The following is a 288358-nucleotide window of genomic DNA, read 5'->3' as shown; positions in this document are numbered from 1 at the left end:
TCCCAGTATTAATATGTTATTTTTTTACTTTTCGTATATTTAAAACAGCATAAAAATACAAACGAATAACCTCAATACCAATCTCCTACAGTTCTGAAGCAAAGTATTTTCCCCCTAAAAGGTAATTCCCGCTCTGGTATTGCCAATAAAAGTTTCATATTGGTTTCTACGTCATTTGACGTGTATCGATGCCATGTAGAGGAATTTCTCTTCTACAAGTGCTTGAATTCTACTTACCTATATTGTCATTAAATTTTATTGTTATTAATCATTAAATTTTAAGCGTCATCAGGTTTCATTTTGATGTCGAAAAAGCCATCCTATGAAATTTGTTTTTAGCACAAGAAAACTATTTAAAATCCACAGATGTTGTTGAAATCCTAATAAAAGCGTGTTAACCTATACGTTTATTTTAAAAAGCTTATTAACCAGACGGATCGGACTCTGCGATTGTTTTTTTGGGGGAGTTAAGAATGGTATTTGCTGTCAATTCCTATTTTGTTAAAAAGCCAAATGCCTTTTAATTGTAATCTTACATTGTAAAACTTAAAAAAATGCAACCAAAAATGTAAGCTTACTTTTTATAACAACTTAGCTTTCCTTATAAACACACTATGTATTTGCTTTGTTGTAAAATGTAAAATTTCTTTTAGGAAAACACATTTTATTAAAGGTTTTTATAACAAATTATCCGTGGAGAGGCTTAGTAATATCCTTTAACCTTAAGTAGACATACTTTTAACCAATCTTACAGTTTAAACTTCATAAATAAAATTATGTAGTTTTAGCATTTAAACTTTGAGCTTCAAACAATTCTAAACATGTGCAAACGTTCGGCAAACAGTATAACCCAATTCTAATTTAAATTAATGCTGACTCTTTGCAAAGAAAGAATATTTTAATTCCAGTCGTTTTGTTATCATACCAACAACAATACAAAGTTTTTGGACTAAAAAATATACTTTTAAGTTAAAATTTAAAAAAATATGTGGTTCGAAGATTTTATGTTAGCGATATTTAGACAATTAATTTTGTTTCTATAAAACGCCACCGTTCATAACGAATGGAAATAAATATGTTTTATATTAGCTGTGTTTACAAAAAAAAAAAAAAAAAATATATAAAAATAATAAAAATAAGTAGTCAATGTTTTATTCGTAAATTAATCTAAAAGCAATTTCACGATTGAAGAGTTACACGGCAGCTGCCTCGGTCTGCTGCTAAACTCCATTACTGTCTCTAATTGATTTATGATTCCGTAAAATTGGTACAACTCTTGTTATCATCAGCTAATGAGTTATATGGCATTGAAATGCAACAGTTATCACCCTCTCTTGATAAAATTAACTTTTAGATTTTTTTTTGTTTACATTTTCAGATATGTTTCACTTAGTCTTTTAAGAAAGAATTTTTCATAATTTACATAAAAATAAAAAATAAAAATAACAATATTTCCTTTACTTAAGAAATTTGAGTATAAGCAACGTTTTACATGAAAAAGTTTATCAGTGATATTATGTAAAAACTACGAGTGTTTATTTACATTATCAAAACTTGCACTAACCAACAGTTAATCTCTTTGAGCAAAATTCTAGCTTTATTTTTATGTTCTATTATTATGTAAAATGATGGTTATTTTAAATTTCAATCCTGTTGTTTGCAAGCTACAACGCTAAACGCTATTACGTTTAAAATTGTGTTTAAGTAGTTACTGGAGAACTAAAAACTATGTAAGCAATTGTTCATTTAATATAAACATGCAGCATGAGGATATACACTTTACTTAGATGCACATAAAACAGTATTATTAAAAAATAACTCTATTAGCTTTCAACCCGTAGGTCAACTTTTTGGTTTAGGATTTGGTAACATATCCACAGCTAACTCAAAAACAATCAATTTTTGTTATAAGGACTTGTCGAAAGAAACCCTACTTTAACAATAAACTAAAGTTTACCGAGAAGCATGTCTTATTTTAGGGCCCTGATCGATAAACATTTTCGTATTAAAGTTAACCTGCAATATATGTAATAGGAGGCTACCTTAACATAAAATTTTTTTAAGGGAAATTTAAGTAAATGACGGAACAAATGCGCTACCCTATCGATCAAGGGGAAATATTATTGATTAGCTATACATAATTAATACACACCTCCATGGTGTAATATTCACAGAAATTGAAAACAAGTATTCAAAACCGCCACAATATAATACAATATCCCTGCTAATATTAAAGCTTAGCTAGTGTTGTTTAGTCTAACTGAACAATTTAAGGGCACTTAAATGTTGCTGTTGTGTTAATTTACAAACAGCCCACCCTCAACGGTAGTGCAATTAGTTTACCGAATTACCTAGAAGTGCTCTACCTTGTCAAATTAATTTCACATTACTGGTTAGTATTTACGATGAAATTATGTTATAATAACAGCTTTAAACAGTATATGTAGCAACAGGAATTTAAGTTAATTATTATTTTATAGTATTACATGTATGGCATAACCCAAAACATTGTTCTTATTGTTATATTGTAAATTTCATATCAGAAAATGAAAAAAAATCAACTTTTAATCATAAACGTGATCGCAACAATTTATCCCTACATATTTTGTAGCCTTAAGCTTAGGCTCGTATTATATGGGTTTTATAGTTATTTATTGATTTTAATTACCATTAAGGAACTTCTGATTAAATATCGTTTTAAGCATACCATTCGACACTTATTTTATTTTTAACCTTTAGTGTATCTAATACCACGAGCTAATACACGATTGTTAATACAACATCTGCTCTGTACAAAGATAGCTCGATTCCAGATTAGATTTTTGGGTACGAACTGTTATAATGAACCTTATTATATATGTTTATAATTTAAATGCACATTAATTATATACAAATTTAATAATTTTCCCGTCTTTAGTAGCTTTGAATAAGAAATAGTTATAAAAAAATTGTATTCAGGATTTTGATTATTTTTCAGACTACTGTAGTAAAATTCGCTATTATTAACTTTTTTAATGTCATATGCATTATTTAATTTGCATGGCAATCTTTTATCGCCATTCGGTATATAGACATTTAAATATATGTTAATCAAGCTTCCAAAATATTTCAATGCCTACAGATATAAGAAAACAATTAAATCAGGATGTCATTGTTTTATGTATTTTTTTAGCTTAAATAAGTATTTTAAAAACCTAATTTATAATCGGCCGACAACTTAAGTATAAAATGTATTAGTTTACAACTTGCGAATTATAAAATTGATGTAATAGTTTTATTTAATAAAACTGCACGTTTAAACTGCATCTATAAATATTTAATATGACGAATATTTTAAACTTTTTTGTAACTGACCGAACTAATTCGTTCTCAAATTTTGGCTGTGGTAACATTTTTAATTTATTTTTATTACACAGTATAATTGATGAATTGTTTAATTAATAAGGCCACAAAACTCGAGTAAATCCATTTAATAGTATACAAGGTAACAGTTAGTTGCGCAAGTTACACCCTTGCAATAATACAATAATACACGTACATTTGGAAGTCGCCCAACTCATGTACTCATTGCCTCAATTGTTTGGATGTTGGCTCTTTTGTTAACGATTGCTGAACTTCATACATAAAGAGCATGATGTTATAAATGTTATACATAATATTAGGCTTAAACTAAATGTGTGGCTTTTACAGTTAAGATCCAACATTAATTATTTCTTAAACAAAATCAAATTAATTAAAACAAGAGTTAGTGAAAACCTATATTATTTTGTATTTTTCTATTAACACGTGTTTTATTAGTTAAAACTGTGACTTATTCTGAAATTGACCTGTACGAGAATATGATTACAGATACATATTGTAATACACGTTGATCACTAACCACCATAAACTACATTAGGTGAATATTTTAGTGTTTGGGAAAACTGATATTTTTTCAAAACAGGCTTTTGTATAGTTGTTCTGTGTTCTATAAGTTCGAAGCATTTAAAGGTTTGGGTTTATGAAGCTAGCCTATTTTTTGCACTATGCAGTGTACGACTGTTAAAGTCAATTCATACTTAAGCTAAACACTTACCAAAAACAAACACCCATGCACCAAAATAATTAAAGAGGAAAATTATATATTTGATCGAAAATATATTCATTAGGATTTATCTTTGTATTGAGATTAGCTAAACTACAGTATAAGAATGTAAACTTATTTTCATCAATATTAATGTCGAATTTTTTTATTGAAATTATTTGTTTATTAAATTAAGTATTGCCTGGTTTAAAATATTTTGTTTATGTATGTTCTTTTATGCTAGAACGTAAAAGCCCGTAACTTATTGGGTTTGAAGAGGTCTTTGTCATGGAAAGGTTTTATAGTTGACTATGCAGGAAACTCTTTGGTAAAAGCGTGTTTTCAACGATTGTGGCTTCTATCGACACTAAAAAGTAATTTCATACATGTAAAAAGTATTTTTTTTTTATTAAATATATGTTGATTTTTATTTGTTTAATACCAATGTTATACAATCGCAGAAAAAAATATTACGGTAAAATCTGAATAGATTTCAAGAATTAAGATTACAAAAAAATCACAGAAAAAAAGAGAGAAAAAATTTGCCAAAAAGGGATGAAGCACTGTAAAAATTTTTATCATAAGTTTTGCTTTTCTGCCATCAGTAACCAAGAGTCACACAAGGGCTCGTACAATAGTTCTTCATAAAAGTAACTGAACATTCATCCATTTACGGAGGGTTCCAATGTGGTCCTTTATTTTATCTGGAACCATAAAATAACCAAACTTATTTTTAAACTGAAATTATTGGTATCAAATTTTAAATAAAATGGTTGATTATTTTACACAACACAAATTTATTGGTTACTAGTCTTACTCTCTGATTATTAAAGAATCAATCTAAGTTTAATCGAAAGTGTCGATTGATTACGACACCAAAGGTATTTAATGGCTTAAGGGTTTATAATATATTGTTTATATAAGCGTGTGTTTTGCCTAATATGACTATACTTTTAAAATTTCTGTAATATATTCTGAATACCTTATTTCGTTGTATCTACAATACCTATGCAACACATATCTTGGTTCTGTCTATGATAATAAGTCTTTTTATCGTAAGCCTTTGGATTAAGAAAGACTTCAATTAAGTACCAGCAATAGATGTGACTTTATATACATTCACAGTTTTGTGTTTGTTTATAAATATTTATCAAAGTACTAAAAAAGTATATCTTAATTTTATAACCTAGTTCAGGATTTCACAATAACATTACACTGTTGGAAGAGTGTAACTTAATATTATATGTATCAGTTTTCCAGTATATCTTAAATTACTTGTAGTTGTGTTAATCCATTAATTTTGTTTCTTACACATATTTTATTGTACACAGAAACTTACATAGTATAAAACTACATATATTGACAATCCAAAAATATTAAAAAATTTCTGAAATAAATGAAATTGCTTTCAGAAGGCAGGATTCATTGGAATAATTTCAACAGCTAACCCGCTCATTGATGATGGCCATCCCTCAGCGATTTAATCTTCGTTTTAATATTGTTACGTAAAATATTGTTACATCCGGTAGATTGTTATCAAACTCTCTACTCGTGTTTCTTGATAGTAAAATAAAACACTTTTATCGTGTTTCAAAAGTAACTTATCTGGTCATCATTATTTTTGGTTAGAGCAATGAAAAAAAAAAATGGTTAGAGCTAAATTTTCTTATCATAAATTGTTTATTTGTATTGTTTGTTTGTAGTTATGCAACAATGATTGAACGGGTTTTCATAAAAAATCGAATTACTATGCTTTAAAAATTGTGTTATGTGGTTTTTAATACTGTGGTTTTATTTATTATTTAGAAAAAATACTTTTCCTACAGTCACCCGACAAAGTTGGCTTCCTTGTACTGTTTATAGTACAGAAAGCTGCTAATTGCTGAATATTTATACTTTGCCGTACGGTTTATACTTTGCCGTTTGGTTTATACTTTGCCGCACATCAGGATTCCAACGAAACAACACAAAACAGCGTGGTTTTATTATGCACGTAATCCGTGTACGCTTGGAAATAGGTTGGCAACACTTAAAGATAAAAATACTATGAGCAGCTGATTGACTATTATAACTACGATTTAACCTGTCATTTCGTGTTTATAGTTTCGGTATTTCTGAACTTTCTGGACTTTTCTTTTAAACGTTTTTAAAACATTCCTACGATCTTAATAAACAAGAAAATACATTTAAAGCATTTTTTTAGGCGCGGAAACCACTTCAAATTAGAAAAACATACGGAACTATATTCTCAAAACGCGGAGCACATTTCTTGCCGAGGAAAAATAGCGGAGTGATACGGACCGCGGGTACTACTTTCTCTAGGGCACCATTTGTGTCGCCAGCTGAACCGAAAAACGTGTTGTATAGTGTTTGAAAGACTAATTATTTATATGCTTTATAGTGAATGTAGGAAAAATATAATGTGTAACACGAGTGAAAAAGGCCTTTGCTGCACTCGAGATCATTCCGCACTCACCTGCGGCTCGTGCGTAAACATTGCTCTCGTGTGCAGCAAAGTGCCACTTTCACCACTAGTTACACAAATAACTATTTCTTATAGATTGTTTAGACCACATGCTATTGTCGGTTGACATGACGCTGTTCCTAGTCGGAAGACGATGGGAGACTGGATAAAACTATTTAGGAAACCAGCTCTTGTCCCAAAATAATTAATTGATGGACGCAGTAAAACGCTTCCTACACTAGAAAATGTCAAAAAAGAGTGTGAGTCGGAGTATCTCGAGGTCCCAAAAATGTTTGCCGGGAAGCTTTCGTTTTTGTAAGCTTTAAGTTGGTTCTCATATCCCATTGGCCGTTCTCTCTATGCGAACTACTTAAATTTCAAGCATTTTTAATGTTGACTTATAGATGTTGACTTGAACTGAAGTTAAAACTTTTCCTAGACATTTAAGCGATTACTGAAGAAACGCTGGAGCGATTATTTAATGCAATTATTAATGCATGAAATAATTTCGTAAATTATAAGGTATATTTAAAAGGGCATTTAGTGTACTTAAACTATAATTTTCCTTGCTTTCAAATACAAAAAAAAATCCTACCTACTGAATATTTTTCTTGTCTTACTTATTTAGCCAATTTAAGCAATATTAACATTAGCAATTTACTGTAACTGGTCTCATCGAATTCAAGCAATAATTGTGCTAACCGTTTAAGACTGCAAATTAGCATTTATTCCTCAATACATCTGTTATAGGAAGCCTTCTTTCATCGTCTGTATGTATAATATACAACATTAACAATTCAACAGTTAATACGTTGCATTGTAAATGGCGTTATTTAGTAACATATATTGTGACGGTCGAAAGACATCAAAACCCACTGTTCACTTGTTTGAATACGAGTACATCATACAATTATGTCTGATTACACACGACGTGTGATGGGATAATTAATTGAAGTGATTGTTTTGACACAAGTATCAAATTGTCAGACACATCTATTATTTGTGTTTAGCAGTATGTATGATTATACCATATCAAAGTGTGACATAGCCTAATTGTATAATCATCGGTGTCATGCCGTCCGTTTATGGGTCTTTGAAACGCACAAGTCACACCGTCAACTTTGCTATTTTAGTACTCACTTATATTTGATATTGTACTTAGATAGTAATTTAATCGACAAATTATTGAAACTATTACATTAAATTTCATTTACATTAAAGATTATGTTTGTTTATAAAGGTTATTAGGTTAAAACGTAATTTACAATTCTTAATGAGGTAAAAAAAAAAAACAAAGACTATTAAAAATGTATATGTCTTAAATGTTTTGTTTATTGTTCACATTTTGGTTCTGCATTACATTTAGTTGAAGAATAAGCTGTCAACATATCACATTCGTATTGTTATTAAGAATGTTCGTCAGTATCAATTAAGTTTTGAAAGATACAAAACTGTCAGTAGCGAAGCTCTGGAAGAAATAATTATCTTTTTGGTTACTATTATGTTGTCACTCCGCCAAGTCATAAGCTTAAAAATGGAACCTTAATCGTAAACATTGGTTTAGTATTCCGGCGGAAAAAGGTATGCAAAGGAGAAAACGTTTATTGTATTATTTATATTGACATTTAATATTCGGACGTTATTAAACTAATGTAATAAGTATATTGCACATTATAAAAACATTACTGTTTAAGACACTATTAATATAAAAATCTAATAAGATTATTATTATAATTATATTATTAGTAGTTTTTTGTATTTAATAAGATCATAATATGCCTATTAAGATAAAAATCTTAAATTATGACAGATTAACTTATAAAATCATTGCAGTATTTCTAAGTTAACTATTTTCATTCCGACGGTATCAGGACGGTACTTTTGTTAGAAGTATCCGAATTGATTAGTTTGGAAAGTACTGTCTGATATGACTAAGTTACAATCAAGTCAATCAAGTTGTATAGTTAAAATAAGTATTATAGGAAGAACGGTTTTTTGGTTATTGAAGTACGGCCTACCGACGTATATGTAACTAATGTACTAATAACTTTTTAACTCTATGCTGAGAATTCCTATTGCATCCGCCCAATAACATTTTTAATTACAAATTACAAATAAGGTAAGGTAACGTATTATGAAAAAGCTCTAATTAAAATATACAAAATGGCTCTTTTTAAAATATAGCCGAAGAAAGAAAATTAAATCTCAGTTCTGTCGTGAGAAGAAGCTACACAATATGCTGTACTTACTAATAAGAAATCTCAATAGAAAATTTGTTGTTATTTCTTAAACTAGTTTTTTTTTCAAACTAAACATTCTGTTAGAATTCATTTGATTTGTTTGTGTTTTATGGTTTGGAGAGCAAAACATAGGCTACCTTTTATCTTTTTTGATTGGACAAGAAATATTTCAAAGACGATCTTTTATCCAACAATTATAATTACGTTAACCTATCTATACGTTACTTAAAAATAGTGCATTATAAATATTTTATATATTAAGGTTATTTAATAGTCGTTAATATGAAATCACCCCTAAGCTCATGACTTATTAATTTGGAATCATCAGAATCTATAGCAATGCAACAATAGAACACCCTGATCTAGTATTTAAAACATTATTAATTTTAAAATTGTTGACCTTGTGTGTATTAACACCCTTTGGAAAAATACAAAAAACGCAGTAAGATATTAGAAAACCTCGAAAAAAGTAATACAAAAAATAATAATAAATAAAAGAACGATACAGACTAATAATAAAGAGTAAGTAGTGCAATGAACCTACCTAGCAAAGGATAAAAGATTTAAAATCAATGAACTTAACTCCAAAGGTTCCAATCCGATTCCATCATTCACTTGGTTAAGCTTTAATTGAGGGAATTCACCGCATACAAATGTCATCAGTTGAGTTGATTGAGTCTGAATCGTGATTCGTGTTAAATTAGCTTTGGATGTATCAAAATCTGTTTCTATTATTAGAGTTGTGTTATTTAGAATGAATAATATGGGTAAAACGAAGTTGTTTGACATAATTCGCTTTTTAATAATCTTTAAATGCATTTTCCTTACATTTAAACAGACAATATTCACACACTTTACCCAACTATAATTATTATATTATAGATTTGGAACTTTTCCTGAGTAATTACAAGGATAGTTTTTCAGTAATACAATTAATTAAAATAAACAGCATAAATCACCCAACAGAAAGTGGACAATATTGAAAACATACAGCGCATGCATGGGCATGTTTTGTTTACCATTGTGTTAAAAAATATTGTAAATCGAGATGTTTAGGAACCAAGTTTTAATAATAATATTAATTGAAGGTTAATAGTTGTTAGCTCTTAATGTGTATTGCACGAAATAGAGTTCCATGATTTGTTTTCCTTTTATATATTAAATTATAAACAAAAGTCATTATATGCAATGCGAAAAGATTGTTTATCTTTTTAAACATTGAACAAATATTTTGTGGATTTAGGTTACCAGAGTTATTTATTTCTTCTTAGGCCTGGTACACAAACCTAATATAAAATCTGGCTTTAATTAATGTTTCTATATCATCAGTGTACAACCTAGAAAATCTGTATATACTATAATAACATGAAATCGTTCTTCTTTATTTACATTCATTTTGTTGTATAGCCAAAAATCAATAATATTAAATGACAACAATTTATATAACTGTGGAACAATAGTTTAAGTTAATGGGCGTTTCTGACTCATGTTTCTCGTTTAAATATGATAAATATTGAATTTGAACATACCTTACGCGTTATTCAATATCCAACGCTATTCTTTAATATCGATATGTAGCGTTCGTTAATAATAAATACAATGTAGTGATAACTATCTATATACAATAGTCTAGAGATTTTTTCTGTGACCTTTGATATTAATCTCCCCATTCTGTATTATTACATATATAGATTGTATTCCGTTTTCCCAGGAATAATATTATCAATCAAGTTTAAACTAAAATATTACTACAAAACGCAATATGCCTATAAGGCTCCTGGACAATTGTGCTTAACATTATAGTGATACACAACCCAATGGATAAGGCATCGGGTGGATTACCAACCAGAATTATATAGGTAACTACGTATTTAACCGATTGCTATTCTTAATTTAAAAATATGTTGACTATCAACATGATTTAGCAGGCTCTTCTTCTTGGAATGTATCTGCCTCTACCTACAACCGCTGCCGTGCCGTGTCTTGATAGCGGTATCGTGTTATTTCGTGTTTAAATGTTCCATGTCCATTGTTGTATTTTATGTTTAAATTATTTGATGTTTTGACGTAAAGCTCCGACGATGTTGCAGTGCAACGAAACGTGACAGCTTTGATCAACATTAGTTGTAATAAGACACAATTTTGGACTACTGACCGTAAGCCTATCAAGTCATTATTCGTAGTCCAGGGGCTATCAAAATGAATAATAAAAATACTTAAATTAATAAAAAGAAAATGTTTATGGTTTATGTCAATTAGTGATTAGTGCAATTTACTATGTCCAATAAATTCAACATTCAACAAAGCAAAAATCATTAGAACATAGCTCAGAATAATCCATATGATTACCATATATTTGCCGCACATTGACTATACACTTTTTTTTCAACATTTGGAATATTAATTTAATATTAATTTAATATTATTTTAACGTACATTATTTTCACAAGTATAAAACTCAAATGGTTAGTGAACATCTTTTAGTTAGATCCGTGATCCTCCAATATCACCCTCTTTATAGGAGTATTAATTTTTTAAATATATAATTCGTGTTGCATTCCAAAACACAACACACATTTCTAAAACGGGCGTTTACAATTTACACGTGTTTTATGGCAAATAACTTCATAGTTGCAGTATAATTCCATTAACAAAGTCGCACCACGCTCAGTATCCTACCAGTTAATGTGCAACCGTTCCACTTCAGACGATATACGACACGCTAGCGGCAGTTTAACACCACAGTTGAGTGATATTACAACCATCGTTCCTGACTAGGCAATTTCTGTAGACTGTTACTAAATGTGATGTTTTGTTAATGTCGTAAATCCACAAGCATAGTAATTAAGGTAACAGTTTGATGGTTTTGTGCATTTGATGATGTTTTATTTACGATTAAACGGAAAAAGGTGTAAATGCAACATTATCAAACGTGCATACACAAGTTTATTAGTAATATACTTTTAATATAATCCAGCAATCTTATTATTTTATATTGGTTACCGTACAGTTTGGAGCCAAAGATTAGTTCCAAGTTTGATTTAAAAATGTTAATTCAAGAAAATTACTCATGTTTGTTTGAAAATAAAAATTTTTGTTTAAAAACTGATTGCCTGTCAGGTTTAAGTAAATTTTTAAAATGTGTGTTTTTTGTAAGTTATTAAAATATTAAAGTAAAAATACTACGTATATCTAGAGTATGATTACATGTATTATTCCATGATTACCAATGCATTCAATTACCCTTTACAGACATAATATCGTGTTTTTTCACAAGGCATTTCTACTGTTTACTGTTTGTGTATATAAGTATAATTTTATTTCAACCATTCAAAATATAAGGAAAAAAATTAAACCATCCATAAGTATACGCAATTTAATATTGGTCTAGTTTATTTGTACTTGGTCCTTTTCTATTATATGTTTCAATATGAACCCACCGAGGAAAACACCTGCAACCATAGATCTTGTTATAAAGGAAACCACTATAGGTTACACAATGGTACATAAGTAACAGTTAATTTCCTAAGATACGCCCTTACAATAATACACGTACTTTTGGAACCCACCCATATCGTGTCCTCGTCACATAAATTGCTTAAAGGGTTGTTTGCTCTTTTGTGCACCTTTGAGCTCTATAAATACGGATTTAATAAAAAAAAAGGTAGGTACGAAAAAAGCTTAAAAGCTTTTATGTTAAAAACCTGGAATTCAACTTTCCTAAATTTAAAATTCTAGTGTTTGTTTTTAATTTATTGAACAGTGTAAAATTGCTGAATTAAAAATCTAAAATTCATCACAATCAACAATTAAGCTTATGTTTATATGAATCTATGAACATTGATTCACATTTTAAATCATATTTACTGGTGAAAAGAACAAAATACAAAGGACCATACAATTTAATGGCTCCCGCCAAGAACGGTTATTAATTGGTAATTGAAAATATTAGTATATATCTAAAAAGATTTCAATAACTAACTGGAAAGTTTTACGGCTGTATCGGATGACTTTGGAAGTTCACCTTAATTGACACTTCTATAATATAATAACCAAGCATCAATATATTGATTTGGAATTATCAAAGAATCATATCCTACAAATTATCCTTCATTCAAGTTACTTATTTTTACCTCGAATATGAGTTTACGAATGCACTTTGCACTGTATAATGGTTAAAATTCCCCGTGAACTCAGGTAACTCTTGAAGTAAAAAACGTCAAACCCAGTCAAAGAGAGCGTAATTGTAAAATAACAATCAATTATACTCGAACAATTTCCCAATTGGAGAGTAACAAAGACATCGCTTTGGAAAAATATATTCTGTTTGTATTTTCCTCATTGAGTTCTACAATTATTGAGCTGTGAATGTTTGAGGTAAATTCAATGGTGGATGAAGGAAAAGATTATCATAAATGTAAAACGATTGTTACATTCTCCAAAAGTTTTTATAATCTTCTGTTTTGAATGGCATATATGAAGATAGGGTAATTTTTTTTATTAATATAGTAGGACAGTAGGACAACGTATTTTCACAAGTTTCACCTTTCATAACATGTTGGTAATTTTAATATGTGTAATCATGTGTATGTGTATAAAAAACCCTTATGTAGTTTTTGTCATATCACTAAGGCCAGTATATGTAATTCAATGTTATAAAGCTAAAAGTAAATTAAATTTGACACGTGATAGTATTAGTTTAAAATAATTAATAAGAATATAAATATATATATTAGGAATATGAAAAACAAAACAAAAAAAATCTGTCTTTTATATAATTAAAAGTTATCTTGTATCTGTTCATGTGCATTTTTTTGTTTTATTTCTGTTAAAAAATATATCCAGAATAGTATTATAAAGTATATCAACAAACTAAGTATAAACCTGTACACTTCATAGTCATAATTTGTTTCTGCCATATTGACCAACTATATTCAAAAATATATTTACTTATCTTTGCGCATGAGAACGCTGATGCCTGTGGCATGTTGGATTAGAGAAGCCTTTGTCATGGAAATGTTTCATATTTGACTAGGTAGCGAACTCTTTTACAAAAGAGTCTGTCTTTTTTTTCTCTCTTATACATTATATGTAAAAGACTAAAATGTATAGTGGCATTTCAGTAAAGAGGTATTTTCCCTTTTAAACTATTTGGTAAACAAAAATAACAACTCTAGCCTAGACATTAGATAATCACAGAGCTACAAACAAGTTAATCGTGGAAAATGTAACAAGGATTGTATTTAAAGTCACTGTAACAATGAATGCATTTACGTTTTGTAGAATGTCTCCTCATGTCGAATTGAAACTGATATCTTAAGTCAATCTTTTCCATTCAGGTAAAAAAACCTTTATTTTTACACTTCCTATATTTAAAACTAAGATCGATTTAAAAATCAGCTATCTACAGTCTACACTATAGGTAAAGCGTTTTTTTTTTTTCGTAAAAAGCTACTTAAGCTACAAAGAAATATACTTAAGTAGGTCCATAAAACGATCTGCAAACCTAGTATTCACTTGTAATATTAATTATTTATTATATGAAGAGCGAGAAAAGTTCTTTGTTTCTTTCGACTTCAATACAAACCTTTACATGATACACCATAATCGTGTTTGCTGAACAATGCTAATACAATATAAACTAACTTAAAATACAGTTTTTAACACTTAACTTATAAGTATCCAAGGAGCCATGACAGTCCATAACATAAGGCCATAACTAACCATCTAGTATACGAGCAAACTGCAAATTAGCATACATAAGAGGACATTTAGATACCTTTTAACATAATATATTTAGAGTGTATTAATGAGCAATGGGATGGTTATAAAATTCGAATATGTAGTCTTTTACATCAAAACATAAATACTTTTATGGTGTTTTTATGTTTTATAAGGTAAATGTACACAGCAGAATCATTACACGTGATAATAACCAGAAATCTACAGTGTTAAATAAAATTACAGCATGCAGTACAAAATTAAATTACATTTGGATTCCTCCCATTGAGCATAAACTAAATTCAGTGGACTCAATTGTAGAAAAGAATGATCAGCAGCACCACGGCCCTTCTAGGAATCTATCAAAAGCTAAAAGAGCCACAGACTTAAAAAAAATCATATTTTTATTACCATTCATCTTTGATTAGTATACATAAAGCTTTTGAATGACACCTGAATTGGTTTAGTAGGAAGTATAACAAAAAGAGTAGTACAGAGAAAATTCTATTACTATCAAGTATACAAATTTAATTTTATCTAAACTTATACCCTTGATAAGTAACTATTCAACATCTAAGAATTTATTTAATTTTCGTATCCAAAATGTATCTCTAGACTCATATAGTCAAAATATTATAATTACCTGTAGTAAAGTTGGTTTTTTAACACAATATCTAACAATACAATGTTAAGTGGGAGCAACGATGGGCAAATGTGTTTTTTTTCTATACAGATCATTAACCTAGAGATTTTTTTTTCTTGTATGGAATTCAGGTTAAACTAAAAGAAAAGGACCGAAGAAACAGAGTACCAGAATCTGCAAGTATAAGTCGTTACGATTCATGGAAAACGATACATTTGATTCTTTATCAGATCATTCTCTGTATTTCTTTACTTGACCTTTTATATCGGCCAAAGAAATATATAGGCCGTTAAATAAATTATGTTTTAATTGTGAAATTAAATCATACTGAAATTATATTTGGGTGTATTTAAACAAATAAAACCTATTTTGTATTTTAATTTAAACCATGTATGATAAATAATACTATTCAACACACATATTATTAACATGTGGGTTCAAGCTAATTTTAGTAATGTGCGTTCAAAGCTATCTATTATATGTTCAATCAACAGAGCTAAAAATGTTTATATTATTTTACTCGTAAAAAAATCTCATCCGCTACAGCATTTTACATACAAATTGATTCATACATAATTTTGAAATATTTACAAATTGCAAAATCAATTATTTGTAAAACCACAAACAATTCTGTTACTTCAGTATATAACGTGATCAGTTTTGCCAGGTATGACCAAATATTTATCTAATCATTATCATGGCTAAGACTAATTTATACAAAAAAGATGTACGACATTTCTAATGAACTGACTTATGCTATAAGACGGTTTTTATGGGAAATGTGTTTGTCTACGATAAACAGTTTATATCTTCAAGACAAGCAAATAAATTATACTAGTTTTTTTATGATAAAAATACATAAAAATACTAAATGGCACTATGTAAAATATTTTTTTTCAATTAGACACATTGGGAAATTATTTTAAAAATAGCTCCATTGAAATTATTAGGCAGTAATAAGCAAGCCCAGATGATTAAGCTGTTAATAAAAATAATATTGCAAACACGAACAATGATTATGGAGTGAACGTATGCTTACGTATCTATGTTACATAGTAAATTATTTATCAATGGATTATTAGATTAATTATTTTGGTATCACAAATCTGTTCGTATATACTACTGCTGCAGCCTATGATGTTGATAACTAATTAGTGTTGAGCTCATACATATCCTTCTTTTACGTCGCTTTGGCTTATGCAATCAAACAATGCAAAAATCAATTTCAAATATTGTGGAATAAGGAAAATATAAATAAATTACTTTGCTATCTACCAGAAGGTTACTGTTCTAATAGACGAATAAAAATTATATATCAAACACTTGTTGGTTAAATAATTTAGTAGGAATAAATACCAAATTTTACCCCTAAATGATAGTCGCATTGATATGAAATTTTTTTATAATATAGTTTTATTGACTCGAAACAGCTGAATAATTTTTTTACAGACCGTTAAAAAATCTGTAACTCTCTCTATTTCTAGGGCATTGAACAAGGATATTAAATGTAAAGAATCGTTTTAGTAAAGTACAGTTTATACAAACTATTTCACATTTTAATTAATGTAAATATTAATGTGAATTCATATTAGCGTCATGTTTTTAAGTAAGGTAATTTAGTAAAATTTTTAATCATCGACGAATTACATTTCAAACATCCCAATGGGTTGCAGAACTAGAGGAACTCTAAGTTTAATAAGGATAAATGAGACGAGAGGACGATAAAAGGGACCGTAAATATTCTTCAGGGGGACTTTTTGTTTGAGAGGTTTTAGTAGAAAGCAGTAGTACCGATAAACTGTACGATGTAGTGTATATATAGAGGATTTTTTATTCAAATAAAAGTATTTTTATGGATTACTGATGACCTTTTTGAAACGAAATTGTAACATAAAAGGGACATTTTAAAATAGGTCGTATTATTAATAGTTATACTGGTTGATTCAAAGTTATAAATAACTATAATCATACATTTTTGAAAAATTGTGTCTCTATTATAAGTATGATATTCATGCAATATAAATTCGTATACGGGGTTCAAATAAAAACTCGACAGAAGCTTTTCTGTATTGTAAATATTTTAACGTTAAACCAATGGGCGTTTGTGTATCATGTTTGAATAAGGATCTGGTTTATTTTTGTTTAACTTTCAGCTGCAGGTTATACAAAGTCCATTAATACCGTAATTACAGTAAATATGTCATAACACAAAAGTTCAACAACTAGTTTGAAAATTTGTAAGCAGAACGGAGAGTTTTGCTATTAGTTGTCTGCAATACACTTATATCCCAACGCATAACTTCTAAAATATTATCTTTTAATGTTTATTTTTTGGCGTATCAACACAGTTTCGGTTAAAAGACTGACAAGACGAATGCCCTAATATTCATAATAATATTATATTGATAATGATATTACATTTTAAAAATATTAATAGTATTTAATTAATAATAAAAGTTTTCCTTTAGGAAATAAACATTTATTAGCCCAAGCCAATTATGAAGTTTAATATTTTTTATATTTTTTTACCACTTATGTAAGCACGACGTTTTAATGATGTTTTTAAATCAGTGAAGAAATTATAATTTTTACACTGTTGAGTCTGACTTAAGGATTACAAACTATGTTGATATTATTTTAAGAACCTAAACTGTGTTAATATTTCAGAAGTTATGTGTTGGACTTTAAGTGTATTTCATATAATTATTACAATAGCACTCTGTGCTGTATTCAAATTCAAAAACTATTTGTCAATCTGTAATGTTGACAATGTTTCCAATAATTACGGTATTATGATGGGTGTCTTTAAAATATCTCTTTATATAGCAAGCTATTTTAACTATTATTCCAAATTATCGACTTTAAGTAAAATAAACATACTTGATGAATATTTATAACAATTACAAGATCCTAAATAGGTCAGTTTTGCAAGAAGCAGAAAGTGGTTTACTATTCTGTAGGTACAAAGTAAACATTTTGACTACCGAAACAAGATAAGGACGAGAACACGTACACTACATTAGTATTACGGGGGACTTAGTATGGGTCGTGTACTCCAAGAGCTTTCAAATACACATTACAGTTGTGTATAGTTATTTTAACTTGTTGTATAACTATAGGTATTATTAATTTAGCATAGAATTACAAATAATTGATAACTTTTATTTACATTGATTTCCAAGTATTTTAGCTAAAGTATATTGTAGCCTAAGATAATGGTATATTTGTTAGGTGCACGCAGTACCATCTATCGCAACCGGTTTGTTTTTATTAATTTTAGTACTCTATTTTTTTGACCAACCAATTTTTCGCTTTTACTAAAACTTTAGCTCTTCAACGGTAAAGCTGATTGTAAAATCTAGTGCAGCGTAAGGTAAAGTGAAAATCAAAGTATATGGTAAAGTAGTTGATTTTTTAAAATTACCTTGGTTAATTTATCATGTAAATTGACTAAGCTATTTTTTTCTTGGGTGCTTAGAATTTTTAGAGGCTTATAAAAACTAATAATATAGCCCTTGAAAAAAAATTTAAATAAAAAAATCATTATTTTTAGAATGGCTTTTGTCAATTTCAACGAATCTGTTTTGAATGGGTATAAAACTACGTAAAATAAAATTTTTAGTTCCACAACATTCCTTAACCCATACAGGTTAACCGAAAATTAATTTTAAATTAAGCCCAAACACTTTTAATTTATTTAAGGAATCATTAAACACGACATTATACTTCAAACATAGCAGTTCTCCATACAGAGTTATGTAATTATAGAACATAGAAGTGTGTCACTCACTAAAATAATACACCTTTACTAAACTTTTACGATTTATATTCCAATTAAAGTTAATGTATAGTATAGCGGATACTTCCTTCTTTATACCAATACTAATATTTATTACAATTTAAAGAATTCACCCACACTTCAACTTATAAAATATTTGTCATAAGTTGCTTTCAAGATTACGGTTGAAACAAGAGTTTATTAAACCCTAGCTTTGATACTTCAATGGGAGGGAGCACAGCCATATATTATTTCAGAAATCATACATTGACAATTATATAAATAAAACGTTCATTACATATAGTATTCAAATTATAAACTCATGAGAGTTAGTCTCGCGAAGTATCGCGAATGTTTCTCTTAATTTATATTTATTGATCAGCCCTATTATTTCGATCTTATAAGAATTAGAATACATTACAGTAATGAATTCCAGCGTAAAACCAAATAAAAGTGTTATAGCTTATTTGTTATTGTCTCAAATATGCCAACATGTCAGTTCCACAAAGCAGAAAGGTAGGCTGGATATTGCCATTGTGTTGTATATTGGTTTTAGATTAATTAAATTAATTATTTAAGTCTTTAAAAGTAGACGGTAAGTATATCAAGGGTAGTGAGAGCTATGCCATTTCCTATCCTCTTATAGTTGAAATGCATTGAATTGAACTATACTGACAGATTATTAAAGATACACAAATACTGGATAAAAAAACAGTGTATATATAGTTAGCTAAGTTTATACAATTATTGTCCTTTTATTTTGCTGATAATTGTTTTAAGTATAACAGTATACTATTTAGTATCAAAATGCGTATATAAAGACAATATTTTTTAGTCGTATGTAAAGTATTTTTCAAAGCCCACACATTCAGTGAGACTGAAAATTATGCAAACGAGCAATAAGGAAATATCTGCATTACAAAGCCTCTATTCGTGACGGATCAAGTGAGAAACACATTTCATACTTTAATATCTACATATTGGGGATATCACTTTCAAAACTGTATGCTAAAAGTTCAGCTTTTTTCAAAGTTATATATTTGAACCAGCTCTGTTATAGCCCATTCTTAAACCCGTAATGAACTAGGTTTATTGGATAGAATACAGCTATGTTATGTGACCCTATTATATTCCGAATAAATTGAAGTGATACATAAAATTTTTTCAACTGGTTGATCTTAAAAACCAAAAACAAAACACTTTACAAACACAAACCGTATGTTATAACAGTATTTTTTATTACAAGATAAACTATTGATTTTAAAGTAGAATACTACTTTGAAATTAGTTTATTTTAATAGGTAAGTCTCGAGTTACTTTTCAACTAATATTTGAAGTTTGTTATGCAGGTCAATTAAAACTATGAAAGGTACAACTATCAGGCTAACTTACTGCGGAACATAGTTGTTCAGAAGTTAGTTTAAAACGGACAATGGAATATAGGACACAACTCCCAAAAATCATATGCCCACTAATGTTATGAATTTAATTTTAGGTGTTTATACAAAGAGTCATTTTTGTTGTTTCATTATTTATGTAAATGTCATGCTACTTGTGTTAAGCCAACTAGAAAAAACTAATATCAAACGCAATAAAAATTAGACCTCAAAGTATTATAATTTTGTCAAAAAGACATAAATAATTCACTACAAGACACAACAACAAACTAATACCCATGTGTAAACTATAATCTTGTCTGAACAATGCAACTAGAGGAGATCTAAGCTGATGAATATATAATTTTAGAAGTGCAGCAAACCTGCACACTAATTCTATTTACCACGTTGGATATTTACTTCAGTATTTCCCCAGCCATGATGAATTAATATTGTTACGTATAATATAAAGTTGGACGGGAAATCGGCTTGTTGTCGCAGGGAAGAGGATACATTATTACTAGTGACATTTTAATATCTTAGCTTATTATAAAAATAAATAATAGAAATAATGCATCCTAAATATTTCCATACCCACGCAGCAGTTTTAACAAAGCCATCATAAGAGAAAAATTAGTTAAACTAAAAACTTATACAAATGTAAGGATATAACAAAATACAAAAGACTAATTAGCAATACAATTTCTTTAAGTCAACGTATAGGAAAATATTTAGAAAATCCTCCCCTTGCTTTTATTTTATTTTCTATGTAATATTTTGAAATTAATTAAATTCTTTCAAAATTAACCCGCATACTTTAAATACAATAGTGAATGGATGAAACATTCACACTTTTCAGTGCTAAAAAATACATTAAAGTCATTCCGCAAATAGTGTTGGTGTGAATTAAATTGGCATTGGTGTGAAAAAAAACAACTTATAAAAGAAATCTTTTAATCCATACTTTTAGTTATTTCAATTCCATCACATTACCAACTAGTAGATGTTGTACATAAAACTTCATGTCTAGTCAACACAAAAACTTCAAAAATACATTATTTGTTATCAGTAATCAACAACGTACGGCAAAACTGATGGAATCACGTTTCGTCATAAACCAAATTCCCAAACCCCATTTGATTGTCCCTACCAGTAGTTCAATACACGTGTGAGAGCAAATAACCTTTAAACTAGTATCATTAAGTTATACTCGGAATAATTTAACTGATACCTAGGTAGTACAGAGCTAATATCTGCTTAATTATCAAAGTGATACAGTCAAATTTGTGGTCATCGTTTTAAGTAATTATCCAAATAAAATTATAGGCACATAGACATAAAAACGAAGCTTAGAATGTGCAGATTTTTTGGAAATTATTGATGTAAACGTTTTTTCTGAGGAATCTACCCACAGTCCAATGTGCTAAGAAATCTGCCTCATATGCTTTAAAAGTTTATATGATGTAATTATTAGTATATTTCTCTTTATCAGAAACATTGAAAAAATGACGTTTATTTACATCGTGTTATGCCTTTTATGCTCAGAAATTCGGCTCTAATAGAGTTTATTTAATAGGAAACATTAAATTGAGTATTATTATTAAAGTTTAATGAAATGAATACCAAATGAATTCCATGTTACCAAATTGGTTTTGATCGAACTTAATATAGTTTTTGGAAGTAGGTTAATTGGAAGTTTGACTAATTAAGTGAACCAGGACAAATATATTTTACCCGTTCTAACTAATTATATGTACCTAAAGCAAGTTGTTCCAGTTCAATTGAAATGCATTTTAAATTAAATATTGATAGTAATGTGATGTGTTTTTAATTAACTTATGACTATTACTAATGCATTGAGCAATGTAACCATGCTTCAAGAAGGTATTATTTAAATAATTGAGATTTAAGTTCTTGTTTGAGTGGTGTAAACATTATTATTATCTATACACATTACCGGGAATAAAACTAAGACTAAATACTGTGTCTCAGAGCTTGGGGTACACGGTTAACCACTATCCAGGTTAAAGCAGCTTGACTTTAGGAATTTATTTAATGAGTTGACGTGATTATATCAGTCCTGACGTATGTCGTTGATCAAATATAACAATAACGGACATTTTTTTTAATCAATACTTTATTGCCTGCATGGATTTAGAAGTTTATTTCCAAGCTGTCAACATGTACATAGACTGTATTTGGAACTGGGATAGTACAGTAAGTATGAAGGTGGCCAGACAAGCCACCCCATGCCTTGTTAAAAAATATAAGTAAACTTACTAATAATAAAAGAAATTGAAGTTCTTGTGATAAAGAAGCTATAAAGGTAGAAGACCCCCTCTGAAGATGACACTTACACTGGTAAATGCACATAAGGGCACAACAGTAATCAAAACCTTTACCTCTTTTTGTAGAAGTACTAGACATATACAAGAAATTCTCAAGGTACATTACAGTCTTTTGATGAATCACCAAAGTATACAAGAAAAATAGACGATATAAATGTTTGTAACTGTTTTGCGAAGTAAGATCAGGTTAAACGTTAAAGTTTATAAACTAACTAAACGCAATAGTTGCCGAGGTGAGAAGCAGTTAGTTTAGAATTCCCAGAGGCACCTGGCCTTTGTACCTACACACCTAATATGTCTAACAAGTTGGTCAATTTGCACCTCAATGGAAGTCTGTTTTATGTTTCGTGGTAAACACAATGCAGAACTAATGGATTATTACAGTGAAAAGTAATAGTTACATAACTAAATACTAAACAGTTGTAACAGTGAGTAGTGAGTAACAGTTGTAATGAAGAACAACCATACTATTCTGGGAAACTTTTCAATGACACAATATTATAACCAGGTAAGCCTTTAACATGCACACCTTAAAACATGTTGTGATGGGTTAGTTCGAAATAATATTCTTTGTATAAAGTATTTATGGCAGATTATAGTTGAGTAATAGATTTTTGCATGTTGAATATCGCACTGATGTAAATATAAACTACTTCTTTTTCTTCAATTCACGGCTTCAAACGTTTTATGTTTTTAAATACCGGCACAATTTTATAGGAGTTTATGTCCCATTGTACATTTTATTTTATAGTATTTACTTAAACATAAGGGTTCATGACTAAAAGGTACCTGATTCTTTTGTTTTGTGAAAGAGAAATAGTAAATCCTATATCTGCAACAATCTAAAAGACAAGGCTTAAGTGGTTTTGTATGTGTGTACTAGTATTATAATAGTACACACATACAAAAACAGGTAAGTATAAAACTTTGTAGTTGTATAAGTATAAAGTTTTAGTACAATAATTTACATGTTTTAGTAAATGTGACCACATTTTTGTCACTCTGAGTACCAATCACCCCGTATGTATATATATATATATATATATATTTAAGGTGATCCGGATTATTCAATGCCGTTATTCAATACCAAAGAAGAAAAATCAAATTCACTGATGTTATATTTTTAAAGTCTCAAGAATAAGAAACAAGTAAAAAAGTATTGGTTTTGATTAAAAATCACGTTTATTAGAAATAATTGTTCGGTTTATTAAAAGTTTAGCGATTCGATAGAAGTATTAGATAGATAGTATTAATTGTGTTAGCTATCTTGCTAAAGTTCTAATATACACAATAAGATGATAGAATTCCGCTTATTATTAATTTAAGTTTAGATTAAAAATACAATATGTTTTAAAGTTTAAATAATTATAAGACTAAAATCAAGCCTATACCCATATTTATTCTTTGGCTTAAACGTTAGCGGATAAACTGAAAAGCCAGAGCGATGAGAAACCAAACTTATCTCTTTCAATAAGTATTGTCAGCTTATACTTTCCTTTGTTTTAACCTGATGAAAATACAGATTTTCTTTATAAAATAAAACGCCTAAATAGACGAACAATGCCTTTTACCAATTTATGTGTATATATTTGTCAATGAATTATATTGCAGTCTTATTTGTTGTTTATTGTACTAATCGGTCATCATTTATGCAATGAATGATAGCTAAATAGTTCATATTTTGAAGCGTAGTTGTATAGTAAGTAACTTAAATACTTATGATGAAATGAAGTAAAATACATCAAGACATTGATTACTTATTCTTATATAAGTTTTACATCTACATTGCAAATTGTCAATAGATAAGAATATACTTAAACGTGTTTTAACACAGCAAACTCACATTTTAGCACTTGGTTCAATAAGACCAACAGCCGCATTGCCAAAGTTTTGATAAATACTAGATAAAACATGTTGTCATCTTTTTACTCTGTTAACAACTGGAATTTCTGTTTAAACAACTTTACGTTTTGGTATAACCTAGACACAGAAGACAAATTCTAATCATTAATCTCATGTATAATTCCCCATTTGTACCACGGAACCTGCTGTAGTAATTGGGCAAGCCGCACCCAATCAGCCCCGTCCAACAAGGATATGAAATTTTCTCAGGATAAAATTCTAAAACCAAATCAAAAACATTTATAATAACCCAGTATTGAACAGTTGGAAACTAAATGATAAACATATTCTACTCGTCTCAAATTGCATAACGAACAGTTATAATTGTAATTCTCTACCCAAAGTGTAAATTACTTAAAATAATTATTCTCCTCTGCATTTAAAAATAATTTTCCTATGATTCAACTAAATTCTTATATTACATAAAACATGTAATAGTTTTAACAAAAAGCTGTTAAACTAATAGTTATTAAATAAAATTAAACTAATATTAATAAACATTTAAATAATTTATCTTAAAGATTTTTTATTTTCACTTTTATTTACGTACTGAACAATTCGTTAACAAATTGATAATATGATGATAATGATTTATGTGGAAAACTACGATGTAATACTAAACAAATCCTCTATCGAATAAATTCTTAACTTTTTATTTCTATAACATAACATCCTAATATTTAAAAAAATACAAGAAAGCATTATAAAAGCAATATCTATGAGTCCTTCTTAATATATTTATAAGCCATATATTTAATTGTATAATGGAAATCACCCCTGTTAAACGCAAAGAATGTGTGATCCACCCATGCGACGTTCATCAGTGAACCGACTAATTAAATTCCATAAACAAAGGCTATTAAATTCCTTTCTTAACAAACGATTCGTGTAAATGATTTTTTTTTTACAAAATACGAATAACAGTTTATAGTTGTCAATTAAAATGCATTATATAATTGTTTCACATGTATTTAAGATTATATATTTGAATACGATGTGGGAAAGCTGAATACTTTATAGTTATCAAAATTTAAGACCTAACTAATATGCAATGTCTTGCACTTTAACCCATCAGTGTATAGTTAAAGCTAATTCATACCATGTTAAAACAGGCTTTGGGGAAATAAAAGTATATATTTATCTAAAAGTTAAAATCTGTATCAAACTATACCTTTTATATGTAAATGTTTCACAGCTATAATAATTTGTTTGGTAAAAAAAAATAATAGAATAGCCTACCATGGTAAGTTTTATAGAATCTTTTTTATAAAACCTTTTAAGTACATTCAATTAATTTCCATTTTTTTATAAGATTGGCCTACGTAGTTTGCGACCGAGCTGATCTAATGGACTTTAGCCCCTGAGGTCCCGAGTTACCTGACAAAGTGGGCTTGAGGCTTCCTTACACTGATTATAGCATGCAAAGTATCAAATTTTTGCATTTACCAACTTTTGCCGCTTTCATTTTTTTCGCCACAATACCAACCAAACAACACAAACTGCGTGCTTTTATTTGGCTCGTAATGTATCTGTAGCTTGAATATAAGTTGGCTTTTAAAAGGCAAGATAGAAGTATTGGTCTATTGAAACTGTTTTAAAACGTGTCTTATAGAGGAGTTCACGAGAGCTGGTTTGTCGTTGAAGTACCATTTAATTAGATCATCTATAATTAAGTTTAAGTTGATTTATATTTAAAATACAGCTAAGTTGAGTTGTACTTTTCAATTTAAACTTTCTTTAAACGTATATACATTCAGCTTGGTGACAAGGATTATTTTGTAATTAAAGGCAAAAAATAATCCTTGAAGTAATTTATCATGTTTTATATTACTTTAAAACCTATCATAACTTGGCGATAATTTTGAAATAAATTATATAGCTTAGTTTATAAAATAACTTATAACTTTAATAAATAAATCGCAGCTCATTTGTAAAAACAGGTTTAATCAAAATCGATAATTAACGTTTTAATACTCTGTGTTGATTTCTATTGTCAATTGTTTTACCCTAACACGTGTACAAATCATTTGCGCTGATGTTGTTCTGCTTTATTCGCCTTTACTAAAACTATGAAATTTATTATAGCTTTTAAATAGTTAAATTTTTAATATTTGTAATAAAAAAGGGGCCAGTTTGTAAAAAAAAATATATTTACGTACTATCGGTTCAGCTTAGCTTTTTGTTTATAAAGAGTGCTAAAGGATCACTTAAAAGTGGTCCTGGGGGAGGGGTTGTTGTTGTTTTTGGGTTGTGTGTGGTTGTAAGACGTTTCTTTTATTTACTGTTTGTAAATTTAATAACACGTACGATGCGGATCAAGAAGTTATTTAAAAGTTGTGGCACCCTTTTTATATATATTTCTAAATGTATTATATAAGTAAAATATAAGTGAGAGATGTTATAGAGATTTGGCTGTAACAAACTATACGTACTCTTATAGAATATCTAATGCAGATCAAAAAGTCCTTTGAAAATTCCCTTATGTTGGCTACGAGTTGAGAATATGAGATTTCACCAAGCAATGTAATGAAATTTAGAAAATCCCGAAAACGGTGGTTGCCAGATGGAGGAGTGAAATATCACTATCTAAACTACACATTTTTATTGTAATCTGCGTGCATAAAAAACTCCTTAAAATCTTTGACACTGAATACCAAACACTCTGTATATAAATTCCTTTACCAAAAACTTGTATCGATCTTGCTTAAAAAGTTATAAGGATTAGTTATGCTAGATTGTGTACCCGTCCTGAAAATTTGACTTAAATAAAGGTCTATAGCCTACTTTTGTAATAAAATGTAATATGTAACGTTGCACATTGTTTTTTTTTTAAATCTCTAAATATTAATTTTTTATATGTACTCAAAAAATTATCATTGTAATTTTCGCTCTGTAAATTGCAGTATCATACGATGAATTCGTATTTGAGTTATAGCAAAAGATTTAGTAATTCAATTTAAAAAAGAAAGTATTGACAAGTGTTGAAACATTATTATCGTTTTTAGTATATTATAAATTGGATATAAAGAGTTATACTTTTAGGAATTTTTTAATAAAGCTGAGAAAGAGAGAGTTTCAACAGATACAGATCAGACAGTCCATATCAGATCACTTCTCCCCTGAGATTCGTATATTCTGAGGTGGAACTCCCTCGTGGATGTTAGCATTAGCTGCCGAATCGTTAACTAAGCTAATGTAGCAGCGTAGCTTGCGTGTCTATAAATAAAGATTTTAAATGCTAGGTGAAATAATATGTACGCTAAATGTTCAAAAATTTGCCTGTTATACATGTTAAAAAAGTGAAAGGTTTCAAATATCATAAGATTTATTTTTTGAAGTTATAAATAAAAGTTCGGATTTTCAAGAACACAGGATGTTTTAGACCTCTCCAAAAACTACTGGTTTGTATTTGTCAAAATATAAAAGTTTTCAATTGAAAAAAATTATAAAATGTATAACTAATATACTCGTGATACAGGGTTTCTACAGCTATTACAGTTTTCTAGTATTACCCATATTTAAAATGGAGCTATTCGTCATATTTTGACGTCAAACGTTTATCATGGTTAACACTTCATCTTCCTATATGCAGCTTAGCACAGAGAAGTTTGTATTATAACAGTATATGTTCGTTTTTGGTACTATACGGACATATCTAAAACATAGTCCATCCTTAGGTTATGTTAGGTTATTTGTTAGGTGTGGTCAATATAATACTAAAGTACCTCATTTTCAAATTATACATTTTTTACGTTTCAATTGTGCCATTTTAATTCAAATGATAGTTTTGTCGGATGCCATGAACGGTTAATTTTTGTATTCGTCAAAAGCTATGCGAGACCTGTGTAAGAATTTTTTTCAAGCTATAAAAATTGATTGCATGCTGTATATTGTATCTATTAAACGCTCAGAAACGTTCGTGCTCGTGTTATATATCAGGCTTTCGTTCAAAATTTAAATACAGTAGATTACACAAACACTTTATATGGCTTTAAGTAAAAATAATTTGTAATGAGTTTAAAAACCAATGTCATAATATAGAGGCCTACCAAATATTCAGCCTAAATGCACTTCTCTCCTGGGACTCGTAGATACGCTGATGAAAGTCCCCTGTGATCGTCAGCTACCACTTCGCTTAGCCATAAAACAGCCATTTTACCCAAGGCGTTAATCCGTTTATACTATAGAGAGCGTGTGCATGTGTGTGTAGTAGATCGGTTCCATTATTCCAGGATTTGACAAAGAAGCATGAAATGTATTTGAATGTATTTCAATGTGTTATTTTGATACAACAACTGACGTATTCCATATGAACGAAAATTTACCTTGAGAGTGATGGTTATACCCTTTTGGAGTCAAAGCCGGTGGTTAAAGCAGTACAACTAGAGTTACTTAGAAAATACAAAAGGTTATCGTGTTATCTAGTTAGAGTTTATTCGTTGAAGACACTATTACGTTTTCCTGCAAAGAGTGTTTATGATATATAATTTATAATTTCCATAATATGGTTGGGTTAAATTTAATATACAACACAATCCGATACGAATAAGCCGAATATTATTTGGTAAATTTTAAGATAAACTACCTGTATTCTGTTCAGCCCTTTATTAGTTTAATATTTTTAATAGCTTGTCTCTCCTTAGTGTTTAATATCAATATATTAAGTGTTGACGGTTTTTTTATAAACTCGTTTTTTTATAAACTCGTTTTTTTATATTTAGAACACAATATGAGTGTTTGTCAACTTAACAAGGCTGTCTTAATTTAAGGGTGGCTTAACTTAAGGCTGTCTTCAAGATACCCAATCTTGAAGGGAAAGAAAAGGGATTTTAAACGTATCTTTTATTATACCAGGTACAAATGTGTCAAAAGGTGATTGACCTAAAGATTTATACAATATTCCCGTGAGATTAGTAAGCTATTTTTGCAGCTAAGTTTTTTTTGCGTAATAATAACAAATACATAACCACGACCATATTAACACCTTTATTTAGGTTCAATGTGTGTAAATATATGAATATTTCAATCACAATTATATCCCGCTCGGAAGCCTTTTGGAGCAGTAACTGCGTTTCCCATTTGATCAGATATAATCAAGGTCTTTGAAATGCAGATATTTCCTTCCTTCTCATTAGCATATTTCTCGATTCACTGCTTATGTGATTAGAAGTTGGAGTTTTAAGCTATTTAACCATGCATGAGCTCGTGTCAGTGACACGGTTAAACGATTTGGCGATCAAGTCAGGCATTTATGTAATTAGACTTATGGAATAGAATAATAATTAATACTAAATGCACTACTGTAATCCAAAATGTTTAACTTTCCTTATATAGTCAGAGTTATACTACTATAGTTTCTCACATTAATCATATTATTATTGAAAAAAATCATATAAAAGTTGATCCAGTTACATAAATTATTCATTTTCTTATAGGAGTAACCACAAAACGCTAATTCGTGAATTTTAATTAATACAAATTTACAATAATATTTAATTTAGCTAATCCTCATTAAAAACCATTTAGGAGTCTAAAATTAATCATAATAGTTTAAAATGTGTATGGTTTAAATGATCAGAAATTGAAAATTTTATATGGTGATACAAATGTATTTACCAGCATAATTTACTAAGAAAATATTTCCAAAATCAATATAATAAATTTTTTTACATTAGATAGATGCAATAAAAATTAACCGTCAGGCCTGAAGAATGTTCATGCGAGAGTTGAACCACCATCGGGACACTGTCAAATGAACTTTGGGAATTTCGGTTTATGATGGAACGTGATTCCATCAGCTATGTCATATGTCTTTGGTCAGAGATAGCCAATAATGTAACGTTAGAGCTTTCAGATGCTGTGATAAAAGTACACCTAAATATATTTTTTTCATATTAACTGTTAATTTGAAAGATTTTATGGTTTAAATGTTATAAATCATACAACCATGATATGTTCTGTAGTACATTAATAAATATATAGTGGTATTAATGTAGTTAATTAGTTTATTTAATAACACCTTTCGTTAATAAAATGAATTAAAATTGGATTTTCAATCTAGTAAATGGATTGAAATGAAAAAATTTCAAAAGATCAAAATTTTGACGGATATAGGTATTATTATATCCTTTGAGTAAAATGATTTTTTTTTCTTAGATGCAAAGCAAGTAGCAAGCAATTGAACATTAAAGTAGACCAAGAATATAAACATAATGTAAGAACTATTGAAGTAATGCCAGGGAACTGATTCTACTCTCTAATGGACCCAACAGTTTGTCTTTAACGTTGTAAACTTATATATTCAAACTTTAACATTCTTGCAGCTTATATAAAATAGATGTAGGCCTATTATACTTTTCGTTCAAAAGTAGTTTTTTATGTTTCGATAATCTTGAATGTAGAAAATAAACGAAGAAAAACTATTTAAAATATTCGTTTATACAACAATTCCTGGAGCAAGAAAAAAAAACGAACCCATACACAAACATAGGGATTTATAAAGAATAACTATTAATTTGTGTAAACGTTTATCATATATAATAAATGTTAAATAGCTGTTAGGTAATTAAATATCGTATACAACCCGTAAACTAAAAATTATTTTTTTATAAAAATGTATTATTTTGTACATGAATGACTATAAAAATTAATTTTTAATCACTTGAAAGTTATAAGTTAAACCATTTAAAAGATTATTTTTGAAGCTTATTAGTGTATATAAGTGATAAAGCCGAATTCAACTGGAAAAATTAATAAATATAATGATGACCAGAGCTATTAATTTCAACAGCGTTACGACACTACGACAGCGTTAAAATACGACTCGTTAAATTAGTATTTAACGAGCGCTAACATGAATGAGCTTTTTACTGTGTGCATAAAAAAATACACACAGTCGCTTAGTAAACCGGGTTCAATATTTAACACAGCGCTTGCTAGTTAATTTGTTAATCGACTTGCTTCTAACAAGTTATATTATTGGTTGTTTACTTCGTGACCTCCAAGTAGCTGGATTACAAGATGGCGACACGGTCCCAGTCTAGGAACAAAAGGGAAACTGACATCCCTTGTTTTATATAAAAAACAACTACATGTAATAATAAAGTTTCTAAACTCAAATGCCTGAGTAAACTCCCCAAACAAGTGGTCTTATTAACCAACTATGCCTACAAAATCAAATACGTAAGTAGCTTATTATTTAATATAGCTAAGTATTTATTATTGGTGAGTCGGTGGCTCAGTCGGTAGCGTCGCGGACTTTGGGCCCAAGGCAGAAGTGTCGTGGGTTCGGATCCTGGTCACTGCCACTAACTTTTATCAGTACAGTTCACCTTTGTACTGTACCGGCTCACCCCTTGCTTTGCTGGATACGTTCCACGCACAGATCTGTAGTCTATGTGGACGGGCAAATGCAAGGTTAAAAGAGGCCGCCAACCTCTTAAAAAAAAAAAAAAAATCTGACTTGTTCTGTACACCCTTTTATGGGCTGGGAGAACTTTTGAATGTCCAAACCAAAAAAATATTAATATAGTCATTGCCTAGTGTTTAGCTTGTTGTTGTTCAATAGTTTTTTTTTTAATTGTATTCCTTATAATGTATTATGTGTCTTTGCTGTTCACCATAGTCCTAGCTGTGCCATATAAATTACCTTAACATCTGTTTTTTCTAATGCTTGACTTTTTTATACAGTTTTTATCTCTAACATATGTTTTTGCAGTATATAATCCACGTTTGACATGTCCATATGCATTTTTGTGTCATACTGGAATAAAATATTGATTCTAATTCCCCACTTTCAAAACCCATTTTTATCTTAATTGAACATAATTGATAAAAGAAAAATATACTTTTTGGCTTAAAATATTACAGAAAAGGTTATTCATTGCACCAATGCTAAAGTTTTTTTTGTCTGTTGTTTTAGTTTAGACTAAATTTACAACAGTAAATTACCGTGAAGGTAAAATCAAGCCGCTAGGTTCAAGTCTGAGTTATAAATCCAGAAGTGGTATTTACAACGTAAATTGCGAATTATCCTGAATTAGATTTACTTCAGCCTCTGCAGTCGTCTCGTAATAGAAAACAGCGTTGTATTTCACCCAGGACTAGCCCTGAAGCCCATTTGTTTAGGCTTCTTTAATGTATAAAACTTAACAATAAAAAATATATAATTTGCAGTAATGTACAGATCTAATTTTATTTATATAGCCAGTTTTTTAAAAAAGTGAGTCTTTCTTCTTTCTAATTAGCTTTCTGTATTTTGAATACAAGATTTTTACATATCGGGTACGATTTTGCGTGGTATATAGGCAGAGATAAAGACCTTTTTAACTACTGTTTTTATGGAAAGGTAAATTCAGTAATCAAACCGTCCATTTGTTCTCTAAATATTGCATAAAAAAAATTATAAATGATTGGTAGTATAATTTTTTCAATATTGAGAATCGGTTGTTTTTAAATAGCTGGCCTAAACTACGCATGGCAAGCGGGTTTTACCATTTTATCGGATGAGGGTAGCATTTAGCCTCAAGCCACAAGATAAGACGAGTATACGTGTACTCTAATAGTAATGCGTGCTACCTATAGCGGTTTATGTATTGTATGTTATTTCGGATACCAATATAATAGTTATACACAACCTTCATCATAACATTAAATAACATGTTTTAAAATATTCTTTTATAATAAATCAGCATTTTTAATTTTAATTTTAAACTCTTTTCATTTTATTCAGCTTAAACCCTCAGGACTGAAGATTTATGCATACTAGCAATTGAAGTTTATCTACATTTCAAAGCCTCTATCAATGACTAACCAAGCAAGAAACACAATTCGTGCTGCAATCCACTATAAATGGGAAATACCTGTATGAGAATAAATGTATATTGGGTTTGTTATATCCTGTATGCAATAGCTATTTGTGTATTAAGAGCGCAAAGTATATCATTCTCGCTCGCGAACTGTAGATGGCCCCAAAGAGCTCTAGCTGAGTTCAGCTAATCAATTCGTGGGCAGGAATGACAATTTGTGCTTGTAATTCACACATGATTTTTCCTACCACCATAATTAACTTATAATAACACATAGAATACCTTTTTAGATGTGTTTTATAATGTGAATTAGGGTATGTTTACTTTTCAAGGCTTTGTTACTTGTTTTCTGGTTGTTAACTAACGTATTGAATCCGCAGATATATTTGATGTAGAAATTACAATAGTGAATTCAGCTGATTAGCGAGCGGGAATGATTAATCCCTGTTCTAGAGAGGCAACGGGCTATTTTACGTACTATTACGCAAGTACTTTACAGTTAAGTATGAAAATTTGATGATGCAGCGGTAGGAAAAATCCTACAAAAAAGCTTTGAAACGATGCTGTTTTGTTTAAAGGTCTTAGTAAACCAAATCTAAGAGCTTGACTTTTATTAAGAGACTTGATTTACAGTTATGCATTACAAAGTAACGCTGTATCTATTATGTTGGTATAATCGACCCATGTTTCAAGTGCAATAGAATAGTATGATATTCCTCAATATTCATAGTTTGTTGGTATATCATTGGCGTGGTCTTAAGATGATACTGTGGGCACCGTTAGCATGTTCACGTGGTGTAAACCGAAACGTTCCTTTTAACCAGCGAGTCTCAGTGTGTGGTAACGGACTGTTAAAGCAAATAATAAGAAAACCCATTACGGATCTTCGAATTTGAATTTCTGTGTTAGTAATCTTACCAGGAAAAACAAGAACGATCGCAGTATGTTTTTCCCATTAAAACTGAGCGTTATAATGGATTTTTTTTAGAAGTTAGGCCTACTTTATCATGAAATGTAATCACTCCTCTAAACAGACGTATAGTATAATTAATTACATTATAATTACAATAAAATATTAGTAAGCACAAGCATAGAAAAATAGAATAAATAATGAATGTACTCTATTTGTCTATGGTACAAGCCTGGAAACCAAATGACAGCTATGTACTTTTTAGCAGGTGGAAACCAAATAATGTATAGTAAAATTTTCTTTTATAGTTTCAATATTTATTTAAATCCCCATATCTAGAAGATTATAATTAGAATGTGTATTCATTAATTATATTAAATAATAACGTTGAATAAAGTTTTGTTATAAGCGTAAACAAATGAATTTGTGCATATTAAATAGTAATTTTAAAAGGTAAGGTGTAATATGGCTCAGAGTTTAGGAGCTCATTAATATATTGATGAGGCTCTTGTGTTTTACAATGGTAGACAAAAACAAAAACAAATTAGTTTGTTGGTTACCATATTTTATTATATGCGTCAAAATTTCTTTGTTATTTACAAAATTTGTCAACTTGTATTATTTAGAGAGTTATTATACGATCCATTGGGCCTTGTTATACTTCGTAACAGTTTAGATCAATATAAATGATGAAAGGCACACCGGTTACAATCTACTAACAACGTAACATAGTTGTTACAATGTTCAGCGGTTAGTTTCAGATGGCCAACGGCACCTTGCGCTTTGTACAACTTTCAAATACTGCAACCCGTAGAACAATGCAGATCATGCAGTAGGTTTTATTGCTGATTTGTTTTATTTAGTTTTGCTTTACATATATTAATTTACTTTATCAATCTAATATTGTTGGACACGTAATCACTGATAAAAGTTTCAAGTCCTGTGAGTGTGTAATTGTTATATTTTTTTTGTTGATACAATAACATAAATACTAGAGGAGATATTTGGACAATCTTTGGATCATTTTATCAGTAGAACCTAACTATTCATTCTCATTTTGTATTGGTTATAACAATGTCTTGTATTTTATGTAATGTATATTATTTGTCCATTGTTATTTTGTTGTATTGTTGAATGAATAAAGATATTTTGAATTGAAATTGAATTGAATTGAATTTTAATAACTTTTAAACCACAAGTTGTACAATATTGAAGCCTATACTGTTTACTTTGTTAAAATAGGCCACTATAAAATACTGAATTTTATAAAGCTATTGTAATAAATTATAATGTATATTTTATCATAGGTTATAAGGAAAATCACTATCAAAAACAAAATAATATGAAAAATAACACCTAAAGTTGCCTTGTATTATCACCTACGTATTGTCGTCAAATAAGACAACACCTGTAGTTTGTTAGTTGTTATCTAATTAACACTCACTTTAACACCAACGCCCACACAAACACAGACACACATACATCACTTTATACAAATTTTATTGGGTCCAGAGGGACCCAAAACGGATATTTCCACTAAAATCTTAGACACTGAAATGTAATTATTTACTGTGTTTAAGGGAGAGGGGAATTAAAAGAAATTAAGCAAAACTGTCAAAATTATCTGGCTACGTCAAGTAATTCTTGTTTTTAGTAGTACACTGTATATAGTTTCGGACTGCTTTAAGAGTCCACAATCAGGGAACAAAAACATCTGAAGATGGACTCTTCAAGTAGTAGAAAAATACTAAATAGTAGTGTACTACTGAAAACGAGGACCACTAGGGAAAGCTATTTTATTAACGCCGTGCTAATTATATTCAGTGATCCAAAATCTACCACACCAATAAAACATATTGTGCCAAAAATAAATATTGAAGGAATTTCTTTTACGTATTCAAAATTTCTTCAACTTTGACACTAGTGAAGTGTTAACCGTTTTTGTGCTTTATTATTTATTTAAATCAAACAGTTTTTCCTGTGATAACATACAACCATATAGCGAATAGTTTAATTTCCTCAAAAATAACAATACGGAAATAATCCTTTTCACATTTTCTAAGATAATATGGACTTTAATAAAAAAAGACTTGTTCACACAACTCTATTATAAAAATTAAATAGACTCTTACATAAGCTTTATGAAATAAACTAAAATATATATATATTAACCAAAGCATCAACAAATAAACAAGTTTTACGTTTGTAAACCCGACCATCAGTATGTCCTTCGGTTCATTTTCCAATATCTTCAGCCCTCGGCAAACTCAAATATAGACACGTATTTCCACTTCGGGCTCTTAAAACTCGAAAATTCGGTATTCGTTTTGGTGTTATACAATATATTATTTCTCAATATCTCCTTTTGCTAAAAAACATACTAATTTGTAAAAGTATTGTACTTGCTCTATGCCTTTGTAAATTATTTTTCATCATAATGTCCAGAAAAAGAGCCGTTTTTAGCTCTCTAAATCGTCCACAAAATCTCAGTTTTCGAGTAACTTCAAATAAGGCACATAAAAAACATTTATTTTTCTGCTCACTAACCTATAAAAAAAAAAAAAAAAACTGAGTTCAGTTCAACATTTTAATTAAATGCATAATAGTTCATCAAATAGTTTGGTTATGATAGAACTTAAATACTATTTAGGAAGTAGGTCGATTGGACGTTTTAAATATTTATTAAAACAGGATAGGGTAATAAATTTACAAATAATATACGAATAAAATGTTAATTATATAACTGGTTCACTCATTTTTGTATATAAATATATTATTTTTTTACATTAAACATCATATTTTTTACGTTTCATTGACCAATTATTGTTAGCTCACAGGTAATACAGTGAATTAACAACTTGTTTTTCAGCTTTATGAAAACAATATTCCACACAAATATAACGTACGGACAGGAATTTAATTGGTTCAGTTTATGAAATTTAATTAGTCACATCCCCTGACAACTATGCATGGATAAATCGCACATTCTTTGCGTTTTAGACGAGTTTTTAGTAAACAATTAAATTTTAATTTAATCACTTTATTAAAATAGAACAAGTAACAATCCCAATTTAATAAGATTTGTACAAGGTTTTCGAATAATTAATAATTGAATCACGGATACACACATATGTGTATTCCAAAGAGTTTGTACAGTATTTAACATTACATTTTTAGTATTGCTATTGCTACACATAACTATTAAATTTACAACTGATATTGATTATTTATTATTTTATAAATTTTAATTAATAAAAAAAAAATCATTTAGTAAAAAAAATTATACATCATTATTTTTATGAGTAATGTATTCTGTGCAAAATTAAATTTTCCTTTTTTTCATGATTGGCTTAAAGTTCTCTTATATTTTTGTTCTATATAATATATTTGAATTATTAGTCACATACTCCACTTATAATATACGTTTTCACTTAAAAAAAAACTGCCACAGACAAAGACCAATAGCCTTTGGACTTTGTTTGACATTTTATCCTAAACTAGTGGTATCAATAAACAACCAAATGCATTAGACTTGCAATAATATACTTATATAACATAATAACTCAGTATTTTATTTGTTGTTGAATAAATTGTAGGTATTAATTACATTATTGAAAACACAAGTTTAAAGGACTTACGGAATTGACTTAGGTATAATTTTCTATTTAAATACAGGGTGATTGATATAAGTGTGCCAGCCGTTTTATTCTAAAACTATAAGAGATATCAAAAAAAGTTAAATGGTAAGTGCCTTGGATTTTTTATTTAAAAAAATTTAGTCAAGTAAAAACAAAATATTTTAGCCGCCATTTTTTCAATATGGCCTCCAACTTTGATTTTTCTTACAGAACACCCTGTATTTTATGATGTATTCCGGTAGAAAATGTAATTTTAAGACGATTTTAAATTTGGTTTTTTTTTCATAAACCTAACCGTTTCAAAGATAATAATGTTTAAAGTTTTAAAAATTAGGCATAAGAAAGAGTTTCGATAAAGGCCTAAGCAAGCATACCAGCTGTTTTATTCAAAAACTGTTCAAAATTTCACAACTTTAACCATTATTATCTTTGAAACGGTTAGGTTTATGAAGAAAATTACAAGAACAAAATCGTCTTTAAATTACATTTTCTACCGGAATACATCATGAAATACAGGGTGTTCCATAAGAAAAATCAAAGTTGGCTTCCATATTTAAAAAAAAAAAAAAAAAAAAATAAGCTAAAAATTTTTTTCGACTTGATCACAATTTTTAAAATAAAAAATCCAAGTATAGACATTTATCAGCAATAGGCTATACAATAAAATAAATATCACTATAATATAATTCAAACATAAAATGACACTAAACACAAAAAAGGTCAAAGTTAAACTTAGGCCTAATTAGTTAGTTAAATTAAATTATTAATGTTTGCAAATAGAATCAAGTGGTCTCATCGGGTGAAAACAACCTTTGGAAGTATAAGCTGACAATACTTATTGGAAGAGATAAGTTTGGTTTCTTATCGCTCTTGCTATTCCCCTTGATCCGCTTACTTTTAAACCTTGGGAAACATTTTGATTTCGGTTTTTTTCTTATTCAGCCTGTTTCATAAAAGACTTGATTTTTTAATTATTGACAATGATTGGTATCTCCAGTAATATAGTGCGAAACGTACGTTAAATAATTAAAAAATCGGGACCGATCTACTTTTAATTTTAATGTCTCCAGCCAACTTTACCCGAGTGTTAAAAATAGAAAAAGGGTGATAAAAGAGGGATGAATTTACAAAATAGTACAAATTTATTTAGTTTAAATTGAATTAGAAACGCATAACAGAAGCCTAAAGATAGTGGAAATGATTGGAATGAACATTCCACTCAAGCTCTCAAGGGTTCAATGACCTTTACACTGAAGTAGGTAGATAATTAACTACAATAGATTAAAATTTATCAGCAATGATGTGCAGCTTAGCTGAGTACTAGACCACTGTGTGACTACGAATAGTCGATAATTTTCCTTTGACAACTCTTTCTGAGAGATTTATCAGTATAAAAAATAGTACTGGATGACCTAGAGAATATTAATTAGCGCAATATAATCATTGGCCTGTCGCGGTACCGGACTTATTTCGGCCTTTCTATGATATAATATCGTTCTACAAAAAACTATTTCAGTTTTACTTCAAGTATTGCAAATTTATGTCAATTGTTAAATGTTGAACAGAAACTGGCTTGAATCAAGGTACTACTGGTCAAGATTTAAGCTTTCCGTACTTCTCGTAGCTCACTTTGATGTCGTTTCGGTTCCGAAAACAGGGGAGCCAAAAGCATATATTTCTTGGTTCACGGAAGAAAACAGAAAAGTAAGGGTCAACATTTTTTAAACGTATTTTTAATGAACTTGATCATCTGTAATTTAGCTGTCAATGTAGACCAGTTTGCGGCTTTCCTTCTTTCACAAGCTAGACTGTTTACCTTATAATACAAATTTTAAACTATCTAAATATATCTTAAAATACTTTTTATTTGTGTAGCGACTAACTATTATAATTATTTGTCATGTAAATGTTGTATTAATGTCGATTATGGAGTTTTTATTATTGAAATTTTTTACTATAAAACGTATCTTACTAGGAGGCAACAAAATTCAAAAGCTGGAAAGTGCCATGGAGCTTTTATATTATACGATTTTAAACCTCTTCATTTAATTCTACTACGATTATCGCAAAGGGCGTTTTAAATTAACTTAATTATTCCGTATAATGCAGATTGCCGTTTAAATGAATACATTTAATAAAATACTTTTCTATTGTTCATATTTTTAAATTGACCTTCTCGGCATATGTTCTAACCTGGCCGTTTTTGTCAATGTATACATAGTTATAAATATTATTATTTTTAATGCACTTACGTTAAAATATTAAAACATTTTCATATCTTACAAAATAATAATGTACAACGCAAATATAATCAGTTCATAATACAAAAGTTCATTTTAACAAAAATACTATATAATGGGCAATGTTTTTATTTTATCGGTTGATTTGTTCCCGCAATGATTTGGTTGTCAGTTGTTGATGCTACTTTGAGGATAGTTCGTTTGGTGAAGAGTTCTGATGTTATAAAACAGTGTACACTATTTGTATGACGATCATGTAATTAAATTGGGTTTGACTAGCTTTATAGCAGTTCCAGAAAATAGGTCAATTAGTTAAGTTAATTAGTTATCAAAACATTATTCAAACACTGTTTACTCAAATATGAAATTGAGATTTGCACTGTTATTTTCCGCTATTTTCTCAAACAATCATATAATTATAGATTGCCTTGATATGGTTTGACTTAGATTTAACTAGTACTTTAACTAATAAAACCACAACTATCGTCATACAATAAACAAAATTAGTTTTTTAAAGATTTTTCTAAATGGCGAATTATAAGTTGACATTTTGATCTATTTCGCAGTGTTTTTTTATTAAATGATAATTGTCAAAACAAACAAATAAACATGCTAACCTAATATGTTTACTGTCATTCTGGTTAAGTAATTTTTCAAATAGGTAGTGTAACTGTTAAGATAGATGTGATACAGCACGAAATCTACTAACAGATCTCAACTGCCTAGTTTCATTCTTGGAAATAATATTCCGTATGGTTGTTATTTAATTCATGCCTATGATATTTTTGTTTACCATGATTGACAAATATATTTAAATATAATTAACAACATGATGTATGTATAATTGATAAAAATTACGTTAGAGAATAGTTGAACAGTCCAAATGCGGTCAACATTAGTGCCATTTGAAATTGAATATTTTGATAAACAGTATTTAAATGCATAAGAATTCACGATATTAATAAATTATTTGTATACATCGAATTCCATTGACAAGACAGCAATTTGTATTACAGGTTATAGTAACTTTTATATATATATTTGTTTTTTTGGGGTCTGGTGGTAGGATTAATCTACTAATGATAAATTAAATTTAAATAAAAAAATAATAATCAAAGGTTTAACTTAATTTTTTCCTGGTTCTGGTAGCCGTATTATAAATATCGAGGGTCGGGCAGATGAACTTTGGGAATTCGGTTTATGATGGAACGTGATTCCATCAGGCCTGTCGTATGTCGTCGGTCAGAGATAACCAATAATGTAACGTTGTAACTTTTATCCGCTGGGAATAAAGTTAACTCTATTTTGAAATTGTGATGCCTGCATGGATTAGGTCTTTTATCTGAAGTATAAATTGGTATTTCGTAGGAGTAATATAGGGTTTTTTTTATAAAAGAAGTTAAAAAATCACGTGTAGTAGCTATGTTAACATTTAAATGTTGTTACTTATCATCCTCATTGAAATATTTGGAGACTTTATTCAATAACAAAATTTCTATGCAATGGTATTGTTTCATTAAACTCAATTTAATCTTAAATCATATTACACTAAGCATAGACGATTATTTTTTCCATTAAATTAAAATTCCCCACTGATATAAAACCCCTGACTTATTTAAAAACATATAATACAAAGGTAATCTTTACTTACCTACAAATTAATTATAAAGTACAATTTTATAAAGTTTCTAATTACAAACTTCTTGGATAATGAATTTGCTCTAGTTAACTCCCTGAGAAGATAGTGTTTGTTCAGCATAACTACAATATAACAATACAACTTCTAACTTGATTTCATAACAAGAGCTGTTTTTTATTCTTTCTCGGGATTCCTTTAAGGTTACATGATTTACAATTGACCCTATAAAAATACTTCAACCAATATGTAATGCCTATGCAGTGGTCAAAATGTAACCATGATCAAAAATTGTATACCTTAGAAAACCCGTTAAAAATATGTTCTACTTAATAATTTTTGGATATTCGTGTTTAAAATTGTACAAACACATTAGGTCAAAAATCTATGAAGAAGGGTAATACAAAAACATATAAAGTGAAAAGTTTTCATAAAAAATATGGTCTAGGTGTAATCCTTTGAAAAGTATTTTACTCTTATTGGCTGAAAGCACGTTTGGATTAATTGGAGATTGGCTCAAAAACTTAAAGTAGGTAGCTATTCACTGAACAATTAATTATAATTAAAAACATAAGATATTAGTTAGGTTTTAGAAGTGTTGCTTAGTATAAATATATATAGTTAGACTCTTCAACAGCTAATTAGGAAATTATATTAAAAAAAATACACTTTGAATAGCCAAAAAAACCAGCTACATAGAGCTTTTCTTCATATACCTGAAATAAATATCCAACACAAATCGTATGTAGCAAACAGGAATTTAATAGCGTTGGTTTACGGAATTTAATCAGTCACATCACTAGAGATCATTGCATAGATCAACTGCCTTTTATACACATTCTTTTCATTAAAGGACCGTTTTTTTCAATACACAATTAAACGGGTATTTCAAGAATTTATGAACTGAGATGTTTTTGTATACCAAATAAACTATGCGTGTTAAAAGCGGTCCAATATTTTAAACTAATATTTTAGCTGTACAAACATTGTAATGGTTTAACAAAAGTTTCTGATATATTAAATTTTAATTTTTGATACAGCTTCAAAATATATCGAATTTTAATTGTATTTATTAGGTATGTAGAATATGTTGTACAGCATTATATTTTGTAAATTAAAACGTCTTGTCTCTATTATTTTAATAAATACCACTTGGCAAGAATAAATAAAAATATTTTGACCCTAATTTTGTTTAAGGCAGTCACTGAAACATGGAGAATCCTGTTTTAGTGGATATCAATAATCAATAATAATTTAAGATTTAATTAATTTATGTTAAAGAAAATCGTAATTATAGTGTAAACTAAAGCAAAATAATTAAGCTTAAACATCTTTGTATTCTGAATTACATAAATTTCAACCTTTAGACCCAATATTAACATAACTATTTATCCAGCGTACAAAGATCGCCAATTTAAGTGTTTGATGAGTGGAAAGAGAATCGGAATTTTCATCGGGTAAAAACAAACCTTTGAAAGTATAAGCTGACAATACTTATGGGAAGGGATAAGTTTGGTTCCTTATCTATCTTGCTATTCACTTGATCTGCTTACTTTAAAACCTTAGAATAAATAAAGGTTTAGCCTTTCTTCCCTTAAATATTATAATAGGTTTTAAAACCAACATCGTGTGATTTTGATTTTAAACTGTGATAGATAACTACTTCAATTAAAATATCTTACTTTATTTTTTAAATACGTTAATATAACTAAAATGCATAAAAAATAAATCAATAGGTTTGCTAAATAATATAAGAGAGAAACAACTACCTTGTAAGATAGACCTTCATTATATTTTATGAAAACTTATTTCGTTTAACATTTTATTTAGTTTTTTTCTTAACTGAGAAAGACCTACTTAAATTATATCGTCAGCAAATTTAATTAGCCTTCAATTATATTAAAATCATCTAAATTAAAACAAAATTGTAAAAAAGTCTCCTACTATAACTACTGCTACGTTTGGGAAATAGATGATGATAGTAATGGATGGATTGGATAATCCCGATCGCGGGATTTTATGTGAATACTGTAAACACCTTACTTAAAGAATTACTTAAAGAGCACCTGATTAAATCGGGGATAACTTACTTCTATATTTTCATTATTTGAGGTCAGAAAGTTTTTAAAGCATCGAAAATCTATTATTGTTAAAAGCCTTGAAATTTGTTTCGTGTATTTTCTCAAATTCTGGCCAGGGTCAGATGAATTTTTTTTAAGATCTTAATGAATTATTCTAATTTGTAAGTTTTTTAAGAGGATGCCCGGCACGAGCGCGGGATTGCTTTTCGTACTACTTCAGCCTAGACCCAGTGGTTGCGGAATTATCACTTAAATCAAATCCATAGTTGATTTAGCAGGATTTGAACCCGAGACTTTAGAGACAGAAGTTCTGTGCTTAACCATTTTCGGAGTAGATTGGTGAACTTAAATTTCTATTAAAACAAATTGAAAAAAAGTAATTAACTAACTAATAGTTCAAACTCTTTTACATGTATTGATTGGTACAAGGATTTTAGGTCGAACTCAGATACAATTGATGCAAATGGTCAGCCCAAATTCAAAATATACTTCTTCACTCGTATATACGCAGATGCCTACATCAGCGTATATACGATGCTACTATACAGGAAAATCGTCAGTTATAACTCTTTATTCTACACGTAGCATTGATATGTTTTTTTTACTAAATGCATGTCTTTGTGAGAGTTTTAGGTTTAAGTTATTACAGACAGTTGTGTTTTATCATAAAGAACTGTTTGATTACAAAACATAGTTTGTAAATAACACCTAAAATGGCTGTTCACAATCACATATGTCCTTATTCAATGTTTATGGGTTGTTAATACTAATTCATCTTGCTTAGCAGCTTGTTAAAGCGCTAGCTGTGATTATCACTTGATCTGTCATGATTGCTGGCTTTGAAATGCAGATATTTCCTCATTGGTCGTTAGCATATTTCTCGATTCACTGTTTAGGTGATTAGAAGTGAAGGTCTTGAAGCATTTAACCATGTATGTGCTCATATAAGGGATTTGGGTAAATACTTAGCATTTGTAAAAGGCGGGGCTTTAAAAGCTATATATATCAACAAGATAATAAACCATAAATATACTAAATCTGTTGCTATTATCATTCTGGTACTTTTATAAAAGGATACGTGTTGAAATGCTTATTATGTCGGTAGTCATTTCAGTTCTCTTTGTAAGTGTAGTATATAGTCTATATTATCATGCAGTTTAGAATAGCAGCTTTAAAGTATATTGGGGAATGGTTAGACAAACATGGTAAACGTATGAGTTGGATTGACAAATACAAATGTTTTCGCAATACGTTTCAAAATCCTTGCCTGGTACATTAAAACGTTAAAGAATGCCTTATAGCTTGGACAGAGATAATAGGAATTTAAATTTTTCCTATTATCAAGTTAATGTAAGTTTGAGAACTTACGTAACCTCCTTTAAAGTGATGAAGATGGGTCTTTTTCCTGCATTTTGTTGTCTTTATCATAATAGATTAGCTGTAAAGGAACTGAAAATTCATCCTCTGTGACATTGTGAGGTATACACTTTTTTAAAGTTGTTTTCGACGTCTATCCATTATCTAATTGAATGTGCTTCTACCTAGTGTTTAGCCTCTCAAAATTAGGTGCGGGAGTGACGGGTTCAATCCCAGGCACATCCGACAATGGTTGTTTAACATTTGGCAGTTGTTAAGGTAGTAAGTGAGTAAAAACTACACTTAAATCCAACCTTAAGCAATGTAAAAAGAGGCAAATCTATCTATGCTTACATATAAATAAATTTATATATTCTTTAGGTTAAATGTTAAAACTGGTATTAGAATGCAACGTAAGTAATAAGAGCAAGGCATTGAACATTAATATAGAACAAGGTAATAAAAACAATGTAAGAATTATTGGACTAATGCCAGGAAGTTGATGCTACTAATGACCCAACAGTTAGTCTTTAGCGTTATTACCTTATATATTTACTCGGAAACAAATTCCCCGGTGATTAAAATCTTAGTGTTGATAAAATTACAGTTGGGAAGTTTTAATTTTGGAATATTAAAGTGCAAGTATATTAATAGTTTTATTTGTATAAAAAAGGGCAAGATGCTCGTACAAAACATTTTAATATTTATTTTTGTAAATGAACGTACAAATTCCAACGAACGGTTTCAAATGCAGCTAAATAGTTTTGGTTTAAACACCTACAAGCCACTTTCAATAGAGTTTATTTTTATTTTTAAAGCATTATAGCATCAACCTGTCGTATAAACGTCAAAATGTGTTGCTGTTACTTTGATCATCAAACTGTGAGGTCGTTAAAACAATTTGTATTTGGTGGATGTTAACATGAAAGAGCTTTTTATCTTGCACATCATTCAGATACATAATACTTAGTAAAACAGTTTCAATGTAAAATACAGATGGTAATCTTTATTTTTAAACAATTAACTATGTTAAGAGTAACATTAAATGTCATATAGTATCAGTAAGTAACCTATTTATTCATTACTAAAGTATTTAAGAACTTGTTACAGATTTTTAATTCTTTCGAAACGTAAAAGAATATAGTGATGAATAAAAAAAGGGTAAATCATGCTTTAACTACTTATAACCATAAATACTATTTTATGTAATTATATAATTTTATATAATTTTATTGTGTCATGAAATTTTGATAATTTGTTGTTTCAAAAATGAATTAATTTAGTGACTAAAATAGATATAAGAAAAATAGTTATAGTTTTTGAACAAGTGGACTGTATTTTGTTTAATTTACATTACAAATCACTTACTGTTTTTGTCAATTCTTCTTTAAGTTAAATACAATAATGTTGTAGTGATTTTCTTGAATTTAATTTGCACTTTCTTCATACATGTATTCTCAGTTCATTCTGTCTTCATTTGTTGATCTTCATCACAGCCACATGTTTTGTTTTTAATATTTTATTGATGTAAATTTAATTTTGAGTAGTTGAACTGCTTGCATTTACAGTGTTTCCAATTTTAATAATGAAATATTCTTTTAGATTCATTGTGATGTAATATAATAACATATGATAATTAGTAATATTGAAATGAATTGTAATTTAAACTAATAATAATAAATTGTATACCTTAACATTGGTTAATGAATTTTGATTGACTTATTTGGAATAATTTAAATATGAATGAAATAAAGAAAACTAATAAATACTTAAAAATATTTTTATCACACCTTAAGGTATAAATTTCACAATTTTCTTAAATTAAATTTTAAAAGTTATTTAACCAAACGGTTATTAATGACTTTAATTTAAGCGCTGAAAACAGAGTTTGGGTGTTGTACGTTCACATAGAACTCGTCTAACAGTTTAGCTAATTTGCAACTCCATTGTAATCCTAAAATGTGCTAAACTTTCCATTAAAAACCAATCAAAGATTTTGAAGTGGGTCAGAGTGTATTCCATTACGTAGGGGGATTTTCCTACATGTCATAAGTTTTGGTCAGTACCTTCTATACGTCCAAAGAAAATACAATTTCCGTTACTTTACAAAGCTTTCTTATAAAAAATTTCTATTTTACGAATATGTTTGAAGGATGATGTTTTTAACATTCCTTATCCAAACAATATTTTTGAGCTTCCATTATCGTTAAGGTCGTAAATTAAGAAAAATGTTTGTTCTTCCTATTAACGTACATGGTGTAGGCCTAAATAAAAAGCATTTTAGCACTTTGGTATCCTATATACCAAAAAATAGAAAATATTTCGTGCGAAGGTATGTACTAAAACAAAAATTACGCCAGTTATTTTACAAGTTGATTTAGTAGTATAGTTAAAAAATCTAACTATGCAACAGATTTTTTTTATTTCATAACGGAAATAAAATACATTAGAATACATCGAGGTACATCGAATACACTAGTTTTACCAAAATCGTGACACCTAAAAAGAACTTAGGGTTTTTTTTTATTACAGTTATAAAATTGGATTAGCATATTTTCATCGGGAAGTAATATAGCCTACATGTTGGTAGCCTACATGGGTCAAGTCTTATTGGAGGATGTTGAATTTTTTATTAGCCTCTCCCTTATTCTCCGTATCAGCTTTATTTTAAATCTTAGGAACTTAATTAGATGTTAAACGTTCTACACTAATTTGGAAATGCTTCATAACTTTAATGTGACCACTCTTTTTGTAATAATCCTTTATAAATAATGTTACTATTGCCTATCACCCTGTTTTTAAACTCAAACCAATCGATGATGAACCTCTACTAGTTTCAGATTATTGCATATATATATATATATATATATATATATATATATATATACATGTGTAGCAAGAAACAGTTTATCTATTTTACAATTAAATTTAGAAAATATTAGTTTTGCTAAATTTTATCCAACCGCCTATGTACATTTCTATTTAAGATTTGAGATGCAAAATAACTTTTCTGCGTGCTGCAGATGATTAGGTTGTAGGCCTATTCAACACTAGACTCAAAATGTTGAGGGCAAAGTGAATTTTGTAATAAAACAATAACTTTTCATAAATGTACAATAATTGTACAATTCCATGGGTTGGGTTAACATAACCTTATCACACAAAATAGGTTATCTTGCACTCCAATATTAATGCGTGGAATTTAAACTGTTAAAGTGTTTTGTATATCATTCTTACCCATTACAAAACATAACATGTCTTGTTTAAAAATATCCTATTACTTTGGCATTCGAATTTGTTTAAATAACCTTTTCTGACTTTATATAGCCTATTTAAGAATTGTATTACAAAATACTTTATATTTAGTCTATCTCCACTTATTTGGAATAAAAACATTCTCATAATAATAATAACCTTAATTAGTTAAGAACATTTACCTTTTTAAAGAAAATTGTTTAGCACGATTTGAAATATGAGTATTCAAAACATATACTTACAATGCACAGTTTTAAACTATAATTACCTGCATTAACGGTAAAAGCCTTTATAATAATATATTGCAGAGTAAGGTAGAGTGAAACTCACAGTAAACTAAAGTTATTCATACATTATTCCTAGTAACTTTAGTTAAACTATTGTGTTAATCGACTTATGTATTATCATTTTGAGCGTGCACTGCCTGTATATGGTTCGTACAAGCTACAGTTAGTGTTCAGTACTAATAGTGATATATTATTTCAAAAATGAGTTTTAAAACCGTCCCTAATCTCATATGTGTACAAACGAATAAAGTTTTTTACATAGAATGAATTTGTAGGTTGTTGTTTAGTTAGGCTAATCTATTGAATAAAAATTAAAAATGCATTAAGCAAAAACAAAAATATGTGAATTAAATTTAATTATTATAAATGATCGAATATAAGTTGCTACCGAATCTGTGTACCTCTTATTTTCTTATTCACTCGTTGTTATTTACTCGTAATTCGTTGAAGACACTAATACTTTTTCCTGCAAAGAGTGTTTATGAAAATAATTTATAATTTCCATAATATGGTTGGGTTTAATTTAATATACAACACAATCCGATACAAATAAACCAAATATTATTTGGTAAATTTTAAGATAAACTGCCTGTGCTCTGTCCAGCCTTTTATTAATTTATTATTTTTAATAGCTCGTCTCTCCTGAGTGTTTAATATCAACATATTAGGTGTTCACGGTTTTTTTTATAAACTTGTTTTTTTTATTTAGAACAGAATATAAATGTTTGTCAACTTAACTTTTTAAGACTGTCTTCAAGAAACCCAATCTTGAAGGGAAAGAAAAGGGATTTTAAACGTATCTTTTATTATACCAGGTACAAATGTGTCAAAAGGTGATCGACACAAAGATTTATACAACATTCCGTTCAGATTAGTAAGATATTTTATATTTTTGTTTGAACATAATAATAACAAATGCATAACCACGACCGCATAAAAAATTTTATTTTGGTTCGATGTGTGTAAGTAAATAAATATTTCAATCACATTATATCCCGCTCAGAAGCCTTTTGGAGCAGTAACTGCGTTTCTCATTTGATCAGATATAATCAATGTCTTTGAAATGCAGATATTTCCTTCCTTCTCATTAGCATATTTCTCGATTCACTGCTTATGTGATTAGAAGTTGGAGTTTTAAGCTATTTAACCATGCATGAGCTCGTGTCAGTGACATGGTTGAACGATTGGCATTTATCAAGTCAGGCATTTATCTAATTAGACTTATAAAAAAAAACTAATAATTAATACTAAATACACTACTCTAATCCTGGTTTATTGAATTTCCCTATACAACCTATATATATTTTATACTGATACAAGAACCACTATGAGATCTCAGTTGAATTATATGAAAATAGAAAATAATGTTTCGTTTAGCAGTTAATTCAGTCTTCTTCATAGCAGTAATCAGCATTGTAAGATATGACTTTAAAATTTATATAAAATCGAGTAATCTAACGAAAATATATAAATTATTGTTGAGATCTAATACATAAGGTTAAATCGTACTATATATTTTATTGCGTACAAATTTACAATATCATAGTTTTATTTAAATACCATTTAGGAGACTGAATAGTTATGCTTTTTAAGTTAATAAGAAATTGTTAAGTTTGTAGTGATACAAATGTAATTACCAACATAATTTACTGAGAATATTTCCAAAATCAATATAATTTTAAAACAATATATCGATGCGATAAAAGTTAACCGTCTGGCCTGTAGAATGTTCATGCGAGAGTTGAACCACCATCGGGACACTGTCAAATGAACTTTGGGAATTTCGGTTTATGATGGAACGTGATTCCATCAGCAATGTCATATGTCTTTGGTCAGAGATAGCCAATAATGTAACGTTAGAGCTTTCAGATGCTGTGATAAAAATACACCTACATATTTTTCTTGATATTTAACTTTTACTTGGTACATGTTGAAAGAGTTTTTGGTGTAAATGTAAGATATCATACAACTATGATATATTTTGTAGTTGATTAATAAATATTTAGTAATATTAATGTTGTAAATTGGTTTTCTTCGATAGAAGAAAAAATACATTTTATTATGAAAATAAATTAAAATTGGATTTTCAATCTGGTAAACGGATGGAACTAAAAAAGGAATGCCTAAAGATCGCAATTTTCCCACCGAAAGCAAATCAAGTAATACAAAGACGGATATAGGTATTATTATATCCTTTGGGTAAAATTGTGTTTTTTTCTTAGATGCACAGCAAGTAGCAAGCAATGGAACATTAAAGTAGACCAAGAATATTAACAATAATGTAAGACCTATCAGTGTAATGCCAGGAAGCTGATCCTACTCTCTAATAGACCAAACAGTTAGTCTTTAATGCTGTAAAGTAATATATACTTACTTTAACAATCTTGCTTCACATTAAAACTTTATGTTTTATTCTTATCGTTTAATAATAGTTATTTTTTATGTTAGGATATACAAATTGTCGTTTTTTATCCTTTGATGTACGAAATGAATGAAGCAAAATTACTTAAAATATCCGTTTATACAACAATTCCTGGAGCAAGAAATAAAAACTAACCCATAAACAAACATAGGAATTTATGTACAATACCTATCGATAGGTGAAACGTTTATCATATATAATAATTAGGAAATAGCTGCTAGAAAATTAAATAATTTATAGAACACGTAAACACGTTATTCATAATTAGTTTTTTATTAAAATATTTTATTTCGTGCATGAATTTCTATAAAATTATTTCTTTAATCACTTGAGATTTAAAAGTAAACAATTTTCGAAGATTTTTTAAGAAGAATATTAGTGTATGTAAGTGATAAAGCCAAACTTAACCGTTGTGATAAATAAATAATGATGACTAGCTATAATTTCAACAGCGCAATGACACTACGATGGCGTTAAAACAATAAGTATTTAATGAATGCTAACATGAATGAGCCTTTTACAATTTGCATAAAAAAAACAGTCGCTTAGGAAAATAGTTTCTATATAAAACACAGCGCTTGCTCGTTAATTGTTAAACGACCTTCTTCTAACAAGTAAAATAAATGGTTATGTAATTTATGACCTCCAACCAACTAGATTACAGGAAGACGCCACGGTCCCAATATAGGCATAAAAGGAAAACTGACATGTCTTGTTTTAGAAAAAAAAAAAAAAAACTAACTAAATCTTATTATTAAGTTTCAAGATTCAAATTGCCTAAGCCAATTCTCTAAGAAGTGATCTTATTAACCAACTTTGAATGTTCCGCCAAATAAACGTAAATTATAAACGTAGCCATTGACCATCTAGCCCAAGTGTTTGCCTTGTTGTTGTATAAGTATTATATTTATTGTTTTCCTTATAATATATTATGTGTCTTTTCTGTTCACCATAGCCCTAGCTGTGCCATATAAATTACCTTAGAATCTGTTTTCCTTAATGCTTGACTTTTTGTATACTCTTTTTATCTCTGACTATTTTTTTTCAGCATATAAACCACGAGTGACTTTTTCATATGCATTTTTGTGTCTGGAATAAAATATCGATTCTAATTCCCTTAATTTCAAAACCAATTTTTATCTTACTTGCACATAATTGATAAAGGTGAAATATACTTATTTGCTTAAAAGATTACAGAAATTGTTATGCATAGCACCAATGCTAAAGAATTTTTGTCTGTTGTTTTAGTTTAGACCTAATTTACTACATTAAATTACCGGGAAGTTAAAATCAAGCCGCTAGGTTCAAGTCTGGGTTATAAATCCAGAAGTGGTATTTACATCGTAAACTGCAAATTATCCTGAATTAGATTTACTTCAGCCTCTGCAGTCGTCTCGTAATAGAAAACAGCGTTGTATTTCACCCGGCACTAGCCCTGATGCCCATTTGTTTAGGCTTCTTTAATGTATAAAACTTAACAATAAAAAAATATATAATTTGGAGTAATGTACAGATGAACCTTTAATTTTATTTAGATAGTTTGTAGATAAGTTAAGTAAGCAGTCTTCTTTCTAATTAGCTTTGAATACAAGATTTTTACATAGTGGGGACGATTTTGCGTGGTATATAGGCAGAGATACAAGACCTTTTTGACTACTGTATTTATGGAAAGTTAAATTCAGTAATCAAATCGTCTATTTGTTCTCTAAATATTGTATTTTAAATAAATGAAATAAATGTTATACAGTAAATGTTTGATAATAACACATAAAATACCTTTGTAGATGTAGATTAGCGAGCGGGAATGATCCATCCCTGCTCTAGAGGGGCAATGAGCTATTTTGCGTACCATTACGCAAGTACTTCATACTTAACAAGTATTAGAATTTTATGATGCATATGTAGGGAAAATCCTACAAAAAAGCCTTAAAACGATGGTGTTTTGAAAACCAATTCTAAGAACTAAATTTTTATTATGATACTTGATTTAAAGTTATGCATTACACTGTAATGCTGTAAACTGTTATGTTGCTACTATCGACCCATGTTTCAAGTGCAATTGAATAGTATGATGTTCCTCAATATTCATAGTTTATTCAAATCAAAAAGGGTATATCTTTAGCACGGTCTTAAATGATAAGCCAGATACCTCTTATTCGAGACCAGCTATTAATATTGTCACAGTGGTCACCGTGAACATCTTCATGTGATGTAAACCGGAGCTTTACTTTTAACCAGCCAAACCATTAGTTTGTGATAACGACTCGTTAGAGCAAATATTAAGACAAAAACCATTATGGAAGGAATTTTCGTGTTAGTAATCATACCAGGTAAAACAGAGAACCTTGTACGTAGATTGAATTATAATGTTAAAAAGGTAAGGTGTAATATGGCTCAGGAGCTCATTAATATATTGATGAGGCTCTTGTGTTTTACAATGGTAGACAAAAACAAAAACATTTGTTGGTTACCATATTTTATTATATGTATCAACATTTCTTTGGTATTCACACAATTTGTCAAACTGTATTATTTAGAGAGTTATTATACAATCCATTGAGCCTTGTTAAACTTCGTAACAGTTTAGATCAATATAAATGATGAAAGGCACACCGGTTACAACCTACTAACAACGTAACATAGTTGTTACAATGTTCAGCGGTTAGTTTCAGATGGCCAACGGCACCTTGCGCTTTGTACAACTTTCAAATACTGTAACCCGTAGAACAATGCAGATCGTGTACTAAGTTTTATTGTAGATTAGCTTTATTTAGCAATACTGTATTTTAATTTACTTTATAAATCTAATATTTTCGGACACGTAATCACTGATAAAAGTTCTAAGTGGTGCGACTGAGTGATTGTTATACTTTTTTGTTGATACAATAACATAAATGCCAGAGGAGATATTTGGACAACCTTTGGATAATTTTATCAGTAGGTGTAACTCTGTTGGAGTAGTATCTCCATGGCGCTAAACATGTAGAGTAAGTGAATATTTATTTGTATGATTGGAAAAACGTATTTAACGTGTTTGCGCTTTACTATTTATTTAAATTAAATACTTATTTCTTGTGATTACATACAACCATATAGCGAATAGTTTAATCTCCTCAAAAATAACAACAAAGAAATAATCCTTTTCACTTTTTCTAAGCTAACATGAACTTTACTGAAAAAAGACTTGTTCAAAGAACCCTATTATAAAAATAAAATATACTCTTACATAAGCTTCATGAAATACACTACAAAATATATATATTAATCAAAGCATCAATATATAAACAAGTTTTTCGTTTGTAAACCCGACCATCAGTATGTACTTTGGTTCATTTTCCAATATCTCCAGCCCCCGGCAAACTCAAATATAGACACGTATTCCCACTTCGGGCTCTTACAACTCGAAAATTCTGTATTCGTTTTAATGTTATACATTATATTATTTATTTAGCATCTCCTTTTGCAAAAAAACATACTAATTTGTAAAAGTATTGTACTTGCTCTGCGTTTTCGTAATTGTTTTTCATCATACCGTCCGGAAAGCAGCCGTTTTTAGTTCTCTAAATCGTCCACAATCTTTTTCGGGTAATTTCTAGTAGGAAACAAAAAAAGTAAAAAAAAAACATTTGTTATATGTTCACCTAATCTAAAAAAAATGAGTTCAGCTTAACAGTTTAATTAAATGTATAAAAATGCATCAACAAATTTGGTTTTGCTAGAACTTAAACACTATTTAAAAAGGAAGTCGATTGGACGTTTTAAATACTAATTAAAACAGGATAGGGTAGTAAATTTACGAATTAAATGCTATTTATGCAACTGGTTCACTAATCTTTGAACATTAATATATAATTTTTTACGTTAAACATTATATTTTTTCACGTTTCATTGACCAATTATTGTTACCTTACAGTTTTGTAGTAAATGCTCACAGGTAGTACAGTGAATTAACAACTTGTTTTTCCTCTTTATGAAAAAAATATTCCACACAAATATAGCGTATGGATAGGAATTTAATTGGTTCGGTTTGTGAAATTCAATTAGTCACATCCCCTGACAACTATGAATGGATAAATCGCACATTCTTTGCGTTTCAGACGAGTTTTTAGTAAACAATTAAATTTTAATGTAATCACTTTATTAAATATAACAAGTACCTATCCTAATTTTATAAAATTTGTATAAGGTTTTCGAATAATTAACTATTGAATCACGGATATACACATATATGTGTATTCCAAAGAGTTTGTACAGTGTTTAACATTACATTTTTAGTAATTATTAATACATATAACTATTAAATTTACATTTGATATTGATTATTTTTTATTTAAAAAAGTTTAGTTATGTTTAAAAAAATAATTTAGTAAGAACAAATTATCCATCATTATTTTTATGAGTAATGTATTCTGTGCAAAATTACATTTTTCCTTTATTCATGATTGACATAAAGTTCTCTTTTTTTTCTTTTATATAATATATTTGAAATATTAGTCGCATACTCCACTTAAAATATACGTTTTCACTAAAAAAAACTGCACAGACAAAGACCAATAGCTTTTGGACTTTGTTTGACATTTTGTCCTAAATAGTGGTGTCAATAAACAACCAAATTCATTAGATTTGCAATGATATACTTATATAACATAATAACTCAGTATTTTATTCGTTGTTGAATAAATTGTAGGTAATTATTACATTATTAAAAACACAAGTTTAAAGGACTTACGGAATCGACTTAGATATCTTTTCTATTTAAATATAGACATTTATCTGCAATATACAATACAATAAATATCACTATAATATAATTTAAACATAAAATGACACTAAACACAAAAAAGGTCAAAGGTAAACTCAGGCCTACATAGTTTGTTAAATTAAATTATTAATGTTTGCAAATAGAATCAAGTGGTCTCATCGGGTGAAAACAACCTTTGGAAGTATAAGCTGACAATACTTATTGGAAGAGATAAGTTTGGTTTCTTATCGCTCTTGCTATTCCCGTTGATCCGCTTACTTTTAAACCTTGGGAAACATTTTGATTTCGGTTTTTTTTTTCTTATTCAGCCTGTTTCATAATTGACTTGATTTTTAAATTATTGACAATGATGATTAGTATCTCCAGTAATATAGTGTGAAACGTACGTTAAATAATAAAAAACCGGGACCGATCTACTTTTAATTTTAATGTCTCTAGCCAACTTTACCCGAGGATTAATACAATAAGCAGGATTTTAAAGAAGGGATGGGTTTAAGAAAATGATATAAAGCTATCATTAAACTCCATTATTAGTTCCAGTTATTAGTTAAACTCCATTAAACTCATAACAGAAGCCTAAAAATAGTGGAAATGATTGGAATGAACATTCCACTCAGGCTGTCCCCAGTTCAATGACTTTTACACTGAAGTGGTTAGATAATTAACTACAATAGATTAAAATTGATCAGCAAATGATGTGCAACTAAGCTAAGTACTAGACCACTCTATCACTATAAATCCCTTCTACGAATCCCCCCCCCCTGTCTTTCGGTAGCTCTTTCTAAAAATGTATAAGTATTAATAGTACTGGAGGACCTAGTGAACATTAATTAACGCAAAACAATTATTGCCCTGTCACGGTACTGGACTTAATTGGGTCATTCTATGATATAACATCGTGATACAAAACTATTTAAGTTTTACTTCAAGTATTGCAAATTTATGTCATTTGTTAAATATTTAACAGAAACTGGCTTGAATCAAGGTACTACTGGTCGAAATTTAAGCTTTCCGTACTTCTTGTAGCTCACTTTGATGTCGTTTCGGTTCCAAAAACAGGGGAGCCAAAAGCATCTCTTTCTTGGTTCACGGAAGAAAACAGAAAGGTGGGGGTCAAAACTCTAAACTTATTTTAATGAATTTTATCATCTGTAATTTAGCTGTCAATGTGAACCAGTTTTAGGCTTTCCTTCTTTCGCAAACTAGACTGTTTTAATAAAAAATTTTAAACTGTATAAATATGTTTTAAAATGCTTTTTATTTATGTAGCGACTAACTATTTTAATTATTTATCATGTAAATGTTGTATTAATGTCGATTATGGAGTTGTTATTATTGAAATTTTTTACTATAAAACGCATCTTACTGGGAGGCAACAAATTTCAAAAGCTGGAATGTGCCATGGAGCTTTTATATTATACGATTTTAAACCTCTTCATTTAATTCTATGGCTCTACTACGATTATCGCAAAGGGCGTTTTCCATTCTTGCAAATCAATCTCAACTGTTTTATGCATAACCTTAACAATTAACCTCATTATTCCGTATAATGGCGATTACCATTGAAATGAATACATTTAATAAAATACTTTTTCTGTTGTTCAGATATATAAATTAACCTTCTCGGCAAATGTTCTAACCTGACCGTTTTTGTAAATGTATACATAGTTATAAATCGTATTATTTTTAATGCACTTTACGTTAAAATATTAAAACATTTTCATATCTTACAAAAATAATAATGTACTTAACGCAAATATAATCAGTTTATAATACAAAAGTTCATTTAAAAAAAAATTATATAATGGGCAATGTTTTTATTTTATCGGTTGATTTGTTCCCACAATGATTTTGTTGTCAGTTGTTGATGCTACTTTGAGGATAGTTCGTTTAATGAAGAGTTCTGATGTTATAAAACAGTGTACACTATTTGTATGACGATCATGGAATTAAATTGGGTTTGATTAGCTGTTCCAGGAAATAGGTCAATTAGTTAAGTTAATTAGTTATTAAAACATTATTCAAACAATGTTTACTCAAATATGAAATTGAGATTTGCACTGTTATTTTTCGCTATTTTCTCAAACAATCAAATAATTATAGATTGCCTTGATATGGTTTGACTTAGATTCAACTAGTAAAACCACAACTATCGTCATACAATAAACAAAATTAGCTTTTAACGAATTTTTCCAAATGGCAAATTTGAAGTCGACATTTTGATCTATTTCGCAATTAAATGATAATTGTTAAAACAAACAAATAATTTAAAATAAACATGCTAACCTAATATGTTTATTGTCATTCTGGTTAAGTAATTTTTCAAATAGGTAGTGTAACTGTTACAATAGATGTCATGCAGCACGAAAACGACTAACAAATCTCAACTGCCTAGTTTCATTCTTGGAAATAATATTCCGTATGGTTGTCATTTAATTCATGCCCATGATATTTTTGTTTACCATGAGTGACAAATATAATTAACTACATGATATATGTATAATAGATCAAATTGTGCTGGAAAATAGTCGAACAGACGGAAGTCGGTAAACATTAATGCCATTTGAAATTGAATATTTTGATAAACAGTATTTAAATGCATAAGCATTCACGATATTATAAATTATTTGTATAAATTAAATTCCATTGACGAGACAGCTATTTGCATTATAGGTTATAGTAACTTGTGAAATTTACACAAATTGTTGTATTCACACAACACATTGATGGATTTAAAAATCTTCATTTTTGGGGGGGGGGGGGGTGGTTGGATTAATCCAAATAAATAAAATAAAATAAAAAAAACTAAAAAACAAAGGTTCCAACTAAATGTTTCCTAGTTCTGGTAGCCGTATTTATAAATATCGAGGGTCGGGCAGATGAACTTTGGGAATTCGGTTTATGATGGAACGTGATTCCATCAGGCCTGTCGTATGTCGTCGGTCAGAGATAACCAATAATGTAACGTTGTAACTTTTATCCGCTGGGAATAAAGTTAACTCTATTTTGAAATTGTAGCGCCTGCATAGATTAGGTCTTTTATCTGAAGTATCAATTGGTATTTCGTAGGAGTAATATAGGTTTTTTTTATATAAAAGAAGTTTTGAAAAACACGTATAGTAGATAGGTTAACATTAACATGTTGTTAGTTACCATCCGAATTGAAATATTTGGTAAAAACAGTCTATGTGAAAAGTCCTATTTATGAAAGTGTCATCAATATAAACCCACTACCTTGACAAATTACCTACCAGTTTTAGACACATTATTCAATAAAAAAAAAACAAACTCTGCAATGGTATTGTTTTAACATACTCAAAGTAACCTTATAGCACATTACACTAAGCTTAGACGATTGTTTTTATCCCAATAACTTAAAATTCACCGCTGATATAAAACCCCTGACTTATTTAAAAAATGGCAATACAAAGGTAATCTTTACTTACCTACAAATTAATTATAAAGTACAATTTTATAAAGTTTCTAATTACAAACTTCTTGGATAATGTATTTGTTCTAGTTAACTCCCTGAGAAGATAGTGTTTGTTCAGTATAACTACAATATACCAATATAACTTTTAACTTGTTTCCTTAACAAGAGCTGTTTTTATTCTTTCTCGGGATGCCTATAAGGTTATATGATTTACAATTGACCCTATCAAAATACGTCAACCGATATGAAATGCCTATGCAGTGGTCAAAATGTGGCCATGATTAAAAACTTTATATTTTAGAAAACCCGTTGAAAAAATATCTTCTATTAATAATTTTTGGATATTCGTGTTTAAAATTGTACATACACGTTAGGTCAAAAATCTATTAAGTAGGATGATACAAAAACATATAAAGAGAAAGGTTTTCATGAAAAAATATGGTCTGGGTGTAATATCTTTGAAAATTATTTTACTCTTATTGACTGAAAGCACGTTCGGATTAATTGGACTTTGGTTCAAAAACTTAAAGTTGGTAGTTATTCACTGAACAATTAATTATAATTACAAACATAAGATATTAGTTAGGTTTTAGAAGCGTTGCTTAATATAAATGTATATAGTTAGACTCTTTAACAGCTGATTGGCAAATTATGTTTAAAAAGAATACACTTAGAATAGCCAAAAAAACAGCTACATAAAGCTTTTCTTCATATATCTAAAATAAATATCCAACACAAATCGTATGTAGCAACAGGAATTTAATAGCGTTGGTTTGCGGAATTTAATCAGTGACATCACTAGAGATCGTTGCATAGATCAACTGCCTTTTATACACATTCTTTTCATTAAAGAACTGTTTTTTCAATACACAATTAAACGGGTATTTCAAGAATTTATGAACTGAGATGTTTTTGTATACCAAATAAACTATGCGTGTTAAAAGCGGTCCAATATTTTAAACTAATATTTTAGCTGTACAAACACTGTAATGATTTAACAAAAGTTCCTGAAATATTAAATTGTAATCTTTGATATACAGCTTCAAAATATATCAAGTTTTAATTGTATTGATTAGGTATGTAGAATATTCTTTACAGCATTATATTTTGTAAATTAAAACGTCTTGTCTCTATTATTTTAATAAATACCACTTGGCAAGACTACATCAAAAAATTGTACCCTAATTTAGTTTAAGGCTGTCACTGAAACATAGACGACCCTTATTTAATGGATATTAATAATCATTATGATTTAAGATTTAGTTCATTTATGTTAAATCAAATCGTAATTATGGTGTAAACTGAAGCAAAATAATCAAGCTTAAACATCTTTGTTTTCTGAATTACATAAATTTCAACCCTTAGATCTAATATTAACATAACAATAAACTGAATAAAAACTTTGTATTTTTAACCGTACAATCATCATTCAGCTTATAAAAATCGCCAATTTATGTGTTTGATGAGTAAAAAGAGAATCAGAGTTTTCATCGGGTAAAAACAAACCTTTGAAAGTATAAGCTGACAATACTTATGGGAAGGGATAAGTTTGGTTCCTTATCTCTCTTGATATTCACTTGATCTGCTTACTTTCAAACCCTGGAATAAATAAAGGTTTAGCCTTTCTTCCCTTAAATATTATAATAGGGTTAAAACCAACATTTCTTAATTTTGGTTGACAACTGTGATAGATAAATACTCCAACTTAAATATGTTTCTTTAATTATTAAAAATGTTAATTTAACTAACTTGCGCCAAAAATAAATCAGAAGGTTTTGCTAAATTATATAAATGAAAACAGCTTTGTATGATAGGCCTTCATTATATTTTATAAAAACTGATTTTGTTCAATATTCTATTTAGTTTTTTTCTTAACTGAGAAAGACTTACTTAAATTATATCGTCAGCAAATTTAATCAGCCCTAAATTATACTCAAAACGGCTAAATTAAATCACAATTGCAAAAATTGTTTCCTTCTTTAACTACCACTATAAGTTTAGGAAATAGGTGATGAAAGTAAGTGAAGGATAATCCCGGCAGCAGGATTTTATGCGATACTGTAAACACTTAATGAGTCGGGTCTGATAAGTTTTCTAGCAATACCTAATTAAATCGGGGATGGCTTACTTCTATATTTTCCATTTTTTTAGGTCAGACATTTTTCAGGGCATCAACATTTTATTATTGTTACAATTCTTGAAATATATTTAGTGTATATTCCCAAATTCTTGCCATGGCTAGTATAAGTATTTTCGTCAAAGATCTAAAATTAAGTCAACCGTCTAAGTTTTTGCCAAATGATGCACGAACCCGATATGCCTTTTCACATTTATTCAGGCTAGACCCGGTGGTTGAGGAATTATCACTTAGATCAGATCCATTGGTGATTTAGCAGGATTTGAACCAAGGACCTCAGGAAAAAAAAATGTCCTGTGCTTAACTACTAGATCGGTGAACGTCAATTTCTATTTAAACAAATTGAAACAAAGTAACTAACTAACTAATAGTTTGTAAGCCGCCTTACATACATGTATTGATTTTTACAAGGTTTTTAGGTCGAACTCAGATAGAATTATTGAAAAACACCAGCCCAAATGTACATACTTGTCCTCAAAATGTATCGATTCGTACTAGGTTCTTAGGTCGAACTCGGATACAATTGTTGCAAATAGTCAGCCCAAATGCACATACTTGTCTTCAAAATGTGTTGATTTATACAAGGGTTTTAGGTCGCACTCAGATACCATTTTAACTTCTTCACTCGTATATACGATGCTTTTGTCCAGGATAATCGTAAGTTATGCCTCCTAATTTTACACGTAGCATTAATATGTTTCCGTACTAAATGCATGTATTTGTGTGAGTTTTAGGTTTAAATTATTACAGACAGGGCGAACTACTAAATAGCCTACGACATCGTGAACAGAAATTGTGTTTTATCATAAAGAAGTATTTGATTAAAAACATAGTTTGTAAATAACAACTAAAATGCCTGTTCACAATCATGTATGTCCTTATTCAAGTTTAATAGGTGGTTAATACGAATTCATTTTGCTTAGCAGCTTGTTGAAGCACCAGCTGCGATTATCACTCGATCTGACATGATTGCTGGCTTTGAAATGCAGATATTTCCTCATTGGTCGTTAGCATATTTCTCGATTCACTGCTTATGTGATTAGAAGTGAAGGTCTAGAAGCATTTAACCATGTATGTGCTCATATAAGCGATTTCGGTAAATACTTAGCATGTATAGGCGGGGCTTAAAAACTAAACATCACAAAATAATAAACCATAAATATACTAAATCCGTTGCTATTATTATTCTGGGACTTTTATAAAAGGATACGTGTTGGAATTTTCATTATGTCAGTAATTATTTCAGTTATCTTTGTATGGTGTTTTGTTTCAGGGTCACTAGTGTAGTCTATATTATCACGAAGTTTAGAATAGCAGCTTAATGTATATTGGGGATTTCTTATACAAACATGGTAAACATATGATACAGAGAGACTGTTCGGATATGTTAGTACACTTAAAGTAATAAAATAATCGTTACCCATTTTATGAAATATCTTATTTAAGGGACAAATAGTATACTTGTTTACAGTTTATATTATAAAATAAATTGTAAACATTACACACATTTATAAATAAATGTACTATACTCTAATAAGCTACCAGCAACGATTTTGGGAATAGGTGCTGCCAATAATAGTTTTTTTCCTAAGACGCTAATGCACGAGCACCGTACACGGAGTTTTTCACATTACTTCAGGCTAGACCTAGGGGTTGCGCATTATCACTTAGATAAAATCCTTAGATTTGGTGGGATCGAACCCGGGACCTCAGGGACAGAAGCCCTGGGCTCTAACCACTGCCGTTGCCAATTATAGTAAGATCAATATAAGTAACGAAACAATTGTTAACCAAAGGCAATGCCACTGGCTAGTTGTGGTTAGTGGCGTGCAGCTGCATGTCAGTGTAGCGTTTAATCTCTAAATTTACATATAATAATTTTTGTATACTTTACTCAGGACAGGAGTAGACATCTTAAAACCTAAAGAAGAATAATAAACTATCAAAAGGGTCCTGGTTTAAGGCTAGCAATGGAAAATTAGGAAGGAGTGTTCATACATGATCATGGAAGTTGTGGCGTGGTAGGATTGTCTTCGCAATACGTTTCAAAATACTTGCCTAGTACATTAAAACGTTAAAGAATACCTTATAGCGAGGACAGAGAAAAAAAGGAACTTCAATTTTTCCTATTATCAAGTTAAAGAGTTAGAACTTCCGTTAAAGTGATAGAAGAATATAGATGTTTTCCTGCATCTTGTTGTCTTTATCATATTAGATTAGCTGTGAGTTAACTAAAAATACATTCTCTGTGACATTGGACTAGTGATTGATGTATACACTTTTTTAAAGTTGTTTTTGTCGTTCATCCATTATTTAATGGAATGTGCTGCTACCTAGTGTTTAGCGTCTCACATTTCGGCGCGGGAGTGGCGGGTTCAATTCCCGGCAAATCCGACAATAGTTAGACAGTTGTTAAGATAGTAAGTGAGTAAAAACTACACATAAATCCAACCTTAAGCAATGAAAAATAAGGCAAATCTATCTATGCATACATATAAATAAATTTATATATTCTTTAGGTTAAATGCTACAACTAATATTACAATGTAACGTAAGTAATAAGAGCAAGACATTGAACATTAATATAGAACAAGGTAATAAAAACAATGCAAGAATTATTGGACTAATGCCAGGAAGTTGATGCTACTAATGGACCCAGCATTTAGTCTTTAGCGTTATTACCTTATATATTTACTCGGAAACAATTTCCTCGGTGATTAAAATCTTAGTGTTGATAAAATTACAGTTGGGAAGTTTTAATTTTGGAATATTAAAGTGCAAGTATATTAATAGTTTTATTTGTATAAAAAAGGGCAAGATGCTCGTACAAAACATTTTAATATTTTTGTTTTGTAAATGAACAAACAAATTCCAACGAAACGGTTTCAAATGCAGCTAAATAGTTTTGGTTGAAACACCTACAAGCCACTTTCAATACAGTTTATTTTTATTTTTAAAGCATTATAGCCTCAACCTGTTACATAAATGTCAAAATGTACTGCTATTACTTTGATCATCAAACTGTGAGGTCGTTAAAACAATTTGTATTTGGTGGATGTAAACATGAAAGAGCTTTTTATCTTGCACATCAATCAGATGCAGAACACTTAGTAAAACAGTTTCAATGTAAAATACCGCTTGTACTTTTTATTGTTAAACAATTAACTGTGTCGCGAGTAACATTAAATGTCATATGGTATCCGTAAGTACTTAGGTATTTAGAAATGTTTTAACAGATTTTTATTTCTTTCTAAAGGTGAAAGAGTATAGTGATACATAAAAACAGTAAATTATGCCTTAACTACTTATAATATTTTATCACAACTTAAGTTTCATTTCATTTCACAAGTTCATTTCACAATGATAAAAAATTTCACTTGAAAGTTATTTAACCAAACGGTCGATAATAACTTTCATTTATGCGCTGAAAACAGAGTTTGGGTGTTGTACGTTCACATAGAACTCGTCTAACAGTTTGGCTAATTTGCAACTCCATTGTAATCCTAATATGAGTTAAACCTTCCATTGAAAACCAATCAAAGAGTTTGAAGTGGGTCACAGAGTGTATTCCATTACGTAGGGGGATTTTCCTACGTGTCATAACTTTTGGTCAGTACCTTCTATACGTCCAAAGAAAATACAATTTCCGTTACCTTACAAAGCTTTCTAATATACATTTTGTATTTTACGAATATTTTTGAAGGATGGGAGGTTTTTAATAATCCTTATCCAACAGTATTTTTGTGCTTCCATTATTGTTATTGTTGTCTATTTGTAAATTAAGAACAATTAATTGTTCTAAATAATATTGTTCTTGTATTAATATTTAATTGTTAACAGGTAATTGTTAATTGTTATTACTTTGTGTTGTTGTTGTTTAAATTAACATACATGATGTAAATAAAAAATATTTCAGCACAATTTTGAACCACGTTTTGAAATATGAGTATTCAAAACATATACTTACAATGCACAGGTTTAAACTTAAATTGCCTGCATTAACGGTAAATGCCCTTCTAATAATATATTGCAGAGTAAGGTAGAGTGAAACTCACAGTTAACTAAAGTTGAACATTATTCATAGCAACCAGAGTTAAACTATTGTGTTAATCGACTTATGTACTATCACTTTGAGCGTGCACTACATGTATATGGTTCATACAAGCTACAGTTAGTGTTCAGTACTAATATAGATAAATTATTTCAAAAATGAGTTTTAAAAACGTCCCTAATCACATATATGTACATTCGAATATAGTTTTTACATATCATGATTTTTTTGGTTTTGTTTAGTTAGGCTAATCTATTTTATAAAAACTAAAAATACATTAAGCAAAAACAAAAATATGTGAATTAAATTTAACTATTATAAATGATCGAATATAAGTTGCTACCGAATCTGTGTACCTCTTATTTTCTTATTTACTGTAATTTTGCCTTTATGAAACTTTGTATCTTATTTGAGTCGTTTTAATTATTTTGTAAAATACTGTTTATTATGATTGCAAGATATATATAAGCAAATGAAATATTCCTGTGCCTGCCACTATTTTGTGTTTTAACGTAATACGGATTCTGCTGAAGAATAAACATTATCACACAACCTTATTATTAACAAAAATTATACTGTCTTATACACTTTGTTTTAAAAAATAACAAGTAATGTACACAAAGCACTCTAAAATCAGTAGTAAGTTTGTATATCCAATCCATATGTACTTCTGCTCATTTTCCGATATTTTTAGCCCCCAGCGGACTCTACTGCAAACACGTATTCCCACTTCCAGCTCTTTAAACTCTTCGATTTTATATTTGTTTTCATATTTCACAAAAAATATTCTTTTTTCCATCTCTTTATGAATGCTTAAACAGCATGCACCGTTGTGAATGTACTGACTATGCCCAATTACATTGCAAATTCCTTTTATGAATACAACATTCACATGTGAACTTAATGTACAAATTATTCGTTCTAGAGAAAATATCATAAAATATTAAATATTATACGAATAACTACATATTACATAATAACTTTACACATTCGACATTTTCTTTTTTTAATGGAAATATATTGCTCTACGTAGGATTTTTTTAGATGAATCCAACAATTTCTTTTAGATTGAATAATTCTTTTTTCAGGAGCATCGCGAACCTTTAATTTTGTTCAGAGTTTATTGAAAATTCTGGGTATTCTTTTAAATTCGTCTTGTGAAGTTACATTTCTATCCAAGTTGAGTAGTATCAAATTCAAAGAGAAGATCTTATATATTCGTAAAAATTTACCAATAACTGTATTACGTTTTGATCAATTTATTGAGTGTACCTTTACAAAAAAATAGAATAAATTTTAAAACTTACGATTACAGTATCCGTCTATATTTTTCGTGTTTGAATTTCATAAAGTTATATTGGTAAAAAAAAATTATATCGTCACAGTTTGTATTTTTTACAGCAGTTTCTCGATTTAGTTTAAATTTGTAATCTTCTAAGACTTTTTATTATTTTTATTTTAGTAAATGTGAATGTGTCATAAGAAATATTTTGAATGAACAACTAAGGCGTTTCTTTAACAAATAATTAATCTCATAATCACATATTTTTTAGCAGTTAGTAGAATTAGAATTTAGTACATTAAAATGAAGTTTTAATAACGGATTAAATCACTATTTCACCCTATATCTTTCTTTTCTATGAGATCCGGTGCTGAAAATAAGCTTTGAAAATCAACTACTCTTCGTCTCCTAATTTAATAGAAGGTTGGGGTCAAATTGTGCTTTTTAATGACCAAACAGCGTAAATTTATTTACTTTTCTGATAATTATTTTCGTACTTAATGATTTATCGCCTCGGCAATTTGCCTCTTCATGCCTCGGGTTTTCCCAGTTTTAACCCTCGAAAAATAAAATTTAGATAGTTCTATTAATGCCGTTTTGTAAAAGGGGAAAACATGGAATTAAGTAAGTGTTGTCGTACACTTAATAGTTATGAAGAAATTTTCAAATCTGCTAATCTGAAACTGTGGTATTAGTCATATGGAGAATAATTAACGTTTTCTTGTTAGGTTTGTATGATTATGGATATGATTTGATTAAATTTGTCAATCTCATAAATTTCATACTGAGCAATATTTTAACGAAACACACTTCATTTCGTTCCTTTTGGCAGAAAACCTAACTACTCATTAGGCCTTCTTGAATTTAAATGTCAAATTGATGAGACATTTAAAAATAAATATTGAAGATTCAATTAGAAAAAAGGACATTAGCTTAGTGTGAAGACCGGTAATATATTTCGTGTAAACTTTGTTTTTTATTTAATGTTTAGATTGTTATATAAAAAAAAATTAGAAAAAAATCAAATTAAAAAAAAAATAAATTCGGGAAAATTTCAGATCCGTAGGTAAAAAGGTTAATTTAACGTTATTGATAATATCCATTTAAAGTTTAATATATTTTTTAACATATAATCGAAACAAACCCAATCATTATACCTTAAATATTTTCAAGTAAACGTCCAATATTTTTTGTTGAATTGTTCGGTTTTATATTTTACGGCTTTACTATGTGTTAAAAAGGAAGTTACACTGTTCACTTGGAAGATACGTGCAATAGGGTTGAGAGTGAGAGAGAGATTTTAAACAGATACAGATCATACCGTCCTTATCAGAACACTTATCTCCTGGGACTCGTCTATACTTGGGCAGAACTCCCTCGTGGTCATCAGACGTAGCTGTTAATAATTGTACCTGAAACGTTACTTTGTTCATATACCCTTTACTATACATCAAACAACTATATAACATTTTAATAATGCTGTAAAGAATATGTCGTACTTTACAATGTAAAAACTATTGAAGGCTTTTTAACATTGTTTTTTGTTCATAGAGTATATATGATGAAATTAGTTAACTGTTTTGTATTCAATTCAATGCCAAGCCTAAAAGTTTAAATTTAATTGATATAGGCCTAGTGTGTAGCTTAGGGTATTAACGCTATAAGATAGCAAGGATATACTGTTATGAGTTTAGTTATTGTTATTCTGAAAGATTTTAATTAATGTTATTCTGGACGATTTTAATTGGAAGAGTCACAAAATACACGCGTAAAACCAGGAATATATTTTCAGGCTAGGACATCGAGCAGTCAGCAAATTGCCTTTTGATTTTGCAATTCCCTGAGTTCCACCATAAACTCGAAGTGGCTATTCTAACTTTTCCAATTGAATGCAATATACGAAATGTAGCTCTTCAGATTACTGTTTAATACTAGGTAACAACAACAAATACTACTACTTCTACTAGGTACTAGGTCCTGTTTGTTTATCAGGTAACAAATAAGTACGAATAACGTTCTACTACATGAGGGAAAACTTTGTTTAATAATACAAAACACCATGGCAAAACTATACGGGTTTGTATTCCATGTATAAACAACCTACTTTGTCATGCCTTGGTTTTTGGAAAACATTTACGTCAGTTGAAATACATAATTTGACATAAAATAGTGTGGCAAACTTTACCAAGCATTGTGTAGTAATGTAGAATTAATTACCCGAGTACCTTTTGAGTTGTGCTTAAGAAAAACTCACACAATATGAAAATGATTGTTATAAATAATTTACAAATTTTAAATTATCGTTTTATCGTTGTAATAACATATTTAACTTTCGGCATACACTTGTCAATGCAAAATCTTTTGTTATTTTTTTTTGTTCCAGGAATACTTTGTCTTTTATACTTAATTTAAGAGTTTATTTTATTCAAGTAAATAGGTTTTTGCAAAACATTTTCGATGAACTTGTGTAGCTTATTAAGTTTTTAATCATCTTCCTTAAGATAAGTATTTATAAGTATTAATATTGAGATATATATTTCCTTGAGATTCTTATAGTTATACGTAGTATTTTGTTTGATAGACCTTACATAAAATAAGTGAAAGTTAGACGTCTTGTTAAAGTAATAATATTGTACACAACATAAGCAGATTCTGTATACAACTCAATAATTTAGCAAATTCATAATTGTTTTATGGCTAAAATTGAAAAAAAGAAATGAGTTTGACTTTAACTGAATAATAAATCTGTTCAGTGTAATTTTATTAATGTATTTTCTTATGCAAATATTAATTATTGCAGTCCATTAATAATTTTACAAACACGATATTTTTATTGATAAATTAATCTGGGGTTACAAACCAGTGTGTGTAATTGCATGACAATCAATATGATGCTTATAATCAGATGTAATGCGATTCCTGGAAGTAGGTTATTATGATGTTTTGGTTACGGAGGAACATTGTTTTACTAAAATTAATTTCTAATTCTCATTCCTTAGCAGTTATACTGTCAACCAAAAAATTGTATGCGTACAAATACTCCTATAAAAATGATTAATAGTGTGTTAAATGATTACTAATTGTTGTTCCTGTGAAAAGAAGATGTTTTACCAAGAATTCCACAGAATTTTAAAATTATTGTTTTATTTTTAAGATATGGTATCACGTTTTCTTTATTTAAACCCACTTATAATAAGGCAAGAAATGTTTTTTTTTTGCTTTTGTTGTTGTACTATCCTCGTGTAGTAACAACAGGAAAACATTATATTTATGGTCTAAAATAGTAGATTTCCTTACGTTATACTATTTTATGAACAATTTGAATAATATTTTATGGAAATTTAATGAACGACAGCTTAAAATTAGAAAAAAACACATTATAACGCCTGAAGAGCTATTTAAACCCTTAGGTATTGCGACGATTAGTTTTGAGTCAAATTTGTGACTGGGGGTCTTAGATTGGGATCGTAAGACAAAAACAAATATAGAGAAACTAAATAAAATATTTTATCATTTCCAATAGAATTAATAGATCATGCTCTTTTAAATAAATATGAGAATTCTTAAATAATTTAATATTTAATTTGATACTGTTTTATTGAGTTCATGCACACCGAAATGAAAATGTAAAAGGCTATAGAATATTTGATCTAAGAGTGATAACAAAATAAATTGAGTAATTGAAAGTGCTGAAGTGCTTGAAGTTGAATTAAGCTCAATTAAAGTTATTCAAATAGTTATCAGATTACCTCAGACTATTACTGAAAATACTAAAACTTATACTGGAAAATTATAGTAAAAGAATATAGTCGCCTTACCAGTGAACTTGGTGACAGCTGGAGTGTCCCCACAGATGGACTGTGGAAAAGTGTGTCACCTTTCGGATAAGCTAAACCTCAGTACCTCTGTGTTGCAATCGCTGAGTCAAACGAGTTAAATTATCAGATCGACTAAGTAGGTGGCCATGTCATCAAAAACTTTGTACTCTATGTGCCAATTAACCCACCACTGGCATTTGATTTGTGAAATCCAAACACCAGGTCTTTTACTTTACAATATGAACCTAGGAAAATGATTTTGAAAAGAGTGACTACCGTCACAGTATAAATCCCTTGATAAAAAATAATGCGATGAGTCGTTACTATATGCAGGTACTAGGAAGTTATATCCTGTAGTATAATGTCACGTATATCATTACATGTTTAACCTTAAAATAAAAATTCTGAAAGTAAATAACTTTTTATAAAAACACAACCGTTGATTTTAAATTAATTCTTTATATTAGTGTATTCACAAACATTTAACATCGTTCTGAGATTATTGGCAATTCTGAGTATTCCCAATAACTCGTCCTCCTTAAGTTACGTTTTATCGTTTTAAAATATTAAATTGTATTGTTTTCCGATAAACATATCAATCTTTTATGTTTTTTTTATTTGAGCATAAACAATTTATTAATAAAAGAATCTCTGTATAAGTCTAGTAGCTAGCTAAAAGTGTTTGTAAAAATAAATTAAAGTCGTTATTGTTTCATATTTTTGTTAGGCATGCCATAGGCCAACTTTTTTTCATTTTAGAGCGTAATCCTTATTTAAATATAAATGTATGCTAATATATTTAATACGTTAAATTTATTGATCATTTTAAAGAGTGTCCTTACAGGACTTTGAAGAGTCAATAAAAGAATTTTTATTCAGTTAATATGTTAAATCAAGCTAAGAGAGAGACAATATTTCAACAGAGACTGTTAGGATGATCTATATCAGAACACTATTCCCCAGAGATCACTCCCTCGTGGTTATCGGTTTCAGCTGTTAATTATTGTACCAGTACCCGAAATCTCAAGCAGTTTGATTTTCTTTTACTATATTACTAGCCACTTTGAAACTAAAAACAATTGTAATGCATATGATATTCTTTTAGCCAGAAAAGTATGTTATTATTAAAGTTTTTTTTTTTTTTTTTTTAGTTTGATGTATACAAATTAACTATGTTTTTTACAATTACTTTTTACATACGCTACTATATTTAAAAATTGTATTCTTATTATAATATACATGGTGTCCATTTTTTTCAGCTTATAAAAATTTCTTATTTACATTATAATTTCATTACAGGATTGTTATTCTTTTTTTTATCAGGGGTTTATATATCGTTTAACCTATTATTTTCTTCTCACACACAATAAAGACCAATCTTATTTTCAACCATACATGATTGACAGCTAAACGAGACTTCAATTTTGAGATTTTTTGACTAGGCAAAATTGTATCAAACATATATGGCTTATGTTGATACAAAACATAAATACGGAAATTATATAAGGATATAACAAACCACCTGCAAATAATGAAATCACCGGTGTCTTCAATTTAACCGTAGGCAAACTTCTAGCAAATTTAGATTATAGTATTTATTATAATTCAGGATGATCGGTAAATTGTTTTAATTTTGAGTCCACATTGTGGGCTACTAACTGCTATCCCTTTTAGGGGAATTCTGTGTCATAGATAATTTCTTTATTAGTTCGTTTAATTTACTTTATTTTTGTTTTATTTTGTTTTTGTTTTTAAGGGCTTTGCCTCAACAAGTCACTAGTTTTAACGTTAATACATACTATGTTATAACTTTAAAAGTCCTTTAATTATAATTCACTATATATCTATAGTGAAATAACTATAAATTGTCCAACTTTGGTTTAATCTGGTATATGAATGTATTGTACAACATAAACATAAACAAAGCATTTCATCCTTACTTAAACAACACTAATCGCATTAAACATGTTTGCAAAGTAATATCAGAAAACATGTATTAAATAGTAATTGATATATTTCTATTCAACCCCAATATTCGCTGCAAACATATTGAACCAGCACAGCATCAACATTGAGGTTAAAATGTGTTCGTTTTACAAAACTGAGTTCTTCATTGAAACCATATGTTGTCACAGATAATTGCAAGCAAATATCCAGCAACAAACATATCGTCAACAAAAATAATAAGCTCGGTCCGCATTTCTTGTTTTAACTCAAATAAACAACAATTGTACTTGTTTGTTGTATTACTTTATGGCATGTTACTTAAATAATAGTTTCATTAATTATACAAAACACAAGACAGTAACGAACATACTTTTTTACGAAATATTAACCATACAATATGCAAGTCTGTATCACGAACTGCGTTTCACACTTGATCAGTCACGAATCGAGGCTTTGAAATGCAGATACATCCTTATTGCTCGTTAGCATATTCCTCAGTTACACAGTTCATAGGAGTACATAACAGTTCTGAAACTAAAAAAAAAAAAAAAATACCCCCGCCGCAGCAAACCTGCCGACTAAGCGAATTTCCATTTGTCTGAATTGATTTTCAGTTAAATATATTTTAATAACATTAGGTTTAACGAGTACCTAGGTTTGCTGCTACAAGGAAAATAATCAAGTGTGTTTTTGAGTAAAATATTGATAGCTTAGTAAAAAATAAATAAATTTGCCAAGTTTTATCAAAATATATCCATAAACAAGCAAACTACAACATTTTACACTATTCTCCATAAGAATATCATGGGAATTTTAAATTTACAGTTTTTTAAATTTCCTTCGTTACTAATAATCTAACAAAAATACTTTTACATACTAAATTATTTGTTTTTTTAAGCTCTTTAATAAGGTCTAAAGAGAAATCGGGAAATTTTGTGTTTTGAGGGTCAAAAGTGAGAAAAACCAATTTTTACCCCATAAAACCCCCCGTAAAGCCCCGTTCCCATGGTCCGATCGTGCTGGTTCGCGAACTCATTCAAGTTTATCCCACTTTACACCTTTAAACCAAATTTCATCAAAATAGGACAAAAATTACTCAAGTTATCGCGTTCACGGACGTATATATATATATACAGGGTGAGTTTTTAAAGTGATCCAATAGCTAACTTTTTAATTACAGGACTTAGCACCTCACTTTAAATTTGAAACTTGCTCAGTTTTAAGTTTCACTCAAGAATACGATTTCAGATTTTTTCATTGTGGCCACCATTTTCCAATATGGCTGCAAACTTTAAAATTTCTTATGGAACACCCTGTATTTTATTTTGTTTTTAGATTTTACTCAACAAAAAACATTTTTGTTCTGGACATTTTTTCAATATCTCTAATAGTTAAGGAGCTACGAGGACAAATTGTTAAGTATTAACAGTAACAACACTTAAAACTAACATTGTTTTAAAACATGCTTTAGAATTCATGCAACTTTGTATGAAAACTTTAAGTCCTCGTAGCTCCTTAACCGTTAGAGATATTGAAAAAATCTCAAGAACAAAAATGTTTTTTTTTTAGAGTGAAATCTAAAAACAAAATAATATACATAATAATATTCCATAAGAAATTTTAAAGTTGGCAGCCATATTGGAAAATGGCGGCCACAATGAAAAAATCTGAAATCGTATCGAAACTTAAAATTGAGCAAGTTTCAAATTTAAAGTGTGGTGCTAAGTCGTGTAATTAAAAAGTTAGCTATTGGATCACTTTAAAAAACTCACCCTGTATATATATATATATAGTCTATACATATATCTGGGGACATCAAAATGAAAAAGTAAATCGGTCCCGGGTCAGTAAGTCTTACCGTGCCACCTACGGTAATAGCTACTTCCCTATAGGGAAATTCGCTAAAAAAAAAACTTAGTAATGCGAAAGTCTACAAAGAAGAAAACATTACCTAACAAATACAAATACACATTTTTATAACATTGATTGCAAAAAATCTCTGTTAAACTCGTTATTATTTGTAGATTGTATCAATTTCGTAGCTGATTTTAAAAACTTCTTTCGCCAACGTTGAATTTCAATTTGTGTAGAATAAATAAATATTGAATACATTAATATGCAGTTCATCCACTTTATATTCGTAATATTTATATAGCGAATTCAGTATATAAATCATACACACAATCACCGTGACTTTTAGGATTTTTAAATGAAAAGTTTTCCTATAATGATATATAACTATTTACACGCAGAGATTTAAAATACCAAATGCTTTGAACTGCTAATGACGCACTTGTGAGTCATCAGTATATTAGCAGGTATATAATATATATAATGTATATAATTATATGATATATTTTAATTCACAATTTATAGGATATAATTTATTTAATTAAAGATATATTAGCATTCCACATACATGACCATGTTAATGTTTATGTTTTTAAGTCGTTTATACAAGTATTACATATCATTAGCAGTTAATGTGTTAAAATGTGTAAAGTAAAAAAAAATAAATGAACAGATATCACTATAAAATGTTCATATGTGTTAGAAAGCTTCAAATAACTATTAAAGCAATGATAACATATTTATAACTATTGAATGTTAAAAATAACCGTTATGCTATGAATTTTTTTTTGTTCAAACATTGATAACGTTTTGAATCACTATCAAAAGAGCGGCAGAGGACCTTTAGGAATTCGATATTATGATGGAACGTAATGCTATAATCCATGTCATATGCGATGCTCAGATATAACCAATACCATTTTATGGTGAACTGTAGACGGTAAAATCTAAATAATTTTTCATTGGAAGTTATATCAACTTTGTTTTATAGCTTGTTTGGATTCAATATGATCAGAAATGCAACTTTGTATTAAAAATATTTGTATGTATCAAATGCTGAACCGAGAAATACACGAAAACTATTTCTGAACATTGATTTAAAAAAGAACAAATTCCACTGTGTTAAATACTACTACCACTGTCACAAAAGATTAATTAAAAGGCCTTATTATAAATACAATTGGGTGCATCACTATTATGACAATTCCTTTTAAACCTATTTATAATAAAAAATATGATATATTAAAATACACAAAATTGTGATTATTCCCTATAGACTTTTTAATGCATTTTTATAATGCTTACAATTAACCAGAAAAAACATTCACAATTTACTATTTCGAAACAAACTAAAAATTTACAAACAGTTTCCATTAAAATTTTACTACTTTTAAAAGTTGTTTCAAGTTCAAGAGTTAGGTTTTTTTACTTAACATAAACAGAATTTCCTAATGGAACTTCAGCACAGTTTAATATTTTTTTTTACAATAATATTCAGTCAGGAGTTCAAAAAAGGCTGAGACATAATTTACTTAGACATTCCTTAGGTCAAAAAAGCAAAATAAGTTTATCCACGCATTATTATGACTTATTACCTACAAAATTACTTTCATACATCCTCAATTAATTGCCTTAGCTACAGCATTGAGATTAAGAAAACAATTATCTTACTAGCCTTTAGCTTTGTTCAAATCATAAATATAAAATATTAAACCATTACAAATGGTGGCTTTTTAAATATTTTATACAAAATTTCATGAAAACTGTTAATTTAACAAACAATTTGCAAGAAGCGCAACATTTGCTAACTTTTATGCATATTACAACGATGTCATATTCGCTTAGTACAGACAAAGGGGAATTGAGAAATTAATCTCATCCTTTCTTAACCTACAGTTTTCTCTAGTTAAACAATGTTAAATCGTTTAACCTACCTTTTGCATTGTTTAGAAGGAAATATATTGGTCATACTCATTGGGGCACATTTTCAATTTATTTTTATTTATTTTTTTAATATGAAATCTTCTGCTGAATGTGTTGTATACGTATACTATGAAACCACAATATAACTCAACCCTTTAAACACATAGGTTTTTCTAAATAAAGTCAATGCTACTTTAGGTTTTTTCACTAATTAGTTGGTAAAAAGTTGGATGTGTAAAAGCTTGACAAAACGTTTATAGTGATTGTATGGATCAACGGCTATAACTTTCATCAAGGTAATGAAACTGTGTGAGCGTTAAAACAATTAGTATTTAATGGACGCCAACACAAAAGATCGTTTTACCACAGGCATCAATCAGAAACTCTTTCACTCAGTAAATAGGACGTGAATAAAAAAAACGTATGAGGTAATTATTTTAACATTGTGTTTACTTTTTCATTTTTTATCAATGGTAATTTTCTTAATTAAGGAAAATTTTTTATAAACGTGTGTATTTATTTATTTTGTTATGGACTTTTGTAAATACAGGATGACACTACACTGTTGAGCATATATATTTGTTTTACAAACAAAACCAAGGTAAAAAAAATCGAATAATAAATATCTAAAATATCGCAAATTTTAGTTGTAAAATGAGGCTAACCTGATTAGCATAGCCTTATTCTACCTAATTTTACTGATAAAAACCTTTTTACAAAAAAGAATCGTGATATTCATTTTTAACTTAGTGTCTTTTATAGAGAATCGTAAATGCTAAATAAAAGTATTCTAGAAATGTGTTCATACATTTTTTTATTTAAATTTAAAATTATTATAATCTAAGGCTTACCTTACGATCCAATTGATTTATTGTAGAGAGGAAACCTAGGTCTCCACTCCACAATAAATCAATTGGATCGTAAGGTAAGCCTTAGATTATAATAATGATTAATAACAATCCAGAGGCTATTTCTCCAAATTAATTTAAAAATTTAAATGGCCACCATTTTGAAATGTTTCGTTGGAAAGGGTTAGCTATTTTTTCTAACATTGGTTTCTTCTATTCTAACATGTACATAAAGTTTCTTAAAGATCGTTTGGAACGATACGATAATAAAAATGTTAATGTGAAAAGTACCAAAATGGGAATATATTCTGGTCAACGGAGTAATTTTGGAAATCATGTTACTCAAGATTGTTTTATAAAGTCCCATCGAAAACCAAGCCAAATATATGTTAAGCCAAACACAAATGACCTCTTAGGGTATTGCACCATGGTTTACTGTAGCCTTTCCTAAGATTTTTTTAACGTTATCTCTTATTTATGTGATAGCACTACCTGCGTTATCATATACGAGTACTTACAGGTCTTGAATCAATGTATGAATTATAAAAAAAGGTATAATATACCTTTTTATATATAAGTCCTAATATATTATATATATTATAGTGATTATATCATTGAATATGTAAACAAGTTTTAATAAAGGAACACTCCTACTATCCAAATATAACCGTTTCCCAGGTGTTAAAACAGTTAATTTGATATTCCCAGCAGTAACTAGGCTTTGAACGTAAGCATCAAACTCATCTGTTAGTTTGGAAAATTTACACTTCAATGGGAGATATTTTGCCTTCCTGGTAACGTTTAGCGTTGAAAACCGCGGAAAGTTATTAGATTTGAAATTAATACCTGAGTATAGTTTACTTATTTTTAGACAAATCATGGGAAAACCATATCATTTTTTAAAGTTAAGGTATTGTAAACCAGTAAAAGGGATGTTACGGAATGTTTAGGAATAATCAAAGTATGATGCCTTTATATTTTTTTTTTGTCCTAGGACCCTAGGCACGAGCCTGGGATTGTTTTTCACATTACTTCAGGCTAGACCTTGGGGTTGCGGCATTATCACGTAGATAAAATCCATTGGAGACTTGGCAGGGATTGAAACCGGGACCTCAGGGGCTGAAGTCCCGCGTTCTAACCACTAAGCCAGCTCGCTCCCCATGCCTTTATATTGGTAAATTTGACGTTGAATCTATGAAGTACTCTTGTGTTGCTTAGCTTGTCCAATTATATAGTCGTGTTTTTATCTTCTTTTACATAGCCTACAGATTACATATTATTTAAATATTTTGAAAATTTTTGAAACTTGACCTGCCATAATTATGCCAGTGTTAGGACCTTTCTGCAATAATGCATCAAACTGTCTGAGATATGTTATTTTTTTTATTTCTGTGATATTTGGTTCGATCCTTACACAATATAAGAGGTTTCTTCGTAATAGAAGAATACAATCAAGTTGTTAGCTTACACATAAACCTCTAATAAATGAGGAACCAAACCAATTGTTTTTAGAAATGAGTATAATTGTAGATAATACATGAAAGAGGGGGGGGGTGTGGATAGTGATGCAAAGAAAAGGTTAAGTAGTTCAGCGTTAGGGCAATTCGTTCAAATGTTCCTACCCAAGGCATAAAAGCCAGTTCTTAAACGTTCACCAGTATGCACTTCTGTTACTCTTGGTATCAGATATTTTATATTTAAAGATAAATATTTCATAACAAGAACAATGTAAAAAAGTATAGTTCGAACCACTGAAATTGAAAGTAATGCGAAATAAACAATGCAGTTTGATTTGTATATGGTGCAATACTGATGTTCAGCAGAAAAAAATTAAATTCCCTAAATTTTGTAGTACAATCAAGAAAGCTTTCTAAAAATAATTCACGTTTAATCACTGATATGGTATTAATAAATCAACAAAAAGAAAACCTCAGGTTTAAAAAAAAAATGCCAATTGAACGCTTTACGATCAATAAGGGTTCCATAACTGTAAAAGAAGCAATGCATCTTAAGTACTTTATTGCTACACAATTGTATTTTGAAAATATTCTTTGTTCCCACCTTCCCCAAGACAACACCCACCAATATATGGAAAAAATCAATGATTATGTTTTTAAAATTGAATTATTTTTGAAGAATAAATTAATTGTGTACATTTTGTGTTAAGATTTTTTAGACTACAGATACTAGTTATAAACTTCCCCAATAGGGATCTAGTTACTATGAACTCCTCAACAATACAGGATTCAATACAGTACCCAATAGAGGTACCGTATCTCGTCTTGTTTGGTGGTAATCTACTTAGTTCTCTCCTCGCTGCGGAAATCTACGATTTACTGAGGATTACGATATCAATTTACTTTGACCTCTAAAGCTATAATAAAACAATGGTTGATGATCATTTGTTACACGACCTTATCAAGACCGACCATGATAAGGTATATGCTGTACTATTCAACCAACTCTATTTAAATCAAGCTTAAATATAACGTAAACGTCTGTTAGCGTAAAAATAGATCTTTGGTTACCTAGGTAAAATATTAGATCAGTTGCATGTAAATACTTAAATTATATATATCCTATCCTGCTATCTTAAAAACGTTGTTGTTATTACATTCTGTTTTTATTAATTTTTTTCTTCATATAGTTACTAAATTAGACCTGATCACAGAAAGAAAACTCATTATTGTCTTAACAACCAAACTCACAACATAACTATTTAAAATGTAAACAATAGTAAACTGTTCTATAAGATAATATAGATCTCATTTCTCATAAAAGTAATTTTAATTTTAATTCAAACCTTAGTCCTCAGTTTAACACCTAAAACATGTGTACACAAAACAAGAATAAGTTACCAAGAAATAACCAAATAGTTTTTCATTGTAAGAATCCCTAACTTCAATCCTCATTCAATTTTTATGCTACACCACTTGTAATTGTAGTTTACCACGAGGCTAAGACCTCTTTTCTTCTAACAAAATTCCGTCAAAACAGGTTTAACATTATAAAATGACTGCTTCATAATTTATTCTAAATATTCAAACTGTCCCGGCGGTCGTTTGTACTGACTATTGTAGCTGGTAACAATTTCACACTGTGTGACATTGTTAAGTCAAATTGAGGGGCGTTGAATAGTTACCTCCTCCAGCGTTCTAAAGGGGTTGAGAACAATAGTTTTCCCGGTTTAGGGTGTCTTCATGTAAGGCAAGCTAGCCTTGTTTTATATTAGTAGTAAATAAAGACAATAATCAAAAAGGAATTTTATTCTGAATGGATTTAGAGTGATGCCTTATCATTCACATCGCCTTAAAATGGTAGTTTTGTTGTTTTTGTGATAAATTCTTTTCACGGTTAGAGATTAAAACTAAAAGCTTTTTACAAACTTCGAACCTAAGTATCAGACAAACGAAACAGAAGTAACATCGTTCAGTATATTCTTCTGGTAGACCTTTATAGACTATATTGAGATTTATTTCATCGATATTATAGGAACGCAGTCATCTAGTCTGTTGCCACAGTTGTGTATCCCTACATTAAAATAAATGATAATTTTGTATACGCAAGTTTATAATTTTAAACGAACAATTGCCTTTTATCAAACACATGGTATTATTATGTTTTTTGTATGTTTTTTAATTATGTTTTAGTGGTATCTGTATTATTTTATCATCCATGTATTAAAGAACATCGGATCAATTAAGATAGTATCCCTTTTTTTAACAATATACTGGAATCAACGTTGAACTAACTAATGCTTATTTACTCTGGTACGTGTGTGTATACATGAAACGTTTACGATGGTTCATTTAATTGTATTTTTTATGTCAAATCGAAAGACATTTGAACCAGAAAATGTAAATATGACAAAGGATATCGACAGGGTAGTGTGTCTATTCAGTTTAATTTAGGCTATAAAAAATAAGTAAATTAGGACTGATAAATGATCATAATCTCGTAAATTTTAGTGCCTAGAAATGCATTTTATCAGTTCATGAATTTGAGCTCATTATGTAATTTTATTTTGTATGTACATTAATATGAACTGTATTTATTAATATTTAATTGCAACGAGAAATTTATGTTTTCATAACTATTCAAGCAATATTGAAAAGAAAACACGACAGTATGCTTATGAATAAGTAAATGGCTAATTTTATATAAAATGTCTATTCTGTAAAACATTTGATTGTGACTTCAGACATCTTTATTGATAAGATAGAAACTTAAATTATCTTAACCTGCTGCGTTATCACTATTTATAGCTGCTATAGTCTCATAGAAAGTTATATTAAAGCGTACTCTACGAATACTAATATCTTTACTTAACAGGAACACACTAAATACCAGCAAAAAGGTTTATGTTTACCAAAGAATGTTATCAATCCTAATGTCAAGGTATTAAACATTTCAAATTTTAAAATTATAATTGTATAAATTTGAATGAAGCAAATTTAGCTAATACACTTCAGTAATGTAAGGGGAACAGGAAACTTGTAACGCAAATGCGCGTAAAATGTCCCCAGATAATAAAGCACGACTTCACACTGGGAGACCCTTTCAATGTCAAATATCAAATGATGGAGGGGTTTTCGCCCTTAGTTCCATGGGGAGGGTGACAGAAGCACAATGCACCCCTTAGACGAACAAAACACTGCATCAGAATAGGGAGTTGTATGGCCACCACAGTAATAATAGGAATGTGACTTCCTTCTGCAGTGTTGCAAAAATATTAGCCACTTGTTTTAACACTTGTAGTAAATCATGTTGTTATACTTATTAATGATTTATGTCAAGGTTTCATGAAGTCTGACCTGACCAAAATTATTAAAGAATTATAAGCTATAGATAAATATATATTTTAAAACAATAAAACATATTTTCAGTTTGTTTTTATTTTGTTGATTTGGAATTGAATATAAACCTACTGGGAAAAAATAGTTACACTATTTGTAATGACTTATTCCTTACGTGTTATAACTGTAAACTAGAAATATAGTGTTGTGAGACTTCTTGAAAACAAATTTCGTCGTTGTCATTTAAATGACAAAACTTTGAACAAAGTTTCTACTTAGGCCAATACTATGCAAATCGGTCTAATTTCATCTCGAATATTAAATTGAATCTGTTACATCTAAGTATTTAATATTGTTCGTCTAGTCTTTGGAGCTGAAACGATATCTATCTAACCTCTTATTTATTTTTATACAATGTTTTTTTTTTTTTTTACACGAAGTTTATTTATTGTTTCTTAACAATAAACATTCCTCCTTTAAACTTCTTTGACATTAAAGTATTATAAAAACACGAATTTGACTTGTTAATTATGGTAAAAATGTTATATTGCCGTGAAACAATGAACTTGGTTTTTGTATTTAAATTAAAGTGTATTTTTTCATAAAGGTACTAACAATTTGGAAAAAAACATCGTTATCTTGACAATACTTGCATCAATGGTGAAAATAGCATCATCAGATTTGAAAATTCAGAACGCATATAGTAACTGGAACAAAATAAAAAAAACAACATATCTTTAGGCATTATAAATATAAAAAATATATAAAATTTGTATTTAGTTTTGCCACGTTAGATAATAATAATATGTACAAATCACTCCTTATCTATATTGATAAAATAAACTAAATATTCATGGCAACTAATTAAATGAAATAAATGTTTTCATTGAGCTATGTGTAATTGTTTGAATCTTTTAGTTTAGTCAATCTTTGACGCAGACTATTAGGAAACACTACAAACGTTTTCAACTGAATATCTTTCAGTGACTACAAAGCAATGAAACAGCTAGATACAAGAAAAATATAATACTAACTTTGATGTATTATATTATGTACAGAAAATAAAAGCATAAAAATGTATAAAGTTTCGAAACAACCCACTCTTAAACTCCGAAGAAATGTTCGGATCAGTGCACACCAAACTTAAAAGGACGTGGTAAAAGGAATCGATTCACATTTATTTACCACGATTCGCCCTGCCTCGTCGGCTTTGCTCCTGAATATTTTAGCTGCGATTGAAACTAATATTCCTTATTTTTAGGAACAAAACTGCTTTACTTTTATGTTTTGGATTAATAACTTCAATACTTATATCATATGAACTGAATATTGAATTGAATTTTTCAAAAGACTAGTTTGTATTTTGATTTTAATTTTATCCTGTAATTCCTAAACTGTGTATAAGAAATTATGTTTATGAATACTTTCGAATCAAACATTTCTTCAGCCAGAACAACAAATCAAGTCAAATAAAATTATTCATTGAGCCAGAATTAACAATGTATACAAGTTGTATTGGCTTAGTCAAAATGAAAAAAAAAAATGGATGCATATAGTTAAGAACTATTTTCAGATATACAATCTTATATAATATATAATGGTGCAGATTTATGAATAAATATTTACATCACTATACATGGAATTGAATTTAGGTGAAAAATCTTGGACTCTGTAGCAGGTAAACTTGATCAACAAAGATTTTAATTGTGTTTTAAATTTTAACAGGTTGTTTCAAGTTTGAGAAAAAGTGGAAGTGAATAAATAAGTGTTATGCCATGTACTTCTTGAAAAAAGTTGTTGAATGTTTAGGAATAGGTAATGTGTAAGAACTGCGCAATGTGTATTATTTTTTTACAAAAAGGTCAAATTTAGAAAATCCTGTTTCACAAATGTTAAAGATTCAAGAATGTAAATAGGTAGGAATGTCAAAATCTTTGAACCGGAAAAAATTTGGCCTGATTTGCGCTTTTTTATAGTGATAAACATCTTCAATTGTACGTAATTATATGATTGTGTAACAGAAGGAATTAAATACAGATAGCGCTAGAAGGGAGTTAATAAAGTATGGTCTAAGAGCTGTTTTTATGAGGCCCATAAATATTAACCAACCAATATGCCACCTCCAATAAGCAAATATAGGTTATTGACTGAATCAACATTTCTAAATTTTCCTTAGCATTAATTATTTCAACGATTACCCATGCTTTAATACTAAAAAGATTTTGATGTAAGGTGCCCTTGGGGTACATTCTTGTAAATTGCATTGTGAGTGGACAACAATTTTTAATTCCATAACATGTTTGTATATATCTATATGAAAATAATCATCGCAGGCTGGTAAAATAAGCTGTCAGGGTGCACTTATGGCCTTACAACTAAGAAAGCGGTAATTTTCTGCCATTTAGGTCCATTATTTTATTTTGATAAACTTGATCGGATAATCTAAATTCTTATATGAGATGTTTACGAAAACTTCAATAAAATCATAATTGTTTGAATATTTCATGACAAATTAAAACTGCTGCCATTTTGACACAAGCTAATCTTTTATTATATTTTCTATTGGTTCATCATTATTTTGGACACATACCTCGTTCTATCACATTTTCTTCAAAAAACTTTAAGATATATGTTTTAGGTAATATAATTAATAGAGTTGAGTGTTTCAATAGCAATGATGTGTAAAAAAAAACTTAGGTGATTTTATTACTTTTTTTCAGGATATCTTACAGTATATAGTTTACAGCTGCAAGATACATAGAATCGTAGTACACCGTAAAATTTAAAATGCCCTCTTTACTCACTACGTAACGACAAAACATTATTTCCGAATGCTTTGTTTTATCAAGAAAGGAGGTTATAGAATAAAACTTCACTATTGGACTATACATGCTCATCATTTTAAGATAAATGATTATCATTGAGTACTCAGGTTTTGTCCTAAGAGAGGCAAACAGAAAATAAATGTTCTAATAAATAATATCAATGTTCCTAAGGTATTAAGTATTTATTATACAGTATTTTCATTTGAGTATATTTCAAAAACTTTAACTTATGTTAAAGCTCTTTTATTTTGTTTATCTTCATCACTAGTAAAACATTTGTTCCGTTAAACTAATTAATAACAGTAATACTATTATTATATTAAGAGAAACGTATTAAGTATCAAATGATATAGTTACGCCAAAGTAGAATAAAACAATAATCTCTATTTTTATAGAAAGATAAAATAAACATTACTGTTGGCCATATGTGAAAGATCTAAAGGTAGAAGTGCCGGTGCAAAAGCAATAGCGCCAAATAAATGTGAATCAATTCCTTTTATCACATCTCTTTAAATGGGGTCCACATTGATCCGAACCGTTCACCTTTCGTTCTTGGGACCTCGATTTGTTTTCAGAAAAAATACAGCTTTATCCAACACCTCGTATTTATTTTAGGTTGCGATGACTAGTTTTGTTCAAAAACTTTTTGTTTGCTGAAAGTTTAACAACTTATTTTTAGCCAGGTAAAAATACATTGATTTTCTTTTGCTCAGGATCACTTCTAGGACGTAAAATCTTATACAATTACCTGGATTCCATCTGTGATCAGAAATTAAGCTATTCACAACAAAATGTAGGATTATAGAAGGAGTCAGATAATGTTATACCATAAAAAAAAACAGGTTATAAATTGATTTAATTCATTGTTTTAGATTAATATTATCATAAATTGTTCACTTTATTTTTGTACTGCCGTATAGTTTTATCGTTTTATTTTGTGATTATTTTGTTGAGGTAAGGGGTGGTTTAAGATCAGTAAAAGGTCTTATATATAATTTATACTTATTTTCCAGATGTGTTGACCTAAAGCTAATATGTTGCCTTATAATCTTGTGGAAAAGGGCGCTAAGCCTATCACATAGATAAGATCCATTGCTATAAATGAATATGTGTATTTATAACCATTAGGATAGAAGTACCGCACTCTAAACACTTGATAGTTCGTCCTTCATATTAGTTTGTGTAAAAGAAATGCTGTATTACTTCTCAAAAATGTATCATTTACTATGGAAATACGTGTTAGGTCATACAAAAAAAAACTATATTTAAAATCCCAAACAGGCCTAAAATAAATAAGGTGCTGAAATTACTTAACACAATCATAGAATTTAAACAGCAATTCAACAAAGTAATATTTTCGAACTGTCATAAAAAATCATATTACAATTTACTTGCAAATATTGCCTGGGAAATGTAAGAGCAATCATAAAAATCCTATTCGCCCCTCTGAAAGGCTCTCAAAAAGCTGAAGCCGATTTAGTAAATCTGACATCAGCTCGAAAAATTTACAAGATTGGAGCGCTACGATTGGACGTATTCGCGGGAAGCGTAACGACAGGTGTTGCTCTCAGATTTAATAATGATTCCATTTCACCTTCCAGCGCCCTGATCTTGGAGGGTGGGATTCTATTGCCTTGATTGAGGACTAGGGTGACAACGTAGGAGGGAAGGTGTGATAGCGGGGAGGGAGGTGCCGCGGGGTAAATACCCACCTCGACTTGCTGATGAGGCAGACTTCACTCAATTACTCACGATTTAAAATTGCTCACGTAACTGCCTCTAAATTAAGGGTAAATTGCATACGATGGGGAATTACAGCTGAGAGAAAGTTCTTTAGATATGCTAAACTGTCTGTAGACTTAGAATTGTACATTGTATCATCAATGAGGTGCAGTTTGAAATACAGCGTTTTATAAGGTGTACTTATATAAATCTGGTGGAAAATGTACCCACTATTGCTGTCTTAATAGTAAAGAATGGTTTAAAGAATGGTTAAAGAATGGTTGGTTGTTATGTTTATCTTTAAACATTTTACTAATTCATTCACATTTCTCCATCCCTAATAATTTACTAAATGAATCAAATTGTGTTTTTGATTAACATGTTATTGTATTTTTGTGCAGTCCATTGTTTGGAACCTTTGCTGACAGAATAGTATGCGATTAATTTTATAACATAAATTGCATACAGTTAAATTAAATTAATTTTAGTTGTATTACTTTCGGTAATATCGCAATAGTAGCAATTTGGGTATCATTAACAATCGAAACTTTTCTTACTGTCTACGCCTGTGAAATTTTCAATAATATGGGTAAAGGTATAGGTGATTGTGAAAATGTAACGTAGTATTACACAGTTACTTTTCAAAGCTACACAAAATCATTTAGGGCAAGTGGTTCAAGCCCATATGTTTAGAGGTATAAAATAGTATATTTCATTACTAGGACCGAAAGTGGCATTTTCCGTCGCGCGCTCAAGTTTTTGTGTGAGGCGAAGCCGAACAAAGGGAACCCCAATTTCACGTGCGAGGCGAAGCCGAGTATGTGAGAGCTATTTTCACGTACGAGGCGAAGCCGAGGACGGGAATAGTGGAGCAAGTGCCGGATAATAACTTTTCGGTACGAGTTATGAACGATACTTTTCATCACGACGCAAAAATACACAAACACAGATTAGCAAACCTCAGTAATATTACAACTATTTTATTTCTCAATTAATTTGATTGAACATCAAAATAAAATAAAATATTCTAAAAGGAAACCTAAGTATATTTCTCAATAAACTTAGTTTAAACATGAAAATAAAAGAATAAAACAACTTTTAACAATACATACAGCTGATTCAAATCATTAAATTAAACCGTAACAAAACACTAGCGCGCGTAGAGAATAAATGGAGAACTAATTGAGAGCGAGGGAAAGTAAATTTAGAGCGAGGGAAAATCAGCTGATCGATTTTCCCTCGCCCTAAATTAGAGCTTGGGAAACGACTACTTTCATTGATGTCAGCTGTTATCGAAAATAGTTACTTTCGTTACGGAGTGATGAAAACATGTTTAACTTCGGTCTACCAGAACCATATTTTAGAACTGAAAAAGCTGCAAGTTCGTACAAGTGATTTAATACAAAAAGAAACGTTATAATCAATTCTAGTTTTTGTGCATTACACACTTATGTTTTCTTATTCAAATTTAATTATATTTACTGTAAGTTTCTTTAATAATTTTATACAAAAATAAACACGCAATATTAAAGAAGAACTTACTTCTTCACAGGCTATATTCAAGTAATAAATCTGATTATAAATTAATGTAAGGAGACTGTGGTACTAGATTGGTCAATAATATATAATAATCCTTTATACACAGTTTTAAGCCATCTAGTATATGACAACAACACACAACTATGTATTTAATCTTATTTTTTTTATAACGCACCTCATTCAAAAAAAATTCTACGAGCAAAAACAGTCATATTATTTTAGGAGAAGGAAGGAAAGAAATCTGAATTCACTAAACTGCCGTTGTAACGCTACGAACTTACTTAAACAAACAATTGTTATCTGAAAAGTTTTAACGTTAAAGGTGTTGGAAGCAAAAACAAACTTTATCTGCAATAATGCGAAGTGAGCGGATAAAAGTTGTTCCGTAATCTGTAGTAGGGTCTCGGGGGTAGGGAGGGTTTTCATCGCCAGAACATCGATCGTGACGCCCCATGAGAACAACACTACACCAACTACACGCCAGACAACAGCCTCGGTGTTCCGGATGAAATACCTATATGAAAATGAAAAGCGAGATACTTTTCTCGATCAGGTGGTGAGGTTCAGCTACGGGTGTGGGTGAGGGTGTCTGGGACAATGACGTAAACTGCCGAGCGTTGCCGAGTCCAGCCGAAGTGCATGCGTCAGGGGGTAGGAGCCTGGGCGTTTTCAGTTCAGTGTTGATCGCGAGAGGTGATTTTTCAACGTCATTTTCCACTAGTTTTGACAAGTGACCTTCGTGATTTAATTACTTTTACCGTTTACCAGTGAAATGTGACCGACTGTAGTGAGTTCTTGTGAGTACGAGTTGTTTCAACCTGATGTTAGTAAAGGATGTACCAAAGCTTCAGTTTTCATGAATGTGGTTGTGATGAATGGAAACCTACACTATGGGTGTGTTACGGTGGAAAATATTCATCTTGATAGACTTTAGATGAATAGGTGTAACTGTATCGTGATCATAAGGTGAAAAGCGATTCATATGCTTAGCTGTGCGTGATACAAGTGGTGTTAAATTAATAAACAAGCCACAGATCCAGCTGATAGTGCTAACAACGGTGATTTATTTTATAGTTAACGAAACACGCTCCTCTGGCAAAAATCTCGTGTTTGGTGGCGCTGTTTTTTAACGGGAGAGCAAACAAAAGAGTCCATTTAATGGAACGACGATAAACATCTGCCCGTTTGTTACCGATACAAAGACCGGACCAATAACCGTGATAAAATTGTCGACGATCCTGCGGGTATTGCCAATAAAATTATGACTCCCGCTTATCTACCTGCGCTGGCGCTTGTATTTCCTCCGCTCATCGTTACGGTGGATATCTAAAAACGATTCCCTGCGGTGGAACATTGTGATTTATTGAAGCCTCTACAGTGTATATTGTGTTTTGGATACTCTGACTCTGGACATGGCCATTACATATCTACATGCATCCCTGAGGTTCATCTCTCTCGCTGCTGCTCTGACGGGGACGTCCTTCGTAAAAGGATCTCCTCCACCAACAGGTTAGTTTTTTTAATGTTAATAATTACATTTACCGATTCAAAAAATCAAAAGTTAATTAACAATACGTAAACAAATTGAACCTTTGCTTTCACAAGGTTCAAATGCAAATGGCTTGGTTTTAAAATTGTCACTATTAGAATCGTATAAGGAATTAGCAAAAAAATATTGTCGTGATTGGGTTGAATAAAAAGTGTTTAACGGTGTTAGAAAAAGTACTGGATCAATTTTTTTAAGAATAACATTTAAAACATGGTAAGTGAGTCCGTGGCTCAGTCGGTAGCGTCGCGGACCTCGGGTCCAAGGCAGCGTGTCGTGGGTTCGGATCATGGTCACTGCCATTAAAATTTATCAGTACAGTTCACCTTTGTACTGTACCGGATCACTCCTTGCTTTGCTGTAAACGTTCCACGCACGGGCGGTTAGTCTATGTGGACAGGAAAATGCAAGGTTAAAAAAGGCTGCCAACCTCAAAAAAAAAAAATAAATAAATAAATAAAAAAAAAAAAAAACAAGATTTATAAGCTAGGTACTTGGAATAAATATATTTAGAACTTGCGATGGCTACAATAAGGAATGACACTTTTAATGTACAGTCCAATCAATAAAATTCATATTGCTTATAGAATCATACGGCTTGATTTATCAAAGATAACACTGATTTTCAATCCCACTATTTTTACAACAGATATGCCTACTGCCATTATCAGCAACTTTACTAAATAAACAAGATTTTTAAGCTGTATTGTTTGAGGCAAATAAACAACGTAAGTTATTAATTGTGATGGTTAGTAAAAAGTCATAAAAATATACTTTCCTTTGAGAGTGGTACAGTATGGGAACCCTGGTTGTTGGTGTATAGTGTGTACTCATAACCCAAATATCTGTCAAGATTTTCTCAAATGGAAGTCCAATATAAATATTATTTTTTGTTGGATACTTTAAATTACGGTATTTTTAGTACACAGAAAACATGTATGAACAAATTTAAATAGATAGATGAGAATTGTTATATTTAGAATATACAAAGCTAGAAATGGATTTAAATAAAAACTGTGGTTTGTTTTCGACAAGTTTAAATTATTACATTTTATAGTGTGTTGAGTAAATTCGATCGTTAATATTGTATGCCAACAAATGGCACATTATCTTTATTTTGTTATTTTTACAATTGAAATTCGATGGTCGGTAGGTTTCAGCTGACTCGAGCCTTATCTTACCACTGCATGGAAATGATCACACTGCCACAACTGCAAAGGATTTGCAAAATAAATAATTTCCGCTTTATTTATTCCTGCTCGCTAATCAGCTGATTTCAACGTTGCGGTAATGCATCTATTAACAGTTATCGGGTAACCGGTTCACTGGTAGCGCTACACTGGGTTGTTGTTTGGTTCTCTGGTGGTAGGTGTAACAGTTACTTCCACCAATCCAGTTGCAAACCACACATAAATATTTAGTTAAATATTTACTTATAATTATGTAATTATTTAGACAATAGTTAATTATTTTACTTTCATGGTTTGGTATTAAAGAGATGGTTTCCATATTTTATAACAGTGATGATCTAGGTGATATTTGTAAAAGAATAACGATTAAAAGGACTTAATACATTGAAATATAAAAGTTAATCTATGTATTATGATAAGCTAATTATGGTGGTGAGGAAAAGGGTGTGTGTAATACCTGAGCTCTTGCCGCCCTTTGAAATGTATGGCCATCTACAGTTCTTGAGCTGCAATGGCGTACTTTGCGCTACTGATATACAAATAGTTATTTCTCTTTTCCGCTAAATGTAACCCTCCAAACGCAGTGAAGTGACGTGTTCAAGCCCAGAAATATCTAATGAAAAGACATGCAACCGAGCATTATGTAGGCCTATATAATAATCAGGCTGGAATGGTTGAACTTAAGATTCCTGTACCTGAAATCACAACTTTGCTGGGGATGGAGTTGTTGAATTAAAAAAAAATATTTTTATTTTCGAGCCTTATACATAGTTCGTTGACCTCTGAAAGTTGATCGATCAAGTATATTAACCCGAAAATTAGTGTTTTCAAATTTTTAACTCTGTTTATTAAAATATTTTTTTAGTTTTTTTTCTCTTTTTTAATTTCTACATTATCTAAGTATATAGAAACTAATTCCATAATAAAGTGCATAGTAACTATTGAAGGTAGTACTAATCAGAGCTACAGAAAAATGTAGACCAAGATAAATGAAATGGATTCAGGATTAGTAATACAATTTAAATGATAAGGAGATCAAATCGTTTGACATTATTTAAGCCAACTAATGCAATTATAAGTTATCCAATTAAAAAGTTTCAAATTAAAGATGCGGGCTTTATTCATTGTCTTTGGACAACGAAAGAACATCGGAATTTATAGATGACGTTATATTAGCCTAGAATACAGTAACTTTAAAATAATATTTCAAAAACATATGAGACATATATCTTTTTAAACATATTTTAAAAAAAATTTAGTATTTGTTTTTTTAACATTCATGATCATAAATCACAACTTATATAAATTCTAGCATTTTCTCGCTTGGTTTAGTTGGTAAAATACAGATATGAAGCACTAACATTTAATATAATATTAGCTATGATAGTAACATTGTTAATTCGCCTTTTTCATTTGTTTAATATTATATTATAAACGCTGTTTTTTCTTCTTCATTTTATATTTATATGTGTTATCCTATATCAGTTGTCATAAGTTGTTCATACTGAAAAAAATTAAACATCTCTCAAAAGTTTTATTTACCACATAATGCCAGGTATTAAAATTTAAAATGCATTTTGAATGTTTGAATCCGTAAAATGTGTTCAATTTTAAGTCAACTTCCCGTTCCCAGGATTAGAGTGTTACATTGATAACAATACACCCTGGGTAATAAGGGTCATTTTTAAATCCCTTTCAATCTCATTTAATTTATGTTACCCCTTATCTCATGTTATTGGGGAGCGAGCTGGCGTAGTGTTTAGAGCGTGGGAATTCAGTCCCTGAGATCCCAGGTTCGATCCCCGCCAAGTCACCAATGGATTTTATCTAAGTGATAATGCCGCAACCCCTAGGTCTAGCCTGAAGTAATGTGAAAAACAAACCCAGGCTCGTGCCTAGCATCTTAGGGGAAAAAATCTCATGTTATTGCAAACCTCGGTAAGAAGTCAACGTTTACAACAAGTCTTATTTCATCAAGTCCTGCTATCGAGGTTCTACTGTATATGGATGGTTGTCTAATAGCCAGTCGATGGGGAAAACCATTTTAATACTAATTAAATTATCTATATTATTGGCGTAATATACATCCGAAATTAAAAAATCTTATTCTTACACAAGTTAGTGAACTAATGCTACGTAAAATTACTAACAAAGATTGTGGGGAAAAGCGTAGTAATTACATGCATGTAGCTATGCTATTAAATCTCTATGTTATAATGCATTTAAATTGAAAATATGAAGTTGACTGCGCAATAGTAGTTTAAATGTAATAATCTCAAATATTACCAATACTATGTGGAACATTTGCTCCATTTATGAAAATGTCAATCAAATATTTATCGCAAGTTGACTGTGCAATAGTAGTTTAAATGTAATAACCTCAAATATTACCAATACTACGTGAATTATTTGCTCCATTTATGGACGTTTCGATCATATATTTATAGCAATACCTTTGTAGGAATGTGGACATTGTAAAACACAATAGTCACTGTTGAGCTCAAAAATGTCAATACATTTTGAAAGAAAATTAAGAATATCTGCTGACACCTGGGTTATTTTGGATATAACAATCCCGGGAATATTCCTGGATGAATCCAATTGATTTCTAATATTTTATCTACATCTACTTCACATAATGGCTTCATTAAAAACCTGATGTGTTGATTGCTTGGAAATCTTTTGAGACGTGGTCTCATGTAGTTCGATTGTCATAAGGATATATTTCCGATAAGCTACTCAATTCCCTAATTGATCCTAAGTTATCATAATTATTAATGTGTTTATTGATTTTATCGGGTATTTAAAGGACTTCTTCAAAGATTCTTTACACACTGAAGGTTTTAAAATGTTGGTATGAATATAAAAACAGTATCACAACATATTTATAAGTATATAGGAAAGACTCGCCTTTGGCTCGCTGGGGGCTCCGCCCCCAGGCCCCCTTTTTTGGTTGGGGATAAAAAGAAATAGGCCATGGCCCAAGACCTGCAATTGAGCCCAATTTCAGATCTTTAGCTAATCTAGAAGTGGGTAAAATTGATTTAGACCGATGCACCTGAAGGAATAACATTGGGGGGATTCTAATTTTCGTGGGGGGGGGAGTTATATTTGTAAAATGTCAATTTTGAAAAGGGCGCAAGATCAACAATCATGCCAAATTTCAGATATCCAGTTAATCTAGAAATGGGTAAACGTGATTTAGACTTATGCACCTGTAAGAATAACATTAGGGGGGGAGGATTCAATATTTGGGTGGGGGGTTGAAAATACGACGCCCCCAGGTCCCCTTTTTTGGTTGGGGGTAAATACAAATGGGCCATGGCGCAAGACCTACAATTGAGCCAAATTTCACATCTTTAGCTAATCTAGAATTGGTTAAAATTGATTTAGACCGATGCACCTGTAGGAATAATATTGGGGGGCCCCAAATTTTGACATTAAACCTAAGTTTTGGGGGTCAAGGAGTCGAAAAAACACGTTGTGTTTAAAATTTAAAGTTAAGTAAGGAGGAATACAAAGCAATATTAATTTTTGCAAAAAACAAATTATTTAAGTATGAAAAATGGCGAAAACCGGTAAAAATTTAAAGAAATTTACCAAATTTTGAAAGTAGGGCGTTTTTTGAAGGTTAAGGAGTGCGATTTTCGGGAAACACCTATTAAAGGTTTGTAGAATAATTTGATTCCCGTTCATGAAAATCCTTTCAAATATTTTCTATCTCTTACTGTTTTCGAGCTATAGGCGATTGAAAAAAATGGGTTTTGTCGTTTTTAGAGGTCCGCCAGTTTGGATTTTAAGGTGGGTAAAATTTAAAAATGGGACTTTTGCAAAATTTGCCATAAACTTATGATCCCTTTACTACAATAGTACCAAATTCCAAGTCTCTAGCACGTTTCTAAACGATTCATATGACCATACCAAAGTCATTATATTTTAATCTTATTCTCCATAAGAATAACATGGGGCTCGTAAAGTGGTAAAAAAACCTTCAAATTTTGAATTAAACCTAAGTTTTGGGGGTTAAGGAGTAAAGATACGAAAAATTATTAAAGGAGTAGAATTTAAAGTAAGGAGAATACAAGAACCAAGGAGAATACAAAGCAATAATAATATTCGCGAAAAGTAATTATTTAAGTATGAAAAAATAGCGAAAACCGGTAAAAATTGGAAAGAAATTTATCAATTTTTAAGGTATGGCGTTTTTTGAAGCTGAAGGAGTGCGACTTTTGGAAAACGCAGGTTAGGGTTTTGTAGGAAATTTAATTTCCTTTCGCTAAGATTCTTTCAAATCCTTTCTATCTCTTACTGTTTTCGAGCTACATCCGATTAAAAAAACTTGTTTTTTCGTTTTCAGAGGTCCGCTATTTTGGATGTTTGGGAGGGTTAATATTAGAAAATGGGACTTTTGGGAATTTCACCGGTAATGTAAGATCCCATACTACAATACTACCAAGTTTCAAGTCTCTAGCACGTTTCTAATTGGTTCAGATGAGCATACTAAATTCGGCATTTTTCAATGTTATTCTCCATAAGAATAACATGGGGCTCGTAAAAGTGGTAAAAAACCTTCAAATGTTGACATTAAACTAAGTTTTGGGGTTAAGGAGTAAAGTTACGAAAAAAGACGTATTGTGTAAAATTTAAACTAAAGTAAGGAGAATACAAAGCAATAATAATATTTGCAAAAGGAATGATTTAAGTATGAAAAAATAGCGAAAACCGGTAAAAAGTTGAAAGAAATTTACCAAATTTGAAACTAGGGAGTTTTTGAACCCGAAAGAGTGCGATTTTCGGAAAACATCTGAAAGGGTTTTGTAGAAAATTTAATTCCTGTTCCTGGATATACTTTCAAATCTTTTCTAGCTCTTACTGTTTTCGAGTTAAATCCGTTTGAAAAAAACGTGTTTTATCGTTTTCAGAGGTCCGCCATTTTGGATTTTTGGGGGGGTTAAAATTTTAAAATGGGACTTTTGAAAATTTCAGCATTAGCTTATGATCCCTTACTACAATACTACCAAATTACAAGTCTCTAGCACATTTCTAAACGATTCATATGACCATACCAAAGTCATTATATTTCAATCTTATTCTCCATAAGAATAACACGGGGCTCGTAAAAGTGGCAAAAAACCTTCAAATTTTGAGATTAAAATTAAGTTTTGGGGGTCAAGGAGTAAAGTTACGAAAAAACATGTGGTGAGTGAAATTTAAAGTAAAGTAAGGAGAATACAAAGCAATACTAGTTTTTGAAAAAAAAAAATTATTTAAGTATGAAAACATGGCGAAAACCGGTAAAAATGTAATAAAAATTTACCAAATTTTGAAAGTAGGGCGTTTTTTGAAGCTGAAGGAGTGCGATTTTCGGAAAACGCCTAAGAGGGTTTTGTATAAAATGTAATTCCTGTTCCTGGATATACTTTCAAATCTTTTCTAGCTCTTACCGTTTTCGAGCTACATCCGGTTGAAAAAAAAAGTGTTTTTTTCTTTTTCAGAGGTCCGCCATTTTGGATTTTTTAGGGGGTTAAAATTTGAAAATGGGACTTTTGCAAACTCCACCGGTAATATAAGATCTCATACTACAATACTACGCAAATTTGAAGTCTCTAGCACGTTTCTAAGCGGTTCATATGAGAGTACCAAATTCGGTATTTTTTAATGTTATTTCCCATAAGGATAACATGGGGGGGGAAATTCGAAATTTCGGGGGGGTTAAAATTTGAAAATGCGACTTTTCGGATTTTTCCCGGGGGTTTAGTCACTAGACCTACGACCACCGAAAATTTCAAGTCTCTAGCTCGTCTAGAAGTGGTCTAGAATTTGTATACCTGAGTGAGTAACAATTGCGGCTGTATAGTATTTAGACTCGCCTTGTGCTCGCTGGGGGCTCCGCCCCCAGGCCCCCTTTTAATAGTAGCCGTGATGAGAAATGTTCACGGGGGACAGGATGTTGTCCGGAAACATTTTTGCGTAAAAGACGTAGTGATAACTTGGCAGTTGCGAAGTATTCCATATAGGGGTTGTTTAGTGCAAACCAAACCGGTCTTGACATGTAAGAGTCTCGATGTAGGGCCGGTGCTATGATAAATTAAATTTGCTTAGTCACAACCTCTAAAACTTTCTTCACATCTATAAGCATCGGTATAAAGTCTTGGGAGTTAGAGTGAGGTAAAATAATATTTTAAAATAATCTTAGGCCCCCTTCGGGGCCGGGGGGTTGAAAAAAATTATCGGCATGAAGAATAGACCCCTTGCGCAGTAAAAATCACCAAAAATAGGGAAAATAAGGTAAAATTTCAGGTTTAAACACGAATTTGGGGTGGAGATGGGAAAAAAATTAAACTAAACGCATGGCTCAATCAAATCCTGGTTGAAGTTCGTTCGCTACGCTCACTCACCTTAAGGTTGGAGCTCGTTCGCTGCGCTCACTTGCCTTCAGGTAAGCTCGTTCGCTACGCTCACTCACCTTTAGGTTGGAGCTCGTTCGCTGCGCTCACTTACCTTCAGGTTAGCTCGTTCGCTACGCTCACTCACCTTTGGGTTGGAGCTCGTTCGCTGCGCTCACTTGCCTTCAGGTTAGCTCGTTCGCTACGCTCACTCACTTTTAGGTTGGAGCTCGTTCGCTGCGCTCACTTGCCTTTAGGTTAGCTCGTTCGCTACGCTCACTCGCCTTTTGGTTGCAAATTAGCTATTGTCATAAATTTAAAAAAATTATAGTGGTGCACCCTGTTGCTAATGGTAAAATTTTATTAATAGGGATGAAAGAGGGGGGGGTTAGAATATGATTGGTCTAAATATCCATAATTCACCTACTTACATTTAGATCTCGTTTGCGTGTATAAGCATGTTAATTTTCTATAAGGAATACGTTAAAAAAGCGTTCAAAACTACCTTTTTGAATGAAAACCCGCCATTTTAAATTTTTTAGTACGTTGAAATTATAGAAGGCCACTTAAGGGACTTTCTTTTCAACGTTAAGACCATAAAAATTACAAATATGTGTACGAAAAGTCGTTTTATAAATTAAAAACCCAAAGAAAATCAAGAATTTTCACAATTTTTGGAAGTAGAGCGTTTTTTGAAGGTGAAGGAGTAAGATTTTCGATATGACCCCTTCTTAGAGAAAAGTGTCTTGTAGAAAATTTAATTCTGAACCTACGATTTTCCCTCAAATCGTTTCTAGCTCTTACCGTTTTCGAGCTACAGCAGTTTAAAAAAAACATGTTTTTCCGAAAAAACTAGGGTTTTAAGGGATTTCTTTTGGTGGGTTTCAGTTGGAAAAACTAAATTTCGGGACTTTCTGGGTGGTTTGGTACCCAGACATACCTTAACAAAAAATTTCAGCCCCGTAGATACTCTAGAAGTGACGGAAATGCTTTTTCTGTCGCCAAACGCCCATATTTCACCTACTGACGTTTACTTCTAGTTTGCTTGTCGTAGCATGTTAATTCTCCATAAGAAATACGTTAAAAAATAATCTTTTTTATTGAAAATCCGCCATTTTGAATTTTTTTTGTAGGTTAAAATTATAGAAGGTTACTCTAGGGACATTCCTTTCAACGTTGGGAGCATAAAAAGTACAAATATACGAACGAAAAGTCGTTTTAAAAATTAAAAACACGTAAAAAAATCGAGCATTTTCACAAATTTTGGAAGTAGGGCGTTTTTTTAAGGTGAAGGAGTGCGATTTTCGAAAAACGCTTAATAGTGTCTTGTAGAAAATTTCATTCCAAACTCACGATTTTTCCTCAAATCGAATCTAGCTCTTACCGTTTTCGAGCTACAGCTGTTTTAAAAAAACGTGTTTTTTCCAAAAACCGGGATTTTAATGGAATTTTTTTGGGGGGGTTGAATTTTGAAAATGGGGTTCTTACGAATTTCACCGGTAACGTAAGATCCCATAGTGCAATACTACGCAAATTCCAAGTCTCTAGCACGTTTCTAAACGGTTCAGATGAGCGTACGAAAGTCGGTATTTTTCAATGTTATTTCCCGTAAGAATAACATGGGGGGGGAAATTGTTAATTTAGGGGGGGTTGAAAGGGGAAATTGCTACTTTTCGGGATTTTCCCGGGGGTTTGGGCACTAGACCTACAAAACACCGAAAATTTCAAGTCTCTAGCTCGTCTAGAAGTGCCCAAACATTAGTATACCTGATCAGTCAGTTACACATCGGGCTGTATAGTTAATTAGATAATGAAAGACGACCCAAGAGCAAGCAAGATAATGTATACAGACTGCAGAGGTCTAGATATGCCATGATTTCATTCTAAAGTATAAAAGTATTGAATTGCATTAGTTTTTATGACATAAGCAATAGGAACATACCCAGTTCACTTGTTTTATTGAAAATGTTTTCATAAAAAGAAATAACGTTAAATAAAATAGTGTACCGATAAGATTTATACAACTAATTCAAATATTAAAATTCTTAAAAGTAAAACATGACATGTACAGGTAATTAAAGAAACAGTCAAATACGTCTGAAAACTAACTATATTATTCAAGATTGCAAATTGTCTTTATACAGAAGCAAAATATTTATTTTCTAAATACATAAACACATTTTATTTCTGTATATATCTTTGAATGCATGTAACCTACACATACAACCAAAACATCAACTAAATCCTAAATAGCTTACACATATTAATCTCGACCTTACACAGGGTGTTTCGAAACTCTCTCCCGAAACTGGATTCTTTACCTGTTTGCAGTTACTGCCGCATTCTAATGATAAATATTTCGTATATTGTCTTTCATATAGCGAGAAAATAAAACTAGCAATGCTAATATTTGCTTTAATCGAATCTAGACTACTTTGTACTTTGTAAACCATCTGATTGAATGAGATTAACCGGAATATTTTTCGAGCCTAGGATGTGTGTGTTTTTACTAATTACAACAGTAATAATAGAGAAAGATACGTGAGTATTTTTATATGACGGAAACTCTTGCTGAATATCCAACATTTTAAAAGACATTATTAAATTTGTTATTCCTTTCCATACAAAACACGGAAGAATAACTGTATTTTAGAAATTGAAAAAAAGTAAACAAAACGTGATTGGAAATATATCAGTTCCTCAAGGTTTTGGTTCATACGGAATCGTCGATGATCAATAAAATATATTCCCAAGAGAGTTGTCGATGGTGGCAGAGCCGATGAATATTTCATCACTTACTGGGGCGTGCCATCGCTGTGGAATCTAACTTTAAACATTCTCCTAGCTTGAAACATTCGCTATACCTTTAATAACATTATTTATTGGAATACTCTATATTTATAAAGTTTACATCCCTAAAAAAACTATATTGTGGTTTACGATCATGTTTAAAACGTCTGTGAATGTTTATAAATAAAATTCTAACATTCATAAATTATTGGAGTAAAGATTATATTATTGATTAGTCTTTAATGGAAAAGGTTTCTAAAATCTTAGAACTTAAATGACTCATCACACGCACTATTTTATTAAATAGGTACAACACTCTAGAAAATGGGTGAAATAAGGGTTTTCTTGCCCTGAATGTGGTCAATTATATTAATAAATAAATAATATTAAAAATATTTTGTTTTATTAAGTAGTTCGAGGTATAATTTTATACAATAATTCTATTGAAAATATTTGTCATTTTGTAATAAGAAAAGACCAGTTTATTTTTCGGTCTGCAAACAGAAATATCAATGAAACAATGTATTGAAAGTTCGGTTAAAATATAAGGTCATTTATTCTACTGACAGTTTTGCCAATGCAATGGCAATGTGCTTCTGACAGTTTTCTCTTTACAATTATTAATGTTTTTATAATTGAATAAAAAATTTTGTTCATTACTTCTTTTACATTATTAGTTTTAAAAATCCCTTAATTGTAATTGCAAATATTTGTGTTCTTTTATTCATAAATTTTTTACATATTCTTTTTTTTACGTAAACTTTATTTAGATGTTCATAAGTCTGTAGCTCAACACCGTCAATGGTTTAGTTTAAGTATGCAATATGAACTGTTGAAAACTTGTGGGATTTTTTGTCTTTTTTATCCATCTTGAAACGTTTATATATTTAACTTAACTATATATTTAGCTATATATTTAGACTTTGTAGTCTATGTGGACGGGCAAATGCAAGGTTAAAAGAGGCCGCCAACCTTTAAAAAAAAAAAAAAAAATAAAAAAAACTGTTATGACATAAAAAGAGAATATTCTTCGAAGTAATTGTAGATTTCAGACTGTAATGATTTAAAAAAGGATTGTAACTCCAGTTAAAATTAAAATATACGAAAAATCTACCAAAAAATTTGTATTAGACTTACAACTCTATTTTCACCCACAACAAATACAACTTAAAATAAACAACGCAATTGGAATTTCTTCCATATGTTTTGATTTTATGTTTATATTTCGCTGTTATTTCGTTAGCAGCATAGCATGGCAACTCATAATGCCAATGTTAATTTTCGATTTTATTTTCAATTCACCTGTTGTGCTTATTTTGAGCCTATTCTAATTTATAAAGGGAGCCTGCACATCTACAGGAAACATCTTTCTAACAGCATGCGTACATTTTCCCTGCGATGCACAAGAGCTGATGAAAAAGGGTTTCAAGAAACATCATTGCCTATAATATATAGGATATTGTGAACCTACAGGCTAATCAAAAATTTTTAAGCAAAATCTTTTATTTGATGTACGCATGCATAACGAAAAAAAATACAAATTTATTAAATAATAAAATTATAAAAACTCGCACAATCAGTCAAAAATATATACCCTCTGGTGTAGGGTAATACAGTTTTTATCAAAACACACTTGTTACAGTCAAAATGATCATGAAATTTACACTTGACATAAAAAGTGTACTGAAACCAAAATGTAATATTATTTTTAAATTTAGTATTACTATAAATACGAGTTTGGAAAAATGTACAAAACATTTCATCAGAAGACATTTTATACGTTTACATCAATGTTCAATGTTGTACAACAGTAACAACAATAATAAATAAATATATACTTTACCTTGGCTGCTTATCGTTGAATAAGGAAGTTAAAAATAGTAGATGATAAGAGAGACGTGCCTCAAAAAACTAATACTAGTTTCCTATATTTGAAACTAATTTAATCGATAATTGCAATATTTTGAGTACCAGTATCATATCTAATATCATTTGTCCAATGAAAGCAACGTGTTTGAATTTAGAAAACTAACCAGATACATTCAAACGCATGTAGGTCAAGACAGTAATGAAATAGCTTATTCAAGTGCATTCGGATATGTTTTGCATTGATTAAATGTCTGCTCACCATTATTATCATTCAAAATTGTTTCAATTTAGTACAAAAAATACTGTTTAATATTTTTAACATTGTAAGATCTTCCTTTGTTATCACAGTTTCAATGTCAATCTTTATTTATGCAGTTTGTATTAAAGTTATATGATAGCCGTTTTAAAATACTGAATTTGTTTACTAAACACGTACCGGTATGCAATGACTGCATTTTAGCATTGTAAATATTGTAAGATTTTAATGTTCTGTATTATTTAGAAAATAAAACACAATTCTGTATTCTAAGTTTGTGTACAGATGGCATGAAATACTAAATTTATATATCCGTCATGGGTTGCTAACAGTTTATCATAAATCCTACTTAATGTTTTGTTAAAACTATATTAAAAGTAAGTTAATTATTTCGTAATATAATACAAACATTCTGAGACATCATTTATATACTTAATTCAAAATGACTAAAATATATTATTTGTTGAGAAGTGAAACCAACAGATATCGTGGTATTCAATAAAATATATTCCCGGTCGAGTTAGGGGTAGTGACGAAATCTATGAATATTTCAAACATCTCCGATCGTGCCAACCAGTCAGGTTATAGGTGCAATTTTTACATGTGTACAATTCATAAATCCTGAAACATCTGATATGAAATGCATTTGTACAATAACTTCTTAAGATATATTATGTTTAATTAGTATTACTTGATTTTAAAATAAGAACTTTACCCATTTGCGTACTCCCTTTTAAAATGCTGTGCTCTTAAAGCAATAATCATAACTGTAGTAATAATAAAAATAATTGATAATCAACACAGTACTCTAAATTTGAAGAAGCCACGTTTACTTTAAAGGTATTTCCTCACCTAATCATCTTTGACATAAGTAAGACAACTTACGTCAATATGATTGGAGACAATATCAAAAACAATAACTATGATTTAAGCGGATTAATTGTATACTGTTTCAAAGATTTACTTAAGCCATTTATTAACAGTAGTTTACCCAACTATTGCGTAAATACAGGGTGAATAAAAAGTCAAGACCCCCCCATCTAATATTTTTCCAAGTAAATATACAGAGATATCCTTTTGGTGGTCGTGCAATCTTAGCAGGAAGTTTCATTTTATGATTTTGAAATTATTGAGTGTCCCCCCAAAAGGGGGGATTTGGGGGGCAAGTCAAATATTTTAAATGTAAACGCCCTTCAAGTGACACCTCATTTTGAAGGGTTTACAAAAACTTAAATAATGGCGAAAATTAGAGGTCGCTATCTCTTTTCTATCCAAAATGGTAGCCCGTCAAATGTTGTGGAAAATCAATAGTAAAATTGGTTTGTAATGGTAATATTGCTACCATTTTGGATAGAGAAGAGATAGCGAACTCTGGTTTTCACCATTCTTTAAGTTTTTATAAACACTGCAAAACGAAGTGTCAATAAATGGGGATTTACATTTAAAAGTTTTGAGTGCCCCCCCAAAAGGGGGATTTGGGGGCAACTAAAAATTTTTAAATGTAAACCCCCATCAAGTGACACCTTATTTTGAAGTATTTACAAAAACCTAAAGAATGGTGAAAACCAGAGTTCGCTATCTCTTCTCTATCCAAAATGGTAGCCTATATTACCATTACGACCCAATTTTACCATTGATTTTCCACAACATTTGATGAGCTACCATTTTGGATAGAGAAGAGATAGCGACCTCTAGTTTTCACCATTCTTTAAGTTTTTGAAAACCCTTCAAAATGAGGTGTCACTTGCAGGGGTTTACATTTAAAATATTTGAGTTGCCCCCCAAATCCCCCCTTTTGGGGGACACTCAAAAATTTCAAAATCATGAAATGAAACATTCTGCTAAGATTGCACGACCACCAAAAGGATATCTCTGTATATTTACTTGGAAAAATATTAGATGGGGGGGTCTTGACTTTTTATTCACCCTGTATAGTGTTAACGACACAAGTAGATAATTTAAGGCACGAACCTTACACTATTTACGCGAGTTGCGTACTTTGTTTTGCCTACGACAGTGTTTTAATTACATAAAAATCACTACCCATAACTTCAAAGAGAGGTTGTTTTAGTTAACCTTTCATTGACACTGACAGTGATGCAATGAAACATTGTACCAAACTCTAATTGCAGATCTCAACAATTAAATTGGCCTGAACAGCTTATTATTTGAATACCGATTCATTTCAATTTTACTTCTTCTCTCTCAAGCCTTGAACCTTATTGGTCCGTTACCCGTGTTGTTAAGTACAACTATGCTGTTATAAAAATTAAACAATGCTGTTATAAAAAATGTTCAATTCAAAGAACTAAACAAAAACGTATACTTAAATAAAACAGTCTTAGGCAAAAGTTTTTTTACTTATTCGATTATGATTTAGTTTACACAGATTCTTGATTTTTATCTGGATGTAGTAGTCATTGTTCGGACGCTAGGCACGAGCCTGGGATTGTTTTTTACTTTACTTCAGGCTAGATCTAGGGGTTGCCAGGGACTGAAGTCCCACGCTGCCCAAAAATCTACGCCAGCTCACTCCCCATAAATCCTTAGTACTACCAGTTAATTATACTTTACAAGATACATTTTATAAAACCCCCTCTACTAGTTAACTGATCAATTTATTATATTAAATAAACGTTAAACTATATTTAAGGTAAAATACATTATATTTACTGTTACAATTATGTTGAAATGTCATAGTGGCTACGTTAAACCACATTTGGCTTTGCATGTGCGGTTAATGGTTAATCATGGAGGCCGGACTCTACGTGCTTATGAGCACAAACGTTTTTATAACGTTTGCAAAAGCTAATTAGCTTAAAATGATTAAAATGACAACTAGGTCAACGATTGTGTCTTGTTTCATAGAAATGGTTTCATTTAAATTGTTGTTCTGTGTACATTAAATATTTTAATATTTTCCTTGTAAATAGTTAACCACATACAGTATTGTCCAATCAAAAAATCTTTGTGGTTTTAGGGGAGTTTCCCAAATTTCTTTTTTGCCTAATGTACGTTGCAGCTCATTGGTGTTAGGGAAAAACCAAGCTGTTGAGCTGTTGTTTTTAAGGTGGTATCAGTGGAGGGGATAGATTCTTCCCCTAAAACTGCCTTATTTTTGTGAACGGAGAATAAGTAGTCGTGATATAATGTATAATATGCTGTCATGTTATAATTTACAACTTCAGCTGTTTATTATCAATTTGAAAGTCCCATCAGTGGAGCCTATGTCGCTGGTAAATAAATTTTTTGGGTAAGGACATCAAAAGTAATTTCTTTAAAACTTAACTCTAGCTAAACGTCTTAATGTTAATATTAGTTGAATATTATAGTCTTTAAGCCCTTAGATTATAAAGGAAATAAAAACTAAGTAACTCTGTTATTTAGTTCAGAAGAATCTAGAGCACTTAAAACACAGTAACTACATTTAAGCAGTTTGCAGTCCGGCGAAAATTGTATTTTTCTTTTGTGTAGTTGATACGAATTGTAAATTTAATTAGAAAGAAACATTTATTTTTATTTATGAAACTATTAATGCGAGGAGTTTTACTTTGGATTAAATACGTCTAGATTGGTAAAGTTTCATTTTAGGCCCATCAAAAACATCCTATAACGATTCAAAGTTTAGTTTTTTAAATGAAGTAAAACGAAACATAATAGAACACATTTAGCTTTATATTATGTTGTGCCGAGACTCAAAATGAAGTAACTACTTCATTCAATGATTGTGAAGAAGATTGTTGGTTTAGTTCAAGCCCGTGTAAATATCATGCGGTTAAATTTAATTGAGCAATGGTGCATTGGATTAACGGTCTCACCGATTTCCTAATATCGTTTTAGAAAAACTATTCAGTGTTTCATAAATCTTTTAAACACTTTTGGTTAAGTGGACGAAGCTTGACACGTCGACGAAATTTGCGGAATTTAAATCTTACGATTCACTATTGACCTTTTATGCAAAAATGCTAGAACCTAGAAAGCCTGGCATAAGTAAATTAGAGAAAATAATTCTGTATATATTGGTCTATGTGACTAAAATCCTGAAAATAGGTGATATTCTTACCTAAATGTTTTTCAAACATAATAATTAAATGTACACATCACGTTTAAACTTTGTAAAACTGCAAGGTAAGTATTTTACGCCACACTACACGGTTTTAACGAACTTCCCACGCAAGTATTAAGTCCAGAAAACAGCTTTGTGCCTTTCGCTTAATCGAATGGGGTTTCATTACGTACTACTGTACTGCGATTTAGATTTGGTAATGAGTGGTTATAAAGAAAAACATAACCCCTCTTAGAGATTATTATTATTAAAAGAGTTTTAAATATCTGATATTTCTTACTCCATGTTAACGTGCTGTTTTTTCCCCTCATTCACGTCCTAGGACGCTAGTTTCTAGTTTGGAACTATTTTCCACAATACTTCAGGTTTGTACAAGTGGGTTGCGGAATTATATCATTGATAAAATCCATTGGTGATTGGCGGGATTTGAAACCGGGACTTCAGGCTTCGAAGCTCTGCCAATATACCAGCTCACTCCCCATTTCAATCCATATTACTGTAGAAACAACTAAATCGGCTCCTACATTGACCCATCATCAGGTGGTACAGTACTTTGGTACAGAAAGTTTTCCTAGCTTCACACGAAAGTCGTCAAACTTAAAACACGTAAAACACATTAAAAGACTTACAAATACATGTACAGCATACATAAGGTTAATGAACCCATGGTTTCTCTTGTTTTTTGATTGGCAAGATTTATTAATTACATTAAATCGAAAGATTGGACATAAAATAAACACTCTTCATAAGAACAACTTTGATAAAGGCCTATGCATAGCTTAAAATGTACAACAATCAATCAAGTAAGCTAATTATTACAAATGCTTTGGTTGTTGTTCTGACTTGGGTATGATATGTTTATTGATGTTTCACCGCATTTAGTTTATTTGAAGAGTTCTTCTTATTTTTTAATATTATAGATTGGGACACACAATCTAATTGCGTTTGCTTTTTTTCGAGAACAAATTTAACCTTTTAAGTACTCTACACAATATTTGACTAAGTACTAACATTAGTAGGTACTTATTTTATGGAATCATAATTAATATTCACCCTCGTATTTTGTACTTCAAAATTCAAGTATATCAAAACAAACTCGAGTATCCAAACCAAATAAAAATAGAACTTTACTTTTTATTGTGACCATCATAAACTGTTTTTGTTTGTACGTGATAAACCATACTGTTGGTCTTGAGAAAATCTAATGTTAAATTCAACTGCGAAAATCATTTTGATTACTTTAACCATAACAAATCAAGTTTGAGCCTAGACAAGCTCAATATCAACATTGAGTGTGGATCGTGCATTATCGCGCCCTAGCAACAGACTGGTAACTGTGTAATGGTGTATCCCCGTCCAATATTCTGGATCACTTTGCTCTCTCCCGGGAGTTGATGATTTATGAAACTGCAAATCAAACCGTGTCAGGGGAGAGTGGGTTTGTAGATCACCAAATGTGATTTGGAAGGGTGAAAATTCGAGCTCGGTTCATTATTCGATACGGTTGAGGAGAATAGGAAGGGGTGTGGTATTATAGATGAAAGTGTTACAAATATAGCGGGCTAAAAATGTATAGTAAAAGGTTATAAAGTAAATGGAACAAATGTAAAAGTTTTGAGTAAATGTTTAGTACAAAATGAACATTTATTATTCCTCCGAAATAGTTTTTTTCCGCATAAAAGTTACTATCCTCTCTGCAGCAAACCTGAAGACTAAGCAAATGTTCATTTGCCTGATTATTTAATAATGAAATGAAATTATTTTTGTAATAAGTACTTAGAGCCATAGCAACGGAAATAAATTAGCCTATATTGAATATTGAAATGCTAAACGCTTAATAAAAAAAATATATTTACAATTTTTTTTCAAAATAAATTAAAGAAATTGCTAATTACAATGGTTTACTTGCATAAGATTAGCATAACAATTTCAAATCGTCAGTTGCTTTTACACATTGCTCTTATTTATTTAAAAAATATTTGAACATAACATTTTATTTAACAATTTTCTAATTGATTTAAATAGGGTTTGAAAAATGATATGTTTAGAGGGTCAAAAAAGATAAAAACAAATTTCAAGCCTTAAAACATCGTTCACACAGTCCGATCATGCTTGTTTGTTGACCCTTTGGGATAAACGTAAGATAACAAATTGTTGCGATATTATTGTACTTTTGGATAATATTTTTGACATTTTGAATGTACATCATAAAATATAGAAAAAAAAAACTGATAAACAATTAGAAAATCAACGTTTAAGAGACATTTTTACACCAAGTTGGTTAAGTATAAAATTTTAATCAAAAAGTAAGTTTTGAAAACATAAACAAAAACGCCATTAAATAAACTTATCTTGTATAACAGATAACTTTCGCAACCATTCCCCCATATTGGCAGTATCTAAGCTTCTTATGGTAACAACAATCTGAAGATTAGATGGCTAAACCCATTAAATATATAAACCTCTTATCTCCAAGGTAATCACAAACTGAACCATTCACATCCGATTATTTCAATGTGCCACACACTTATTTTGATTTTTAGCAATATTTGTTTTCAAAAGCTAAATAAATGGTATATCCAAATGAAAACTTTTTTAACTAAACATATTATCTCATTATTTAATTAATAGATTAATTATATTTTGACAAAATAGTCGATTATAACCGCAAAATCAAGTTCTCAAAATGCACGCTAGATAGAGTAAAGGTTAAAGTTACAAATATTCTCATTTTAGCTTACAATGCAGTCTTCTGATATGACTCCAGCCACTTGGAATGATTATGAATAACATAGTTTTGTGATTTATGAAGCTACAAATCAAACTGGCGTGCAATGAAGTCAGATTGTAGGTCAGCAGAGTTTTATTTATTGGTAAGGAAATTTGAACTGAGGCAATTACATTGTGTGATGCAACATTGCTGTTTCATGGTAGTTAAAAAATATATATCTATTGACAGCGTATATTGCTTGTAACTCAGTATTATTTGTGTTATATTTTAGGTTTTATGTGATTATGGAATACTTATATACTCCAAGAATGTGTATTTTAAGAGATGTGAATTGTATACAAAAAATAACACGGTTATTTAAGTTTTATTTACAAATAATTGTTATAATGATGGTTCTTATGTTTTGATTTGAAATGGAAAAATATATACTCCTTTGACTGAATGAAAATTTAGTTTGTTTCTATATTCATCGAGAATATGAATATAATTGAATTGAATATAGTTGAATTTAACTTTTCAAAGTCTGACACATCCGTTTATATTGTACCGTAATTGTATATTACTCGGACAATGAATCATTCAGCGGCATATTAAAGTCAATCTGGAAATCAAGCTTAATTCGTTAAATTAATCACTTTTTCCATTCATTTGACGATTTATCGTGCTGCAAATCAAAACATGTCACGAGGGGAGAAAATATAAGCTTGTAGGTCACCAGCTCTAATTCACTAGGGTGAGTTTTTTAGGGCGTACTATTGCCGAACAAAGGGAAGGGTTGCTTTATGGAGGGCGGGGTTTTAATTCACGAGGAAGATTAGAAAAGGACTTTTAGGTTTAGAATATTCCATATTTGGCTTCTTAAACGTTTTTACTATTTACATTTGGATTTTGTCTAACAAGAAACTGTATTATTTTGGATAAGCTATAACATTATTGACTATTAAATTAACTATAAAAAATACAGCTTTATTTTGAACAAGACCTTATATATCCCTCAAAACAAATATTTTTTGTTTATATTATTGTTGTAAATAAACTTAAATTGTACGGTGATATTGATATTACAGTTACACCAACCATAAAATGGATAATAACAGGATGATAACAAAAAATATTCTTAAATTAATTTTATAATTTACTACGTATTACCAATATTATATCATTTTAATGTATAAATAATAAAAATCCACTTCTTTAACTAATTAATAGTTTTATTTGTCCGATACTAATTCTATTGAAAAATTATTTTTTTTCTCATGCTGCTGCAACTTGATTAATAAAGTAACTCAATAACTCAATAACTCGTTTATTCAACCAAAGTAACAAATACAAATTTGCATTAGTCATGTCAAACAAAATATATATTAACGTCAACAATTAAAATAAAACAATTGTGCTTCAATCAAACTAGATATACGAGTGACAATCTTCTTTAAAATTAATTAAAATTAAACCCATCAGCGACACATTGTTGTAGATTGTTAGATGAAAGAAAGTCCTTGTTCCAATCCTTTTGTTTTTTGGTTTTTTTATATATTAGTTTTCTGAACAGTGAAATGAATAAAAAAATCTAATTTCCACGTTTCAAAAAAACATGATTAATTAAGGGTTGAGTAGTTCTTTATCTTTTTCATCGCTTGCAGGGCAGTAAGTAAATAAATAATGTACTTAATCATGACAAAAGGTCAGTCACCACTAATTTGAAGTTTTCTAGAGTCAGGACTACACTAATTATAAACTCATATCCCCATGATCATAATAACTATACATACAAGCATTACAATACCTTTGCATTAAAAAGCATACATACAGTATACGTACATTAACTGTTGTAATACTGAGACCACAATACAGCTACAAACAATATAACTCTTCCATCTGTATATATTGTAACTAGAACACACTATTTTGCACTTCAACATCGGCCAGCTCTTTCATTTGGGAAAATGGATAGCTTTAGTTGGAATTGCATTCATCACCCAAGACCTCATTGACCTACAAAATGACATTTAGCAATTTATTTCAAGTGTTATTCACTCTTTTTCTACATTTTGTTTTAGTTAATATACTCTCGTCTATTTCTTTAGGGAAATATTTTTTATAATTCTACTTTATTACTTTCTAACAACATGATGTAAAATATTTTTTTCTACGATGGTTATACAATTAATTATTAAATAACTTTTTTATCAGCATTGTACGTTTTATAAAATTTACGGAAAGTAAATAAAATAAACGTCTTATAACACTAACAACATATATTTACGCTTATACTGTTATTCACAAGACGGTAAACATACAAAAAAGATGGTAAGTAGTGATCGATTTCGATTGGACACTCCAATCATCATCATCAGACCCAATAGAAATCAATCACCACTTACCACCTTTTTTGTATATTTACCGTCTTGTGAATAACTGTATAAGCGTAAATATATGTTTTAAGTGTTGTAAGACGTTTCTTTTATTTACTTTCCGTAATTAATTATTTTAATAAAAATTATAGACAAATTTCATACATATTGTTGTTGTTGTATAGTTTGTTATAACCATTTCATTCTACTACTATAGCGAGCTGAGACTTAGGTTCAAGAGGTCCCTGTTCCAAATCCATCCAAATTACATATAGATTTCATCCAAGTGATAATGCAACAACCCCTAGGTCTAGCCTTAAGTAATGTGAAAAACAATCCTGGGCTTGTGCCTAGCGTCCTAGGGCAAAAATACTATTAATAAACGATTTGTAATATAGGCTACATTAATAAACGTATCTTTAAAAATATAGGTGGCTACTTTGTATAAATTTAATATTAGTTTTAACTAAGTGTACAAGGTGGCTTCATAGGAATTAGTTAAACATAATTATTATAATCGTTATCATTAACTATGTTTTTGTTTAGTGATCATTATGATTATTGATGTTATCTCCCTACTAAGATTGAATCCTTACGCTTTATAATGGTACCTACAACTAAAATTAATTCAACCTGATGAGGAGTTAGAGTAGGATTTTAAATTTAGGTTTATGAGTTCGGATTTTCTTTTAAGTAAACAATTCTGCAGTGTTATTTACTAAGTTAAATGTTTAATATTTTACCCATGACCGTTTGTTAAAAATAGCTGTTAAAGTTCAGTTCTTAGAATAGAAAATTTTCACATAAAAGCATTATTTTCCTACTTTTAACAGCAATGTCTTGCTTAACAACACGAGTAAAGGACCAATGAGGTTCAAGGATTGAGAAAAAAAAGTAAAATTTTAATTCTTCGAACTTAAACTAATCAGCGGTTAGACCATTTTAATTGATAATAAGTGGTGCAATTAGTTGTTAGTACAATTAGTTTTTGCATCACTTTCACTGGCAATGACATCTTAGAAGATATTTTTAGTAATTAAAACGGTCGTAGGTTAAGTAATGCACGCAACTTGCGTAAATAGTCTTAAAGGTACTCGTAGAAGTTTTTAAGGCACTTGCCAAGGCTCGTACCTTAAATTTATATTCGTGTCTACGTGATCGTTGCGTAAACTACTATAACAAACTTATGACATAGCTAACTTAATAGTTAACTTATGATAACTTATAATTGTTATCATAATTTTCTTTATGTTTTGTTTTTAATATCTATATGCATGCTCAGGGTCGGGCATGTACATTAAGTATTAGTAGTTATGACTACATAAAACACAAAACAGAAGGTATTCTTATAGGAGGGCCAAATACTACTTTTTTAACTATTCAAAATAATACACTTTTACAAACTTTAATCATAGATAAAACACACTTCCTTAGTTGGTCTTTTTTCGGTTAGTCTTTGATTAAATCCTAACCTTACCATGACAAGTTTTTTTAATAAGAAGATTTGTTCATTTAAGTTTAAATTTGGCACTCAATTCTTGTTGTTAGTATGTAAGGAAAAAAACATGAAAGAATTATATTTAAATACACGTGTTATTAATTACTTACATTAAAAGAAACATATAACAATATAGTTAGTGGTATTCTCTATTATTAGTGAGCACGTATAATAGATTAAATTGAACACTGCGTCAGGCCACACAACACCACCGTCGGATCCAAACGTTGTGGTTTTCGGGAACCAATTATACGTTGATGTAATTGGGGTTTTCTTTCCATTGGTGAAAACTTTACTAACGGTAATTTCTGTTTTAAAGCAATCATAACTCCTGGATGACTGTATTTTTAACGTAAATAAAAAAAAAACTACAACGCATTTATTTCTCAACGTGTGTTTGATTCATACTAGTTGTTGAATTATATCAAGTGGGGAAAAAATAAGTGATTTTATAATATTGTAATACAAAATGGGTCTGTGAAGTCAGTGTTGGATAGAATAATAAATAAAATTCGACCCATTTTGTTGATATTGCTCTATGATAAGATAATATTAAACAAAATCATAATTAGATGATTACTACGATGTTATTTAAAAAGGTTTAATATGAGTGTCATAAAAAAGATCCCTTATTGTATTGTCTTATTTAATTATTGCCGACAATCGCAAACTAACAACAATCGTAAAAACATATACCTTTAACTGAAAAGAATTGACAAATAGGTACGGTAGATTCAGATTTTTTAATGTGTATTAATGTCACCTTAATTCTTTCTCCCAACAATGAATTTAAAATTTACTCTTCATCTATTTCCTATATTTTTTATATATTTCCACTAAGTTATGTAAGTATCTAAGTTTTAAAATAACTTGAAGCTGGGTTATTTTTAAGTAATAAAATAAAGGTATTGCTTTTCATATAGAGCCATGTATTTGGTTTACTTATATTTGAATTTAATTTTCCACTGTTAAAACTTTAAATTTAAACAAAAAATAGATCAGTCCGTTTACTATATTATAAAGCATTCTCTTTTATTAACGATAGTATATTTATTATATTTTGTATTCATATATTCATTAAATCACATTAGGCCTATTTACATTTATTCTACAAAATCAAATCTTGAATGTTTTTCGCAAAAATGGTCCCATTCTATAACATTTTAAATCAAACTTAATACATACAGTAATCAAAAGTGTAACATTCTTAGGTTAAAACAAAGCTTTTTACGTCTTTACTAATCGGATGTGAACAGTCGATCTTGTTATTACCTCAGAGATAAGCGGTTCAGGACTGTAATGGGATGAGACAACTAATCCTAAGATTATTGTTCCAATAAAGAGCTTAGACATTGCAAACATAGGGAAGGGTAACACAAGATATATCACAAAAACAAGGAACTACAATTATGGTTCATACTTTAAAAACATATTTTGTTAAAATGTCTTTGTATGTTTCCAATTATGCATCCAGATAACACCCCAGAGCCTAATAACTTAAATAGATGTCATACAAAATGTCCAGTTGAATGATTCTTAAGCTATTTTTTATCAATGCGCACTAATAAAAGTAATTGCGTTTTAGATAAAACAATATTGATTAATAACTCGCCAACCCATCGTAACTACAAACTAATTTGGAAAACATTGCGTGAAAGTAAAATATATTTTTGATAAATCCATTCATATGTAATCACCAAAGTTAGTTATTTAACTACAAAAGTCAACTAAAGTAGATCTTCTTAATTTACAGCATTAAAGCCTTTTTCACCAGGAGCTTCGGACTACTCAAGCTGGAACCACATACACATTGTTTTTGACTAGAATACTATCCCCGCTTAATCTCTTTTCATTTAGGCTTACACGATTAAACTTAATCTTTTTAATAGCACAGTCAGATCTCCCATAACTTTATTGAAAAGTATTATGTATATTGAAGTAACATTAGTAACGTAAATACCATTATTTATGCAACATAGTATTTCCAATGACCTTAATCAGATTTTGGATAATCATTTTAAATGCTTTTTATCTTTATTACATAATGGTAACTCCTTTTCCAACAAATGAAATCAAATAATTGTATTGTGCCAAAGGAACAATAATAAAGGTTGCATTAGCCAGGCCTTATTAGTAAAGAAATAGTATACTATACAGCAGTTGATAATTCTAATATTTACAATAATTACACATTATAGCTTTTAAAACATTTCAGGAACCTTGAACGCTGTAACAGGTTATTTAAAAATTTATGTTTGAACAGTTTTTTTCTCTTTTTTTGTCTTGGTTTCAACTTGAGATAACAAAAGTGAGTTAAATTATGCCAATGTACAATGTGTATTTTTTTTAGATGTTTTGTGTTTAGGAATTGGCAAGTTAAATGAATTGCGTAATGTGTATTAACTGTTAGTAGATAAGTCAAAATCGGAAAAGTTTTGTTTTAAAAAAGTCAAATATTCTAGAATGTAGATGGCGGGAAAGTTCAAGATTTTTAAATTTAAAACGTACTCTCTGCAGCACTGATGATTACGCAAAGAAATGGTTCTCTCTATAATGTTGCAAAAATGGTGCAATTTGTTGGAAAATAAATAAATAAATGTTACACTAGTGTAATAATAATAATAATACTTTCTTGTCTTTACAATATACACATTGTATTGACAATACAATGAATCAATTCTTAACTCACGTTTTATACGTGTAATCGCTTCTTAAACATAAAACAGAATCGTAAGAAATTTGATAAAATAGAATGAGTTTAGGGAAAATTAAACCCATTATCAGTCCATCATAAAGATAAGTATTGTTGAACCTAAACTAGAACAGACAACTAATCCATGTAGCCTATTATTGTTTAGTTAAGCGGCTTATGATCAACCAGCTTAGACAACATCAACACATGCTGCTTACTAAAACAAAATGATGGGATTAAGAATCGTTTCATCATTTATTTGTGATTGAACTATATTTTTTGTTCCGTGTAAACTTTACTAGCCTATGTTTTCTTCTACAATTATATACGTGTAATAACTCCTTAAAAAATGCGCAAATAAAAAAAAATCAACAAAAATAAATTAGCATTAACATTAATGAAATTATATAGGTAAATTCAATGACGAATGCAATACGACTTGAAACTATAAATTTAAAAAAATGATAAAATTCCAAGTTAAAGTCTTATAGAGGAACTTGGTAGTTTAATAGTGATTTTGTGCCCACTTTATATTATTTTTCCTTTGATTTTCGCTTCAAATAAGTTTAAAGCCTTATTATTACTCTATTCTGCAAAACTTTGGGACTGTAGGCATATAATTTGAAATTGGATAGCTGTGTAGACAAGTGATTATAGCACTTATTTAGTGAAACGTTGTCAAATTGATCCTTAGAAAAGAAAAACTGATTTTGATAGTTCAAAACCAAACCAGACTAGCCATCTATGATTGTTAAAATTAGGTAACTCCGTACACCGTGGCATACCTGTAGATTAAGCTAAATTATACAGAATATAACTTTTGATTTGTTAAAATATATTCTTTAAAAAGAACTGAGTAAAAATATTCTGCAACCCAATTATATTTGTGTGGCATAAAACATTGCGATGTTTTAATTTCACGGAATCAAAGCCGTAATTGGATTTTGGTCGTATTTGTCCACTAACTGTTTTCGGACATTTAATTGAGATGAATATAACTTGTTCATAAAAAAAATATTTGTAAATTATAACACTGATCCCTAACTTCATAGTTTCGATGTGGTATTTTAGAGTTATATTAAAACCTCTCAATGATATAGTTTTAAAAATCGGTGATACAAAATTATGAAAACAACACATCTCTTCTATATAATGTTAAGTATAAAAAATGCTAATTTATCTTTAGTTATAATTTTAAAGGTTTCATTAATTATTTAATACTGAACCAATAATCGATCACCATTACATGTAATTTAAAAGCATTTTCCAATTTATTATAATTATTCTCTAATTACTATAGCCTTCCAAAGCGTTACAGGTAATAATGGTATGTCCGGTTTCAATGTAATCCAACGATTGGTCACTTTTATAGTCAACCAATCATAATTAAATCGATACCTGTACAAACTTTATGTAACATCAACTTTTGAAGTAACTAGTAAAGCTATTATTTGAGACGTGTTGAAAACGTAAGAAGGCTTTAGGAACAGATTAAAAATTAACCTAATGTTTTGTAAATGCCCATAATACTTAGTTAAAAAAGATTTTGACCAGTGATGTAATTTTATCGAGTGTGACAGAAGACATTTCTATGATTTGTCAGTTTTACGGGTATTTATTGGGTTTAACAATTTGGGTTTTTAAAACTTTTTTTAGTACAATATTTACTTTGGAAAAATATTTACTTTTATCCATTATATTCCGATTAGCGAAAAGCTAATATTATATTTTAGTTAAGTTGAATCATTTCTCATGTTTATTATTTTTAACTACACTATCATGGAACCCCACAAGTGATTAAATGTCAGTTATAACGGGTCTATCCTTGGTAGGCCACATCATCTCTTTGGGACCACATCATACATCGCACTAAAACACTTGGTCTTAACAAACCACCAAAATATAAAAAGGCTCATCATATTTCCTAACTAAAATAAATAACTTTACTAGGACATAATCATTGGAAACGTCATTATACTTGATAAATCTTTTATTATTACTGGCAGTCTTTAATACTTTAATACTTTACATTTATTGTGATTTGACACCGATATCTTATGAATTAAATTCCAATGCTGCAGTTTAGTTTATGTTCCAAAGCTATTATGCTTGATTATATCAATTGATGTTTTCAATTTAATGAAAACAAAATATATTTAATTATTGGTAAACACGAGTGCAATTTAGTTAACTTTATAAAAAATCCACACGGTATAATATTATCACACGTTTCTTCAACAAAAGTAATAGGATTGTGTAGTTAACGAAATTAACTTAAACTAACGTTTTTTTAGAAAGAAAATATGTATTCGTATCTAATTTGAATACATCCATGAAAGTAAAAAAAAAAAACTTATATTGACAAATTATAAAACCATTAAATAAACTGATGAAAGTGCATTATATATTAAACGCCCCGAAACATTTCAATTTGTGTAATTCTTTTCATGAGAGTTACCAAAAATATTTAGAGACAAAGGTACTTCTTTGAGGGTATTATCCGGTCGTGATAATTTTATCATATGATGGATGAGATCTACTACATAACAATTAACACCTATATAGAAAAAACATGTTTTTTCGTTAAAGGCATGAAAACATTGTAGGATATGAAAAACAACTGTCCTGGTGAAACCTTTATTGCTTCACACTCGTCAAAATTTAATCATTGTAGGAAAATGTGTTGTGGCTGCAGTTGTAAAGACCCGCCATAAAACATTTAAACAATCACCACTCTTACCGTGGACCCAGCCATTATTGCTACCATCTGTCTTACAAATGTTCGAGATAACTTAATTTTATATCCATCTCCCTTAATATTGTGTAGATCTAAAAAAGATGTATGCTTCATGATAAACTGTTTGGCTAACAAGTCTAATGATAACCCTACTACTGTAACTTTTCTTATCATTTGTATGCTCATTTTTTAAAATACATTAGCCTATACCACAACAACAAATTGTTACAAAAATAACTTTTAACATATACCGTCGTTCAGAACACATTTTCCATAAAGAATTCAATTTTAATAATTGATTAGAATTGATAGAATATAATTGAAATACGAGAACCTTATGCATATATTGACATCGATTTATAAATCATTAACTTATAATGAAATAATAATTTATAAAAAAACCGTGTAAGGAATCGAAGTAGCATTGAAAAACTTCAGAGACTTCTAGAAATAATGCAAGATTACCGTTGTATATATTTTTAATGATGTGCATATATATAAAGCGCGTCCAGTATTGAATAGCGAAAATGTGGGAAATAAATTTATGGGTTAACGGTTGTATAGTTCAAATACAATTCCGCTAACCCAAAATCAATGGGCAGTCAATTCAAAAATTACAGCTGTTGAAAGATTGTTTAAAGATCAATGGGTCTGTCAAGCTAGAAAAATTATATATAATAAATAACAAATGACGATTATTTAAAGTAATCTTGAGACTTTTTATCCACCGAGTTTTAGTAATTTAAGTAAAAATAATTAACAATTTAGTAGTTTCAAAGGAAAAAATAACCAAGATAACTTTCATTCTAACATAGGTATTTTTCACCAATGAAAAGTTTCAAAAGTTAAGTCAAGTTTGTCAAGTTTAACAATGATAATTTAAAAATCTAAGATAAATAAAAACTTTAAAAATGAAATTGTGGATATCTAGTCAATGAAGCGGTTTTAGATGGTACTACTTCCAGAAGCAAATTACGACCCACCTTTTCTGGTAAATTGTCATAACTCAAATTATGACTCTTTTCATCAGGATGTCTTTCATGGGAAAAGTAAACAGTTTGTCGGTAAAACAGGCACAATTCAAAATATGACACTATTGATCATAAAATCATAGCCAAAATTTGGCAAAGCTATAATAGTAACTATTTTCCACAGAAATACGAGGTCCTTTCCTCATTAGGTCAAGGGGGAAACAGAAAAATTTGATGTAGTGGTTGTTTCTGCAGGAGGTAACATCGAAAAAAAAAACTGACACTACTGATATCTATATGGGTAGCTATAGAATTACATTCGTGACACTTTTCCAAAGTAAAATGTTATTGATTCCCAAAATGTTTGTGAAAAAACATAAATTTGAAAAAAAAAATTGTTGTAAGGTTTTTATAAATCATTGGAGATATAACTATATATACCATTTTAATTTTTTTAATCCATAAAATCATTTTATTAGAGTTTCGCTGTTTACTTACTGGACACCATTTTTACACTTTACTAACAATACGCCCAAAGCAACATTTCATCTGCATTTGAACTCTAATACAACACATTTTATTTCGACAGCAATTTTAATTCGTAGCGACTAATTTAATTGTGCTGAAGGATTTCCCACTGGGACCAAATGAAGTGAGAAGTACCACAATGGCCGGGGACCAATTATAGACTCAGCAATTCTTCGGAACTGAACCGTTAAGGGTTTGATCTCTTTTTTTTTTTGAAAATCTATTGCCCAATAACTAAACTTTACGTCATTTAAAATAACTTACGTAAAATTAGTTTTACCTATTAATTTATGTTATTTATTTATTTTATTTACATTGCCTTGAAATATACTTGTCAATAGAGGATTTTTCTCAAATATTTTTTTCTTTTTAACTTTGCGTTAAATGTAGATTAAGCTGTTAAGTGTAACATAACAATTCTCACGTTATAATTTTTTCTATGGAGATGTTAATTAAAAATGGTGCAAATGAGAAACTGGAAAATAATTTGAATCGAGTTTTGAGGTAATACAATCACGTTCTATTAATATTTAATAGAACAATATTTTGTCAGTTGGCCTAATCTTATAAAATTGTGATTATAAAATTATAATATTGTGGCAGTGTTATTAAACAACGAGCAAAAAATACCTCTTAATTATAATAGTGAATAATAAAAATTATTTTGTTTATATCCTCTGTCACTTAAATAATAAAATAAGGTTTTCGTATATTTCGTCAAATTTTTGGTAACAAATAGTTTTTTACCACGTCAGATTTTTACCACGATGACAATCTGTTATTACCTGTTTTTAACCCTAATTGAAAATAAATATGACATAAAGAATAATAAAACTAGCTAATTGCACATTTTAGGTTATATAAAACTGTTATATATATTTTAAGTAATCTTTCGTGTTATTTATGTGGCTCAGGAATTAATTTAAACTACCAACAATTTATACAGCATAGCTTCATTATAATAACATGCACTCTGCATGTTTAAAAAGGTTTTAATAGATTTTATTGATGTAACTAAAAAAATAACTTTTTCTATGAAATCTTAACTTGCCAGCAGAGACAACTTCTGACCCTAAATCTGGGATTTACAGATGTTTTACGACGTTATAAAGTAAGTAGTATAAAACATTCTGCAAGTTGCTGATGAAATTTTAACGGGTGTCATTTACTGACCACGTGGTTTTATTATTGTTATAATTTTATAAATAGTCCTACTTCTTCAAAAGTTCTAAATTTGTGTATTCGTGTTTTTGTTTTCCATGTATTTATGAAATGACATATAACAACATTGAATCAATGTTTAGGCCTATGTGAAATTTAGACTAAACATTGCTCATAAATAGAAATCACCGTAATGTTAATGAACTCCAGGAATAAATTAAAGATTAAATAAGTTTTAAATCAGATAATATAGTCTCAAAAATTAAGTAGGCTATCTAATTTGATTTAAGGTAAACAAAATTGCTTGTTGCCTTTAAAGATAAATATATTAATTCGTCAAAACCTATATTTATATTCATTATGCAAACAAAATTGGTATAAATCTTCAAAAAATCTAAACCATCATCGTCACGTCATCTCGAGACGATGTATTATTTTTCCCTACAATTATTGGTCGAGTAATAGGTTATCAATTAAAAAGGGCTTTGGCCATTTTTGTAAATTCTTTGAAGGAAATTATTTTCTCGCAAGTTTAACTTGGAATAGATAACCATATTCAATAATATATTTTCCATTAATATTATTTTCATAATATGACATTGTTTACATTAATGCCATATATAGTAAGCAGTATACACATGTTGAAAGTCCTAATTAAAAACAAATAAAGTAAAATATTTTTTGCAATATAATAATAATATTATTCCGATAAAACGAAAGTGAAAACCTTTTAACACCTCCACAAACCAGGTTATTCAATTACAAGCCGTTGGGGAAATAATTTAAAAGCCTTTATCAATATTAAATGACTATTTCTACAATCCTATTAAAAATTAGCAACTAATACGTTTGATTTGCTTAGGCTACATAATAAACATTTTTTTTACATCTATAATGTTTTTACTATCATTCTTTATATTTGGTAAAATGTAAAAAATATATCCAAATAGATGTTGGATAAAATGGAATATTAATCAGTCTTAAGGCTACTACATTTTGATTCTTGAAATGGAATCTTGTTAAATTCAAAGCAATAATAAAGTCATACAGACACATACCTTAGTGGAGCTTTGGCAAAGTTTGGTTTGGGGTACCCCACCTGACCTAAAACACTGGGCAATAGCGTCGTTGACGAGTCCATATCCATGTTAAATACTGTTGCACTATTTCACAAATAATTGTCCGTGTAAAAAAGAAACGAAAATTAATTTCTACTTGAAAAACAAATAATAGGTGTCACTTTTACTTAGCACTGTACAGACTGATTTATTTATAAATTTAAATATAAATAATTGTAAATTCACGGGATTATGAAGAAATGGTGCGGTTGAAAGCTAGAAGGATAATTTCCCGACAGCGGACGACAGTAGATTGTGTAGTTTGCAAGGATATTAGCGGTGAGGGCAAAAGTCGCATACCATCGTTATAGCGAAGAGCGGCTGAATAAGAAGTATTACTTGGGCTAAGTTATTGTGTGAAACGGAAAAATATATAAATAAGGAATTATTTTATTTAAAAATCATAAAACTTAAATATACCCAACACTTAATGTTATAAAACATTCCTAATTAACAATTATACAAACTATTTTTATCGTAAGCTATCCTAATGTTAATGTGAATGTACCTTATATTACTTTATTGTACCTTATTGCATTATTGACATTTGGATGCGCTACTTAACTCATCTAGCATAGCCATGAATTAATTATTACTGTATATTAAATTTATCATAATCATTATTTGAAGCCTAAAGGGTTTTTATAAATGCACGTGTAAGTAAAATGATGCAGGCAATTAAAAATTCTCTTATATAAACTTATATGACTTGGTGAGAATCAGATCTTTAAAAGTCTTGAAGTTTTGTGTGATACTGTTCTTATAATATGTCCTCTATTTTGTTTCAGGTATATACGATAAATAATTCTATTCAGTAAGTAGATCGATAATATTATTCAATATTATCATATATTTTCACTATATTTGTGGTAAACTATTGTTTAAGGCTTTTTAATATATCGGGAGAAAATATGTCAATCATTTAGTTTCTATGCTTGCTTTTATTACTGATTAATTCAAAAAAAGTTATATTTAACAAGCAATACGACACTTTTAAAGGCAAATCTACTTTGTATTATTTTAGATATGTGTAACAAAACCGGTAATTCTAGCTATCTCTTGGTATTTAATAAGCCTTTAAATTTTCGATTTGAGGAGAAAAATCATAAATTAATATATAAATTTGTCAAATGATATTTATTTTGTCAAACAATCTATATATTTTGTAGAAGGTAATTGAGCGAAGCTCACTTTCCCTCACTTTGTAACTTCTTTGTAAGAGCATCAGAATGTAATGGCTTGACCAATTGATATGAAATTTGGCCAACAGCTAAAGAATCCTAAACACAATGTTTTGGTAAAAGATTTTTGCAAATTTCCTTCTGGATTTTATTTTACGGGTTACGCAATTTCGCTTGTTATTTGAATGTAAGTTGAAAGAAAAATTTTATTGGGTTTACTAAATTTGGGTTTATCTCGTTTCATTTAAATAAGATAAACGTATGTTAATTGTTTGTAACTGTTTTGTTTACACTGCAATGTTTACTTTCATCCTAGGTTAAAGTTGGAATGTACCAGTTTAGCAATGGAAGTAACAGTTTTGCTATATTTGTTTTGAGCATGCCTCAAAGGCCACGTCGTAATATTGGTCGTCGCACCAATAATGCAAATATTGTAAGAGAATGGCGTCGTGAACAAGAAGAACCAGATGAAGCAGTGGCGGTAGAAGTTGATAATGATAGGCAGTTAGCTAATCAATTCCAACATGAATTAGATGCACTAAAATTTTACACTTGCACTGACTGTCATCGCCAACAACTAACAGCTTCAACCCAATCACCGATTTGTTCGCGTTGTCGTTCAAATGCGACTAAATTCACAGCGTAAAAAAATAATATGGATGTGTCAAGTGTTCCGAACGAATTAACTGACCTGACGATTGTAGAACAAATGTTGATTGCACGAGTACATCCCGCTATGCGCATTTACAAAGTACAAGCAAATGGTCAGGATGGGCTACAAAGGTAACATCATTAATGTTGAGCAATATATTAATGAAATAGCATCTGTCTTACCTACACTGACCGAAAACTTAAAAGTCATCATTGTCCAATGTCAAGGCGTCTTTGGCCATATCGATTTCAAAGTTCGACGTGAAAAACTACAGCAAGCACATTTGGCTGAAGGCAAATAACCCATTCTATTTTGACATAACCATTAGTGATGAAGCGCTACACCAACTACCAGTCAATGATTTTGTTCACATGAGAGTACCGTGTGTACGTGAAAACCAAGAAAGTCCTGATGAAATCGAAGAAGACCAAGTTGAAGAAACATCGGTGCCTATGATTGCGCAGTCTCGTCAAAGGGATCACGTTCAGAGACTAATGTGGCCGACCGGAACATCAGCACCCGTCAACGAATTCACTAGGAGTTTACGAATTACTAACTAAATAAATGAACTAGCCTATCATATAAATTTGTCATTCTTTAGAACTTCAATAATATCGGGCAAACAAACGGTGAATCTGTTGAAAGGGAACATATGTAGGTTGTTAGCTGCTTTAGACATTGACAGTCTGAAGGGTGCTTCGCTCATTTATGCGTCTAAAGTGTAACGGCAGACCACCCTAGTTTATATTAGTAATTTTTCAATGTATATGAATGAACAGCGTTGAAAAACCGACATTTTATTTTCAGTGTTCATAATAGAATTGCATTAATATGAATGCCTTATTACTACAGTATATTTAACTTATACATGCTTGCCTATTAATATATAGATGATCACGAATATCCTAGTTAACGGACAAAACCAACCTTTGTTATCTGATTATTGGTAACCAAGCAATAATGTATTAAGTTTAACATTTGCATAGCTTCATTTAAAATATTCCTATTGAAAATCGTATTAAATAGATAAAAAAGGTACGAGTATTAACAGATATAAATTGAAAATCCACTATTGTAATTGTATTTGAAGAAGTCCTATGATCTTTCACAAATAGGTTGATTTTTTATCATAAAGTAAATAATTTGTACACTATAGTATGTAATTTAATAATCAAAACAATCATTACGTAATACAGCTAAATATTTAAAAAAAGTTCAATAATATCGTATGATACATTATTTATAACAAATTTAAATGTTATTTACTAATAAACAGACCAACAAACTTATATGTCTTTGTTAACAGTAAATAAAACGTTATTTACCAGCAATCCCTTTAAAATGTTATCAATTTTCGCTTCTATAACACACAATTACAGCAACAAATTAAGTCTTGTACAATATAAATTCATACGAACAAAAACCTCTACATACTCTATAATTACAAAGCACCGCAGGAAAATTAGATCAAGGGGTTTTCAGGACCCTACATAAACATTGAAACAACTCGAGTTGCAACAGATTGGAACTGGTGCGAGATTAAACTTTTTGTGGCTCTGTTCAACATTGAAAGAATGTTTCCCATAAATTTCGCTGTTTTGAGCGTGAACTTTAAATAAATATGAATGAACGCCTGTATATAAAAAGAAAGAAGAAAATATTACAGAATTTCTATAAGGAGTTTTAACAAACTCAATTCTCAGCTCCAGCAATTTAGACCACATTTGTATGTAATTCTATACCCTTAAAACCCCTAACTAGAAAATAGTTTCATTAACAATTTTCAACGTAAATATTGGTTTTGTGAATAACATTTAAAAATAAAATACAAATAAAATGGTCTTGGGTCTAAACATGTGTTTTACATTGAGTAATTAAATTATTAAGTTTATTTGTTAAAAAAATTTTCGACAGGTTTCAACATTCTGATTTAATAAGGATTATTTCAAAGTAAAAAAGTCACGCATTATATTCTATCATACATTATCTATCACTATTATCACTATAATCTATCACTATAATTAGATATACACACAGGGTGGAAAAAGTCCAGGGGCAGTTAAATATTTTAAAAAAATCATCAATACTTTTCCCGACCTGTGTTTACTCCATTGTTTGTTAAAACACTGAACTATTACTTTAATTTTATTGATACTATTAATCATTGATTTTTATGCATTTCAAAAATGCTTTCAAGCCTTTTTCAATACTGCCTTTAAAATATTAAGGAATAATATGTTACAATTCTAAATTGTGTATACATTTATGTACAAGTTTCACATAGTTTTAAGTATTATAAATTGCTTAAGAAACATGAAAATAACCTTTGGTTATTTAACTTTTTGGAGTATTAAAAAACCAGTAACATATATTATATAGGACATAAAAAAATTTACACTACACTGCATTATTTTGACGAACTTCCCAAGCGAGGATTTAGTCCAGAAAACAGCTGTTTGCCACCAGTTTATTCAAATGGGGTTTCATTGCGTACTGATGTACTGTAATGAGTTTTACCGGACACCAATCAGCTGATTATACTGTATTTAGGTGGCAATGAGTGGTTATAAACAAAAACATAACGTCTCTTAGAGGTTATGACTAGTAATTTTTAGTCCTTTAGTTGGTGGAAATATATAAGGATGTGTACAGATTTATCAGCATGTCGTAAACTATCGTACGTAACTCGTCCAAAATGTGTGTACCGGACTCGTATGGTAAACACTTATTTTCAGGACTAGTAACGTAATATACTATTTTGCGCTTCAAATATATTATGTGTTATTCTTCCCCTATATCGGCAGTATATAAGCTCTTTACTATAACAATAATCTCACGATTAGTTGTCTTAAGTCCTGAACAACTTATCCTACAGGTAATAACAAGCTAGATTGTAAACATCTGATTAGCAAAGAGCTTTCAAAGCTTTTAACACTTCTTTTGAGATATTACTTTAAAAACTGTACGTAGGATTGGTAATTAAAATTTATCTTAAAATTAATGATAAAATAAAATAATAACATTTTATTTTTAATAAAATTATCTTCAGATGTAACTCTGATGAATTGGCCAGAAGCAAAAAAAAAAATACCAACTAAAAGACATAAAACAATACCATCAGAGTGTAAGTGGTTGCAGAAACCCACAGCGTTTGAATCAGGGGTTGTGTCAATGTGGCTTTCTGGGGAAGTAAGCTAACACTTTATGTGCACACATGAAATTTATATACCATTACCATTCTTATTTTACGTCACGTTAAAAGATAATTACAATAAGAAATTTGGAATACTATACAAAAGGTAACATTTGGTTTTTTCGTGTAAATTCATAAAATATATGGAATGAATCGGGTTATTTTGAGTAAAAACTATAAATATGTTTTTTTCTCGTAGCACCCTAGATATTTAAATTGCAATCCCTTTGGCTTTTGGAAAATTATTTCAAGATGGTAAATAACTCTTGTATACTGTAAAATAAAATTTATCTACCCTTGGAAAACAATAAAAAAACTATGAAGATTCATGATCTCATTGCGCTCTGGATATTTGAATTACCATTATTTCGGTATTCAAAAAAATATTTTGGGATGATGAATAACCCTTCAAACTGCTTCAGCAGTTGTTTTTCAAATTAGACCAAGGACCACTAACCTCCAAGGACTCTTGAAATAATAAAGAAGAATAAAACACGGGTTTCAAAATATAATTAAGTAAGTCAATTTAAATAGTTTTATAGAGGTGATGTTTTGTTGTGTTTGCAAACAGGTATATTGAACTTGCGTTTAAATAAGTTGGTATAGTTTCTAGATAGGTAAATTATTTTATTCATATTCATCTCAATGTTGTTAAACTTGCGTACTGCGAATACCTAGTTCATTTCGTAGCGGGGCCAGTACTTCCACTGAACAATAAAAAATAGAAGTACTTACTTTCCGTCTAGTATATACTATTTAATATCTACTTAAATCAAATATAAAAGAGGAGGACAGTCAATTGCACTCGAAATAAATTACAAAACGTCACTTTGTAGATCAACGAGGTCTTGAGTGATGAATGCATTTGAAACTAAAGCTATTTATTCTCCCAAATGAAAGAGCTGACCGAAGTTGAAGTGCAAAATAGTGTGTTCTAGTTACAATATACACATATGGAAGAGTTATTTTGTTTGAACGAAGCATAGTTGGTAGTTTCATCCGTTAATATTAAACTCCATGTCCCGTTTTTAATTTAATAACGTTTTAGTAAATTAAACTACTTGTCCCGTTTTTATTTTAATAATGTGTTAGTTTATATTAACGACTTCCTTGTGTAAAGGTGATTGATTGTAGGGAATGATATTAAATTATAGGGAATGACTGAGAAAGGGGATTAGAAATGAGAAAGGGTTTTATGAGAAATATTTCGAAGGACCAGTGGTATGAAATGTAGAGAAATGGAAATATTAAATTGAGATTATGAGATGGAGAAAAACTTACACACTTTTGAGATTGGAGAACAAGCACTGGTTTATTTACATTTTGAACGCAACATATGTTAACAATATAATAATAAGGAATAATGTTATATGACAACAAACACATGTTGCTGAGAAGAGAGTTAGTTTTAAGTCAAAGAAGGAAGATGAAATAAAATGTTCAAGTTTACTGAACAAGAGGTTGTTCAAAAAAGGTGGGGATATAACTTACGTACTGATTCCTTGGGTTAACAAAGCGATTTTGGAAACAATTTTATCCTTGATTTTCTCTTTATTTTGACCCAAAAAATCACTACGTAAATTATATCGGTGCAGAGCTGTTAAAAAAAATTATTAAATATTTCACGATTACTATAAAATCATCATATAAGTTCCATTTTGTGAGTTTGTTTTTAATGATTAGCCTAGTACAATACTATATTGAGGTTGTAGGCCATAGAGTAGGCCAGATTCTTCTGGGAATCGCAAAATATTCCATCACAGCCTACGTTAAGTAGTAGGTACTTTTTACGTAATATAAAATCAAAGACCGCATTCGATTTATAATGTTGCCAATTTTATTTTATCTGACACAACAAGCAGTCGTTGAGTATCTTAGAATTCTTCAAAATCCTATTCTAATAATACGAAAGCTCTACTATGCTTATTTACACAAACCTAAAAACGCTTAAAGTTTATAAATAGTGACTGTGATATCGAAGTACAAATAACTAACTATGAAATATTTCCTAACGCAACCATATTTGGTGGTGTCATAAAAATGAATGTCCCCGTGTGATGTTTTCATTTTGGGAATTACAGATTGCGTAATTGGATTTGGTCGTATTTATCCTGCCCACTGTGCCATCATTTAATTGAGATATTTCAATTATTTTGTTATATTCTTCTGTTATAAAATGCACGATCTGAAAACTAGTTTCGTAATTTCATTTTACTAAAAAAAGTCAAACCTTATACGTAATATAACAATAGTGCAAGAGTAGTGTTTTGGTTGTGTGATTTCATAAAGAATCGTCTCTTTTAAAATAGTGTAGGTAGTGTAAAACATCCTAAAATATCAACTACAAACATATTCACCTGAAATCAATTACCAAATTACAAAAAAAAACATTTTTGACAACTAGCCTATGCTGTTTTGCAATACTCAGGGTTCCACGATTATTTTGTGGAAATTCTTTGTTACTCTCATTAATTATTTATCCAAAATATAAAAAAAAACTAAATAGAAAAGTATAACTATTATTTAAAAAAGTCTAAAAATGTATACTCAATATACTGTTTTCAAGGGGATATTCACAGAGGCCAAAAAAGACTAACTTCATGCATCATAAGCATTGAAATTTAAATTATTAGTAAATTATATTATAATGTGCTAAATTCGCAAACCATTCTACAAACAGTTTGGGATAAACCGATGATAGCATGAATGTTTTATGGTGGTCCTTAACATTTTGTTACAAAACACTGTGGCCAGTGATTACATTTTAACGAGTGTGGTGGTATCAACGATTTATCAGAATTAGGGGATTTTATGTCCGCTGTCCTCCACTAACTTTTAATTAAACGTTAAACGAGTCAAAAAGTGTAACCGTTAACGTTTTAGTAGAACTCGTTTGTCTGGACCATTATACGTCGAAAAAGATAAGTGCTAATTTCATGTTACAATATTTTTGTAATCAATAGTAGTCCTTCCTTATTACATTATAACGTGTTCAATGAAACGAACAAAAGGTAAACAATTAGAAACAATTTATTAAAAATTATAATATTTTTAATTCCAGCAATCACTGTACAGCTTATGAATAAATTTACTCTTAACTTAATGTAAATATTATTTAATTAACTCTTAATATTGGTTTGTTAAAATATAATATTATAAGTCAGTATAAAATGGTCCAAAATGGGTATTTATTTTACTGTCCATATTTCAGAAAATTCTCTGCATAATTGGTTCCATAGTATTTACATGATTTAGTATGTAACATACTAACCCATATCTATAGTTTACAGCAATAAATTTAAGCAAGATATCACCATTTTATGATCATGATTGTATATTTAAATACAACTTTTTTGAAATTTTTTAATTCTTTGTCAAAGCAGTTAGATTATTTTGCTGGAAAAAGAAAATATAACTAGATTAAAATGTTTTAATTGGATTATTACTTAACGAATGTTAAGGGATAATAGTCTAGATTTATATTTCTATTATTTTATATTTCTGCTTTATGGACCGTTAAGGCATCGCATAGTTGATTAAAACACAAACCAAATCGTCAATCTTCGGTAGACCACATGGCCTCTGTGAGACCACATCATACGTCGCGCCAAAACACTTGGTCTTAACAAACCACCAGAATAATAAATACACAAGTTAACTTGAGAAATAGATAAATAAATAAATGTGGGGCTAAATTATTACCATAGTCTTGGATATCATAGCCTTTGGTAAAAGGGAATTTTTAATACATGCGGATTGTATATTCAAGTTGATCATCATGTAAAAGAATGAATAAATGTCTATGCTGCAATTTAGTTTGCATTCTAAAAATGTAAGCATTTCCCAAACAAACGAAAAATAGAAATATAAATTTTACTACCTGTTAAACACACCCTCATGAATTAAAATAGAAAAGGTGGCAAAAAATCTTTAAACATATTTACAATACAAGTCATGTTATTGTGCATGTAGCTAAATTCGTTTGTAATAATGAACTGAATTTCAAAATACAGTAGTACATAACTTTGTTTCCAATGGTTTTGCATAATCCATGGAAACCGTTACCGAAAGATATCTGAAATCTTAAAAGAAGGAGGTTTTCAGATGATATTATACTATATGATACTCATATAGCCTAATTTGATTCATAATATTTGTGTAAAAATCTCCATGTAATTTCAATGAAGCGATTCAAACAAACTAACTTATATTTTGAAAGTAAGTAGCCTATAATTTACAAAATGAATATGTAATATAATTAAAAGTCATGTAAACAATGTAGGATAAAAACACTCTTACCCATAGGCTTTATTACTTCCACAATCGTCAAAATGTAATCACGCTTGTCTCCCGTTTTTGTGACTGTGGATAGAGGCCTACCATAAAACATTTAAACAATCCCTGCTCTTGCTGTGAACCTAGCCACTTCCCCTTACGTACCTTTAAAACCATGTGATTCAATGACTACCTTAGTAAATATTTCATATCATCATAAACTATCTCATTACTTTTCTTGGTAAAAAAAAAATTATAAGGTTATGATAATTGAAAACATTTAGAGTGCATGCAAGCTTTTTTCTATACCCAATATAACATTACGGTTACGCAAAATGCATCGGTTGTATTTCAAAGATTTTTTAAAGACAAATTAAATTGTTCCGATGGCTTTCCCTTGGCAAATAAATTAAGTGAGAAGTAGTACAATGTCCAGGGACCAATTATAGAGTCAGGAAATCTTTGGAACGGAACCATTAGGGATATTTTCCCAATTCTATTGCGATACACCAAGGTTCAAGGTTAGTTGCTTTATGACAACTGTAATTTTTGTTTTATCTATTTAAATAATTTGTTGGATTTTTGTATTCAACAAATCAATCCCTCAATATTTTTTTTCATACGCATATTTGGTATCAATTTAAAGCTCTTATCCTTTAGATGTGCCTTTTGAGAGTTTAGGTGATATTCCTTGAAAGCCCGTCGTCTTATAGGCATTTAAACTTTCAGGGTTGTGCTGAATTCTGTTTTCAATCTTCCGAACTGTTTTAAGTTTATGTTTGTTTACATTAAAACTGAAAGCCATGTTACATCATACGTATCATGTTACTTATATTTTTTGACCAATTAACTTATATTATTTTGGATGTTTGAAAAAAAAACACAATTGGTCTTTCTTTTATTTTAGCTGTTTAATCCGATGTTTTCGTTTTGAACTTAGACAAAAACACCAATCTGTGTATTATAAGATAGAAACAAATTGAATAATTTTGTAGTTACCTAACTAAAAGGATGAAGATTACATGACTGATTATAGAACTGAAATTTTTGTTAGCTAGTCCTTTTGCATTTTGTTATGACACTGTATTCGATTGGATTTATTATAATTACATTGTATTTATGACTTATGTTTTTTGGTGTTCACGGTAGGAAAATAAAGTAACACTTGGATTTTTGTAAAGGTTTATCCCACCTGAAATTGTAAAAGTTACTTTTTAATTTTGATGAGCATTAGGATTTTTGTCAAAAGGATATTATATTATATTGCAGATTGCGCAATACTTAACAAGAAATTATGACCATATAATGATATGACGGGCTTTGTCCCTATCTCAAACAGTGGTATTATAATAAAAATGTGTATACTTACATTGAGTGGTAAAGAAGGTAGGCCTATACATTATTATAATGACTAATTATTTCAACCCCTATAAATGGCTGACAATGTTTATAGTACATTTCCTTCGTATTTTAGACTTTCTAAAGAGTAAAAGGATTTATTAAAGTAGCATTAAAGTTATTCGTTTACATACTGATTTTTTTATAACTGTTTAGTTTTTTATTTTAATATTTTTAATAAAATGATTACTTTATTTTTTATTTACCATTGAAAATATTTACAATTTTTAATAACTAGGTGAAGAATATTTTTTGATATAATTGATGCAAAATATAATAGGTACAAAACATTCAGTTTAATTTTATGAAAATGCCTTTTACGGGGTTCAAAATACAAATTTCTGTAGTAGCGTTAGTAGTAGTTAAATTTAAATACTCTAAAGCGATATTAAAAATACTATACCAGAGAGAAGTAAATCAGATCAATGTGTTTTAGTAATCAATGTTTATGATTGAAGCTCGTTGTGTATAAGCTGCTTATATACACAATAGTTCAAGAACTAGTTGTATCTCCCATTACTGTCTAATAGGACTTATCTCTTGGTTGATACTGTAGATTCATAGTCTCGAACCCAAACCACATTCCTAATTTTGTCAATATTTTTTTATGATGCTCAATTTTTATGTTTAATTGGTTACTACATTTCTCTTACCAGTGCAACATTCTGCAAGAGATCATACAAAGAACATGCTAGAGTATATTGGACATCTAGAAATTTTATGTAGCGTTGGTTGGCATTCCTACAGAACACTTATCATAATTTATGAAAGAACTAATTTATAAATTTTTAAGATTTTTGTTATACATATAACATATAATTTTTGTTATATATATATATGTATATAAAGTAAGGTTTTCATAATTTACTTCATGAAAACAGGTTGTATTACGTTAAGTACATTATGTGGATATCTAGTTTGATAAGTACGCATAGTAGGCCTAATCATAAGACTACACTAACGTTGAAAAAAACATACCCATTTGTTGTTACATTATGTCATATATAAAATCATCCAACACAACTAAGTTTATTACCCTATTTACTATACCCAAATGTACTTTTATTTGAATTAATTTTGTTTATGTAGCTAAAAAATTGTATAAGGCCGTTGGACTTTAGACTAATTAAAACTCATTCCGTTGCTGTGGATATTTAATGAAGACAAAACTTTTTCTTTTCTTCTTTCCAAGAGCTTAGTTAACTTTCAAATCTGAGAAACAAGCAACTCAAACCTTTATTTTTTGTCATTATTTTACCAAATTTATTGCAAACTTAATTGACATTGAACAAAATTTTCAAATAAAATTAAATGTTCGGCAATTTCCTAACAAATAAATGTTCACAAAGACAAAAATCCAATAGAAAAGATAAGGATTATAGCAAATTACTTTAAACAAAACTACATGAAGCTCTATCGTCTCTTAAGCGTTTTATTTTAGTCTTAGTTTAAGTAGTACAGAACAAATTGCAAATTTTACTAACTTAGTTTTAATTCATCAATGTTCTACTCTTTTAAATTTATTTTTTTAATTAATCAACATATTTGTACTAAATTCCCATGAAGCTTTTACAGGGAATCTAAACATTCCAGCAAAGTCAACTGCTGACCCTAAAACCGGGATTTACAGATATTTTACAACTGCTATAAAGTTAGTAACATAAAACACTCTTGCAGGTTGCTGACGAAATTTCAACGGTTGTCCATTATTGGTCTTGTAGTTTTATTCTAGTCCTACGATCCGAAAACCAATTTTATTTTTTTAAACAATTTGACATTTTTGTTTTGTAAGTTGCAATAATTGCAATGTTTTAAGGCTCTATTACTAAAAATATTAAGTTTGAATTCAAAGGAGATCGATTTTTTACGTTGCCTTTTGCTACTATTTTTCATTGGGTTATCAATTTATGATTGTATCCAACATAACTTCGATGTTTGACAGTTACAAGATTGGAATTTGCACTGCCCCCCTAAAATTTACATTGATCTTGCATTATTGTACCCTTGAAAAAATCCCTTCAGCGAAAATACAAAATAAACATAATTTACTAGAAAAAATTTTTCGTGCAATTATTTAGATTGGTATATTTTAGTAATATTACATGGAAAAGTAATATTTACAAGTAATTAAGTATTCAAGTTTTTATTAAATCTATAGTTAGAGTATACGATCTACCAGTTCCAAGAACGTTTAAAACTTATCAAGTAATAAGAAAATTTGTTTACGAAACGTTTCTGCATTACTGTGTATAGTATATATTTCCTCATCTACTTAATCAATTTTCAAACTTAAATTCAAACGCTGAAGCTTCTCAGAAAATTAAATAGCAAATAAAGGACATTATAACTTTCCGGATAAAATACAAAACGTAATTACTGAACGACGTGTTAATTTTCCCGGAATCACTGGTGGAGTAATAGATTATTGATTGGGACTAGCTTATGGCTCCTTTGTTGCGCATTTCTTTAAGGGCATTATTTGCTTTGATAAATAACTAGGACTAGTACATTAGTATTTGATCCATACACTCGCATCAATTTAAATGTAATTAGTTCACCGGAAAATTAAAAACTTCGAATTTGGCACATTTCATTTTTTCTGAATACAAAACAACATGTAACTACTGGACAACGTTTTAATTTCCCCAGAATCGTTGGTCGAGTAATAGGCTATTGATTGGGGTTGGCTTTCAGCCACTTCGTTAGAAATATATTCAGGCATATCATTTTACCGAGTGCATTTTGTTTGCACCCATTAGTTGATATAGTTGGCTTACTATAGTTGTTGTACATAGCATGTTTGGGTGAAATATTTGAAGAAAACATAGTTTGTAGGTGCACACATGAGAAGTTGTTTGTAAACCATAAAAAAAATATTGTAATAAAATAAAAGTAAAAAGCTTTTAAAAATCCTGGGAGGATTAGTTAAAAGCCGAATGTAATCTTGCATAAACGTTTCAACAATCAGCCTTTTAGTAACGTATCCTAATAGTGATGGGTTTGTGTGCGATTGCAAAATTATAACGTCATTTTAGAGGAATACAACATCCTTGTAGTATAATAACAATCAATATTATAATTGATTTTACATTTTCAATTAATTTGAAGACTGTATTAATTTCCAAGCAAAGAATATTATCATTGATTTCTTTAATTTTTATGTATTTTTTCATAAACAGATCGTTGCATCGATAGTATGAGTACATGAATTCGTTTAGGGATTATATTTAAATAATTTCCTTCTAAATTGGTAGAAATCGTGGTAACATTGTAACAATTACTAGCGTAAAATTTCAATACCATTTATTGTTACTGACGTCTTTACAAATTAGACTGACTAAGAAAGTAATAAGATAAATCTCATTGACAGTAGGAAAAAACATTTAAATAGATGATTAGTCTATATAACTTATAAATACGACATGTTATTTAATTTAAAATTACAGTTATATAATATAAAGAATATGTGTAGAAAATATATATTTGTATGTATTGAAAGTTTTTTTAAATCCTATATGCTCACCACTAAACCATTTAGTAACAACACGATTTATTGCATAGTTTATTATTTAAACATTTTATTTTTCACAATCAAATATATTTATGCTGAAGAACTTCTTATTTATTATTTTTTTAATTTATTAGATAAGTTAATATTTAGAGGAAGAACAGTTATGTTTCACTCATACGCAATGGTTTGGGTTATTTTTAGTATGTTAGGATATTGGTGAAGATCGATGTTATTTTGGGTATCGCGAGAAAACTAAAAGTCTGTTACTTGAAAAAAATACGACCACTAATATTAAAAATGTTTTTAAACCTTGAATATCCAAACACTAAAAATACAATTCAACTTTAACTCATGGTATGGTATGGTAATGCAATTTATTTACATATTTGTACGGGCTTATATCAACTATTGTTTCAGCTAAATTGTGTCTTTCTTTTTGTAGAAAAAATACTTTAGCTAATGTAAGTAGTAACCTGCTAGTCTTGATCGAATTTAAAAATTTCTTTAAACAAAAACTTTGACTATTTTTTTCAAAAATAATAAAGTTTTTTTTCGTAACAAGATATTTGATTCGCATTTCTTTAACATACACAGATAATTATTTTTTATTCTTACTAATAATGTCTTTGAGATTTTTTTATTTAGAGTTAGTCGTTAAGTCACCTTTCAACCCAAGAACAAAAGAAATAATGGCAATGGAAATTTCTTAACGTTTTTAGTTTAAAATTCAAAGTTTTCTTAAAAAAAAACATTCTCGATACTTAAAAAGTATTGAGTACAAAACAATTTATACGGCTTAACTTGGATGTTGGATGATGACATGTCATAACAAACTAAAAAAAGTAAAAATTATAAAACCACCGAATGCTTTTATTCAAAGCGGTATCCAGCGAAGTTTAATGTAGGGCGTTTTGAATAACTAAACAACACGTATGATCAATTTTCGTTTACTTAAACTCGGTAGTTTCACCTTAAAAATATCACTTTAGAGGGCTGCGATTCCTTGAAGCCTAAATATATTGGTTTATTTGCCTGAATTTGTCCATTGAAGTGTGCGCACAGAGCTTAATTCACCACAAAAGGCCACAGGGTTGCCTTAGTAACCACATCAGCCAGCTGACATACGACAATCTTATACAAGAATCTTCTGTTTACCTTGGACTTTTATGCTAAGAAATGTAGATTAAATTTGAATCTGACCTAGATTTTGTCATATATTACATAATATGAATGCCCTTGTTGTTGCAAAATAACATTAATAAAACTGATATATAATTTGATTTTCTTAGTCCTTATTGATGATAATGTCGAATAGACAATTAAACTGTATATTGTGTAAAATTTCGAATTTAAATTAATTTATTGTATACGGTAATTTTCCATTGAATTTCGTAGACTTGTTTGATAGTCACCACAAAAAACTCCTCTATGATATACTCTGCAACTGCCAAGAGTCATCTTTGGGGTTTTAACGCAAAACAAAATCCACAAAACATCCAGTCTTCATGGACAATTTTATCACAGCACTAATAAAAGGGACGTATAGTAGTTGAAATTACCTTGTTCTGTCCAAAACGATCCTTTGTAGTCCGTAGTGACTACAGCAGGTTCGTGCTGCATGAGCACATCTTCAGGTCAGGAGAATGTCAAGACATTACATTTTCCTGTAGCACGAAACAGCTGTAGTCGAACTACAAAGTAATGTTTTGTAGAGGCCACACCATTATAAAAATAAAAGGGAGCCTGGGGAGCGGAGCCCCTAGCGAGCTTAAGGTAGTATCTACAAGCTGAGTTAAATTTCAAGAATTTACATAGGCTTAAATGGACGATAAACTGGTTATATAAAATCACTAAGAAACCAAGAACCTTACTACCAAGAACTAAGAACATTGTTACCAAGAAACTTACTAACATAGTCAGATGTTTAGAGTATATAGGAGTAACAATAATAAGACAGAGGATTGCTGGAAATTATGGGGAATGGCTGGAAACATAACTCTATTCTTGGTACATTATGCAGTCCTTGAGAAGCTAGCTCTGAGGTGGTAAATTCATTGTTATGTTTCCTGCATCATTATTAAATGATACTGCGAAACGAGTATTCATATTTTTCAAGTAGTATATAGTTGAATTGCATTAATAATACAGTATATATACAGGGTGTCCATAAAAAACGTTTCAGGACTTTGGGAAACGAATCCTCATACTAAAAGGAAGAAAAAAGTTTATGGGAAGGTATGTCCGAAAATCCATATTTACCCAGATATCCGCCATTTTGTTTTTTATACAAAAATATTTTTATCTGTGAAGTTTTTTATTCGATGATTATGAAACTTGGTAAACATGTTACCATACACAAGACCTATAATAGAAAAAATAATAAAGTTGTTCCGATTGTAAATTTCAAAATGGCGGCCGTTTGAATTTTTCTAACTTAAATAACTCGAAAACGGCTAATTCTATGAAAAAATGTCAAGAATACTTTTTTTTAGCATTTGTAATTTCCTATCAAAAGATACCAAGATCAAAAAGATCGAACAAAAGATAACTGAAATATACAGGTTTTTGTGTAAAAATAAGGCAAATTAGTCGGGGAACCCTTAATTTTTGCCTGATTTTTACACAAAAACCTGTATATTTCAGTTATCTTTTGTCCGATCTTTTTGATCTTGGTATCGGTTGATAGGAAATTAAAAATGCAAAAAAAAAGTATTCTTGACATTTTTTCATAGAATTAGCCGTTTTCGAGTTATTTAAGTTAGAAAAATTCAAACGGCCGCCATTTTGAAATTTACAATCGGAACAACTTTATTATTTTTTCTATTATAGGTCTTGTGTATGGTAACATGTTTACCAAGTTTCATAATCATCGAATAAAAAACTTCACAGATAAAAATATTTTTGTATACAAAACAAAATGGCGGATATCTGGGTAAATATGGATTTTCGGACATACCTTCCCATAAACTTTTTTCTTCCTTTTAGTATGGGGATTCATTTCCCAAAGTCCTGAAACGTTTTTTATGGACACCCTGTATATAAATTCAGTTAAATAAATAAACACTTAAACAAGCCAGGCGAAGTAATTCAAGTTTTTAAATGCAATTAAGATAAACTATTTAATCTATTTAGGATTCATTAAGATAATATTTTAGAATTCATAGAAACACCTATTTGGAAGAATAAGGCCAAGACTTTAAAAATAAAACAGTTAAACAGTTAGCACTGACTCTCTGTTTGGTTATAACACTGCTTAAAGGTTTATATAATCGTGCTGTTTTTAGGTGTAACGGTGGTATAAACGTGCCCTTCATAAATAGTTCTTGCGAGTCCCAGATAAGAGTTTCTGAGCTGATTGTGCTGCTTTCCTCTCTTACAAATACGACAGATATTTCACAATGAGTCTTAGAAAAAAAAACCATAGATTTGATGGAGGTTACTGATGGTGACAATATTATTTTAGAGATGCCAATTACAGTTTGTTCAATGTAATTAATAAAGCTGCAAAATTGGTTTCTATTTATTTTAGTAACATTCTTTTGTCAAATGATTTTATATGTATACAGTTTATTGCTTTTAAATTTTAACTATTAGATAAAAAATCATATAATTTTTATTAGAAATAATATATTAGTGTTATGTATCGTCACAGCACATTTCTCATTACTAAAAATTTATTTTTAAATAATTTACACCAAAATATGATATGAAAAATGACTAATTCTATTGAATCAGAACTATTGTGTTAGCCTAATTAGCAAAATATTTCCCTAATTTTTGGTAAATTAATTGATATTAATTGAATTGTCATTGAAAAACATAAATGGCTCTAGTAAAAAATAGCAAGGTGATAATATGCAATCTAACATTTCAATTCTTAATAATGTACATGTGTAATTGAGAAAACCAGGAATGTTTATGTGTATATAACTCACCGTAACAGTTATGGTGCAGCGCTCCTAAATACCACACTAGACAAGACATTAAATGCTACGTACAAAGTAGCAGTTGCACAATAACGTTTCTGTCTACGTGCCAAATCACAGTTTCTTTTCTGATGTGACAACAAGCTAAGTGTAATCTGAGTAAAAAAAAAGACGAACTAACATGAAGGTAAAATGAGGTATGTCTTCACATGTACATGCAATCACAAACACAAATTTGGCTTTGTCCACTAATTAGTACTTAAATTTGCATTATAACGTCAGCTGCCATTCTAATTTTCCCTTTTAAGTATAGCTATGCAAAAATTTACCACTTACATTCTTATATATATATCAGCATAAGTGTTAACGTTACCTTTACAGAAGACCCTTTCTTTTCCTCAATACATCTAAAAGTAATCTTATATAGTTAATTAGAATACGTAATTACGATACATAGGTAAATCAAAACAGCATGTATTTCAATTTGTTCAATGATGATAGTATTTATTATTTTAGGTGTATAAAATACTGCACATTAAGGGCTTGGATATTTGTATTCAAGATGGTTTGTTTGCTTTTCCATACATATGTTTCTAAAAAGGTATGCAACTGCACATATACAAACGTTCTACCTTATATCTCATAATTCGCTTTTCATTCTAATGAGCTATCAAAGTATTAACATCTTAAACTAATGAGGGGATAGTAAAAAGCCACGATGAAAGGAAACCTTAGTGTAAAAGGCGGAGGTAGAAATTAATTAGTGTTAAGGCTATAATGAAGCTATAAATAGCTCTACCTCAGTTTTCCTTGTTTTATTATCATATGACATTCTCATTACGTACCTTTTATTTATTTGAATGCTCTCATTTGAATTTTATTATGTGAATAGAATAATTGAAATAATTTTCTTAATTGATTATTTTCGTTTTATTCAGTAATTTAGCGGTTTATGATAACGTAAAACATATTTTACTTGGATTTCACATTGTAACTGGAAATTATTGGGTTAAACGTGTATTGTAGTTCACAATATATTAGACCAAATAAGTACAATTACTTTTACTGCAGGAATGTTTCACTTTCTAAATACTTAGTGAGTAATTAAATCTCTGGTGATAAACTTAGCTTAAGTATTAGTTAGCTTACATTTGACACGCTGTATGGAAAAGATAATTTTATTTTTATCACATGTCATTCGATACCATTGAAAACATTATTCGCGTTAATATGGTAGGTGCTGTAACGAAAAATGTAAAATAAAATATGGACTGGGCATTGTATTTAAAAAACAGATTTCAAAGACGTAGGTATAATGTTATTGTACAATATTCTCCATGGATACGAACTAAATTCCTCAATACCACAAAATTGTATGTGTTTATTAAATATATAGATTGTCTACAATACAATGCCTGTAAATACGCTACAAGTGCGAGTAGCCGGCATGATCGTCACGATTTGTATACTTCTCACTACAATTGTACTTATCTCCATGAAATACAATTCCAAAGAAGAATCTGAAAACAAAAACAACCAAACAGATACTGGATGAAGATGGCCGCCAGGTTACATCCAAAGGAAGAATATCGTTGTTTGGAATGCAGAGTGAATCATTTATATATTTGTACGTAAAAATCTGTAGCCACCTTTATAAAACATTATGAAAAATCCATCCACCTTGAATTTTCTATTATTTAATTATTAGTAAATCAACATTACAATGATAGTTAAAAATAGAGTTGAAAATAGAGTAGTAGTGAAATACCGAGTGAGTCGGTGGCTCAGTCGGTAGCGTCGCAGACTTCGGGCCCAAGGCAGCGATGTAGTGGGTTCGGATCCTGGTCACTGCCGATAACATTTTATCAGTACAGTTCACCTTTGTACTGTACTGGCTCACTCCTTGCTTTGCTGTTAACGATCCACGCACGGGCGCTTAGTCTATGTGGACGGGCAAATGCAAGGTTAAAAGAGGCCGCCAACCTCTTTTTTAAAAATAAAAATAAAATATTAAAGACAGCCAAGACAAATTAATAGAACTTGACAAAAGATGTGTATTTATTTTTGGACACTGTTTACAAAAATCATAATAATTAATAAAACATATGTTAGTTAAATAAGAAAGAAGACAGGCATAGATTATTACATTCTCTCCCTCCACTAACAATTCAAAAATTAGTTTCTTTTTTCTTTTCATTAGTTTTTTCTTTGGAGTAATAGTCATTTTTGGCCGAGGCTTGCGAAGGCTAACTTTGGCACTCACTAGTTCTTTAGTGATTTTCACTTTGAGCATACTTTTTCTTCTTTGTTGTTTGATTTCTTTGAATATTTCAGAATACCTCTTTCAACAATAAAATTTATTGTTTTTGTTATGTTACGATGGTTACCAATTTTCTTGTGTTTATGAGAACAAAACTTCCAAATGGAGACAAAAACGTCATGTGGTTTTCAGATTTTTGTTACACATATTAACACATTAACCTTACAAATATTAACATAGGTATTTCTATATTTATATTTTATAATTAGTTTGATTGTAATCAAATAATATTGAAAAACTTGCAACCCTTGCTAAATCTAAAATAGATATTCGTTTATCGTATGAATTTGAAGAAGATATTTCACATTGCTACACGATTCTTTTTTCCTATTTAATCCACTCAAGAACCACAGGAATGTACATGGTAAAGTTACATTAAAGGAGGGAGAAAAATTTTTAACATTGTGATTACGCAGTGGACATTTATATAGAGGACTTAGAACAGACATTACGTAGATATATGATGCAGTTATGGCCGAGTCTCGCAGTGACATGTCTTATGTTCTATTGTAGTGAAATGTCGTTGGTATTTACGTGGTGGACATTTATATAGAGAACTTAGACCAGACATTACGTAGATATATGATGCAGTTATGGCCGAGTCTCGCAGTGACATGTCATATGTTCTATTGTAGTGAAATGTCGTTGGTATTTACGTGGTGGACATTTATATAGAGGACTTAGACCAGACATTACGTAGATATATGATGCAGTTATGGCCGAGTCTCGCAGTGACATGTCATATGTTCTATTGTAGTGAAATGTCGTTGGTATTTACGTGGTGGACATTTATATAGAGGACTTAAACCAGACGTTCCGTAGATATATGATGCAGTTATGGCTGAGTCTCGCAGTGACATGTCATATGTTCTATTGCAGTGAAATGTCGTTAGTATTTACGTGGTGGACATTTATATAGAGGACTTAGACCAGACATTACGTAGACATATGATGCAGTTATGGCCGAGTCTCGCAGTGACATGTCATATGTTCTATTGCAGTGAAATGTCGTTGGTATTTACGTGGTGGTCATTTATATAGAGGACTTAGAACAGACATTACGTAGACATATGATGCAGTTATAGCCGAGTCTCGCAGTGACATGTCATATGTTCTATTGCAGTGAAATGTCGTTGGTATTTACGTGGTGGACATTTATATAGAGGACTTAGAACAGGCATTACGTAGATATATGATGCAGTTATGGCCGAGTCTCGCAGTGACACGTCATATGTTCTATTGTAGTGAAATGTCGTTGGTATTTACGTGGTGGACATTTATATAGAGGACTTAGAACAGGCATTACGTAGATATATGATGCAGTTATGGCCGAGTCTCGCAGTGACATGTCATATGTTCTATTGTAGTGAAATGTCGTTGGTATTTACGTGGTGGACATTTATATAGAGGAGTTAGAACAGACATAACGTAGATATATGATGCAGTTATGGCCGAGTCTCGCAGTGACATGTCATATGTTCTATTGTAGTGAAATGTCGTTGGTATTTACGTGGTGGACATTTATATAGAGGACTTAGAACAGGCATTACGTAGATATATGATGCAGTTATGGCCGAGTCTCGCAGTGACATGTCATATGTTCTATTGTAGTGAAATGTCGTTGGTATTTACGTGATGGACATTTATATAGAGGACTTAGACCAGACATTACGTAGATATATGATGTAGTTATGGCCGAGTCTCGCAGTGACATGTCATATGTTCTATTGTAGTGAAATGTCGTTGGTATTTACGTGATGGACATTTATATAGAGGACTTAGACCAGACATTACGTAGATATATGATGCAGTTATGGCCGAGTCTCTCAGTGACATGTCATATGTTCTATTGTAGTGAAATGTCGTTGGAATTTACGTGGTGGACATTTATATAGAGGACTTAGACCAGGCATTACGTAGATATATGATGCAGTTATGGCCGAGTCTCGCAGTGACTTGTCATATGTTCTATTGTAGTGAAATGTCGTTGGTATTTACGTGGTGGACATTTATATAGAGGACTTAGAACATACATTACGTAGATATATGATGCAGTTATGGCCGAGTCTCGCAGTGACATATCATATGTTCTATTGTAGTGAAATGTCGTTGGTATTTACGTGGTGGACATTTATATAGAGGAGTTAGAACAGACATAACGTAGATATATGATGCAGTTATGGCCGAGTCTCGCAGTGACATGTAATATGTTCTATTGTAGTGAAATGTCGTTGGTATTTACGTGGTGGACATTTATATAGAGGACTTAGAACAGACATTACGTAGATATATGATGCAGTTATGGCCGAGTCTCGCAGTGACATATCATATGTTCTATTGTAGTGAAATGTCGTTGGTATTTACGTGGTGGACATTTATATAGAGGACTTAGAACAGGCATTACGTAGATATATGATGCAGTTATGGCCGAGTCTCGCAGTGACACGTCATATGTTCTATTGTAGTGAAATGTCGTTGGTATTTACGTGGTGGATATTTATATAGAGGACTTAGAACAGGCATTACGTAGATATATGATGCAGTTATGGCCGAGTCTCGCAGTGACATATCATATGTTCTATTGTAGTGAAATGTCGTTGGTATTTACGTGGTGGACATTTATATAGAGGACTTAGACCAGACATTACGTAGATATATGATGTAGTTATGGCCGAGTCTCGCAGTGACATGTCATATGTTCTATTGTAGTGAAATGTCGTTGGTATTTACGTGATGGACATTTATATAGAGGACTTAGACCAGACATTACGTAGATATATGATGCAGTTATGGCCGAGTCTCGCAGTGACATGTCATATGTTCTATTGTAGTGAAATGTCGTTGGTATTTACGTGATGGACATTTATATAGAGGACTTAGACCAGACATTACGTAGATATATGATGTACTTATGGCCGAGTCTCGCAGTGACATGTCATATGTTCTATTGTAGTGAAATGTCGTTGGTATTTACGTGATGGACATTTATATAGAGGACTTAGACCAGACATTACGTAGATATATGATGCAGTTATGGCCGGGTCTCGCAGTGACATGTCATATGTTCTAATGTAGTGAAATGTCGTTGGTATTTACGTGGTGGACATATATATAGAGGACTTAGACCAGACATTACGTAGATATATGATGCAGTTATGGCCGAGTCTCGCAGTGACATGTCATATGTTCTATTGTAGTGAAATGTCGTTGGTATTTACGTGGTGGACATTTATATAGAGGACTTAGAACAGACGTTACGTAGATATATGATGCAGTTATGGCTGAGTCTCGCAGTGACATGTCATATGTTCTATTGTAGTGAAATGTCGTTGGTATTTACGTGATGGACATTTATATAGAGGACTTAGACCAGACATTACGTAGATATATGATGCAGTTATGGCCGAGTCTCGCAGTGACATGTCATATGTTCTATTGTAGTGAAATGTCGTTGGTATTTACGTGATGGACATTTATATAGAGGACTTAGACCAGACATTACGTAGATATATGATGCAGTTATGGCCGAGTCTCGCATTGACATGTCATATGTTCTATTGTAGTGAAATGTCGTTGGTATTTACGTGGTGGACATTTATATAGAGGACTTAGACCAGACATTACGTAGATATATGATGCAGTTATGGCCGAGTCTCGCATTGACATGTCATATGTTCTATTGTAGTGAAATGTCGTTGGTATTTACGTGATGGACATTTATATAGAGGACTTAGACCAGACATTACGTAGATATATGATGCAGTTATGGCCGAGTCTCGCAGTGACATGTCATATGTTCTATTGTAGTGAAATGTCGTTGGTATTTACGTGGTGGACATTTATATAGAGGACTTAGACCAGACATTACGTAGATATATGATGCAGTTATGGCCGAGTCTCGCAGTGACATGTCATATTTTCTATTGTAGTGAAATGTCGTTGGTATTTACGTGGTGGACATTTATATAGAGGACTTAGAACAGACGTTACGTAGATATATGATGCAGTTATGGATATACGTTAAACGTGCCCTAGCTCTTTACAATTTAACATTGTTTTCTTTAGCAATGTCCATAATTTAAAGCCATTATTAATTAATTATATTTATAAGGGTTCAGAAGCTAAGAAAAATATATTTTTTAATTAAGTGTTTGTGAATACATTAATTCTTAGTTGCTTGTTGGACAATGGTTTAGTAATTAAAATAACAATTTGGACGCATACATATCAACAAACAGCTGGTCTTGTGGAATAGCTCGAGCTTTTGTTCTGGTAGTCCCGGTATTTGACCTTGTTAATCACGAAAAAAATCTAGCAATGTCATATTGCCATAATCATCTACGCCTGAAGTATTTTATACAACCTTTCATGATTAGATCCTTGCGTCTTGGAATATATAAATATAAATTTACACAAATGTTGACTCGTGTCAAAGTGATTCTTTCAAAATTATTCTGCAGAATATTTTCAAACACAATTCAATTCCGTCAATAGCATTAGATCAAAGTATCTGAGGATTGTATCAAGTGTAACCGATATAATTACTCATTAAAAACTAAGAGATACAACTCCAAATAACTGACAATAAGTATACTAGTTTAACAGTAGTCTCTTATGTACAACATTTTTTAAGGATACTTTTCATATCAAATAAGAACCAAAGTAACTCAAGGTAGTATTATACAGTGTGTAAATTGAGTGTAAGGAAACAATATTTGTATTTGTTCACCGAAAATAGATATTCTGTTTTTGACATTGATTGTTTACAAAGGCCCTCTTTTACATCAACAATATGTTTTAACTCCCCTAACAGAGTAGGGGGTAGAGGTGACTCATTTTTCCTCAAATAGCAGCCTATACTTAGTGACCTCATTTTAAAGGGGTTGTCAAAAGAAACACAATTACGCAAAACCAAGGTAGATGTTTCATCCCTAGCCAAAATAGTAGGTATTTCAAAAAATTTTTTACGTGCAAAATAAATTTCACTAATATGGAAACAGGTCTGTATTTTCATAACCGAAATAGATACCTAGATATATTCTGTTTGTGGCATTGATTACTTAACAAAGTTTCATGTTGGCTAGGGGTTAGATATTTAGCTCATGATTGCTTCGTTGTGTTCCTTTTGACAAACCCTTTAAAATGAGGTCACTAAATAGGGGTTTGCTATTTGAGGAAAACAAGTCACCTTCTACCCCCTACTCTGTTAGGGGGTTAAACAATACTTTTTATGTGAAATATGGCCTTTGTCAACAATCAATGCGACAAACCGAATATTTAAATCTATTTCGATTTAAAAAAAATGGATACTGTTTCCATACTTAATTTACATAATGTATACAGTATTTCTACAAGAAAATAATTCCGTATTTTCAGTACAACATATGATACAAATATTACGATATATCTACTAAATCAGTCTTGTAATAAGTCGATAAATGAGACGCAGAACAATTCCAGATCAGAAACCAATTACTGGTCAGCAGTTCCGTGGAATTAAACCATTCCAGAAGCATTCCCACGTTTTTCCGACTCCATTGTCTACTGATATTACGTTAAATTGGAACATGGATAGAAACGTCCCTTCTGACACATTAAAAAATAAATTAAGTCTTTATATACAGTAATGTTCTTAAGAAATGTTTTTTTAACTAAACTTTGAAAATCGTATCATATTAAAAACATGATGCCACATAACTTAATGTACTTTTGATTATAAATTATCTTTAATTATAGTATTAAGTTTTAGCACTATATCGATGTGAAATTTGAAACTATTTTTATATACTGACGCTTATCGTCTAAATACGTACAATTAGAAAATATTTATGTAAAAGTTTATACAAATATTTGATCAAGTAATAGATCTACCGGTCACCATTATTCTCAGTTCAAACAAGTAATTGGAAGACACTTTTTTATCATGTAAAGTTTTTTCTTTCTAAAATACACAATAGAAACGGAACATTTTCGAAATCAACTCATTCACTACTTGAATCTAAACATGTATACAACATGAAACGTGATGCATATTCAACACGCGCTACTTGCATTTTCCAAACGACTTTTGGAACGTTCAAGCTCTGAATTTCGTTGAGTCCTGGTCATTAGGACTGTAATGCAAATGCTTTGCTATGACGATTCGGCAGTAAACAACCACCACTCTAGCTAGAGCTCTCAGACTAAAATAAACGTGGCTTGTTTTGATAGAGTAAAAAAACATGTAAGGTTTTTGGTAAATGGTAAAATATCCATTTATATTGTAATTCATTACTCCCAAAATTTTAGAAAACGCTATCTAGGAAAGTGGCCCTAAATATAATTTTAAACTACTACGATTCGATAATAATACCTTATTATATTCTTAAACAGGTGTTTCGAAATATTAAATATTTAGCAATAGTCTTATGAAAAGGGGGTTAAAACAGAACTAACTTTATTCAATAGGGTATAAAAACTATTTACCTAACTTAATATTTATTTATTAATTTACTTTAACTTTAAATTGGGGTTTTTTTATTTAAGTATAGAGCGTGCATTTTAAGCACCAGGTGAATAATTTAAATAAAACTGTATTCGTAAAAAAATAACACTTGTATTTTGTTATTTCGGGAGTATTTGAAAATCCTATCAACAGGGTATTATGGTATTAGATATCTGGGTGGTTCTCGTAAAAAGTAACATTAGTAACATGTGATTGAAAGACATCAGAGGTTAGGCGTGTCAAAGGACTTGTTTGACGAAATGAACACAGTCAAAAGGGTGCAAACATGAAACGTTGTGAGCTAATATGCTTTTGTAAAAATATCTCTTCGTTTACCTATTCATAATTTCATTTTTGTATCTCACTGACTGTTTAAAAACCGAAGGGTCTTAAAACACTGTTAATTTTATATTTAAAATTTTACTGTTTAGCCTATATATTTCTTTTAAATTAGTTTCCCCAATATGTTCTTAGTTTTTTTTTGTTTTTATCTCTTTTTAAGCTTAGTTCTATGCTCGATTAAAATATTTATCATTTAAATTTACTTCAATATTTCAAGAGATGTTGCTATTCTGTTCTTCCTCTCAGTGAAATACTAATGTATATCCCATATAGTGACATAAATTAAAATTGAATATATGTTAGTTTAAAAATGGTTGTTCTTATTGAATAAGGTAGTAAAACGTGTTTTACAATAACCAAGTGACTAGTTAAATTGTTGTACTCAAATTCTGATGAGCACGTAAAGAGGTATTCGATGTTATCATTTTTCCTGTTGAAGAGCTAATAAGACGCTGGGATTTTACGGTGGAATGATTGAACATCCTAAGTATTCACTTACTGTATATTCATACAGTATAGCAGTTTTTTATTGCATTAAAACTTATTTTATAGTTATTTTATACGTAGATAAAGTATGTGTTGAAATTTTCAGCCAAAAATCAAACCTGATTCATGTGCCAGTACCGTATAGAGGGTAAATTTATATTGACACCGCTACATCAGTTAATTAAGTAGAACTAAAAAAATCAGGTCAATAAAAACATTTATTCTACATTTTCAAATGCTTAATGATGACTACAAATTGATTTATAGTTGTAACCTGTGTGTAAAAGCATCATCCACTTTGATTTGAGATGAATTTGCAATTGTGACCCACTGTATAACAAACGTACGGTTCTACTTATATTCTAAGACTAGCTGTGTGCCCGTTCTACGCACGGGGATGACCAAAATAGGCCACGAACTATTGATACATAAACAACGTTCAAAGTGTTTGAACAATTCATGATGGTTTGCTGAATAAATGTTTTACTAAAATGAGTTATAGTTTTCCTAGCATAACATTTTGGAATCCAGACAGAAAAAGCAAAAATTATACAGTTAAGACATCAATTAAATTTAATAGGCCTACGCCTGTAATAAATAAGGTGCAACACCAACGATAACTAATTTGTAAATTACTGTGATGTGTTGGTACGTAAAAATGATTCTTGCTGCTACTAAAGGTTAAAAGGAAAAGAACCAGTACCGTACCAAAAACCAACGTTTACAGTTAAGAACTGTAGTACAGCCGACCAATTATATGCGTTAATCAAGGTTATTGATCTCTTGGTTTTGGATTTTATCGTAAAAAGTTATCGGCAATCAAAGTTATTTCCCATTAATTGCTTTATTTGTACACAACTCTTAATGTAAACTAATCGGTGTCAGTTTGAAAAAAAACCTTATACAACATAACTTTCTGTTATTTAATAGATTACGTATTCTCTAAACAATGGTTGCTGGTATATATATTAACATTATAAGGAAATGTGACAAAAATCACACAACGTTGGGTTTTTGGACGTTTATAATTTTATTTCTTAAGTACCTAGGTAGGCCGTGTATTCTATGGAAAAGTACCGGTATCAAGGATCGTTGTCGAAAGGGTTGTTATAAATAATTGGATAAGCATACGTACCACACGTACCCAAGAGAAGGGCTATGGGCCTATTGGCTGTATGGTCCAGCGATTGCATCACACGGTGAGTAGGAACTATTGACTTTATATAGTCAATGGTAGGAACAGAAAGTGACACATTGGAAAATCGAGTTCAGCATCATCCGTAAACCTCTGTTACAATCACCCACTGCAGTTGTAATTTTTTGCTTTACACTTTACACAACCGCCATTGAAGAGCCGTCAATGAGTGGAACATTGTTTCTAAGCTATTGGCGACGGTCATTAGTAAATTTAAGTTTCCCAGCCGTATACAACACTGATTCAATCTTGATTCAATGTCTTCTTTCTGGTTATCAAAACTCCAAAACAATTGTATACACATATTTCTGGTTCCTGACCTGGATGATGCCTAGTTATTTAATTTACGGTTACACTATATTATTCCACTTGCGATTAATTAAATCCTTTATGTAATAAAAACGTTTTTAATCTCACTTGGATGGGATTTGCCTTCAAATCGTGATCGAAATGGTTGTGGTGTTTGTAAACAACATTTGTAAACATTTCAGTGACAGCTAGAAAAAATAATCTTGATCCGAACAGCTGTTCGTTGTTTCATAGATGATTATGTGATACAAATTGGAAGAAAACTTGACAAAAATCGCACAAAACTGCATTTTTGAACGGCCGTAATTTTAATTACAAAGTAGTGAGACCATATTTTAATGGCTAAAGACACTCTCGCCAATCCAGTGAATACATTAAAATGACTTGGGTCTTGATAGGTACTCTTGTTTTCCTGGAGAAGATTGCGTAAAATGCCATCTTGAGTGTTACAGACAAAGGGAAAGACAGACAGAAATTTAGATGAGACTTGTTTCGGCTTCTTTAATGTATAAAACGTAAAAATAACCTAAAAATGTATGATTCTGAGCAATGTACAGACAAAACTCTAATTTTATTTATATAGATATATTTTGATAAATTGGTACCTGGGTTTGATTACACTATCAATCCTATTGTTTTAACTAAAATTACCGTAACATGGGTAATTGTCTGTAATTGTTTTGTGGATAATATAGGCCTGTCACTTACTTTAAAGTTCATTTTTATTTTTTATTATAATTGTTTTTTTTAAGTAATATTTGATGAGATAAATGGAAGAAACCTACTAATGAGTCTAAGAAGTTTATCCACGAAAATACACGTCTGCTAGTACCCAATATAATTTTTAAGTTAATTCTTTTAACTTTTCATTGGATATTTTTATTATTGACTTATCAAATGGTAGAACAGACGAAGTAGGACACAAGAAAGTTGCCGCTACTGTATAATTTGGATAACTCAAGATAGCAACTGTGGAAAGCAAGCAATCATCTAGAGTATCGCTTTTCACAACTGCTATTAGGTACACGCTAAACTAAAGCTGAAGTTGTCTAGCTTTGCTATTCAGTTTGGTATTCAGATTCACTTGGGGTTATATAAGACCTTATGTCGCACCTGGCATTGTTTGTTTGGTCAGATACTTTTTATATACAGGGTTGGGCAAAAGTATAAACTTTTACAGAATTTTTCTTAATGGGTTGGGACAGGAAAGCCAAACTCTGCACACCTCTATAAGGCATAAAAATGCACTATTTGTTGGTTTCCTATTTTCCTTCGAAAACCCAAAATTGGTTATTTTGGGGGCACCTCACAGATTTAAAATGTAAAGCCCCATCAAGTGAAAACTCATTTTTAAGGCCATTAGTTGAAAACAATATATCAAAGAATACTAGAGGTCTCTATTTCAATCAAGGTTTTTATTTCCCATTACAGAACAGCGGTCATTTTATTTTTCATTAGCTTCAGAGAACCCATGTAAAAAGATAAATACATGTTAATATACATCACCTGTTAGCGTATTTATGGTTTGAACCGTAATAGAGGGGGAAGGTTCCATACTTTTACCCAAACCCGTATATCACTATTGAGCAATTTTACTTACAACTTAAAATACAGGAAACACTCCTATTAAATTGATGAGTTAATGGCATGATTCAATTATCAACTAGGGAAAGTTATATTCCCTCCGTTTTACAAGTTATAAGTATCCTTAACACATTTTAATGTCATTTTTACATAAGGAATTATCGATATTTTTAATTTTACCTAAAAGTTTGAAATGTGATTTAATCTATTCATATTTTTCTTCGCTTATGTTTTTCAAAGTTTAACCTAAACCTCATTCCAACTATCCTTTTATTCTTTAAACAGTTCTTGCTTTATATAATTAACTATATAACAAATTTTATTGAGAGCAAATAAATTACACTACATTATAACTATAGCCGTGAATGCATAACCCTTTATTGTTTACAGCTATTGCTTCATATAAGTAACTGGGTCAGAAATTGCATTAAGATAAAAAAAATAACATGAGAAAGATATTTTTACATTTTCCATAATAGCTATACTTGTCAATAAGATCTGTGGGAGGACATTGGTTTAGACAAAGGTTCTTACTCAAATATGACTGACAGCTAAACGTCCTTTTCTAATATCTATAACAATGGAATTTGACAGAATGTATAAGCAGCAAGAGTATAAAATAATTGAGAGGATTGAATAAAAACAGAGTATTATTCACACCAAACTCTTCAATCTGAGTAATAAAAATATAACGTTGGGAAATTGATAAAAATTGAATATTAAGTAAAAGTTTAAACGACAATGTATAAGACCTTGTATTTGTGTAAAAGCTTACCAAATAAAATTGTAATAACAAAATCTTACTTATAGCATACTATAAAAGAATGTTAAGCCTTAATTTTCTTATATTTTGTGTTAGCCTTGATATTTGTTGTTATAAGCTATGTTACAGAAAAAACTTAGGCATATTGAATTTGTGAACGGTGGGTGTCTGATCTTTGTATTCATGAAATGCAATTCAATTACGCCTAAAAGAGAAATTGGTCTTCACAACAATTGTATCATGTACCTTTGTATATTTTAACATTCAACATTTTGCATTTATATTTTCATCTAACACATCATATTTTATCATACTGATTTAATTTTATTATGGATGTATATCCTTAACAATCTATTTGATTAATGATAGACATTCTTAAATTATCCTTATCATGAAAGCTGGATACAAATATTGTATCTTCTGTTTTAAATGCAGTTAATCGTATAGTAAAAACCACACAAAGTGTAGAAAAGTGTTATTGGCCTAGTGTCCACAACCTTTAAATACTCTTAGGGTTTTAGTAGGAAAAAGAGAGTTCCATTTAAGAAGAGACACTTAGAAATGTTTAAATTATTCAAAATGGAGTCTTGTTAAGCTGCACAAATGGCTTAAATAATATTCTACTGCGTTTCACACATTAGGTAATGGCCTGGAAATGTGTTTTATTTTAAGCATTTGACATTTTTATTCCTGTTATTGTATAACAAAGCAGAATTATGATATATATTTAACGTATTTTTTTTGCACTTCCTTTATCTTTTAACTCCTGAAATATTACACAATCAGTCTTAAATGGAACAAGCAGACAAGGATTTAAATAAGTAACTTTCATTATACAAGTTTGGGAGATTTTTATATCTATATATATAAAAGGCAAAGCCCTCACTGACTCACTCACTCACTCACTCATCACTAATTCTCCCACTTCCCATTTACCTAGGAGGCTGAAATTTGGTACACTGATTCTTTAGGCATTAAATAGGAAAACTAAGTGGTTTTTATTCTGATCGGACTCTCGGGCTCCGCCCTAGTGGCTCTGGAGTTTCCCATGTTAACCTATGATTTTTCATATTTAAAAGGAATTAATGAATCTTAACAGCGGTTTCAATTAAACAAGTTGGTTCTATTCTATGATGTTCAATAGCATTAAAGTTACAAGGATTACCAACAGGGTGCAGCACTATTATTTTTTGTAATTTATGACAACAGTTAATTTGCAACCAAAAGGTGAGTGAGCGTAGCGAACGAACTTCAACCTGGAGGCGAGTTAGCGTAGCGAACGAGCTAACCTGAGCGCAAGTGAGCGCAGCGAACGAGCTCCAACCCAAAGGTGAGTGAGCGTAGCGAACGAACTTCAACCAGGACGTGATTGAGCCATGCGAATACTTATGAAGTTAACGGGACAAAGCCCGCGGGTACAGCTAGTTATTCTATAAATTTGGAAAAAAATAGGTGTAGTGGCGCAATCTTTTCATTTCGCTGTGTTAGCAAACTAAAATACTTTCTAAAGGGATTTGTTTGTAAATTTAGGTTGTCATCGTATATTTATATAAAATGGTATGAACAGAAACGTACCTTATCTGTTTATTCTCTCTACCACTAGTGGAATGTGGTTAAGTTAGGTTAGGTTTTTATAACTCCATACTAAACTAACCTAACCTAACCAAAGTTTAATTCACCACCACTTCTATTAATAATAATGTATTGCTCTAAGAACAAGTAGTAGTAAATTAGCAGAAAGTCCATTGAAACAACTAAAACTAATAAATTTACAAAATTTAAACATATTTTTTCGTTATAAACTTTCCTCATTTTTCCACGTCAAGTCCACACTTTAAACACATCATTCACCCTTCAACAGCAGATGATGTACTCTCACAACATCTTTAGAAGAAGTGATGGAAAACGTACTGTCAACCGATATTGTGAATACGATTTTAAATTTATATTTCTAGTGAGTATCTTTTGACATACTATTTTATTTAAGTTCAATAGTTTGGGTAATTGTTATGTATATAGTTCTTATTTAAGCGTATAAGAAAAGTAAACCGTTAATCTTGGTTAATCCTAACCTCGTATTCGACAACATGATACTTGTACCTTACTAAGACACTAAACTTGTATTTCTTCCTAGACCAGACAGCAACACAAAATTCCGTTTTTTTTAAACTGGAATTTTACATTTGAGATGACAATACCAAACCACTTCAATGTGATTTAATCAGCACATAAAGAAGTGTAATTATTTAACTCCAAAAACTGTTGTATAGGCCCGTCGTTATCGATACCTAAAATCATAGTTAAATGTTTTTATCTTTTTATCTGTTCTGAAGGAAAGATTTAATGTATTATGTAGGATATTATTTCTTTACTAATATGTTGTAAACATTAAATTTTAGTCTCCAGCAATAGGGAGAAACCAACATATGGCAAATTAAATCTATGTAATCTTTTTCAAATGCCTAAATGTAATCAAATAAAATGTATCAGCAATCTGACACATTATTATTGCTCCCGTTGGCTGATGGGGCTAGGTTTGAGTAACTATGAAGTGTTATGGGTGAATTCACTAACGCTGCAATTGTAAACACACACATATCCCTTCAAAACCATCATTTAAGGTTCAGTGTTGTATTCAACCAAAACTTAATTTCGTAAATGTTCACAAACAATGTTTTATTCATATTTCCCTAATAATTATAGGGGAGAAATTAAAAGGAACATCAACCCAGCTAGATAGTTATTTATCCCATTTATGAAAATGCAACTATTAAAACGTAAAAACACAGTTGGAAAGAGGGTTTGATATAATAAGGAAAGATATTTCAGCTCCTCCGATCTTTGACTTATAGCACCAGACTGTTTCACTGATTATATTTCTTTCTCTCCTATCTGTTTCTGATCTTTACGAGAATCCTTTTCTCCATTTTGCTTTCAACCTAGGAAATTTATGCTGTCATAAAATTAAGTTTACTTAGTAAAAGAATTATGCGTTTTTCTTATCTCATTGAGATTTTTTTTCATTTTAAGACAAATATTAATATTTTTTTTAAATTGTGACACAAATCGAGTTTAAAAATAAAAATTATGACATTCACAAAACTATACAGGGTTATTGAAAAGTCTTGGTACGGCTTAATATTTTGAAAAATAGTAAACGTAGACCTACAAAACTTAGAATCAAGTTATAAGGCATATAAATCTATCTTAGCACATATCCAGTGATCCGCTACCTCCTCAGGGAGACGGCTCGCCAGGAGTCAGAAGAAATTCTTAAATGGAAGCATAGGTCAATATGCACATAACATTAAAGGTCTTTTTAGTAGAATACAATGCCGCAAACCGCACTTCAAAAGGTTGATCCTACGCAAAATGACAGTTGTTCAAAGATTCATTTAATTTACATTGCTATTATACACTTTCTCCTCAGGGATCACAGCCCCAGGAATCGGAATAAAATTGTTAACGTAAGAATAGGTCGATATGCACATCAAATTAAAGGTCTTCACTTTTAGATTACGATGCCGTAAATTCAAGCTCAAAAGAATGCCTGAGTAAAAAATGGCAGCCGTTCAAAGATTCAAAATGGCGGATTCAAGAAATCTTTAAACATCTGCCATTTCGCGCAGGATCAACCTTTTTAAGTGCGGTTTGCGGCATTGTATTCTACTAAAACAGACCTTTAATTTTATGTGCATATTGACCTATGCTTCCATTTAAGATTTTCTTCTGACTCCTTGTGGGACGTCCCCCTGAAGAGTTATTGAATCACTGAATATGTGTTAAAATAGAGTTTTATGCCCTGTAACTTTGTACCAAGTATTTTAGCTTTATCTGCATTATTTTTTTAAATACACCCTGTATGTAGTAATTATAATCAACAATGGGAAGGAGCCACTCAAACTCAATATTATTTACATCGTCCTATTTTGGAATGTTACCAAACAGAAATATGAATATGCAGAATTCGTAAACATTGCTTTGGACCTAAAATATTTGAGTACAATTTACCATCTTTCACATACTTTCTGAAACGTTCCGTCCAATGATTACCAATCTGTAATGTAATTTTTGACTAACATTATTTTTAGAATAGGCCTTGTAAAAAACATTACGCACTAGGTTTTTTTTTACAAAATAACCTTAAAAAACGTTTACCTACGTTAAACACCTAAACTTGTTTGCCGAAGTTTGCTAAATACTTAACTTTAAACAAACCAAAACAAATACTTTTATCATCTTAATGCAACTCTGGTTATTAAATAAAAATTGTTTTACTAAAGCTAACACATAAATTTATATGGACTCGTTGTCGATGATTCAATCAATTAGTGACAACAGTAAAGTTATTGGACATTATTCTGTAATACTAATCAAAAAACTGTTTTTAGCCATGAATGGTTTCGTTAGGCTAGAATTTTTTATGATATATTTATAATATTGCAATTGATCACTGAAGTAGAAGGCAATAATTTTATAATTCATATGACTCTAACTACACTATTGTGTTGCACTATAATTTTCGGCCTGTATTAAATTGGTCAGAATCATAATCTTATAGTAAGCCATACTTATGATTGTTTTTTTCTTTCCATGTCAAATGTATAATCCTATTAATTGTGTAATAAATCAGACGAAAGGAACAACAAATTTAATTATTAGTAAAATGAACTTTTCAAACTATATTCTTATATGACGGATAATAGTGACCTTTTTGTAAACATAAGCGGTCTATAAACACTAATAAGATATAATTAGCGCATAGGTAACTTCAAAAAGACTTTAAGATTAGATTTTTCTTTCGTGAAGATTATAAGAGAAAGAAACTCGTTAACTTGAGCACAAAGAAAGGTGATAACAAAGACATGCTTAGTCGAATGAACAATAACGAGGATTCTCTAAGTCTTCTTTTCCGAGCCATTGTTATTCGTTTAGTCAAAAATGTGTAAGGTGAAATTAAATGGAATAACAGAATAAGGAAATTTGGAAAACAAAACTTTGATCTAGTAATTTTTTACAAGCTTTTCCTCAATTTGTACTCTAAGTTACTAAATAATTTATAGTTTATAAATAAAACCAATTTGTTTCAGGTACTTTGATCATTCAACTAGCTGTGAGATTATTATTAAGACCAGGTAAGACAATTGCGATTTTATATCAAAAGATTATCTGGCCTTTTCATTTAGATAATACGCTTCTATAACGAAATTGATAAGATATATTCGTGCTCTAACACAAAACCCATCTACTCTAAAAATGTTATTCGTTATGACAATGCCTTTAAGCAAACAGTTAAGCCATACCTTTGGAAATGCAGTTTTGAGAAAATACCACCCTAAAGCAGGCTTAAGGATTAGGGTCATATTTTAGTATTCTGTACCATCAAGCATATTCCTCTTGTGAATATTTATTTGTACCAACTTTGTTTTCAAATCGCCTTAAAGCAAATATTCCAAGCTGAAGGAATAACTTCAAGAGCCCTTCTATACAATACCTTATGGATATTTTTGTCATGTGCTGCTATCTACCTCCGGATCTATCTAAACTGAAGTGGACATAGTTATAAGAAATGCAGTTTTTATCTAGAACTTCACCGTCCAAGTTTATATCTATAGTGAAGAATAGGTAAAAAAAGTATTGATTTGAATAATATATTATATGTTAAGTGCTAAGGAATGGATAGGACAAGACAGAATACGCGGAACGAAACTATTGGTAAAACTGGATGGCTTTCCACAAAACCTTTATCAGCATTACATATTTTTGTAAAAAATAAGAGTTGGCTAGCTTAATTTGTTAAACATTGAGTATTTTGGTACTAAAAATAAAGAAACAATTAATTCCCATCAGAACCCATCAACACATTTAGAGACGCAGTAGATATTTGGGGCCAAAATAAATGTTATGATATTAGCCTTAAACAAAGCCATAGGACACAAATACAATGTAAATTTCACAAGAAATTACGTATTTCAAAATTAATCCTTTCAGGTATACAAGCAACAGTGTTTATTATTACAGATATATATATTTTTTTTACGCATAATACATTTTTCTAGTGCATCTTGCCTTGTGAAAGATTATATAACAAAACATATGATGGATTAAAAATAAGTAACAAACAATCAATGTACACATACAAATATAATGATCAAAACTAAATTAGAGTATATAGCTATCTAATAGAGTGCCTCGTTAGAATAATACTTAGAACATAAACGGTTATAAATAATACCAGGGTAACAGGGCGGAGTTGTTGGCGGCAAAATGCCGCAACGAAAATTACCTTAATGAGCTTTTATCCCATATTTTACCATGTCAGTGAAAATCGCCACTTAACATCCTTTACTGAGAGTTTGCCTACGTTAAAAAGTGAATTTAAAAAATAAGACGACTTTAAACTTTCAGTGGGTGTGTTGAAATAAATACAATAAAACTTAATAAATTCCCACTTTTGCAAGTTCTACGTTACTGATAAAATACCATGAGGATAGTGTTTAAGATGTTATAATTAATGTTGAATATCTTCTTTTTACTGTCCTAATGTTTTATTTCCTGCTCACGTTAACATTTAGTTCTTGCATTGTCGTGGAATGTTAATCATTGTTGTAATGACTAATGACACATTATCTTATTGAGCAAGTTTAATTAAGTACACCAACTATGTAAAACACTTACCCACTCTATTACCGTTGCAAAAATACAGTATCTGAAGATGTCATTAAAGAATAACAACAATGAGATACTGTGATTAAGTTAGCCTGATAACTACAGTGAAGGTATTTTTGCCACTCAACCTCTGACTGATAGAAGCAGTCTGTTCCTAAGATTAGACTTCTTTCTTCCTGAACTTTTTCAATATTTAAGTACCTGTTATTATTTGTTTCCTCTACGAGTTTGTTTGATTATTTAGCGAGTAATGACTCTTTTACTCAGAGAAATGACACGATACAAATATATTAATTTATTATTTACTTTATTCCCTAATTCAATACTCAAATTGTAAAAGGGATTTTCTTGAAACATCTTTTTCTCAATAATATAGTTTCACTTCAGCTTCTTGTCATAATTTCTAAAAATCTTTAGTTTATTTTAGTTTCCTAGATAGTACCAAAAATGATTGATTGGTAAGTGTTATCAATTTAATTTAATTATTTTCAATCACCGTAATTGAAAGCTTGTAGTAAGTATAGTAAAGCTTTAAAGAAGTGTGTATAGTATAGATCCAAGAAGGTTTAGAACACTCCATCCTTCTCTTGACTGGCTCATCCATCACATCAGAAGCCCCTCATGAATGCTTCAACTGACAATGTTTTTGATCATCCTTCTTGAAAATGTCAAGGGATATATCTTGGATATGTAGGAAGATATAAAGTTGTTAGTCAGACCACACGATATTTTAAACATAGATAGAGAAATATGCACAAAAGCAACAGTGAACATTCCATAACATTCATGTATGTAAAATTATATCATGTGTATAAATAGATTAAATGTTCGTGCTGTCACTGAGTTCACGTCAATATAAACTATAAGTATTAAACATGATTGTGAAAGTCTCCCATCAACTAGTTGTATAAATAATTATAACATTTGAACTAGCGTTATTATTCTATGTAGGGGGTTGGGCGAATCAAGGATACTTTCTTCCCTTATATATCTCCCTTATAAAACATGGACCATTGATTGGTAAATGCATATTCTATTAAGGACAGGAAGAAAAGAAACCATTAAGGTCTCCAAGCTCCAAAAGATTGAATCTATCACCGTTATATCTAAAAAAATATTACTTAGGTTTATCAAAAACCGACGATGGTATACAGACTGAAAGACATCCGTAGCATACCTAGCAGCACTAGACTCTAATTTTTGTACAGTATACGTACGCAAATTAAAGTTTTCCTCTTTTGACATGTATCGACGATGCAGTTGAAAGGTGGAAATGCTGCACACATCTGTCATGTATATAAATCAGTTCTGATGCAAAAGAAAATAGGTGGTGCGGTGTATTGACGAATTCAGACGAAATGTTTGATGGAAGTGAAGTGGTGGGAGAACTGAAACATGACTATCTGACATATTCACTGCTGAACTTTTACCTTATAGAGACTGGTCAGTAAATAGAGATTAAAGCTAGTACTTTGCTAGGTGATTGTAAATACCTAGGTGGTAAAATCTTCTTATCGCCTTAGGTTTTTGGTTTTTAAAATACTCTTGCTGATTTATATAAATGAAAAAATCTTATCATAGCACCGAATAAGAAAGAAATAGTGTAATATTATTTTTAATTAGCATTTATCAACAAGGTATGGTGTTTTTTTATTTTATTTTATTTTATTTTTTTATGCATCAGTGCATTTTCTTAGTATGGAAAACACATTAGATAACCCACTAACCATGTATGACAGCCTACATAACTGTAATTATTATTACGAAACATAATTTAAAACATTAATTTCAATCTTTCTTTCCTTAACTAGTTTTTAATATGTTACAAATTATGCAGCTTATTACATTACTCATGAACCAAATATTATTTAATTATTTATTTATATTATTTATATTATTATTCAATTTTGTTTCAATCTATATTTTTTCAATAATTGAAATAAATATTATTAGAATAATTCATTGAAATACTGAATTGTTTAATTTTCTTTTACTGCGTTAAAATAATGACGTTAAGATGGTACATAGTTTTATTTTTTTGGAGAACATATGTTCTGGGTTTACATAAAAATAACATAGATGGTTTATTTTTATAAATGTAACCTGATGAATCCGTTAAAATGTAGATTCACTTGTATAGAAAACCGACAATTTATAGGTATCTTATTTAAGAAGCTCGCTCTTTATTAAAAATAAGTACTCCATTGGACACCACATAACAACAAACATAACTCGTTTATTTACAATTTCCATATTAAGTACTTTGGCTTTCGGATTATGTTTCCTATTACTTTTACAATGTTTCTAATAAACACCCACCTAAGCTATACATGTACTTGATGCAGTTCAGCATTCTCAAATAGGTTTTAACCTATTTAAATATGGCAAGGGTGCACGTGGGCAAAGGCGGGGGATGTAACTCTCTTTCATAAAAGTTTCATTTAAGTGCTCATGCAATGTAAGTTTGTCTCAGACTGCAGTCCAAATATATTAAAGTCTTCAACAATTTTAAACAGAGGTGTATAACTTATATTATATCAAGAACTATCAAGACTCTAATTAACTTAAAACTGTATACGGTTGTAAATTAATCATTAAAGTAACTGAAAGAAATAGTTAACTGCAATACTGTGGTGAAACAAATATTATCTTTATGATTATTATTATTCTGCATAAGATTGTTTTCGAATTTCTAAAACCAATAGTTCGCACTTCCAAATCTGACGAATGATATATCTATGATGTTTTCTGAAGTATATTTGTGGTTCTCAATTTATCAACATGCATGTGAATTTTCTAAATCAAACCTTTTGGTTAGTATTGGTGATATTTTGTTAAAGGGTGCATGCGGTGTCAAACGTGATCTATCTAATGTGAGGTACGTCCCGTTAAACTTTTTTTGGGCGAGTTTAGTAGTTACGGTGGCGTAGTATTATTTTTAAACGAATCTTGTCTGTCAACTGAACAAATGTGTCTACTCCACTCTTATATGTATAACTATGTTATGAAAACTCTACGAGTGTTATCCTTTATTCAAATCGCATTCTTAACTTTACACTTTGTAAAATAAACTTTTGAAATGTTAACTAAATAATGAGACCCTTTATGTTTATAATTAGAAATCTACCCTGAGGTTCAAGACGAATTTAAACCATTTTAACCATTGTATTAAGAGCAAAGTTCAAGTTTTTAAACAAAACATCGAGACACTACAATTTGTGAGTTTTTCTCTCTAGAAAAGATATTCTTTACGCTAAACCTCCGACTTATTGAACCAGCCGTATCATAGGATTAAATTGCTTTCTTCTTGCCTCTTTTCAATCCTTATGCAATCTTCCTACTTTTCATCAACCCACGTTTACAATTAATTTTAGTCAACTTTATTCCGTGTATGAGTGATAAAACGAATATTTTATAACAAAAAGAAAACGTTTGGTTTTAAAATAACAATACATTTGATGATTGACTAGTAAATCAGAACTCAGTTGAAATATCACCATGTTATACTAGCCAGTAAAATGATTTGGATATTAAATAACCCAATCAATAATTACAAAACCCCCCATGGTAGATTTTACTTATTATATTTCTCAATATACAGGTATCTCTTTACATTTTTACCACATCAAGATATATTAACACAAACAATTAATTAGATTGCAGCTTTGGGAGGCACAAAGCTGCCTCCCAAAGCTTATTTCACCACCTTATATAATTCACACATGAATTCACACATGAATTATATAAGGTACTTTGGTCGATAAAAATATTCCTTTACTCAAGGAAACGAGTTTTTCAATGACATGCATTAAATATATTTGTTATGCACTTCACTGTATAATTTGCAGTCAACAGATAGGTATTCCGGTTACTTATTAAAATCATAAATAATTCAATTATTGTAATTGTTCTTGTTGCCTGACACTAAAATTATTAAATTTAATTACTTTCAAATCTTAATTGAATTTAATATATTTTTGATTTAGAAAAATTGGTTTACTGTTAGCTCATTCAGAGATATCATTTATACAGTAGTTGATGTTTTTCATATTATAAAACATGTTCCAGCACAAAATCGATTTCATGACTATTCGAGGTAAGAAGTATCACCTAAGTTTATCACCGAAATGGTGTTGTATCGTCTTAATATTTTTAGCATTCCGTTTTCACCTCGAGACTCTATATTCTGAGCGCTAAACTCCACATTCAGCCTTACATGTGAAATATAATTACTTGGAATTGTGAAATACAATTCTTGCCTCCGACTGATTTATAGAACATATTATAGGTTAAGTTCCTCTATTTTTCACCAGTTTCATTATTAGTAGTCTCGGGATTACCATTTGTAGAACTGAAGATGGACAAAGGTTATTAAACTAGCATAAATACATAATCACGTAACTGTGTTTTTCCTGTTACAATGAAAAGCCAACTCTAACTTACTCATACTTAAACTACAGTACGCAAAACTCGATACACAGTAAAAATAAGAATTGTAAGTCATGGTATAAATGTGTCCCTAAATCAGCTAAACTAGTCATAACACACACACACATTTTCAACCACTAATTTCAAAATGTATACATTCAGTTCAAAGTTTGATGCTGTAAAGCAAGTACACATTTGAAATGTACATAGATCAGATGAGTTGTGATTGCAAGGCAAATAGATGGCTCGGTGCAGTATATTGACATATCCAGACGAAATGTTTGATGGCAATGGAGCCATGGAGGGTGGCGACTTGTGACGTAGCTATCCTATATTCCTATCTAAATATCCACTACTATGCTTCGACAAAGATATATTACAAGCACGATAAAGTGTGGGATCAATGTTGTATTCTGACGAAAATCTAAATCTGTCTTATCAAAATAATACAATGAATCGTGCTATGTATATAGCAATTAAGAAATAAAACCAATTTGTTTATGTTTATATGTTTTTTTATGAAAAAAGGCGAAATAAGTTTATTTGACGTTGAAATATATATAACTATTCTATACTACAAATCTATTTTTATGGATTAAATATTATAATGTAAAAGTCGTGGTAATGCAAAAGTCAGGCAATCCCTTAAGATACCATAAGGAATCACAATAAAGTGTGTGAAATTAATTGATCGAGAAGGCTAAAAAGGCCAGGCGTATGACTCACCAGTAGAATAAAGGAAAATTAAGTCTTGGTGTTTACACATATAATAATGATCTATACCAGTTAAAATTCTTAAAAACAAAGTTAAACTTAATTATCTTTCAGTTCCAATAACTTATAATTAGCCTTAATCGTCTTTTCCATGTCACGGAGCCGGTTTTCAATGTTACTATCTGCGTCAAGATATTCCTGACGCAGAAGCACAATCTCAGAGCTTTCCGACCGCGACGTCGCTGTGAAGGTTTCCTTCGGCATCCCTACAACAGTTCCCGGCAATGCCAGTTCGACATCTACATCGCCAACATTTTCTGGACCGTTTCCAGCTCCACTTGCCGAAAGGGATCCTAACGGGGGGAACGTAGAGCACTTGAAAGGTGCAGGTGGCGGAGATGTCCTTACGTTTTTCGGTGGTGGCGACCTCTTAAGCTTGGAGCTTCGATCAAAGGGGTTCTGCTCCACTTCAGAAGCTTCATTTTGCTCATTTGAGCTCCTATTCAATGATGTGTTTGTAGGATTTTTAAGGTTTTTTTTAAGGCTATGCTGGACACCTTCCGGACCCAGAGAGCCGTAAACCAAGTGGTAAAAAATGGAATGGCCAAACTAGAGGATGACCTTGGCTTCGTCTTTGCCTGCCGTCTGGTAAGCAAGGCGACCATGGAAAAGATTGCCGAAAAGGTGGTGTCCCTGCCCGATGAAAGAGCGCTGCCTTCTAAGAAACGTCGGAGGCCTTCCACATTGGAGAGTCCTCCAAAAAGAGAAGAAGGCGTCCAGACCAAAAAGACCACGGTAAAGGCCAAGGGCGACTCAGACGGATCTCTCGTCTGCTGTGCCCAGACCCTTTTCGGACGTAGCTGCATCTCGAGCGAGGCGCCAACTGGCACAGCAACCCACGACCCCTCTTCAGGGAAGTTCCCGAAAGGGGTCAGTGGTGGAGACACCTGGGGCTGTTTGGGAAAAACGCCTTTCCAAAAAGGAGAAGAGGCAATTGAGGCGGGCGGAGGTCGCCTCCATGAAAAATGAGGCAGTGAAGGCACAGCCAACTAGCGTGGCCCAAACTGGACCCGGTTCGGTGCCTGCACCTAAAAGGTTGCAGCCAAAAAAGCCCAGGATGGAGGCAATCATTGTCAAACCCTCAGGGGGGAGATCTTTTGCCGGGGTCTTGGGTGCAATCAAGGCCAATACTAAGCCAGAGCAGACCGATACGGTTGTACGGTCGATTAGACAAACCCGGGGCGGGGACGTTCTCCTTGAACTGGGTAGGTCGAAAGACAAAGCAGCCTTTACTGCCGAACTGAAGGCTGCTGTCGAAGGCCAGGTTACCGTCCGTTCTCTTGAGCCAAAGACATCAGTCGAGGTTCGAGACATTGATTGTGTGTCGACGGAGGCTGATGTTGTGGAAGCCCTGAAGAAAGCTATCCCCGAGCTTGGTGGGCAAACGGCTTTTCTGAAGGTGTGGCTCACAAAACCGAATAGGAGCCAGCAGCGGATGGCGGTCGCCGAAATGGCAGACGCACATGCCAATAAGGTGCTGGCACTCCAACATCTGAGAGTCGGCTGGGTCAACTGCAGGCTCAGACGGAGAGTGGAAGTAAAGAGGTGTTTTAAATGCCTCTGTTTCGGCCATTCCTCCCGAAACTGCAAGGGACCCGACCGAAGCAAGAACTGCCTTCGGTGCGGGGAGGTCGGTCACATCCGTAAGGACTGCCAAGTCGAGTCCTGTTTTCTTTGCAAAGAAAATGGGCTCGCTGAAAAACACTTGAAGCATATAGCTGGGTCTGGACAGTGCAGTGCATTTAAATCTGCACTACAACAAGCGAAAGCCCTCCCACGAAGATAAGAATCATTCAATGCAATCTTGAGCGATCCAGGACGGCTGACGCACTTCTATGTCAGCTTGCCCTAGAACACGATGTCGACGCGCTTTTAGTCAGCGAACAGTACCAGTACCGTGATAGGGACCCAGCTTTTTGGTTCCCTGATAGTCTTGGTACTGCTGCAATCTGGGTGCGTAATGCAGCTACAGTACAAGTACGGGGTCACGCGAAGGGCCGAGGTTTCGTTTGGGTTCGGTGCCGGGATGTCACTTACTTTAGTGTCTACCTCACTCCCAATGAGGCCATCCGTGACTTTCGTGAGAAGATAGACCGCCTGGAAGAGAGCGTGCGCAATACCACAGGACACGTCGTCGTGGGTGGGGATTTTAATGCTAGGGCTGTCGAGTGGGGAATGACCCTCACAAATTCCCGGGGCAAGTACATTCTGGACTTTGCTGCCAGAGCCGGACTCGTTGTCGTCAACGAGGGCAACACGCCAACTTTCCGGCGCCCTGGGATGCGGGGAACGATCCCAGACATTACCCTTGCATCTGAGTCTCTTTTGCCAAGGATCAGAGCCTGGAGAGTCCTGGAGGATTACACGGCCAGTGACCACCAGTACATAATTGTTGACGTCCTGGATGGTCATCAGAGACAAGTGGCAGCGTTTCGTCAAGTGCCCGTTCGATGGAACATTAAAAAACTGGACGTGGCAAAATTCAATGGAGCCATCCTACGAAGAACGCCGGTGGTTCATCCTGCAACTGGCGTGCCTCACGCAGAGGCGTTAGTTGCATCCACGACGAAACTGATTGTCTCGGCCTGCGATGAGTCTATGCCTCGCAGGAGATACCGGTGCAATAAGCGTCCTGTGTACTGGTGGACTGCCGAGATTGCGGAATTGCGACGAGCGGCATTGAGGGCCAGAAGACTTGCTACCAGGGCTAGAGAACCCCTAGACAGACGGCGTAAGTCGGATGCTTATAGGGTGGCTAGGAGGTATCTTCGTCGAGCCATCAATCGCAGTTGCTGGGATAAATTAAGGGACGATGTTGATTCCAACCCGTGGGGCCTGGGTTACAAACTTGTAACCAAGAAACTTGGAACCCGCTCTCCACCTTCCGTCATGGACAGGGTCTCTATGGAGAGGATAGTCGAGTCCCTTTTCCCGGCTCACGCGTTGCACCCACTGCGGGATTATGGAAGGGTGGACGACGTCCCACTTTTCAGCCCTGAAGAACTGGTGGCGGCCGTCATATCCCTGAAGAACAACAAGGCTCCTGGTCCCTTTGAGGTGTCCGGTGAAGTCCTCAAGAAGGTTTTGACTACCAACCCCTTGATCCTTTTGAGCATGTATAACGCCTGCCTGGTTGAAGGGGTTTTCCCCTTGTGCTGGAAGACAGCTAGGCTTGTGCTTGTTGGGAAGGGCAAGGGAGACCCAGATCTGCCATCCTCTTACAGACCTCTGTGTATGTTGGATACGGCTGGCAAAGTCCTCGAGAAATTGATCCGTTCCCGGCTAAATTCAGCCGTTGTCGCTGCGGGGGACCTCTCCCCTCGTCAGTATGGATTCAGGATGGGGCGATCAACGATTGATGCGATTGAGGAGGTGAAGCAAGCCGTGATGAGAGCTGAGGATTTTACCCACTACTCTCGCAGGGTTGTGCTGCTCGTAACGCTCGATGTGCGAAATGCATTTAATTCGGCGAGGTGGTGCGATATGCTGGATGCTCTGGAAAACACCTTCCACGTGCCGGCATACCTCATGCGCATCATAGAGGATTATCTCCGGTTTCGCCTCCTAACGTATGACACTGCGGAGGGCCCGCGGACGATGAGTGTCACTTCTGGTGCTGCCCTAGGTTCCATACTCGGCCCAGACCTCTGTAACGTCGCTTATGACAGCCTTCTGAGGTCTGAAATGCCTGAGGAAACAGTCTTGGTTGAGTACGCAGACGACGTTGCAGCTTTGATAGCTGCACGTAGCGTTGAGCTGGCTCAGCTAAAGCTAAACCGAGTTATGCGTACCATAAACGCATGGATGGCAGACCACGGTCTCTCGCTTGCTCTGAGCAAAACCGAGATCGTGATTTTGAAAAAAAAAAACGGATTGACACCATCGTGCCGTTGAGGGTGGGAGCCGTCGAAGTTCAAACTGTTCGTTCTGTCAAGTATCTTGGGGTCATGGTAGACAGCAAGCTTAGCTGGCGGGATCAGATCTTCCGTACAGCGGACAAGGCCGCTAGGGTGGTTTCTTCTCTTAGCCGGTTGATGGCCAATGTCGGAGGGCCTCGGTCCAGTCGTAGAAGGCTGTTAATGTCTTCGGTCCAGTCCGTACTCTTGTACGGTGCGGAGGTGTGGGCAGACGCACTAAATAAGGAGGCATACAGGATGCGGCTCGCCCGAGTGCAGCGTCAGGCAGCACTGAGGGTAGCATCTGCCTACCGAACAGTGTCCGAGCCCGCCGTCCTGGTGATTGCTGGAGTCATCCCGGTCAAACTTTTGGCGGCGGAGAGAAAGGCAATTTACCGGCGCCGTGGGGAGGACGAGGCACGAACAGAGGAACGCACCCGCACCTGCCAGCTGTGGCAGGAGGGATGGGAACAGGAGACACGGGGACTCTGGACCAGGCGACTAATACAGCAAGTCCAACCTTGGGTTGATTGGCGGTACGGAGAGGTGGACTTCTACCTCACCCAATTTCTGACGGGACACGGCTTTTTCCGGTCGTACCTGTTCAGGATGGGCAAAGCCGTGTCACCCGACTGCATATACTGCCCAGGCATTCTCGATGACGTGGAACATACATTTTTCCACTGCCAGCGCTGGGAAAGGCCCCGCCTGGAGGCTCAACAATTAATAGGACTGCTGTCGGTGGACACGGTCATACCGATTATGACGGAGGGTGAGGACAATTGGACCTGTGTGTCACATTATATCCAGGGTATTCTCCACGCCAAGAAGATCGACCTTGATCGGGATGCGGTTGAAGGTCATTAAGAATCGAAATGCCAGAAACGGTGCGAGCCCTGAGGGCTTAGGTCACATGTTGGCCTGACTTGAAGTAATGTGACAAACAATTCCAGGTCTGTGTCCAACCTGGAAGGGTTTTTTTAGTGAGTAGTCTGACAATTTTCAGGAGTCTCACACTACAGGAGAAAGCACTGTGTGCGTAAAAGCATTTTCCCTCCTCTCCCTAAAAAAAAAAAAAAAAAAAAAAAAAAAACTTATAATTAGTACATTATTGTGCGTTATTGAACATGATATACTGTAACTACCCTATTACATGTAATTAAACAATAATACTCGGATATTAATTGTGAAACACACAACATTCACGGCGTTTCATTTTCATTGGTATAAATGAACATTATAGAGTGATTTAATGCTTGTGATTCACCCATTGCTGAATATAACATAAGTCCCACACTGGCAGTTGTCGGTTGCGTGTTTAGTGCTGCAGTTTCCAGAAGTGATATTTTGATTCGTCGCGTGAGTTCAGTCTGAACATCATGAGATTCCCAAGATTACATGTTGGCTCACTCACTGTTATGAGATTCAGGACTATGCTGATTACCCCTGGGAATACCTGCCTTTAACGGAAGTACAGTTACCAATTTACTAAGCTTTTACTGTTTCAAAACAACACATCGATTTTTAAAACATGAAAGACACAGAAGTGTCTTATTTATTAGGCATCTATAACAAATTATAAATATAATCATCATTTTAAAATTCAGAGTGTATATTTCATTTAGTACTATGCTAAGTATGATATATGTAATGTGTACGTATCATGATGGGCTTTTTACCTAATATATGTTACCGTGGTTCAACAACACCCAGAACCTACCAATCAGAACACCTGACCAAGTGGAACCTTCCTGAGTCCATCATTGGCTTCCGTGATGATACCTGACCTCCGTACCACTCACCGCTCGTATCGGCAGTGGCATGTTAACAGTAACTAACAGTGCTCTCGGCCTATTGGGTCTGATGATGATTAGAGTGTGCAATCAAAATCGATAATCACTTACCATCTTTTATGTATATTTACCGTCTTGTGAATCACAGTATAGGCGCAAATATATCTTTTTAGTGTTATAAGACGTTTATTTTATTTACTTCCGGTAAATTGAATAACACGTACAATGCTGATCAATAAGTAATTTTAAAACGTAAAATGTATAAAGCATTATGTAAGTACCTGCTAAAACTCACAGATTACCTAATAAGCTTAAAAACTAACTGGTAGTTTAGTAAATGACTACTTGATACTCTACCACCAAGTCTCAATATGAGTCAATATAAGAACGTAAAAGACAAGTCTCTTCTATTCAGAATGGCTTATGAGTCATTTTCCACACGATTGCTTTCAATTATGCATATTTGCGTGCCACAAACAATACCCTCTGTGACGTCTTAATTACTAGTCATTTTTGTATATGCTTAAATATGCTTTTGTAAGAAAAAGTAAAAGACACGGTTATTTTTCATGTACTCATTGATTAAATAAAAAAAAAATCTAGTTACCGTGTACGTTTAACCGTTAAATTGGATAATAAATACTTTTGAAGTGTTATTAAAGATTTAATAACAAGAATTCGAAATAAATTCCACACATTATTGGATCGTCTTTATAAAAATTAGCCCATATATAAATTTAACAAAAAAAAAATTACACTTTATCGTATTTTAGTTCGTATTATAGTGTAATTAAACCTTTATAGGGATCCAAAAAGAGTATTTAACTTTTGCACGTTATTTCCATATTACATAACGTTTAAGCATCTTAATCATATGCTATTTCTCCAAAGAGAAAACAAATTATCAAAGGATTCTCTCATTCACTGGTTTAAAGACACTTTGATTATTTTATCAACCAACAATTACCAACAAGTTATCATATTTAAAACCGTTTTAACACTTTTAGTTGTTTTATACTTTTTTAGTAATTAGCTACTTAACTTTATTAATATTTTAGAAGATGCTGGTCATAGTGATTTATATGTCACTAATTTCTTAGTTGGATTTCAAGTCATGTTTGTAAACTAACGTGCATCTCAGTTTAGTTTTCACTGTTGTAAAATGATTTGAGACGCGTTGTTGAACCAGTACATATGTTTCTACGTATTGGTGTAAGTACTAAATACTGTTAAAAGATTTAGGACCATCATCCGATCCTTCTCATAATTTTTTCATAAACCGATGTGGTTTCTCTCTTTACTAAATCTAGATTGTAAAAATGTATGTGTGTAAAGTTTTGTGTGTTTTTTATTTTTTTATTGTAAAGTTCCTATCGTATCGTAAATCTTTTGTTAATATTGGGTCTTTATGAGTTAGTGTTATTGGTTTTAGTTTTGTGTGAGAGAAATTTGTTAGCTCTAATCCACCTCTGTTGACGTCAACTTTTATTTCTGTCTAATTATTAAGTGATAGGCCAAGAACAAAATAGCATCTTTGTCCTGGATCAAACCGGAGGCCTTATAAATAGCGACCTTGACGGTAAGCACTCAGCGAACAAAAAATGTAATATGCGTAGGTAAATAGTATTTGTTATTTGTATGTAAGTGGAAGGGGAAATAAGTTGGTCTACCTCGTAGTTTACGTAATTTAGAAACACGCAATGCTCTATAAAATAAACTTTCTCATCATTGTGACCTACTTTGTTGGTGCTTGTATTTTTTTGTGTATGTATACAATATATACCTTAACTAATATTTTAGTTGTCAATAAAATGTGTAATACTAATGTATAAAGGAAATAACAAAGAAATATTTTATTTGTAAATCTCTCCTTCAGAAAGTATTCGATGACTGATATGTATAAACATTTTCAAAGTAAAAACAATATGTTATTATTAATAAAGCTGCCAGAGAAATTTGCCACTCATAACTATATAATTAAAAAAGAAGATAGTTTTTCCCGTTAAAAAGCATGCGTGTGTCCTTTTATAATTTGCATTATTTTTTTTAATTCATTCTTAATGATTAATTTTAATGCTTACTAAAACAAAAGTAGGCGTCAAAATCTATAATGTACGATGTATATTTTTATATTACCCTATATAACCTACACGGTAAATACCAGTGAGGGATAACTAAGGTAATTCACTTAACTGTGGACCAGTTTAGCACTCCTTCCGCTGTCATTTGCATAATTTAAACCCACTAACGCTCTGCTTTACTCCGTCATACGTGAACTGGAAACCTTATAACTTGTATGAATAAACTTGTCATAACTACCATGCAATTTGTTTCTATCAATATAATGCATCATGGCACACAATGGATAACTAATATCTTTGAGCATTACACAAATTATTTTGCGACTGTATTGCCAAAATATAATCCCACTGAACACTGGAAAACCATCCTTTACAGATAGGAGAAAATTGAGATTTTACTAATAGTCATGAAAAATGCCTGCTCTAATAAGTATGTCCAGGTTATTTGAATAAATATCTTTAGATAATTTAAAAGTGGATTTTCGTTGAAAGTGCTTTAAATCAAAATATCCTACAGTAAGCCTATTCTTTAACTAGTTAGGTGAACTGAGAAATAAAAAACTTATTGCATCGTGATTTTGAGAAGGTTAAATTTTTGTAGCAAACTATTCAGCTTTTTTCTCCTAAAACCCAAAAAGTGCTAACATATTTTCCTTAGATAAATAACACTCTTGTCATTAGGATCTTTGTTTGTTAGTATGGTAGTTTTCAGAAAATATCCCTCATACATATTGCTATTTTCACAGAGACATAGTTGCATTTAAACATTATGACTAATTGTCTACAGAAGTAGTAAAAACAAATTATTTCCATCCAATTATAGTATTAGGAATCGTTTTAATTACTGCAGCCTTAAGCACTAATCAACTATTATCAGTTGCACTAATTACGTGTTAAATGCATGCTAAATCGATCATATTTATGCCATAAAGTAAGTTTGTTTCTTCACTGGTTTGGATTTTATGTTTGAAAAAATATACTCCTAATTACTTTTTATTTTATTTTTGTGAGAACTGTTTAACATAGTAATTTGCATTCATAAACAGCTTTTGATTATGATTGTGTGTTAGGAGTCAATTAATTATAATGGTATTGTCAAGTAGTGTAACTGTTTATTTTGAAGTAAAAATGTTCGGGACATTTGCGAAACCTCATACATCACCGGGCTCTGTCAAGAGAAATGTCAGCCACTAAAAATGCTTACACGAATGTATTAAAAACAGAAAATGCTTCTGGTGAAACCCCCTCCTAAAGCGGAATTGCAACATTCTTTGTTGAAAATAGTTACAAAAAATTTTCTAGCAGTCATTTTTTACAAGTTGTACATAAATTGATAAAAGTGTTTAAAGTTTATCATGGTTTGAATAGAACAATTTGATTGAACAACGTTAACGAAAAGTAAATAACATATACGTCTAATAACACTTAAAGTATATATTTACTCTTATAATGTCAACTCACAAGACGGTAAATATACGTAAACGATGGTAGGTGGTGATCGATTTCGATTGGACACTGCAATCATCATCAGACCCAATAGGCGAATGACAATCTAAATCGATCACCACTTACTATCTTTTATGTATATTTATAGTCTTGTAAATTAATAGTATAAGCATAAATACATGTTTTAGGTGTTATTGGTCGTATATTTTATTTACTTTTCGTAAATTGAATATCATTTATAATGTTGATTAATATCTTATCACCATAGGACGTATTTCTCATAAAACGTATTTGTTTGTGTGATTAAAAATATTAAATGTAAATGAGAAATACGTAGTCTGGGTTAGTCCAAGTAATTTACCTCAAAGCATTAATTACATCTGTCAAGGAAAGCATACTCAAAAAACATTTTGCTACCATAATGAAGTATAGATACAGATTTTTATAATAATAACAAACATTTTTGAACAAACGCCAAAAACGAACTTATTTCAGAGAGTTTAGGATCACTGTTATTGACAGACCAGTAATAATTCATGTCAGGTGAGAGGTGAAGAGTTACAGCTACAAAGAGCGTGCTCAGACAGTTTCCTCTCATTGTAAACTTCCGCTATTGATTCACATGCCATGCTTGGAAATAAGAGTACAATCTAAAAACAGAGAATAACATTGGTTTTGGAAATCTTAGTAAAAATAGTTCAACTCAAATTATTTTGTACACAGGTTTTAAATGGAAGAAGATGCACAATATTTAGGTTTAAAAAACTTTAAAGTTTCGATAATACAGCTACGTAGTATAACTTAGCTAAAACATGATTTTTTATATGCGGAAAGAAATACAGGTTGAAAAAAAAGTTTTAGCAGTTATATTGCAAAGTTTAACATGGGACATAGGTATAAAATATACTTCTAATGAAGGAAATCTTTTCTAAAAAGATTTGGTGAAAACCCAAGAGATCTGATTTTGAAAAGGGTAAACAGTGTGACTTCCTTGGTAATTAAAAAGTGCTAATTAATTAAACAGAATGAGATGGAAGAAACAAAAAACCTTGGGAATATTTACTTGGAAATGAGATTTTACTAATTAAAATGTTTGTTTTGTCTTATCGAACTTTAAATTGTATTTTCATATAAACATGTAGTAAATATTTCAGTTTCAATGTTAATTATCAAAATCAATGAACTTGTCATACCATCAACCTTTACTTCGTTGCAAAATCCTCTAGTTCTTACCATTTATAAATTGGTTAATGCTATGAATTAATCAGCAAAAGTAACGAACTTTTAATTATATATGTTGATTGGTAATAGTCAACTTAAGAAAATAATTAAGTTAAACAATACTTCAAGAAACAATCGTCTAGTTTCAGTCTTTGTGATAAGTTAAAATGTGAAGAGGTAGAACAATAATGTTTGAAATTCACAAAGAGCTCCTTGAATGAAACTATAAAATATTGATGAAAAAGAATACTTGTTAAATAATTTAATATGATGAATACGGAAAGGTTTTGTGTATCTTATAAATTCTTAACCCACACTAACATTTAAGATCCAAACCTCGCAGTTCTATTTTGCATTTGTCATTAGGAGTTATATTCCACTTTAATTAGTTTTTTGTCTATGCGAAAGCAGGTGATAGTTACTTTTTCATTAAATTGAACTTATATGTTTGATATAAAAATAATGTTTTTTAAACAATGTTATGGCTTTCGAATTGACAAATTTAACTATTATTGGTTGATCATAATAGCAATATCATCCTCTGATGTTTTTAAATTAATTATATTAGTTTTGCATACTAATGCATTGTAATCTCATTTTCGAAAAATGGCAAAACGTCATTCGTATTTTTCATCTATTTAAATATACATAGCGAACCTTGAAATAATGTGGTAACCATTTAATTTTTACAGGATCTTCCTGTTTATAATAAGTAATGATATTAAATAAACTTACATTAAGGTTTCAAAGACCTTTTGGACTGTAAGCTAAATTTTATTTTTGAGATGCATGTGTGATTGGTTTGAATGAAGCTTAACTTGTCCTAGTTCATAAAATCCACTACATGTCTTAATAACAATTAAACTATTACAAATACAAATACAAATACAAATATATTTATTCTGAAAATTACAACAGCCTGGCCTCACCAAGTTTATAAAACTTGTCGGTGAGGTCCAATTGATACAATAAGGCTAACAAACAAATAATTTACATTTTTTTTTTCTTTTTTTGAACAAAGATTTCTTAATGTCCTATATTTCTACGGCGGTTTGTGGCAGGCACTTTAACTTAAAACAAAGTAGTTGGCAGCACACTAAAAAATCTAAAATGTAGTGACATAAATATTTCTTTATAATCTACGGAATTCTTTTGGATTGCTCATATTTGGTCCTCTTTGTTTTTCATGGTTCGTAGACCATGTTTGAACTGTTTGTTTGTTTGCACAGCAGACTGGCACTGGCAGCGCCGGCCGAGCTGAGCTGACTGAAAAAAAGAAGAACAAAAAAAAAGACCTGAAACCTTAGTCCGTTTGGTTTGACTGAACGAACATAACCTCTTACTCACTGTGAAACGCCCATGCATGCATGCATTCTCACAATTCACAAAAAGCAGAGAAAAATAATAATAATAACAATTATAAAGCGTCAGAATTAAATCAATATATTATATTAAATTAATATTAAATTAATATTAATATTAATATTAATATTAATATTAAATTATATATTATATTAAATCAATATATCATAAAATATATTATTTGGTTTAGTTTAGGACATATTGAAATCTTAAATGAGGGACGCAAAAACTCTATACTCTTGTAAACACTTAACAGATTTTTTTTATTTATTCCACAAAATTCCTGTTACAGAAAGCTTAAAAAGTTTTTTTTTTGAATTCATATGGATTGATCCTAACGATTAAAATAGCTTTGTCTAATTACATTTTCTATCTAATTCCACGCGTATTTTATTTATAAATATTAGTTTCCGACAAGCTTATTGTATTCTCACTTGAAACCAAACTTTTACCAAATTAAAACATGTAAAACTGTGTAAGCTGTGATACACGTCTGAATTCAGTAGATCTGAATTTTGGTTGTGTCATTGGTAAAACCAACAATGTGATATAGCTCGATTGTTGGTGTATGAACTTGTAACACTTTTTTAGTAATGATATTTAAAATGTAAATACCCTAAGCACCAAAATAGACGACTCCTTTATTTTATATTCAATTTACTTAAGAACTACAATTTATTAACATGGTGAAGTTACATTAAAGGAAGGAGAAGAATGGTTAACATTTTGATTACGTGGTGGACATTTATATAGAGGACTTAGACCAGACATTACGTAGATATATGATGCAGTTATGGCCGAGTCTCGCAGTGACATGTCATATGTTCTATTGTAGTGAAATGTCGTCGGTATTTACGTGGTGGACATTTATATAGAGGACTTAGACCAGACATTACGTAGATATATGATGCAGTTATGGCCGAGCCTCGCAGTGACATGTCATATGTTCTATTGTAGTGAAATGTCGTGTACCAATTTTTAAATTGTAAAAAAAATTATTCTTTATTTTCAGTATAAAATAAAAACAAACAAATTGTGCTTTTTGATTAATAATTATGTCGAAGGATTTTCTTAAATATGTTTGAAACAAGAAAAGAATTATGCAGGAAGTAAATAAGACATGTTAGAGCTGTTTCATGCTTGTAAAGATGAACTAAGAGCTAATCTGATTGGTCCAGTTCCACCAATCAGGTTAAGCAGTCAGACCAGTATAAAAGACTAGGTTTGCATGTTAAATCCCTCTTTGAGTCAGAATGTGTTGTACAGTGATGTTAAGAAAAGTTAAGGTTGTTAATACATTTTAGTGAGAACCGTGAGAAACGTGTAAACCATCCTATAGGGGATCTGCAAGAAAGCTATCACTATTTACAAGGTGCTGAGTACTTCACTGTTCTGGATTTATGTAACAGCTTTCATCAAATTGAGTTAAATGAAGAAAGTAAACATATTACAGCATTTTGCACGCCTTTTGCACAGTATGAATTTAATAGAATACCTTACGGTTTGCATTGTGGTTCAGGCTTATTGAGTGCTTATTTAAATAAAATCTTTCATGACATCAAGTTTAAGTATGTAATGAACTTTGTTGATGATCTTATCGTTTATTAAAATTCTTTGGAAGAGCACATTACACATTTGAAAGAGGTAATCAATAGGCTAAGTAAATATAATCTAACTGTGAACCCTACTAAAGTTAAGTTTGCTTGTAAAGAGGTCAGCTATTTAGGCCACAAAATTAGTAAGAATGCAATCAAAATTGATCCAGATAGAACAGTTGCAATAAGAGAGTTTAAAGGTCCTCAAAATGTAAAACAAGTGAGTAGATTTATTGGCATGGTTTCATATTTTGCAAAGTTTGTAAAAGATTATGCTAAAATGGCTAGCCCCTTAAATGAGTTAAGGAAAAAGAAGTCAAAGTTTGTGTGGAGTAAAGAATGTAATGACAGTTTTGAAAAGCTTAAAGAATGTATAAGTACTCCTCCTGTATTAACAATACCTAATTTTGACAAACCCTTCATACTCATGTGTGATGCTAGTGAAATTAGTATGGGATCTGTACTTTTGCAAGAAGTTAACAATGAAAGAATGCCTATTGCCTATTATTCTAGAAAATTCACAGAAGCTGAAAGGTGTATGTCAGTATATGAAAAAGAAGCGTTGTCAGTAATTTTAAGTATTGAGAAATTTCATAGTTACTTAAAAATTCAACCTTTTCTGTTAATTACTGATAATAGTGCATTGTCTTGGGTGTTAGGGCATTTTAGAAAGTAAGGTAAGCTTGGAAGGTGGGTAGAAAGACTATTAAACCTCCCATTTAAAGTACAACATGTGAAAGGTACTGATAATAAGGTAGCTGATTGCTTATCTAGGATGCATGAGTTGAGAGAAGAACAATTACAGTTAAATGGAATCTGTAAAACTAACAAAAGTCAAAAGGTAAAATCTCAAAAGGTTAAAATGGTGTATAATGGTAAGCAAGAAACTTGTAATGATGATTTTTGTAATGTGAATGTTATCAAACAGTTTCCTTTAGCCTTTACTAAAATTCAGGAACATTAGCAGAATGATAGCGAGGTTCTAAAAATAATTGAATCTGTAAACAATGGTGTAAATAGTTGTAAATATTATTTAAGTAAGGGTGTTTTAATGTATAAGAATCATGAAAGAGCAAAGCCAAAAATTTACTTACCGAAAATGTTGGTAAATATGGTTTTTAATTATTTTCATGTAAGCGTTCTAGGTGGACATCCAGGTATTAAACGAACACTAGACAAAGTTTGTGAAAGTTTTTACCGACCGGACTTAATAAACTTAATCAAAGAAAGAGTAAGAAAATGTGAGATATGTACGATGGCAAAACCCGTACAAAGAAGATATGAAGGTGAGTTAATTGCTACACATGCTTCACAACCTATGGAAAAATTGTATATAGACATTTTTGGTCCATTGGTGAGGTCAAAAAAGGGCAATAACAATGTTCTTATTGCAGTAGATGATGTATCAAAGTATACATGGTTGATTCCACTAAAAGACAGTAAAGGTTCAAGTGTTGTAAATATGATCGACAATGTTATTTTTAAGAATTTTAGTAGCTGTAAGTATTTGGTATCTGACAATGGTAGCTGTTTCAGATGTAATGAATTTAAAGATTTTTGTTTTAAATATGGTATAGTTCACCACAAATTAGTTCCATATAAGCCAAGTGGAAATAGGTCTGAAAGGTACTTAAGAAATTTGAAGAGTACATTAAAAGCCTATTATTATGACAAACAAACTGAGTGGGACAATGATTTAACTTTATTACAGCAGGGATTTAATACAGCATACAATGAAAGTATTAAAACAAGTGCTTTTAAAGTTATGTTTAATCATCCACCAAACCATGCTTTGTCCAATTTATGGAACATAAATGAGTTGGTAAGTGAAAAATTGACACCTGATGAGATAAGAAGTAAGGTAAAGATTGCAATCAAAAATTTAAAGAAATCTGTACAGATAAATAAAAATAGACAACGTTACTCTGATGATAGAGTTAAGCATCCATTTAAGGTTGGTATGAAAGTGTACTTAGAAAATAAGAAACTATCTAAAAAGATAGATAAGTACCAAAACAAACTTGACCTTAGATTTATGGGACCATTTAAGATTTTGTATTTTGTTAATCCTGTGACTGTTTTAATACAGAGCATTTCAGATTTAGAAGTGGTGAAGAAAGTAAATATATCTCAGTTAAAACAGGGATACAAATAAAGTATTCACAAGGAAAGTGAGGTAAAACTGATGAAAAAAAGAGATATTGTATTATTTTATGTCTAAAAGGGTATGTGAGTGTACTTCTATTTTAATTGAAGATTTTTTTTAAGTGATGTTTAAAGCAAACTTCATTGCAAGAGTTAATGTTTTTTGTTTATACCTTGGTAAAGAATTGTGAATTTACTTTTAATGCAAAGAAAATGTAAAAAGAAAAGGTAATACAAACTCACCAAAGGTAAAAAGGTAATCCATAGTTATCACAACCCTAAGTCTTCATACTACACTTGCACTTCACTACTTACAACAATCACTTCTACAGTTACACTGACTTTGACACCTTTCTCACTTTTGACACTACATGGGCCCACATACTAAACTTACACATCCACTTGCAACTGAAGCTACTTAGACTACACAGAAAGACAAACTACTTCCACACTGGCACTGACATTCCATGAAGTTTAGAACTGTGATAACAAAAATAATTGTTTGAACTTGTATTTTGTAAAATTCCAGTTTGATTGTTATCTTGGTTCTTGAGTATCTAGATATGCTTGTATTACCTGTTCTAAAAACATTGCAATGAGCAAGGATATCTTCTGTTCTAAAAACATTTTGTATATTTTGGAAGGAGAATGTGTTATAAGATTGTTAAAAAAAAAAAAACATGAAAGTTATCATTTCATTACTCATGGGTGATGAAAAAAAAGGAGAAATATTATGTTTTGTATGGTTATTTTAAGTTTTTTAATTTAGTTTAAATCAGTTCACAGATCCGGAATTGGGTATCATTGTCATTTAAACTGCATCCGATCCTTCGCTTCGCTTGAAAGTTGTGTCCTGATTTCAGAAGCAACAAAGCGACTGGAGCAAATTAAGTTACCTTTGTATTTAAATGATGTAGATAAAAACTCAATTGATTTTATGTTTTAAATATTTAAAATATTTTATTTTCTTTAATTGTGTAGAAGAACTTTTTAATGTATAATTTTTTTGAGGGAGAGATTTGTACCAATTTTTAAATTGTAAAAAAAATTATTCTTTATTTTCAGTATAAAAACAAACAAATTGTGCTTTTTGATTAATAATTATGTCGAAGGATTTTCTTAAATATGTTTGAAACAAGAAAATAACTATGCAGGAAGTAAATAAGACATGTTAGAGCTGTTTCATGCTTGTAAAGGTGAACTAAGAGCTAATCTGATTGGTCCAGTTCCACCAATCAGGGGAGTCAGAATGCGTTGTACAGTGATGTTAAGAAAAGTTAAGGTTGTTAATACATTTTAGTGAGATTTCGGCCCAGGAAAACTGGTATGTAAATTTATTTTATTCAAATTTAGTTCATCTAGTAGGTCTGTGAAAAGAAAAATGTTTCAACTTTGATTGTATTTAAAAAAAAACTATTAAATTTGTTTGTTTTTAGGGCAGATGATTGTTGGTAACCAAAAGCAATTTAAATTAAAGAATGATGGTGAAGAATTTGAAGTATATTATTTCCAATCATAAAACCTATTTTTCAAAATTAATTGTAATGAAGCTAATTGAATCAAGAATTTTAGGAAGAAATTAAATTATAACCAAAGTTTCGTTACAGTTGGGATGTACGGACAGGACTTTTATTTAAACTTAGCAACATTTTTACGATTCAAATCATGTGCTTTACGGTAACGTCAATGTCGTAACAGTATAGTTTTAAAGATATAATTTTGATTCGACATTATCAATTTCTGGTTATGAGTTCTGAATTTATAAGAAGTAGGTTTATAAAGTAAATGTGTTTTATGTTATAAAATATATGAGTATTAATTTTAAAATGTTATTATTTGACAACAAATATGTATATTTTAAAACTATACAACATAATTTTATTTTAATTTAGGTTATGTTGTAGATTCTTTTTCAACGGTTTTTTTTTAACGGAGTTTAAATGATTTATTTATTATTCAATGTATTTATAATAATTTTAAGGTAATCATGAGTTGAGGGAGTTTTATGATGTACCCATTTGCATTATATTTTGGACATAGAATCTACGCATTTTATTTCATATTGTGCAACAAAAATTAAATGTTTAATTTATCTGCTACAAATTTAATAATAATTATTATTTAACGTAAATATTTGAAAATGCAAATGTATTAATTCAACCTATAATGTATACCTTGGCTCTTATAACAGTTTGGGGTAGATCTTAGTGACTTCAAAATGGGATTTAAATATTTATTTTTAGACATATCAAAACGGCCATAAACAAATAGAAAATAATGTACAACAGTTTTTTTTTTTACATTATACCTAAATTAATTCAATTGTTTTGAATAAAATTAAGCAAGGGTAAAACTAGTGTTATCTATAAACAGTCTCACAACAGAATTGAAATAATAATTCCTTAAAACACAATTTTTAACAACATTTATTTTTATGGAAAATGACTAAAAGTCACTTTGATTACGGAATATAACTTTTTTATATAACAAGAAATCTTGAATCGACAAAGAATGTTATACAGTCCTTCGACGAAGTGAATCGATTTTAAAATATATCATTCAATTGAAATCGACATTAGGCCTACTATACAGTTCTACTAAATCAGTCGTGTAATAAGACGATAAGTGAGAAATAGAACAATTCCAGATCAGAAACCAATTACTGGTCAGCAGTTCCGTGGAATTAAACCATTCCCGAAGCATTCCCACGTTTTTCCGACTCCATTGTCCTCTGATATTAGGTTGAATTGGAACATGGATAGAAATGTCCTCTAGAAATGTGTTATTAATCTTTATAAAAAAGATTAATAAAGTCGGTATGTATTGTCGTACTAATCAACGTTGAAAATGCAATCGACGTAAAACTATTTCATTTTATATGTCTTCATGAAGATATTACACATTAATATCTAAAAATAAAATATGACTTATAACTCTTTTAGACACACCAATTAGCTACGCATACCTAAAATATCCTGTAGGCACGTATAATTATTTTAAACGGTAATAGTTTTGGGTCGGTTACACCCGTCATCATCAGGCCTAGTCGGGGGAACAATAAAAAGAATTGGACGTTATAATTTATTATACCAAAATATTATATTTTACATCTTAAAATCCATGTGATGTGACTTTTGTATAGCACATGGTCACAAATTCATTTAAAATATAAGTGTAGCATAGCGGAGAGATTGTACGAAGACTACACTAGTACTAAGATTGTAATAGTTTGAATATATAAATTTTTAAATGTTAAATGTCTATTAAAATAGTGTATCTATAGTGTATGAAAAAAATAGAAAATAGTGTAAGAATAGTTAAATTATATCAATTACACATTTTAACTAGAATATATATGGATATAAAATCACTCTGTTTCCTAAACTAAGCCAACCACAAAACATAGTTTATACAAATCCTATACATAAACAGCTTGTTTAGCTGTAAAAAGGCTTACGGCGATTTAGGCAGTTTTACCTTATGGTCGTACATACAATATGTATTTTAGCGACAGATTTGCCGCCTAAGATTTAACACATCATGGACACACTCACGAACAAAAATTGTATTAAACAAAACAAATTACTCTCTAATATTCGTATTGACTGTTATTTAACATTATCATGTTTATTTAGTAATATATTTTTTGATTTATTAAAATGTTCATTTGTTTGTTTTTTATATACCTTTGTACATTAAAGCTATAAATGGCACAACATTTAATTTATGATGACTTATTAATATTTACATTCTGTCCAATTACTGTGTGAGCTATTTACCCTACGTGTTGTATAGACTTTTATTTTGCGTTTTGTAGTTGGATATTTTTTGCTGTTGTATAATGACTTTCCTGCCAAACAGTGGGTATATTTTACTGCTACTCTTTGTAGTGTATTCCAACTTAGGTTGGGCTTTGAGGAATTGTTAGTTGTATTGTGTTAGTTAAGTTTTTTTCGCCTGACGAGGGAATTGTATTACAGATCCCGAAGCATTGTTTTTGATTTACTTTCTCCCCCTAAACACATAATATGTGGAGAAAGTATTGTTTTCGTCAAAATTTTCGAGTACGAGTTTTGAGTGTATACACCCACTTTAGGTCTTACGGAGCCCAAAAATGCGGTTTTTGGAGTGATTTTGAAAAACATTTGATATGTTGTAGTACTTGAAATTGAGAACAAAATAATATAACTCCCATTCCTGTAAAAATTACGGATCAAAAGTTATTGTAACCTATGTTATATTTTCATAAAAACAGGAAACAAATTTAAAAAAAAATTAAAAAAAATTGCTCTAATTGAAATTTGTCTGTTATAGTCCTTATAATTCAAACTAGTGCAACCGGAGGAGATTCTTGTAAAAATTTGGGTTCAAAAGTTAATGCAACTATTGTGGTTTTACCTATTAAATATCATTAGTTAATCTCATCGCTTTATTAAAATAAGTGAGATATTTTGTAAACATTCCTACATACACGATATCCTTTAAATAAAAAAGTAAGCAATTATGTGTACCTTTTAACTGTTTTTAGATTCATTAATCTCGTTTTCATAAACTATGATTGAACTTAACTAGTTTTTTGTTACATTGATATATTAAGTGTAATGTAATTTATTATAACCTATTTTAAATGTACTTGTCTTCGGAAACAAACGCGCCATTGTAAACAAAGTGTAACATGAACCGCAATACCACAATATCTAATGAGTTCACTTACCGCCCAGTTATGTTAATAATTATTATTGGCAATGAAGGCAGCATGTTTTTCATGTAATATGCGAGTTATTTTTCTTTACGTTCAGCAGTAAGTTAACAAAAAAAAAAAAAAAAAAAAATTTGTAACAACCAACCCTCCACAAAGAGCCAAACATTTTGCCAAGATAGTGTCTTTGGTACCTAATTGTACTGAATTTATTTTAGCGAATTTTCTAATTATACTCCCTTGCATATGTATATACTAACTGAAACACGATTAATAATGTCGACCTTGATTAGAATTTTTCGAAGGTTGGTTGCAATTAGTTCTGATGAATTAATAACGATAACCGACTAGATGATGATTAGATAAATGTATTGCAATACTCATTAATTAATTACTTCATTCTCTCATTCTACCATACAATAATATTGTAAAAGTCTTTTTTCCTTTTACCAGTCAATTCGATTTGGCAAGGATATTGCTTTATACACTAACGTATAAGGTTTATTATTGTTTGTTTAACAAACTATTTTAATTCAAGAAAACACGCAACGAAGGGAAATATTAATAAATAACAACATAGCATGCGTGTTTGGTGTACATAAATATAAAGTAAAACGACTCTTAATATTCACTTACTTCCTAAGATAGAGGTTAAGCATATTGAACAGCAGTTCTAAAATAATAGGTTTGATGTGTAGGAACGTAGGGAAATTTACTGAAACCGTTTTTTTAAACGTATAGAAAAATAGTTTTCTTGTATTTCATATATATTAGTTTTTTTTTTCCATCGATTAAATAGTTAATGTGAATGTAATATTTTTTATGTACAATCAATACCTAGAATATCACTTTTATTTTCTTAAACTACTATTATACTTTGAAAAACTATTTATTGAGTGCATTTATCTTTACATCGTGACTGCGGATGGAGATAAAACAATCATCACATTAATGCAGAATTTTCATTACAACTATCATGTACAGCTAAAAGTAAAACAATGACGTATATTGAAGCATTGTTATAGCCTACAATTAAAAGTTACAGAAATTTTCTACAAATCGAATTGACGTGTTATTCATGTAGGGGAAAAGAAAACTGTTGTAGCTTTTTTTTAGATAAATGTAAAAAACGTAATGCTGTAATCCTATACTTCAAAAATTTTATAAACAAGTAATTTTAGAAATTAAAACTGCAATTTATGCCATAGGTGGTTCTTCTAAAATTAAAAACTATAAGGTTACTTATTATTTAAACTGTCGCATGGCTAAGTCGCTGGTAGTAACACTTTGTGATTGAGTAGTTGTGAGACTAAGATTGAGTCAAAGCAGATGTAGTGGAAGACACTGAGTCATCTTGGCAGAAACTCTACATTCAGAAAGGGGGCGAATGATTGATGGCAGCCATTAAATAATGTGTTTAAAATTCAGTATTCCTTTCAGCCACAGACTATCTAAAATGGCAATGTCCTTGCAACGACAACTTACAGCTCTGAATATTCTAAAACAACTGTATGTATGAGCAGAATATTTTGTAGTGTTGAACTCTTAGAATACACGTGAGTGATCTTTGGTATTATGATGCAGTTTATTTGAGTGAAAAATTTGTTTAAATATTATAAAATTCTTGTTGCGGATTTACCTTCTCATTAATATCCATTATTTGTCCACTTCCCCTCATATACGAAACCCACTGTACTAGAACTTCACCAACTGTATGGATACATTATGTGTCATCCATTTTGACATACCAACCAAATTGCCTGCAAATTTCCGCAGTGGGGCTTACTGGGCTAGCAAAAGTAGAATCTACATATTATATTTACCAAAACACCAATGATTTTGTTTTAGCGCTTATGACAAAAACCTAACACTTAAGAACTTAGAAAGCAATTGTCTACTAATTGGAAATAATATCAAGCATAATTGTAAGCTAATTTCAAAAGAAATACATCTGGCTCATTTTCTATTGTTAACGGTAAAACAACTAGCTTAAAGGTAAAGATGTTATAATTGGTAAGTGAACAATCCCATAAAACTATAATTTGTTAATTTTTGCAGGTTAATCGAGTCATATCTTTTGTATATAAAGTGAAATTGTTCTTTAGGGAAAATACCTTCAACGTATGTCCCTCCGATTCAGTTTCTATTACAATGTGAGCAGAAATAGTAGTTTTACACAAGCAGCTTATGATAACAAAATAACGTTTTGAACGTGTTAAGCTCTGAACTCCGTGACTCCTAGTCGTTATGACTGTAATGCTAATGGTTCACTATGACGACTTGGCAGTAAAGACCCTCCTAACTATTTCAACATATATACGTCTTTTATGTTTATATTTTACAAAAACATACTATAACCTGACTTTATGTTACCATGAAAAATATTTGTCTGAAATAGTCCTTGTTTAAATATATTGGCAATAGAAGACTAAAAATATTTCCAAACTGCTAGTACCATTCAAACATACAAGTTTTGACCAAACATAACTATGAAATAGATTATAACTTATATCGGAGATATTGACAATTTAATAATGAAATGTATAACTAAATTTAAATGTTCAACAAGGGCAATATGTAATAATTTTATTCACAAGCGATTTCGGAAACTATGTTTCCATCGTCATGCTGTGTTTAAAATGGTACAAAAAGTAAATATTAACTTAATTGTGAATAAATTTTAAATAAAGTAATAAATCAAATGTAATGCATAGGAATCTTATTTTATACAGAAAAAAACAGACTAAAATTATTTGTTAAATAATAAAGACGGTACAATAATTATCTCGAAATTAGTTAAAACAATTAATAACCTTAAGAATAACACTGTAATATACCAAAAATTAAAAAGATTATTTTTTCTAATTGTTCCGTATTCAAGCATCTACGCAACCAGGTGAATCCAGACTTCATTCATATTTTGTTCTGACCCTTGCCCTGTCACGTGATGTCTGGCAATTTCCCCCATTCCTCATGTACTCTTCAACCCGGCATCATGTTCTCGCCATTTTCCCTAGTTTTGTATTATAATATTCCCCTACTCTATTTGTGGCATATAAATTGAACTTATATTATCGTATGTTTATCTTATGTATTTATTTGTGACACACCTAACAAAAAAGTGAACTGAATAGTTAAAAACTGTATTCAAACTGTTCTTGGTGCAACTACCGGTCGCGTACGCGAAAGCTGGCCAGCAAACATCAAGTGCGTCAACGTCAACGGTCTACTAGACATCACTTCAGTAAAAAGGAAGGTACCAAATCACATTTCTTCCTATTTAAAAGTTTATTATTTTGTGCTCACAGTGTGTCTCTTAAACTGATCTTAACATAATATATCTCACATCCCTCATTTTTTATACAGTCCACCATATCGAAGTTTACCCCCCATTCGCTGGTCCTGTCGACCCGGACTACATTTGCCAATTAAAATATAATTGATACAGTACAATAATTTATTTCTCAAATGAATGTTTATGATCAGTGTCACATCCCTAACTAGTAATATTTTGTCTTGTGAAACATTATTACGAACAATTTTAATGTCCATTCCTGTTTCATACCAGACAATTATTTTCATGTTCAATTTTGTCACTGCCACCTAAATCACGTCAAGTTAGGCCTACCTAGCTTGTCTTGAAATAAATCAAGCGTAGAACATTTTTAGGATTGAATATTTATTCACATCTCATCCATAAAATTCTTTTAAATAATAAGGTCTCACAATCAATTCAGTCTTATTATTTGGGTTTATAAATAAAATTGCAAAGTTAGTTAGTAGTTATTTCCCTGAAATATTCTATCCCATGGTCCGCCATTTTGCAACAACGTTCTGTCCTTTGCGATACACCTTGGTAGTTGGTAGTTCTCAACTTCGCCAACAGATCGCTCTGCGCTACATGGCAACCAATAACCTGCAAGATTAGTGAAACGGTGGAACTGAGGACGAACCAATCACCTGTCTGCTATTAAACTGAAAACTCAACTCATCAAAACTCTGTTCATCTACATCAGCTGTTTGTTTAAATATAACCAGATATTGAATTGAAACATATCAACATAACCTGCAAGTTTGTTTATGTTGTTGAAAAATGAAGACATTATTTATTTAATCAAATACTAATTGATAAGGGTCCTGAACTGGAGAAAACTGGTAATTATTGTTATTGCTATACTCTCTTTATTCATTATTGTAAATATTATTGTCAACAGAGATTATTGGTGATAATAACAAATTGATAATTGACTTCACTTTACTATTGAAGTTGAATTGCAAATTGATTTATGCACTTCAGTAGGCCTAGATTTATGAGATCATTATTAATTTAAGATTTTGGGCTATTTTATGAAAACTCATCTATTCTTGTTGTGTGTTATTTAATTTGTTTGTTCATGATGAGATTCACTACCCTACAAAGAAAAGCAAAACTTGTTAAAAACAGGTTTCAGAAAATAAATAAATATTTGTCAAACCAACTTCCTCGAACTGAAGGTCAAGAATTGACTCCTGCTAATATACAGCGTTTACACAATTATAATGAGGAGGTCAGAGATCTATTTACTGACTTTAAAACTTTATTTAATAGAGTTGTGACTGATGACCCTGCTTCTGATTGTGATGAGGAGGAATCATTTTCAATGCATGATGAACTTTCTGACTTGTATGTAGCCCTTATAAGTGACATTAAAGTTCTTTTGCCAGTTGAACCTGTTGTAACACCTACTCCACCTCCAGCTTCTCTGCGCCTGCCTAAATTTGAGTTGCCTAAATTTAGTGGTAACTATGAAGAGTGGGTTAGTTTCTATAATATTTTTGAAGCCTCTGTCAATGCGAATAATTCTGTCTCCCCAGTGAATAAGTTTCAGTATTTGCTTAGTGCCCTGAGTGGTGAGCCCTTAGACTTGGTTAAGAGTCTTAATATTACTCCTGAAAACTATGTGGTAGCCCTTCGACTTCTCAAGGATCGCTATGAAAACAAGAGACGTATTGTCACTCAGCTCGTTACAAAAATTCTGGATTTGTCGCCCATTACTAGTGGTTCGCTTAAGAGCTTGCAATCATTTCTCACTGTATATAAGGAAAATACTCAAGCTTTGAAAAACTTAAATCATGACATTACAACTGAAAACACCCTGTTAGTCTTAACACTTTTAAAGAAGATCCCAGCTGATATTAGAAAATCTTTTGAAGACTCTCGCGCCTTAAACAATGAGATCCCTCTTGTTAATGATTTAATGACTTTTCTTGAAATGGAATTCAAGCGTTTAGAAGGTGCTAGTATTTGTTGCAGTTCACCATCTACCTCAAAGTATTCCACTGGCCAAAAGTGTCCTACAAACATAACTAGGCCTAATAAGTTTACACGTGAAAGTAAGCCACATTTCACCAACCATACAAAAACTGCTCTTGTCGCCACAACCAACTCTTGTAGATTTTGTCAAGCTGCAGATCACAACATATACAAGTGTCAAGCTTTCCTAGCTAGAAGTGTGAGTGAAAGATCTGAGTTTATTCGCAAGAATAGGATTTGTACAAACTGCCTCGGTTATCTTCATAACACAATCAACTGCCCCTCAAGTAAAGTGTGTCAGATTTGCTCCAAACATCACCATACTCTATTACATGAGCCCACACGTAGTTCACTTCAGTCACAGTCAAGCTATCAAACTAAGCTGTCTCCTCAAAATAAGACCTACACACCTAATTCATCTTCAAAGAATACAACAACTATTAATCCTACCGCTTCTACAAACGTTAACGCTTTTGTAGGATTGTCTAGTCAACTCAATCCAACTAAAACCACAATCCTTCTTGGTACATGTTTAGTTCATGTCTCTTCACAACATGGTCAACATACTGTACTCCGTGCTGTGCTCGACTCCGCTGCCCAACTTACCCTTATATCAGAGAAAGCTATTCAACTCATCAACGCCCCACGTACTCGACTCCATGATGAAATAAAAGGAATCTCTGGTGCAGTTATTAATTCTAGAGGTATCGTACATGTCAACATGTCTGCGATCAATGGAAATCCTTTGGCTAAAAACCATCCTTGTATGGTTTTGAGTAGTATCACATCACCCCTGCCTCAGATACCAGTTTCACACCAGGTTAAGGAATCTTTGAAACATTTTGTCCTAGCCGATCCCTGTTTCGATCAGCCTGGAGAGATAGATTTACTTATCGGTGCAGACTTATTTGCCCTAACACTCACAGGCGAACAGCATAGATTAGGACAAAATTTACCTCAAGCTCTTGGAACCATTTTTGGTTTTGTTGTGATGGGCCTCGCTCCTGTAGCCTCTGTAGCAGGAAACTCATCAAACACATTTCCCATCTCACTCTTGACAACTCATGATTTGGACCTTCATAATTCACTTCAAAAATTCTGGACGCTAGAAGAACCCCCAATACGGATCAAGGCTCAGACTGAGGAAGATACCCTCTGTTTACAACATTTTGAAAACACCCATAGACGTGATGACTCAGGTCGTTACATAATCGAGCTGCCCAAGAAACCAAATCATTCCCCTCTTGGTGAATCTTGTACCAAAGCACAATTGAGACTTAGCTCGATGGAAAGGAAATTCTCTAATCAACCCGAGTTACGAAGGCTCTATTCTGAATTTATGGATGACTACATTGAATCAGGTCATATGACTATTTGTAAAGAACCTCCTACCTCTGAATACTATTATTTGCCTCACCACGGTGTCTTCAAGGAGAATCCCCCGAATTCAAAAATACGTGTTGTTTTTGACGGCAGCGCTAAAACTACTAATGGCATATCATTGAACGACATTCTCATGCCTGGTCCCAAACTTCAAAATGATATCAGTGATGTTTTATTGTATTTTAGATGTCATAAAATTGTATTCACCTGTGACATACGTCAAATGTATCGTCAGATCTTGGTTTCTGATAAGGACAAAAGTTATCAAATGATATACTGGCGTGCTAGTCCAGATGATCCACTCCAAACGTACAAACTCAATACAGTTACATATGGGCTTAATTGTTCCCCTTTTATTGCAATCAAAACCTTGCACCAGCTAGTTTTGGACGAAGGTCAACCATACCCACAAGCTTCTGATATCTTGACCAAGTCTATCTTCTATGATGATATTATAGCTGGAGCTGAAGATCTCGATAAAGCTATGTCAGCTCAAAATGAACTGAAAACATTGCTGTCTAAAGGCGGTTTTGAACTCCGTAAGTGGATCAGTAATGCACCCCAACTCTTGGATCAGATTCCAGTCGAACACAAAGAATCACCAGTGGAGTTGACTGATGGTAGTGAGGCCTTCTACAGTGTATTGGGTTTAAGATGGACCCCAGAGACAGACATGCTCTCATACAAAGTAAAGAATGTTGAAGTAGGCCACTTGCTAACCAAGAGAATGATTCTCTCAACAATCGCTAAACTCTATGATCTCCCAGGATTTCTCACACCTGTAATATTTTGGGCTAAAACACTCATTCAATATCTTTGGACCACAGGTCTAAAATGGGATGATCCAATTCAAGATGAGATAAGAACAAAATGGATTTCCTTTTTAGAAGAACTACCCGTGATCCAAAACCTAAGGATCCCACGTTACATCTTTACCTCAACTCATAAGCTTGCAGAACTTCATGGTTTCAGCGATGCTTCGGAGAAAGGATATGCTGCAGTAGTCTACCTCCGTGTGATCAACTTATCGAATGATGTTAAAATTAATCTGATAATGGCCAAATCTAAAGTCGCCCCACTAAAAAGAGTATCTCTGCCTCGTCTCGAACTGTGCGGTGCTCACCTACTTGGAAAGCTTCTGCAATACTGTTCAAATCTTCTTTCGTCCCACATTAAGATTGACTCGATGTATGCTTGGTGTGACTCTACCATTGTTCTTACATGGATACGCACTCACCCCTATCGCTTAAAAGTCTATGTGGCCAACCGTGTCTCAGAACTACAAGAATTAATCTCTCCTGAATCATGGCATTACGTCAAGTCCCTCGACAACCCAGCAGATTGTGCAACCCGAGGACTCTCCCCATCTCAACTCTTAAGCCACCAATTGTGGTGGAAGGGACCTGAATGGTTATACTTGTCATCAGATCTTTGGCCAAAGCCCGAATTCAGTTTAATCACTGATCAAGACACTCTTGAAGTCAAACCAAATCCCTTGAATGTCCTAGTTAACGTTGAAAAGTTAGAAAATGACAGATTTGATTTACTTGAAAAATTCTCATGCTTTAGAAAACTTGTAAATGTCACTGCTTATGTTCTACGATTCATCCATTATCTTCGTGGGAACGCCCGACTAGCTGGACAACTTAGTTATAAAGAGATCTCTTCTGCTAAAATGAATCTCTTCAAACTCATTCAAATTTCATCTTTCAAGGATGACATCACAGCTCTGAAAAAGGGCACTCAGTGCAGCTTAAGACTGGCTCGGTTATCACCTTACATTGACGATAACGGTTTGGTAAGAGTAGGCGGTAGGTTGAAACATTCAAACCTTACTCAAGATGCCAAATACCCAATCCTGTTACCTAAATCTCATAATGTTGTAAAACTGTTGGTCATGCACTATCATCTCAAATATTTACACGCAGGCCCTCAGTTGCTGCAATCGATCCTCACTCAAGAAGTATGGATATTATCTGCTCGTAGTGTAATCAGATCTGTAATCTTTAAATGTCAAAGATGTTTTAAGTTGAAACCTACAAATCAACCTCCACTTATGGGAGACTTACCCGAAACTCGACTACGGCCTGTAAGACCATTCTATCATACTGGCATGGATTATAGCGGTCACTTTGAAGTGAAAGTACACACCACTAGGAATTCTCAAAAGCTTAAGTCATACCTCTGCCTATTTGTTTGCTTTACCACAAAAGCGGTGCACTTGGAAGTTGTAACTGATCTCTCAGTGGACTCATTCATTGCTGCTCTTAAAAGATTTGTTTCTCGTCGTGGACTTTGTGCTCACCTATACTCTGATTGTGGAACGAACTATGTCGGTGCCTCCAAGCAACTGAATAAGACCTTCCAGAATTTCATTGATGAAAGGAATACTCAAGATGCTCTCACTAACTTTGCCCTCGATCATTCAATTAATTTTCATTTCCAACCACCAGCCGCGCCTCACCAAGGAGGCCTTTGGGAGAGTGCCATAAAGAGCTCAAAGTACCATCTCAAGAGAGTAATTGGAGATCAAATTCTAACACTAATGGAGCTGATAACCCTTGTCACGCAGGTGGAAGCAGTATTGAACTCTCGTCCACTAACAGCTCTATCAGCAGATCCATCTGACATCACAGCACTCACCCCAGGTCATTTTCTCATCGGGACATCTCTTGTCGCAGTACCTGAAGTAAATGTATCCGATATTCCTGACAATCGACTAAAGCATTGGCAAACAGTTCAGGCTCTACATCAGCGCTTCTGGAGAAGGTGGCACCAAGAGTATTTGCACCAGCTTCAACAAAGGAAAAAGTGGATAAAGCCAAACAAGAATCTTGAAGTAGGCGATTTAGTCATTATCCATGACCCAAAAACACCACCACTTCTCTGGCCTCTTGGTCGCATTGTGAAGACATCACCTGGAGCAGATGGCATCGTTCGAGTTGTCTCCATCAAGACTTCGAGAGGAATCTTCTGTCGCCCTGCTACCAAGGTGTACCCGCTCCCCTAATCACAAAATATTTCTATTTAATGTCCTATTTCACGTTTATATTTATAATTGTCATATATATCATATCTTATAATTAGGTGTGTCATCATTATCTATTGTGTATATATATCTACATTGTATTACTTGTGCCCATTTATGAGTCAATGAATCAATTTATGAATCTCTGTTGAACCATGTATGGTTCAAGGCGGGCGGCATGTTCCGTATTCAAGCATCTACGCAACCAGGTGAATCCAGACTTCATTCATATTTTGTTCTGACCCTTGCCCTGTCACGTGATGTCTGGCAATTTCCCCCATTCCTCATGTACTCTTCAACCCGGCATCATGTTCTCGCCATTTTCCCTAGTTTTGTATTATAATATTCCCCTACTCTATTTGTGGCATATAAATTGAACTTATATTATCGTATGTTTATCTTATGTATTTATTTGTGACACACCTAACAAAAAAGTGAACTGAATAGTTAAAAACTGTATTCAAACTGTTCTTGGTGCAACTACCGGTCGCGTACGCGAAAGCTGGCCAGCAAACATCAAGTGCGTCAACGTCAACGGTCTACTAGACATCACTTCAGTAAAAAGGAAGGTACCAAATCACATTTCTTCCTATTTAAAAGTTTATTATTTTGTGCTCACAGTGTGTCTCTTAAACTGATCTTAACATAATATATCTCACATCCCTCATTTTTTATACAGTCCACCATATCGAAGTTTACCCCCCACTAATAGTATTGTTTATATTATTTTCCAATAACCTTTACATCATATGTTTTAACTTTATTTAAAAAGAATCTATTATTAAGTAAATTCTTACTTTTTGTACTAGTTTACACAGCCTGACGATCGAAACCTAGTTTCCGAAAGCACTTGTGAATAAAACAAATTATTACATATTGGCCTTGTTGAACATTTTAATTTAGTTATACATTTCATTATGAAATAGATTGTATATTAGATGTATACATTATACTTAAAGTTGACAAGTTTTCTTGTTTCAAAGATAAAGTGGTTAAAACAAACTTTCCTTATATCAGATTAATTAAAGTATCCTCCATAGATAAGAACTTCTATACGCTTACCTACTTTATCAACTTAAACTTATATATAAACTAGTTCAATTAGCGATCAAGTAATAGCATGAATAATTAAACAATCAACATTTGAAGGATTACAAGACAACTAAAAAGGACAATAACTGTATACCAGTACTTGTTGGCTTAGGACTAGGTTTTATTGAAATAATATATAAGATATCCGGGCAGTTAAAAACACCCTATACATTAGTAACGTATGATTTGAAAGGCATCAGAGGTTAGGCGTGTCAAAGAGCTTGTTTGGCGCAATGAACCAAGCCAAAAGGGTGCAAACATCAAACGCTGCGAGCTAATATGCTTTTACAAAAATATCTTCTCATTTACCTATTCATCTTAATTTTTTATAGCTTATTTACTGTTTAAAGGTCTAAACATTGCCTTAAAAATCCCAACTGCCTTTATCCAATTACCTTTATTCGTATTAATATTTTTATACGTATTTATTTAACCAGTATTTATTAAATGTGTTCGGGTTTAAATTATTTAGGTATCGTTCTTGGTTTTAGAAAAAAAAAAAAACTATTGATATAAGCAATAAACCACCACGACATGGAATTGCAATTCTATTCATAATTTTAGTAAGATTTGCGATCATGTTGTTTATAATGAATAAGACATTTAATACATCAAAATTCAGTTGATTTTCGGTTGATAGCAATTGTTTTAATTTAAAAATACAATGTTAGTAAATCTTGTATAACTTGTTTACATGTGATTGAACTATATTCAGATGAGTATATTTAGACAATGTTCACAGTTTTCGAGTATCCTTACAATTTTTATTTTTTTATTATATCCATTGTTGCAGGCAGCAAAGCTAAGCTAATGCCGTGATTTAATTTCAGAATGGTCAAAGCAGTTTTTATTAATGAATAGTATGCATGAAAACCTATTTATGCATGTATACTTACTATGAGTCAGTAGATGATCTACCACAATACATTTGTGAATCAATCTATTAACACATTGATGTACTTAAGTTGTACACAAAACAAAACATATCGCATGATATGTATTAGATTTTTGAACTCAGTTTGTACAACCATAACTATAAGGTTCGCCTAATGCCATCGCCATTACCCATTCCTACAACTGACAAATCGATAGAACACAAGAAGTAGGACGCTGGAAAGTTGTTGCTGCTGTATAATTTCGATAACTCAAGATATCAACTGTGGAAAGCACGCAATCATCCAGAGTATCACTTTTCACAACTGCTATTAGTTACACGCTATACTCAAGCTGGAGTTATTCAGAATTACTTTTTAGACTAAAGTTTAAAGCTTTCGAATAGTTAAGTTCCCATGCTGCATACACAAAAAACTTATTTCTCTTAAATGTATACTGTATACATTGTAAATATATTCGATAATGTAAGATTTTATGGGTGTAGGTGGTTTTGGTGTTACAAGATTTTAGGTGTTAAAGGAATAATTAAACAACAAGGAACATTGTATGCATCAACTCTGAAATACTGCTGGTATATAAAAACATCGCATAGATAGTCTAATATGCAAAGTCAAATCACTTGTTTACTAACATTTCATTCCTTACTCCATACCTTATTTATTTAATTCTAAAATACGTAGGACCTCTTTATAAAAAAACTTTTTAATTTTAACGGGTGTAACCTTAAACAAATAGATTAAACACAGAGCAAAGTTAGATATAAATATTAAATTTAAGTGAATTAATGTTTCCCTTAGTAGGCAATTTATCCATTCAAGCTTTGAGATTCAATCTGTTTATGAAGAATACCTAATAGAATATTTCTAAAAGCCAGATGAAATGTATTTTTTAAATTTTCAAATAAAAATTAAATGCTTAATTACGCTAAGACGTATGATTAACTATGCAACAATGCATAATCAGCTAAACGGCAATAAAGTTAGGAAAAAGGGATACCAAAATTTGAGCTTGTTTTTTCATCATTATGTTGTATGTTGTTTTTCTGAATCACTGATGATAATATATATATAAGGTTACATTACCTTGATCGCCAAGTGATCCACGTAAGTCCAAAAAATAGGATTTGTAATATATATATTGTTTTTTCACTAAAAAGTGTCGTATGGCACTTGTAATTTGGATTTCGTTGCAAAACATGACGTATTAGAAATGTTCAATATTTTCCAAAATTGTCTACAAGCTATTTAAATAAAACTCCTTTTTAGTACACGTTTTCAAACTTGTTACAGCTCCTTAAATCTCCTACAACACAAACAGAACATAATATGTATGTGCCATTGAATCATATATACATAACCTCTTTTATAGAGGTCTAATGGATACTAATGCATCTCCAAAAATGTACATTAATTGCAACATAATATTTCTCTATAACATAAACAGATGTTGTACTCTAATGACTGTCCTAAAAATATCCTCTTTGTGCAGATAGCTCATCTTAAACAAATAAGGTACATCTGGTATCACTGTGTTAGGTATACATGCTACGATTTAATTCGGTTCCGACGTAGACGGAAATTAACCCAGCTAATACAAGTCGAAAACTAAATTGTGCTCTATTGTGAATATACAACTGACTTCTACATACATATTTGTATCTATGATTTTCCATCATTTCATTCCCTTGTTTATACTTTAAGAATAAATTTATAACTTAAGAGTTCATTTAACTTTACCATCCTTCATTTATGAAATTAATTTTCAAAATTTGTATTAAAATATATTTTTATCTAGTATGCTTAATTATGTCATATTGTAACACAACAAATTAAGAAATAATAATCAACCATGCACAGTCCTGAATACGTCTAAGTTTAAAGTAGGAAACAAATCTATCTAAAGAGAGACACTTAGAACCGTTTAAATTATTCAAAGTAGAGTCTAGAGTCTTGTTAAGCTCCGCGAATGGTTTCAATAATTTATTACTGCAATTCACACATGAGGTAATGGCCTGCGAAAGTGTTTTATTTTAACTAATAATTGCACACACATGATTAAGCTGTTTCTATACTTTGTTCAGGTACGTTGATGTTCAATATGCCTTAAACATTCGCACAACAGTTTATTTTATCTTTGATTGAAAATACATATTGTAAAAATAATGTAAGTATTTTCATGAAAAGTACCTAATGAAAAAAACATGTTTTTACAAAATATTGTATTGTTGTAAAAAGATTATTTCGTTTAAGTCATTCAATAATTTTGAAAACAAGAAATTGAGCTGAAAATTACAATTTAACTATTTTATTAAACATTTACTACAAAAGATGGGTTTTATAGATGTTTAAATACTTTAACAGCGTAAACATTTTTTACTTAGTCATTTATATTACATTTGATTGAATTGCCATTATGGATTAAATGTACCCAATACAGTTCATACATTTATATTAAAAGGGTTAATACATTATGACGTAAGGACCTCATTTTTCCACGTCAAGTGCACACTTTAAACACATCATTCACCCTTCAACAGCAGATGATGTACTCTCACATCATCCTTAGAAGAAGTGATGGAAAACGTGCTGTCAACCGATATTGTGAATACGATTTTAAATTTATATTTCTAGTGAGCATCGTTTGAATTACATCGTTCAATTGAGTTTAATGTATCTAGTTCTACCTGAAGAACTTACATAAGTAAATCGTAAGCTGGTTGGTAATATTCATCTTATTGCAGTCTTTATTGATTTTAAATTCCATTGATATGTGAATCATAATAAATTATATATTTTATTTGTTGTTCAGCCTTAGATTAGAAATTTACATAAATGTCTGGAAGTAAAACGTGGTTCTCATTTTTTCAAGAGTATAATAAAATTTTTCTTTTTTTAAGTGTATAACAATCAAAGTAATTAAGTTTTATCCCACGTCTGTTTTAAAAGTATTTGAGGATAGGACGCTTATTCTTAAATAAGAATGACAAAAACAAAAATATCAAATATAAAATTTAACAAAGATTTGAATTGATTTAACAGCACGTTTTAGTGACCAATCAGTTCAAACAGTAGCACAACTAACCGTTTAAAATGTTTACAAATTATTATTTATTTTCTCAACGAACACATATAATTTATAACCAAACTCATTTTGACTCAGTATTTGACTTACACAGAGCTTAGAATTGAGGGTTTGATATAACAAGGAAAGATATTTCAGCTCCTCCGATCATTGACTTATAGCACCAGACTGTTTCACTGATTAGATTTCTTTCTCTCCTATCTGTTTGTGATCTTTACGAGAATCCTTTTATCCTTTCACTTTTAACTTCAAATATTTATTTGACAAACAGTTTAATTTACACTACATTCACAGTTAGTACACACTCCAGTTACAGTTAGTTTATCTCACATACATTATTGTTGCGGGCTTGACAGGTTCTTACAATAAAAACTTGGCGATTTTATAATACTTATTTATTTACACGTATTAATCTCTATTTACAAATATTAAAAATACCTAACACCAAACTATCCCTATCTAAACCTAGCTAATGCCTATTCTAATTTACAATGTTTCTACTTACAGCTAGCCTCTACAGGATTTATCACTACTTCTGTTACAACACTGTCACTACACTGTTACTAGTGTCACTACACTACACTGTCTCTAAACCGTCACTACATTGTCACTGCCACTAGCACTAGCACTAGTCACTAACACCGACGGGCGCTTGCTGCGACGATTCTCGGAAGGCTCAACTCAACTCAACTGCCGTGTGCCGGAAGACGGTCCCTTATATAAGTTTACCGTGGAACATTCTGGAGACCCCTAGTAGCCTAGACAAAGGTGTTTACAGATCACCGTGGAAGCTTCTGGTGGATGCCAAAGACCCTATTAACGTAGTCCGTTGACATGGGTCTATTGTCTTTCGCTGGTACGTTCGGAGAAACCCGTGTAAACAAACAACAATTTTGAGACGGCGCCTGGCTATTGTTGCATGGGGCTCCTGACTTGTAACATTATTTAATTTTTTAAAATTCTTTTCGTATTGTGTTGTTAGGGCTCTTCACAAGGACAACGTACAAGTAATTACAGTATCTATGAAGCAGATTTCCATTTGCCTGATTTGATTGCTATTAAGATAATTCGTTAAAATTGTCAGGCGTATTTCATATTTTAATGACACCAGGTTCAACGAGTATTTATGTTATCTCATACGGGACAGGTGTGTTTTATTTACTTAAAAATACATATATCTAAGAAAAACCAAACTAAATTGGATGTTTTTTCACTAGATATCGTACTTATGGACACACACAAATAAACACATCTTTTTGGATTTTAATTTATTGTGTTATGGATTCTGGGGACATCACAACAAAATAACCATATAATTCTTCAGTACAGGTCTTCCATGATACTATGATAATAGAGTAGGTAATAAGCTAAATTTTGAATTAATTATTAACCGGTATTTTATTGATTTTAATTTATTAACGTACACTTAAAGCCCAAATACAAATACCACCAAAATACACACAATAAAATTGATTTCTTAAATAAAAAAAAAAATATTTTCTAAATAATATTTGATGGTAATAGTTTTAAACATATTTTAAATATAATAGACGATACACGCTAATAGGATATAAATAAAGCATAAATAACATCTCAAAGTTTTTTTTCTTGTTTTTTAAAGATTATAAGGAAAATAAACTCGTTAACTTGAGCACAAAGAAAGGTGAAAACAAAGACATGCTTAGTCGAACGAACAATAACGTGGATTCTATCATTCTTCTTCTTCCAAACCATTGTTATTGGTTTCATCAAAAATGATTCGAGCCATCGAAAATACAATAACAGAACAATAGAGATAAATATGTCTTGTTAGGCAAAGTTTTGTCTTAGTGTTAAGCAATACCAGTGCCATAAATTAATTCATGAATACAATTTATACAATTAAAATTATTTTTGTTCACGTACCTTTATCTCCCAACCAGCTGTGAAAACGGTATTTGACACTTGAAGTTTAAACAAATGTTTTGTATTATATTTGGTTGTATTGTTTATGAATAATAACAGAAATTATACGTTATAAACGATCTAACAAGACGTCCATTGCATTACCAACTCACAGTTTATCGTCTAAGCATTGTATCATCATTGTCTATTGAAAATATTCTAGGTCCAAATGTGAATTGATGATTCACGTGTATCCAATAACTATGTATTCAATAATTCTTCCTCTAAACTAATAATCGTATCTGAGCATTAGCAAACACTAGTAATTGTAATGTTGTAAGCCAACTGAGCAAGATTTTAAATTTGTGTTTTCTTAAAGGTCCAATCCACTCAGTTTTATATAGCATCACTAAAATATTTCCAACCGTTGTTTACTAAAACATATCCTTTAAAAAATATTTACACAGATATACTTGAAATCCTATTTATACAATGTTTACGATACCTGTAAATTTATTTGATACGCTACACAGTTTGAAGTCTTAAACCTTAATCGGTTTAAGTATGAACTCAGCTGACAAAGTAGTGTAATCTAGCCACAGTTCAAGGAATAAAATTATTCCCTCCAACTTTTTAACCAGATCCTAAGAAAATACAAAGCCTAAAACACAGGTATCAATGGTAAAGGTTTCACTGTGACATACTGCGTTCATCCCTGTGAATATCCAAGTCACGTTGATTGTAGGTTAAGTAATTACAGTAAAGTAACGACTTCCATTAGCTGATCATGTTGACTTAGAACTCTCTACGCTTGTCCTGCTTACCTTCAGCAAGCTTTACATACACTAAATCTTCTGATGATTTAAACTCCATCTGAAGCCTTCAGTGAGTTCGTTTACTATTTTTAAAGATTGTGATCTTGTATTGATCTTATAACTACGTTATATGTTTTTGATTACAAGCAGAATCAAAGAAAAAAAAGACTTAGGAAGTCACGTACATCAGCTTGACGAAATGAAATGCCACTTCGTCTTGTAGAATAAAACATTCGGTTAATCTTTTCTCCTCTGTTGCGAAAATCTTAAAATTTATTAGCTCAAATACATACTTTTAAATACGGAAAATTTTTGTGATGTAAGAAACATGACGGACGAAGGTCAAATGTTAAATTGTACATATAGTTATACACAAAATACTTATAGGCTGATTACTATAACAGTCTATTAATTTTATTCATACAGTAATAAATATCTAGAGTCTATTACAACACTCCAAAAACCGTAGTAAATCTGTATTGATTTTGCAGATTTCCTGTACACTGAATAGAGTTTTTGTATTGTTGTTGTTGTTTTAATTGACTTGCTGTTGAATAATCTGACTTCATGACGACAAGTGGCACCGGTATTCAGGCTAAATCAAATACTCAGTAAAATATATTTTAACAGCCCTAACACATACGTTAACCAAGTAATTTTTCTCACAATATTACTTGGATTATGATTTTTTAATACTAAATGACTTCACAGTTCTTGTACCATAACAAAAATATGTCTTGTTTAGTGTTAGATATTGCTGTTCTAGGTTTATCTGCATCGTGCAACCTTAATAGCTTTCTCTCACGCGACCAAAAACCTGCAGAATGTGAACCTGTCACGTTAGGATCGCTTTACATTGTGTCAATGCCAAGTGTTTTACTATTCATATTGATCTCTGGAAAGATTTAGCTTGAAAGTGATGTATAACAATGATTATTAGAGTAGTAGTAAGGAATTAATGTTCTTAAAAGATATATCAGAAGTAAAGTAAGATATATCATTAAAAAAATATAGGGCAGCTGGGATAAGTCTCAGTGTCGAATCGGTAACCAATTATATCAAGTCTATGACGTTAATGCCTGATTAAAGATTCACCACTGAACACGTACCAAAAGACGTACCCGTGTACTCTTCTTAAATTTAAATTCACACTTGATTTGTACTCTGTCTACTGGTCCCATTCACTACTGTACTACTACCATTCATCCCATACTACACCATGTCATTGAAAGTCATTGTTTAACATAAATCTAAAAATAAATGTCACATTGTATTAAAAAATACATACATTTAAAATTAAATGTACCTGTGGATTTTTTCTCAATACATTTTTGAAATAGTGCAACAGTAAAGCGTTGTCATTTATAACCATTGACATTTTATTTGTCGTTGCCATTTAAAAGGAACAATAGAGTTGATTATTTTAGTTCAATTAATGTTTGGATTTTTCTTTAGAGTAATTATTTTACACGATTTTACAGTTTTATTTCTCACGTACTAATGTAGAATCCTCATTTGTCAAGCATGCCAACAGTGGATTCTCTAGCAACAGATAATATATAATATAATAACGTAAGTTAAGTTAATTGTTTGTACAGTACAATTATAATAATTTCTCAAGCTCTTGCTTAATTCCTTTATGCCCACACATTTTCGTAAATTTATATATAATGGTTTAGTTCGAGTAAATTAAACCCTCTTTTATCATTTATAAAAATTTATAGTGTTTTTAGTTAATAAATTTGTTCTATTTTTTACTACTGAGTATGATAAATTTGATAATTTTTTTGTCGTACATTCACCACTACCAAATATAAGTCATTTAGTTAATATAATTAAGTTGAAATGAAGACAATTTTGTCTAAAGTAAGTTTGCGTCAATAGTTTTACTGTATTTAGTTCTATCAAACATTAAAACAAAGGCTTCAGCCTACGCTTAGTTTTATTTTTATGGTTTTCGGACATTTTATATTTGTAACAAATACGACAAAAAGCTCTGTATCCTATAGCCGTTTATGGCAAAGGCGTACCATTGCAAAAAGACACAAACCGAAGGTTTCGGTAAAGCTTTACAACAGTGTGATAGTAAGATTCAGTGAGCTTAATCTCTACAGAACTGTAAAGTTATTTTTGCCACTCAACCGTTAACTAGAAGAAGTAGTCTGTTCCTGAGAATAAATTACTTCCTTCCTTTTATTTTTTAGCATTTAAGTAGCTTTTATTATTCTTTCTTAAGAAACTTGAGTAATAATGCTGTTTGTAATTTATCCTTAGTTACAAGAAATGTTTAGCTCAAATAACTTTTATTTTGGGCTAAGGGCTACTTATATAAAATAAGTTTCCCTTATTTAGATTGACACTAAAAGGTATTTCACCTTAGTACAAAATCTGCACATACTTTGTCTAGTATGATTACTCACAGTTTTTTTTCATATTTTAATTTGTTTTATACAAAGTTGTAAGCTACAAAGATACACTCAAAACATTAAAATATTATTATTTGTTTGTCCAAAAACAGTGGTGAAACATAGTAAGAAAATATGTATAGATACAGAACTGTTTTAGAACACCCCATCCTTCTCTTGACTGGCTCATCCATCACATCAGAAGCCCCTCATGAATGCTTCAACTGACAATGTTTTTGATCATCCTTTTAAAAAATGTCAAGGGATCTTGGGTATGAGCGGGAAGATATATACTTGTTAATCAGTACACAATAAATAAAACATACCAATAATATCCAAATAATCTATACTGATGACTTAATTAATCGAATGTTTATTAACCTCATTGTGCACCTACTAACTTTGTGAATGTAGATATCACTCCTACAAGCAGTAGCATCCTTAACAGAAAGAGAACTAAAAAAATCTATGAATGTAATGATAATTTACTATGATATGTTTTTATCTAAGTTTATTTTAGTTTATTGTTATAACATTTTAGTTCTAATGGTTTATTGAAGATGTAACTCTGGTAAAGCAATACTTAATAATTTGTATGCTAAGCTAGAGACAATGATAATTAATATTATCTATTACGATTTTCTTGAAGATGTTTACAGTGTTTTCTTTGTAATTAAAATTAATTTCCATTCCAGCTCCTGAAGCTGTTATATTCAATATGATAAAGAGGTTTTACATATCTTATAAATCCGATATACAGCTCAATTTTATAGAAGGTTGTTTGCATATTTCGGCTTGTATCCGACATTACCAAAACATCGCATCTGAATGGTGAAATCCTTGTCATTGTTTGTTACTAAAAGTACATACGCATACACACATACACGGACGGGACGAAGACATTATGAAGACAATTAAAAAAGTATTGATAGGCCTATTTGGATAAATACATGGGCAGGACGTGCACCGCGGTTAAGGTAAGGATGCAGACTAATCCTGATTCTTTAAATGACGATTAAAAGATCCTTTTTCATCACAGTATGCCTACATTTATTTGTAGAGAACATAAATTTTATTTGTTGGAAAATAACTATATAACATCCTAATGCACAAAACAGGATGGCATGTCACAATAGGGTTTTTAGGATCAGTCGTTAGAACATTTTTTTTTTGTAGCTACTGTTTCTATGTAGTGGGTTATAGTGCTTGATATATTCTATTATTTTCCCTCATCATACAGTTACTACAGGAAATGTACAAAATGTTTTATGTATTTTACCCAACCCGCTATGTTAAACTTTCCTACCCCAAGCGTGACGTTAAAAACTTTTTTACTTCATGAGTGAAGTCAAGTTTCAAAAACTTACTAGTGAGTGAAGTAATGAAACCCATTTAAATAACATTGAGTGCTCAACTTAATAAAATATATTTCTATGGAGCCAACGACGTTCAACGCTAGAAATCAGCTTTGCGCTTGAATGTTATTGTTATGCTTTAAAGTATTTTCCTAGACTAGCTTTTGTTTGTAAAAGAACGTTACTGTTAGAAGATGAGGGAAATGGATAATGAAAAATATTGTGCGTAATGCATATTGTCGGGTCAGGTAAAATCTTGTATGTTACACGTTACGCAAGAGCGTGTTTACATCACTTAGGTGAATTATACAACTCGATTCCGCTCGTTGCACAACATTCACTAGCGTGATATAAAAACGCTCTTACTACACTTGTAATGTAAATAGCTATTTTATTTTTCGTACTTTATGAAACATTTCTTTGCCTAATAGCTTTAAACCATAGGTTTTGGATATTACTAAATAACATACATACTGACTGGATTTGAGTACAAGTAAAACTTGCTTTTTAATCGTATTTTAGCTCTTCAAAAACAATGATAAATTGTATCTCAACCAAGCTTGCGTCAAATTTTGCACGATATTTTACCCGAATGTGATAAAACTAGCATCGTTAACTGGAGTTTATAAAATCAAAACGCACCTTAAACACGTTTTAAAATGTATTACTCTACATTAAAATCAAGTTTATGAAAAAAACATTCAAAAGCTGAAATCGGTTCAAATCATGATATGGTAAGTTAAAAACGTTGAATTATGGGATATAAAATTGGAACATATAATATATTTCAGGACGCTAACTGAATTTGAAGAAAGAATGACTAATGCTTGGATCAATTTGATGAGGTACATAAATATGAAGAGGGTTTATAAGCATAAAGTACAAACTTTATAGGAAAATCATACTTCTGCCATACAATAAAGCTGTTTAAAGTCTAATAAAACATTCTACGTATTTAATATATGACATCAAATCTGGACATTAATTATCAAGGAATAGTAAATAAAGGTGATAATAGACATATGTTTCTGCATCCAGAATTGAGTGATTCTCTTCTTTTGTAATAAATTTATTATGGAGTAATAGCATTAATTGAATTAATCTATCACCGGCATATCTAAAATATTATACGTTTAACCCAGATGTATTACAAATAGTCATCCATGCTAAATCACCTCACCAATAAACATTAGAGCTTCAGGCTTCAATATATGTAGTCGTACGTAAATAGAATTGACAAAAAAATTATATTGTTTTTTGTTGATTGTAAAGACTTGATATGGCATGTTACAACGGCTTAGAAAGGTTTTGAGCTGTATAAAGGAGATCACAATTATTTAAACAATATTCAGTTGAATGACAGAAGTCATGTACAAGCACATCTGTTATGTACATAAATCAGTTCTGATGCAAAGGCAAATAGATGGTGCGGTGTATTGACGAATCCAGACGAAATGTTTGATGGAAGTGAAGTGGTGGAAGAACTGAAACATAGCCTTCGTGTATGACATATTCAATGCTGAACTTCTAACTTGGTATAGCTGCTACAGTGCGAACTATAAAATTAATGTTATGATTGGTGTTTATCTGTGGTAATTATAAACATATTTATTGTGAATCATGTTTAAACGTGAAGAGAAACTTATCTATGCAGGTTTTTGACTAAAGCATATACACATCTGACATGTACATAGATCAGTTGTGACAGCAAGGCAAATAGATGGCTCGGTACATTATATTGACATATATACGAAATGTTCGATGGAATTGGAGTGATAGGAGGTGGGGGGGGGGGGGTTGTAATGTAGCTTTCCTATCCGAATATCCAACGTCAATGCAGATAAATCAATATTACAGTGTATTTAATAATACCAACCCCAATTACAAGCATAGATATTCACTGTTAATAAACGATACGATATTGCATGTTGGCAGCCCTTTTTCCCTATTTACTTCATCAACATGCACATGTTTACTTCATCAACAGCTGATGCATAATTGCATTGGTGTCAGTTTAGTGTTATTTTGATTGTATTGTTAATACAACCATAGACTAACAAACACTATGTTTTATCTATGATACAACTCATCCTGGTGTTATCGCAAGCTCAAAGATTATGTATTGTAGACGAATACATTATTTTAGAAGTAAACCACCAATATTATCCCATGAAATGATAGCAATTCAGTTTTTAAGTTAAAATGTCCGTACCCAATAAATAAAATGAATGTTGTTTAGACTGTAAAGACACAATTAAATAAACGTATTTTGTCTAGATTGCATCATTAACCTGAAACATGGGTTGCGTTTGAGTGAAAAAAACCTGTTAAATGTCCAATAGCAACTAATAGTGTAAATGACAATGCTACAATGAATATCAGCTAATAGGTAATTAAGTAGTTAAGGACGAGCTGCAAGGCTAATTTTGTATGCAAACAGGGACTTTCTGTTTGCATACTTGTAATTTTGGCTGCGTTAAAACAATCGATAAGGTTTATAGTAAAAAGGCATTTCAAGAACCACCCCAGTCTTTATTTTTCTATACATTAATTTATTCATCTTTTTTAATTGTCTTACAATCAAAATATCTTGAAAACCTCTTTTAATGATTTTTTTTTAGAAATAACCAAGTAACACATTTTAAAATCCAAATAATTTTACTTCACATTATATACCACTATTTCTTAAGTCAATCCATATTATTGTAAGCTGTCCTTTATTGGGAAAGCTAAGTACAAGCTAATCATAGTAGATCACGGATTAAATTTTAGAAGACAGAGAGGATTCAAATGAAATTAATTTCCCTTTACTAACCAAACATAACCCTAGCTCAAACTTAGGTTTTAGTAAAAAAAACAGACTAATATATGTTGGCAAGAAATACAATTCTTACATTATTATATACTATAAACAAATTTTCCATTAACTCATGTACAAACAAACATCGTCAGGGTTCTCAATGTGTGTATAGACATCCCAAGAACAAAACAACCTGCGCAGAAACGAAAAGAGCACGTGGTTTGTGCCGGTAGGTGTGGCGTACCCTTCAAACCTGCGTGGCTCGAAAATGCCCAGGGTTCTTTTGTTTCTGGTATGTCTATAATGTATTCAACGGTGTATATAACAGAAGTACCACACTGGCAGTAGTCGGTTGCGTGTTTAGTGCTGCAGTTTCCAGAAGTGATATTTTGATTCGTCGCGTGAGTTCAGTCTGAACATCACGAGATTCCCAAGATTACATGTTGGCTCACTCACTGTTATGAGACTCAGGACTATGTTGATTACCCTTGGGAATATTTGCCCTTGAAGACAGTTCAGCCAACTACTCATAACCAAATACTCATATGAATAAACTAAATTGAGAATAACGCAAGAGTTATTTGAAGTAATATGGTACCAATCAATGACACATTACATATGTCAGAATTTAGACTTAAGCGGTCAGACTTTTAACAGCCTTAAACTCAGCACTATATGAGAGAATAAAAGAATTGGTATCCCATTACATGAATGTATGGTAATAGATGTTTTTCATAGGTGTTAATCATTTAAAAGTTTTATGGATTTGGCTAATGGATACACATGCCAGTTTAAATGAACAACTTGCTATAGCACACATTGAAAGTAGCGTTTTAACCAAAATCACAGGCATTTATCTGCTCGTGATTTTGGCTTGTGATTTTAAATGATCCATGGTATAGCACTTTCATCGCGTCATTATAAAAACTCGTCATAGAGACACGTTAGTTTTTGTTATTTTTTTATATTTAAATGGCTTGTGGAACACGAACGAAATGTCTACCGTACCTACCGCCTAAGGTTACTAATAAAAAATTAATACAAGTTTAAAAAAGAAGCTCTCTCAAAATGTAAATAAATGTTTTATCCGTCTTAAAATTTAAAGGAAATTATTGATAAACTTATAAAGTAGTATTAAGAAGTATAAATTTGTAATACAAAATTTAATTTTTAGGGATTCTATGACATACACTGAACATATGATTGTTTTATATAGGCTTCCAACAAAATGAAATATTAACAAACGTGGATCTTCTCAAATGTCAGCCTAAATATTACCCAAAGATTTTAGGATCCAAAATAAACAATATATGTGTTTTATTAAAATTTCACCTTCCCTAAACATAGGTAAACAAGGATAAGTAGATTAAATATATATTTTATAAGCTTATTTCTACTCAACTCCAGCAACTGAAAGGTAAATAGCAGTGAGAGATTACTAAAGTAATTCTCGTTGCTGTGGCCCCGTTTAGCACTCCTTCCGCTGTAGTTTTCATAATTTAAAACCACTTACGCTCTGCTTCATTCCATCATAAGTTCACAGCATGACTGTAAATAATGTATATTTGCATATACATATATATGTCTACGCCTACAATACAACCCGAGTTTATTATTATAACCCTTGTATTCCTTGTATTGCACATATAAAATAGTAGTACGTTGAGTCATATATTATAGATTATTTTATAATGTTAGTATGAAAACAGGTATTCTTATATTTTCTTCGTGTTATGCTAAGACATAAAAAGAGGATTGTATAACGTTCCTAATATAGCCACAGATGGGTGTACTTATGTTTATTATTTAAAGATTAAAAATGATGAATACACAATTAAACTTAATAATGTTTATATAGCATTCAAAACGATAGCAAGCCAATTAAATTGAAATAATTCGATACAAACATAATGTTGTATCTTCTAAATACATTATACACCCATTTTATAAAACTGACCTTAACACGTAAAATATAATTTACTTAATATTGTATATTTTAATTATAGACTTATAATAATATACTTATACGCGTGTTTTATTACTGTTGGCTTACATAAATTATGTAATTCGTGTTTAATGCTATGTTGTATTGAGGGCTAAACAGTAAGCCAGCATTTTGCAGTAGAAATGTTCGGGAGTTTTGCGAAACCTCATACATCACCGGGCCTTGTCAAGAGAAATGTCAGCCACTAAAATTGCTGACTGGAATATATTAAAAACAGAAAGGTTTCATGTTGGAAACCTTCCACTAAACGTTGGTTTAATATTCCGCGTTGAAGATGAAGGGTTGTTAAAAATTATTTTAACAGTTATTTTGTAGGTATTGATATGTATTTAAAAATTCAACGCAATAACAATTCATCTGTAATCATTCTGTTATTTATGAAACGTAAGTACTTTATGTGAGGAATAATTAACAAATTTAGTTCGTATATACACACTATGTAATATTCTCAAATATATTTATATTTAAATTTACCTCAAATGTTATATTACTATACTACTTGCTTAAACTATTTTCATTACATAAAACTACATATTAATTTTCTAGAAAATTGGAAACGTTATGCAAGAATGATGCACTAATAAGGTATGGTTGTAATTTGTTCATCATCAATAATAACATTTACTAAAGTTGAGTTTGCTCTTGGTAAGAATAAAATAACATATTCCATACAATGTCTGTTATCTGTTATAATAAGCTTCTAAATTCCGTTTATGTTTTCTCTTGCCGTCCCATCTACTCACAATAAGCCCTTATGTGAATACTTGAATCTACATTGTTTCCTAATCTCCTTCAAGAAAATGTCTAAGTGACATTCATATATCCATGAGGAAATAATACATTGAAAATATCGGGAGGGCATTTGTGATCCCCAATGCGACAAACCTCTGAAGCAAGATATTAAAGAACATTAGGACTTCTAAATACGTCAGGAACATTTAAAATTATTTTCTAAAAAGTACCTACTCAGTAATATGTGTTATTCATTAAGATTTATATTTGATTGATAACATTTTTGACGTCTTTTTTAGATTTATTTTTTACCATGTATTAGCATACGGAAATAAATGACAAAGCATAATAACTTAATCTGTTGTAATTCATCTATAGCACGTTTTTCAAAATAAACGACAAGTGTGAACTTTACCTTGGGTTTATGGTACAGCTGATATTGACACACCAGTAATAATTCTTGACAGATGAGAGGTGAAGAGTTATAGCAACAAGGGGTGGTTTCGGAGAGTTCTCTCTCATTGTAAACTTAAGTTGCTGACTAACACGCCATTAGGAAATACAAGATGTCTAGACTGATTCTCTCTAGAAGGCTCTAGAGGATTGACTCCATCCATAACCTGCAACTTGAATGTAAATTTCATTAGAAATTTAAGCTCCTTTAACCTGAGTGTCTGTTTAATCCAAACAAATTGTTGGAGTTTTTAGATATAGAGAAATTTGTTTTGAACTATTTCTCCTGTATATAAAATTATGAGACTTGATAATAGTAAAAATAATAATCCAAACTCTGTGTTTGTCAACAGCAATTATAGTAAACATAATCGTCTACAGTCACACTGATTTCGTACACCCCAACAATATACAGTAATAACAACATGATCTAATCACAGTTTAACCAATACCTGTTAAATCTCATGTAACTGTAGGTTTTGATGACGTGTGCTTCAGTGCCTGTTAGCAGGAAATGTCCCACTTAAAACAATGTTTGGAGTTCAGTTCAATTAACTAGAAATCGTGTATATGATTCCGCACAAGCGCATGTTGATATGATGAAATAAATTACACGAACAATAATAAACAACCACTTTGGGTACGTCGAGGATACAAAGAATGTAGAATTCTTGTCGCAGAGTATGCCCAAAAATATTTGTGTGTATAATTTACACTAGAAAAGATTTAAAAATAACTATACCCATTGAACAAATTAAATGCATTTTGTTAAATCTCACATTATGACTTTAAAAGTGCTTTTCATTTCATTTTCCAGAAAATATTTTTTTGAATATGGGTATATATTATAATGATTTTGATTATTTAATACTTAATACTCAATATTATATAATATTTTGAAAATTTTCATTATTTTTATATTTATAATGGTGACCTTATCGATTAATAATGGCTACCATAAGTTTAGCTACGTATAAAAATATAAAAATTTTAAATACTACTTGCCTTTATTGTGTTTTTATTTCATTTTAATTTAATTTTTATTTTACAATGCTACATAACAGCACATGCCAATTACATTGTAGTATTATTATTGTTGTTAAATATATTCACAAAGTTATTGTTGTTAACAATTGATGTAAGTTTTATCAAACAAAAATTTTTTTCCAAATTTTTTAAACGTTTTGGGGTAGAATGTTAGTGTGTTGTACTCATTGAAGATCAAATGAATTCATATTTTAAACAAACCTTCTAGAGTATACATAATTTTATTTTGAAACCAAATCATAATATGTAGGAAAACATTTAAACCCTATGTTGTGTATAAATATGACAATTATGATACTAGCTAGTTGTAGAAGCTACAATTATCTGAATAAAACGAGAAAAGGAGCATTTATGGAATCTTGTTATGATTAAAAGATTAGTTTTTTAACAAACATCCACCGTAATACATGTTCAGCATAGTCTGATCGTAGGGAAGGAATTGTTATGGCTAGCCTCAAGGCTTCAATATTGACTTTGGTGTTTACAAGACGACGTAATTAAGGTAAGCAAGACTGCTCAATATTACTACGCGAAACAATAGCCTTGTTAAACGTAACTGTCAAACTAACGATTGAGGATTGGTATTTATTATTTTCCAGAAACGTAAAGATGTTTTTTATAAAGCAAGTACTTGCTCAAACAAATTGTTATAGTTAAGGGTCAATTACTGAACACTTATGTAACATTATTCATCCCATTAAATAAAATATGTTTATCACCAGTTTTCCGTTAACATTATGATCAAACACACATTTAAATGATAAAATGCAAAGACATTTTATCTGTAAAAACAGTACATATTTCGAACTAACGATATGTTAAAGATACTGCACACTGTATTTATAGCCTTTATTATATTTGTTTACATGATTATCTTATATTTAAAAATATATAGTCTTATTGAGTTCATTGTTAAATAACGAGAGCCATGACTAGGGAAATGGAAAGGGAAATTGAATGTGTTATAAAATATAGCGTTTTACAAATATATTTAAGAAATATTATCGTAAATACAGGGTGTTTTTCTCAAAACGTTACCCAAATACAAGACGATAAAGCAAGCTTATATTTTGTCATCTTTTTTTTACTTGATTGCCGATCAGCGTATATGCATTGATGCATAGTCATTGTCAAGAAAAGTTTAAGATTAAGTTATCACGTGCTTACCTTAAAAATAATCTTTTCATATAATTTGTTGAATATTTAAGAAAACTGGATCCGTAGAAAACAAATTGAACCTAGACCTATAATGCATACTCCGTTTCAGCATGCGTAACCCAAAGTTGAGCATCATTTAAAAAATAAATTCTCAGCTAGGCTAGACCTATTACATATCTATAGAATATTGTATATAAACTGATCGTCAATAAAGAAAAGAAAAACATAAATGTTAACATATAACTCGGTTTTGTTGTTAGGCAGAGTCTCAAGGTTATAGTAACTATTTAAGTTGTGTAAAAAAATCTTGTATAACGTATAAACCTACAAATCATACATCAACTTTTTTCTATATGCATGGGTGTTCAAAGCCCCAGCGTAATAATATAACACGATTTTGTATTATTAATTGTTTTAGTTTTAATTGAAACAATGGTATATGCAACAAATTCAATTGCAATGATTTGTTTTTAGAATGATTTTTAAATGATATAACAGGGTGTAATCAGCTGCTCGTTCTCTAATTCATCGTTGACAGCAAGTATAGGATTGACAGACCTCTCTTGGGAAAAGACCCGTCGACTCAATATCTCTTTAATAATCACTCATTAAGTCCATCAATTGAAAGTCATTTTTACTGACTCGAATTAAAAAGGTAAATTGTACTTAAAACAAAACAAAGGCTGATTCGGTTTGTAATACTATTTTAAAAGGGGTTAAACTCAAATGACTTTGTGATTATTATAAATACATAATATAGAATAGTTGAAAAGTTGCTTTTGCCTGTTAAAATGCAATGGTATTTAAGAAATATTCTTGGTGTGCATTAAAAAATATTTACATTTTAAAGATAACATTTTCTTTTTAGATTTGTATTTATTAATACGATTCTGAATTAAAATCAAAGATTTCTTGTTTTATGTCAAATTTATTTAACATAAGGTTATTGCTTATTAGTAATAAAAAAATATATCTATTTAATTCACATATTTCCACACTTTTATAAACTATCAATCATACTCACTACAGTATAATATATTTGTAATAAAAACCTTTTCCATGAAGTAAATAAATGCGACATAATTACTAAAGTTACTTAAATAAAAAAAAAAAAAAATTACAATGACCAGTTTTGTATAGGTGCAAGTTTTCCTACTTTTATTAGGGTCAAGACTCTCCTTCTTGATTACACAAGCTACTTGATACCCTTGAGATATTGGATCAAAGGTTGATGTGCTATCGAATGCCTTACAAAAGACCTGCATATTTTCGTATTTATGGTTATTAGATATATTCATCGTTATAAAAAAAATTATATATTTTTTTCAATTAAAGTGGCTTTAAAGCTTAGGTTGTACCCATAAATAAGTTTTACAATAATAAATTTTTCTTACATCAAGTAGTATATTTAATTTGAATGAATTATCGATACATGGAATGATAGAAGACATAGTCTTATATTAAGTAAAAAAAAAAACGATTTAACTTTAGTTATCTCTGTTAAATGTAGGCTACGATTATCAAATTCAATCCTACGAGTAGACAGCTTTGTTTACAGAATTATTTATTCAAGCAATGTGATATATTTTAGAGACCAAAATAGCGAATAACCATTCATTGACCAGGAAGTAGTTCATGAAGAGTAATGATTTTGAGACTATTTATTTATTTAAATGACAGGTACGGAATAAAAATTATCTAAAAGAAATAAGCAAATCCATATTACAATGAGATTGATATATTTTTGATAATAGTTTCTTAATGTTGTGGATATACAATTTATTGGCAAACTCTGTTCAAGGGATTCAAACATCTCAACCTTATTACTATAACAGTGGTACGCTAATACTAAATCCTTAAGATAAAATTGTTAAACTGTTGAAAAACATTTTTTTACTATAACAAGATATGAGATAGGTGAGCTATTCCAATTATTAAAAATATCAAAAAGGCCGATTTAAATTTAAAGAATAAAACAAAATATATAATGCCTATAAAATGTATGTAATTTAGTATGAGATAAATCTTTAGTGTAATAACTATATACTAACTGGGTCAAGATTATTATCTTACCAAATTAAACTTGAACTTATTCAAATATTTTGTATAAGGCATAGAACTTTGAGCTGTGTTAACAAAACTAATCTTGTTGAAATGTATACTGTAGCTCAGAGCAATAGTCCAATTCGTGTTATAGGTTGCAATTACATTTCATTATTACTTGAGAATTTTTCTTTTACTGTCCATCTTATTCTGCAAACAGCATCTTAAGTGTGCTTCGTAGAATAACAATTCTTTGCTGACAATATTACTGACCCTCATAACATAGTTATACGACGATTTTTACAAAAGCTGGGTTAAAAATAAATGAAGCTTACTCTTTTTTTTTTGCTTAAGAATTTTTTGATGCAGTAGTGAGGGATAATATTTGGATATTTTTAACAGTAAAAATTTATTGAATTTCCTATATATTACTGCTTAAATATTCGTAAAAATCTAAATTTAAATGAAAGCGTTAATAATAATATTCAATATCTATGTTAATAAATTTTCTCGGTAGCATAAATCAAATAACCATTAATATACGAACATTTAATTATAATATTATTTACAAGAACACTTTGTGTTTTGTTTAGTGGGTTGACTGCCTAATGTTTCTTATATAGCAGTTTCGTCCTAGGAGCTTCGTGATGTTATACGGTATAAGAGTGAACTGTACGGATCAAATTATTTGGTTAAGTATCAAAACCGAAAACAAACCAGAGACATTCACTCTCTTAGTTTTAAAGCTAGCCTGATTAGATCAAACTAAGGATCAGATTGAGCTCTTGACTAATCTAATTACCAATTGTACATGTATTACATTATAAAATCGTAAGTGACGGATAAATAACATCAGACAAACGTATGAATTATTTTGTGTGTAAGATTATTTAAGATAAATAATTTTTTCCTACATTTACCTAACAATGTACATGTTCTCTCACTGATTTGAGAAAGCAAAGTGGCCAATTCGCTCATCAGTGAGACAATGTTAACATAGTCTCACTCTAATTACTTTGTCTCACTCCAGATTTGCAACGTAAAGGCACGAAATAGTGAGCGCGTAACAAGCAGGCAACGTCGTCTGCGCGCGAAATACGTTGGCAGCACTGGCTGTAAATCAGCTGGTCAGCTGTTGTACTGTTGTATTTGTCACTTCACATTAAACGTTATATTAAAAGTTCACTTCTGTGTAAAAATACGTTATGTTTCTTCACCAATTTATTTGTTTTATGGTAACTGTATGAAAAGTATAATGTGCGACTCGAGTTCAAAGTACAATTGCCTCACTCGAGAAACCATTCCTCACTCGCCTACGGCTCGTGAGTAAGGATTTCTCTCGAGTGAGTCAATTGCTCACTTTTCTCACTAGTTGCAAAAATAACTATTTACCACATCTCACAGAAACGAGATAACTGTATATATTAACAGAATAGCATGTACTATGTTCAATCCTGCTAATATTATTTCCAAAAAATTTCAATGCAGTGCTTGGTGAATTAATATAGAGTCTTTAAAATGGTAACTCTTCATGCAACTTATGTATATAGAGTTAGTTGTGCTCCAAATATCCTAGTTTCAATTTTATGTATCCCAGGCAGCTGCAAGGTAAATATAATCAGTGTGGGTTACATGTTACTGTGACCCCGTTTAACACTCCTTCCGGTGTAATTTGCATAAATTAAAACCACTAACGCTCACCTTAACTCCGTCATACGTGAACAGAAACTATAAAAACTTGCATGAATAATGTTACAAAACTAAAATAGATAACTTATTGGTAACTAAAAGATCTTCATTGTATTAGCAGTTACTGCTATTGAAAATTATGCGATTCATGATTTAATATAATACAAACCATTTCTAACTTTAGGTATTCTTTGAATAATTATTTCTAAATAAAAACACAGTATAACATTGTAACATAAGTTTCTGATTTTAAAGAAGATTGAAGTTTTAACACATAAATGTAATAGCTTTGTATCATGTTAGAAGTGTAATACGAAATATTCCAGATATTATAGGGGTGTTTAGTCCATCTAAATAAAAATACATACGTTTTCCTCTAAAGTACTGATTAAAAAGCTATATACTAATGAAATAATATACTATTTTATAGATATTCTAATGTGTACTGATATAAAAAGGATTAAAGTTAGTGTTTTAAAATTACATGATCTTATTTTTCATCATACTTTACCGTATTACGTAATTAAGTGACTTTTTTATAGTATATTGCCCCTAGCAAGTGATTGTAATTGTATGAATACCGCATAAAAGTAATAATAAATTATTGATTCTTTTTTTATGTTTTTATTTTCTTCTTTAATTTGCACTTAATATTACGAGATATACTTATTCGTTCTTAATATACATACTGCCACCATTAGAATCTTTGCATGACAAAATGTGGGTTAAATATTCATAGATTATATTCTTAGAAAAGTGATTGGTTGATGAAAAAGTAGTATTTTTCTCTAATACGGATCACAAATTCTTGTAAACAATGTCTGATTCGGATTTTGTAAACGTAATGTGTCAGGTAAGCTATTAGAGAAGGAGAAACCACCTCGTTTCCAAGCCAATTAAACAGGTAATGCAGTAAGAACCTTTTAAATTATTCAAAGCGTTCTCTAAAGTCTTATTGAGTTGCACGAACTGCCTGTATAATGCATTGCTGCATTTCTTGAATCAGGTGACAACTCATTCATTCCTTTTTCTGAGTTTTAAAGCTAGGTAATATATGTATACTGTATTTATGTTGTCTTTGTTAATACAATGATATAAACAAGTTGTTAAATGAAACATATTATACGTTAAACATTGCAAGTATAAACAATGCTATACTTACTTAGAAATTGATATTATAGTAATTTAAATTTTAAATTTTAGATTACTACTGAAATTAGTTAATAATTTCCATTATAACAACTGCTACTACTGTTGAACACTATATAGTAGTTTATAATATACTACTATGTAAAACTCTATATAATATTAAGCATGTTCACTCTAGGGATGTTGTTATACTTTTAATATGGTTTTCGAATTATATTTATAAGTAATAAAACTAATTTTGTTGTGTGTTTACAGGTAATTGAGGAGTTACTTGAAACTGAACGCGAGAAAGGTAAAGATCTGACTAGTATCCAGTTGTTTTTCAGTAATTAAGTAAAAATATATTGATTTAAAAAATAAATATGTCACTGTAAGTAGCTAAGTAAATCTTTGTTGATACAGGTTGACAAACTCGGTTCGTCATAGAATGTCTAATCGAACTGCTTGATTAAGTATTTAAAATCGTCCTTGGCTAGTAAAAGAGTTAGAGATTGATTATTGTATTATTTTACACACTACTACAACAAATATCTCTCATTGATTAGGTATTTTTTTTCATCAATTTGTGTGTAGTAATAGTTTTCAAAACCATGTCTTCTGCCAGTAGGTAGTGGGGGGCCGCGCAGGGCGAACCTGGCAAGCCCCGACATAAGATAAGACCGTAAAAAATGCCGTCGTAAATAACTAAAAGTTATTACATTCTTCTAAACAAAGTATTTTGTCTTTGAAAAACTAGGTTTTTACACTTAAATGTTCATATTAACAAGTTTTAGAGTTGTGGGCACGTAAAGGATTTTGACCCTCAATGAGGATAAAAAATATTAGAAAATGGATTAAATCAACATATGGCCACACACCACACACAATTTTCGTATGAAAAAAAAATTAAATATAATTTAGATATGTGCAATTTCGTCCCAATAAAATTAAATTCGTTGCTCATAAAGAAAAACAAAGTGGATATAAATTAAACTAGCTAATTAACGAACTGATTAATAGAATAACGAATTAGTTAGAATTAAATGTTTAGAGATCCTAAGGGACAACTGACCCACATCCGCAGATGGTATTTATAATGCAGAATTATCTTTTAATTCATATTAATTTTGTTTTTATTATTTAAAATAAATTTGCAAACGTTTTTGTTCTATAATGTGAAGAAATGTTTGTTGTTTAGCTTGTATAACGTATTAAAAAAGTACAGCTTGATGACCAAAATTTGTAAAAAGATCTTATAAATGTAGGAAAGTATTAACTTAGCTCTAAGTATTCTGTTCATCTTTTCTCAAGCCGTCCCATCCATCAAGTGAAGCCCTCTTGTGAATACTTGAACCTACATTGTTTCCTAATCTCCTTCTAGAAAATGTCAAAATGACAACATTCATGTTTCCACAGTTGGGTAATGCATGGTACTTGAACGGCTCTAATATCGTTTGCCTTTCAGAGATTTGTTTTCTCAACATTAGACATGTTTGTAAACAGTTTTTGGTTGTTTAAAGAGCCAAATTTGTACTTTCATTTATAGTGGACAAAACAGGGTACCTCAGCAAAACGATAGTAACAAGTAGTAACCTCAGCTATATGGCCCGTAGTGGCAAAAGTAAATATATTAAAAATAGGTACGGTTTTAATTCCATTCTCAATATAACTGTAAATGCAATTTGAAATCGTATTTTATTTTTTGAAAAAGATAAATGTTTTATTTTTAAAAGATCAGGACATTTTACTAGGTTCTATAATCTGTACAAAAGAATTATTCATACTTTTTTTTTACAAATTCTAAGACCGTTTAAGCGTAACTAAATTGACACATATATATCCACCTAAACTGAATTCCCCATAATATAAATGAACCATATCTACAACTGCACAAGAGATAATGCACATTTATTATCTCGTGCAGTTTTCAAACGTACTGCCCTTATCTTATAAAGTTATGCCCACTTATTTTTACCATGTATTCAACACAGGGTAAAAACTTTTACCAATTGGCATTCTTCTTAAACGTATTCAAAATACATACATCCTTCTGTTACACCAACATAATTAACCATAAACTTTTAGATCTAACAGTTTTGAACCTAAACAATTCTGGAGTGTATGATCACTGTTATTGACAAACAAGTAATAACCCTCGTCAGGTGAGAGGCTTGGGTTTATAGCTACAACGAACGTGCTTCACAATGAGTTTCCGCTTATTGTAAACTCAGACTATAGCTTTAAAAATTCAGCTCAGCTACAACTAGTACCAGTTTGGTAGTAAAGCTATGTTCATATTATGTGAAAAAATACTTTAAACGAGACATGTATATATTTAATTTACACATCTATATGTCTATGTTTGAGTCATCTTTTTATGTATGGAGTAATAAATCTATTTTCGCTCAATTGATACGTATCGTGATTTGTATTTTGACTTATTTTATGCTATTTTGAATGCTGTGTGTCCATTCCTACTACGGCACTGACAAAAAAAATGCATTCATAAAAAAATTCTCGTCGTGGTCTAATTGGAATTTAAATAATTATAGTTGTACAATAATGTTTAATGATTGTAACTGTAATTTATATTATGTTACCATTACACTCATAAACAAAGACATACGATGAAAGTATATTTATGTACAGTATTTGACCTTGAACGCAAATTTGATTTATTACGTATATCCCCTCAATGATGTATTAATAGTAATAAACATCTCAAAAGCTTACTTTGTTTAAGTTGCAGCCAGCACACTAAACTAATATCAATATCTGTATCATGTAAATGTATGAACATTTTAGTATTACAATGTATTTTTTTATATATCTATTTTATATTTCCTTTACAAGCTCACTTGTTTCCTCGCAGCCAAACAAACCGTATTTGAAATGTTCTGAATCAGTCGACTAAGGAATCTTGAATACCAAAAGAGCCTTATCTTACAGCTGAATGAATAAAAAGCACTCTCTACTTTCCAGACTGTAACCTACTTTTGTGATTTTTACCCTCAAACAGTTGGAATACTACTGTGATGCTTTATTTTACAACAGGTAGGCCAATGGATGTTTTACCCATTTTTAAAACTTTCTTTATCAATTGAAGTTAACTTAAGTTTAAAGTTATTTTTTTGGTGTAACTTAACAGGTTTTAATCCTGATCTTAGATCATCAATTTAACAAAACCTGTTTCAGCTTAGTCATTTTTTGTTTTGAAAATATATTTTATTATGGATCTAAAGTGAACGCATCAAAATTAACTTAATTATTCTTACTTTTCCCATAAATAAACATTATCATACTGTTGCATCACAAATTCGGTAATTTTCTTAAAACCACTAAGTTTATAGGGACAAGAAACAACTAGTCGAACATTTTACTTAGTTTTAAGAAACATTAACATAACATTAAAAACTAATTGAAAATCCCTTATACACTTTATAATTTTACATCAGTTTTAAGACTATATGTCTATGCAATTAGTTAACTTATTTAATCTTCCTTATATTTAAACTTAGATACTCGCAATTTTTGTATTGGTAGGTTAGATATCATGTATCTTTGGGTCAAACACAATGGTTTGAAAACATATTTTATGAAGTTGCAGTCTGTTTTTTTCCCCGGTACGGTCCCTAATGCCATATCATTTGTTTGCGTTCTGTTTTAATAATATTCTATGGAACTTAAACACGACAGGTTTTGAAATCGGATCCTAAAATGCTGTTAGTGACTTCCACAGATATAAATGTACAAACGATTAGAAACTGTTGACTATTGGTAGTCAGAATGTTGGCAGCAATGACAGCACTTGTGCTGGAAGCAAGCTGTCAAGGTTTTGTACATATGTTTATAAATATAACCAAGTTTAAAGAATTTCAAGCTATTAATGGCAGGGCTATTAAGCAAACCCCTGTGACATTCCTTTCATTGTAATTTTTTTTAATAGGTAACAAGCTTGGTAATATGGTTAAACGATCAAATTTGCTAAATCAGTAAGTTTTTTCAAAAAAATGAATACAATGCTTTTTGCAAACTGGTAGTATATAAATCTAATCTTAACTGAATATATAAATAATATGCAGTAAGGTAGAAGATTTTGGTTATTGCTTTGAAACAATGGTACAATCATTATTTCAATTTTATTTTGAATTCCTTTCAATAATTCTCCTAAAAAGATCGTATTCTAAGAAAATTAATATTATTATGTAAAAAAAAACAATATTCATTATGCTAAAATCCCTCTAATTAAATATCTAATTTCGAATATATTTTTAAAAAGGCTGGAATACGTGTAGATTGACCCAGTTGTTTAGGTTTAGCCAAAAGCTTATCTTCCTGATTGGAGAAGCTACTTGAGACCCTAGAGATATAGGATTAAAGTTTGGAAAGATATTAAAAGCACGCAGAAAACATTGAAGTCCTATGAACTACAGTTATTTCAAGCTACTCCAGTTAAAACAATAACAACAAATAAAGATGGATTATTATTCAAATATATCACAACATATTTGTTAAATAATGAAAACGTTGTTACAACGTTCTAAAAAATATCTCATACTAGAAATTTCCCATTCAATCCAATGGTTTTGAAGTACATATTAATTTTTTATATAATTGTTGCAAATAATATAATGACTAGATTAAATTACAGGTTTAAGTGGAAGCAAAATAACTCATTTTAAAGACACCAACCTAAAGACCTATACACCATAACCAGTATATAGCTTTTTTGTGAATCATTCAGCATTCTAAGGAGGTGACATGTTCATTTTATGACTTGTGACACTTATTAAGTGATAAGAGTGACATTGACCTTAAAAGTCAACCATTCGCCTACATAATACAACAGCTTATAGTATCTGCTCGTATTTATTACCCTGCTGAAATGAGTTTATTTCGACAGATTCATTACAGACTCATCTGTTTCGATAACATTTTTTACACTATTTTCAAGGGTTTACGATACGATTCCTTATACTAGTATTGTATAATACACAAATATTTAATTTAAAATATCATAAAAACTTTTATATTTATACATTTTTCTTTTAAAAATCTTCTAAATGACATACTTTGAACATAAACATTTTACTTTTTTTGCTAATATATTTATTATCCCATGGTTTATTGAAAAATAAGATAAATTAGGAGAAAAAAAAAACATATTTTAAATAGAGTTAAGTTCTTTGTGTTACTAAGCTAGGTCTAGATTTGATAAACGTGATAAAACTACAGAATTCAATAAATTATTTTATTTTTAATCCAGTAAAACTAATTCAACTGTAAATTTTGACTAAATGATGCACGTACGTCTATTATTAGTCAAAAAGTATTCGTTTTGATTATGGTATCAACAGTAACATGTATCTAGTTAAACATTAGAAACTCAACTTAATTAAATCTTGTTAAGTAAGCCAGGGAATATAGAGCCGTATAAACAAAGAGAAACTTGTTGAAAAGCATAGCTCAGAACAATGATCCATTTGCGTTAGAGGCTGCAATTTTATTTCATTTCTTCCTGAGATATACTGTTACAAAGTCTTTCCACGTTTATTTTATAACTCATTTAGTTTCTTTCTATATTAACCCGTAAGTCATATATATATACCAAGTTGTACTAAATATTTTTTAATTGTTGTACAAAAAACGTCATATTATTACGATGTCAACTTAAGTAATAGTATAAGTATTTTCAGTGATAAGTAAAAGTTGTTTCAGTGATGGTTTGGATTAATTGGATGATTTTAATAATTATTAAAGATTTGTTTGGCTTCATGCTCTAGTGAATACCCAATTATAAATAGATGTGATGAAAAAAAACTGTTTGTGTTTTACTGGATATATTTCAATAGCTTATCTGATACTCTAATGATAAGTTTGGTTCTTTTAGCTAGTCTTTTCTTTTAGCCTGTATATAAATAGTACCACAACGGCCGATCATTTTTAAATATGGCGTCTTCATTTTCTATCTTACTTAATTTCCAATTAAAACACATAAGCACTTTACAACATTTATGTTTCAATACATGGTGCAATAACAGTTTCTCAATTTTCCTTCTTATAATAATATAATGGTGGTGTTTCCTTCTATTTGATCCGTTTCTCAAAGAGAAATACATCTATGAGTATAAACTGTCATAGGTTTTAAGGAGTTCAGTATAATAATGCGTAATTGCATGTTTTATAAAAGTAAACTTCTATAAAAACTAAAGCAACATATTTATAAATCTATATTTGTTAGTAAGAAAAGGCTATAAGATATTAGGAGGATAAAAGGGTTTTAAGGCAAGTTTAAGTATTCTGTTCATCTTTTCTTACGCCATCCCATCCATCAAGTGAGGCCATCTTGTGAATACGTAAATTTACATTTTTCCTTATCTCTCTCTCTCTCCCTCTCTCTTTCTTTCTCTTGAGAACATTAATTTCGTCGTTTTCCTGTATTCAAAAAATAAATTTAAAAAATATATATAATCAATTAAAACTTTAACTATAATGTACATATTTTTAAGTGGTTCCTTCGTGATAGATGATGTATACTTGAAATTATCAAAGAATATAAAAAGATATGTTTTAAATAATCCTCTACATATTTATAAAGCTAATGTGGATCACGAACTTTTGAGAAACCCTTAAGCTGCACACCTATCAACCACATATTTCTCAGAAAAAATATAATTTCTTTGGTAAACCTGAGGGGTTTTATACTAACCTTTGTTAAAAACAATAAACTCATACTCTACTCTTTCCTATTTTTTTTGTTTATTGATAGTGTACATTTATCTTAACCACTCATATAAAGGTTAGTAGATTAAGCACAAATTGATCTGTTTAACGCTTCACGTATAAGATTAATACTTTTTACTCTAATGGTAAATTCGGCTTTAAATTAGATGATTAAAGTCCATCCTTCATACATAATTCAAGTGCAGCCGAGACGGACCAATGCCCTAGATACGGCTGCCAAGTAGGATATGGTATAACAAGGGCTTAATTACTCACTATTTAAGACCATTCGTTTATCGTTTACAGTAACATTAGTGAAATTAGATATAAGCTTTTTAATGTTTGTACGATTAAGACTAATAACATATGTGTTTTTTTTTAGATTTTCTCATTCAACTTGCAAAGTGTATCCTTAAATTTGATTACGATATTATAACAACACTCGTGTTCAACGTAATCCAGACATGATTTTGAATAGTATACATGTTTAATAAAATGCACCTTGATAGAGAGTTTAATCTAAATATACAATATTAAGTAAGGTTTTTACTATATTTTACATGCAATAGAATAAATTATAAAATACAAGTAAAACAGACAAATAAATAGTAAATACTCATAAGAAGTAATAAACATCCAAATGTAACCTTTGTTTTGAGTAATAATTTTAAGACATGATAATAAAGTAGAATGTGTGGAAAACCGATTCAATATCCATAATTCCGTACAGAATTCCTCCACTTAATTTTTAAAAGCAAAATCAACCAAATCTTCCACTTTTTATTTGTATTTAAAACCTTTTCCACAAGAATATTTAGTTGATACTTAAGAAATCATGTAAATTATAGCTCTTATGGACATCATGAATATAAGAAACCAATTAAAATACACAGCCAAAATATACTCCGACTGAGAGAGAGGTTTACAGGAAATAATAACCTCATTGTTTACCAAACAATACCAAACAAAGCCACAACCAACTACTGTAACGGCATTGTATAATCACTTTGCCTTGGCTACGAACAATGTAGACTAATGTGTTATGTGCGGTAGTGCTCGTAGATAGCAAGCAAAGAAATTACTACTCACTAGTATAACTTTTGTGGAGGAGTGTACTACAAATGGTAAACAGTGTATTGATGTATCCCAAACAAAACTTCCTTGCAAACCAATATTTTCAGTATGTTATTGATGTATTAGCTTCAATATACATAAGTATACAGCTTCTTTACTAGGGGAAACTGGACATTTTATTTTACCCTAAGACTTAATGCGAGATTTTTTTTTTAAACGTCTTGTGTTGTAGGTATAAGGGTATTTTATCCGAATCCTACGACTAATGAACACGTATCAGGAAATTATATTGTTTTTATAGGCATAAAATCTTTCGAAAATTTAGTTTTGAATGTAAAAAGTATGTATTTTAATAAATATTTAATAACTAGTTTTAAATACTTATTTATGTATTTTTCCCAATTAATTTAGAAAAACATTAATGCATTTAGTCTGCATTTGACCATTTGTTGTGTTATCATAGCTTGATGAATGTTTCTGTTTAGTTTAAAATAACTATTTTCTCAGTTCTGGAATTTCAGAGTCCAAACCAACCCCTCCCCCCAACCTACCGCCCTGGTTATTGGCGTTTCAGTAATAATTCTTGTCAGGTGAGAGGTGAAGAGTTATAGCTACAAAGAACGTGCTCAGAGAGTTTCCTCTCATTGTAAACTTCCGCTGTTGACTCACACGCCATCGCAGGAAATACTGTATAGACAAGACAAGAGAATGATGAATTGTGTGTGCTTAAGTCTTGTTATATATTCCATAACGATATTCGTTGTTGGATATCCCAACATTCTTCTTTCCTATCAAGTCCTATGTCTATTCGATTTTTACATTTAAGTAAATTTTGTACATACAGTATATAAACACCAATTCTAGAGAAAGAGTATTACGATTACACTCATGGTTTTTGTACAATTATTTCTAAATGTAGCAAAATGGCCATTTAAATAATATTTGCTACTTAGAAACCCAACACCTCACAACTAGCCTAATTTCAATATTCTATGACCAATATTATATACCTATGGCAGGCAAAACTAAGGTCCAACCAAATATAAATGCAATTTGTAAGAGATTGTCGCAAAATCCAGATTAGGTGGGCTACTTCCACTGCCAATAACTAAAGAATCCCTATTGAAAGTTTATTGAGAGTAAGTATGAGCTTTAAACACACCAGGTGTTGTGTAAATACTACTGAGAAAATGTTTTAATAGGTGTAGGATTATTATCGTATATAGAGTTCTTTAAAGCTCACGTAGTTAAATTTCCATGTAATTTAGAGGCTTACATAGAACCCGACCGAGTGTTTTATTTGGCTATAGCTATAGTACTACGGCCGTCCCCCAAAACTGGACCCATCTTAACAACATCCTTAGAGCATTGCATTTTATATTTCACAAACAACATGACCCTTTTATAACTTCTCAAATTAAGCATTCTGAACATATCTCTTTGGAGGATTTCGTTATTAACAATATTAGAAGTAATAAGAAGTATTAATAAGTCCAATTCGTATACGATAATTATTAGTAGTTAAACAAACCTAAAAGTTCACTATGTATGCTTATACCCCTTTCGAAATACGTAAATAAACCTAAAGTCCATCAGAACATATCAAGTGATTGAATCGTAGCAATCAGTCTGGTCATTAACATGAGCGTTGACAACGTTCCATGGCATGGGATGTCACCAATTCATACTGCTGACATCAATTTGACGTGACAATATTCTGGATTGTATATGAAAATTTAATAATTATTTATGTAACTGGAAAAATTAGCATGAGATAACGGTAATAGAATCATTATTACATAAACATTTTGTAAGTGTGATTTTTATTTACCATGTTGGTACAAAATCATATAACAAAAACAAATGCGGGCCAACTTATTTGTATTTTTGTAGTTCTACACAGATAAGAATTATATATGCTGATAATGTCCATAACACTGAACCATATTAGATACAAAAAATTTTCTTGATATACGTCAATATGTTTCATAATAATTAGACAAACAATCTGAGCTTCTAAAACTCCTACTCTTGCAGATGAATGAATAAGAACTCACTCTTCACAAAGGACCATAGACAACTTGTATTCAACTGTAACCTAAGCCAGTGAGTGTTATTTTTAGTATGTAAATTTCTGCAAAAGATATAAATTAAACTTTTAAGTAGCGTTAAACATGGAAGATACTATCTTTTATCTTATATTTTGCTAATATTTCGTAATATTGATTGTTTTACACACGATTTCGTCAGTGCAATAATTTAACAGGACATTCTTACAATTTAAATTAATACAACTACTGAGACACTGAATTGAGTAAGTGTAAAATAAATAGCTAAACAGTAAACTCAAACTAATTTTTTGTATGAAAATTGTACCAGATACAAAGTCTTTTGATTATTGTATATTTTTGTTTTTAAATAAACAGTAGGCATGTTAGTTTTAAATCTGCACAGTTAACTTAAAACTCATAACAGGTTAAGAATTAAATTACACGAAACCAAAATTTTTTTTGTTTTTATCATAGTTTACAAGAATGGATTTGTCAATATAAATAGGTTCATTAAAATCCAGAAACAAACCATAACTGAAATTCGTTTTTCTATTAGTTCTTAGTTAACTTAATTGTTTCTTGGTCATGTAGTTCCTTGGCAGTAGTGACATGCATTGTTGTAATTAAACGGGATAGTTTCCTCCAGGGAATGTTATGGCTAGCCTCAGGCTTACAATATTGACGACGGTGTTTACAAGACAACGTAATTAAGGTAAGATCTAGATTGCTCCATCTTGTCACAGGAAACAAAAGACTGATCCACTATGTTGTGTGACGTTTCATGTAATGATTTGAAAACAAATATTATATCACTTATGATTGTTGGGGGTTAAGTGAATAATGTAAATACAAATATACCTTTAACCATCAATTGGACTTAGTGATTTACCAAATGAGGTTATCAAGACTATTATTAAAATTCATAAATAAAACATTAATCTCAACATATGATTTTTTTTTTGTTAAAGCAAACTATATTGATACCTTACTTGTAGATTTTGAAGTAATTAAAATTATATTCCTGTTAACTTATATATTCAGGATGTATAATAATTCCTTTAAGCGAAAAACATATTAAATCTGCCACAGGATTTAAAAAATCAATGCTTTTGTAGAAACTAATTCTTCATCTAATGTAAATGAAAGGACTACACCCGATACACAATTTACCGAAAGAGTTTTAAGGTATCATTGTGAAATTGATGCTAAAAACTAAATACATACTTTAACGGATAACACGTTGTAGGATCAGACGTGGCTTTTTATTGTGCTACGTCAGATCATGGTTACGTATAAAAAGTATAATTATACATTTCATTACATAATTAGATATTCAGAGTGCTTTCACATTTTCAAAAAATTACAATACTTGAACTACCCAATATATTTTATTCCATATTATCTTGTTTAATTGTTTAAGTCATATTTTTCCTTTTTTTATTGAAAAAATAATACGTCCACTAAGATCAATTAAATAGAACAGGTAACCAGGTCATTGTTAAATTGTTAATTAATATTAGAAGATTTTTTAAAAGCCGTTCGTTGCCAACTGTGTAAATCCAGGTTCATCTATTTTCTAGAATTTAGAAAACATCTTTATATCTGCAATACAGGTTATATGTTCGTTATATGCAATTAGTAGTAGTTATTGGGGAGATGATAAAAATCTTCCAATTGCAAAACTCTTAAAGAAGCCAGATGCATTCCAAAATAGTACTGGTTGGTTAACCAATCGAACTTTTCTTATAATTATGCAATGTTATGCTAACAGGTAAACACTTTCTATAATAGGCTCACTAGAATAATAAATGGCAAATTAAATTGTATTTATAAAAAAACTACATATCGCTAAAATTAGTTAAAATAATATTTTATATTAGTTTTACCAAAATGTCAGAAGAAGATTATTGTTACAAGTATCTAAACCCATAGGTGCTTCTCCCAGTTCGTAGATAGTGCAACTTTCGTTAATGCTGATCACTGATGTAGGTAAGTTATTCTGCGAAGCTATTTACATAAGCCTCTCATAGTTTCCATGTAGCCTATAAACTCTTGACACATTACATTAGGCTTAAACACCACAACGTGTAGTTTCACTAGAATCACTTACAAGTATCGAGTATGAAGCTGTATTTTAATGTTGACTTTATAAAAAAAATTAAATATAAAAATAAGAAACAAAACAATTTGATGCTAGAAATAATTTTAAGAAAATCGTAAAACATATCCAATCATGGGCTAAAACTGAACAAAGCAGTTACTCTAGGAAAACACGACAACTCCAGAATAGGATTCAATACACAAAAGACACAACACAATACATATACACACAATAAGGAAGAAAATGTAGTTTTGAAGTTAATGAGGCTGTAAGTTACGTCAATATACTTTCATTTGAGTTATTTCTTTTTGGTAACGGACAAATACAATTTTATAACGTTTTCATCTTAGAAATATATAGCAGTTATTTTCTTAAATGCGTATTTGTAAATACTGTAAACGTTTTTTTTTTATTTTAGAAATACCTGAACTGTCTTTCGAGATGAGGGAAATTTTGACATTCTAGAAACTAATTATTTCCTTTTTTTAGCAACATTTGGTAAATCCATTAAATATGTGTAAAACCTGTTTGTGTATGTATGAAAACCCCGCAATTTACTGAACTAGACAATAATTCTTCTAAATTTGATATAAAAAAGACACCTTCCGAGAAACATTCACAGAATGAGACAGGTTTGAAGATCCAAGGAGGTTGTTAGTGTATTCCACAGAGTGTAAAATGTGTAATTAGCTCCCCGTCACCTCTGACAGCCTCCATCTTGACAGCGGTGACAGCAATGACAGCAGTAACAGCAATGACAGCGTTCCCTGAGGAAGTGAGCTTTCAAAGTTCCCTTCCTGATTAAAAAGTAACTTTTAAGGAAAACATTGTCAAGCCCCAAGTTAAGTTTAATGCTGTTACAATTTGAATTTTTTTTCATATTTTATTATTTATTTTATTAGTGATGGATTTAAAGCAAAGATAAAATAAATTAGCACATTATCAAAGGTATTATAATACATTAAACTTTAAGGGTCACATCATCATAGTTATTAACTAATTTTTTTAATCTCATCTTAGCTGCATAAAAAAAAATCTTAGGCATAATTACGAACAATATAGAAATATCGTTTGAATAATGGAAATTATTTAAATAACTTGTCATATTTTGTACGTGATTTTTTGGCAGATCTTTTAAACTTTGATTACAATGTCAATGTTGCACAGTTTTTCGTACATATTTAATAACGACTATTTATGAAAGGCATGATCTCACTATTGTGATGATATGCTTTTGTGTAGGTGTTTAAAGTTGTTACAAAGTTGTTTTATTACTGGTTCTATATCGAATATCTTTGTAAGAAATCGCCCACTTTATTTTAAATTATAATTAAGTTTTATTGATACTCTATGGTTTTAATAAAATTTGTTTCAATGTATTGTTCAATGATGGATTTATTAGTTCAAAGCACAAGTTAATCATAAGGTATTAATACAATGAGCGTAAATAATATGTAAGAACCATTAAATTGTTATTTATTTAAGTTGAATAGTGAACACAACCTTAAATTTTACATTTACATGGTATTATTATATTGAAACATATAACCATTTGTTTAATTATTTATTTATTTAATGCATTTGCCCTACAAAGCACTAACAAAATTACCATATAATAACTTGTAGAAAGCCTTTTTTTAGTAGTGATCGAAAATTATTATTTATAAATGTCGGCGCTTTCCTCTACTAATTTTGATAGTATAGTTCCGAGTAAACGTAAAAGTACATTTTAGTTGGAGAATAACGAAACCTTTAGTAAAAAGTTCGAGAGAAAATTGTTTCAATTTCAAAGTCAACTGGACTTTTTATCATACCAATTAAATTAATTTGATGTTTCAGTTGAAATTACGTTTTCCTCGTTGAACTAAGATTTATATTAAAATGATAATAAGTTAATTACTTTACAGAACATCATTAATTGTTTTACTATAAAGCAGATTGTTTTTTTATTTACTAAGACATTTCCATTCCTTCAAAACGTTATTACCTCTAAGTAGGATTACCGGATTGAATTACGAGTATGTAAAAAAACATGTGTTACACTGTTCGTCATTGTGTGTTTTCTCGGCAAACAAAGAAATAAATTTCATTTTAAAACTATCAATGTTTTTAATCCAAATATTACTATTAATAAAATACGGACAAATCAATTTTAAAAAAATGAGTATTTTAAACTCAGTTATGCAGTTTCATTATAATATTTCAAAATAGTTATTATAATAAATCATCATTCTATTGGTATACATCAAGATTGTAAGCAAAAACATTTGTGTTGCTCTAGCTTTATTGGGAAAGTAAAATAGTTAGACTAAGCTGGCTTTTCTTATGTTCAACAATATTTACCCTGATTACCTTCCACGGTGTGGCCGGGCTTTGAGATATTGGATTTCCTCAGATAGCGTGCGAGTCAATAGAGAAAGTTTGCAGTAGGAAGAAACTCCAAGAGCACGTTCATTTCAACAAAATGTACCTTTAGCGGATAAATATTTCTGTACTTTTATCAGAAATATAATCAATTAGATACTCTTTTCAAGGAAATATCAGACTTATCTGTTTTTTTATTATGTAAAGAGTTTTCCTGGTTCTTTATTAATTAACTTAAATTGTGTTGTTCTGTTTTATTTGTCTGCGTTACATTGTTTTGCTTTGTTGCAAATAATATCAACGTTATCTTTTATATTTCTCTGTATAGGATAAATTGATTTATTGTTTTAGTTTTTTTATATCGTTATGTAAAAAAAACGCTTTCAAACAACCGTTATTAGTTCAAAGTAGCTCTTTTCTTCCCTAGTGAAAAAAATCATCAAACATTTGGGAGTAAAAATCAGCCAAGTAAAAATGAATTGTAAACATCGATTGTAAGTAATCGTGCGTATCAAATATACGTATGGATTTCTTCGGTTGTAGGTTATTGTTTCATTCTTAATTTGACTATTAATATTATATTCTTATCGCTAGTACCTTTAAAAACTGTAATAAAAGAAATATTGATTGAACAACTTATACATTTTTTTACATTAGCAAAATCAAATTAAATTTGATATCTTTGAGCGGTAATCTTCAAATAAAATATATCATAGATTTACACCATAGTTCGCTTGGATAAGGGTGAAATATAACTTTTATGTGCAGCTAGGAAAGAAATCTTCTAGTTTATTTCGGTTGCCGTAATAGTTACTGGAAAAATTTCTATCTCAGAGATATACATAAAAAAATGCAAGGTTACAGAAAATACTAAACTGTAGACAGACCTTTGAAACGTATTCACTTTGATGACATTAAATCTCCTTTTTGTAATCCAGAAGACGTGAAGCTGTAAACAATGAGAAACTTGTTGAAAAGCATAGCTCAGAACAATAGGCCCATCTGTGTTACAGGCTGCAATTTAATTTCTCTTCTACCTGAGAGGTCCCGTTGGATTTATTTTGTGTTTTTGTGAACACACTATTGCTTTTTTATAGCTGATTCGTTGTTTTATATGTATGCCCTATCTAAATTTAAAATATTATGCCAATGCTATTGTATCTTTATCCGTAAAAAAATTTATTTATTTTATACTAATATTAAATGCATCTTTTGTAATTGGATTTTCATAGACAATAAAACGCACACGTTAAATTTGTTTTGGGCTGTTTAGTTTGTATTATCAAACACGTAATTCTTTAGTTTTTTGAAGCCCCTATCTCCATATATAACTTGAGTGAGCAAACTATTTTTTTAGTTTATTGTACTATAAACAAACTTAATAAACTAGGTAAATTATTTTAAAATCCTTTTACAAAATTTATGTTTTATCTATTGCACAGACTTTATTTCGTGTTTGGTTCATTATAAATACAATCAAAATTCCATAGCTGTAATGATAATTATTGATCTGTTCAATGCCATATAATAAATCAGCTATAACTATGTCTATGATAACTTTGTTTTATAAAACCTTAGACGGTAAAAAAAAAGGTTCTTATGATTGTTCTTTTTAAATAATTAATCAGTGTCTCTGTCCGACCAAATGCAATATGGAAAATAAATATAATAAAGAGGAACTGGAACAGATGAGGAAATATTAATCGTTTGAATCTAAAGGATGTTCATTAAAACCATTCAATATTATGCTATAAACATAGTGGATGTTTGTTCGACAGCTGACAAATCTGAGTACATTCAAGCATGTAAGATGTTTAAATTTGTATGTAAAAATAAACAAAAAATGCACTTGGATAACACGATTGCCAGTTTAAATCACAGGACTGACGCGAAAACATTTTGGTCGGCTTTAAACAGTTTTAAATACGGGAGTGATAGGTTCGTGGGTAACATTGTACCACAGGATTGGATCAACCATTTTAGTAAATTATTAAACCCGCCACGATTATCAGCTGGGATCTGTTATGCGGAACCAATGATAACAAACGATGTTTTGGACAGAGATTTTAGTATGTTAGAGTTAAAATCAGTTCTCGCGAGATTAAAAGATAATAAAGCGCCGGGCCACGATAGGGTGCCCTACGAGTTTTATAAAAATGCTCCAGATTCACTGCTCACTAGATTATTGGGTATTTATAATAACATGTTTAACAAGTGCAGGGTAGTGGAAAGTTTTAAAAAATCAATTATATTCCCGCTGCACAAAAAGGGAGATGTAAATTCTGTTGAGAATTATAGAGGACTTTCCTTTATTGACTGTGGTGGTAAAATATTTACGAGTTTGCTGAATTCTAGACTAAATGTGTGGTTAACTCAGAATAATATATTGACAGAGTTTCAAGGGGGGTTCAGACGTGGATATTCTACCATTGATAATATATTTAGTTTATCATGTATGATTAATTTAAGTTGTGCGATTAAAAAAGGCAAGTTATTTTGTTTTTTTGTAGATTTTTCAGCAGCCTTCGACACTATAGACAGAAAGGCCTTAATTTATAAATTATTTAGTATAGGAGTCTCAACCAAATTTGTCAAGCTTCTTGAAAATCTTTACGATAGAACCAATGTTTCTGTATGGTGTAAAAACGGCATTACAAGTAGTTTTGAGTCCAAGATGGGTTTAAAACAGGGTTGTAATCTTAGCCCTACTTTATTCTCAATATTTATAAATGATTTGCCAGAATTTTTAGAGGGCGGATGTTTATTTGGAGGTCAGAAAATAAATATCCTAATGTATGCGGATGACATAGTTTTAATAGCTCCCACGGCTGTTGTACTGCAACAAATGATTGGAAAACTTGAAATTTATTGCAATTTATGGAACCTTCAAGTTAATACTAATAAATCCAAAATTATGGTTTTTCGCAAAGGAGGTAGATTGGCAAAAAGTAATAAATGGTTCTATAAAGGCAAAGAGGTCGAGATTGTTAACTCTTACAAATATCTAGGGGTATTGTTCACGCCAATGCTAAGTTGGGAACAACATTTTAAGATGAAGTCCTCAGCTGCAAAATTAGCCATTAACGCCGCCTGGAACAAATTAATAAACAATGACAGGGTGCATCTGTCCTCAAAATTTGTGTGTTTTAACGCTGTGGTAAGATCAATATTATGTTATGGAGGCCAGGTATGGGGATACTTAGAGAGCGAAAAGATAGAATCTGTACAAAAGTTATTTATTAGGAAACTGTTTCAGTTGCCTAATAACACGCCAAATTACTGACTGTACTTGGAAACGGGTCTAGATAAATTACACATTTATTCTCTCTCAATGAATCTTAATTATATAATAAATATATTGGGGCTACCACCTGAACGTTTACCAAGATTATTAGCAGCTGAAGTGTTAAGAAAAAATGTAGATTGGTGTCGAGCGTGGAGAGCATTAGGAATCAAATATGGCGTGCAAATAGACCTGAATATACATACGATGGAGGTGGCGGGGAGTGGTAGGTTAAAGTCTCAATTAGTTAGTGTCGTAAATGCAGCAAGAGATAGCTGGAGAGCTGAGTGTCTAGGCAGAGCGCGTACTTCAGCTTATCATTCTCAATACCTCGTCGTTGACTTTGACCTTGGCAACAATAGCTTCTTGGAAACTGGTTTAGACAACCGAACCATTTCTTGGATAATAAAATGTAGAGGAGAACTTATAGATCTCAACTATAAACCGTGGATTGTCGACAAAAACCACACATGTTCCTTGTGTAATTTAAACGAGAATGAATCTGCTTTACACTTTGTGGCTAGTTGCCCGGTGTTCAATGACTTGCGACTCTTGTATTTTGGTAAACAAAAAATACAATATGAGGAGTTTGTGGATTATTTGAATGGGAAGGATTGGCGGGGCCTTGGAAGTTTTTTAAAAATTGCATGGAAACGTAGATGGGAGTTAGTTAGGGAATTTAATTTTTAAAATTTTGTATACAATATGTTTAGAGTATACATATATGTGTATGTATGCATATATGTGTATGTGTATATATGTATGTATATGTGTTGCATTAAGAAGTGTTATTTTATTTTGTTTTAGTGCTTAGTATGTTGATTATGTGGAACAATTTTATTTCATTAATATTGAATGGACATTATGAGGACATTATGCCAACCCAGCAGACGGTCGTATGACCATTGTTGTATGTGCATGAATCAATTTATCGTACCCATTTCATGTAGCCTACTGTACATAATATGTATTAATAAAGCACTTTTCTATTCTCTATTCTCTATTCTAGTGGATGTTTGTTGCATTCAAGTGTGAATTTCTATAATTAGGAAAATTGTTTGTTTCGGTTTAAATTTAGGTTAATGATTTCTATAGATTCCATTTCCATGGGTATAATGACCGGCCACCAAATGCAAACGCATTTATACAATCATTTATGTATTAAAGAAAAAATAAATGTAAATTGTAATATATATTATATGATGAAAAAACTTAAAGAACACCAACTCTTAATAAAAGGTGGATAAGGGAAAAAATTAAAGCAGGCATTTAGTTACAAATATTAGAGATAACAAGTCACATCCTGGAACTACTAAGCTACCAAGATGACCATTGTAATAAAAATATTCATCACAAAGCAATGTTGACATCTTATAAAATTCTTAATTTGATGAACTACAAACGTTATGAAATGCAATAAATCTGAAACTCTAATTATATATTTTATTATTGCATTTCATGCACCCAGATCTTGTTTAGAATAATTTCTACCCTCTGATGTTTTTCGCTTAAATGGAATTTTCTTTCTTAGTCATTATGTATTTAATTTTATTCGTCGTATCTGCTATTCTGTTTTACATAATTGTATACTAACTATTAATATTAACATAATTAGTTCATTGATGCATCTAGAATATGTGGGTGCCATAAATAGGACAACAAGTAAAACATAGGTATATATTTGGAAGTACTGTATTCAAAGCTTAAAAAAAATCAACCCTTAAATATCGCAATAAGTACTTATTTGGTATAGGAAACAACTATCACAGAATTTAAAAGCTTAAAGAATGTTTTAGTGTTTGTAAGAAATGTAGGTACTGTAATGATATAAATTAACATTATACTATAAAACGTTGTCATTCAAGTTACTGAAAGTAAAATGATTATTTTGTATTTTTAGAATAACTGTTGTGAATGTTATATGAATGCTTAATACATTACCATAAATATTCCCCATTAAGAAAGGTCGACTACATGAATAATATAATTATTTGTAGTATACACGTATCAAATTATTCATATAGAAATATTCTAGGAACCTATTATATAGTATAACTAGCCATTGCAACTAATAAAACAATGCCCTTTTTTACGTATTGTCTGCTTTGTGATAAATAGAAAGATTACACAAAAAAAAACAGTCAGCCTGTGGAGAAAAACAAATAAGTTGACTTTACACTTCACGAATTATACCTGAGGATCTTCAAAAACATATTTCAAATCATATCTCTATTAAATAGACCATTGCAACCATTACCATTGCAAAGCCAAGCTACAAATCCCTTAATATGAGCGTCTCTATACTCGGATCAAGAGATCTGTAATTCTCAAAGAAGATTTCTTGGATTCTTACAAACAGGAACATTTTATGGATGAAAATTATTTTTGATGTTATACTCAGTAAAAGTAAATGTAACAGGTTTGTCAAAACTTTTGTTTTCATACATTTGGTAATCGTGATGTATTTCCCTCGTTTTAAACTACGTAGATTAAGTTAAATGTTTATAAGTTCGGATTAGTTACGTTAATAATACGATTGAAAAGTGTATTTGTCGTAAGTATTTGAGTGGGCAGTAAGTAAGTAGGTAGGCAGTATTTGACCGATGGTTAGAAAAAAAACATAAGTGGAAATTTTATATATTACTTTTTATGGGATTTTGCTGGAAAAGCAAATTAAGTTTGGATACACCTTTTACAAGGCTACACAGTTTTATCTTAGAGGTATTTGTTAACTTTAAGGCCTTCTAACGATTTAGTTAGTTTTTCATTAATTGGCCTATTTTGAACACTTTTTACATTTGACAATTTTGGGAAAAACGCCTATTTCACCATTTAAAATGCCTTTGAAAATCGTAAAAAGTGCTAAAAATTTACTTTTTATACTTTCAATATACTTTTTCTATTAGTTAGGACATTATAAAAAATTTCCTTCCCGGTACTTTTTTGGCATCTACCGTTTTCCCCCGAAAATCAGTTTTTTTCTGTCTTTTAATGTGTTTTAATAATTCAATTAAATAAAAAAAAAATGTTTTAGTAATATGCAAGTGTTATGATTTACACATTTTTGCTTGTTTACTTTTAATTATTTATATTTGCAATGATCTTTAGTGAATCCCAACAAATCGTCCATATGGTAAGTGTCGATAACTTAATATACTAATCATAATAACTACTAACTAGCCACACCTAACCTAACCCAACCTAACCTCACCTAGCCTAACCTAATTTAACCTAACATAACCCAATCACCTAACTTAATAACCCTAACTTTAATAAACCTAACTTAACTTAACCTAAACTGACCTTGATTTAACAACAAATCCGTCATGTTCGGCATATTGCTAACCTAAGCATGGGTTAGGGTGGGTTAGGTTAGGTTAGTCTATATTTAGTTTGGTAGAGGAGTGGGCCAGGCATTATCGGCACTTTGCAGTTTTTTATGATTTTTTAAACCTGATTTTCTAGGTAAAAACTTGCCATCAAAAGTTTCCAGAGGGAAAAATAGTTTAAAATGTCCTACGTAAACCTGAATCCTACGAACCTAAAAACACAAAGTATAAAAGAGTCAATTTTTAGCACTTTTTGCGATTTTTAGAGTGAAATTGGGCCTTTGCCTCAAAAGTGCTAAATGTTAAAACAGTTCAAAACAGGCCATATAAAGAGATTTTTTTTCAAAATTCGTTAGAAGCCCCTCAGGTAAACAAAAACCATATATACGATTTTCAGAATATTCATTCTGTTTTTAGAGGTTTCCTGATTGTTTGTACATTACAGAAACAAATACACACGGGGAATCAAGATATTCTATACTGTTTCAATTCGTGCTAGGCCTAAATTTTACCAATAAACATTTACAGAGCATTTTTATTCAAACAAAACAAAGATGCAATAGAAGTATAGTGCAAACCAACTATGGTTTTGGTGGGGGAAATCCACAAAATGTTTAGATCCCATTCAAAGCTTGGTGGTATTGTGGTAGCTCAAAGAGCTTGGACTCTGAATTTCCAACCGAATGGAATTCTATACATAGGCATTTGGTCGAGTTCAGAAGGAAAATAAAACGGCATATATTCTCATATCAATGGGCATCTACCGTATTTTGTTTGAACATTCAATATACAATCCAATATTTTGCTTTGGCATAAACCAATATTGTTCAGACAATGATTTTCAAGAAATTTTACCTTAATAACAATTTATACAAAATTAGATTGTCATAAATATGATTGCAACAGTTGGGATAGTGGAAATAAAATTCCACCACTTATGTTTTTTATATAAAACTTATTATACAAAGTTATATTAAATTTTTCAATAAATTTGTAAAATTAGTTTAACTTTATCTTCGACATTGAATATAGTCTAATATGCAAGTATTATGCATCATATTCCATTATATTACAGTTTTTGTCATATTTATCGGGTCTCTAGGGATGAATTGTTTCATAGTTAAATAAGTGTGTGAGTTAGTTAATATAAGTTATTCTTAAGTTAATCTGTGTATAAGCTTGTAAATAAATATGAACGATAAAGATTTTCTGATTTCTGAGAAGAAAAAAAATATATATATATTCTTTTTATTTCACTACAACAATTAAAAATAAATTAGTGACTTTTTGAGCTTCCCTCTTGTTGAATTTATTATTGATACCACTAATAAATCGCATTAATTTACATAAATGGTTAACTTTTTCAAAACGATAGAGGCTGTTGAAAGTAACCAGAAGATTGTTACCATGAAAATATCTTGTAATTTCAAATAATATACTTAAATTAGGCCACTGTAAAAAGCCATTATTCAAGAATTTGATGTTAATGAGTTTAAATCTCCCTTTTACTACACAAAAAATAAATAAACTACTAACAGCTACAAAATGTATACTGACAAACCACAAAATATAACCTGATGTAAAAAAATCAGGTGAACACCCATTCGGTTGAATATTTTTATATTTAAACTTACAATGAAATATACAGTGGAAGCGAAAACTCCGGTTAAACTGTTTAAAAGTGTAACAAATCTGTCTAAAGGCATTTAACAATGATTGCATTAAATATCTCATTGTAAGTGAGAGAGGGATGAAAATCTCTTTAAACAAAGAGGAAGCCGTTAAAAAGCATAGCTTTGAACAAAAGACTCATCTACATTACATTCTGCAATTTAATTTCTCCTCTACAGAAATCGTAGTGTTATTTTTAGTTTTATACTCAAAATTGAGAATAAAAGTGTACTATTATAGTAGCACTTTAACTTTTTATTTATGAAATATTACTAGAGGGTTTAAAGATATAACTACAGTATTAGAGTTGTCGGAAGTCTTAATAAAATATGTTTTTATATTATCTTTAAAATAATCAACCTTAGTTTAAATTTACCAATAAATTATCATGTGACCCAGCTACCCATGTTTTCCATTGTAGGGTTCATTACATACTGTAGAAGCTACATTACCACAGTAAATAAAGCATAAGTCCTTTCTTCAATTATCCAGAGTATTGTTTAATTTTGTTTCGTTTAAACACTACAATTTCACTTGAATCGTTGGCTGTGTATACAGTTCAATTTAATTCAATTCAATTCAAAATATATTATATAAACCAATACAACAAGATAAACAAATAATATATATATATTACATAGAACATAAAAAATATTTATAACCAATACAAAGCTTTCAATAGTTATGATAAAATTTTTACCCAATAGAAAGCAATACAAGACATATGAAACATCAATTAGATGTGATTTAGAGCAAAGCAATATTGTGTCTGAGGGATTTTGTTTGGTAAATAATAAATTGGAAACGTAGTTTTAACTATTACTTAGCCTACCGAACCTTGATTCAGATCATAATAAGGTGAACATATTATCCCTTAAATCAATTTTTATTTTAAGTAGAACCTGAGTGAATCATCGATGGAGTGAATAAGCCAGTTAGAGAGAGGGAGAGACTACAGTCTGAAATAATATTTTACATTAAAATGTGTTTGTGATATTTTTTGTTACATACGAGATTCAGCAGATTACAACAAGTTTTCCTTTTATCGCAGATTTTTATAAAACATGGTTTATCTGACGGAAACAAATACTTTACAATAGCATATTTGTCGGTGCCTCCAGCTGCCTGCATTTTCGTTCAAAAACTAACTACGATATTAACATCTGCATTATTAAAAGAATTTGTTGGATTTTTTATGCAGCAAATTTAACCCTAAATATTTAAATATTTATTTTTATTGGCATATTGGGTATAACTTTTTAAGATCTTATCCTCTAGATGTACCTTTTCAGGTTTTAAATGATATCCCTTGAAAGCCTTTCGTCCTATTTTTTATTTTAATTTTTTGTCCTAGGATGCTAGGCACGAGCCCGAAATATTGTTTTTCACTTTTCTTCAAGCCAGACCTAGGGGTTACGGCATTATCTTTTGGATAAAATCCTTTGGTGATTTGGCGGGATTTGATCCCGGGACCCAAGGAACCGGAGTCCCGCGCTCTAACCACTAGACCAGCTCACTCCTCTAAAATTTTCATGACGTGTTTCGTAATAATTCTTATTACGGAAAGTAAATAAAAGAAACGTCTTATAAAACTTAAAACATATATTTACGCTTATACTATTACTCACAAACAAATAAATGTCATTCAAATGAATGTCATTAAATGTAAATTAAATTAATGTCATTCGCCTATTGGGTCTGATGATGATTGGATTGTCCAATCGAAATCGATCACCACATACCATCTTTTTTTGTATATTTGCCGTCTTGTGGGTAACAGTATAAGCGTAAATATATGTTTTAAGTGTTATAAGACGTTTCTTATATTTACTTTCCGTAAATTTAATAACACATAATATGCTGATCAAGATTTTACTTAATTCTTATTACAATAATTACTTCGTGTAGAGTTTAATTTTATTTAGTTAATCCATTTTTATGATTATTTTCAACCATGACATTTCCACAAAAGAATATACCGAACACATACAAACTAACCAAAAACATCATAGCCTTAATAATGTTTTGAAGGAAGGAAAAATATAACATAAATGTGCAATTCTATTCGTCATAACATACCAAGTTGTATCGTGGACTAAACGTTTTACTTATTCAAATTCTTACGCTGTACTGAACAAGCATATGAAAAGTGACTTTAATAAGGTGTTACTACAGAGTAGACTCAAATATGTACCGCAAACATCGTTTACACTTGATACATGTTAACATATTTTTGTTATACAAATTCCATCTGGTATCACAATATTGTAAACTAGCTTTGAAGGATCACGAGGTGTTTTATTCTGTTACTTTTTATATGAAAATAACACTTCCCGGTATTATAATTTTTTTATATCCCTTGTCAACTAGCTCATTTCGTGACCTTTTTTATTTTTGTTTCATTTTTCTTATAACAAGTTTAAGATTACTCTATATGATTTATTATGTATTCCATTCAACATTACAATAATAATTCATTGTAGTTGTTAGCCTCTGGATTGCTAAATAATATTAGAAAAGGTGTAAATGCCTGCTACAAAGAAATCCAATTTTGTTGTTAGCACAACTAGTTTCGGTGTCTGTGTGACACTATCATTAGGCTGCACAAGGACAGTTTTCTTTCTTCATACGAAGAGCGTCATATTTACACGAAAATAAATAAACATTTAAAATCGACACAAACACGAATAGCAGTCTGGATAGTCTGGACTCAAACTCCGCCGGGTTAGCGTCGTCTGTTTTCTTAACTGATCAGTTACCATAAATGTCTCGTATTCGTGTTTGTGTCGTGTTTAAATCCTTATTTATTTTCGTGTAAATATGACGCTCTTCGTATGAAGAAAGAAAACTGTCCTTGTGCAGCCTGATGATGGTGTCACACAGACACCAAAACTAGTTGTGCTAACAACAAAATTGGATTGCTTTATAGCAGGTATTTAAACCTTTTCTAATGCTAATATTTCCTTAGAAATAGTGCAGATCTCGTACAATTCAAGAGTAGTTTGCAAGTGTAGTATGCCCAAACCCATTTACACGATAGTCTTTCTTGTGACTAATGTGGTACCACTACACGACTCAAACTTCTCTTTGTCACGTCAGGGAAAATGACAGTTAACGCTGCACTAACGTGATATAACTGAGTTTAGTTTTGTATTCCAAGTTGAATACCATGAAGTGTATGAACAATTTATTCTGAATTAGTATGAACGTTTCCCAGCATACCTTTGGGTATTTAGTACTGGGTTACATGTTTAAAAGGTTTAGGACTGTTATCATATGTATAATTCTTTGTAGCTTCCGTAGTTAGATTTCAATGGAATTTTCGAGTTTACATAAAACATGGCTTGGTGTTTTCTTTGGCTATAACTGTAGTATCACGGTATTTTTCTCTAAATTGGACTCATCTCAACAGCATTCTCAGAGCATTGCATTTTATATTTCACAAACTCCACGGCTCTTGTGGCTTACTATGTAATATAAAGCATTTTGAACATATTTGCTTGAAGGATTTCGTTATTAACAATATTACAAGTAATAAGTAAAGTACAATTCGTATTCTATAATTCTTAGTAGTTAAACAAACCTAAAATTTATATGCTTATACCCCTTTCGAATTGTTAAATAAACCTAAAGTCCATCAGAACATATCAAGTGATTGAATCGTAGCAATCAGTCTGGTCATTAACATGAGCGTTGACAACGTTCCATGGCATGGGATGTCACCAATACATACTGCTGACATCAATTTGACGTGACAATATTCTGGTTTGTATATGAAAATTTAATAGTTATTGATGTAATTGTAAACTATAGCATTAGAGAAAGGTAATAAAATCATTATTACATCAACATTTTGTAAGTGTGATTCCTTATTACCATGGTGGTACGAAATCATAAAAGAAAAACAAATGCGGCCATACAAAGATAAGAATTATACAGAGTGTTTTTTTGTACTTGCTTCTTTATTTATGTTAAAATTTTTATATAAATATGCAGTTTGCAGGAATCACTTATTGAATCGCTTATCCTAAAAAAAGTCGAAATATTCAAATTTTCAACCGCCATAACTTTTGATAGGATCGACGTAAAGATCTCTGGTTTGCACCATTATTTTTCTGTTGCTATGCCCTTCACACTTAATGTGTCAAAAGGGGTACATTGCAATAAAAAAAAATAATTTAAGGGTGAGGGGAGAAAGGGGGTGAATGGAAACTTCACATTAAATTCACAACAATTGTGGCCCCTACGTCAATAGACGATTCCCGCAAACTGCATATTTCTATCTATTGAAGTTTTTCCAAAAATAAAGAAGCAAGTTAACAAACAAAAAATGTATAATAATGTCCACAACCATAAAACATATTAGATAAATAATTTAAAAAAATTGTCTTTATATACGTAAATATGTTTCATAACAATTAGACAAAGAATTTGGGCTTCTAAAACCCCAACTCTTGCAGATGAATGAATAAAACTCACTGTTCACAAAGGACCATAGAAAACTTTAAATTAACTGTAACCTAAGCCGTTGAGTGTTATTTTTTAGTCTGTGAATTTCAGCAAAAGGGATAAATTAAACTTTTAAGTAGCTTTAAACGTGGAAGATAATATCTTTTTTTCTTATATTTTGCTAATATTTCGTAATATTGTTTGGTTTACACACGATTTCGTCACTGCAATAATTAAACTGAACATTCTTACAATTTAAATTAGTACAACTACTGAGACACTGAATTGAGTAAGTGTAAATCCAATTGGTAAACAGTAAACTCTAACAAAATTTGAATGAAAACTGTACCAGATACAAAGTCTTTTGATTATTGTCTATTTTTGTTTTTAAATAAACAGTAGGCATGTTAGTTTTAAATCTGACCAGTTAACTTAAAACTCATAACAGGTTTAGAATTAAATTACATGAAAACCAAAATTCTTGGTTTTTATCATAGCTTACGAGAATGGATTTGTCAATATAAATAGTTTCATTAAAATCAAGAAAGAACCAATCAATTGTTTTTGTATAAGTTCTTAGTTAGCTTAATTGTTTCTTGGTCATGTAGTTCCTTGGCAGTAGTGGCATGCATTGTTGTAATTAAACGGGATAGTTTTCTCCAGGGAATGTTATGGCTAGCCTCAGGGTTGCAATATTGACGACGGTGTTTACTAGACAACGTAATTAAGGTAAGATCTAGATTGTTCAATCTTGTTACAGGAAACAAAAGACTGATCCACTATGTTGCGTGACATTTCCTGTAATGATCTGAAGTATATATATCACTTATGATTTTTGGGGGTTAAGTGAATAATATAAATACAAATATACCTTTAACTATCTTATGAACTTAAGTGATTTACTAAATGATGTTATCAAGACTATTAGTAAACTTAATAAATATATTTATATTAACATATGAACGTCTAGTTAAAGTAAACTATATTGGTACCTTACTTGTAGATTTTGAAGTAATTAAAATGAAATTAGCTATAACTTATGATATTCAGGATGACAATTTAATTAATGAAAAGATATCGTGAACATTATATATATATATATATATATATATATATATATATATATATATATATATATATATATATATATATATATATATATATATATATATATACACTAAAATACGTTTTAGTAAAACTAAATTTTTCACTTTCAAAATATATACAAATTTATAAAAGCCCAAATACAGTAGTATATATTTTTTTTGTATACATACATATAAATGACTTATTTGATTATATATTCTTACATTGGTATATTGTTTGACTCGTTAAATAATAAAAAAAAAAATATAATTAGATGTCAAATAATTCCTTTAAGCAAAAAAAATATAATATTTGCCACAGGATTTAAAAAAATCTATGCTTTTGTAGAAACTAGTTCTTTGTCAAATGTAAATGAAAGGATTACACCCAATAAACAATTTACCGAAACGGTTTTTGGTAACATTGTAAAATGGTTTAGCTAAAAACTTCAACATACTTCAACGGATATCTTGTTATGGGTTCAGACATGAATTCATTTTCTAGTATTTACCCAACATATTTATATCTGCAATAAAGGTTCTATGTTTGTTTTGTGCAATTAGTAGTAGTTATTGGAAATATATATAAAAAAACCTTCAATTGCAAAACTCTTAAAGAAGCCAAGTGCATTCCAAAATAGTACGGGTTGGTTAACTAATCTAACTGTTCGTATAATTATGCAATGTCATGCTTGCAGGTAAACATTTTCTATAATAGGCTCACTAGAATAATAAATGGCAATTAAATTGTATTTATGAAAACAACTTCATAGTGCTAAGAACAGTTAAATAGGTAATAATTAACATTTTATATTAATTTGAGCAAAATGTCAGAAGAAGCTTATTGTTACAAGCATAGGTACTTCTCCCAGTTCGTAGATAGTGCAACTTTCGTTAATGCTGATCACTGATGTAGGTAAGTTATTCTGCGAACCTATTTACATAAGCCTCTCATAGTTTCCATGTAGCCTATAAACTCTTGACACATTACATTAGGCTTAAACACCACAGCGTGTAGTTTCACTGGAATCACTTACAAGTATCGAGCAAAGACTTTAAATATAAAGCTTTATTTTAACTTTGTAAAAAAAGTTACGAGAAATAATTTTAAGGAAAACGTAAATCGTAACCATGGGCTAAAACTTTACAAAAGAGTTACTGTGTTAAAACACGATAGCTCCAGTGTACAATTCAATACCACAAAGGACACAACACAAATAAACAATATGGAAGAAAATGTAGTTTTGAAGTTAATGAGGCTGTCAGTTACGTCAATATACTTTCATTTCTTTTTTGGTAACTGACAAATACAATTTTTTAATGTTTTCATCTTAGAAATAAATAGGAGTTATTTTCTTAAATACGTATTTTTAAATATTGCATACGTTTTAAAATTTAGAAATATCTTAACTATCTTTTAATATGAAGGGATTTTTGACATTCTAGAAACTAATTATTTCCATTTTAAGCAACATTTTGTTAATTCATTAAATATGGGTAAAACCTGTTTATGTATGTATGTAAACCCTGTAATTTACTGAACTAGACATTAATTCTTCTAACTTTGATATAAAAAAAGACACTAGTATTCACCTTCCGAGAAACACTCACAGAACGAGACAGGTTTGAAGATCCAAGGAGGTTGTTAGTGTATTCCACAGAGTGTAAAATGTGTAATTAGCTCCCCGTCACCTCTGACAGCCTCCATCTTGACAGCGGTAACAGCAATGACAGCAGTGACAGCAATGACAGCGCTCCCTGAGGAAGTGAGCTTTCAACGTTATCTTCCTGATTAAAAAGTTACTTTTAAGGAAAACATTGTCAAGCCCCATGTAAAGTTTAATGCTGATTAAATTTTATATTTTTGGCTGATCTTTTATTATTCATTTTGTTAGTGTTGGATTTAAAACAAAGATAAAATAAATTATCACATTATCAAGGGTATTATAATACATAAAACTTTAAGGGTTAAATCATCATAGCTATTAAGTAAATTTTTACATCACATTTTAGCTGCATGAAAAAAATCTAAGGCATAATTACTAAAATATAGAAATATCGTTTGAATGATATAAATTATAAAAAAAAAACTCATCATATTTTGTATGTGTTTTTGTGGCAGATGTTTTAAACTTTGATTACAATGTCAATGTTGCACAGTTTTTAGTACATATTTAATAACGACTATTTATGAAAGACATTATTTCACTATTGTGATGATATGCTTTTGAGTGTGTGTTTTTAAAGTTGTTAGAGAGTTGTTTTATTACTGGTTCTATCCCAAATATCTTTGTAATAAATCGCCTACTCCATTTTAAATTATAATTAAGTTTTATATATACTGTATGGGAATGGTTTACATAAACGTTTTCTTCAATGTATTGTTCAATTATGGATTTAATAGTTCAAAACACAGGTTAAACATAATGTATTAATGCATTGTGAGCAATATGTATGAACAATTTAAATATTATTTATTTAGGTTATGGTGAACACAACCTTCAATTGCTTATTCACACGCTATTAATGTACTTAAAAATATAAACATGTTTTAAATTATTTATTTATTTCATACATTTGCCTTATAAAGGCCAAAAAAATTACCATATAATATCTTGTAAAAGGCCTTTTAAAGTGCATAGTCTACGATACAAATAAACAGCTGACAAGTTTTTAGTAGTTATCGAAAATTATTATTTATAAATGTCGGCGCTTTCCTCTACTCATTTTGATAGTATAGTTCCGAGTAAACGTAAAAGTACATTTTGGTTGGAGAGTAACGAAACCTTTAGTAAAAAGTTCAAGAGAAATCGTTTCAATTTCAAAGTCAATTGGACTTTTTATCATACCAATTAAATTAATTTGATGTTTCAGTTGAAATAACGTTTTCCTCGTTGAACTAAGATTTATATTAAAATGATATTAAGTTAATTACTTTGCAGGATATCATTAATTTTTTCCATTATAAAGTAGATTGTTTTTTTTTATTTACTAAGACATTTCCATTCCTTCAAAACGTTAGAATTACCGGATTGAATTACGAGTATGTAAAAAACATGCGTTACACTGTTCGTCAATGATTTGTGTGTTTTCTCGGCAAACAAATAAAAAAATTACATTTTAATACGGTCAATGTTTTTAATCCATCAACAAATGAAATTTATAATAATATATGTAATTAATTAATTTAATTAAGTTGTATTTTTTTGTAATTACTAACAATAAAATATGGATAAAACAATTAAAAAACAATGAGTATTTTAAAATCGGTTATGCAGTTTTATTATAATATTTCAAAATTGTTATAGTAATAAATCATCATTCTATCGGTACACATCAAGATTGTAATCAACAAGATTTGTGTTGCTCTAGCTTTATTGGGAAAGTAAACTAGTTTGAGTAAGCTGGCTTTTCTTATGTTCAACAATATTTACTCTGATTACCTTCCACGGTGTGGCCGGGCTTTGAGATATTGGATTTCCTCAGATAGCGTGTGAGTCAATAGAGAAAGTTTGCAGTAGGAAGAAACTCCAAGAGCACGTTCATTTCAACAAAATGTACCTTTAGCAGATAAATATTTCTTTACTTTTATCAGAAATATATACAATTAGTTACTCTTTTCAAGGAAATATCAGACTTATCTGTTTTTTTTATTTTGTAAGGAGTTTTCCTGGTTCTTTATTAATTAACTAAAATTGTGTTTTTCTGTATTATTTGTCTGCATTACATTGTTTTGCTTTGTTGTAAATAATGCCAACGTTATCTTTTATATTTCTCTGTAAAGGATAAATTGAATCATTGTTTTACTACATAAGGTTTTTTTAGATCAACATGTAGAAAAACCGCTTTTATACAACCGTTATGGGTTCAAAGTAGCTCTTTTCTTCCCTGGTGAAAAGAAATCATCAAACATTTGGGAGTAAAAATCAGCCAATTAAAAATAAATTGCAAACATCGACTGTAAGTAATCGCGCATATCAAATTTATGTATTGATTAGTTTGGTTGTAGCTTATTGTTGCATTCTTGATTTTTCTAATAATGTTACATTCTTCTCGCTAGTACCTTTAAAAACTGTAATAAAAGAAATATTGATTGAACAACTTTAATTTTTTTTACATAAGCATAATCAAATATAAGTTGGATGTCTTTGAGCGGTAATCTTCAAATAAAATATATCTTAGATTTACACCATAGTTCGCTGGGGTATGGGTAACATATAAGTTCCGTGCACAGCTAGGAAAAAGGGTTCTCGTTCATTTCGGTTGCAGTAATAATTAGTGGAAAACATTTCTATCTCAGAGATATACATTTTAAAAATATAAGGTTACAGAAAATGCCAAACTGTAGACAGACCTTTGAAACGTATTTCACTTTGATGACATTAAATCTCCTTTTTGTAATCCAGAAGACGTGAAGCTGTAAACAATGAGAAACTTGTTGAAAAGCATAGCTTAGAACAATAGGCCCATCTGTGTTACAGGCTGCAATTTAATTTCTCTTTTACCTGAGAGTTCCCGTTGGATTTATTTTGTGTTTTTGTAAACACACTATTGGTTTTTCTATAGCTGGTTCATCGTTTTACAAGTATACCCTATCTACCTAAAATACATTATGTCAATGCTATTGTATCTATATTCGTAAAAAAATTGTAGTATTTTATACTAATATTAAATGCATCTTTTGTAATTGGATTTTCATAGACAGTAAAACTCACACGTTAATTTTGTTTTAGGCTGTTTTGTTTGTATTATCAAACACGTAATTCTTTAGTTTTTTTAAGCCCCTAACTCCATATATAATTTGAGTGATTAAACTATTTTTTTGTAAATTGGACTAAAAGTTTTACTTAATTAATAAGGTAAATTATTTTAAAATCTTTTTACAAAATGTTTGTTTTATTTATCGCACAGATGTTATTTTGTGTTTGGTTCATTCTAAATACAATAATATTCCATAACTGTAATGATAAGTAATGACCTTTTCAATGCTATATAATAAATCAACTATAACTCTGTCTGTGATAATTTTGTTTTTTAGGGTGTTAGACGGTTTTAAAAAAGGTTCTAATGATTGTTCTATCTAAATAATTAATTAGTGTCCCTGTCCGACCAAATGCAATATGCAAAATAAATACAATAAAGAGAAACTGAAACATATGAGGAAATATTGAGTGTTTGAAACTAAAGGATGTTAATAAAACAATTCAATATTATACTATAAACATGATAGATGTTTGTTGAATTCAAGTGTGAATATTGTTTAGTTAAAGTTTAAATGTATGTAATTATTTCTGTAGAAAATCAAAACCATGGGTTTAATGACCAGACACAAAATTCAAACGCATTTATATAATCATATATGTATTATAGCAAAAATAAATATAAATTGTAATATATACCATGATGAAATAACTTATAGAATGCAAACTCTTAATAAAAGGTAAATAAGGGAAAACAATTAAAGCAGACATTTAGTTAAAAAAAATCGTGATCCCAAGTCACATTTTGGAACAACTAAGCTAACAGGAAGAATGAAAAATATTCTTGACAAATCAATGTTTACATCTTATACAATGCTTATTATACTGAACTACAAACGTTATGAAATTCTATAACTCTGAAACTCTAACTATATATTTAATTATTGCATTACATGCACCCAGATCTTGTTTAGAATAATTTCTACCCTCTAAAGTTTTTCGCTTTAATGGAATATTTTTTAGTCATTGTTTATTACATTTTGTCTGTTATAATCTACTATTCTGTTTTACATAATTTATACTAACTAATCAATATTTACATAATTAGTTCATTGATGCATCTAGAATATGTGGGTGCCGTAAATAGAACAACGAGTAAAAAAACAGGTATATATTTGGAAGTACTGTATTCAAAGCTTTAAAAAAAATCAACCCTTAAATATTGCAATAAGTACTTATTGAGTATAGGAAACAACTATCACAGAATTTAAAAGCTTAAAGAATGTTTTAGTGTTTGTAAGAAATGTAGGTACTGTAATGATATAAATTAACATTATACTATAAAACGTTATCATTCAAGTTACTGAATGTAAAATTATTATTTTGTATTTTTAGAATAACTGTTGTGAATTTTATATGAATGCTTATTACATTACCATAAATATTCCCCATTAAGAGAGGTCGACAACATGAATAATATAAGTATTTGTTGTAAACACGTATCTAATTTCAGTATGAAGAAATATTCTAGGTACTTATTATACAGTATAACTAGCCATTGCAACTAATAAAACAATGCCCTTTCTTACGTATTGTCTTCCTTATGCTCAATGGAAAGATTACACACCAAAAACAGTCAGCCTGTGGAGAAAAACAAATAAGTTGACTTTACACTTCACGAATAATATCTGAGGATCTTCAAAAACATATTGCAAATCATATCTCTATTTTCCATTGCAAAGCCAAGCTACAAATCCCTTAATATGAGCGTCTCTATACTCGGATCAAGAGATCTGTAATTCTCGAGGAAGATTTCTTGGATTCTTACAAACAGGAACCTTTTATGGATGAAAATTATTTTTGATGTTATACTCAGTAATAGTAAATGTAACAGGTTTGTCAAAATTTATTTTTTTCATACATGCTTTGGTAATCGTGATTTATTTTCCCCTTTTTGAACTGCGTAAATTAAGTTAAATGTTTATAAGTTCGGATTAGTTACGTTAATAATCCAATCGACACGTCTATTTATCGCAAGTACTACGGTTGTCAGTATTTGACCGATGGTAAAAAAATAAACGTGGATATTTAATATGGAAAAGTATACTCTGGAAAAGCAAATTAAGTATATGTTCATACACTTTTTCAAGGCTACACAGTTTTATATTTGAGGTACAGGTACGGTAGGTCGTTTTGTAGTTTGGGAGCTTCTGAAGAATTTTTAAAAATATGTTTTTTTCTCATTATTCTGAACACTTTTTACAATTGGCATTTTTGGGGCAAACGCCTATTTCATCCTGAAAATTGGTTTTGAAAATCACTATAATAGTCTTTTTTATACTTTTAATGTGTTTTACTATTATTTAGAACATTTTACAACATTTTCTTTCGTGGCACTTTTTTGGCAACTGCCGTTTTTACCCGGATAATCAGGTGACTCCCCTTTTCTTTGTTTAAATGTGTTTAAATTATTCAATTAAATTTAACAAATTGTTGTAATAATAAGCAGGTGTTATGATTTACATATTTTTGCTTGTTTATTTTTTAATTGTTGATATATGCAATAAACTTAAGTGAATCCCATTTATTCGTATAGTAAGTGTCAATAACTTTATAATATAGTTATATTATATAGTAATCATAATAATTAGCCACACCTAACCTAACCTAATCTCACCCAATCTTACTTAACCTAACATAGCCTAATCTAATCTAACCTAACTCAACTTAACCTAACCTAATCATGATTTATCAAACAATCAATGTTCGGCATATTGCTAACCTAAGCATGGGTTAGGCTGGGTTAGGTTAGGTTAGACTATATTTAGTTTGGTAGAGGAGTGGGCCAGGCATTTTCACCACTTTGCAGTTTTTTATGATTTTTCAAACCTGATTTTGTAGGTAAAAACTTGCCATCAAAAATTGCCAGAGGGGAAAATAGTTTAAAATGTCCTACGTAATAGTAAAAACACAAAGTATAAAAAAGTAAATTTTTAGCCCATTTTGCGATTTTCAGAGTGAAATTGGGCGTTTGCCTCAAAAGTGCCAAATGTTAAAACAGTTCAAAACAAGCCATATAAGAAGAATTTTTTTTTTCAAAATTCGTTAAAAGCCCCTAAGGTAAACAAAACCCATATATTCGATTTTCAGAATATTCATTCTGTTTTTAGAGGTTTCCTGATTGTTTGTACATTACAGAAACAAATACACACGGAGAATCAAGATATTCTAAACTGTTTTAATTCGTATACCTTTTGTGCTAGGCCTAAACTTTACCAATAAACATTTACAGATTTTTATTTAAACAAAACAAAGTTGCATTAGAAGTATAGTGCAAACCAACTATGGTTTTGGTGGGGAAATCCACAAAATGTTTAGAACCCATTCAAAGCTTGGCGGTATTGTGGCGGCTCAAAGAGCTTGGACTCTGAATTTCCAACCGAATGGAATTCTATACATAGGCATTCAGAGTTCAGAAGGAAAATAAAACGGCATATATTCATATCAATGGGCATCTACCGTATTTTGTTTGAACATTCAATATACAATCCAATATTTTGCTTTGGCATAAACCAATATTGTTCAGACAATGATTTTCAAGATATTTTATCTTAATAACAATTTATACAAAATTATATTGTCATAAATATAATTGCAACTGTTGTGATAGTGAAAATGAAATTCCACCACTTATCTTTTTTATATAAAGCTTGTTATACAAAGTTATATTATATTTTTCAATAAATTCGTATTGTTAGTTGAACTTTATCTTCGATATTGAATACAGTCTAATATGCATGTATTAGGCATTATACCTAAACTGTATAGATAATTTTATTTTGGATTTTATGAATAGACTATTGTATTGTTTTATTTACTTAATTTGACAAAAGTTGTCATGAAAAACAGAGTTAGTACTTTGATGAACGCTTGCAAATAAAGACCTTATTTATTTATTTATTTATTTATTTATATTCCATTATAATGTTGTTATTTGACTACAACATTAAAAAAATTAATTACTGACTTTTTGAGCTTTCCTCTGTTACCACTAATAAATCTATTTATTTACATAAATGGTAAGAGGCTGATGAAAGTAACCTAAAGATTGTTCCCATGAAAATATCTTGTAATTTGAAATAATATACTTAACTTAGGCCATTGTAAAAATACCATTAATTCAAGAATATAATGTAAATGTTTTGAAAACTCCCTTTCACTACACGAAGAACGAAATAAACTACTAACAGTTACAAATTTGTACAGGTACTGACAAACCACAAACATACCCTAATTTAGAAAAAATATCAGGTGAAAACCCATTGTATAGTTTTATATTTAAACTTACAATGAAATATGAAATCGAAGCGAAAACTCCGGTTAAACTGTTAAAAAATGTAACAAATCTGTCTAAAGGCATTTAACAATGATTGCATTAAATATCTCATTGTAAGTGAGAGAGCGATGAGAATCTCTTTAAACAAAGAGGAAGCTGTTAAAAAGCATAGCTTTGAACAAAGGACTCATCTACATTACATTCTGCAATTTAATTTCTCCTCTACAGAAATTGTAGTGTTATTTTTTAGTTTCATACTCAAAATTTAGAATAAAAGTGAACTATTATAGTAGCAGTATGTAACTTTTTATTTATGAAACATTACTATAGGGTTTAAAGATATAACTATTTGAGGTTTTGAAAGTCTTACTAAACTATGTTTTTAGATTAACTTAAAAATTATCAACCTTAGTTTGAATTTACCAATAAATTATCATGTGACCCAGCAACCCCTGTTTTGCATTGTAGGGTTAATGTGGCAACGTAATTCCGAGTTTTTATTTCATTTGTATTTTATGTTATTATGGTGGAATAAATCATTATTTCATTAATTACACAATGTAGAAGCCACATTACCACAGTAAATAAAGCATATGTGCTTTCTTCAATTATCCAGAGTTAAGTATTGTTTAATATTGTTTCGTTTAAACATTACAGTTTCACTTTAATCGTTGGTTGTGGATACAGTTCAATTTAATTTAATTCGATTCAAAATATATTATATAAACCAATACAACAAGATAAAAATTTACAAATAATATACATTACATAGAATATAAACAAAATATTTATAACCAATACAAAGCTTTCAATAGTTATAATTAAATTTCAGTACAATAGAAAGCAATACAATACCTATGAAACATCAATTAGATGTGAAATAAAGCAAAGCAATATTGTTTCTGAGGGATTTCGTTTAAAAATAATAAATTGAAATAGTAGCTTTAACTATTGATTGAGACTACTTAACCTTGATTGGGATCATAATAAGGTAAACATATTATCCCTTAAATCAATTTTTATTTTAAGTAGAACCTGAGTGAATAAGCCAGTTAGAGAGAGAGAGGGAGAGACTACAGTCTGAAATAATATTTCACATTTAAATTTTTTTGTCATATTTTTTGTGACTAAGAGATTCAGCAGATAACAATAAGTTTTCCTTTTATCACAGATGTTTATAAAACATTGTTTATCTGACGGGAAAAATACTTTACAATAGCATATTTGTTGGTGCCTTCAGCTGCCTGCATTTTTATTCAAAAACCAACTGAAATATTAACATCTGCATTATTAAAAGAATTTGTTGGGTTTTTATGCAGAAAATTTACTCCTTAATATTTAAATATTCATTTTTGTAGGCATATTGGGTATAAATGTAAAGCTCTTTTCCTCTAGATGTACCTTTACAGGTTTTAAATGATATCCCTTGAAAGCCCTTCCTCCTATTTTTATTTTAATTTTTTGTCCTAGGATGCTAGCATTGACTATATAACACTACATATAGTCAATGATGCTAGGCACGAGACCGGAATATTGTGTTTCACATTACTTCAAGCTGTACCTAGGGGTTACGGCATTATCACATGCATAAAATCCTTTGGTGATTTGGCGGGATTTGAACCCGGGACCCCAGGAACCGGAGTCCCGCGCTCTAACCACTAGACCAGCTCACTCCTCTAAACTTTTCATGACGTGTTTCGTAGTAATTCTTATTACGGAAAGTATATAAAAGAAACGTCTTATAACACTTAAAACATATATTTACGATTATATTATTACTCACAAACAAATAAATGTCATTCAAATGAATGTCATTAAATGTAAATTAAACTAATGTCATTCGCCTATTGGGTCTGATGATGATTGGATTGTCCAATCGAAATCGATCACCACTTACCATCTTATTTTATATATTTACCGTCTTGTGGGTAACAGTATAAGCGTAAATATATGTTTTAAGTGTTATAAGACGTTTCTTTTATTTACTTTCCGTAAATTAAATAACACATAATATGCTGATCAAGATTTTACTTAGTTCTTATTACAATAATTACTTCGCGTAGAGTTTAATTTTATTTAGTTAATCCATTTTTATGATTATTTTCAACCATGACATTTCCACAAAAGAATATAACGAACACATACAAACTAACCAAAAACATCATAGCCTTAATAATGTTTTGAAGGAAGGAAAAATATAACATAAATGTGCAATTTTATTCGTCATAACATACCAAGTTGTATCGTGGACTAAACGTTTTACTTATTCAAATTCTTACGCTGTACTGAACAAGCATATGAAAAGTGACTTTGATAAGGTGTTACTACAGAGTAGACTCAAATATGTACCGCAACCGTCGTCTACACTTTATACATGTTAACATATTTTCGTTATACAAACTCCATCTGGTATCACAATGTTGTAAACTAGCTTTGAAGAATTGCGAGATATTTGATTCTGTTGCATTTCATTCAAAAATAACACTTTTTCTGTTAATTCTTTTTGTGCATATCCATAGAAGAGCTTGTTAAAGATATAACCGTTTGTAAACATAAATTTTTCTTTATTAGTTTTATGTAAATACACACTGATTATATACAGTAGGCCTAAACAGGGAATATGTATCTTTTAAAATATAAATGATGCTGTTTTATATCATTAGTTTATGATTTATACGTTGATTATGTATCTAGCACATTAACATGTCATTAGTTAATTTTCTATGGGCTGGCAAGTCTGAACAGTGTTATTTTCAAATAACACGTATACGGTATAGTAGCTCCAGATGATTGATTATGTATTAATTCGTAATTCCAATGTAAATATTTCCTAAATATTTCCTTCTTATATGTAAAAAAAAAGATATAATGCAGGTTCTCGAATAATTCAAAAGTGGTTTGCAAGTGTAGTTTGCCCAAAACCATTTACACGATAGTCTTTCTTGTGACTAATGTGGTACCACTACACGATTCAAACTTCACTTGGTCACGTCAGGGAAAATGACAGTTAATACTGAACTAACGTGATATAACTCAGTTTAGTTATGTAGCCTATACTAAATTGTACTAGGGTAATATGTAGTAACTAATTTTAACAAGGAACTGGTACGTATTCCATTTATCTTAATTAATTATATTTCCTACATGTTTCAGTAATAATCTTATCTGTTTTTTACCCACCTTAAGGACCTTTTAATGGTCTAGGAAAAACTTTGTTTGGAACCAAATGGAGCTACTTAACCAAGCTACCAATGAACTAAGTTGGGAACAGTATTTTCTTTATCCATCAGCAGAGTTCCTACGTAGGTTTCATAGGCATTCAAAGCATAAAAAAAAAAAAAAATTTTTGTTCAGGTCATATTTGCTAGGGGTTGTTGTTATTGATTTTAAATATTATTTATTAAAGTACTGGGGAATACAGTAACGGAAAACCTTATGCAATTTAATGTTCACGCAATCTGCCACACTCAAGAATATAAGAATATGCAATTTTATGAATTAATGTGAATAGACAGTAAAAAGTTGAGTTTGAACCTTCAATTCGAATGTAATATCTTATACTTATTCAAGTAAGGATTTAAGTCCCCTGTCATATTCCAAGTCCACCCCAAGAACGTAATGAGCTTGTAGGGGGTAGGCCAACAAGACACTTCTCCCACTCAAGCCACCCTTTCTGGCAACTCTTCCCATCAGACGAAATTGCTTACGTTTCACTATGTTAAGCCATATTATAATGAGGCTTAGTTCGAACAGATATACGTATACCATGAGTATTCTGGAAAGATGCAAAAGGAATAAAATACATATTTTTATGAACAATTACGATTATCAGCAAACTATTTGTTTAAATTATTGCCTATAAAGAATAATACATACTATTCAAAACAAATTGAGTCCTATAATTGTATTTAATAAAAACAATTTTTTGGGGGGAATTAAATTTAATATTGCAAAAAAATATAGCTTTCAAAGGCTGTATTGTGTAGTAGGATTAGAGAAAGGATTGGATGATTTAAAAGGAACAAAACCAAAACAATATTCGTACTACAACTGCTCTTAAAAACAACAAAAATTAGAATACAGTATATAAATAGAGTGTTTCGTGGAAGTTTGAGTCAAAAATCTTTATAAATTAGTTTGGTACTACGAGCATGAATTAATGTATGTTCACAATACTACATCATGTTTCAAAGCAAAATTGACAAGGTGGCTGTGTAGCAGAAAGCAAGTTTTGAAGTACAATTGTCTGCACTTGAGACATGAAATGGGGTTTTGTGTTCATTAAACTGCACTTCAGTAAGGATAACAATGCCAATTTCAAGCTCTAGATCGAGGAATTCTACGTTTTGTAACCAGTTCTATGCTTTTGTTCTAAACCATCGCTTATAAAAGCTTTTGCATTTTAGAGCTTGAAATGTTCATTGAATTCTTAACTTTAACATTGGATTTCTCAGCTATAAAATTTAAGTTAAACTTAAAAGTTATCTAAGTTAACTTAATATTACTTGTACTGACTGCCAATGGAACTAATCTAACTTGATAATGTTTATATATTTTATTGATCTTGTTAAAACACTGTATATAGGGCTTTTATGACGTTTAACTCTATAAAAGTGGGAAAGAAAAACACAATGACACTGGATAAAGTAAAGCCATATGGATAATACAGGGAAAACATGATTTTATATTCATCCTATGACACAGGAAGAAGTAAAGCCACATTAATAATACACAAAAAACATGATTTTATATACAACCAACGAGACTGGATGAAGTAAAGCCATATGAATATGACACAGGAAAACATTATTTATATACAACCAACTACAATGGATGAAGTAAAGCTGTATGAATATTACATAGAAAACATGATTCCATATACAACCTAAGACATTGAATGGGGTAAAGGCATATGAATATGACACAGAGAAACATTATTTTATATACAACACATGACACTGGATGAAGCAAAACCGTATGGGTATGACCCAAGAGTAAAGAGTAAGCACATTCTTATTGAGAAGATCGTTATCCCAAGATCCTGTTCACCCCACTGTAGTTAGCATGTGAACATCTTACATATTGATTCATACTATGTAGTTTGCTGTCTCTTATATGGAATAGGCCTACAAGAAATTGTATTTTCTTAATTATTTTTTATTAAATATATTCAAACATATGGAATATCAGAGTGCGAACATGTTTTTTGCCTTGTTCAGCTTTTTGTGTTGTTTTTTAGAAACGACTGTGTATTATTTATATGTATAATTGTAAATGTAAAAAATTCAAAAAAAACTTACTTTTTAAATTTACGTATACTTACTTTCAATCTTCCTTGTTTTACCACCAGTTTCTTAAGTGAATGGAACTGAAATAGGGGCTATTTCATCGAAACTAACTTCAAATTCCAAGGAGGAAAATCGTGTCATACCATAGCTTCTATAAGATTTCATCTTTACCGATCTCTTGTAATTGCTACAAGAAAACAATAATACCCCCGCCGCAGCAAACCTGCCGACTAAGCGAATTTCTAAGTGAATTAAATATATTTTAATAACATTAGGTTTAACGAGTACCTAGGATTGCTGCTACAAGGAAACTAATAAAGTGTGTTTTTTTTTGTAAAATATTGATAGCTTAGTACAAAACAAATAAATTTGATCAAAATACAAAATATATATCTATAAACAAGCAAACTACAACATTTGACAATATTCTCCAGAAGAATAACATGGGAATTTTAAATTTACAATTTCTTAAATTTTCTCCGTTACTATTAACCGAACAAAAATACTTTTATATACTAAATTAATTGTTTTTTTAAGTTCTTTAATAAGGTTTAAAGAGAAATTGGGAAATTTTGTGTTTTGAGGGACAAAAGTGAGATAAACCAATTTTTACCCCATAAAACCCCCCGTAAAGCCCCGTTCCCATGGTCCGATCATGCTGGTTCGCGAACTCATTCAAGTTTATCCCGCTTTACACCTTTAAACCAAATTTCATCAAAATCTGACAAAAATTACTCAAGTTATCGCGTTCACGGACGTATATATATATATATATATATATATATATATATATATATAAGTCTATATATATACATATATACAAATTTGAACGAATGGTGTTTTTGGCCTCTGGGGACATCAAAATGAAAAAGTAAATCGGTCCCGGGTCTAGGTCTTACCATGCCATTTACGGTAATAGCTACTTCCCTAAAGGGAAATTCTCTAAAAACATCCTGAGTTGAAAAAAAAACAGTCTATGTTTATGGATAGCTCAGGCTCATGCATGCTATTTAACATGCAACATATTCAAGGTGACTTTACCAGTAAGAGCGTAGCTTACGACACTAGTTATCTCTGAAGTATTCACACAGACTGGTAGATCGTTATCTTTAGTCCCGACTTCCTGTCACACTCCAAGGTACTTGCACGAGTACTTTACCCAGTCATATACACGCTATGGTTGTTTATCAGTGACGAAGTAAGCGCCTTACCTGACGGAAGTGGCATATAACACATCCATACATTCCGTCCTACGTTGTAATTCCACATTGCATGTCAAACGATACTAGATCCATTGTGACGTAAATAATACTGTTTTTCGAATCCAACAGCTTAGGTCAGATTTTATTCTCAGTCATTTTATTACATGATGGGTTAGCCTCTGGGTCAAGATATAGCAATATTAAAAAGGTTCAGAATACAGCGTCAATTGATCCTGCTATAAATAACGACTACTGTTTCGTGCTGCAAAGAGCACATCTTCAGGTTATATTTTAAACTCTTAACATTATTCTCATTGATGTATGAGCTCGTCAGCATTATAATATAAAGTGTCGAAGAGTTTATATAATAGTGCTGACGGCCTCATACATCAATGAGAATAGTGTTCAGAGTTAAAAGTTCAGCCTGAAGATGTGCTCTTAGCAGCACGAAACAGCTTTCGTTATTTATAACATAACAGGATCAGTTGACGCAACATGTATTCTAAACTTTTTTTAAATAAAATTTTTATAATTTTTGTATGTTAATATATAGAAGGTGGCTCAGTCAGTAGTGTCACGGACTACGGGGCCCAAGGCAGCCATGTCGTAGGTTCGGAGGCTGGCCACTACTTTTTATCAATACAGTTTATCCTTGTATTGTACCGGCTTAACCCTTGTTTTTATGCTCTTCTCTAATACGAGATAACTAACTGACTAGTTAACTATCTAGTAGTATTATTTTTAATAAAGTAAAATGTTTTTAAATATTTAATGGGAGCGCCGGAGATTGAACCCGTATCTCCTGAAGGCCTAGACGCCAACCATGAGCTTTGCTGGATACGTTTTACACACATGCCCATAGCCTATGTGGACGGGTAAACGCAATGTTAAAAGAAGCCACCAACAAAAAAACCTGCTTTTGTGCTATGCTTCCCCAAGGCAAATTGGCATAGAGTACCATTCAAGCAATTGCAGGTTGAACATGCTGAAATAAGTAGGGCAACCATGTTGCTTATTGAATGAGGAAATAAGGATCCAATTTAACTTTTGCATATGTAAGTAGACCAAATATAACTTTTCAGCTTATTTCTTCTAACTATTACAGTATTCTAGATTTTTATTCATACTAAAGAACAAATTTCAACATTAAAATAATATCGTTATATACCTGAACTATATTTTTTCCGCATCGTAAGGATATTTATAGGTACCTGTAGGTTAACTTGCATACTCACTTATTTGTGTACTAACATTAACACTATAGATGTTTGTTCTGCTTATCTGATGCTACTATCATGCTGTTTTATTTATAGTGTGTAAATACTGTAAATTACAGAATCAGATTGGTTCGGTATACTATTTTAGCTATGTTTGCAAAATCTTTTACCTAATGGCTGGTACAGATTTAACACTCCAAAACCTCATGAAATCGTTTTATTTTAAGGCCTACATGCTGCAATGGATAATTTGTATAGTTGTTTATAAAACGTAATGATAAGAATTGACTTACACTAATAGGATAGCCGTTAACTGGAAAAATAAAACAACCACTTGCATACGGTTATTTTACAACAATGAAATAAATAATTAGAATTCAATTGTAGTATATTTATTACTTACTTGGCGTACTTTTTTAACAAAATAAATTAAGACTAATGACCAAATCCTGGATGAATTATTTTTATTAAGATCATATTACGTACATCTTTGTTTATAGTTAAACCATTTTTATTATTATTGAAATGCTCTCAAAAAGTAATAATATTTAATTCAATAAAAAGCTCCAAAATATTAATACTATTTTATGTTTTTTGTAAGCTAAAGTGAAGCTGATTAACAGTATTTTTTCTTTTACCTTTACAAGATAAATAATTTTTATAGCATTATTTTATAGCAATTTATAGCAATCTGATTTGGGACAAATGCTAATCGTAACTTTTCCAACAAACCTCTTCAACCATGGTAGTTGCTTCACGGGTGACCTTTTTCAACATTCTAGGTTATTGTGGTAAAAAGATTGTTATTATAAATAGTCCCCAAAGTTTTCCTAATAAGAAACTGTCTTTACCAACGAAGCGACTTCTAAATAAACCGCACCAAAGCAAACAGACACGCTACAAAGCTGCGGTTTCATTTCACCTTTGGTGTTTCCTTGTTGATACCAAGAACAAACGCTCATCTACTAAGTCTAATGAGAGACTCAGTCTAAGCTATAATTGTTTGTAATTAAGATAACAAGCGTAATTCGCATGGGATGTTGCGGTAGAAACACTCCTGTACAGGTGTCGCTGCAGACAATGGTAATGATCAGATCAATACGGAGGTGCTGCTGGCGTGGCGGGTAGAGGAACTACAACAACCCCACTTGTCAGCTCCGCCCCAGTCTATCGTACCATATAGTACTATCGGTGTCAACGTAAAGAGATCTTGGCTTTGCTGGTTATTTCAATTGAATATTTGTAAAACCTAAAATAGTTAATGAAATGTTTAATTTTCATGACGTAAACTTAATATTTAATATCTAAATCATTTTTAAACAGAATAGATATTGGATGTTAAATTACTATCTTGAAAAATATTAATGATTCATACTTAATTATAACTTAACGATCCTGAATAAAAATAAGCTAAAGATGTTTCGAAACTAGTATTCTCCCTTTAAAAGTTTTAAAACGTATTATGTATAGAAGTTTTTAATATAAAAAATATTACATTTGGCCACACCTCATACCAATAAGTAAATTGGTCCGTGAGCATTAATTATATGAACACATATCATAAGAAAAAACGGGTTTCAAGCAACAGCAGTTTTAAATAGGCCTAAGGATATATAAGCGGATGATTTATTGGTTAAATATATTAAACAGCATTGGCCATAATTTTCATACGATTCAAATATTAATTAATAAAAATTCGATATGAATATAAATAAATAAAAATTCGATATGAATATTTTAAGCAATTGGGTCGTTTTAATAAAACTAGTTCACTCTGTGCTGAGACTGTAGATTATTTCAGTTTAGTACAGTTTAGCTTTTATTAGTTTTTGATAATAACAAACAAATAAGATTGATTACAACAAAAGTTTACATGTTTTGTATTTTTGAAGAGCCAACCTTATAGAGTCATCAACAAGTATTCGTGTCATCATTTTCACGAGTTTAGATCGAGGTAACGATTTTTAAAGTATACTTTGGTGGAAGTATAACTTACCTAAACAAAGCTAAACTCACCTAGCCAAATCTAAACACCGCAACTCAATGTAAAATAGTGGCGGGCGGTTCTAATTTTGGCAATTCCTATCATAGATAATCAATCATATTTAATTGTTTTTTATACTTCACTCATATTAATTATTTTTGCTTAACCAACATAGCAAGAAGTACTTGTACATACGTACAACAAGAATGAGCCGTCAAAGGACCAGCTCTAGCACTTGCTTCTACTTCAAGAAAGACTCTTTAGTAGGGGTTCTAAGAAGCCATTATCCATTGAAGAGCATTTCTACGACAAGGTTGCACATTTAATTTAAGGTTTTGGCTCTTTTCATCATGTTCTTGGTACATTCCTTAATCTAAACTTAATTGTACACAAAATATTCAATGCAATTTAATAAGGAGGTAGTTTGATTGACATTCTTTGAAAATATACGCAAACGCCAGATAAATGTAAAAATATTATTTGATAAAATGTAACAAAGCTACTCACAATCATGTCTAAATATTTACTTCTTAACGACAATGATTTTTGTGAAACGACCTGGTGAGTTGCGTTTGGAAAACGCTTTGGTAAACCTTATTAGGCCCCGAAAATCTAAAAAGCAAATAAGCAACTAACTAACTTAAGCTAAATCTTAACATAATTTAACTTATCTAAATAAGCTAACTTTGCCTGATTAAAAAGGCTATTTTTCATTTCATTTCATTTCATTTCAAATCTAACTATTAAAATAGCTAACCATTAAATTATAAATATGAGCCAAACTTAAACTGATTTGTTTAAAATAATGAGTATTTGTTAATAAATGTATAGTTATACACAATGTATCACACTATTTCATTACTTCTTGATTTCATTTCCCACACAAATGACTTAAGTATTTAATTGGTTAAGCTTTAGAAAACATTTACAGTTTAGATTCTGACGGAAAGCGATCCATTACACTGATTCATTGTAATGGGTTTAACTTTCGACATTGCTGTGTGATTTACTGTCAATTATGCAAATTGCTAATCCTAACAACACTAATTGTAGCTGCTGGTTCACAGTTATATGATACTTCTAACAAACCTGGTTAGGATATTATGAAACAAGTAATAAACTATTTACACCACAGCTTCATAAAACTACATTATTTCATGCATATTAAGCATGACAATGTCAAAAGGCATGAATCTTTAGTTTTATGGTAATTTGGGCTCATTTTTATACTAAATCACTATTAATACCTCTCTTATGAGCTTGGTTTTGCGTATTTATTTTAATTAAAATAACTTTTTTTTGTAGGATTTGTTTCGCTATTTTGTATAAATTATTTTAAACGTCAATATTTTTTGTTGTCTCATGTTACCTAATTTAAATAATCTTTCGGACATCAACAAACTAAAGCTCAGTCGTTTCAAGCCACTTATAATGCAATATGTTAACATATATACTGTGTAACCAAATAATATATTTTCCATCTTTGTTAAAACTTTATATTTCGTTCACAGCCAACAGCCTCAAGAGAAAGGGCGCAAAAAGTGTGAATGTCTGCGCCATGGACGAGAATCTTTATTTTATTGCTAGAGATTTAAGTTCGCCGTTACTCCCGATCTCGGGCAGGATTTATGTAGTCAAGTGCCATTACTGAAATTACCAGATAATGGATGGACGCAGAGCAGTGAGCTAAACGTCAAGTACCCCTGACTTTACTGATATAAGTCGATAATGGTTATATAAACAACGGGCTTATTTATTATGTTTCTTAGACAATTTTATTATTAATATTGATATTTATTTTTAAATTTATTGAGGAAACAATTTTAATAATATATACGAAACAAATTAAGCTGCATTAAATTTTAAATTGGAATTGGTATGGCGAAAATAAACAATGTATAGCATTTTCCTTTTTAAAGTATTTAAATTGGGGTAAAGCAGTTTTTTGATAGTATGACATAAATTTTAATGGTGATTTACTATATCAATAGGCCTATAGATCTCTTTATGATACTATAAAAAAAACATTGTAATAGTAGCAATCAGTATGCGCACCTATTACCTTTTCCTTTTAGATGTTAGGATGTTTTATTGCAAAATTGTATAAATCATAAATTCTAATGTTTTTATAAGTAACAAGATGCAACATAATGTCCTTATATTACTTTAATGAATTCTGAATATTTTCCTGTTTTTATTTAATTTTAATGCATTTAATGCCCATTCATCAAATTATATTAATTTATTTAGTCGCTTTGCTTTACCTTACAATTAAGAACTTTTTGTCGTCAGTAGAATGTTTTTTGTTTCTAGGACTTAATTCTGTTATACCGAAATGCTTACACATAACTACATCAGTGTTTTAGCCTTAGTGTAAATTATTAAACACACATCTTATTATTATTATTTTTTTCAGAGGGCCAGGCTTAAAAGTTACCATGGGATTGCATCGCAGCTAGAACAGCTTATTGTGCACCCTCGTTCACAGGTCCTCATTCTCCGTCAAATCCCATGTCCTTGGTGAACCGTGAGAGCCTTTTGACTATGGTAACCTGTTCTTCCCTTTGATCTCCCATCAATAGGCCAAGGGATCTCATACAGAGACCTTGTAGGGCTGGGCACATAAATATACCTTCACAGCTTTCACAAGGTCTCTGGCTGGTGCAAGCCGTAGCCAGATTTCCCTGAAAGGACTCAGCTCCTGAACTTGCTTGACCAGCCAATCCTTTGTGGCTGCGTCAGCACAGCCTCCACGTTTCTTCCTGGAAGCTTCATTAGAGTCAGCTTTGGGGGTACCACCCTTGCCCTGCTTTCTCCCAGCATCCTAGTTCCCGGAGGAACTGGCTTTGCAGGCAGCAGAGAATTAGGGTGCTTGGCAGCCCACACCAGCCTCCTCTCACTTCTGGATAGCACCTTTTCGTCTTTGGCTAAAGCATCCGCTATCCTCCGTCTTTGCAACTCACCCCTGGAAAGTCGTTTTTCGTACGAGGGATCTCATACGCAGACCTTGTAGGGCTGGGCACATAAATATACCTTCACAGCTTTCCCAGCATCCTAGTTCCCGGAGGAACTGGCTTTGTAGGGAGCAGAGTTTGCAGGGAGGCTGGGGTGCTTAGCAGCCCACACCAGCATCCTCTCACTTCTGGGTAGCACCTTTTGCCTTTGGCTAAAGCATCCGCTATCCTCCATCTTTGCAACTCACCCCTGGAAAGTCGTTTTTCGTTCCTTTCCGGTTTCTGCGAGCTTGTCGTCATCGTCAGATTTCAGTAGACCTTCCTCCTCCATTTGGGTCAGATTGTCTACATTGTTCTCACGAATACCGGTTATCTAAGTCCACCTCCCCAGTGACCCGATTAGAGAGGTAAGGGGTGCGTACTACTGGGTTACCCCTGGTTCCCAGAAGGCTCCGTTAAGATACTGAATATTAGGCCCCCAGTGCCACAAGACTCTTGGCACGGATCGCATTACACCTTAGTCTAGGGCTCTTGGCACGGATCGCATTACACCTTAGTCTAGGGCCCCCTAACTTGGTTCTGTAAGGGGACCAACACCCAGTGGCAGAAGGTAGCTCCCCGCAGCTAACAAGTGAGAGTTGGGGTTTAGGTTGTGGCCAATCTGCCGAACCAACCCCGCATGCCGAACCAACACATCTTATTGATATCCTCCGTATAAAAGATAAGATGCAAAGCAATAATAAGAACCAATTCTACAACCATTTTATTGTGCTACAAAAGTGTAGATTACTCTATTTTTGGTAGTACTATTATTTAATAAATTACTTCTGGCTTTATATTTTTCATGTTTTTTACATGTTTCCTCCACTAACATGAGCTAAGTTATAACAAATTAGCTCTAATTTTAATAGACTTGTTAATCACAACTGCATTAAACAACGTATGTCAATGATTCAACAACCAAAAGAACTGTTATAAAATAAAAACTGCTAAATGATGTTGGATACAACCCCCTTCGTGCCAGGTCATAAATATGAAAAGGCGTTTAAGCAGAGAAATCTCAAGAGGAACATTAAGCTAATTACCTGATGCTAGATAAGCAAGAGGCATTATATCTAATAAACACCTTTGTATAATGCATTGTACGCTGAATAAACAAATAACCTGCCTCAGCAATCCTGCAGACTTAGCAAATTTCTATTTGCTTGATTGGATTTTATTTGAATATTACTTCAAAGTTTTCACACCTGTCCAAATAGCATCGAGTTTGATGAAAGCTTAAGTATATTCCTAAGGACAATGTAATATAGTATATTTTTGTGATATGTTAACAGCTCAGAATTAAATAAATACTTTGAAAAATGTTAAATTTACGGGTTTTTAGTAATTTTCTTAGTAAATATTTAGTGGAAACAATGCTTCAAACATACTCAATTATTTGTCTTTAAGCCAAATAAAATGGTTAATGAGGAAATTGCTAAGTTTAGATTTTTATAGGGAAACCACCAATTTTACTCAATAAAATCATAGTCCATAATCCAATCGCACCGATTCACGAGCCCCCTTAAAAAAAAGTTTTGGTACCAAAAATACCCCTTAAATAAACTCTTTAAAAACGTTTGTACCAAAAATACAAAAAAATCTGCCAATTTTCACTTTAGTTGCCGTCCTAACAGTCAAAGACGTGAATTTGAACTAATGGTGTTTTTGCTTTCAGTGGACCTCAAAGTAATAAAGTAAAAAGTAAATTTCTCCCGGGGCTAAGGCTTACCATAAGACATAGGCTACTGTAAGCCTATAGGAAAATGTTGTTTTGCTTTGCAAAATATTTTATTTCGAGGTGTTATATTTATTTAGTTTAGGACGTTGTTTAATTTCAGGAAAACAAAAATATTAATAACACAGTCGTTTTTAATACCCCGATAAAACAGCTTCTATGTAACTTAAATTGTTTAATGCTGTGATGATGATTGCAACCAATACTTAACGTTAATAAGTTTACAGAAGGTACTTAAAAACCATAAACGGGATTATTTGCAAACATTTACTGTCCAGCTAGTCTTTGCTTTTATTAACAAGTCTAAAATTGTATCATAGCAAGAAGATTTTTTTTTACCTAATAGGGCCAGTTTTGTGAAATAAATGCACATTATTTTAATGACGTCTTTACCTTCTATCATCAAGAAGGATAGTATAAAAATGCATTAATAACAGAAAAATAAACCTTTCTGCTGTACACGTTGTTTTACGTCACAAGCGTCTGCATAACTCATTTTCAGCATACCAGTTTAATAATAATGTCATGAGACTTGAAGCCACACCTAAAAACGACGCCACAACAAGAGCGCTGTCTGCTGTAACTAATGGCCTTTGCCTCGTTTTTATCAACGAGAACGAGCGTCTAATTATGAGCAGCTGATTTATTACACCCCATTATACATTGCGGAGTCTACGGGTAGAATATTACAGTTTCGTGTTTGAACTTTGATGACCTAAAAAGGAATATTGAGTAGGTTTGCGTAAACTAATGCAAAGAGGTGTAATAGGAAAGTTAAAGTGCCTAAACAAGTTTTTAGTTATAATATGTACTTAACACAATCTGTTTCCAACCATACACTTATGAATGGTTTTAACGGGATCAGCAGATATTTTGTATTTGTAATGCTGATGATGTGTGTGCGTAGCTTGGCAAATGTTTAGAAAGGTATATCATGGTTTAATAAAATATATTTACCTAAACAATTTTAAAGTACTTTTAGTATAATTATTACTAGGTGAAACCCGGCAAAATCGAGGGTACACCCTACTCTCGAGGTTTCTCGAAAATCTTTCTTACTGCGATAAATAGAGTGAAGTTATTAAAATATACTTTAAATAAAGAGAGAGTAAACATAATTATTACGATTTAGTAACCTACAAAATTGGTTAACATATGGGAAAATAAGTTGTCATTCATGGTCTGTCATCTGACGTAGGGAGTCAATACTACTGATACTGGTTCTGTCTGCTTTAGGGAAATCTTTCGGGTCGTATTTGGATCGTATCAGTAAATCGACATTTTTGGTCATAACACAGAATTTTGATCAGTGGGAGGGAGATCAATTTTTTTTTATATTTGATCAAAATAGCTGTTTCTCCAAAAAGCAATGACAGTCTTACACTTACTTCGAAGTGCAATTTGTTTTCCTTCTCTTGCTACGCCAGCTTTCATATACTTCTTTGTTAATTGATTAACCTCTGGAATTATTCTATTAATTTCTTTCCTGTTTAAAATAGCGTTATCAGTTTGGAAGAATAAGTACCGATTGATATGGTACTTGCATAACATTACGGTGTCATAATAGTCCTCGATCTATTGCATTTGGATTTTATAAAAGTACATAATGCTAGAAAAAATAAAGGTAATTTATATTATAAGAATACAATTTAATTAATGCAAGCCAAATAAATAAAACATTACATTTAAGCACTGAGTTTTGTGTACGACTTTAAAACAAAGCAAACTTTAACAGAAAAATTTAATTTTTTTAATAATTCTTATTATTCTTCTGTGCCTTTTTATGACTTTAAATGCCAATTATTAGTGAGTCATCGGGGTTGTATACCAATATTCTAACCTTAAAACTGGTAATCAAGTAGGCCTAACTACCTACTAAAATAATATAATACGTTAATCTGGATTAAGAATACTAATCTTGCTATTGTCACCAATACTTATTTTTTTACAGTTTCCCACTCTTGTAATGTTACTACCCATTGACAAAGGTTATTTGCTGTATTAAACGTAGCCTAACTTACGTCAATACCACATCGATAAACTCAACGAGCCTGTTAAACTATCTAACTAGAGCTAGAGTTAATTGAAGTTGAAAAAAACTTTACTTGACCAATGTTTCTCGTTTTACCTATTCAAACCATTTCAATCCCTACATAACATAAGATCTCGCTGTTTCAGGAGAGTCGTCCATTGTGTCAATAGGAGAGAGTCCCACGATCGCCAGACCGCCACCTCGGCCCATATCCATGTCTGGGGGAGGCAGCAGGTACGCCGAGCCGCCAAGGGTCGTGGAACGACCCTACTTCGATGACGTGGGTCCTAGGAACGTCACAGCTGTGGTTGGTCAAGCCATCACTCTCAACTGTCGAGTAAAACATCTTGGAGACAGAACTGTAAGTGTTTATATTATACAGTGAATGTTATTGAATACTTGTGATGGTTAAATATGGTCATTGTAATATATTATATTCCAACGATAAAAACTCGTACAGAATAAGCTTATGTACCAACGAAAATGAAGAGATAAATCCCAGATTTTCCCAAGGATGATTAACTTTATAACTATTGTTATATTGCATAACAGCTTTTCCTGAGTTTTAAGAACAAACTATTGTTGCAAAGTTTACTAAACTCGTAATAATATAGACTGATTGGGATCCGATTCATCTGAATTCTCGAACTAGCAGATAAATGTAGTTAACCTAACATTCGTTGAAGTATAGTAAACAAGCTTGCAGCATACACAAAGGTAGTTAACCAATGTGACATCGAATTGATAAATATCTGCTACCTCTTGAAAAACACTCTCTAAATTGCAGTGTTTTTTTTTTTTTTACTATACCAATAAATTTGTGATATACAGCATATAGTATTTACTACCTGTTACACTGTTTTAGCAACAGCGATTTGAAATTCAACCCTTTTCCAGCATAATGAAACGCTTGTGTACATAAATGTATATAAATTTCGTATACTTTTATATACGTCAGCAAAAAGGTCATTTTAAAACATGCTCAACGTGTTAAAATCAGCTCTTTACTCCCAAGGCATATAGAGTAAAAACCCTTTTAGATCCTTGGGAGTAAACGTCCGCTGTTGTTAATTTAGATTATGGGAAATGACATGAGTAAAAATTATGTATAGATTGATTTAATCAGTTGTAGCGTATTGTTGAATTTTTCTCAATAGTTTTACATAGAAATGTATGCACACTAACACCTTCGTAATAGACGACGTAATTTATTTCCTGTGCATCGTTGCTTCGGTCACGAAATTCGAGCTTTGGTGGAGAAGATAAAGATTACATCCCAGTGATGAAATATACAACTTTTATCACACAAATATCATTCAATCTGTTAGATAAACTATGGGATTAGTTTTTCAAACTAACTATTACTTTTAAACCATCGAATATTTCCAGGTGTCCTGGATGAGAAAGCGAGACCTCCACATCCTGACCAGTAACATCTTCACGTACACTGGTGACGGGAGGTTCGGAGTGGTTCACCCTGAAGCCAGTGACGAGTGGAACCTCAGGGTCGAGTACGTCCAGAAGAGGGACGCAGGGATATACGAGTGTCAAGTGAACACGGAGCCCAAGATTAGCTTGCCTATCATGCTCAATGTGGAAGGTCAGTATTGTCATGGGCTAGGAACCACGGTGAACAATTAGGTTCCTTCTATAGTTTTTTTAGAGTAGCAGACTATCATAGTGTGACTAAACAATAATTAATAATTCAAGACCTATTTTCAAATGATACATGTAGGGCCTACCCTGAAAAATAAATGTATTTGGTACGATACGTATGATTTTTCTCAGTTCAATTAGTGGAACATTAAATATTATTGGCTTATGCAAACTTATCTAAAATGTCATAAAATTAAATAGTGTTTATTCAATTAGTCTTTTTATTTTTAGATTGTTTTTATGGTTTTGAAATTCCAAGCAAGCAAGATCCTTAGTAGTAGGCAATGATCTGTTACTGTATTTAGGTTATGAATTTGTAATATGGTACTGTATCAAGCTATGATATATTACAATGTTCAATGATAAGCATCTTAAACCTCACTAATATTTTTTTAGTGACCTATCACTATCAATATGTTTAACACAACTTACTTTACCATGAGGGAGTCGATTGCCATTTTTTTACTCTCCTAATTTAATGTAACTTTTTGGGTAGGTGCAGCTATATAATATAATATATAAATTAAAAGTAATGTAGCCTATAAATTAACAAAATTACTATATTTCTATTTTGAAAGGTAGGTTACTAGTGTGATATGTAGCTTAAACCCAGACTATGCGGTATCTAGCACTTCTGTCACGAGTAGAAAGTAGATGATTGTATAAAACTGAAACACATTTTCCAGAAGCGAAATACATTTGGATGTACGCTTAGCATTAACGCATGACATCCAGTCTGCGTACCCCTTTTTCATTTGTCTCAACCCTCTTTTGATTTACTGATTGTTCTTGTGTTCAGAGTCTATTCCCGGACCTCAGGCACCAAAACAGGGCCCCGCAATCTCCAAACAAGGTTGTCCTTACTCTTTCTATCTCACTCTTTCATATTTCTTTCACAATATTTCGTCTTCTTCCTGGATCGCATGGCTTCTTTCTAGCTTCTGCAGACTAGCATGTAGTGTATCCTATGCATTGGATATTTTCTTTTCAATTTATTTATGTATTTTTTCGATTACTAGTGCTTGGCAGCGATTTTCGCTTTAGTTTGTCAAAGCTTTAAATCGTACGATTACTATGAGGTACACATAGCTATGGCAATTTTGTATAGCATATAATTAGTTGACTAAAGTTTAATTAGAAAACGTGCAATATGTGTAAGTATACAAGTAAACAAAAGACATTCAAACGAAATCGTATGTCTATAGAATTTATCGACAGCAGGATAGATGCCTCCCTAAGTTGTCATTAGCTGTATGTGATATTAATTAACAGCTGTGTCTAAGGAATATGTCGGTCTTAGTCAATAAAAAGACTACAAGATCGCGCCACTCATCCTAAACTCTTCTCCTGTCATACTTGGCTTAAAATACCTACTTTGAATAGTCGCCATTCAATGAAAAGTATTAAAATATTAAAGATAATAAACCAAGAGTGAAAGGTCTATCAACAATTCGATATAAATTACTTGGTTTAAATGATAATATATTTGCTAAACAGGTCTGAGATATGGTTGACTTTCAAACACTAACTGAATCCTTTTCATCATTTACATCGTTTAGAAAACACTTCGAGGAATGGAATGCATTTTTTAGAATAGGCCTTAATCTTTTGATTTATGCAATGTATGTGTAAATTTACTTGTTTTACATACAGGGTGGTAAAAAAACTCAGACATTTTAACATGAATTTTTTTACTTTAACTACATGGTATTTATTAAAACTCAATATGGCCACCGTTTAAGGCTCTGCCGGCGTTACCCATGCAATGTTAATTCCATCCCCGAGAAATGCAGCAAAGGTGTGCGATGTGCTAAATTTTGATTTATCGCCAACAGAGCATTACAAGTGGGCATATTAAGATGTATTGAATATCATAAAATACTTTTAGATTTTTTTTTATTTGTTCATATGTAAAATACCATGTAGTTAATCATTTTTAAATAAAGATTTATGTTACAATGTGTCAGTTTCTTTCGGAGTAACTTCTAAAAAGGCCTGAATTTGATAAACATCAAAAATGAATAACAATAAAAACTTAACAAGAGTATGGTAACGTTATAAGTATATCTGCAAGTAACGCTGTAAAGTTATTTATAAATATTTTGTTTAACAAATTGGAATATAAAATTGAGCATTATCTTAATTTTGATATTACAAGTGGTGTAAACTATTGGCTTGTAATCATGTGACTTCAAACTAAGATTTTTGATCAATCATATTGTGTAGCCATTATTTGCTGTAAAGTTTTGATGATGCAGTTACAGATATGTACGCTATGACTAAGTCACTAAATCAAGTTAATAGTATTTACACTCATCTCTCTATGTGATTCGTTTTGATACTCTTGTTACAAAGTGATGTGCATTATAAAGCTTGAAGTTGTATAAGGGCTTAATTATTGGTTAACTCGATTACAGGAGTTAAAGGTACAAATCGTAAAAAAATCAGATAATTTTAATTTGTTTTATCAAATTAATATAATAAATGTATTTTTCGCGGATAATCATAACATAGAATAAACGCTAAGATAAAGCTTTGGAGATAGTTTATTTCCTATTTTATGTATTTATTCATTTTACTAGGTCCAATAAAATAAACTGGCCATGAAATACAATTGTTACATGACCTAAGAAATAATATAAAAATGCAATCCAAACAACACTTCCTACTACCAAATTTTGTTAATCCAAATCCATTCTAGGAAAATTTAATACCAGATAAATTTTCAAGATTTGTTTTTTGGTTTTAAAATTTCCAATTTATCCTTTAATCTCTGGAATAGACTGATATTAAGGTTTACAATGAGTATAGTCTAGAAAACAAATAACTAACTAATTATCAAGAACTTAAGTTTTGAAGTGATTGTTTTACTTTCTTAATACGTTTATTGATATCCAAAATTGTTTTATAGCACCGTAAGCAAACACTTTTTTCGCCATTTGATCTCATTAAAACGTGTCTTTTATCAATGTTTCTCATACAAGTATAATAAATGGGCATTTTTAAATTAAGAGGTAACTTAAAATTTGTATTGTTATAATTTGAAAATAACACTATAGAAATAATTACTATATACAATTTAAAATAACTAGTTAAATTGTCTTTTTAAAATATTAGGCCCTACACTATTAATATAATATTTTTTTTTTGTAACAACATTTATATTTTTATAGTTTTAAATTATTTACTCTAGACTTGGAATTTATTCTATTTTTATTTTCTGAATCATTATTGCAGCTGTAAGCAACTAAATTTATATTAAATGTTTGCAAATTAATAAAACCTTAAGTATAATACCTTGAGTATAATAAAAGTTCATTACGTCTACAAATACAAATATTGCCGATTCGGCAAATACGTAAAGATGGACCAAATGCTAGCTTTTTACTCCATCAGCAACAAATCATTTGATAGAAGAAGCTTATTTTGTCCCTGACTCAGTTATACTTTATCAACAAAACATAATTACCGAAGCAATTCGATTTGATTTGTAGCTATACGGTGTAATGGTTGCACCCCAATTAACTATAAATCAAACAGGGGATTACCGAATGGTAATTTACTTTATGGTTATTAACTTTGCTTGTTTATTACATATATTGTTTATCAGGTTTGGTCCACATCAGGTAAATGGAACTACAACATTAACTATTCGATCAGTAATTTACTGCTATAAAATGCGATTATAAACTTAAGTCCAGCATTGGGATTTTCGGTCATTTTCTTTCACAGTATGATTAAAGATTTTTACTAGAAGTCGGATAAAAGATAGTTATAATTTTTTTTTGTTATACAATAAATTCGTTCCTACAAAAGAAACATTAATATTTAAATTACCATTATATAAGATTTTTATTAATACTATTCACTTAAACATATTACATTCTTATTAAAGTATAGTATAATGTCCATGAAATATAAATAATCCGTAGAGCATTTTCTTTTAAGTGTTTTCCTTCATACTGGATTGGTGTCATAAGAAAGATTAGTTTTACGTTTACGTGAAAATGAAAAAAAAAACCTATACCATGAAATATACCATTTAATTACATATGACAAGGTTTAAAAATGATAAGTCGGAATAGCTTTTTATTATCAAACCTTTAGGATAATGTAATCAATCCAAAAGTTGAATAGCCCTAGGACAATTGCGGTGGACACTTCTAACTTTAATCATTATTAGCATACCCTTATCTAAATAATGCGACAAGTAGTAAACAAACAATAGAAACAAGTCTTACATAGCCTACAACCACTACGTAATACGTACAACATTACCAGTAATACGACATTTCAAAACCTTTTATTTACGGATTTGTTTATTTGTAAATCAAATATGACACCAACCACATAGGAGTAAGGTACAGAGAAAACATTCAATGGTACACTTCGTGGTGTCTAGGGAAAAGTCCCGTGTTCTCTGTGCAATGGATTTGTAATTTCATTAATTAGTGTTATAGAATTAAAATAATCAACAACAGAATATATTTAATGCAAGCCAACTCGTACTATTTAAATCTATTTGTATGAACAGATTTGTGCAGTAGACTTCTCTGATCGGATTTTTGAAATATACAAACTTGATGACAAGCAATCAAAATTGATAAGCTTTGACATCCGATTGACTTTAAAACATTTCAGAATATAAGTAATGTATTCACATTACATCTAACAAATGCAAAATAAGACCAACATTTTATAAGTTAGCTCCTAATCTAATTTGCATCTTGACTGCATGATAGGCTAACCTATTGGTTATTTTAAAGCGGCTGGTGTTGCAGCGGCCCAAGCGAACATTTGGGGTCCCGAGGAAGTCTACGTCAAGAAGGGCTCCACCATCAGTCTCACTTGCTCCGTCAACATCCACTCGACACCGCCCGGCTCGGTCCTCTGGTACCAGGGCGTTTCCGTGGTGGACTTTGACTCTCCCCGAGGGGGCATCTCCCTGGAGACGGAGAAGACGGAGGCTGGGACGACCAGTAAACTGTTGGTCACCAAGGCAGCTCTAACAGACTCTGGAAACTACACGTGTGTGCCGTCCAACGCCAACCCAGCCAGTGTATACGTGCACGTGCTCAATGGTTGGTAGATTAAATTCATATTTTGAACCTTTTTTCGTAAAAAAAAAATAAAACAAATCCTGGGTGGTTGAATGTAATGAAACGTAAACTTGACACTCATTTTAATTTTAAACCATAGATGATGTTAGGTAAAACTGGACGTACTAAATATTTAATCGGTTCTACCTCACATTAAACTGTATGCACTCATTATTTATCCACATTATATATTTGGCTCTGAGATGACTTTTGCAATAACATATTATTGTATTGCAACCAATGCCTTTTGTCTACTCGTTAAGGACACAATCCCTAGGCCTAGTCCTAAGTAATGATTAAAATGGTTCTAGACTGTAACCTAGAACTTAGGTTGAAAGAATATTATTGACAGTTTTATTAAAACTAAAGTTTGAACCAAATTTTCCTTTTATCTTCACATTATAAGACATATATACAAATTTAGATTTGTTCATGTAGGTAACAACATCAGAAGTATTTTCAAGGTGAAACACAAAAGGGATGTATGCTTTTTTCATTACGTCAACTGGCTATCCTTCACACTGCTTATTGAAGATATGGATTCCAAAAAACGAATTTGTTTTTATAAAAGTCATCTCGTTCTTTTAAGACTCCCCAAGTATTTGATCGTATGAAATAATAGCAAAGGTTTTAGGGGATGATTTATACATTTGTTAAAACATTTCCAAAGCTCATAGGACTATGCAACTCTATTACTATTAAAACAAAGATGTTGATCTCCTTTAAGAAATCTTAGTTGGTAAACTAAACAGTAAAAATATAATTCAAGTGGATAGTTAGATAAATTCGTTATTTACAAGACGAAAATATGGTTTGGATTCCACTATAAACTGTGGGTCCTTAGTTGGCATTGGCTGTATGGGCTATTAATCAACAACTGCGACTAAGGAACATGTCAGCCTTAGTCAATACCAAGACTATGCGATCGTGTCACTCATCCTACACTCATATCTATTCATACTTGGCTTAAAATACCTATCTTTGTATGGTCACCATTTAAGATTAAATTATATTTAATGTACATATGGATGAATACTCCCCAAATATCGCTTGGTTTACAGCTACAACCTTAATATAAACTGTTCACTATTTTAAATTTGATCCGTTACAAGTTATGTTGTCGTGTTTTTCAGGAGAGCACCCAGCAGCTATGCAGCATGGCGGTACAAGTCACGTGATCAGCTCGACATTACCAGTCCTAGTGACATTCTTTGTAACCCTTCTGAGGTGATCCGATGGATTCTTAGTGTAAAGCGAGTATTCAAGTACAAGCAGGACTGTGGGAACAGACGATAGAACACTTAAATATTGTGAGGCCTAACACTTATCAGGAATCCGAAGAATACCATGTGGTTGTGCATTTTGTCAAGTATATAAGTTGTTTTTATACATTTTAAGACGTTGTGTACAAAACCGGGTTTATCACAATTTCAAAGTAAAAAGTTTGGTTAACTCTTATTCAAGGAGTTGAGTAAGACACAAATTAAATGAATTTAATACTATTTTCACAATTTTTAGGTTCAGTTATACTTTTATGATACAATCGAGTTTTGTTTTATATCTAATACATCCAATCAATATTCAAAATCGTTTATTTATTATTACTACCTGTAATATTACAACACATTTAGATTGATTCAGGGTAATCATGGTCTTATGTTCATTTGCGAATTTGAAAGAGTTCGTTACTGTTATAGCTTAGACTGTCAAGACTAAAGGCAACCGTTAAAAAGATTTTTGACTGATGATGTAAAAACTGATGAACATGTATAGAGTAAATTACAAATAACGTAATTGTAGGTATTTTACAACTAGATTATCATGAAGGCTTTCAAAGTCGAGTGTAAATATTGTACATACATTCCTTGCAATACATGTGATAATATGTTTATTATTGTTTTTAAAGTAAAGTTTAGTTATTACTAATTGTAACGTTATGTAATAACTACTTCATGTACAAATTTATCTTAACATTTATTCCAAGATTATAAATAGTTATAGAGATTCTCAGAGATAAAGTATAACTGGTTTGGACGGTGGTATTTATTTATTTATCCCTTTTAACTTCATTTTATAACAGTACACCAAAAAAGATATAACAAGTACAATACAATAGCTGAAGACACTCACCTTTATGTTAAACTAATTTATCCATGTAAAATATTTAAGCAGACCTTAGGCAAATGAAAATTATTATTTTAATAATTTTCTTTAATTGTGGTATAGGTATGCTAACTATGTGGTTTGGTAGAAAATTAAATATATGTAACTTTGTTGAAAATTTAATAGTTAAAGTATAATATACAGCATCTATATTGAACAGATATTTTTTTTTCAAGAAAGTATGGAATATGGACTTTATAAGCACATAAATATGAAATATTGTTTAATAAATTCTAACTCTAACTTTAATAAACAGCACTTGACACTTAAAGGATATGTAAGCAGTATACACGGTGATATACTTTATGGAATGGGCAAACAGCATAATTAACAAATGAATGTTCATACCGTTAAAGATTTAATTGTTTATTTGGAATGAGGTAAAAAAAAATAGTTTACAAAAACAACAAAGCTGTATGACCAGTGTAAGTTATGTCATGTTATACTTTTGATTTAACAAAATATATGTTTTCAATTATAAATAAAACCCCATAAGAATATATAATTTCTAAAGACAAACTTAATTCTATGAATATTTTATTTTGTAGCAATAAATGATTAAAATAATAATTTTTTGTACGGAAAACAGCTCTTACAAACATGAAGAACAGTTGAGTAAGCTCCTAAACACTCAGTGGAAGTGCCGTATATTTGCCGTGATTTGTGCCAATACTTGCCAGATAATTTATGAACGAACGATATATCGTGGCTGCCGATAGTTTAAAGCTGCACATATCATAGAAGAACTCTCTCAAAATAGGACAATACATTATCTAACACAGCCTGGCTGTGATTGGTGATGTTTATCAATCGATACAGATTGCTGTTCATGCCTTTTTTCCAAGAGTGCTAAAAAGTAGTGTTAATTTTAGCATTTTAGGCGATATCCATTTTAATACATTTTACACCCAAATATTTGAAGAAGATTGTCTTACATTCTTAGCTGTAACACAAGTTTTTGTGTACATATAGATGTCCAATTATAGATCTGTAAAAATTTATCAAATATTTAGCAGAGTTTTGGATTTGTTTTGATAAGTAGTAAATACAATAACAAACGGAGTAATTGGTTGACAAAAGTAACTTGAAAAGATACAATTTCAAGATGAAGTAACGTCTGTATGTCATAAAAGTGTTTTTGTTCACAATGCTTTTGCATGCATTGATTAGGCAAAAGCTTGGGTTGGACAAACATTGTTTGTATGGTATATTAAAAATCCCCGTAGACTGAGCTGTCACTACATTGCGGACCCTATGTTTGGGAATACACAATTTTATTTTATTTTATTAGGCATTATGGACGAAATATACTGTGTGCAAGACACAAATGGATAAAAACTAATAACAACACATACACATTTATGAAGAGGTATAGACTAACACAGACAAAGATATGCATAAGTTTCTTCCAACTAATTGCATGTATTCAATTATAAAAAAAAATTTAGAAATAGTATATTTAAGAGCTAGTGCCACGTAACTGATTATAAAAAAAACCTTTTAGTGAAATAAAATGTAAGTTGTAAAAAAAAACATTTCATATGGTTTATGTTTGTCTCGTGAGAAAATTGAACTTTTTAGTAGTATTTCCAAAGGAACACTACAAGATTTACAACAAAGGATTTTTTTTCTCCAACCAAAAAAAGTATTTGCTATTGGTTAGCTATGGAGTAGCTAACATTTTTGTTTACCTTGCAATTTCGCATTTATTTCCATGTCACGTGTTATAGGTTCTTACATATCGTATACAGTACATAGCACAAAAAACATCATTCGTTCAGAATTAGTTTCCAGTAATTTTAAGTCATTCTATATAGTAAATTCTTAGACTTTACTTCCGTTTTACGAAAATTATAATTTTGGAGTTCCTAAATAATACATTGAATTAAGGTGTCAACTGCGTGGGATAAATAGAATAAAACGATTTTTATAAGCTTCTGCTTGCTGTGTAATATGTGGCAGGTTACTTTCATTGTGTGTATGTAAAGAAAAAAAGTTGTAATGACATTAAGTGTTTTGGCATTGGTAATTCTGTATCCACAAAATCTTAATTAAATTGGACAGTTATTAAATTATACATTCTATAAAGGCTAACAAGTTATTCTCTATGTTGTAATTCACAACAACGGCCATAACCCTATGAGATTAGTTATTTAAGAAAACAAATTCTTTTAAAAATTGAAAACAATTGAAAAATATTTTACTGCTATAAAGTGTACATATTTCACTCTCATATTGGCAAACATGGTACATGTCCAATCAGCAGAACACCAAATCCACATTTGTCGACGAACAGGATATTGGTGTAGGATTTATGCCACAGCATTTAGTTAAACCAAGCTCCTCTACCATTTTATTTCATTTTCCTTTCCGTTTTGGAATTATACATTCGGCTGATGGTTAAACATTTCTAAGTTTTTTTTTTATCATATGTATATATTAATGATATTTATTTTTCTAACAAACCAACAATTTACCTACGGACCTATTTACCTATTGATATTTCTAATAGCCATAAAATATCACGGATAACTTTCAAAAATATTTGTTCTTATAAATACTGTATCGGCATCTTAAAGTTTTGAAAATGTTAGTAAAAATTTACTTTAGTCCAGTCGATGTATTGTCATACTTAAATAGTATTTAAACATATTGCAATAATTATAACAGTGTAATGGGAAAAATCTAATTTTTAAATTAGAAATTGTAGTTTAGGTTTACTTTGTTCATATAATCTTGTATTCCTTGGGTCTGCGATAAAAACGTTTCTTTTTTCCGCATCTTTACTCAACTAAGAAAACAATAACCATCCCCATGGATACGAAATATATTTAAAACAAATAATAAAATTGCTTTTATACTTAAGTTTGTTATCACCACATATTGCTAGTTATCTCTGAATGTTTAGGCTATTTACCTGATATTATTAGGTCTATTGTTTTGTAATATGTCTTACAATAACTATAAAATTACTTAAATCATGAGAATACGCGTTTTATCCAGTAAATAATCAAAAGAACATTGCAAATTACTGAACTGTGATAATTATCATTCTATTATCCTATGATTAATCCATCGATATATAACTACAGTTATAGTACTACAGTAGTTATATATCGATGGATTAATCTCAATTTTATCACAGCTAGATTTCAAACGAGATCAATTTTTATTTGATTTTTCAAAAGTTTTTCCGGAATGAATTTTGGGCAGAACTGCTAGTTGTATATAAAAACAATGCTTTATAACATTTTATCAACTCAAGGAAGCAAGCAAGCTAAGGTGTGTATTTCCTCTAGAAAAAGTAAATTGTTTACGTTGTAATTAGCTTTGTAAGCGTCTCTAATATTCTCGGATCTCACAGGTTTTGCTTTAATAGCTTTGCTCTAATTAGAGGCATCAAGATTATCAAAAGACTTTGCATCCGTTGCCTTCCATTACCAGCGTCTTGTAGAACAGTTTATTTCACCAAGGTTTTCTTAAATTATTTTCTTTAGTAAATATAAACTTTACTTTAACTACTTGAGAAAATATTTACCCAATAAGATTTCTTGTACTCTCATATCTTTTTATTTTTCAATAGTAAATTATTAATACATTAATATGAAAAATATCCTATATTATAAAAATGACAAATTTGCTGAGAAAAGACTTTGAACACTATTTGCTGACAAGAAATTAAGTAGTCGGTACTGAAAAGCTGTATACCGGCTCAAATCAATTATTTTGTGAATCAGTATATTAAAGGACCAAAATACATTCGAGGCGTAGTGTTAATATTTTACGCTGGTTTTAGTAAAACAGAATTAATACAAAATAAACAAGAAGAAATAATTTTTCTAATCAGGCTGATTTCTACTTTTGCGATAGTTCCTTTATGCAGTTGGGAAACTGATGGTATTCTGCAGCGATCTACGTTTTGACGAGAACATCAAATCTATTGCTAACAAGGTGAGCAGGCTGATTAGTTTAGGAAAGTAAGAATAACCCAACTGCATTGACATGTTTGGGTTGTGCAATAGTGAGGCAGTGTCTGGAGTATGCTTTCCCATTCGGTCTCCGTATACAATGGTCTTAAAGCGATCCAAAGAAGATTTTTTAAGCTGTTAGGAGTGCGTCAGGGATTGCGCTATCAGGTGGTGCAAACTGATGTACTGACAGAGAAGCTAAAAAAAAACCAGCCATTTTGTATTAGGCGCAGGATTTCCGATGTTAGTTTCTTGTACAATCTCTTGAGGGGGGCAAGTGGGGGGGAGGGATATAAGTGCTGTCCAGATCTGCTATCAGAAATATACATTAGAACACCAACTTATGGTCCAGGGGCCTATTCGGCCGTCGCTTCACAGGCACTGCATATGACTTTCATAGACCTCTAGAAAATATCCTCAGGCTAGGCAACTGTGTTTCTCGTATTCACACTTTATTGCTGACTTCATTGAGACTTCATTGCTGACAGCTATCCCTCCTTAAGGAAGCAACCTAGGTGGAGATGTTGACTTGCTTAGCCGCTCAAGCATTGAACTTGTTGGTAGCCTTTTAGTACATGTTGGCACATTGATTATGTATTGTTGTTATTGTATATATTGCTATATCCATCTATCGTTATACTCATTCCTTATTAAACTTATTATTGTTATATTTGTTCCTTGTTCAATTAATTATCTGTTTTATATTATCTATTGTTATTTTATTGAGCTACCAAATGGATTATTAAGAACTTTTTTGTCACAACTGATTTCAAATTGTATCATAGATATAGGATATACATGCTAGATACTAATTTGTCATCTTTTTCTAATCTTTCTTTATCTTATTAATTGGCTTAAGCTGTTGCCATGTAAATAAAATCAAGTAAAGTAAATGTAGCCTTCGGAGTATTGTAAGTGTAAAAATGTTTTAAAACTAGGTAAGTTTTTACTTTGATATTGATGACATATCAATGAGAGCAACACTGAAACATTATGAGTTTTACATATGCAAATGTATAGATTTTATAATTATGTCGAAGCTAAAAGCTCTAATTGTATCAATAATTTAAATTAAAAATATACAATGTTATATTGCATTTGGTGTTTGAGTACAGATTTAAACATCGTATGATATTGGTTAAAAATAGGAAGAAAAAACACGCAATATATTTAAATGAATTAATTAAACGTTAATACATATAAATAGAATTAGAGGAAATATAAACCTGACCCTTACTTAAAACATAAACATGGGATGAAAGAGTCAAGGGCCCTTACTGAAATAGTGACGTATTGGAAAAAAGCAAAGCAGAAACTTGAGTACTTTGAATCCCCAGACATGCCCTATATTCATAGTGGTTTCATTCTAAAAATATCTAACTTAAAAAAAAACAAAGATTTTGTCTTAATATCGGACTTGTTTTTTTTTGTTTTCATAAAATTAGGAATCTCAAATCGAATAAGTTTTCTTTCTACGCTATGTCCCCCCTTCACATCCTAGGACGCTGGGTTATAGCCCGGAACTGTTTTGAACATTACTTCAGGGTAACCATAGGGTTGTGGAATTACACATAGGCCTAATGTATTGGTGATTGGCAGGATTTGAACCAGGGACATCGGACTCCAAAGCCTTGAGCTCTATCACAAAACTAGCTTCTTCGCTGCAAATCAAATATTAGGTAGTATAATTTAAACAACGGTATGACAATGTAAAAAAATAATGTTTAACAATTAGAAAATATAAGTATGGTTTTCGTTGTATAACGAGATTTTATGTTGTCTCTAGATTTAAAAAAAAAAATCTGTTAACTACTAAAATTAAAATAAAGATATTTTCCTTGATAT

The 288358-nt window shown here is 30.7% G+C and overlaps 1 protein-coding gene across 4 annotated transcripts; it reads left to right on the top strand.

The window, feature by feature from the left end:
- The first annotated feature begins 88800 nt into the window (after window positions 1-88800).
- LOC129002550 (hemicentin-1-like) lies at window positions 88801-282416 on the top strand. 4 transcript variants are annotated; one of them, XM_054430430.1, is made up of 6 exons: window positions 88801-89610; window positions 273774-273988; window positions 275017-275227; window positions 276083-276136; window positions 280065-280364; window positions 281516-282416. In XM_054430430.1, exons 1-6 carry the CDS (start codon window positions 89514-89516, stop codon window positions 281611-281613), a joined length of 975 nt encoding a protein of 324 aa, XP_054286405.1. In that variant the 5' UTR covers window positions 88801-89513; the 3' UTR covers window positions 281614-282416. The 4 variants fall into 4 exon arrangements, with proteins under 4 accessions (XP_054286405.1, XP_054286404.1, XP_054286407.1 ...); XM_054430429.1 differs by having other exon boundaries at window positions 280050-280364; XM_054430432.1 differs by lacking the exon at window positions 276083-276136.
- Window positions 282417-288358: the final 5942 nt, after the last annotated feature.

This window comes from Macrosteles quadrilineatus, unplaced genomic scaffold, assembly GCF_028750875.1.
Source record: "Macrosteles quadrilineatus isolate MER2022 unplaced genomic scaffold, UCM_ALF_1.0 Scaffold_9__3_contigs__length_116548681, whole genome shotgun sequence".
Lineage (NCBI taxonomy): Eukaryota > Metazoa > Arthropoda > Insecta > Hemiptera > Cicadellidae > Macrosteles > Macrosteles quadrilineatus.
Note: the sequence above shows the minus strand (reverse complement) of the source record. Positions and strands in the feature narration are given on the sequence as shown.

What these genes read in the sequence shown, in the direction of transcription:
- LOC129002550 (XM_054430429.1), top strand. Translation starts at nt 89,514, where the DNA reads ATGGCCATTACATATCTACATGCATCCCTGAGGTTCATCTCTCTCGCT. An exon ending in AGGATCTCCTCCACCAACAG is followed by an intron (nt 89,611 to 273,773) that starts GTTAGTTTTTTT and finishes TCGCTGTTTCAG; the next exon opens with GAGAGTCGTCCATTGTGTCA. An exon ending in CCCCGCAATCTCCAAACAAG is followed by an intron (nt 276,137 to 280,049) that starts GTTGTCCTTACT and finishes GTTATTTTAAAG; the next exon opens with CGGCTGGTGTTGCAGCGGCC.